The 263975-nt window shown below is 37.1% G+C and overlaps 2 protein-coding genes and 1 long non-coding RNA gene across 10 annotated transcripts; 2 read left to right on the top strand and 1 right to left on the bottom strand.

Moving 5' to 3' along the window:
• Positions 1–32664: 32664 nt before the first annotated feature.
• MCPH1 (microcephalin 1) lies at positions 32665–163197 on the bottom strand. Of its 4 annotated transcripts, XM_083830809.1 has the most exons (14): positions 163041–163197; positions 158999–159090; positions 156494–156612; positions 152126–152201; positions 151428–151548; positions 150995–151135; positions 149053–149145; positions 146665–147678; positions 140711–140823; positions 127284–127321; positions 124219–124381; positions 117528–117605; positions 36711–36948; positions 32665–32923 (listed from the first exon to the last, which is right to left on the bottom strand). In XM_083830809.1, the coding sequence occupies exons 1-14, from the start codon at positions 163057–163059 to the stop codon at positions 32868–32870; spliced, it is 2361 nt and encodes a 786-aa protein (XP_083686935.1). In that variant the 5' UTR covers positions 163060–163197; the 3' UTR covers positions 32665–32867. The 4 variants fall into 4 exon arrangements, with proteins under 4 accessions (XP_083686935.1, XP_083686937.1, XP_083686938.1 ...); XM_083830811.1 differs by lacking the exon at positions 158999–159090 and having other exon boundaries at positions 163041–163162; XM_083830810.1 differs by lacking the exons at positions 32665–32923; positions 36711–36948 and adding an exon at positions 70394–92608.
• Positions 66190–114361, top strand: ANGPT2 (angiopoietin 2). 4 transcript variants are annotated; one of them, XM_083830813.1, is made up of 9 exons: positions 66190–70387; positions 92748–92903; positions 95023–95144; positions 96946–97178; positions 99403–99530; positions 107207–107308; positions 107857–108023; positions 111470–111600; positions 113046–114361. In XM_083830813.1, exons 1-9 carry the CDS (start codon positions 70103–70105, stop codon positions 113204–113206), a joined length of 1485 nt encoding a protein of 494 aa, XP_083686939.1. In that variant the 5' UTR covers positions 66190–70102; the 3' UTR covers positions 113207–114361. The 4 variants fall into 4 exon arrangements, with proteins under 4 accessions (XP_083686939.1, XP_083686942.1, XP_083686940.1 ...); XM_083830814.1 differs by having other exon boundaries at positions 69479–70387; positions 99400–99530; XM_083830816.1 differs by lacking the exon at positions 92748–92903 and having other exon boundaries at positions 69474–70387.
• Positions 163198–163386: 189 nt separating the features above from the next.
• Positions 163387–259816, top strand: LOC310897340. 2 transcript variants are annotated; one of them, XR_014582232.1, is made up of 5 exons: positions 163387–164773; positions 165242–165360; positions 232873–232981; positions 251155–251253; positions 253236–259816. It is a non-coding gene; the product is annotated as an uncharacterized lncRNA (long non-coding RNA). The 2 variants fall into 2 exon arrangements; XR_014582233.1 differs by having other exon boundaries at positions 163671–164773; positions 251155–253377; positions 253650–259816.
• Positions 259817–263975: the final 4159 nt, after the last annotated feature.

Here is a 263975-nt window from a genome sequence, read left to right as displayed (position 1 = left end):
CCTTTTTTTTTTTTTTTTTTTTTTTTGAGTTCATTTCATCCTGGAGCTTGCGAAGGGGTAGTTACAGAAGTAGGGGTAGTTACAGTGTGTAAGGATCCTTACGAAAGAAGTGGATGCTCAGTACCTTCTGTTAAGACTCTGTTTCCTCTGCCAGACTTTAACTGGGACAAGCTTTGTCCTTGGCTGCTGTTTACCTCACGCTGACGGCTCTTTAACGTGTGTTGAAAATTTTATCCGAATAGTTCAGCACAACAAGACTGGTGGAAAGATGGTAGGTTGAAGTATTGTGGCGGCCTTTCTCTGAACCGCCTCAGGGGTGCTGTGCTCTGCAGGGAGAACTCGTATTTGGCATGCACCATAGCTTTAGAGTCCCTTACAAGATGCTTTATTTCTTTCTCCCCTCCAAAAGGGGAGACTTTCTGCCAGGGCCCCTGGCCTGATCAGTATTTACATTTCTGTCCTCACTGAGTAACTGAAAGCACTTCCCTGGCCCAGGGCTACCAGAAGAGAAGCGCTTCCCCCGTCACAGCCTCTTTCGGCAGGCAGTTTTTCTGGCTGTTCAGAAAATTGAGGAAGAAGCGTCTGTTTTGTGATGCCTGCAGCATGGCCACATGGAAGAGAAAGTAATTCACCGCGGTACAGGGTGGAGAATGTAATCCAACTCAATACAGGGAGGGGAAAGCTGAGGCCAGGAGGACAGAATCAGGTATGCAGGAACGAGCGCTCTCGTGGGACTGGAATGGTAGGGCAGACTGGAGAGGATCCAGACATGCTGCTGCTCAAAGGAGACTGCAGACAGACTAGGATTCAGAGCAACTAGGTGTGTTTGGCTAGTGAAACTGCAGTTAGAGGGGGGGAAATGTAGATTAGCAGTTTGTAAGACAAAAAGTGAACTGGGATTGTGAAGTGGCAAAGGACTGGGAAAATATGGGGAAAATCAGCTGGCTGGGTTTGAAAACAGAGTGTGAGTTTATGAGATGGCATTCAAGTCTCAGTGAACAGCCTGAAGAGATGAGTTGCAGTGAAGAGAATGTGAAAGGAATAAAAGTATTTATATCAAGGAATGAACTTGAGGCCTCCAATTCCATATAGATAAGATACTATCTTTCCTTACAAGACTCTTGAGAGGTTAAGTTCACTCAAGCTTCTGAAGAACTGGGATACTATAATAATTAAAAAATCTGCAGAAATGAACGATTCTGCCACTGGAGGATGGTTTGACTACCATGTAATAAATAAGAACTGAAGACACATGCTGAAAAAAAAAGGGGGGGAGATAAAATACCAAACTCATCAAGACATAATGCACATTCTATGTACTGAATGCAATAGTAGTCTAGTGGAAAAGTGGTACCATAGCTGAACTCAAGCAGTCGTAATCTTGACATTTCCTGACATAGTTAAGTGCTTGACCTTGCAACCTTAATAATATTCTTTCAGCTTAGGATTTCAGGGGGCCTTTTGTATGTGGTTATATACACGGCTGTTCTACATGGATGGCTATTCCTATCTTGAGTCGGATTTAGTCCAGTGATAAAATTGAGCACTGATACACATTGAAATCATAATATACTAAAAGACATGTTTTCACCAGCATTAGAGTGGTTGCCCCTTGGTTTCTTTGAATGTCTTTTCTGCTGTATTACAAATGAGTAAATAAGACCGCTTGATCTTACTTTGCTGTATTTTACATTCTGCATGTTTTAAACTTGCCCCCTCTTTTTCCATTTTTGTTACAGTAATGTTCAAATTTTTATTTTTTTTTCTTCTATTTGCTGCTTTTTCATCTTCTTAATCTGTCACCATTCCACACCAAGTGCACACACACATAAAGGCATGCACATGTTCACACAATTCATTTCTGCTTTTGATCATCTGATATTTTCAACAGGCTCTTTTAGCACAGATTCTTCTCGTTATCAAGTCTATGTTATCAAATGGGTAAACACCGAGGTCACCAATTTAGTTTTTAGTCACGTGAAAGGTATACAGTCCCTTGTACTATGGTTTTGGACTTTTTAAATTTCCTAGTATAATTATGTCAATATGATGTGGTAATATGGTGTTGAAATGTCTGCAACTGAGTGAAACCCAAACTTTCCAATTCAAGAAATTGCTATGCCACAATAATTAGATCTAGGACACTGCCTTCTTCTTTGCTTCTCTTGATTCATAGGTATTTTTAACCCTGGATCATTCTGAATTGAACCACAGGAATGTGACCACTGGTCTTTCACATTCTAGACTACAGAGCAAAATAAGAAAAATGCTCTGACCCTCACTGCAATTTTTAATTTTTAATCCTCTGAAGGCACAGTTCCTAATTACACTTCCTTTAACTGTAATGCCAATCTGTCAACTGACTAAATTCCTAGGCATTTTATTTTCAGCTGAAAGAAGCAAACTCACCACATTATGAAATTAGGACTCCAAACTTGTTAAGATATTTCATTTTCTTTTTCAGAACAGTCTTGAAATTTGAAAGAATAAACAAGCCTGTAATGCTGGAAACAGGCATCTGTTTGCCATGCCTGAAGATCCGAGTCTGTTTGGTGTGGACCTAATTATTTGGTGTGAACTTAATTATTCTTATGTTAGGTTCTTCTGCCAGTGGTTGCTGCCTCTAAACTGGCCAAACTCACCAAACTCTGGAAAAATACCAGACTTCCCTCTTATAGTGAAAAATGACAGTGATTGTGCCTCTAAATACCAACATGGAATGTTAAGAGATTTTCTCATACTTAGTCCCATGATGGTGTTTCACAATCCTGTCACCCACTCACTGTAATCATCAGTTAGACTTAGCAAAGCCAGATCACATTAGATACAAGTCAAACAGCCTCGAGGTTTAGGATTTAAACCTTTGTAGATGGTCTTATCTTCAACAATATCCTGTGAGATGATTTATTGGTATTACCTCCATTTATGTATTGAGAAATAAGGTACAGGTATTAAGGCCAAAGGAGGCCTTTGATCCAGATAAAGATTTAAGCATCTAAATTCGTGGAATCCACAACTCTGAGTGGATACCTAGGCTTTCTATGCAGTGCATATCATGCAGGGAGCGAAGCAGTGCAGAATACAGTCCACAACAATTAACAGCTAGAGCAGGAAGTTAATTAAAATTAGCAGGCTCGATATGTAGTTGTGTAACATCAGGTAAAAGGAAAGGTTGAAGACAGCTTTGTGTCCTCAGAACTGCCTCTCTGGACCTAATTCTGAATTTCAGAAACACCCCTATCCACTTGAGTTCCACAACCCAAAGATCTCTCTCAAAGTGTTTCATAATATGCTTTTCTTAAAATCCCTTCTTGAGGCTCCGGCTGTACTTCCCTCTACAAGTCAATAAGAACAGTAAATACATGAAGGAGTAAGGACAGGTCAAACCTCTCCTATACTCTCCAAGCTTTCTCCAAGTCCATCCCACTTGTAGCTTACGGTCTAGAGTCAGATCTGAGTTCTATATATACATCAGTAATTGCCAACAGATTTATCTTACATGTACCTGTCCATTTTCCCTTTGCCCATATAGTCTTATAACCTCCACAACATCCTTTGTCAAGCAGTAAAATCGTCCCCTTTTGTTTAGAACCTGGCTTTTTGTAGTTGCGTTTTATTTACCTTGGAGCTTGTACTGAAAGAGACAGAAAATGCCTTTCCACTCTCTTAATGGTGCCACTTATGATTTTACGACATCTCTATAATATCCCCTCTCGACTGTCTGTTTTCCAGACTGAATTTTATTTGGTTTGTCCCATATGAAAACTATTCTACATCGTAAAGGCATAGCCAGCTTTAGCTGTGGCATTTGCTAATTTTTAAGGTTTAACTTTGCAAGTGATTCTTCTTTTAACCAAAAATTAAATATTGAAATGTTGTGAGAGACATTATTTTCACTCCCATAGGATTTATCCATAAAAATAAATTTCATATTCTCGGCTATAGGTCTGGTATAATATGACTCCATTTAATTAAGCTAAACCAGTAAAGGAGGGGGAACACACTTTGCTGATGTTTCTAAAACATTTTTGAGGACCCTAGAAAAATGGTGATTCTCAAGACTCTTTACAGATCCCAGAGGAAAGAGTGCTTTAAATAACACAAACTCTTTTGCATTGTCTGGATCCACATCACCTTTAATCAGCCTCCAAAATTTCTCCTTCTGTAGAGAAAGAGTCCTTACCCTGTTTCCAGCCTTCACCCTTCAGACTCTCAGTCTCTCTTCCAAAATGCATCCGGTGTTCTCAGCTCCACTCTGTCTCTACATGCTGTTTTCCAATCTCCTTCCCAGGCAAACCTAGCTATTTCTACTCCCATGACTCCTGTGCATCCTAGTCTCATTTCTCACACAGTGTCAGTCTCTTTTTCCTAGTGAATCCTACTTTGCTCTAAATTTCCCTCGAGAACTCCTAATCCTGTTATCCCTTCTTCTGTATGTCAAAGTCCCCTTGCTCAAGCAATTCTAATTTTTACTTCCTGCCTACTTGGTCACAGTCCAGTCTTTCCTTAACAATTCTCAGTTACAGTTTCATCCTCGACCAACTGTTCTACTTATGTCTTTTTTTCCCTCATTTGGTCAAGCTCTTATTTCCTTTGTACCTAACTTGGGAGGCCTCTTCCTTCGTGCTGTGCTCAGGTGCGGTCATAGAGAGCACTGGGAGAATAGCAGAAATAAAGTACTCTGGCACAACCCTAAGGGGATGCAGCATGCCGTGTCTCAGAACTACACCATCTCTTCAGCCTGGAGCTGAGAAGGACTCAGGCGTGGTCTGTGAGAATGTGATTTGTGTGTTTCACTGGGGAAACTTGGGAGTCTCTACTATGCACTTCACACAGTTGTATCAAAGTCCCATGATTTAGCCAAATCTGAGCAGATTTTCACAGTAGCAGCAGAAGATACATCCATAGCACAAGCGCTTCTTGTTATATATCCATAGCACAAATGCTTCTCATTATATAGTCAAATTTCAAATTCGTGTTCAAAGACCAAAAGTGTTAAAAAAGACAAAGTTTACCAGGATACTAATACCAGCAGAATAGCATATTTTCCATAGCTACATTCCCTAACAGAACCCTGTTTAGAATCACAGAATCGTCTAGGTTGGAAGAGACCTCCAAGATCACTGAGTCCAACCTCTGACCTAACACTAACAAGTCCTCCACTAAACCATATCACTAAGTTCAACATCTAAACGTCTCTTGAAGACCTCCAGGGATGGTGACTCAACCGCTTCCCTGGGCAGCCCATTCCAATGCCTAACAACCCTTTCGGTAAAGTTCTTCCTAACATCCAACCTAAACCTCCCCTGGTGCAACTTCAGCCCATTCCCCCTCGTCCTGTCACCAGGCACGTGTGAAAACTTCAACCTTAGGAAACTTCAACCCCAAATTTTTAGAGAGGCAAAAAGAACTCAACAAAGAAAACTCTTGGTATTTGAAATCAAAGCCTATTAATAAAAGATTATCTGACTTTAACATCAAGTGATGCTACAGTTGCCTGCAGTTAAGGTTGGGTTCAGAGTAGAAATCCAGCTGAAGGACAGAGTTAGTATTTGCATACAGGGGCCTAAGAAACCTGGGATCATAAAAGATCTGGGAAAAGAACTTACGTGGTGTGCCTAGGTAGCTGCTGGTGCTTAGCAGAGCCAGGAAAGCCAGTCGAACTGCATGTATGAGTTTTTAGAGAAGCACTGGTTACCTCCTTCTGGCTGAAGTTTTGGTTCTGTACTACCCGCAGCCGCATACAAGGGCTTTATTCATAACAAAACTGTGTTTCTGTATGGAATACAGCTTCAGCATAAACAGACTGTAGCACAGAAGAATTTTGCTGTAGGAATGTAAACCATAGTTAACGTGGTTATGTAACTAAGACTCCACCAAGACTGACTATATGTTGTCTCTGAACCTTGTTGTGGCGGTTTTACCCTGCTCAGCAGCTGAACTGCACCACAACCACGAAAATGCGATGGAAAGGGCTCAAGGGTTGAGATAAGGACAGGGAGATCACTCAACAGTTATCGTCATGGGCAAAAGAGACTCACCATAGGGAGATTGATATAATATATTGCCTATCACTAGGAGACTAGAACAGTGAGAAATAAAGGAAACTACAAACCCTCCGCCCCCTTCCCCCCTCCGAATCCACCCTTTTCCACTTCCTCTCCCTAGCGCAGTGCAGGGGAACAGGGAATGGGGAATTGGGGCTGCGGTCAGTCCCTGACGCTTCGTCTCCACTGCTCCCTCACGGTCGCTCCCTGCCCCTGCTCCCCGTGGGGTCCCTCCCACGGGATGCCGTCCTTCCTGAACTGATCCTGTGGGGGCTGCCCACAGGCAGCAGCTCTGCAAGAACTGCTCCCACATGGCTCCGTACCACGGGGCCCATCCCCCAGGAGCAAACTGCTCCAGCACGGGTCCCCCACGGGCGGCAGCTCCCCCCAGACCCCCTGCTCCTGCGTGGGCTCCTCTCCACGGGCTGCAGCTCCGGCCCGGGGCCTGCTCCTGCGGGGGCTCTCCATGGGCCGCAGCCTCCTCCAGGCCACATCCACCTGCTCCACCGGGGGCTCCTCCACCCACGGGCTGCAGCGTGGAGATCTGCTCCGTGTGGGACCCATGGGCTGCAGGGGGACAGCCTGCTCCACCAGGGGCCTCTCCACAGGCCGCAGGGGAACTTCTGCTCCGTTCCTGGAGCACCTCCTGCCCTCCTGCTGCACTGACCTTAGGGGCTGCAGGAGTGGTTCCCTCCATATTTTCTCACTCCTATCTCCCAGCTTCTGTAGCACACCATTTTTTCCTTTCCTTCAATCTGCTCTCCCAGAGGCCCACCCAGCGTCACTCCCTGGCCCATCTCTGGCCAGCAGCAGGTCCCTTTTGGAGCCAGCTGGAGCTGGCTCTGTTCTGCCATGGGGCAGCTGCTGGGCTCTGCAGCCCCCTGCTACCAAGCCATGTAAATCCAATATACTTATCCATGAAAGAAAAAGGCACGCTTGATAAAGCTTAGCAGCTTTAGAAACATTGGGTTCAGGTCCTGGCTCAGATACAGGCTTCCTATTTGCTGTTGTACAAGTTATTTTGGTTTCCTGCTTATAAAATGAAAGTAATACTTATCTCACATGGTCATTGTAATGGCAAATTAATTAAGTTTAACGGAAGGATACTCTTGCGATTAAGGGACGGCATGGAATCTAAGTTTGCCTCCTGTCTGTGGACTTTCTATATCACCTGGCATAAGTTACTCCATATCTTTGTGCCTCAGTCCCTCTGGTGTAAAATAAGGACAGTATTTCCTCCCCACACCCCTTATTTGTTTAGCCTGTGAATAGAGCTGGTTGGAAAAATTCTGACATGTTTTTAATTGAGCATTTGCTGAGTCATCAAAATCTAGTGTTTCAATGAGAACCCTACCCAGCTTCCTGACAGCTTGCTGACCTGGTTCCTTGGCAGAGATCTGGGAAGTGCCGCGGGCCGTGGCTTTCAGGCCTTCCAGGCTCGCTCTTCCTTGATAGCTGGAGCTCTCAGTGTCCACAGCTGTGGGGCAGCCTGCTGAGTGGGGACTTCCGTGGCTCAAGGCTCCAGGGCTGTCCACCTCGTGCAGTTCCTTGGAGCCACAGATTCACGCTCTTTTTCTAAATAGAGGATTGCTCCAAACAGAAGGAAACCATATTCTAAAATATCACGGTCTTCTGCAAAACAAATTTACCTTTCTCCGTTCAGCTTTTTGGAGCAGGACTGTCTGTTACCTTAAGGATGGTGCACTCAGTAAGAGAAGGAGAAGTATAGACCTTTGTTTAGGAAGCAATAAACCACACAGAAAGAAAACTGACACAGTAGTTTCAGTTAATCCTTTCACTGCCACCCACAATGATTTTATCACAGTTCCACTTGAAGAATACTAGATGCATTTCTCAAACCATTTGCTTACTGATGGGGCCCTGGTGTAAGAGTAGAGGTGGAAGGAGTTGGCTGATTTTCATTCTACCTACTCCCATTCCCTGTAAAGGGAAGGCAATACCTTCGCCTTTTACAGTGAGGGTGATATCTTTGTCTGACAGTAAAGAAAAAGGGTAATGTACATAATATTTTAATAATACCTCTACTAATTGCTGTTCATCTCCATCCTTTGGAAACCTACAACAGTCAAAAGCTTCATAGAAGATGCACACAGACATTGTCACAATTCTATGTATGCTCACCTATAATTTGTGAATGAAGAGCTATAACTGGGTGGAGTGTTGCCCCCTCTCTGGCTATAGACCATCTTTAGCTCTGTGTATTGCAAGGAAGTACTCAAGAAAAGAAAAATAAAACAGCTTATATACAGATATATGCATGAAAACAACCTTCTCAATGCTTTAAGGCACGAATGGGGAAATCTCCAGGTCCAAAATGTCTGTCAGTTGCAATGGTAATGACTTTCTGTCTTGAGACAAAAGCACAGAAATGCAAAACTGACAGATCTCAAGAGACTACCTATGGCAGACCTGTTGCATTAAGAAAATCTCAAACATACCTAGTTAATCTTTTGCATTTTTTATGAAGGTTATTAACAGACTTCTTCCCTGAAGTCTCTTGTCTTCCTTATTCTGGAACAAACAAATCTACTTTCTTCAGTCTTTTATTTCTAGTCCACATTTTCTAAATCTCTCCTCACATCACTTGCTTTTTCTTGACTATCCTCCTTTTGTCAATATCTTCTTAAAGTCCAAGCTGGAAATCTTCCCCTAACCAGAACAGAACAGAACAGAACAATTTATAAAGCAGCCAGAAAGGGAGAATCGAAGTGACACACCACTTCAGTTGTGGTGAACACCCAAGACCTCTGGTATTCTGCCATACCACCAGAGAAGACATTCTGAAAGGAACAGTATGCTAAAAATAAATAAATAAATAAATAAATAAATAAATAAATTTAAATTGTGAAACTGAGGACATGACATTTCACTGAGTACATGGTATGAGGACATGATATGGCATAGACCTACTTTTAATGACATCTGCCTAGCTCTTCCTGTCAGACATAATCATTTAAAGTATCTATTGGAAAAGAGAAGTAAAAAACGTAGCTGGGAATCAACATTGCAGACTGCAGAAATTGTGGTCTTGCTCCCGAGGGCCCTGAAGGGAACTGCAACACCGATGCCAAAATGATTGATAATGTAACCCAGAGTAAATGCAAGTAAGTAAAGTTATCCAATTCTACTTTGGGTAATATAAAATTTATTCATTTCTTATTAATCTACTTGAAATGCCTGATGGAGGAATTTATTGACTTTTTAATTACTGCTCTTCTACCAACAGTGCTTTCATGGTCTACTGAGGGCAGGCAGAATGTGCTGCATGCACGAAGAAAACAGACAACATTGATTCTGCAGCTTGCAAGGTCTCAATTACATCAATACACTGTGCTTTATTTAGGAAAAGAATTCTGGATAGTCTGTCAGTCTGACTTTGCAGGACTTTAAAATCTATTTTTGAAGGAAAAAATGATTAAAGACACTAAATGGGCAATTAGCTGTTAAAGCTGAAGCAAGCTAATGTTCCGTCCAGACATCAGGAAGCACATCTCTACTGTGTGGGTGACAGAGCACTGGCACAGGCTGCCCAGAGAGGCTGTGGAGTCTCCTTGGAGATCTTCAAAAGACATCTGGGGCCAGGGTCAGAGACATTACCAGGAAGCTTCCAAACCTGGTTCGCCCCTCTGACTATTACCCGCTTTTGATAGTCCAGGCTGGCAGTGACGATGTTGAAAAGAGAAGCCTCAAGGCTATCAAACAGGACTATAGGGGGCTGGGACGATTGGTGGAGGGAGCGGGAGTGCAGGTGGTGTTTTCGTCCATCCCTATGGGGGAAGGGAGAGGCACGGAGAGGACATGGAAAGCTCGCGTGGTTAATAGGTGGCTCAGAGGCTGGTGCCAGCACAAAAATTTTGGGTTTTTTCACCATGGGGAGCTTTACTCGGCACCCGGCCTGATGGCCCCAGATGGGTCTCTATCTCCAAGGGGAAAACGGATCCTAGGCCAGGAGCTGGCGGGACTCATAGAGAGCGCTTTAAACTAGGTAAGAAGGGGGACGGGGCTCAAACAAGGCTTGTTGGAGCTGTGCCGGGGGAAACAATGGCTAGGCCGGGGAAGAAGGCGATGGCCCAGCTGAAGTGCATCTACACTAATGCACGCAGCATGGGTAACAAACAGGAGGAGCTGGAAGCCATTGTGCAGCAGGCAGGCTACGACTTGGTTGCCATCACGGAGACGTGGTGGGACCGCTCCCACGACTGGAGTGCTGCAATGCCTGGCTATCGGCTCTTCAGGAGGGACAGGCAGCACAGAGGGGGTGGTGGCGTGGCTCTCTACATTAGAGAATCTTTTGATGTTGATATTGTGGAACTCCAGGCTGGGAATGATAAGGTTGAATCCCTGTGGGTTAGGATCCGCGGGAAGGCCGGCAAGGCTAGCTTCCTGGTCGGGGTCTGTTATAGGCCGCCGAACCAGGATGAGGAGACGGATGAGGAGTTTTATAGGCAACTGACAGAAGTTGCAAAATCGTCGGCGCTTGTCCTCGTGGGGGACTTCAACTTCCCGGACATATCCTGGAAACACAACACGGCACAGAGAAAGCAGTCTAGGAGGTTTCTGGAGAGCGTGGGAGATAGCTTCCTGACGCAGCTGGTCAGCGAACCTACCAGGGGTGGTGCCCCGCTAGACCTTCTCTTCACAAACAGAGAAGGACTGGTGGGAGATGTGGTGGTCGGAAACTGTCTTGGGCAGAGTGACCACGAAATGGTAGAGTTCTCCATTCTTGGCGAGGCCAGGAAGGGGACCAGTAAAACTGCTGTATTGGACTTCCGGAGGGCTGACTTTGAGCTGCTCGGGACGCTGGTTGGCCGAGTCCCTTGGGAGGCGGTTCTGAAGGGCAGAGGAGTCCAGGAAGGCTGGGCGCTCCTCAAGAAGGAAATCGTGATGGCACAGGAGCGGTCCGTCCCCACGTGTCCAAAGACGAGCCGGCGTGGAAGAAGACCGGCCTGGCTCAACAGAGAGTTGCGGCTGGAGCTTAGCAGAAAAAAGAGGGTTTATAATCCTTGGAAAAAAGGGCGGGCCACTGAGGAGGACTACAAGGATGTAGCGAGGCTGTGCAGGGAGAAAATTAGAAAGGCCAAAGCTCATCTGGAGCTCAACCTGGCTACTGCCGTTAAAGACAACAAAAAATCCTTTTACAAATATATCAACGCGAAACGGAGGACTAAGGAGAATCTCCATCCTTTACTGGATGCGAGGGGAAACCTAGTTACTAAGGATGAGGAAAAGGCTGAGGTGCTTAATGCCGCCTTTGCCTCAGTCTTTAGCGGCAATACCGGTTGTTCTCTGGATACCCAGTGCCTTGAGCTGGTGGAAGGGGATGGGGAACAGGACGTGGCCTTCACTATCCATGAGGAAATGGTTGGCGACCTGCTACGGAGCTTGGATGTGCGCAAGTCGATGGGGCCGGATGGGATGCACCCGAGGGTACTGAAAGAACTGGCAGAGGAGCTGGCCGAGCCGCTTTCCATCATTTATCGGCAGTCCTGGCTATCGGGGGAGGTCCCAGTTGACTGGCGGCTAGCCAATGTGACGCCCATCTATAAGAAGGGCCGCAGGGCAGACCCGGGGAACTATAGGCCTGTTAGTTTGACCTCAGTGCCAGGAAAGCTCATGGAGCAGATTATCTTGAGGGTCATCACGCGGCACTTGCAGGGCAAGCAGGCGATCAGGCCCAGTCAGCATGGGTTTATGAAAGGCAGGTCCTGCTTGACGAACCTGATCTCCTTCTATGACCAAGTGACGCGCTTGGTGGATGAGGGAAAGGCTGTGGATGTGGTTTACCTTGACCTCAGTAAGGCTTTTGACACAGTTCCCCACAACATTCTCCTCAAGAAACTGGCTGCTCGGGGCTTGGACTGGCGTACGCTTCGCTGGGTTAGAAACTGGCTGGATAGCCGGGCCCAGAGAGTTGTGGTGAATGGAGTCAAATCTGGTTGGAGGCCGGTCACTAGTGGTGTCCCCCAGGGCTCGGTACTAGGGCCGGTCCTCTTTAATATCTTTATCGATGATCTGGATGAGGGCGTCCAGTGCACCCTCAGTAAGTTTGCAGATGACACCAAGCTAAGTGCGTGTGTCGATCTGCTCGAGGGCAGGAAGGCTCTGCAGGAGGATCTGGATAGGCTGGAGCGATGGGCTGAGGTCAACTGCATGAAGTTCAACAAGGCCAAGTGCCGGGTCCTGCACCTGGGGCGCAACAACCCCAAGCAGAGCTACAGGCTGGGAGATGAGTGGCTGGAAAGCTGCCTGGCAGAGAAGGACCTGGGAGTATTGGTTGATAGTCGGCTGAATATGAGCCAGCAGTGTGCCCAGGTGGCCAAGAAGGCCAACAGCATCCTGGCCTGCATAAGAAGCAGTGTGGCCAGCAGGTCTAGGGAAGTGATTGTGCCCCTGTACTCGGCTCTGGTGAGGCCGCACCTCGAGTACTGTGTTCAGTTTTGGGCCCCTCGCTACAAGAAGGACATGGACGTGCTCGAGCGAGTCCAGAGAAGGGCGACCAAGCTGGTGAGGGGTCTGGAGTACAAGTCTTATGAGGAGCGGCTGAGGGAGCTGGGCTTGTTCAGCCTGGAGAAGAGGAGGCTCAGGGGCGACCTTATCGCTCTCTACAGTTACCTTAAAGGAGGCTGTAAAGAGGTGGGGGTTGGTCTGTTCTCCTACGTGCCTGGTGACAGGACGAGGGGGAATGGGCAAAAGTTGCGACAGGGGAGTTTTAGGTTGGATGTTAGGAAGTACTTCTTTACCGAAAGGGTTATTAAGCATTGGAACGGGCTGCCCAGGGAGGTGGTGGAGTCACCATCCCTGGAGGTCTTTAAAAGACGTTTAGATGTAGAGCTTAGCGATATGGTTTAGTGGAGTACTTAGTGTTAGGTCGGAGGTTGGACTCGATGATCTTGAGGTCTCTTCCAACCTAGAAATCTGTGATACTGTGATCTGGACGTGGGCCTGGGCACCCTGCTCTAGGTGGCCCTGCTTGAGCAGGGGTTGGGCCAGATGCCTCCAGAGGTCCCTTCACACCTCAGCCATTCTGTGATTCTGTAAAGTTGTTCTGAAAGAGGATAAAAATGCAAAATGTATTTAGCAACAGTAGCTCATGTCAGACAAACTTGGTATCTTTAATAAGGTAACTAATAAAATGCAATAGAGCTGTCAGCTTCTGTGAAGGACCTGATGCAGTGCCAAATGGAAAATCATTAGTTAAGGTGGTGAACCTGAAGATTAGTGTAAGAGCTGCAGGCAAGTTGAGGAACTGGCTAAAGAGAAAAGAGAACTAGTGTAAAAGCAGAGTTCCTTAAAGACTGGTCTTGAAGCTGATGCTGTTAAATGCCTTCTGTAATGACTTTGCCACAGAAAGTAGGTCTGTGCTAGTGTTAATTCCTAATGACACAAAGCTGAGTAGCTGGGTGAGGACAGAGGAGGTTTGGAACATCTTTTAGTGACGGCAACGGCCCCTCAGACTAGTGTCTGGGCTGTACTGGTTCCTTTTGCTAGGTTCACATGTGGACACAATGAAATTTTTATGAAACCTACAGGCCTACTGATAGAGAAATGAAATAATCATTTCTTTATTTTCTAAGTTGCTTATCTTGTTCATTTTGACATAGCTGACAGTTATGCCAGAGGTAAAGTTTTCAGAAACATGATTGAGGAAAAGCTATGGAAAATCACCCTTATGTTTTTATCTGTTTTTGTTTGTTTTCTAAGGATCTCTTAACCATATTGATTCTTGAATTAATATATTAGGTTATAAGTATGTTGGTTAATGCAACAGAATTCTTTTTGGCTACACAATTACATTTGTGAAAATTATCTCAACACTTTATAATCCTGTGGTGATGCGTTATTGCAATTTAACTTACCTCTTCCCTTCTAGCAGAAGACTCAGGCACTCTAATTTAACAGAAAAGGTGGGCAGGCTTTCCTTTTTGAACTAACAGACAAGGTCACTGTCACCTTTAGGACAGTAGAGTAGTTTCTGTTTATTAACAGAACTGTAATGCAGTTCTTGTCTATCAAATAAACTTCTTAAACTTATATTCTTCCTGATGCAGTTTTGTAAAGGCAAAATGCCTAGGGTTAACTGGGTGGATAAGAACTGCAGAAAAGGAAGTGGGATTAAATGTAATCACTCAAAATGCAAGTCTATGCACTGAAGGATTAATACTAGGTATTTCTGTTAGATGATAGAAGCTTATCTCTGGGAAATGAGAGATTTCCAGCGGATGTAGAGGAGCAATACAGTCTAAGTAGTTTTAAGATGGAGGCTGATAAATTTATAAATGGATTATATCACACAGTCCTGAGAGAGATTAGCAGACAACTGGGACTTGATGATCCAGGTGGTCCTTTCCATGTCTGTGGTCCTTTCACAGCAGTGTTGCTGCTTCAGAAGAGCCGATAGTCCCTGGCAGGAAAGAGAGAGAAGAGGAGCATATGAGAAGCTGTGAATTGCACTAGCAAATACAAGTTTCACAACTTTTTCTGAAGGACTAGGGACTATTCAATACCCCAAAGAAACTAAGTTTTTGAGCATATGTAACAGAAGAGTTTCCAGTCTCACAAGTTAGGTCTGTGCTGTCCTTGTGACCCATGTCGAGGAGTGAGTCTTGGTCCATAAACCAAAAAATCTGGGAAAGCAAACTAGAGGTCCCTGGTGATGAGCACCAGGCGGCTGGCTGATGTGGTGCTGGGTACAGAAAATCTGAGTAGGTGATGGGAGAAAGGTGCTTAACAACTCTCTTTTTTTTTTCTTGTGCACCCTAAAACGTTTTTTCTAAATCAAGGTTTTGAAAAATCAAGCTCTTCTTAGGTATAAAAGGTAGTCAAATTTGCAGAGATTCACAGATCATTGAAAAATATCTGGCTGATAACCAAAGGATCAAAATGTCTGAGTCACAGGGATGGGATTTGTACATAATGCATATATAAGCTGTTAAAAAAATCAGAAGTTTAATCTCCCAATTACTTGGGGCAAAAAGAGGAGAAAGAAGTCAAGAATCATTTTCAGAACTAGAAATCCTTAGCTATTGCAGGCAGGGCAGCAGGATTAAGATTTGCTTTCTGAAATATATTATATCCACCGCTTATCCAAATTTATCCTAGGACATGTGCTAGCGGGCTATAGTAGCCTATTAAGTATCAACAAAAATATACACATGAGAGTTCCTGTTTTATAATTTTTTTTCTGTTGTAAAAATTAAAGGACAGTATTACGTTAATAGATACTTGAAGTCATGCCATTTACTTCCATATAAATCCACCTTATTTTAGTAAAGCAATCTTTTAAACAACATGTACATCCGTTTAGAGTAAGAATCCAAATATTCTGCCCCAAAACTGAGGAACACTAATATTCTCATCACTCTTCAGTTTTGAAAGTGAGTAATAATATATGTCTCTTTTAGAGACAGACCTTTTAGGAGAATATGTTGTCTAACATTCATGAATTAAAACATTTAAATGAAGAAAAGAATGAATGGAATTCCTTTCACGCAATTATAGCGCCATAATTAAAGACAGAATATATATTAATCATTTCCTTTAAAACCAAAAAGGAACTTTGAAATCCCACAGGTCATTAAGTTGGCAACTCATTAAAAACAAGACATTTCCCATGCAGCAGCACAAGTGTACTTCTTAGTTTCACAGAACCCAGTACTGTAAAACTAAAGTTAGATTCAAAAGGAAAAAAAATGCTATGAAAGTGCTGAATTCAGTTTAATTTCTATCCTTCTCTTGTAATAAGCTTATAGGTGTATGAGCAGATAATTTACAAAATGTTTCATCAGTCAGTACCAGTGCAATAGATAGCCACCATTCATCCAGTTTTCTCTGACAACAGAAAGAAAGACAGAAATATCAGCAGGTCATGTAATATCACATTTCCAACTGCAGGGATCCATTTTCAGTGTTACCTGGTGATTTCTTTATTTTTGTCACTGCAGAGAATGATGGCAGTGTATTCCAGCCTGAGTAATTTACCAGAATCCTGAAAACTTAACCACAGACACTTCTCTCATGGGAACTTGTTTAGGGAATCTCCAAAGTCCTAATTATTTCAGTGTAGAGAGCCTCTGTGGTTACATTACCTACAAGAAAATTACAATGGCTATTAATGTATCATTGGCCAAAGACCAGGTCAGGAAGACATTTCTCCTTGCTCAGACGATTGCAGGAATTTATGTAAGTAATGTCCTTTTCTCGGATGTGTTTGGCATCGGTCACAAACAACAATTGTGAATTGAACTAGATGTTCACTGGGTTATTTTGGGGTTTTTCCTTACAGGCAATTTGATCAAGACAATCATTTTAAATAGAGTTTCATTAGAAGTACTGTGACACATTTGGATCGCATTCACAGTGGGGAAGGAATGTCCCTTTTCTTCCAGTTGGGATGAAGCTGTGAGTGCCCCGCTCAGAGTGGGGGCTGTGGGAAGCGGTTAGATTTGCTGTAGCTCAATTATTATTAGGCCTATTATTACTATTTGGACCAGATGACCTCCAGAGGTCCCTTCCAACTTCAGCCATTCTGGAATTCTATGCCAGCAACACTGTGACTTGGGTGGCAAGGACGTGGCAGGCAGAGCAGACCCACTGACAAACCCTTCCACGGGGTTTGTGGGGTGGGATAGATGGACACGGCAGCCACCGCGCACACTGACAGGGCTCCCGGTCCTGTCCACCAGGCTTCAAGGACTTTGCAGCTCCAGGGCAGCTCGCATCCCTCCTCCACGGTCTTCTGTGGAGACTTTTCCACTGTAGGGCCAGGTGGGAGGAAGAATGCGTTCTGAAACAAGTTTGTGTTGCTTGTATTGAATTATTTTTTCCCACCCAGTTTTCAATGACAGGTTTGCTGTTTAGGAAACGGGATGCTCAACTATCTAATTAAACGCACCCTGTAGAAACTCATCGTAGTCCCTCAAGGCCTAGTGCTGAGGCTTTTGATCATTCTTTTCTCATGAGGCATTTTCATATTATGCCTCATCTGATGCAGCTGGATGGAGTGGGCCCACTCCCCTCAGCCGTGTGTTCACACACTGCTTCCCTGACGTGGGATTGAGATGTTTTGTAGCTACAAGTTGAACCTGATTCCAGAGGAAAAAAACATGTAAAAAGGGTAATAAGGGTAATAATTCCACCAAATGAGCAATGTGACCCACCTCAGTGTGCTCATACGATGTTATGCTCCCTGAGAGGAGGAGGTGGGACCACCCTTTTTGGCAACCATCAGCACTTACACCACCTTAATGTAGTCTCACTCCTCTGGCTAATGGTTTCCGCTGAAGAAGCAAGAGGTTTAGGTTTCTCTCCACCTGCTGCATATTTTCCAGGGAGGCTGGTGTCCGTGTCCCTGTTTTACTGAAATCATCAGCAAAAGCCCCATTGGTGCCCATGGAAGTGCATTTGAGTTTCAAGACAGCAATTCTTGTAATGTAGATGAGTAAGGAAGAATTAAGTGACCTTTCTCCTTCAGAGTAGGAAACAGTGGAGAGTGAGATGTGACAGAAACAATTACAAATTAAATGCAGTTTTATAAATAGACTATGAATTTTCTGGGTTTTCACCTTGACTATATTATGAGGTCTTTGACAGCGGTCATGCTTAAATGTTTGTGCTGAGGGAAATTTGTATTCTGTCAGCTTGCTATCACCCAGATACATTTTCCTTGCTCCATTTTGCCAATTTGAGTTTCCTTTTTTGCATTCAGACAAAGATTTCTTTCTCTCTAAACATTGCTTTTACTGCCTTAGGAACATTGCCAAGCTTGTGCCCTTTTTTATTCTTTGCAGCTAGGCTGGAGCTTTTAATTCATGATATTTAAATAACATTTCAGCTTGATTATTTAACTCCTTCCTAGCTCAGCTTACGTCCACATTCAGCTGCAGCTTGGAGCTTATCTAAAATAGTGTTAAGGCTTCTCCTTGAACCAAGCCCTTCCAGTGTATTACTTTGACTTGTAAATCGTGTGTTTGGCTTTTGGGCTCAGCATTTTGAGTTGAATACATTAGAGTGAACTGAATTATACCCCACAGAGATAGGGACATGCAAACGTAAAACCCTGCACGGAAGGGAGATGAATGAAATTGCTGTTTCAGGGCCATGGCTCATACTACGACTATTTAAATGAATGCTTACTAGTAAAGGAGTTCCACTTGAAAAACAAGACTGTAAGGAAAAAAAAAAAAAGCAAAACACAAAACTGGGCTAAGGAACATAAATGCTTACGGAGTACTTTGTGACAGGAAGAAAAAAGGTATACCAATTCTCTCTCTCTCACTGTAATTATTTATTTTTAAATTCACACAAATATCTGAGATTATCCCAGGTAACTGTAATGCTTGGTGCATTCTCAATGCTCTTTCCAAGGAGGGAGAAGTGTTATTTATCAAACTTTTGGTTATTTCTCCAGCTTTATTTGGGGCTTATGTTCCTACCATCAAAACAGCAGAACTGTTTCAGTGTTCTCCTGGCATAGGCATCTCAACGCTGATTCAGAATACCCTGAATGAGAGTACGAGCTGGCCACTACCTTTTCTTCCTGGCCAAGAGATTGGGCTTGTCTTTTATCATTAGCCATCAAACTATTGCTTCTCTTTTCTTACAGTTAAGCTTAATATAGATATAGCCTGTGATGAACAGAGTGCTTTAAGCAGACTGCGGAGTACTCAGTGGTCCGATTGCTTTTTCAGTGGATCAGCTGTAATACATACATATATATATATATTTATATGTTTCCATATTCTGGCTGCAATGCATCCAAGAAAAAAACATTCAGTCCCCTCCACAACGTGCAACTTCCAAATCCTTCAAAAATGTTCCGAGGGGGGGCTGTGCTGAGAGCTCTCTGATCCTATGCACAGTGAGATCTTCTCTGTTATACGGAGTTTTCTGCTATTTCAGCAACTTTTTATCTGGACCAACTAAAATTGAGTCAATGAAAAAAGAGGCATTTTTGAAGTGTTTGAGCATTTAAGTGGGTGCAGAGTTTCCACACCATGTAACAAATCAGTGAAAAGGCTGTGGTAGTAATACGCGTGGAAGCATTGGCTCTTTTTAAGGAATCAGCATCTTGGTTTGGTTGTAACACAGGCAATTTGCATTCATTTTGTATACAACGTTGCCATTGCATAGGTAGACATTTAAAACTAAAGCATCAAAAGAAAACAGGTTTGGATTTCTGGAGGCATCGCAGCTTGATTTTATCTATGCTGTAGACCATTTCACTGTGCTCTTAGTTGTCACACATTTTACACCTCACACTGTGGAGGTTCTCTGAGTTGCTGGAGTCCTATGGGGTTAGGACTTTCTCTTCTCATGCTCTCTGTTTACAGAAGTCATTGCCATCTAATATTAGGAACTCCACATCCCTGCCAGTTCCTAGGCCCAATTTAAAAATGTTTGTTTTGAATCTGGTCTTTCATTACTGCTCATCTAGATTTTTGTATACATGTAAGACAGGCACAAAATGCTCTCAGTAAGCTGCTCCGTAGTTTGGAAAGACATAATGGCATCTGGGATTTTCTTTTTTCACATGAACATTTTTCGGGGCCACTCAAAGTAAATGGTCTGTGTCTCTGACCTGAGCTGATCTGCTGATATAAACTTCCTAATTCTGTGTGTGTGTGTGTATGCCATTCCCTGTAGCTGCATCTTGCAAATATCTGTCTATTAGCATGATCTGCTGTCCCTGAGCAAATAATTTCTTATCATCTTTCATAGCATCTTGTTATCCTTCATAAATGCCATCATCGACTCCAAATATCTTCACCTCAAGGGTAGAATAGATTTTGGAGGTTTTAGACCATTTTTAGCGAAAGGACTGTAGGGAGCTAAGGCAAGATTTATTAGAAAAAATAAAAAAAAAAAAGGCAACGTGGAGGGAAGGAGGGACGGATGACAGACGTGCCATGGAGTCAAACTTCGCTTTTTCCCCCCGCAGCAGACAGAGGAGCCAGCAGAGGGCAGCGCCGCGCAGCGCAGGAGCGCGGAGGGGCGCGGAGGGGCGCGGAGGGCGCAGCCACCATGGGAAAGACCCCTTGGAGCTGGGGTCCCGTCCGCAGCCCTGGCACAGCGGCTGTGCCACTTTGGCTGGATGGTTTGGATCTGACAGGCGCCTCCGAGAGGCTGCTGAAGTCATGAGTAAAAATAAGTCGAAAGGACGTGTTCTGCTTCGGCGGTTAGCATGCCAAGCGCCGAACACACACGCACTTCAAGTAAATACAAATAAACCCTGACATCGCTTCTGAGGCTGGAGAACAACGAATTCCTTGCAAAAACAAACAAGCCCCAAAATACCCTTTACGGGCTAAGCGAGGAGACGAACCACAAATGGCCGGCTCGAGCGGCCTGTGGTGCGTGGTGAATATGAGCTCGTTAGAAAAGGAGCTTGACCCTTTCCTTGTGCAAAATTAATTGGAGAGCTGCTGTTAGTGACTTTGTTAGCTCTGTTTTGCTCAGCTCTCCTCATATACATATTTTCTGAGCTGTGATCTAGCATTATTCCCAGGGGCTCTCCAAGAAAGGAAGTGGAGAATGTTCTTTTCAAAAGCATGAAGTGGGAAAATGTTTAGAACTATTTATAGCTGCACTTAGGCTGTGGAAATCCCAGACATTATAAACTATTTATAGTTATTCTTTGGGTTAAAAGGGTGAAGCCAGAAATCTTATTGAAGAAGTCGCACATGCATTTTTACCCACTGGTTATATTAAATGGCAATTTCGAGCCCGGGTTGGGGCTAGGTGAGGTTTAGGGAGCAGCCAGAGACGAGCTTGAGGCTCTAGTATGGTGCAGGGCCAAGCAAACGTGTGCTTTGTGCTGTGAAAACAGGAAATGGCTCCCGCGCAGGGCCCTGCCGTGGCTGAGGCCTGCCGCTGAGCACCTGCCCGCCATGGCCGGTGCCAAAGGGTGTTGGGCCTTCCCTTTAGCTGTGGCCATTTACAGCAAGCTAGCATCGCCCACTGCCATGTGTTTTTTTGTACTGTTACTACATTAGAGCCACCATCTTGTCCCTTTGCATGTGCTGAATCTCTCGGTGCTTTAAATCCGTGGAGGGCTGTGCATGGGCCCTTCCCGATGAGCTCCCCATGGCACCAGCCGGCCATCACTGGCTGTGGTATTTTGCCATGAAGGCGACAAGTCTGGCTCCTTTCACCCGAACCCTGCAGCACGTTGGCGGCACGTCAAAAATAAATGCTCTCAAAAGCTTCTTGTGCTCTTGTCCAAATCCCAGATTGTCTGGAATAAGGGAACTTGCCATAACAATTCCAGATCCTTCAGAAAGATCTCTCTGTTGATCTGCTGACAGCTGAACATAATCAGCAGATGTAAGCTGACATCTAAACAGACATGTCCTGTGTGACCTGACAAAGACATTGAAAGGCAGCCTATTAGTCATATAAAAATGACATAGAAAATAACACTGTTAATGTAACTAAACATTTAAGTGGATGTTTTTAAACTAAAAGAGGGCAGATTTAGGTTAGATGTTAGGGGGAAATTCTTCACTCAGAGGGTGGTGAGGCACTGGCACAGGTTGCCCAGAGAAGCTGTGGATGCCCCCTCCTGGAAGTGCTCAAGGCCAGGCTGGATGGGGCTTTGGGCAACCTGGTCTGGTGGGAGGTGTCCCTGCCCATGGCAGGGGGCTTGGAACTAGGTGATCTTTAAACCCAAACTAGATGATCTTCCAACCCAAACCATTCTATGATTCTATGATTCTGTGGATCTCTGATTCTATGTTTTGGCTGCTGTAACCTGCAGAATGGCTAATTTGAAGTTGCAGTGTTGCGTGCTTTTCCACTGCTGTGCTTCACTGATAAAATTAGTGTTCAAAATCATGTCTGTTACTTTAAAAGTCCCTGAAAATGAACCTCATCAATTATTATTATTATTATCAAAAAAAAAAACGACTCTCAAAACTTCCAAAACTTTTTACTCTGCCTATAATCTTTCATTAGCATCACTCAAAAACAGGTTATTTCAAGCATTGAAAGTAGAATCTCTTAGTATCTTAACACTTCCTGTTCTTTGAATAGAGGATTAAAATGCCTTATTTAAAATAAGAGTTGTTGTGAACTGCTACATTTGGGCACAGGAATCAGACTGCCCTCAAAATTGAGGATGGATTTGGTTTTCAGTGTCTCAGACCGGTTCACTCAGAGAAATGACATAATGACCTGCAGTGTCCCAAAATCCAGCTGAAGGAGTTCACAGTTGTGAATCAGTTTGATTGACACTTGTCCTGTGTGGGACAGTCGTACTTGGTGGGTTTTGCTGTGATCGTTTTCTCTTTCAGAGAGTTGAATTGTAAAGGGCTTTACTAAACATTTCTACTACTATAGTGAAAAAAATAATGCCTTATGGCATTATTACTGCAATTTTACAAACTATAGCATTGTTACTGTTATTTTTCTTCTAAGCCAAAATATCCTGTGGTGAAAGCCTAATGCTAAATTTTGTGCAAGTGTCTTTAAGCCTTGTATTATTTGCAATTTGCCATGGTTTTAGGATCAACAAAGAGCTGCTGCATGGCGATGTCACTAACCAGGTAGGTGCTAACCTCTTAATTAAAGTGAGTTTTACCTTGCTAGTGCTCTCTTTGATCCTTCCAGCCCTTGGGACAAGCATATTTGCTTTGGGTGTCTAGATTGTCTTACAACCTTGTCTTAGCAAGAAAACAAAAGAATTAAAAGGCTGCAAATGAACCTGTGTTTTAATAGGCAGACGTACCAGATGGTTTCTTTTATTGGCAGTAATGCAGCCATTTACAGCCTTATTAGTAGCCATATGCATTATTACTCAAGTATTGTCTAAGACAATGATGTTTTAGATGTTTTTAAAGGGTATTTTCAGAGTTATTTCTCCGGACTACCAGACTGTTTTCCAGCAGCAGTGGGCTGACAGAGCCTGTGCTGATCCAGTTCTAACATTGGTTTTAACTCTATTAAGAAGACCACAGGCAATGGTCAAGGAAGAAGCAACCATGAGCCTCTCTGGTGCAGCAGAAATAAAGAGTGAAGAGAGGAAAATTACCTCTCTTGTTTCTTTTGGAAGTTGCTGTTTTGGAAAATTTAGCTGTCAGTCTTCAGATATCAGTCAGCTGAATCACGGACAATGGTAATGGGATGGAGTACATTGCTAAAGAAGCAGATATCAGAACTTGCCTTGAGTTGAAAAGGGACATTACTTCTAGGTACCCGTATTGATATTCTGCATAAAGAGTTTATAAAGTCTGTAAATATAGCTATATTCAGTAGCTCATTGTACAAGTTATCTCAATATCAAACCCAAAGCAAAGCAGTTTTACGTCACTGACTACCAGTAATAGCAACACAGAAGCAGAGGTGTTGAGTTTAAATGTCAGCCATGACCTGAAGCTCTCAGCATTTTCCCACACTTGATTTACACCATCCAGTTTTCCTGAGGGACCCCGTGTTCGTACTTTTCTTGTATGACTTGGGTCTGTACATTCATATGCAATTTTTTCTCTGCATTGGAAAGCAGTCTAAGAATATTTATGCTTTTTTACTATAAGGTAGCAATCATCTTAGTAAATCACTGGTTTTACAGAGTCCAGCTGCTAAGTTAGAATTGGAGAAAAGATAAGGCCACGGATGTGAGCAAATTATATTAACTATGAAGTGCTGAGCACTTCTTTCTGATCCACAAAGAGCAGGGATTTTTCTTACCTCAGTAACTGAAACTAATTCTGCCAAAAATACAAAAGCAAAAAGTTATCAACTTGAGATCAAGTGTGGCTCCAGATGTTTCTTGATTAAGCTCAAACATTTTTCTTTGAACACCATTTTTCATTAATTCTAGTATTATATCAGATAGAAGGAGTAGTATTAAGTAATAGATATTAAGCTTGATAGCTACTAAGATTATGGCTCCAGGAAAAAAAAAAAAAAGCACAATGTAATCAAGTACTGAATGATTCCTAGCCATTACTAGGGAGATTCATGTGTAAATAATTAAGAAGCAGTGTAGATGGGAATACTGTTTTTCCATTGTTGTTTCATTAGGTCTGATTTCTTGATCTTGAGTGCTGAATTATAGATTGTGTGGCAGCAGAAATTCAGGTGTAAGGAACACACTTCCAGTGAACAGCAACAAATCAAAATAGCACCCTGTAGGGATTTCGCAGCCAGACGCTTGTTAGCGGTGTTGCAAGGCTGCGCCGTGCCCAGCCCGCCGCTGCTCTACAGCTGGCAGCTCAGCACGGTGAGAGCGATGTGCTGCTTTCAGCTTTCCCTCGGACAGCTGTTCTTGCTGCAGCAGCTTGGACCATTTCTGACTACAGATGTAGAGATGGTTTGTGACTGTACTGAGAGTCCTTGTTAAGTAAGCAAGCTTTGCTAGTCGCTGTATGCCACAAAGAACAGCTGGAGGTATCTGCGCAGAGAGTTAGAGCAGGCAGAGCCGACTGCTTTCCTGGCGGATATATACCCACTTCATGGCCTCTGGTCTAAGAAGGGTGAAAGATTTGTGCTGAAGATATGGTTTCTCAACAGTGTAGGAAGGGGAAGGCACCTCTTATATGGTGCAGTCATGATAGGACCACACACGTAAGATTGCCAAGAGTATTTGGATGCTGATTTCCACCTCCAGGATTAGCAAGAGGATGGTTAGGCAGTGCAGTATTCGTAAGATTCAGCCTACACTATCTCAGGGCGTCAGTCACAAAGGAAGTCATAGCAGACTTGGGTGTCATAGGGTTCCTCAAACTGTGCCATAGCCACTGATGCAGCACACATCTTGTCTGCTCTCCTGACCAGACATGATGGTTCATCATCAGGAAGGCTGTTGTATCTCTGGGTATTGCAGGCCACTGCAGATCATCATACCCATCCCTTCTGACTAGTTTTGCAAGGTGCATTATATTTTGTATAACTGCTGCCTGGCTGGTATTATACAGAAAGGCCATCATGCACCTGGAATTGGTTCCATCAAGACTGAGGGATTCACCAGGCCATTTAGCAGTTGCCCAGCCTCCAACAGTTCTTAGCTCAGGTACTTCCTGAGCCAGATTATTTTGATTTGAATTTGTCTGTTTCCTTTTAAATCCATGAGGTCTTCTAACATCCACCTTTGGGTTACTTGTACCTTTAGCTATCTAACTGAGGCATGAGAGGAAGCTTTCAGAGATACACACCTCTCTTAATGAATGATATAATCTCCTGGAGAACTTCAGTTGGATATTCAGACAGCCTTTATTAGGAATCTTCCAGCTTCTGCTGACTTCATGTTCACATAGGCTTCTAACTTAGAAGCTCTGAATTGCATGCCAGGTATGAGTAACCTTCACAAAGGTATCTAGAGAACTGGAGACTTGGGTAGAAAGCCCAAGATGCAAGCCTGGGTAGATACAAGTCCATATATCCCATGAAATTTTTCTATCTTCTAAGTTCATGTGTGGCTCACCACTGCTACTCTAGGCATACAAGTGTTTTTGAATGGGAAGACAAGAGATCTGTTTCTGCAGCTCAGTGGCTCTGATACTGCTTAGGAGACTAGTGGCTAGAGCCTATTGGTATCAGTCTCTCATACAAAATTCTTGCTCACACATAGTAGACAAAATACCACTACTAATAACAGAAAGGAAAAAAAGGGGGGGGGGGGAGAGAAGACTATACAATGTAAGGGAAAAGTGAGTCTCAAGTTGGATCGTTCTCTAAATCCAGATTCTTTCACTTGCATCTTCATGCCCTCTAATCACTTTTACATGGGTCATCCAAATATGTTCAACATCCCTGCTCTTATAAAGGACATTCTTCTCTTCGTCAAGTAGGATACTGAATGTAGCTGGGAATAAAATAACAGTGTTGATTCCCAGACTAGAGAACTCTGCTTTTAGCGTCAATTTTTTATTCAAGCCTGTGTTGCCTGGGCAATGTCAGGGAAAATATAAATTCTCTTCTGTAGGAGGAAATGCTCTGCCTCCAAACTTCTGAAATGCTTATCTTTGTGTACAGCTGAAATATGATGAAGCATGTGTCCAAAAAAGTGTATTCCCAAGTCAGCATTTCAAGTGGGTGTGAATTTCAAGCTATTCAGAAATATTCAGTCATCGGCGGGGGGAGGAGGAACACCAGATTTCTTTAAGTGCGCATTAAAAGTGGCAGAGTGACCAGCCAGGCTCTTCACAGAGGTCAAGTATCTGCAAGCTTTTAACACTGTTGCCAAGTGTCTTGATTTTCCTCTGAAGTAACACATTAGGCTGTAATCAGAGCAGGTTCATAATTGTGCCTTTCTTAAAACTAAAACCTTTACCCCTCAAAAACCCTGCGTTTGGTCAACTTAACATATAAACAGTAACAATGCAGAATTTTGGATGTTGCTTTCGTTAGCCACATTGATGGAAGAGGTTTACCCATATTTGCTGCACAGAACATTTACAATCATATCATCTTTCTGTACTGCATATATACAATTAATCATGGCTTTAAAGCTTCTCTCTGGATCCCAGGGACTACTTAGCAGAACTCCTGACTGACTTCTGGTTCTTGAGTGAGCGAGCTGGCATGCTTCCCTCCTGAGCTGAAAATCCACAAAGTGCTTTTCCCTTTACCTCTCCCCGTACCTGTAACCAAGTCAACAACTAAAAAATGATCTAAAGGAAAAACAGCCCTACCCAAGTCTAAAAAAGTCTGAAAATTAATCTAAGGTTTAAGCATATTATGTATTGCATATGGTCTGAGTCTACAAGGCCTTTCTGGGATAACGTTACAATATTTGCTATTTGCTGGAAGTAGGCATAGGGTTGTGCAAAGTACATAGTCTGTGTCTTAATACAATGGGAATCTCTTCTGTTATGACTCTTCTTCCATTTTCATGGCAAAGCAGAGTCTGATGGTCCCAGGCACTTGTCCACTCCCAAACACATCAATGAGCTTGAGAGCTTCATCAGGGAATGCGCAAAGCAGACGGATGAACCAGAGGGCTGGGGCAGCATAAGACCAATTAAATACATCAAATATACTATTCTTAGCCCATCAGAAGCTCAGGGTATAGCTTTGTGCCTGCCTGGGTGCTTGGAGGTGCTTTACCACTACCTGTGGTAAAGAAGTGGAGAGCTCTCAAGTAGGACATGGAGAGGATGAAGAACTGCGGAGTGGACTTCTACGGTAACTTGTAGAAGGGAAGACTGAAAACAGAAGTATGAAGTAGTTATTAACACACACGAGATTCAATGCTTAAGACTTCAGTGAAACAAAACCGAGAATCAAGAAGTAGTTAGATGTCAGAGGTGGTAGGGAGTGGGGGACTAAAGTGATGGAGCTTGGAAAAGTCAGCAAGTTTTTTTTTGATGAACCGGAAGAATGAAACAAGTAGAGACTAAAATGGCAAAGATGGCAAAGAACAGAAAACTGCACAAATAATCTTAGGAAAAGGAGTTTGGTGGATGAGAGGACCTGATACTACAAGTGTCGACTGAAGGAAAGAAAACAGCGGTCAAGATGAAAACTCTAACTCTGGGCTTGGGTGGCAGTTCTGGCAGAAAGGAAAGGGAAGAAAGGACACATCTCGATGTCTCCATTAAAACCAATGTGCCTGGCTTTGGACAGGAGGGTCAAATCAGACAGACTATGTTTTATGAACTTGATTGGCACAACACTATGAAATCTGTAGGCACTATACAAGAAATAGTTATTTTAGAAGAATATGAAGGGGGAAAAGATGACATCTAGTCACTCTATAATACAAAAGTTGTGCCTCTCTTTGATTTGAGTTTTCCTCTGCAGACAGTGCTTCACTGCCTAGCAGCAAGGTCTGTGATAGCCTTACCAAGGAAGTTTTCCCATTTGACAAGTCCTTTTTTTTCCTTATTCACACTGTGCTCCAGGCTGCATTCTTTTGATTTTTTTTCTGTTGAAATATCCTGCATTGTAATTTACATATGGGCCCATCTCTGTAACAATTCTTAATAAAAAGCCATCTTCTTCTACAACTTTGAAAGTCTATTTCTTTAATTATCCAAAGTTTTGAAAAAGCGGAGCCTTAAAAGACACCCATGTATGGCAGAAAGCATCTCCTCACTGGTGAGTTTCCAAGTCTCAGCTTGGGTTGTTTGGCCTGTGTTTAAAAGATCATGTCACAGTGACAGCATTGTGCAACTACCTCCCTCTACACACTCCTCCCTACAGACCTAGTTTTCATCCATCTCTTAAAAGCCATAAAAGTTCCATGAAATCTGCCATGAAGAAGGAAAATACAGCCCCCAAACCTGTCTGGACCAGCAGTAGCAATACCTTTGCCACCTCATTCAAGAGGAACATGAAAGATGTTCTGGGCACTGATAAATCTCCTTGGGAAATTAACTCCACCGGACAATTCTGTCTCTGGCGATAGCTCAGGTGCTTTCCAGGCACCAGAAGCTACGACTCAAACAACACGGGGAATGGAAGAAGTCATGTGAAGGTTCAGTTCTCACGACCTCAGGAGCCCCAGTGGTGAGGAAGGTGTGGACCCGCGGGGAGGCTGGGCGGGCTCCATCTCCTGCAATACACCACAGGCCTCTGAAGACCCCTCTGAGGGATGCTGACTCAGGCAGCCCAAAGAAACTGGCAGCCCTATGCTGCGTCTGGCTGCTACCTATCAGCACCTCAGCCCTCTGCTGGAGTTTGAGCTGCTCCGTGATGCTTAGAGGCTTGTTTCACATCTGTATCAACTGGGGAAAAACTGTGCCTTGCCAAGTCTGAGCAAAAGCTCTTAGCAGACACCTGTGCTGATAACCTAAGCACCAGCTGTTATTTATTTACTACTGACAGTTTTAAACCATCTTCCTGTGAGCTGCTGCATGATGCTGAAGTGAAGGTGATGCTCTTCCCAAGCCCACCATTTGGTCATATCGTGCAAAGAGCTAATTCTGAAAAACACCAATAAAAGGAGATCAGAAATAAAACTCTGCTTAATGCAATAAGACTGCAGTCATTTGGGTTTCTGCTATTAGATCTGTCATTAAAGAAGTCAGACTGCTGGCACAGATGCAGAGTTTTTCATGCTTTCCAGTTTTTGGTCTGTACAAATATTCCATTTTTATTATTATTATTATTATTATTTTTTTTTTTCCAAGGCCGTGAGTTGCTCTTGAGGAAAAAAATCAGTTTAATCAGCTTTCTAGATAATGTTTCTGGGATACCTCCATCTTATGCTTGAAGAAGTGATAGAAGAACAGCTCCACCCAGCCACAGCTCCTGCTTAGAAATACTCATTACAAACACCTTTGCAGTTTTAGGAACTCTACAGTCCCTAAGTTGATTATAGGCTTCCCGAAAAAAAAAAAAAGTGAGCGCTAACAACTTCCTAGTGCTGAATATGCTGATAACACTTTACCACATAATGCAGTCATGCCTAAATTCTAAATTATCTTGCAGATATCTTATAGTGAAGCTATAAACAGAATTTTAAGTGATGCAATAGGTTTTACTGGTTATTTTTATTTAAAAAGTAACAACCTCCAAAGAGTTGTCCATGCATGAGTCAGGAAAATATCCAGAAACATAAAAGATTGCAGTTTAGCAATCTGTAGTTTAGTAACCAATACCAGATGGCTCATATACTGGGATCACTGTGAATATTTAGAGACCTTTTTACTCACTAGATCATACAGATCATAAACACAGTTGCTGTCTAAAACTGAGTGCAAAAAAAAACAAACCAAAAACAGAGAAAGGGGAAAAAAAGAGATGTATAATTCACCCACATTAAAAATTTACAGCAGTCTTGCTTTCAAACACATCCTTGCCTATTTTACATTATTAGTCACTGTGACAATACAGAAACTGTTTTAGATCCTAGTTTGTTTTTAAGGATATACTGTTTGAACAAGACACCAATTCTGCTGCCATTATTTAGTTGACACGGTCTAAGAAACACATTATCCAACGTCATGCCTGCGTTTGTCCTAAGTACTTCTGCACTTGCCAATGTGAGTGTCCAGTAAATTATGGGAAGTGTGGTAAAAACTCTTTTTATCTATGGAAAGTGAAGAAGGGGAGGGGTAGTGGTGGTCTGTGCTATCATCTGTATCAGCAATGCAAGTGGAATGAGTTAAAATAGGACCTGTGCTGGGAGTTAAACTACTTTTAGGAATGAACTCAGCCAGCGTGAATCTCAGGAAGGAATAATACTTATTTTGGCTTTTCTACGTATTTTTGGTTTAAACAGATTCCTAATCAAATTAAGCTAACTTAGAAAAATCTTTGATTATAGTTACGTGATTTTGCTGGAGACATCACTGAGCTGGGCTACAGGGGCCCTCTGAGAAGGAGAGACAGCAACTAAGTCGTTTTCACAAGTGAATGGCAAAAACATTCATGCAGGATAAAAAAGCTAAGGTTAAGAGAATCTCTCCTCCACATGAAAGCCTGACATTAAAAAAAAAATAAAATAAAAGTGGGGGGGAGATTTAAAAAGAAAGTTTCCTGCTAAGGTGAGCATGATGCCATTTAGGACAGCAGTGTGCAGCAGTTTGTATATGGCAGAACCTCAGTGAAGCATGGTGAAAGCATGGAAAGACTCCCGACTATAAAAAATGAAATAGTATTTAATTTTGATGCCTGTACAACATGCTAATCTCTGGATTTAATTCTAATCACTCCTGTATTTGCAATGTCCTCTTACCAAACAGCAGTCAGTATGGATGTACAGCACTCCTCTTACCAACAACGGGAGACCAAAATCAGGCATTTAATTTCCTGCTGGCTGCATTAACCTGCTGCTGTACATAGTACAGAAGATTTTTCAAGACCAGCCAGCAGACATAGGGATTTCTATCAAACCACATCATTTAAGCTAAAATTATCTCAATTGATGGATTGCTTTACCTGAAACATTTCAATTAAAACAAAAAGTATATTGGGCTTTTCACTGTCAAGTCTGTTACATGTGTGACTAATAAAGACCAACAAGTTGATCCAAGAATTTGCAATTTAAATAGTCGAGATTCATCTTAAGAAGATTTATGAGAAAACGGATTTGGAATGTTACATTGCATAAATTAACAGTGACAGATTTCTATGTGTAGTGCTCTTAGAAAATGACTACAAAATAAACTAGGAGGTCGTAATATTCAAGGTTAAGCAATATAATTCAAACAAATTATTCTATTATTTACTGGGAACCGTATGTTCACATGTCACAACTTATTTAAGTATTTCTATTTTGGTCTATAAGACCAGGCAACTACTTTCTTAATAAAAGGGCTCATAAGGGTGAAGAGTGGTACCATGTTATCACTGCTCTGCAGTAATTAGGTGAATAGTTTCAATTTTAAACAGCCAGATTTGTAGAGAGACCTGATTACCAATTTTTGTATGATACATATAGGTAAGATGCTGTTAAAAATGTGCATGTCAGAAAACTAAGCAAGCAAAATACTTCAATTAATTATATTTTCTCTTGTATATATATAACAAAGCTATATAGCACTCAGATCTCATCTTTTCAAATTAGAGCTGCTCATTAGTTCTGAAAATGATGTGTCTGATTTTCCATAAAATAATCACAATTTGGAGCTTTCCCATGAAGAAGCATGTTACGCATTTTACAGAGCAACTATGCAAATGCAATTTGTGCCTGAAGAAGCCTGCCACACAGACATTGCTGAACTTTTTCTGAAGGAAAAAAATTTGAATACTCCTCAAGTTTAAAGAAATTGTGCATCCAAATCCCTTAAAAAGACCAAGAAGTAATAACAGTGCAAAAGAATGGCATCGTTTATAAGTTATTGAACTTCGATTGTTCCATAATATTTGTTTGAAATTGCTATTTTTTGTACAGAATTTCCATTGTTTGGCAGTACTCAGGGGCGCATAGAGTTTGGAAGGTGTGAGGTATAAGCTGCTGTTAAGTTACTGGGTAATACTTTATCCTCTATGATGATAATATATTATTTTGATGGGCCCTGCAAATATGTAAAGGAGGTTGTGCATTTATAGCCAAATATTTCACAACATAATTTATATCCAAATATTTGTACCTGCTAAAAACAAAAACACAGATTGAAGAAGATTTTAACATTTAAAATATTTGCGTACATTTTTCAAACATGCCTAAAGGATTTATTGAAGAGTTCCATTTTCAAGAGATTTGAGTGCATGAATGAATGATGTGCTGCCTTAATTCATTTGACTCGGGATCAGTAGCTGTTCATGGTTTCAGACTAGATGTAAGACATTTGAAGGCATCTGAACATAATTAATGAGTTAGAATTACTTTTGAAAAATGAATGTAGAAGTTTACAAGTTTACATTGGGATGTGTGAGTTAAGGACGATAAACCACCTTATCCTTTTACCAAAACAAACTTATTTAGCAGTGGTCAAGAAGATATGGCAACATGGGCCTCCAGCTGTCCACATGGGTGCTCAGAATAGAGGAACCTACAGAACCCATGCACTGGTGGCACAGCTCCTGCTAACTACACCAAAGTTAGCTCGGGCACAGTCACCCACACTGCACGGACAGCTTTTAACTGCACTAAAACAGAATCAAATTCACTCTGAGATTGGAAAGCATCTTTCTACTTCCACCCAGAACATAACAATTCACTCAACTTTTAGGTCCAAAGGTCTTCAACAAATAAATAGAAGCACAATGATTTTATTTGGGAAGAACTTTATTATTAAAAAAATAATCACAAGATAAACATTTATATAAGTAATAAAAATGTAGAAAACATTTCACCGTATTTAATAAATATGTAACTTGCATTCTCTTAGAAATTTTATTCACAGCTTAGTTTGTTGTTGAAGACAAACCAGGCTTGGTTCCTTGCAGCCATATGGAAGCTCTTGAGTTAGCTCACAGCTGAAAAATGTAGTTTTCCATAGGACATATTGTATGCTGAGTGACTGAATCTAAAAGAAATAAAAAGGCAGGATTATTTAAGATCATGTGCACAAGAAACAGATTATAAGGCAGCAATGTACTTCAGAGCAGTCCAGTGGAGCTGAGAAAACAGAGAGAGAAAGACCCTAAAACAAATACAAACAGTCAGATGATAATATTGGAAACACCTACCATTTATTTAAGTTTAAAAAACAGTGCTATATTATATACCTATAGGTTTTTTTTTTTTTTTTTTTTTTAGGTCAACACTAAGCAAGTTAACTGGCATTTTGTACTAACAGCAGATAACCACAAACTGGATTACAACAGTGAAGTGTCAAAGATTAGACAAACTTCAGATTTGACTTAATTATTTGATTATGATGGCAATTTGTAGGGACAGACAGCCACTGTTTTAATGTTCCTGAGAGAGGGGCTAAGCTTCAAAGACCTGTACCCATTAAGGTACCATATAGAAACACTTCTTTTTTCCAAATTCTGCTGATTCATCATTTCAAATCTGTTAGCTGGTGTTTCTATAACCATACCACATCAGCAAGACATAGCAACAGAAAAGGCACCAACAGAATGCAAAAGAAATTTGAGAAATTTGTAAAAGCACACAGAATTCAGAGCCTCTATGTAATGTGTGAGACTATGCAGCCAGATACACAGCTCCACCGATTCACTGATGGGCTGAGCTTGGTCAATCCAGCTCCATGTAGTTTAGGAGATGCTGGATTAGGGTGAGGCAGGCATCCATGGGACCAGTAGAAGTCAGCTGTGCCACAAGAGAGATCACATGCCAGAGCACTCTTGAAGGAGTTTCACGCAGTGGTACTTGGCTGAATATGTACAAGACAAAATTAACAATTACAGAGTCATAGGACCAAAGAATGGTATAAGTTGGAATTGACTTTAAATGTCATCTGGTTCCAAGCCCCCTGCCACAGGCAGGGACACCTCCCACCAGACCAGCTTGCCCAAAGCCCCATCCAGCCTGGCCTTGAGCACCTCCAGGGATGGGGCACCCACAGCTTCTCTGGGCAACCTGTTCCAGTGCCTCACAGCCTCATAGTGAACAATATCTTCCTAATATCTAATGTAAATCTACCCTTTTTATTTTAAAACTGTTACTTCTTGTCCTATCACTGCACTCCCTGACAGAGTCCCTCCCCAGCTTTCCTGTAGGCCCCCTTTAGGTACTGCAAGGCCGCTGTAAGGTCTCCCTGGAGCCTTCTCTTCTCCAGGCTGAACAACCCCAGCTCCCTCAGCCTGTCTTCATAGGAGAGGTGCTCCAGCCCCTTGATCATCTTTGTGGTCCTTCTCACAACTCGTTCTAATACATCCACGTCCTTCTTGTGCTGGGGGCCCCAGAGCTGAATGCAGCACTCCAAGCAGGGTCTCACGCGAGCAGAGTAGAGGGGGAGAATCACCTCAGTCACCCTGCTGGCCATGCTTCTTTTGATGCAGCCTAGGATACGGTTGGCTTTCTGGGTTGCAAGTGCATGTTGCCAGCTCACGTCGAACTTCTTCTCAAGCAACACCCCCAGGTCCTTCTCCTCAGGGCTGCTCTCAATCCATTCTCCACCCAGCCTGTGTTTGTGCTTGGGATTGCCCCGGCCCAGATGCAGGACCTTGCACTGGGCCTTGTTGAACCTCATGAGGTTCACACAGGCCCACCTCTCAAGCCTGTCCAGGTCCCTCTGGATGGCATCCCTTCCCTCCAGCGTGTTGACCACGACACATAGCTTGGTGTCATCAGCAAACTTGGTGTCATCAGCTGACGGTGCAATTGATCCCACTGTCCACATGACCAACAAAGTTGTTAAATAGCATCAGTTCCAATACTGACTCCTGAGGGACACTACCCATTACCGATCTCCACCTGGACATTGAGACGTTTACCGCAACTCTTTGAGTGTGACCATCCAGCCAATTCCTAACCCACCGAGAGGTTCATCCATCAAATCCATGTCTCTCCAGTTTAGAGACAAGGATAGCATTGGAACAGTGTCAAATACTTTGCACAAGTCCAGGCAGATGATGTCAGTTGCTTCCCCTATCCACCAATGCTGTCACCCTGTTGTAGGAGGCCACCAGATTTGTCAGGCATAATTTGCTCTTAGGGAAGCCATGTTGCTTGTCACCAATCACATCCTTATTTTCCATGTGCCTTAACAGTTTTCAAGGGGATCTGCTCCATGATCTTGCCAGGCACAGAGGTGAGACTGACTGGCCTGTATTTCCCCAGGTCTTCCTTTTTTCCCATTTTAAAAATGGGGTTATCTTTCCCCTCTTTCAGACAGTGGGAACTTCACCTGACTGCCACAACTTCTCAAATATGATGGATAGTGGCTTAGCAAATTCATCTGTGAGTTCCCTCAGGACCCACAGATGCATTTCATCAGGTCCCATGGACTTGTGCACCTTCAGGTTCTTTAGATGGTCTTGAACCTGATCTTCTCCTACAGTTCTTCGTTCTCCCAGTCCCCATCTTTGTCTTCTGCAACTTAGGAGGTATAACTAGAGCACTTGCTAGTGAAGACTGAGGCAAAAAAGTCATTGAGTACTTCAGCCTTCTCCATTTTCTGGATAACCAGGTCTTCCATTTCCTTACGGAGGGGGCACACTTTTTCCTCAGTCTTCCTTTTATTTATTATGTAACAGAAGGAGATGGGTATTAGGAGATTGGTATTAAATTGCACATACTGTAAAATGCCAGTCTTGATTATTACAGTTGTCCACCTGAAATTAACCACTGAAATATTATGAGAAACTTTTATGTTTAATTTACTATATAATATTTTTAGTCTTGTGCAAACCTCTGGTATGCTCACCAAGTCACTATTTTTGGCCACGTTTGGTCTTTAAAGTCTTCTTCAAAGCTAGAGAAAGGCACAGAGAAAGCTAGAGAAAGGCACACGTAGAAAAACGATGCCTTCTCCTTGTGCATCTCTTTCAACTCTTCACAATTTTATCTTCAGGTATCAAGTAACACTTGCATTTAGACAAGTATTCTCTTATGGCTCACTTTACATTTCTCCTTTTGAGTTATTTTCTTTCAGGTTTAAGTCATTATGATCTGATAGCATTAACAGTCAAGAGATTAGGACTTACTTATGTAGTCTCATATAACATCAATTTGTGTTGTACAGTTACTGCCAGAGTTTGAGTGGGGTACTATCTAGAGGAGTTTGACATAAAATTTTATTTTACATCTGAATCCCTGCAATGAGATAACCTTTAGAACTGTGATGGAATAATGGAAAAGTAATGGACTAATAGCTCTTAGGAAACTAACAGAAGATTTTAAATATAAACTTTTTCCAAGTGGAAATCAGTGACTGCAGAAAACTGTCAGATGTATAACATATAATTCAGGACAGATTATCAGAGAGTGCCTGTTACTGCATTTCAGTAGTGCTATGCCAGTTTATACCAGTTAAAAATCTTTCTTATTGTGTCTTAATAAATTGACAAACATTTCTTTTTTAAAAAGAAATTATCCTGTGGGATTTTCCCATAATCTAGTTTGTTCTAAATGAGAAAATCATATACAAGTTTGAAAAAAATATATATTTTTAAATTAAATTTGTTCTTCATAAAATTAAAAAGGTGAGTAGTCAGATCATCACAAAGAAGCCTTAGTTTTTAACAGAACGTCCTCATCACAGAGACAACCTTACTGAAAACATAACTGTAACAGTCTGTTCCATCTCCTTCTCCATAACCTCAGTTTAGTAAACAATTTATAGTCCAGTTTTGAATACATATTCCATAATATTTTATATGGGTTGAAGTATAGTGTCTTACCTAATATCCATTTTTCTGATAAACATTTTATTTCCTGGTACTTCTTTCCTGGGTATTTTCCTATGCAGATTTTTGCCTGACGTAAGGCTTTACATACTTTTCCTCCTGACAGCTGTATAAGTTCAATCAGATTTTTGCAGGGCGGCTGACTGGTGGGAGATACAAACATTACAGGCTGGTTTGAAAAGAGATTCTGCTGGTAGTTTCCTGTTGATAGGTGACGCTGAAGTCTGCAGATCTGTATGTGAGGAAACAAAGAAATTGATAAACGTTGTGGTATATTTCCACTCAGAGTAAAACTAATCATTCTTTTCATTAATTCAGGAAAAAAGAATGAGAGAACATGAATACAAACTTTACTTTTCATGTCTATCAGAAACTCTTGGGTAAAATATACAATGAATTTTCTGTATTTTATTGTTTTATTTTTTTTGATATAGAAACTAAAATTACCATATATGATACACTTGATTGATATAATTCCAAAACCAGAGCTGAGACTCTTAAGTCATAGGCCAGGTGGCTTACCTGTAAGACCTCTTAAAGCTCTTGACAGAATTATCTTTCACCATAATCCTACATTCTTATAACAGTGCCATTACATAGACATTGTAAAGGATTTTCTAAATAATTAGAGTATTTTGGCAGAAATACAAACGGTGAAAGCCTTTACAATATATAGTGTTCATCAGTTTGTATCTGGGGGCTTTACAAATATATCTAATTGACAGTTTGAATGAATTTGTAACCTCTTTACCTCTCCTGTCTTCCTGTACCAACTGCATTTTCTGTGAGATACATGAAGTGACATAAATGTAACAGAACTCACAGAAAACTGACTGTTTTGTGTAAACACTTCTGTCTACACAAAAGCAAAAAAGGAAGTCCTCTGTGAATATAGTGTAGCCTCTAATGCTATCCAATAAAAACCTTGATTTATATGGGGCAAATTTTCTTATCTGTATATATCAGATGGGACAGTGGTTCAGCAATTAAAACCATTTCCTGTAGGTATACTGTGCATGAAAGCAGTGCACAGAACAAGTGTACAACCCATGGTAAGCAATATAAAGTTTTAATACTAAAATAAATGAAGAACGAAGCCCAAAATTCTTAAAAGTGAGATTGCCATTGACCTGCCAAATTAATGTATTTAACATTTATGAGTCTGTATCCCTTGACAAAATTCAGAAAATATATAACGGTCTAGGAGTAAGATGAGAACAAAAGTAAAGGTTTAATGTTATGTGATGCTCGGATTTTTTCATACAGATGAGCAACATAAGCACCTTATATAGCAAAAAGGACACTGTATATATCTGGTTTACATAAAAGGGCTGAACTGCAGTCAGTGAAGAGGTGTAACCAGTAGCTGAAGAAATTACTTGTTGAGTGGATTCCTTCCTCCAGTGCTGGCACAAAAGTACTGTGAAACCACAGGCACTTAAGATGTTAATGCAATAGTAGATGTGCTTTGCAGATGTGCAGCCAAAAGAGTCTTCACCTGGTTTACAAGGTCTTATAAAGCCAAATACTTCCATGGAGTCTTCGCAGATTCTCAGATGAAAGTCAAAGTACGTTGCCTTAGCACTTATGACCAATTAGGCAGGTCACCAGTGAAGCGTGAAGCCCGTGCTTCATAGCTCGGGTCATTTCTGTGCCACTGTCTTGCGTGCCGTTCTTGGACAAGTCAATCCAAACTTGAATTCTGAGCTCTCCTCCACCAATACCGAATTCAGCTTTCTGTTCTTGTTAATTCCTTGGCTGCTCTCTTGAGAATAAAACTAAACTGATTCTTTGTATTCTGAATTCAGCAAGTTATAAAGACAGTGACTGCTACGGATGAACCAGGCCAAAAAAACCTGAAGCACAACCCAAAAATATAGCCTGTATTTTCTTCTCCTTTGTGAACTTAGATTTATGAACGACATGGCACATAATCTTGTCTCATGGAAGCCAAACAGCTTCTAAATAATTTTGTCGAGCACAGCGTCGAAGCAGAGTTACATTGCAGAATTCAGAGGACCCCAGCTCAGTTCAGAGAAAGAGCGTTAACTCTTGGCCAGACAAATGATCACAGGCAGAGAATTGTTCAACATTCATGCAGTGACCACGTCTGATTGCAATTGCTGTACATATGTTGGCACGTGATACTTTACACATGTGCAGATCTGTTTTTGGACTTTGTATGTACCACCTTTCTCCATCTGAGCAGAATGCTCCTCTAGAAACATCTGGATGCTGGGCATCTTGATGTCGTGAAATACCGAAAACTATGCACTGTACAGTTTTAACATATGGTATCAGATTTAGAATTTGGCAGGAGCATCACTGGCCAATGGGCCTTGTGAGCCTTTGAGGCCATGATCAGTGGATCAGTCCCATCAAATGGGACTAGCTCAGGCACATAAAACACTTTGCAATCTCCAAGTGGTGTCTATGGAGCAGTTTCATGATTTTAGTATTACTGGGACAGCAGTCATTCATTTTTATCATTAAAAATATGTGTGGTCATGAAACTACAGAACTGCTTGTGTTAAGCATGGTCAATGAATTAAAGAACAAATTATAGTCAAGTAAAAATAGTAGTCCCTTCACATCAATCTCAGAAAAGCTTCATGACAGATACAATGTGATAAGAGAAGATCTCTGAAATTGTTTATTTGGATGAATCAGCTGCAATGAATGGAGGAAAGACAATTAGCATGAGACTTTAATGTTTGTTTACCTAAAACGAATCAGGTTTAAGTCATGGAGACAGATGTTACATTGTTTTTGTCAACCTGGAACTCCACATTTTTAAAGACAAAAATGATTAGTTATGAGAAGCTGTTATCTTCAAAATGCAACAGGACTTGTTTTAGACAGAAGACAAAATATAATTGTTGCCGTCCTGCTATTTCACATATTTTAGAGAATATGATTGAAAAGAGCAGTGTTCCCACTTCCTCAACCATTTTCCCTGAAAGCATTTCCTTGCTTCCACCACAATGAAAACTATGGTAGGTCTTCATATAGGAAGAACTTCTGGATTAAGTTAATAATAAATGCAAATACATACACAGCTAACCAACAAATCAAGAAATTCAAAATTTGAGCACCCAACACTTGCCTCAGCTACTGCTCACAAACAGCTTGATTTATTCTCCATGTTTAGTGTACGTTAAAGGAACCCAGGACAGTGAAATTCAGACATGCGATAGAGATTATGTTCTTCAGCTTCCATTACAATTCCAGCTGTGTGTATTACCAACTCATTCGCCAAGAGGATGAAGTAGGAATACAATACAGCCCTGATATATCAGTAAAGGACAGCTTCGGCACGGAACTTCACATTCACTTTTCCTTCACCTGAACCACCACTGCAGCTGTGCTTATATTTGCTCAAGCACGCAGGATCTCCACACACATCCTCCAGCCAGGGAAAAGCAGTAGCATTCATGTTCAGAGCTCATGGAGCATTTTGGAAGGTTAGCTTTGCTTTCTGGGCCACTAACCTGAAAAATATGGGACTCGCCAGTTGTTGCAGAGGCAGCTAGCCGACCACACACTGCTGGGCTGTGGGATTAAACAGTGCAATCTAGCTCCTACACCGAATTGACTCAGCTGCCTTTGCAACATCAAAGAGTTCACGGCACTCCAGGAGCGCTACCAGCCCTTTGAAACCATACTGATTTTGGGTAAGCGGTGAAAAAAAAATAAATAATTCCTCAGAAGAGACCAAGCCTGGGAAAACTTCACGCCCCCCAAAATAATTATTTCCACAAATTGTGTATATATTAGTTGGTAGTTATAGTTACAGACGTGTCAGTCTGTACTACAACAGACAGCACCACTGCCTGCTATGCTATCAGACACTGACACCAATTTTTCTTTCTGATCAGATGTATTAGCAATGATCAGAAAAACAGAATCTCATAGAAGAGAATCTCACAGAATCTCATATTTACTCTTTTTGTTAAAATCTTGAGTATTAGGAGTCTCGTTCTTTCACTAACTGGATGAATGGCAGGACAATACCTATTATATGTACGCGTGTCTCAAAAATGTACCATTAATGTACGTTTGTTGAACTTACTTACATTTTGAAAGGAAAAATTGCTCTTGAGACAAATAAAACTTATGGAGAATGTAAAATAAAAACTACAACTTTTCTTCATTATAAAAAAGAAATACATTTCACCGACTCTCCTCTCTCCTATGACTGGACACAAACCAAAAGTGCATGTATTAAAACAAAACAAAACAAAACAAAACAAAACAAAAAACTTTGTAACTTTGCCTAGAACTTTATGAAAATAGCTCTTGCTGGGTGGGGTGCGGGAACAAACACAAAACCCCATAAAAGTCCAAGGATTTGATCTTTGTATGATGCTCAGGAAATAGCCATCAAGTTCCACAAAGGTATTATCTATTTGTTAAGTCAGGACCCAAATCTCATCAGCAAGAGAAGATGAGCAGAAGACAGCAAAAGAGGGGAAAAATATGTGATTGTGTGCTTGCTTTTGCTGGGTGAAATGCTGGAAGTAATGGAGTCAAATTTGATTTATATTTTTTATAATACATCAATCTGTTCCCCCCCCTCCCCCTTTTCTTTGTTTTGTTTTAGTTCTATGTGAAAAAGTTAAGCTCAAGAACAAGAAGGAATGGCACACAGTTCATCATCAAGTGAATCATAACTTCAAGGTTTTAAGAAAACATTCAATTGGATAAGAGTTAAAATAAACTTGCCTTCAAATGTTAGTTTAAGTTACACATAAGAAAGAGTAATTTGTTTTCAGTAATAAATTATTTTTACTTTGTGAATTATGTATGTACTTCTCCTAAGGTATATCTGATATCTGAACGGATACCTGAATTCAAGTAATAGAAAATGCAAGGAAACTAATCCTTCTGGATGTACTTGGACATTTTTCAGCAATTACACTGCTAACATCCTATGAACAGCACATGATTTTCGGTGTACTTTCAGAAAATAGCACATGAAGAAATTTTCAGTCTAAAATGCTCTTAGAGTAATAATACTTCACATAAATTAAATGGAATATATGGTTCTGAATTATTACAATTAAGAGAAACTATTTGTAGGCTAGAATTCAAATGTGAATAATCTGTAATAATTATACATATCTCAAAAATTGTCATGTATTACACAATAAAAATAAGCATTATGGTAAATCTTTATTCTTAATTTCTGCTATTCAACAGAGATAAAAAAATCCACTAAAATAATCTTTAAATTTATTTTGTTATTACTACCTAACATATATAGGATCAGAAACCTTAGCAATACCTATTTGAAAAAGGTTTTTTTTTTAATATTTACTGAATTTATGAAAAGCTATATATTACATACTGATTAACGTTACTAGCAAAAATAATAGACATTTTATCAAATGCAAGCAGAAGACAAAATTGCAGACGTAAGACTGTGAGTTTTATAGCTTATAACTATCAAAAGAGAAAGTATTATTTCATTTGAAGTTGTTGAGAAATTACTTATTTCCATGAAGGAGAAAAGAATCTGACCATTGGATTAGTTCACCATTCTGATAAATGGTGAACTATACTAAATGCCATAAAACAAAATTGCTATAACAAAATGTCCAGCCTTTATAGTTTGATAATCTACAACTTTAACAAAAGAGGCACATAAAATAGTATATCCATTTAGTATAGTTGATTGATGTTGCTGGGGAAATCTGAAGCTCTACTATATTAATATTCATATGATTTCAATACAGATAAATGTATGGGCCAAGTGACATCTGTGTTTCCAGTTTTTGTAATTTGTACAAAGACCTTGGGAAGAACACACTCAAAGCTACAGCACCGTTAGGAAACGTTACACTTGCATGGTTACATGCATTTTCAGACAGTCCGTCATTTCGTAAAAATTTAAAAGGAAAACACATATGTGGAACCCCATGTACATTTAAAGATCAAGGGCTCACATACATACACAAAAGTGAAGCATCAGCCTGCTTCTGATAAAGAGGGGTGTATTGCAGCGTGCAGACTTCTGAAAGTCCTGTTATCCTGCAGTGAGGAATTTGCAGAATCTGCAGGACCCTACCGGGATCAAGGAAGTTTGTGTTAACAATGCAGTAGCTCTCCTGCAGGACAAAGAAGAAACGCTCTTTTTCATCTTTCAAAATATCAGGTTTATTAGAAGAATGGAAACAACTAACCAAAACAGAAACTCTATTTTTGTAGGAAGAATGTGTGGCATACATACGTTTTCTACTTCAATTAAGAGCTCACCATTTTAGTTTTATTTCCTTGTGATTTACTTTAGCAGTTTGCTGGTTTTTTTTAAATAAAATTGACAATTTTAAAATTCAAATATTAATTAAAATCTCTAATTAAAAATTACACTGAAATGCTGTACTAGATAAATAAATTGGTACTCTCCCTTATAAAAGAGCATGTTAAGAGCTGGAAACAACTACACTCAGCAAGATGTTTCACACAGAAATAGATCTTTGGCTCTGAAAAGTCTTTTTCAAATCAATGGCACTTCACATAGATGCAGGACCCCAGCTGGATCAAGCCACACTATCACACTAGTGTCTCAGTAGCACCAATAACCTTATTCTGCAGTTTAGCACAAAATGCATTTATCGTTGATAGAGCTGCTTTTCATCCTCAGAGCAAAACTCAATTTGCAGCATTCATACAAATTATTTCCAAGTAGTGCATGCATGTTTCTCAATCTTGATTGAAACAACTTTTCCACGGGATAGTGATATCTTTTGGCTAAAACAGAAGCTCTCTATCTGTCAAATTTGAGAAGCATAAGCCTTCAGCCAGACAGAAGTGAGAACTCGCTTCTTGAATGCTCATTCAAGCTACCTCAGCATCCCAGCACATGCACGCAGCCTGGGACGATGCACAGGCAGGCTCCGTACACGTCTGTGCAGTAGAAGTTGCACTGAGCCCAGAGCTAGAAGCAGAGGGAGAAACTTCTAAAAGATAGGGCGGAAAATTTGCTCCAGAAAAAAAGAAACTTTCTACGTCTGCTCTTGAAAAAGAAAAAGGAAAGTAAAAGAAGATAAATGACATACTGTAAAGACCCATATTATCTGGAAACTTCTTCAAAACACAGTTTCTTCCCCTCCTCTGCATAGTCCTTCATGTAAGTGTTTCCTGGCCAAGATGTGGGTGAAGGGAAGAAAGCTAGAAACCAGACAATTTAGCTAATACTGTTTCTTTCCACTATGTGTTGGCAGACAACCTTGCTTCTCTCAAACCCCATAGACTGATAAGAAAAGTTAATTTCACCAATTTATTCTCTGAAAGACTGAGTCTCACTGGGAATACTGTATGAAAACGTTTGGCAAATAAATCTACTGTTTGGCGGACATTCAAAATTATACTGGAAGATGTTTTGAACCATTTTTTCCGGCAGAGCAAATTTTTGCAGGAAAAAAGATAACAAATTCACTTATTTTTAGTTTAATTTCCTTGTTTTCCAAAGCTAGAACTATTTTTAAATGCTATGTAATATCAACATTTTCAGCTATAGATTAATAAAAAACAAATCATGGCAAAACAATAAGTCTTTTCCCTGTTAAGTATGACATCTAATTAAGGAGCTGTATTTCCAATACACATCACTTAAAAACACTCTGTTAAGACTGTTAAGATGTGGTTATTTTACTGCGACTGTCTTCAACTTCAAAAACATTCAGAATTGAATACATTTGCACTCAGTTTCAACACAAAATAATTCTTTTTGAAATTAAAAAATCCTCTAATTACAGACTAGCTAAAGAAAGAAGGATTTTTTTCTGGATTAGAAAATGTTCACAACTTGTTTCAGGAATGCCTCAAGAACTTGTCCACCTTAACTGCTGTCTAATTTCAAGAGATTGAAACTCAGCTGACCATCAGGCAGTAATGAGATTGCAAACTGCAATTGCAAATTTATGTCAAAATTCTGCGTATAATTACTATTTATAATTGGGTGTTTTTTTACTCACATGAATATAAATAAAGCAGCACTGTTCCACGTATCCCTCTGAAGTGGTATACCAGTGTGCGACATACAACTCTATGCCACACATCATTGGCATACCACTAGCTTACATAGACTACAAGTGACAAGCCCCCAGGAATCCCCATAAAATTCAAAGACAGAAATTCTCAACCTCCATGCACAATCTATTCCAACGCTTATCTCCTTGTACAGGCAGAAAGCTTTTCCTAATAATATAACCTAAATTGCCTTTGCTGCATTTTGAGCCCATTACTTCTTGTCCAAGTGCCAACGGACACTGAGAACAATTTATTCTCTTCCTATTTGCAACAACCTTTTAAATACTTGAAGACTGCTATCGTGTCTCCCCTCAGTCTTCTATTCTCTAGACTAAACAAACACAGCTCTTTCAGTCTTTGCTCATGGGTCATATTTTCTAGACCTCTGATCATTTTGTTAGTCTCCCCTGGACGCTCTCCAATTGATCCGCATCTTTCTTAAAATGTAGTGCCCAAAGCTAGACACAATACTCCAGTGCAGGCCTTACCACTGCTGCATATGCTGCAAACTATTTGTGTATCTTAGAGCATTCCTGTTAACATATCCCAGTATGCCTGCTTCTTTCATCAGAGTAAGACACAGGTGACATAAGTTCTGTTTCGGATCTTCTAAAACGCTCTTCTGGCAGCAATATTGCATTGTCAATCTCATTTTGTATGTCTGCAGATGATTATTTCTCCTCCTACTTTGCACATGTCTTTGCTGAATTCCATCATACCAATTTCTGATCATTCCTTATTCCTTTTAAGGTTATTTTAATTCCAACCTTTTCCTTACGCACATGAGTAATGCCATCGACCTCAATTAGACTATTTGTCTGTACAGAATTAGGAATTTGTAAAAATCTGTGCAGGACTGGGAGCTTAAGTATGCAAACAATTTATCAAAAAGGGTTTTTCTGCAATAATTACATTCTTTGGAACAGGATAAGCGACATGAATAACTAATTGAAGTGAAACAACACCTTTATATTCAAATAGACAAGTGGACAAAGTCCACGTAGACTGTGATAGGAATTGCAGTGTAAATGGCTACAACTTAAAAGCAGTTTGAGATTCTTTAATCAAATCCATATCTTAATTTGCAATATTGATAACAACAAAGCTGGCTTTAAGAAGCTGGGCAGCAGATTACCACTTACAGAATCAATTTACAGTTCTACTACTTTAGGTCATGATTAATCAAATTTTTCTGCCCGGTAGCTTAGAAAAATCTGAGATAACAAATGAAGAATATGGATAGGACAGCTATAAAGTTTATGCCAATGACTGACAAGTGTGCTGGTGTGGTGGCCTCATTCTGTGTATGATGAAGAGCTGATTTGAGCATACACAGATCATCTGTGCAGGAGATCTTCAGTGAGCCTTACTGAATCCACCATTTTCTATCTGGCACTACTGGTAGGACTCTCCATCTGACTCAGTTTATATGTTTATATGTCTCAAAATTGAAAAGGAAATAAACTAAAACCAGAAAGTGTTTTCTCTTAACTGGGACAGCTGACAGTTGAACAAATGCAGTTGTGCCAACACAAACGAGAAAACCCTCAGCCTCCCAGTGATTTGCATTAGACAAGTATCAGCAGCTTTAAAAGGTACGCACTACGTGCATGGACCTGGTTTTCTTCATGGTTGACAAAGATCTGTTCTTGCTGGATATATTCTCACAAGACCTTCTGCGGAAAAGATACATTCTCCCTGGTTTAATTCAAGATGGGAGAGTGTTTTTGAAACTAACCTCTTGGTCATTCCTATTTACTGATCTTCTGGTTCCTGTTGTGGAGCAGCCATCAACTGCACAGGATGGGACTCCTTTTGGATGGAACAGAACCAGAAGATGTGCATGGTTGAGGGGACCGGACTGGACCTCGTCCAGACCCCTGAGCCAAGCATTGTGTGCAAGGTGCTCTCAGCATGAACTCTGCACATCCACTCTGCAGATCCATTCCCATTCATCTGCGCTAGTGGTGTATAGACATTTACACAAGTGAGAATGAAGTCACTTTGGGCAGATGTAATAGGGTAGCGATATAGGTATGGGATGCTTCTTTTAAACTGACTTCTTACCTGCACATAAATAACAAGCTCAGCTAAATTTACCATTATTTTTTTTAATGCTAACAGTTGTGACTTGCCCTTATTGTTATCTCATAGCTCATTCTCACATGGCAACAGTAAGAAGCTATACATATTTTTTATATAGTATCCTCTAGGCTTATTGAACTCTGAACCCACATAAGGCTAATTATTATTATTTACATACCAGTACCTATTGCATGAGACAGTACCTAGCCTATTAATACATCATTAATTTCAGCGAAGAAGTAAGGAACTAAATATTAATGAAGGAAATAGCATGTTTAATCACAGGGGAGTAAACATATCTGCATTTACACAGAATGAAATAATACATTTCAAACTAAGTATATTTCATTGGTGAAAGGCTGTACTGAAACAGCAATTCCATAAGATAACAATGTGCTGCAATTCACTGAAATCAACTTGATATTCCCCTGGTTGAATACTACATAAAATCAAAACATCAAACATGGAAGACTAGTATTTGCATTAAATACATTGAAAGGGATAATCTTACTTTAACTACCTTAGACTTTTCAGATACTGAATCATTCTGGACAGGTTAACTTTCTATTTAATCAACACAGGATATTGTGCAGTAATATCTTCAAAAACGACATTTGTTTTGCTGGTTTAGGGATATGGAGAATCCTTCTTTTTGCCTTTAACAGTAAATGATAAATCCAGTGTTGTCAACAGATTTGCTATACCTGGCAAAGTGCAGATGCATAATGCTTTGATAAATAAAAGGGTTTTCTATTCCAGTAATAACAAAATCAGTGATCTTGTTGAAAGGAAAAGCCTGGCAAATGTGAAGGGTTACACAGCTGTTCCCAAAAGGCTCTTTCCACAAACAGTTGTATTAACCCACAATAAAAGTAATCTTAGCATTAAAAAAATCCTCGTTTTATCTTTAAAATAAGATTATGTGAGTCCTTTTGCTCTACCTCAACTGACTGAAATGACTGAAGCAAAGGCAGAGTACATTCTTCTCTCTACTCCTCAGTTTTAGCTGAATGCCATTGCAACGCCCAGCAGTAACTCAGTGTGTGCCAAACATGAATATTTTTAAGCGTCATTTGAGTTTTAAAGGCTACAGTAAGTGATGGGAACACAATCGTCTTGGGAATCTACAAATAACTTTAAAAAAGCTCATAAATCTGGCTTTCATGGCTTGCTTTTCAACAGCTTTATGAAATATGTCAAAGCTTGAACATGATCAGTTCATTTTCCTTCAAATTTCTTAGGATTGACTTTTCTCAATCTTTTTTTGATATGGTTCAGTGAGACAAATAAGACAGACTTGGCTTTAAAAAAATAGGCATCAGCAAATTAGTTTTTAAAAAAGTTTCTCGTTCATTTTATTTATTTATTTTTTAAGTATCAACAGAGGAAAACAGTACCATCTAAGTAGGGCAGCCTGAAGTATTCCCTCACTAACAAAAATATAAAATGCTTCTGTTCAGCAGCCAATCTATTACAACATAACAGGACACCTAATAATGAAAAAGCAGTGTATTAATAAAAGCTGATTTTTTTTTTTGTTTTGTTTTTTTCTTATATTGTTTAAAAAAGATGCCTGGTAATGACTGAGCACAGCAGAAGCCCTAAGAGTCACTTTCAGAAGTTGTATGGAATTCTCTGTATTTAGAGTGAGACACGCACTGCAGTGAAAAGTAGCAGGGAATGTTTGTTTTTTAAAATACAAACTAAAAGCTCAGTTGAAATTACATCAATATTAACAGAGAAACACCTTTAAAGTTGTCTAAGAACTACCAAAATAAACTCATTCAAAAGTTTACTTGGCATCAAACAAATCAGTGCAACCTATGGAATTCTGCAGGCTGCAAATAATATAACAGCTTTGGGCAACTTTTAGACATTCCTGATAGAACTATGATCACCATTCCTTCTGGTCTACAGCTTCCCTGATCAGCAGCAATAATTGCTCCTCCATGGCAGCAATAATTACCTGTGTGCAATAACATCTCTGCTTTGTCTAATTGTGTCATGTTAGACGAAAAGATCCCATGGGAAGTATGGAAAGCAAAGACACTTTACCCTCCAGCACTAATGGAGCTGCCAGCACACACAGCTGAAAAAAGTGTTTAAATATCTGACCAGGTGCTTTTCAAATGAAAAGAACTCAAGAAAAGATCTTTTTTGAGAGCACCACTTTCTTCATAGGTACTGAAGGAAGGACACTACAGAAAGTGACACGTTCTATTTGAAGATTCCTTTAATGAACTCTTGAACATTTTAGCATGGCAATAAATGTATGATTACCAAAGAAAGGACTTTTTGACTACATTTTGTCAGCAAGTTGTGATATTGTTGTCTATAGCTGAGGGATAATGAACTATGTTGAGAACACAGAATAATTTTAGTGTTATGAAAGTTAGCAGGGTAGAGCCGCAGTACCTGACACAGTTTATTTTCTCTGCACAGAAAGGTCTACTTTCTGTTCACTGCAAATGTAATCATCATTATTATTATTAGAAATGTTTTTATAAATTCCCTATGAAATTTGCTTTTGTTTTAAAATTGAGATTGCCAGCTATGACACGGTTAAAAACAGAGAACTAGACAGACTTATTATGGTAGTGGACTTTCAGTGACTTCTCATGGTAGCTGAGCAAAGTTTGTAGGGTCAGAGAACTGACCCTGTCCTCCGAGTTCCTTTCCTATATTCTTACTGTTCTTCATCTAAGAATTAGGCTGGACAGAGAGACTACTGCTTTTTAGCCTATCTGATTTTATCTGAAGTGCTTCAGTAAGAGCAGAAAGCCTTTTCAAGAGGTTGTCATTGCACAAGCAAGCTGTAACAATTCAGACCAAAAAATACTCAGCAAATACTGTATATAAACTATGAGCAACTGGATTTTTGAGCTTAGATGCAGGATAAATACCCTAAAGCACAGGAAGACTCGAACAAAATTACTGAAGTTATTTTCTAGTCAAACAACTCGATAGCTTAGATAGAAGACAAACGCTCAAGAACTCCTCCCCATCCCCACAGAAGAACATACACTTTATTTTTATTTTTTTTAAAGTAAAATATTGTAAATAAATATTTACTGCCTATGGCTCTATCCCAGTCCAGAATTCCCAGTAAAAACAGTTGGAATAAGGTGGGCATCACAGGAATACAGCTTTAGTCCTGTAACAATGCAAACTACCGTGATGGTAGAAGGTACTGTTGCATGCATGTGCACTATACTATACCACACACACTACTTAGGTGGAGTGTATGGAGATGGAGAAAAAGATGGAGAAAAAGAATTTAATCTAGCTAGCCCTGCATAAGGCAAAGATTTATAAATGTCCTGCAAACTCACTGAATCATGCATCTATTTTTGTTTTAAAGTTATATTAACTTTATAATTTAGGAGCTGACATGATAGTCCTAATGTTACCCATGAATTTCTTCATTAAAACATTATTTCTGATTAAAGTGCTAATGCACTTGTCCTTACCTGATGGACAAGTATGGAGAGAGCTACATTACTCAGGCCACTGGTGGAGGAAAGGAGAATTCACTTTACAGTACTGGAGTACTTCTGGGGTTAAACAGAGGAACAACGATGATGGGATTTGGAGGGAATTCAATAAAATCATTCTCAATCAAAGAAGGCCAGTGTCATACAGACCTTTGAAGAAGGGAAAAAGCTGCCTTCTACAGAGAAAATACACATGCAGATTCCCAAATGCCTTTTTGAAGATTTCACAGCTAAACAAAACTACATGGTATCACCATGCTCTTTTCTGCTGTATACCAGACCTATTATTACAAACAAATATGGCAATTAAAAAATAAATAATAAATACTAAACTTAAACCTACTGGTTTTATCATTTATCACCTTATCACAGATGATTACTTCTACAGTTTGCTGTAAAGCTGAAATCAAGTAGGAGATGATGAGAGGGAGAAAAATCAGAGTATTTTGATTAAGCAAGCTTTACATTTTTTCACAAATGAAATACATCAGAATTTTTATGCTCATTAAAAGCTGAATATATTCACTCAGACACAATCCAGTTGTACCAATGTCATACTCACAAAGCATGCACATCAGGGTGACAGCTAAAAAGCCACAGACCTTTGCACATAATCTAAAACTAAATCTGTATGTAATTTCCTTCCCTTTGTTAATTGAAGATTAAAACTAAATCAAGGGGAAGCCTTCTATGAGACTACTTCCAACAACAGATGACTCAACTAGCACCTGAGAATTTGTTGTACTTCTGTGTACTGAGGTTCTGAACTTCCTGTTTCAATAAAATACCAAACAAGTTGTGTTTCCTTTACAAATAAGCTATTACATCAAGCCCTGTTCCTATAATTTCAGTTTTTGTCTGCATTCCAACATTTTCTTTGGCAAATGTAGAAACATTCTAATTAAAGAGAAGAGAAAAACAAGCATCATTCATCATGGTAAGAATGAATGCTCAAGAGAACATCCTTACTGGTTACTTCTTTCATTCAGTTTAATTTGGCTTTTGAAGTACACCTAATTATGGCATGCAGTTGTCTGAGATGAAAAACAGGTAAGAGGGTTTTCACTAATAGTGCCTCATCAAAGCTATTAAAGGCAATAATCAATTCCCCTAATGCCATACAAACATAACAACATATGTGAAGTGATTCAAAAACATTTTTAGAACACTAGAAAACTTGAAATATACCACTCTGTACAGCAATTTTCACCTATTATCATAACTTGCTAGATCACAAAATACCAAAAAAAAATAAATCTTTTTTTTTTTTTTTTCCCAAACAGAAATGATCCTGTGTTTACCTCAGCAAGATCTATGAGGCCAGAGTTATAAAAATCCTTTACAGTGCCCTCTTTCCTTAATTTTCAGTTTTTGTTAACATTTAGGTAACAGACCAAAGGTCTCTTTCTACTCAATTTGCAAATGCCATGAGAAAGACAACTTGCACAGAAAAGTTAAACAGCATACCTACAAACACAACATAATTATCTGGTTAAGTACAATATGGCCCAAATATTACAACATATGTGGTTTCTTTCCTAAATTTATTTAACCTTGAAACTGGAAGTGCTGACTCACCAAGACAGAAGTTCAAATGTGAAAATGGCATTAAACCAGAAGCTGTATAATTACACACATTCCATTTTGGATATTACTAAAAAGTGTCTATGTGCACATTGTATCTTCATGAAGCACTGCTTCTTTTGCTTATAAATCACAGATAAATTGTCAGGCACGCACAGTTAGACACACAGTCACCTAGTTAGGGTTGCGTGCTAGACAAATTTGGAATGCCGTAGAAAAAGCAGGCCCTGTAAATGGTTGAAGACAGTAGAAAGTGCTGAAGACTTCTGGTAAGGGAAATAGCCAACACCACATCTTCAACATTCTTCAAAGACAGCATGAAACTAGAACTAGTCCAGTTAACCCTGAAAAAATTCATAAATTTGACAAATGATCCCAGAAAAGGCAGAATGCTTCTCCTGCTTTGTCTAATTACATGTCAAATGAAATGATACATCTCCTACATATCTCCTACATAAGTAAGCAGCAACTGGTCCAATCCACACAGTACCGAGTATGTGTCAGAATCACACTGTGTTACCGCTTCAAGAAAACACATATTTTGTTCTATAAACTTGTGCTAAGCAATACTGAAAACTCAATGGAATGGGAAAAACAGCACTTTAGTTTGTGCTGTTCCTATTTTTTTTTTCTTCTAAACCACAATTAACCCAGGCATATAATTTCAAACGACAAAGTTTTGCTCAAAACATTTTAATCAACATACACAGGGTTGTTTACATCCTTCATGTTGGACTAAACCCAGAATTTCAACACTACTACTCAATAAAACCTAAAGAGGTTGACCTTGCTTTGTGTTGAAACTGCAGCTCTTTCAGGAACTTGAAACTTACCTCAAATCACAGAGGAATGTCTGAGGCTAGGCAAATCTTTTGAAAGACTTCTAAAGTTTTTCAGTTTTAACTGAAAAGGTACCTCTTAAATTGATTCTTAAATGTGCATCTCCTTTGATTTTAGGAAATTAACATTAAATAAAAATTTTACATGTTTTCTCTGGATTCTCCAAAACTTATTACTTTAAAAGGTACTAATTAACAGATACTCTTAAAACAGCCAACAAAATTCAGCCCCTTTCAGACTACCCATAAAAATCCCCTCCCTCAGGCAAACATACTCCCATTAAAAGTCTCTCCCTACAATAGCTTTAAAAATAGTCATTCCATGCAGCAAAGCCTTTTGAAGGTCAGCAAAATCTGCCTGGAATCAGTTCCGCAGGTAGAAATCCCTTGTGTCAACTATTGCCAGAGTCTTCCACTTGAAATTAAGTTGATAATGCTTCAGGACTACAAATAAATTTGGTAAAACGGGATATGGATAAAGTGTGACCTTTCAGACTGGTCAGGAACAACAACAAAAAAAAAAAAGAAGGATGGAAACATTCTTCCTTAGATCAAAAGGTCATTGGGGCAGACACTATCTTTTGTTTTGGATTTGTATAATGCACTAGGATGCGGAGTCCTGTTTTATGTTCAGTGAAAAATAATGACAGAAGTCTACCTTTCTAATAGTGAGGCCCTTTTTTGATTACAGCCTCTGGGACCATCTTTAGGCAACTATTAAATAGCAGTGTTTTTAAAAATCATGAATTTAGACAATCTTTTAAATAGTTCTGAAAAATAACTTCAATATACAAGACATAAATCATTATAAGGAAAACATGACAGTAGAACTTCTTGTCTTTGGAAAAGCCTCCAAGGTCTACAACAGAATCTCATCAACACATAATAAATCACAAAGCAGTAAGAACAAGAACAGAAGTATGTCTATATATACATACATACACACACAAGCCCAGTAAAACACAAACAATGCAAAATAAATCTGCTGAAGATGGAATTTGATTCTGCAACTATCTTATGAATAAATTTTATAACAAACAATTTTTTTTTTCATGTGGTTGGATCAAAGGTATGAGAGTTAGGAATCAAGGTGCTTATTACAACTTTTATATCTGTGAAACCAGGACTAGAAGGAGAGAAGTTGGCATAGGTTCATGTAGCATTTTTTTCATATTAGCTGTGAATTATTTTAACCTCAATTTCTGGAAGACAGAGCACAGCATTTAACACCATACCTTAGACACATTTATGAAAGAGTCTGAAAATAGAAGCTGTATCAGCTAAAATGTACTTTCTACTGCTCTCTGGAGATGAATAAGAATTTCTTCGTCCTGTAACTGAGAATTACATTCAGAAAAAATATCTTATTGGGTCTGTAGGCCATGATCCTACACTGTAGAGACTGTGCCATGGACTTCAGCGTCATAGGCTTTTGCAAGAACATAAGTAGAGTCGCAGTACATCCTGTTGCTTATGACTAAATGAAAGCATGGAACAAGGAATTTGTTAAAAATAAGGAAACTTTAGTTGAACTACTAAGATTCATTTTTGATGGAACCATTACATGACATTGTGTTTTAAGGGAGTCAGATTTACAACTAATTTTATTGCCTGGATATAGTGTACTACCATTATGATAAACAAAAACCACCAAGAGCACCACAGCAGCTGTCTCTACTAAAATTGCTAGACTAGAAATTTTCCTTTTCGAACATAAAGACAGTTATAAATAGTTTCCACAAACTTCCACCATATTGTGGCTTCTTCAGCACTTCCATCTAGAACTATGGTTAAATACATTACTCTTGGTATTAAAAGAATGATGAAATCTATCTGTGTCATATTATAATGGTAGGAGCACATAATTCAACACATTTTTTTCCTTTTATAAAACGATGCTGCTTGATATACACATTTTACTGCTCTACACAGAAGTAGTGCTTTATAATTTCACCATTTGAATAAATGGAATGTGTTTTCGACTGACAGCATTCTGACCATTACTGATAAACATTTCCTATAAACCTGATTTATTGTTATGCAATAAAATGTACATAAACAATTTCCTTCTACATAACAAGTGTGGGTATCATGTGAGACAAAGCAGGATTTCTGAAGCTTTAGCTACATAGCCCCTGTGGGGCTCCAATGGCTTAACCAACAAAAAATCATTCATATGCAAGAGCCAAGAAAATTTCTACCATATACCGTCATGAAAAAATTACTCTTTCACCTTGTTCCTATAAGAAAGATGAAATACTAAGTCTTCTGTCACTACCATCCATACAAACAATTTACCTTTCACTCATGAGATGTTGAGCATAAACACAGAAACTGTTTTTACTGAAGGATAAAAGTATTTAAACAGCACTGGCTGAAAACAGCCATATCCTAGGAATTAGGATATATTACTATCAGTTTACCCTAGGAAAAATAAAAGCTGAAAGCTGATTATTATTAGTATCAAGCATTATTGCAAAGTGTACGTGACCATCTGCCAGCAGGCTTGTAATGAATCATACAGGCAAACACAATCACAGTGCAACATCACCAGAAGAGAACAAATAGACAAAGGCACATAACCTTAACAAGGCTTTTGCTACTGTGGAAAAAAGACCAAAATAAAACTTCTGTTTTTAAATGATTATACAACTTCTACACAGCTTCTCCAAACCTTGACTTTCTAGAAGTGCAAGGTTCAGAAAATAATATAGAAATAGGATGTGTTACAATTACAGCAAGCCAGAAATCTATCAGAACTCTATCAGTAGGACAATACAAACCTTAATTTCTTCCTAGCAATGAATATTGGCTGCAAAGAACACTCGGCCCAAGTCTGTTCTTTTTAATCTCTATACATTAATTTCAGCTTCTTCACTCCAAATTTTGCACGCTTTTCTGGTGACTTGTTATCACACTATTTCTCATACAAGTTTATGGAAACACATCCTAGTGGTTCTTTTCTTTTAAGGGTCATCTCTCAAGACACTTGGAATAAAACCAAACAGCAAACAAACAAAGACTGCAGCTTTGGTTTATGAAATGTATTCTGTGTTTATATGCAGAGAAAATTCTGCGTTGGAATCAGCCATCCTGTCAACACTTGGTGCCTTCATTTAGCAAAAACTTCGCATTCACTCATTTTTCATTTCCATGCTGTCCAGGCTAGTCAAACGCAGGAAGAAAACTGGTGGCATATACTAACATTACAAGCAAAATAACCAATAAAAAGTTTTTTTGTAACCAAAGTGCAGCAGTACATCAGGATTCTATTAGTGAGATCTGCACATCCATAATGCTGGAAGCAAGGACAGGAAAGTGGTAAAAAGGAATGACAGACGCTGATTTTTATCATGGGAGATTAGATACGTAGCTAAAACAGAACTAGCTGGTGTGACACATGTAAGTCGTTACAGGACATGATCAAGTGCTCAGATACATAAATCAAGTCCATCAGCCAGGGAAGCCACGCAGGTATGTGGGCAGCTTTCCCAAAATGGGTTCCTGAGCAATCATCGGATGCATATATAAAGTCTAACAGTTTCTGAAACTGTTTTGTTCCAGCTGTCTTGTCTGAATATGCTACATACATCTTAAAAAACATTGCTTGGATAAAATTGGCCTTTTGACTCAGAATGTCTTTGTAAACTAACATTTAAAGGACACAATCCACAAAAAACTATGTCTTCCTCCTTTCACTTTGAGCCAATTTCCCTGGTATGGAAGCAGGATGTACTTGAAGTTCTCATGTCTTCATTGGTAATAAAGGATAAAATTAGTGCCAGGCTCAACAATCTGTCTTTATTAAATAAAAATAGTAATTTGCATTCTCATCCTGAATATATGAAAGTTTTTTCTTGTCTGCAGCAGTGAATCAAATGAATACGGGGATTATTCTGAGTTGCACAAATACAGTGAAGACAGACTAACAGCAAGAGAATATGAGACAGACAAGCAGCGTATGACTCGCAGAAAGTGGTAGACTGATGAAATAATCTTTGAATCAGTATTTAAAGTGAGACCATGGCAGATGTAGTAACTTACGTATTACTTAAGATATGACAAATGGAGGTAAATAGTCTTCAGGATTCCTAATGATTGTAAGTCAAACTGCTTGGAAAAAGTGCATGTGCACTAACTTGCATATTATAAAATGTGCACTGGAAGCCACTACAGTGAGTTTTAGCTACCAAGTGTTATTCAGCTAAGCTTTCCTGGTAAACCAGGAAACTTGCTGAACAACTATAGTGACTGTAACTGCAATCCTCCTTCAGTGCTCCTGAAGGCAGGGCACCCAATTCCAGTTGAAACTGCAGTTTTCAAAGGTATTGAGTCATATTTGGATGTAGCTGTACTGAGAAGACTTGCTTTTCATTATGTACAATAAACACATGCATGCCAATAAAGAGGGGCTGATATGTATTAGATATATGAATAGATACAAGGAAAAACACTCAAGGGCAAAGTCAGATATATAAAATATTATCAGCTTTTACATCATCAATTTTAAAAATGTGAAAGAAAGGTCTTTCAATGAGGATTCCTGTAGAATTCATGTGTTCAGGATTGTGAATTGAACTACTCAGAGATCAAGACTCTGTCTTCCAAAATCATGCTAAAACCAAAATTACCATTTTTATTATTTTGTCGTCTTCTACTGATGCCTTGCAGAGTAACATTTTTATGCTTCTTTAGCCATGAGAAAAATTATTATTTTCCTTAAATCTAAGCCATCATTTTTACTTTATCTCATTAGTTCAAAATCTAGGACTTAACAGAGCAGTTAAGCCAAGTTTTGTTTTGCACTGTTTTTGCACCCCAAAAGAAAGTAACACTTGTTTTTTACCCCAAAACTGTTGAGAAAAGTTATAATAGCTACGGTTAAGCTTTCAAACATAACCTGAAGTATTCATGCACATAAGGTATTAACAAGCTCATATATTTATCCATGTTTATGAATCAGAGTCACATTTGTTACCTAGAGATGGAAAGGGACACATACCAGGATTTTTGGAAGACTCAAAGCCTAATAAGTTTTGATGTATGTTGTGTGTTATCTTTGCAAATCTGACTGTCATTCACTTATGACAATTAAAAACATTTTAAAGTTTTAACCAGAAAACATTTGACAGACTAGAAAGTAGAGAATACGTCTTACTATTCTAGATACAGGGTCTAGACACCACATTCAGCTCAGAGACATTGTTAAAGATTGACTAGAACAGCTGAGACCAGAGTGGAATATAAACATTAAAAACAGAAAAAGGGTACAGTGATCACTTATTCTCTGGTTCTGTTCTCTGGCCTGTATCTTTTCTTTCTGCAGGCTTGGCAGGTGTCCTGTGTAATCAACAGGAGATGTCCTTTATTACACCATCAAGTCTTGTGTCTCACATGAAAAGTGTACGGGGCATGGCTTTCCACTTATTTTCCTAGAAACCAGTCCTAGTAAACTGGAAAAATAACACAGTACTTCCATGGATGAAACATGCATGTATAACATCGCAGACACAGTACCAACCTCAGTGTATTTGACATTCACATGCAGAGCTGTTAAACAGTCTGAACAGTCTGCAGCTGTCCCGAATTTCAACATTTAGTATTAAGGACTTACAATGCCACTTCCTACTTTTAATGAGAGAAAATTAACTAGGGAAAACAAAACAAAACAAAACAAACAAAAAATAGATAAGACACTTTTCTTCCTTTATTTCTGATCGTATATATCTTCATTTCTGCTGGTCTTCTATTAATTTAAATTACTTCAACCCCCCAGTTTTAATAAGGGGCAGTACTTACTACACCATCTGCCATCTCATTTTCTGGAAATGAATGCCTCATTCTGACATGAAAGAGCCAGCAAAGATATGGGGTTTAATGAATGAACAATTAATGAATTCACAAACACTGAGAAATCAATGGGAGTGAATCAAGTGTCATTTACTCTACAGCCTGGTTCTTGTTTGGACCATCTGTGAAAGGCAGTATCTTAAGTAGTAGTGATACTTCTTGAAAAGACTTCCAGTTGTTTAACTAGTCAAGTGAGCGTTTGGTGAGAAATCTGTTTCTTTAAAGAAAAATTCTCACTGTGTAAATTTCATGCAAATGGCAACCGGTTGAGGATTCACACATTCTAGCTTACTTTTAAAATACACTGCTGTTTCAAATAAAGGCAGTTCTTGGCTACTGTTCATGTCATTAACAGCTTGAAAAGCCTTGGGCCATCCTCTGTGAGCAGACACAGGGTATTTGCAAATTACAGTAATGGAGACCAGACCCACATTTTGTCTACTTCAGCAGCTCCTAACCACAGTGCGCACCACACACCTCAGAAAAAGCTTCTGCCTGATACTAGAAAAGCCTTCTAAATGAGAGGCCCGCAGGTTGCCCTTAAAGCATCACCTTTTCCTCAGTCCTCCAGGCTCTCAGTTTATTGAAAGCTCTGTCTTAAAAGCATGTGCTATTTTTCTTTATTGGGTGTACTGCAGGCTAAAACTGTGCACCAGCAAAGTTAGGTGAGATGTAGGTGAGTGCAGTTTTTCTCCACCGTACTGCAGAACTGGTGAGGTAAAAAATCTGAATACAAGGGAGCCTGCTTCACATAGAAGAAAATAGAGGTTTTAAAAGGCAGAAAAGAATCTGTTTCAAGTTAATGAAAACCATCAGCAGTCTGATTTTAATGTAAACTTTATGGATTGTTATGTTGATAATCTCTGTGAAGCACATTTTTTACATTATTTATTGTAAACATTTAAATAAGTATTTTTCCTAAACCTGAAAACAAAAGTAGCAATTAAGCAACTGATACCTGAGAATAATTTGGTTGCAAATTTCTATTAGTCAAGCAGGTTCACTTGTGGGAAGCAATACTCCATGAAACACAATCCTACACAGTATTTTAGTAATAGGATTAACTATATTCTCTTAAATTTAATCACTAGAATTAATAATATAAAACGCAGTTGTTCCACTACTGCAATGAAATTTAAACCACAGTAATTTCCAATATTAAACCTCTGCTGCTAATAGAGCTAATAAGCTGTGCTTATCAGTTTGCAGGCACTAATATTAACTTTTGGCTGATGGTTTTAATTTCATGACTGTGAGAAAATGGAAGAATTATTTCAAATATATTAATTATATTTTTATCTGAAGAGGGATATTTTTCACATGGAGGTCCAACATAAACATTTTTCTTTCTTTCAACAAAGTGATGTGGTTTAATGAGAGAAATTAAAGATGAAAAAGCTTATTATGTCACCTAATTCTTACTGCTGCCAGTATAGGATTTTCCTTTACATATTTCAGTGTTTTGGCAAACCATATTAAATTACTCATGCAGTGGGGATTCCATCACTTCTCATGAGAGGCTTTTCTACAGCCTAATAGATCTTAGCCTCTGAAAATATTTTTGTACTTGGTATGAAATTAAAATGAAGTGCAAGCCATAACTCCTAACTATTTCCCTGCCTGCAGTAGTCCTGCCTGGAATACCGCACAGCTGCCTAAAAACTCAGTCCTTTGCTAGCCCATCCCTTCTCGCCATCTGTTAGGGAGGGCTGCAAGCGGGTTCTGGAACAGGCACTGTTTAAACATTTCAGCTGACATTTACCAAAGGTATAATGCTCTTAACCTTGAAAAACTTGAAAGAATTATGAATAATGCAGTTAGACCCAATTTCTTTATGGTCTGCTTTTTAATCAAGTCACAGTTCAAGTGCTGAAAGAGATTAGAGTCAAAACAATAAAGCTGGGATATAATAGTCTGAAAATTGTAAGAAAATTAAAAAAAAAAAGGTGATAATATACTAATAAAAACACTTCAAGTTGAGACAATGGGACACATCTCAAAACTGGAACAACCATCACTTCTTCAATAAGTCAAACTGGAAATTTTAGCAATAGAAAAGAAATCAGTCGATTTAAAACTAATTTCTCATCATCTTTTGTAGAAAAGTGCTTTGTAAAAGGCTCTCGTCTTTCCTACGCAGTCCACAACAAGGTTTTTATAATAAGCATGAGGCCAGCTCTTGTAATGTGACCTGCATGTCATTCATCTCACCTAACTTCAGATGCTTTCACCTGAGCTTGTTACTCAAGAGTCAATCTCCTTATGATCAATAAAGAAATCTCTCTGGCTCTGCAAGGAAGCCTTGGGTGATTTGATGTTTATATTTAATCAAAGAATCCCACCTTGACACCTTACTCAAGGATACAATGATCACTGATAGAAAAGGAAACTATTCTAAGCCGGCTGATTTAAGAGAGATTCTTCTAATTGTCTTCTCATCATCAAGTAAATATTTTAAATTTAATGGAAACATTTTTTTTCTTAAAAATGATACTTGAGTAGTCAACAAGCAATGGAAGACAGAAATTAGTAGAACATCAGCTGTTTATTAATTTTATGGATCAGATTTGAAGTTATTAATGTTTAAGAAAAATGCTGTTCACTGGACATTGCTATTAATAACATCCCACAGGCTACAACTGAAGCAGTAACAACATCTAATACGTCATTTTACAGTAAAGATGAAGACTTATTTGTTATTTAGAATAGAATTCAGTCACAGATTTGACTGAACATATTGACTTAAGAATCAAGTGAGAAGATACAGATCTTCTATAATCAAGTTTATCCTTAAGTTAGGAAGTGAAGACTGAACTAACTGATAATATTCATAAATACATGTTTGGCTATGGCTAGCCTGAATGTGAACTCATTTTCAGACACTACAGACATCATCAGTGACCGCCACTGAATTTCATTTGCATGTATTTCTAGTGGGACAAAATAAAGATTTTTTCAAATATTTGAATTTTCTCTATGTAGTGAAACTACTCAGTAAAAATTCAGATTTATATAAAGTAAAAGGACTTTCTATTTAGCTTATATTTCAAGAAAAAATACCATTTAAATGATAGGGTACTCATAAGAGATTTGATCTTCTGTACACATTCCACTGGAGATGGAGGATTATCTTTCCAGCAGATGATTTATTTGGAGAGATAAAGAACAGGCTGTTACTCAGCCGGTAGGGTACTTATGTTAATATTTACCCAGCAGTAGGAGATTCACTCCTACCATGTGGAGATAAGTAGTCCACAAAGGAGCCCTACTCTTGGTATCAGTGTGCAGGTAATCTTTCTTCTGTTCCATCACAGGTTCTGATGCCTAACTAACAAGGGAAAAAAAAAAAAAAAAAAAAAAAAGCAAGAGCATGCTTACATTACCTTCCTCCTTTGCTTGTGCAGCAGTGATACCAATGATAAAAAGAACCCCCAGTTTTTGGTGCAGAATCAGCAAGAGGCTTGGTATTGTTTTCAGAACTATTACTGGACTATGTTTATTAGAATTGAAGTAAGCAAAGATTTAACTTTATGGAGTGCAAAAATAGTATGCAGCTGCTCTATCCTCTCCAAATTACATATCCATAATACAGTTCAACAAATATGAATATATGAAAATACGCTGCAAATATTTTTCTTGCACTCTCCATAAAAAGGTTAGCATATGTACTGTATTTTTTTTCTTGAGGGAAACAGATGTCAGGAACTAGGTACCTTACTGTTGCCATAAATGTCCTCTCTCTCTGTGAAAGCTTTGTTTATTCCTCTTATACAGTTTCTCACTTCCTTTTCATTCTCTCTTTGACATCAGTTTATCTTTGAATTCAGAATCTTGAACATGCTCTTCGGAAGTATGACATGCTGTTTTTATCAATGAAGTGCGCTGTTACCAGAGGTGGGAACCTTCCACTAACCTGAATGACTGCTTACAGAAGAAGGGTTTAAATCACAAGGACTAGGGTTATTTGGAAGGCAAGATTACCGTCAACTGCTTAGACATTTTAAAAATACATTCCTTTAAACAAATGGCATATACATTTTTCTTTAAAATGTCAGTAAGACAGATTTCTCATTTTCTGAAAGCTTTCTGGATTCTTTCACAGCCTACTGCCTTTCCACATCAACATAATTCAACACTCGCATAACACAGCAAAAGTCAAAACCTTGCATAAAGATTCTAGCTTTAAAGTGTCCAAATATGCGAAACTACAACTAAAAAGTTTTCAAATTAGCATGTAAACAGTACATGAGCAGAAGGAGTATGAATATCTCTGTTAATCTTTTCACATACAATCCAATAAAGAAGAGTAAATGAGTATGTTCTACAGAAACAATTTTTAAAAACAGGTTTTAGAGGACTTAGTAGAACTGGTTTCTACGCATTAGCACAGAAGCTTTTTCATTCCGTTTCAAACTGATGGTAACCTCTTTAAACAAGTGCTGTACTATACTTTGCCCAGTATGGGGGATAGACAAGGCACAACACTTAAAACTGTCAGAGTTATTCAGCAGTCCAGTTGTGAGATCCTTGACATTAGCTGAAATTTCCATGTTAATTTTGTACTCATGCTATTCAACTTTAAGATGTAATTACACTTGTTACCAGCTAAAATTTGCTGTCATCACATAACTCTGAGGAGAACGAACAAAGCCTTTGGGCGCTATAGCCAAACAATATAAAAATATTAAGGAGGAAGGACGTATAGCAACTATTCTCCATAATCATGGGACTCACTTCCTACTTCAGTAAGTGGGTGATTCATCTTTTAAAGATTAAAATAACATTCATTATTAAAAAAATGTTCACAGTAAGAAAAACTACCATCTGTGCTATGAATACAAACTTCATTAATGTGTTGTGAGAACCTTTTTAGATATCTGCACAGATTATTTGTATAGATTACAGTTATATAGGTATTTGTACACTGTACTTTAGATGTCCCTTGAAAATTTGGAATGATAAATAAAATCACTATAAAACTAATGAAATAGTAAAAAATAAGAAGCATTTTGCATTTAAGAAAGTTCTGGAATGTGGAAGTCATAAGGACATAAATTTCAAAAAATATACATTCATGTTGTTGTTGTTGTTTAAGATGAGATACCACAAAGTTCCAAACTAAATTAACAAGACCAAATATATTTTATGTGTGGTGGCATCTACAGCATCCTAAGTGTATACATATATGCAGATTTAAGTATGCATATGTATAAAACTATGAATTATTATAATGTTAATATGATCGCAAATATGATCTCAAAAAGCCCTGAGCAGATGTTATGCAACAAAAGTGGAATATCAAAATAAGTCTATAAATGGAAAATATGGTCACATTAAATGTCAGGTTAACCGAGAAGAGACATCCCAAGTGTAATCAAGACAGTCCAAGAAAGTTGGTCCGGTGAGTGTCTGTGAAGTAAGCAATGAAGCTGACTTATTTGGTTGAAGAGATGCTGCACTTAGAGCTTTCAAAAATGGAAACAAATTTGAGGCATTTAAGTAGATAAGTGAACCTCTGACAGTTGTCTAACAAGTATTATGAAAATAAGGTTGAGTATTATTTACTAAAAGGGGCAGAACTAATATAATAAGCTTCATATACAAGTCACATTTCAAATGTTATTGAGGAGCCAAACAGAACATATTACAAAATTCAATGTGTTGATGATGACGATCAGCATAAGAATTTTATAGATATTCATGAAAGTGTAGAATCAAAAAAAGGAGAGAATAAAATACCAAAGTAACAAAGGGATATAAAGATAACTTGCAGATTATAGATTCAATAAATTGAAGAGTGTTGGCAGTATCAACTTCAAAAGAGAATATGGGGCTAACAAGCAAGCATTTCCAAGGGTAGATATAAATCCTAGTTTTGGCCAATTCACACTTCAACTAATGGTGTAGCATCTAGGAAAAATATAATTTACTGAAATAATGGATTGGATGTTTCAAGGACAGATTGAAACAGACTGAGTCACCAAGACAGTGATAACTGAAATTTTCAGTGGATTAGATTACTGACCTCTTGTCCCTTAAAAAAAAAAAAAGTACAATATGAGAATTACTGAGCAAATGACCTCTCTTTGTAAGGAAGGGCACTCAAAGGAGACATGGAAGAGATGACTATGAATTCACAAGATGTTACAACAGATGTTCTGAATGATTAGAAATAATCAGCAGCTGAGAAAGTGAGTGGAATCCTGAAATTTTGTTAAACAAGTAATGAGAGACCAGTGAAAAAGGTCTGATGCAATAAAAAGAATAATAGGCAAGTGGTGGGGAGAGGAGAAAAGATTTGTAAGATATTACTGTTAATTTTAAAAGTACTAAAGAACTGAATTATGGGCCTTGCTAAAAACAACATGTTTTGGCTTAATGGAAAACATAATAATAAGGCACTTGTCTCATTCAAAGAGTTTAAGATCTCAAAACAGATAAGATTTTTAGCAGGCTGAAAATCTAGTAGGGTTCAAGATACTGTTCCCTGTTTTTTAAGTTACGAGTTCACGAGTCTTGTCCTTGTTGACATTTGTTCCTGAGAACTATGTTAAAATACTCCCAGTGAAAGAAAATATTTTGAAGCCAACAAACAGAACTACCATAAACTAACATTAAAGTACCAGGAACCAAAGGTGGGGACTTAATATTGAGTGTTAAAATGTAAGGAATGTAAATACCAGGAATATATAAAATACTTCATTAATTTATTCCAAGTTTCAGGTTTTTTTTTTTAATCTCAGATTTGATTTTGAAGTTCTACATTCTCACACTACAGCATTTTCAGTTTTATATGTAGATCAAATATCCCTATAAGAATGTAGCACCAAAAATGCTTGTTCTCATTGTTGTGTTTTTATTTTGCACATATTTTGTTATGTATTTTTTTCTCTTGCTAAAACACAAAAACTGCTGAAATGAGAACTTGCTTATCTACTAAATCAACACCTCAGATGTTTTAGGTGGCAAAGTCTGCAGATATAGCCTAAAGTCAACATTTTCTTATATTACATCCATTTTTATTTATTTATTTTTTTACTTCCTTTTCTATCAGAGGTCTCACAAGATCTCTGCATTTGCCTGTCAAACAGAAGCTGTGCAGCTGTAAGTAAAATGATAATTGGAAAGATAATGTTAGTGGTATTCAGGCATACTCAAAGCAGCTTAGTCATATGCTGTATGGAATAAAAGCAGGGTTGGCTGAGTAAGGGAATTTGCTGTTTCCCAGGAAAAGCAATTGCCTAAAACACATCTGGCAAAACGTTCTAAATGTTTAGTTTTGACAAAATATACACTTCATCACTTCTTATAAGGTGAGTTCTGTAGAGTGAGTATCTTCTTTCTAAAAAGGGAAAGCTCTAATTTGTACTTTAAATATACCAAGCCACTATTTGCTATTTTATGTCAAATACTATATACACTCAGCTATAACGCAAGCAGGAAATCCCAGATTAAACATCGATATTTCATTTTGCAGAATAAATGTATCATGAATGCAAACATGGCACTCCATATCTTCAGCACAAATAAAAGACGAAGAAAACGATGAACATTAAAAAAAAATACTGAGATGAAGCAACTGGTCTGAATTATAACTTTTTACTGAATTTCATACTGGCATATATAAGATTCCATGCCAAATGATTTACATTCCTTCCTACTTCGACATGGCTAAGAATGAGATGTTTCTTTTCATAACTGACAGGAGACAGATCTTCTCTGTCATTCAGCTTTTCTGGAATAAGCCCTGCCCTGCAAGAAGACTTGTTATTATGCCTCTGAGGCTCCGTAAAAAGGCTGTATTCAAGCATCTTCCTTCCTCCTCCTCAGTATTCAAGGACGAAAATGTATTTAACTTGCCTTACTTTTCACACCAGTTTTCTAAATTTAGCTGTTACTACTTTCTTTCCCCCTGAACTCTGCCTGGTTTTGAGTCCCTGGCGAGGCAGAGAAGACCACTTCCTCCTCCACAGCTGGGAAAGCTGCTCCCAAAGGGATGGAAAGGGTGAAGGATCACAAACAAATGCTCGAGAAGATGCACCAAATAGAGCACTACCCCGTAGTGAAGGGTTAAAGGGACGTATATTTATTTTGTTGGCAAGGTGAACACTCACTAACTTGCCTGGGCAGTGGGAAAGAGCACTTCATTAAAGCAGTATGAGTCCATCAGACCCAGATGGGGAAATAGCAAAATCCTCCCTCGGTTATGTGTGCGAATATGTGCGTGTTGGGGGTTGTATTTCAGCTATTGCCACTACAGCCAGGAAGTGTCAAGGAGAAGTTGGGGAAAACATTACTACAGCGTACCTCGGGGTGTTGCTCAAAGAGCTGGATGAGAAGCACAGCACAACTGGCGATTCCTGCTGTGCCGGTAAGGGTCTTCCACCAGGCATTTGCTGGCATTTCACACAGGAATACCTGCACTTTCCATACATTTTCCCTGAAGTGCTGACAGCTGCCATAGCAACTGGCCACTCATTCATTCATTCAAAACAAGACAAAACAAAAAACGTAAAAGGTAAACTGATTTCTCTCTCCAGTATTCATACAACCACAGTTCTCCCTAGTGGAGGTCCAAGATACAGCAAGCTCTGCAGGCAGCCTCCAAGTTCAGTTTTGTTCCTGGCCCCATTACTGCTCAAGGGCCTCCCAGGGTCATGTACTGGCCTTTCCAAAAGGAAAACAGACTCTAGACCAAACCTTTAGAGACATGCCAGTCTCTCCTTAAAAACCCAGCAAAACTGAGCTGCAAGATTAGGCTGGTGATCTGACTCACCAGCGCGACACACGGATGGCAAACTCGATAGCAACTCAAAAACTATTGATCTCATCAAGCTTCTCATGGAAATCCTGTGTAACAGTTTGTCAGTATCCCTTAAATCTTGTCTCTTATATGTACAGTCCCTTGAATAGAGGCATAATAATTAAAAAGAAAACTTCTAAGAGACTACACTGGTGAGCCTCATTTTTTCCTTTAATATCTCACTAAGGGATTAAAAGAACCATGACAATATAAGCAGAAAAATTCAGATTATCTTCCAGTTCTCCTCATTCATTCATTCTCCTCATCCAGCTTTCAGGACTGGAATATTCCTATTTTCAGCACTACTCTTGTGCAGGCCCCATATTTCTTGGGCTAGCTGTGAGAGGAAAAGAAAGCAGGGAATGGACCCATTTAAGGACAGTTAAAAACAAGTCATAACAGGAAACTCTGATTTAACTTAAAAAATAATAAAAAGTATTGGAATTAAAGACAATAACAAATTTGAACGCCTGGCTAGATACCTAGAAATGCTCCAAGGAGTCTACTGTATAAATCTAATCCATAAATCTGTCTTCATTGCATAAGAGCAGGTTTCTCAACCTGCAAAAGCTTTTCAATGTGCAAAAGACTGTTAAGCACATGGAATTAAACATTCTTTCAAAAATTTCAATGTACTGAAAAGTGGACATGACTATGCAGAACGGTTTTGAATCTTTAACAATGCAGGTACCTGTTGCATTAATTTGCTTTGCTGTTGCAACAGGAAGTGGAATGGATGGGAAATGTCTACTTTTTATGCCAAACCCTACAAATATCTACATTTTGTGGAAAATATTCTTGACTGATATAGTCAAGAACTCCAAACATCTCTCTCCATTTCCACTGGCTGGAAGGATGAAGGATGGCAGATGAACACCTCACAGGAAGCAAATCTGGCAAATTGGTTGCACAGGTCACAGTCCAACTCTAAGTCAAGCCTTCCTGGGACACTCCAGAATTGAATTTTAGAGATTGCCCTTTCCAGAGGTAACAACATGTTATGTAAAGAAATCCCAACAACTTCCAACAATGTAAGCAAATGCATTTTAGCTGCTACAACAGTTTTTGACAACCCCTGAACACAATTTTCATGACATAAAAAGTAATTCATACATTCATACACTAAATAAAACATAGCACGTTGTATAGGAAAGTCTGTCCTAAGAGATCATGAGGCACACAGGGATTTTCCACATATAATAGGAATTTTGGTCTCTAATCCGTGTTAGCTGGCCTAGTGTGGCATTCCCTTTGTTTATTTTAATTATGAAAAATTTACAGCTTCCAAACCCAAACCTAGAAGAACTTTCCGGCAGTTTCTCTTCAGGAATCAATATCCTATTCCAAGAAGCCATTTTCTGCAACAGAGAAAGTGAACTCCTCTAAAATTTCAGTGAAATCAGCTCTTTCCCAGGGTTTGGTAAATTGGTTAGTAATTTTCTGCTTTTTCAAGATCACTAGGAGTGGGAAGGAAGGAGAAGCTCCTTTTTACTGCCTTTTCATACAGCCAAATATTTACTTTATGAGATTTTCCCTCACCTTTTCCAGGTATTTCCCTCTTCCGAGGGCCCAGAAAGCGGCTAGCAAAAGCTGACAGAATAACTGCTTTTCACCCATGCCACGTCCTGAGTGCCTGACTTCTACTTGCTCTGTAAAGTTGTTCATTTTTCAGTCCCAGCTGACTTTTGATTTGCAGCTGTTATTAATATTATCGCTTTCAGAGTTAGCTGTTTAATATAGCCAAATTAAAAAAAAAAAAAAAAGGCTTGAAAACATTTAGTTCTTGAAATGATTAGAAATGATTATTCAGGTCAGAGATTCAGTAAAGTACAGAGGCTGCATTTGACTGAAAACTTTTAATTAAAATCCCCCTCTTGTTCTCTTTGCAAGGATGTGCCCAAGCCTGCTTTTGCATGCCTAGGAGAGTGTCTTTCTCTATAATTACACAACATATAAACCACAAGCTAAATTACATCTTGGTTCAGTGTATCAAAAAAAAAAATAATCCTTTAAGAAGAACAAACAAGCACAGGAACTTTTTTTTATTATTATTTTTTTTCTTAGCTATTTGACAGCGTTTTAAAAATGATCGCCGCTGCAAAGAGTTTACAAGCTCCCTCTGCAAACATAGTTGGGGGCGATCGGAACTGATTTCTCAGCCTAGGAAATTCTTAATGAGAGCTGCTGCTGCTGCGGGGACGCGCAGGGGTCCCATAAGAGCCGCTCCTCCCCAAGGGCTCTCCGACATCCCACGCTGGGCTGCGCGCTCGCCTTTTATTCCGAGGGCGAGAGACCCCCCCGTGGGCAGATAGCAGCTCGGGAGGGAGGAGCGGAGCTCTCCACATGTCTGCCTTCCCTTATCAACTTATCATATAAGGAAAGGAGAGTGATTGATTCGTTTGCCGAGCGGTAAAATCAGGACGAAGCCGTAGCAGAAGGAAGCGTTGAGGCTTTTTTGGGGGGAAAGGAAGGCAGAGCCTGCAGCCACGGTGGGACTGCTCTTCCTTTCTGCATCTGACAGCTGAGGGCACGACTGGGGGGAGGACGGCGTGGGACTGGGACGGCCAGAAAGTCCAGCCCTCGTTCAGACGACACATGGCAGCAGAGCACTGAATTTCTGCACAGGTTAACCTCAATCGGGGCTCCTGTCAGCACACCAAGGCGCTCCGGATCTGCTGGCTGGCCGCAGGAATTAAAATGCAGCTGACTGTTTACTTCACTTGGAGCTGCAGCATTTTCCTAGCTTCGGGATACAACTCCTTCAGTAAAAGCATGGAGACTATCGGCAAGAAGCAGTACCAGGTTCAGCACGGGTCGTGCAGCTACACCTTCCTCTTGCCCGAGACAGACAACTGCCGATCTTCCAGCTCTTACGTCTCCAACGCCGTGCAGAGGGACGCACCTCTAGACTATGATGATTCAGTTCAGAGACTGCAACTACTTGAAAACATCATGGAAAACAACACCCAGTGGCTAATGAAGGTAGGATAACATTTCTATCCTAAAAATTATGTTTATAATATCTCATTACCTATTTATTTTTTTAAAGTTCATAAAACGCACGATCTAAACTAGCTTTCTGAATTGCTTTTCTATTCCACAAGTTGTTTCGCAGTCTGAGAACACAACTTTATAGACTAGCAAGGAACAGATAACTTCACTGTTCTGCAGAGCTTGTGCTTCAAAGTTTGTCATTGCATTTGAATTGCTTGGACACATACTGATTACACAGGCAGTCAGGCAGCAAGCACGTCTGAAAATTCTGACATGAAAGAACCAGCTAGTAATTTATAATGAGCTGACAGGGGCTATTTTATCTCTATTTAAACAATATAGAACATGCCTTTATCTGAGGCGGGTCTTAAAAATATATATTTGAAACATGATCTCGAAATTTGCATGGAGAAATTAGCACATGTAAGCCACGCTGACAAAGTGTTGTAATTCAAAGCGAAGACTGCAAGTCTGGCTTGCAGTGAAGTTAGCCTGGTGAAGTGACAGAACTTCAAGAAAGATCATTGGCGGATATCCTTCTCATCCTGTAACACTTCCACTCAAGTATAAAATATTCATGGAAAAAAAATATTCTGGAAAAGGTGTTTTGGATGCCACATAGCTTCCTGTAATGGCACTCCATTGTAACTGAAGGAAAATGACGTTGATTGCCAAAGTGGCAACATGTGTATAATTAGACCTGAAACATCAGAAAAAAATCATACTGCATAAATTCTTAACACTACCCGAAAATAAACCTGATCACAATTCCACATCTTTATAGGAACTCACTTGATCCTAAATGCTACACTATTCACCATATTTTGATTTAATGAAACTTTATTTGACTGGCACCTGAAAAGGTGCAATAGTATAGTTTAATTGCATCATAAAATCATAATCCTAAATTTGTGCCTTGTACCAAGATGACTATCTTCTAAGCAGTAAATATTTTGAGGGCTTAACTGAGCAGTTGACACAGGAACTGGAAACAATTGTTCAAGTGATGCCATAAAGGGTTTCTTTATTGAAGAATGAAATATTTGTTGCAAATGGAGAGAATTCATAATTATCTGCAATGAGTAGCCACTTTTTGATTCTAAGGTTGCTTCATTACAAAAACATTTTGCATTAGGTTTCACTTCTCCCATCATTTACAGAGGTACACAATTAGCATGATAGAATCAAAGAAACCTGCTAGTGAATTTGCGTGAGAAACAGAAGCCACACTTCAAAGCAGAAACAATAGTGCTTTCATCTACCTGAAAATGAACCTTAAGGCTTAAATCCAGAATGCACACACTTGAAGCTTGAAGTGTGGGCAGTTAAATTTGTCTTTGTGGGCTTAGGATGCTTAATGGAGACACCCACATTTTTAAGTGTTGGGTAAAATGTCAGATCAGTAGTCTTTTTTTTTTTTTTCTTTTTTTTTTAATCTCACAGGCAAAACTTCCCTCCACATATGGGCTTATCTGTCTATTTATTAATTTACAGTGCTCACTATTGTAATGTTAAGACCAACATTAACAGATGTGCAGTGCAGGATGAAAAACACACAAAGTAAAACAGCCTAATCTCCCCAGCTGGTAAGCAATTTCCTAACATAAATAGTAAAATCACACACAACGCTCCAGTGCTAAATGCCACTTAAGTAGGCAAACACAGTATCATAAGTGACATCAGGTAAACAGAAAGCAGTAAGCAAATTCCAGTATCCTTATTTAGTAAAAACTATGCTTTTTCCTGTCAGGCTCTGGGAAGTCAGCTACAAGAGGAATAGGATAAGTATATCCAACCAATTCTTTGGGGGATCAAAAGGCAGATTCTATTTTACAAGACAGAGAAGGATTTTATTTGAGCAAAGATTTCCAAGTAAGATGCTTTAGAATAGACTGATTTTTTTTTTCTAGCCATTCTGCAGCTAAACATCCTGTAAAATAACTACTGTTTGCCTTTTTCACTATTTTAACACCTGCTCTTTATGTCATCTGTTTTGTTCACAAAGAGGCTCCAACAAAAGTAGCTTTTCCTCAGATTTGCTTTGCTAGTGACACCTGGTCTACTAAGTGAAGATGGAAAGCAAACAATAACCTTTAAAGTTGCTTATTGAGTTTACTTGCTGGGTTTTTATTTCTTAAGATCACTAATACACATTCCTGGGTTCATATTTCAACTTACCAAAATATAACACCAGATTTGTCGAGGCTTGCCAAAAAAAATTGTTCACTTAGTTTTTGTACTATACTGAAAGTGTAATATAAGATTGTTTTTTAAAAATAATCTGATGCTAATTTCTCAGCAATTGTACAAAACCTGCTTTACCTCTTGCTTTTTTTAAAAAAATAATTTTGCTTATTTAAGAAGCAGTACCCGTTTTATTTTGAAGTTGCGTAAAAAAGAAAAAGACACTTTTTTAGTGTGAATTAATATTTAAAAGTTGTTCCTGAAGTGTTGCACATCCCAAAACATTTTTACACTCCTCCCCCCATCCTGCCTTTAATCCATCAACTAAAGGAAACATTATGTTTCTGAATGAACTCTAGGCTGTATGAATGGAACAGCATGGGAAGTGTGTGCTTTATCTGGTTAATGGACAAACACAATGGGAAGAAAATTTGTTAAGCAGGGCCAGGTTCTTTTCTGCTCTGGTCCTGCATACAGAGCAGAAGACTTTGTTCTATCACTGCTGCAAGTTCAATTGGTTGCTGCTTCATGAAAACATTTTTTTTTTGTCCAAACAGTTTTAACGCCTTACACCATCACCGTACAGACCATACATAAAATTGGAATGTCTTTCAAAACGAGATTACGTTTAAACGTTTGGATGACATACTAGAACAAACCACTATTCCACCTAATCCAGTGTTTAGCAGTAAGCGATGCCGCAGAGCAAAGGCCAAAACTCTAGATCAACTGTGCAATAAAAAGCCTGAAATTAACTTTCTTCTTTGACATTTCCTACTTTGGGATCAATTTGTGCAGACGTGTAAGATATATATTTCTTAAAGTGTGTGTATAGGCAGGGAGAACAAGCCTCTCGTTAATAAGATTTTCAGTTAATTTGAGAGGATGGGAGGTTGGTATACAGATCAGATACGAGACTGGAACTTTTAAATGTAGTTATACATGTTGAGTATTATCCTTGAGAATTTCTTTATGTATAAAAACACTGGGTTTTCTAGAAGACGTGATTCTCATAAGGTCTACAATTAAAAATATCTATCTAAATTAATGGCAATGTTACCATTTGGATCATGGCAATTCTACTGCAGGAACTGCATTTTTTTTTCAGATATTTGGCCATTGAAATAACTGAATGCTGACTTGAATTTACTTCTTAGTACATAAACTAGATCCTACTTTAGACTACAAGGAGGTAGGACTCTGTCCAAAGCAATAGTGTAAAAGAAATGGGTCATGTTTTGTCTTCCCCATTAGAAAAAATTGAAAAAATTTATGTACAAATTGTTGATAGTGTATGGCATATAGGGTAATTTATTTTTTAGTTTATCGGCAGGTCAAAAGACTAGAAAATAAAAGTCAGTAGTCAACATTAAACCCAAAGCCAGAACTTCACCTTGAACCATGCCAGCAGACTAGGAGGGGAACACTTTGCTGATAGAGATGTAGAATCTCTGAACTGAGATTTGTTTTTCCTTATCCTGGAAGCTAAAAACCCTTTGTCATTTTGAAACATGTTTCTTCTCTAGAGGAAACAAATTCAGATGTTTTAAGATGTATGGGAGTGGATATGCATAATATTTTATGAATAAGTACCAACAAATGGTTATAATTATTATAATACTCAAGATACAGTATACAGTGGTGGCTTAAGACATTAAGGTACAGAAGTTCACATCTCAAATATGAAAAAATATTCTGACATGCACCATCCAGAAACATCTGCATGCAATGGACAAGGACAAATATATTGTACAGCGCTGGATTTTGAAATACGCAAGAGATGATTCTGACTCTGAATCAAGGGCTGCATTCCTTTCTTAAGTAATGCATCTGTTTTCACTTAAATGTGAAAAGTGCTTGTTTCTGTCTATCAACTATGTATTTGCTAAGCAAAAGAGTACTGGCATGACCAAAAAGAAAATACCGTTTTACTTTGAGATTAATACGTGTTATTGGATAGAGTTTCCAAGCTAGTCTAGATGATTTGACTCTGCAGTTTATTTTTATATCTCCAATAGGTAAATTCTCGTAAAAAGACTCGAAACGATACTTTTGCATGTGCTTAAAATTGTTGCAAATAATATTTCTGTCACTCCACAAATTCCAAATTGATGGAACAGGCATGAAACAGTACAAACCCAACAAAGAAGAGCAAGAGATTTTCTTGTACACACCTACAAGATAAAATTGAATTTGAGAGCTCATCATCTCCAAGATGTGATCAGAAAAAAATATGGTAGACAGATGCCTGTTTTACTGAACCAGTCTCTTAGTAGCATTCAAAATGTACTTTCAAATGCTCTGCTTGTTATTAATATGATCACAAAGTTATCATCTTCGACTGGTCCGAACAGCAAACTGGGAGACTTTCTCCATTAATTATTAACAATAAATGCTCTTTTTTTTTCTTTTTTTCTTTTCTTTTCCTTCAAGTGCACATATAGGAAATTAGCCTGGAGATGCTTGAGTTGACAGTTTCCAGTCCTTTGTGTTTGCGTACCCACTTAACATAAATACACTGCAACACATAACAGCATAACCCTTAGAACGTCTTAGAAACTTTTGCTGAGAGACTGAATTCCAGAATGGTGTTTTTTTTACAGACAATTATCTTGTTACTGCACCTTATTTGTTGTTGATTATGAATTAATTCAATAACGTGCTTCTCCTGCAATCTGCCAAGGAAAACAACCAATACTATTTTTTTTGGTTCCTAATCAGAAGAAACAAACTATCACATATGTATTCCTTAGAATACATTGAATTTTTCCTAACAGACACAGATAACTATTTCTAACTTTCAAAATATGAAGTTTTCAATGGCTGTAGTGGGCTGTCCTTTTCATACTACAGTATTTGCATTTTTGAAAATATACCACATTTTTCATTAGTCTATTTACAATACTTTTGACAGTAAACCAAGGTAACTCAGTAAATCACTAGTTATTTAACAACCTCTTACATACTTTAATGCAAGAACCCCCTCTTGCATCTATTGTTTCATGGGATTTTATACAGCTCCAGCTGAAAGCCAGGATGGGGAGCAAAGACTCTTTCTGCAGCAATACCATTATAGGGCTAGACATGCAGAGTGCTGCTAACTGATTTAGAAGATACACTCTCAGACCTTAGATTAAGGTCTACAGGGAGAAAGGTGTCACTCTCTGATGCTTCTCTGGAGCTTAGCAAACCCAGAGTTTTGTCAGATGACTCAAATGATAGTCATCATTAGTTTATGATAAGGATATCATCATAAGTAGCTTCCTAGAGTAAGTTCAGTCAGTCTTTTCAGCCTGGAAGAGAAAGAGGAGTGGAGAAGTTGAAGACTTACCAGCATTTCTAAAGAAGTTGTAAAAGCTAGCATGCTGCACAGCCCTCACCCTGGCATGCAATGCTGGCACTAAAGTTTGTAAACCCCAGAATCAAGAGACAATAAGTGGAAAGCAGAAGCTACAAATATGGTACAAAATATATAGATAAACATTATGCATCCCATTTGTTAAAACAGCTTAGGAACAAGAGTTGAATCTGGACTGACAGCCTTTCCTTGGAGTTTGGTATCTCCCCCTTCCCACATCCTGACAGAATGGAACAAAAGATGCAAGTTGCAATTTGGAAAAAAAAAAAAAGTGTTCTGGCATCTAGTAAGAGACTTACTGATGGGAATCTTAAGGATACCAGTACAAACTGCAGATTTTCTTAAGCACTTAGGGAAAATGAGGGAAGATGGCCCTTGAACAAAAAAATATTTCATGCATATACTAGTATATGAAACAAGGATGTCACACAGAGAAAATATGTTGGCAGTCCAAATGCAACCTAGTAAATCTCTCAGTGGTAATAAGAGCTAAACTATTGAGAAAATAATTTGTCAGAGGACTATAAATACGTATATAATCTTCAAGAAAAGGAGGGTTCCTATGGGACTGAGTAAGAACCTTCAGAAATAAGCACAGATTTTTTTTTTTCTGTCATGATATTATTTGAATTTCTCAGACTAACGAAATATTAATTACAGGTGAAAAAATAATAGAAAAGATCAGATAATTTCACAGGGCTGAGCATCTGGAAAAAGGAAAAAAAAAGAAAAGAGGTATGGCACAGTAATTTAATACCCAGAAATGCCTTAGAGATATGGCACATTCCACAGTGGAACAAATTAAACCAAATAACCTCACACACACACAAAACCTGAAAAAGCACTTTACAACTGGAAATACTGTGATCATTTCATTTCCTTTAACAGATGTATCTCTAGGAAATGGGGTAGAGGAAAAAAGAATCATATTTATTCTCTAGGAACAACTCAAATACTGTTTGGTGAATCTAAGTTTATTCCAGGCAAACTGAGCTCAGAGGAAATGTTAAAGAATTCTTCAAGTTACAAAATCCAGATCCATATTTTGTATAAAAAAATCTAACACCTAAATAGTTCTGCAAACACTCACTGTGTCAGTTTTCAAGCTTCCTAGGAAAATACATTACTACTCTTTAAATGCCTTTTTTTATTTTTTAATGCTTACTACATTTTCCAGGCCAAATAATTACTGAAAATCCTATTAGTTTTCATCTGTCTGCGCAACAGGTTAACCCTAAAATTAAGATGCTATTTACAAAGCTCAGCAAATGTATCCTGCAATTTGCATGACCGGGAGATGGCTGTCTGTTCTCATTCCAACTTCCAGCAGTTTATGGCTTAGTCTGGAAGGAGACAGAGGAACTACAGGAACTTTTCTAGTGTCTTTATACTGCCCATGCCAACCTTTATCACTTTATCTAATAATCTTTCAAGAGCCTACTGAGGTCACAACAAGGTCTTGCTGCTAAAAAAGAGAAGCTGACAGATTACACAACCTTCTCTCCATTAACTCCTCTCTTTGTTAGTAAAAGTATGGAAATATAGTGTCCTTCACAGAATAACATTATTCACAGAAGCTGTAAGGAGAGAACCATTCTCCTCTCTAAATGAGTGAATACTTCACAGTTCTTACATGCCATTAACTTTCTTTGCAGTCCATCTGCCTCTAGGGATTCCTGTTAAACCCCAGCAGCATATAGTGTCTAACCTTTGTTCAATATCTTTTTAATACTGTAGGGTAAAATAATCTTTCAGCTTTGTATTTGTATTCAGGACTCCAGCACCATGTCAGAGCATAAAAAAAGAAAACTATATAGTGTACTTTTGCCATCTGGGGAACAACATATCAACTTTCTATCATCGATGCTGGTCAGTGATTAAAATCAATGTCTTGTGGTAAAACAGCCTAGGACTTAACAGACAATTTTGTTCAACAGCTGGCTACAATATCTTATTATTTAAGTTTCCAGGAGGGGGAAAAAAAAAAAAAAGAAGAAAAAAAAAAAAGGTTTTGCTGGATAGATCACAACTGTCTCAATGTTAGGAACTGAAATTCTTGAAGAGGCATTCCATTTTAGACTCTGTAGTACCTATTAATGTTGTAACTACCGAGGTACTAAAAATGGCTACATGCATTTCAAAAGGTGTTCAAAACATACATGATGACAGGAATAATTCAGCTTTTTCAAAATTAACATGTTAGAGAATTCTGTTGTGGGACAGCATAATCAGTTACACAACTGACATCATTTGAGCTATTTCAGAAACAATATTTTGTATGCTTTTTGAATAAATTGTCTAAAATACATGAAAACACACTAGGCAAATGTTTGATGTTTAATTAGCACTCCATCTAATAGGACTTTTGATAGGGAGAAAAACTAAGGTTCTCATATTTGGATAAAGAAAAATTGTACCTTTAGGAATATATTAGGAACCTTAAATCTCTAGTACACTATACCAGCTTCATCGCTCTGCTTTCTTTTTGATTCAGGCCTGCACCTGACACCTGTAATCCTGGAAACAAAAAACCTCTTTTGTTCCATTCTGTCAGGGTGTAGGAATGGGGAGACACCCAGCTCAGTGGAAAGGCCATTTCCTGGGCAATAGTGACAGCCCTTACCCCACCAGCAGCTCCCCAACCCCCATAGGTGTTACGTGACGTCAGTGTACCGGAGGCACTACTTTCATCATATGACCTGATGTATAGTCTTACCCTGAGGCATATGAGTAAGCTGAGTGTTTTAATTTTTATAGCTGCCACCTAAAAAACCATTTTAGTTCTGTCTTCCTCTGAAGAACTTGTATGGATCATACCAAGATACTTCACGTACTTCCTTTAGGTCCTTTCCTTTGACTCCAACATTACGTTGTGTATACTTGGTTGTTTTTGTTTGTTTGTTTGTTTTCAGAAACAATTTTCATTCCCCTTGTCCATTTGCAAGGTGTAAACTACCTACAAGATCCTAGTTCAAATCCACAGTTTCAAAGTGAAATATAAAGCAGCTCCTTAAAGAGAATGTCCCAACCAGTCAAGAAGTAATAGCCTATTTTTTTGCTTCCATTGGCCATCAACTGACAATCTTATCTCAGTCGTGAAAAAGTCAACAATCCAATATCACAAAAGCTGCAGATCAAGACTGAAATATATGTAACTATGGCAGAGATACTTAACATTCTCTTTTATATTGCATTAACAGATAACCTATCCATTCAACCAGTTTAATATTAACAGAAATTTTCTGGTAAAGATGTAATGGAAAAAAATTTCCATGGTTTTGCTTTTCTTTTCAGAAAGCCTTTCTTTAAACAGGGTAATTCAAATGTTCAAAGGAACAGCAAGTTTCATTTTCTTAATATAACTCTAAAGAAGTGGATGAAGTAGGCAAAAGACAGCTTAAGTGAATGAGTGAAACCAGAAAAAAATCTTACATTTTTATGGTTTTAAGGAATTGACTTGAAAAAAATGAAACTTCCTTGGATGAGGTCTGAACTTTGACCATATTAATTATTCTTGCATTTTTCACTTAATGTCTAACTTCCATCCTGATGCTAGACTTTCTGTCTCATATAATGATTACCTATAAAGCAATAGTAAATAATATATACATATATATTTAAATTAGTCAATCAAACAAGACCCAAGCTGATGTGACTGCTACTGGAGTCTTATTGGGAATGTTTTGTGAAAAATGAAGCAAAGTACAAGTAACAAGAGGGTAAGCCCCAAGACTAGTAACCTAACCCTTAGAAGTGCTATAAACTGCAACAAATATAAACAATCTGACCCCTGCTGAAGGCTTATCACATACAAAAAAGGATTCTGACTATATGGAAAAAACAGTTAAACTGCAGTTTACTAGCTACAGAGAATGTTTAAATATAATTTAGTAATAACTTTATATATATATATATGTATATACATATATATATATATTCTGACACTTTCAAGTTTGATATAGTAGAATTATAGAATGGCTTGGACTGGAAGGGACTTTTAGGATCATCCAGTTCCAACCCCTCTGTCATGGGCAGGGACACCTCCCAATAGACCTTGTTGCTCAAAGGTCCACTCAACCTGGCCTTGAACACCTCCAGGTATTTGTATCTAGAGAAAACATATCCATGTCATGAGATCTCCTTCTTCCTTACGGTAAATTTCATTATCTTAAAAAAGTTCTGAGGACAGCATAAAAAATCCTAGCTCCACTCTACGCAAGTAGAAAAGTTACCACTGACTTAGTGAAACTGAGATTTCATTTGATGTATCTATAAATTCATTTGTCTCAAAAGGCAAAATGCTTCATGCTTCCTAAGAGGCTAATCCAGTCAAGTCCTTCACACTCACCATTTTCCTCAGTATGTTTCCTTACAACTTCACCGTGTTGTTTAAACTTGACGACCATAAGACAACTCCTGCCCTCAGCCAGCTTCAAGATCAGTCTTCCAACCCTCTTTTACAGCTCGTTGTCTTTTTGAAGTCTTAGTTTTCTTTCACAACCCTGACAAATCCATTTTAAGTTCCTTTTTCTTTTTTTTTTTCTTTTTCTCTTTTTGCCTTCTTTAAGACCATTCATCTTCTTCCTGGCTGTCCAGTTTGAATTCCCTTTTTGCTATGTCCCTTGTTCTCAGTTTTGGATTCTTTTGGCTCAGTTTTGGATTCTTTAGTTGTTGAATTTTCTTTTTGACCCCAACCTACATGCATAATCTCCTGGGTATTAAGACAGACCTCTTTTATTTATTTATTTATTTATTTATTTCTTGCTGGCGGCATGCAGTGTCAACAGCCTTGTACTTTTTCTATTGCTAGATCTGGTTACTCATCTTCAGAGTAGAGTCTTGCATCCAAGAGAATCTCTTGAAAGTGCATTTAAAAGTGGACCATCTGAGTGGACCATCCCATCAGATCTTGACAGACAGCTTCCTCTCCTAAAATACCCATCCTAAGTGCATAGCTTTGGTTCGCAGCCATTTCTGCTGAGAGTTCCTCCTCTTCTATTTTAATCAATACCAATAGCTTTGTTTGTTTTGAGAGGATCTGGCTCCTGTTTCTGGTTTTCATAGAAAGGCACCAAGATGCAGCTGTCTGGCTTTAGGCTTTCAGGAGCACTGACTGGAACTCAGCTCAAGAGGTGACTTTCCATCACTAATTGACTGCTCTGTGGGACACCAGAGATAAAGAGGAAGTTTTGGAAGCAGTGGATGGAGAGGCTTTTCTTCTTGGTGCTGTTCCAATACACTACACTGCCTGCTTTTGGGTAGATAAGCCTAGCTATTGAGGCAATAAATAAATAAATAAATAAAAATAGGATTACATAATTTAAAATATTTTTTTCTCAAGCATCTGTATCACACACTACATTTTGTTTCTGCAGTATGCCGCCTATATGTGCTGATCTTATTTCCAAATATTTGTGCTTGTCTACTCTTAACACAGCTTCCTGTTTTATCTTTCAAGCATGGAATTCCTCAGAAGCTTTTGCTTTAAAGACTTTTAACTGTGCTAACAGAACAACAATGGGAAATAAACAAGTACCATTTGATGAGAACATACCAAGATGTTCAGTTTTTCTACTAAGCAGAGATGAACACCTGAGCTTCCTTTACTTAAGGCAGAACTTAGTGTTTTCTGTAGTCAGTCAAGTCCATTCTGGTTTTGGGTCCTGCTTCCCCTGTCCAGTATTTTAGAAACCTCAGGGAAATCCTTTGACAGCTCTGGTCTGCCAAGCAAGGTATTTTCAGACTGGTGATGAAATTTGGCAAATTTGTCAGACACATCACCTTCCCTTGTCTATCTAGCTTATCGGAGTTGGAAACAACGGAGAGAAAGATGCAGCATGGCTTACAGAAAGAACTACAGCATGTGAGAGGAAATTTTTCTTTTTGGAAATGTACAGAAAAATCAGTTTGTGATATCTTAGTAGAGAAATTATATCCTCCAAAACTGAAATCAGCAGCTGACCTGTGTGCTGCCTCAGAGTCTTGAACATTGAAAAATTGGCATGTCTTCAGCTCAGATGACCAATTCGCTCTTAGTAGCATCATCATTGAGGCTTCTTCTTCTTCAAAAAGTCTTCTAAAAGACTTAAACTATATTTGGAAACTAGTATGATGCAAAGTTTAAGAACTACTCAAAATGCTTTCAGTTTCCTTTATCTGCGAAGTTTAAAAAAAAAACTAATGATTTTTCATGCTGAAAGATGCTCTGTGAACACAGCTTGGAAACAGGAGACACCCAGTTTTATAGCTTACAAAAGGGACTAATTGTGTTCCACGGCTTCCTAACTAGTTTGATCCTTGAACTCCGAATCATTCTTCCTTCTGGTTGGAAGTGGAATGCAAGATGACTGCTTCCCTAGAAAGCAATGCTGAGAATGAGCTGTGAATGCCTAGCTCTCTTTCACTTTCCTGATAGCATACTTTGAAAAAGAGAAATATGCTTCATTGTTTCTTCAGAAAATTGCGCTATTATTTGCTGTTGCAAATCATAGATTTCACGAGGTGTTCTGTAAAATAGGCTGTCCTATTTAAAGAGGAATTTATAACAAACTTGAAATCGTAAATTGAGAGAAAAAATACTTTAAAAATATTTCATGAAAAGTTTATGCCAGATAAAAATTGACTAAAAAAATCTAAAGTATATAAGGCTACATAGCTACTGCCTTTCATGAAAAATATCATAAGTACCCCCAACAGCATACCTGACAGTAAGTTTATTTCAGCTGCCTGTAGCTCAGCGGAATGGAAGAAAATCCTCAAATGGGAAAGGATTACTTTAGATCTGGGATAGCACCTGTGTTTATTCAAATGTGCTTTCTAAGGCAGAATTTCATTTTTATACCAGTCTGAAAAAGTCCCGATTCACTGATGGTAGCATGGAAGTACAAAATGCAACTGAAAGCATGTAGGCTTGTCTCCAAAAGGTTTGAATATTCAATTTGTGAAATTCTAGCTCAATGCTATAACTTAGTATTTCAAAAAATTAACGATTGGCAATATTTCTTAAGCTGTTCATAAATAAGGAATCCTGTTTCTGAAGGTTTGTGGCTTGTTACACATAACGAGGAATATTTATATTCATTTCAGTGAATGGCAGAAGCATCACTGGCTTTTTGTCTTCCTGGCTTCAGTGCTACTGAACTTCGGCAAAATGCCATTCATGACTCAGACTATTTATTTATTTATTCTTTATTTTTAGACTAATGGGAACTTTATGAATTCCTTCCCTGATTTCTAAGAGAAATACCACTTCGCTGTAATCTTGAACAACAGCAGTTCGGAATATTAGATTACTGCCTTAACGAATATCTGTAACTCTTAATGAGAATGGTTAATCACCAAATAATTGATTTTAGGTCTGAAGATACAGTTGTTAAATCTTACTTAAAATTATTTCCCTGCCCATACAGGAACTTAGACTACTAAAAGATTTCTGAAGATGAACATGTAGTTTCTACTAACAATATTTCTGAAAACACAAGAATATTTTTCATTTGCCTTTCATTTACATCTCTTGAACATCTGTGTGCCATGTAAGGTGTAATGCATCACATGCAGAACGAAGAGCTTATGTCACCCTCCAAGTGACAAGCCACCTGAAAACACGTTATCTTCAGTTAGGTGAGCAGTAGAGAGCTACCATATATACAAAACAAGCTCAGAGGCTGGAACCATGGGAGCTAAACTGTGAGTTTGCCTTTGGGATAGTTTCAGATCTCAAAGCCTCTTCCCTTTCCCTGTTTTGCTTTTTTTCTGTCATAGCTTTGACTGTAACTTTTGTAGTTAGTTCAAAATACATAGAAAGTATGATGATGCCAGTGTTAGGAACAAAATACTTTTAGTCAAGAACACACAATGAAAGTAATTCTTTATAAATATTTGTACAGACAATAGAGGCTTTTCATGCATTTAGTTTCAAGCAATATTAATGAAATATTTATTTTTTATTCAAGAAGATTATTCCCAATGAAGGCAGGGATTTTTTTTCTTCTGCTAGAAAATCATCTTACTCTAATAGAGATGTAATTAGACATGAGAATAAGTTAGTAAGCTTTAACTTAGTTCATAAATGGCATTAACTGAATCATCTCCTGCGTATAATTTACTTCAAATTCTTTATTTACTATTCTTAGAGTTGGAATTTAAACCTTCAGTATTTTATTACATAATTTTAACTTGAATATTTTCTAATAAATCACAGCTCACTTTCAGCTAGTATTCATTTATGATGTTACTTTCACCTTTTGTTTGCTGACAGGAAAATGAGATAAGAGAAAATTCTTAGCTGGAGGTCTGGACAGGCAGACATGCTCGATGAAGCGTGTAAAAAGCTAATGCTGTAGAGACATCTCAAGCATTCCCATATACATTCCCAAAAGATTTTTTTTTCCCTCCCTTGAGAAACAGCACATAGTCCATAGGGACTTCCTGCCCTAGGGAAAAAAAAAAAGCAATTTAAATGTCTCTTTTCCAGACATAATCACTTCTGCAGTGTACTATTTTCTTCTAAAAGTTATAGGCTTCTGAAACTGATTACTGACTTTCAAAAGACATAGGAAAATATATGATTTTAATGGAAGCTAATTTAAAATAATTGAAGGTCTGGTTGATGGGGATTGATGCAATGACTTTTAAAATCTGTTCCCTTAGGTCCGTCAAGATAAATGAATCTTGGAAGGGGTAGTTATTCTTCCTTCCTTCTTTCTTTCCTTCCTTCCTTCCTTCCTTTATTTGTTTTTCCCTAACTTTAAGCAGTTTTGGTAGCCTAGTATGAACAAGTATGAAAAGCTATTTAAAAGAGAAAAAAACTATCTGCAAAATTGGAATTTTAATAGTATTGTCTTCATAACACCAATACATTGCAGTGATATGGAAAGATAAATATATACATACATGGAGATCCCAGCTCCATTCATTACATGCGTGCACATTAAGCAGTATGTGAGGCATATATATGTATAACAGCTTCTTATTGCCTCTGTGAACTGCTACGATGAAGCTGCTGTGTTCACATTTAATTATACTGTTTTCTTCTCTCTAGAGAGTCTATCTTACATTTCACTGTTATCCACGTTCAACAGGATCCAAAAAGATCCTATCCAAAGAATCTTATCCCAAGTACACCTTTTCTAGTGTGTAAACTTCAACTATACTACAAATAAGCAATTTGTATATTTAATATTTTTATTGAAAGTGAAGTCTGTTGAAAAGTCTTTGATGAAAGACTTGTATTTTGTCTTTATAAACAGAAATGTATCTGTGATTCAGAAATTTAAGTATACATGGATGAGCTTCTAAAAAATGACAGTTGCATATTTAGAGTCTGAAAAAAATGTTTCAAACTATGGGCTAAATTCTGCTTCAGAACACTTATGAAGAAACCAGACATGGCCAGAATCCAAAGAACACTGCCACTCTGAAACATGAGCAGGCAACTAAGACAAAGTATGGCTGGGTTAAAGGTAACTCATGACATCTAGAGTATGAAAAGTAGGAAGGTATCCTCTATACTTTGAACAAGTATTCAGAAAAAGAACTGAGGAGACTTATCAGCATTTTCCTTATTTTGCCCTGTCATTAGAACAGAAATGGCTGCCTTAAGTTCATTTTCCATCTTGTTCACTTTTGTCTGTAGACTAAATATCTTAGGGTCCAAAATCTCAGCGTGATGACTACAGGTATTGGAAGGGCCAATTAAGTTCTCCTGGTCTAAACTCACAAAGTATGTTGTGAAAGCACAAGAAATTTTTACTAGGGATGTAAGAGCAACTTAACAAGCTTTTGACAACTGAATATATGTCAAACACTGTAGCTTCAATGCACATTTAAAAAATGCCTTGCTGTAATTGATGGTCCACTCCTTCCCCTCCTTTTTTTTTTTCCCCCTTAGGTTAGTGCATCTGGGCTTAGTCAAAAGTCCAGTGACATACGTGAGAGACACTTCAAGAAAGAGAGCAGGAACATGTGCTTGGGGCATGGAAGCATATGACCTCTCCATTTGGCCAGCAATCAGCTGTTAGATAGAATGAACTCTACCAAACGCAGCTGAGCTTCGTGTATCACACAAAGCAGTTGCTGAGTTCACGAGGCTAATGACATTTTTCATGCAATAAATTTCTTGATTTAAATACAGGGCTATAGGGGTATGACTACAGATAAATTTGACCTCTTTGCTATTTCTCCCAGCCGGTATAGTATTAGAAAGGATGCTTTATTATAAAAGTAAAGATTATCTTTGCATTTCAGTAGACAGGCTTTAAAAAAGCCTAAAAATGTGCTTTGGGAATTTTCTCAGTCTTACAGATAAGTCCCTGGAAGTAGTAAACTGCTTAGTCTAGTAATCTATATTTGATTCAAGGAAAAAAGATCTTGATAGTTTCTAATGATCTTAGGGATGGATGAAAAGGATAATGCTGCTCCAGCCATCTATGTACTTCTTCCACGGGACACAGCATTATGTAGAAAGTCATGACTAATATTACCACTCTTTCTGAAAATGAATGCTACAGTTGACAGAATCAGATTATAAATATTAAAAAGAAATCACCAAACTTTCTTTGGAAAGATTGTTTGCTCTAATAACTGACAAATTATATAAAATGAAACTAGCAGCCAGTATTATTTTTACTGTTTATATGGGGTAGCATTTGGCAAAGAAGGGAAGTATGTATTCATATAGCTATGTAATTTCTACCAGGAACACGAGAGTTTAATTAGTATACACTAACCATCTGGCAGGAAAGAGCAAAAGCAAGACCTCCTTTACAACTTTAAATGAAAAAAAGGGTAAGTTAAAGTGTCTACAAAATGCACAAATAATTTGCTGGTTCTTTGGAAAATGATTCTTTAACATGGACACAAACTGTATAACAGCAGTGAGGAAGGCTCTTCATTTAAATAAAAATTGGCAAACCATTGCCGTCATAAACAATTTATAACATCTCTGCCAATAGTTTGAAAACAAATTGCTGTTAACACATACTCTACGTGTTGTCTTTTCTTTCTTGCCAGTTTAAAACTTGATTTAAGGAGAAAAAAAAAAAGATGACAATCTTGGTTATAAAAGTAATGTTTTGGAATGGGCTCCAACACATCTTTTGGCAACTTTGCTAAAGTTTTAAATCAAATTTTATGATTTTGTATGATTTGAAGTACTGAAAAAGCATGACAATCTGAAATTGAAATCCTTAGAGAATTTTGTCTTTTTAAAAATGCATCACCATAACTATGTTACTAAATTCTTTTTTTTTTTGTTTGTTTGTTTTTTTAAATTTTCCCACCTGTTTTTGCTGTTTAAGCACATTTGGAAAGATGTGTCATTTTCCCTCTGTGCTTTCATTTCATATAATTTAAGCAAAAATTACACAAAAATTAGATTTTTTCATGAAAAATTCCCATGAGCGATCACTGAAATGCTAGGAATTATGCAAATATATGCCCATCACACAATCTTCACAAGTTTCATTTACATCAAAAAAAAGAATTCCTCACACCAAAATCAACATAACATTATCACAACACCAACAAAGGTGGAAAATTTACACACACTCCACCCATTGTCCCTTCACCACATTACAATACTACATTCTCCACAATTACTACATTCTGGAGATCATAGAATCACAGAGTCATTAAGGTTGGAAAAGACCACCAAGATCATCTGATCCAACCATCCCCCTACCACCAATGTCACCCACTAAACCATGTCCCTAAGCACCATGTCCAACCTTTCCTTAAACACCCCCAGGGACGGTGACTCCACCACCTCCCTGGGCAACCCATCCCAATACCTGACTGCTCTTTCTGAGAAGAAATGTCTCCTAATTTCCAACCTGAACCTCCCCTGCCACAACTTGAGGCCATTCCCTCTAGTCCTATCGCTGGTTATCTGGGAGAAGAGGCCGATCCCTGGCTCCCCACACCTTCCTTTCAGGTAGTTGTAGAGAGCAATAAGGTCTCCCCTGAGCCTCCTCTTCTCCAGACTAAAAAAACCCAGTTCCTTCAGCCGCTCCTCATAGTTCCAAGCCCTTCAACAGCTTTGTAGCCCTTCTCTGGACACACTCCAGCACCTCGATGTCTTTCTTGAAGTGAGAGGCCCAAAACTGATGCCAACTAACTAACAATTTCTCCTTTCAAATTAGGCACTAAGATATATTTCTCTCTCTCTCTACACTTTTCTTATGAGAAGATTCTTTGAATTTCTGAAGATGCCTCATTAAGAGTCAGCTATTAGGTTTTGACAACTATTTTGTCCAAAATAATCATAATGTAATGAAGGTTAACATATATTAAGACCAAAGTCTTACATTCAAGTTTTCATTGAATTAACAAGAGATTAAAATTTATCTCCCCAAAGTAATCATGTGACAAAGGATAAATCTGACAAATAATCCCTGTTGCATCTTCAGAATTGGAGCAAAATTTTGAGAAGACAGACATGCTGCACAAACCAAAATACCAAGCTACTGAACTCTTGGACATGAACTGGAGCACTTCATTCCTGTGCCCTTGTAAATGACCCCGGCTATCCTCCCCTGCTCAGAAATTCTGAGTGTTCAACAATGCTTATAAATAAAAGAGATTGCTTGGCAGGAGCTGATGAAGAGCACTCTACAAAGAAGTGAGCACAAAAAAATGCACTCTTCCAAATGGCTGCAAATCCTTAATATTGGTGAAATTCAGCCATAGCTACCTTAACCAGAGCCTGTATCAAAACATTCTTGTACCCACTTTCAAGGGAACACAACGGCCTCACTTTCTGAGAGTATGCAAATGTTTTGCTCTCGCTAAGATCAGGGGAAGAGGATAGGCATCTTGGATGAAAGTAACTCTTGTATTCATCTTAGAAGATGAAAGTAAGCACCTGCCTCTAAAGCAAGCAAACACACACAAACAACCAAAAACCACACACAGAACGAACAAAAAGCAAAAGAAATGTACGTGTTAAGAATTCCTATTTTCTACAGTTTCACAGTTTATGACACAAAGGAATTATAAACTAAGAGAGATGAGTGCATATCTTTATTCAGGTCAGGAAAAAATATTTTTATGATATGTACAAGCAGAGAATGCACAGAAGTGGAAGAGGATTATTGAATACAAAGAAAAGAACAGAGGGGTTTATGCAGGTATGCTTCGTAGGATTTTTAGGGGGGGAAAAACACAAAAAGCTACAAAGACACTTAATAGATCCATATCATTTTGATGCTTCACATTGCTCTAAATTAGGAGAAAGGAGCCAGATCATGAAACCGGCTATAAATTTTAAAATAAATCCCTTTTCATGTTCATATTTCATATTAGAAAGCACTATTACCATATGCCCTAAATTGTCTATTTAGCATTTTTCAGTTGAAAAATAGATTTGAAGACAAACTCTTAAATTGGAGTCAAGAGAATACTTCAACAACTTAGAATGCATCACATGAATGATATATTATTTGAAAAAAGAGCAGATGATACAAAGTTCAGAGTTAGGCTTATACTTGAAGATATTCAAGTAAGATAAATTACGAAACTGCAGATCTGTGTATCTAAACAAAACTGCTTTCTAAGGTTGCAAGCACAATTATAAGGGGTATAAAAATCTGGCAACCAGAACCACCAGATGCCTTAAACTGTAATCACAGTTTTTGTGTACTCTAATCAGAACAACCTTACAGCTGTGGGGAATTGCCTAAGCCTACCTTAAAATGTTTACCTTACCTTTAAGCCCAGAATTAACTCTTTTTCTAGTAGTAGGTTTTGGAATAACTCAGTGATAACATTTTCAAAGAAGTCATGCAATTCTGTAATCCTGTTTGCAGATATGACCTTGCTCAGATTCTCATTTTGACCACTATCTGTAGCAAACCTTGGAGAATGAGGTTTAATACCCACAGTTATTTTCTGAGATATTTTGTTCTTTTTAATGCAGTGGAAAGAATCAAAGATCTTGATCAGTCTTTCTTCACTGAACTATTCATTGCCTCCTTTATTTCTATTGTAGGCCTTTTTCTAAATAAATAAAAAAAATATATACATATTTTCAATGCTTTCTCATATGGTAGCTCTGTGATACCCAAGATGCCTCATTGATCGTTTGTTTTTCTGTGAACATGCCTTGTTTTTTCAACATGCCTTCTAAGCGTGGATGTACATTACATGCCAGGTGAGGCCATATCCTTGATTTTTATAAAAATGTCATAATACATGACTATGGTATTGAAGGAGATGAAAAGCATTCTGGAGATCTCCCGTAATTTTCTTTTGACAGAAGTGCATTTATAGTAAAGTTATTTTACAAGATATCCGTGATCACGTCCAGTTCTCCAGCTTCAACTCTAAAGTTAATTTGGACTCAAACTGTTTAATCCCCATGTGTCTAGCCTCTTTAGGGAGACACACATTAATTGCTCTCAGTCTTCACGGAGCAGTATCTAACTTTGGTGAAAATGTTAATACTTTATCTATATAAAAGCCTTCAGAATCTCGCATATCTCCTTGGTCTATACCAGATTTTGAGATTTCTGTTGCACAGTGTAGTTCACCAGCTGCATAGACTGAATGGAGTGAACAAACAGATAGTGTTTTGAAAGCTTGGTCACACTGGATGAAGAAGAAATAAATGTTTAATCCAAAGAAAGAATACATACTAACTATTTATTATCAACTAGTATCCTCTTTGTAGGTCAGCATGAAGCTAAAAATTATTATGGTTCTCTTGCTCTAACAATGTTGGAGTGATCTTGCTTATGCGGATTCCCTGAAGAACAAAGCCTATAAGTTCTGAGTGTCTAGGAACTTATTTTTGCTGGTACAACAGCATGTAAAGTCAAATAATTTTTAAGCTGTATTAGAATACAAAGGAAATAACCCAATAATCAATAATTAGTATATAAAAGAAAAGTTCATTTGTAGGTCTGGTATTTTTATAGCTCCAAGTGATGACCTACAAATGCAGTATTTATTTCATAAAGAATGAATACAGGTAAACCAGAAAGCTAGCTCATTTTAGGGAGAGTAGAGAGACAGGAGCGGAAAATGAATTCCATCTCTCTACCCCTAATCAATCTTCCCTACCCCCTGCCATCCCAAAGAACCCTTTGCAACATGTTGCTCAGACAACAAAATCCTAACCAAGACACTAGAAAGCCAAACTGATTGTTCACCCATATAATGAGATTATGGTTAACAATAACACATGCAAGGATTGCTTTGCTATTTGTCTTTTAACTGTATTAGATTGAGCATCTGCCTCAAAAGTGCTAAAGCCTTGGCAAAAATATGACCTGCAAACAGGAATTTTTAAATTATTGTTCTGAAATGCTTCTGCTTGCCTAAACTCTGGAAATTTGGAAACGCAGACTTAGGTTCTTTTTATTTTAAAAATAAAAGCCTTTCTTGTCAGATATTTTTTTTCATTTCCCTTTTACAGATTAACAGTTCTTACATTTTGAAAGGGGACTTCTTGCTTTCCACAGCTACCAAAATCCTAATTTAGAGGCTTTATCTGTTAAAATGACTCCTTTTTACCTCCAAGGGTTCATTTTTTTATTAAAGAAGGATCTGACTTCAGGTATAGGCATATGTATGTAGATTCTGACTTCCCAACACTAAGAAAGAAACAAACACTGGATTCTAAGGCAAAACCACTGAATGCATAGATCCCTAGAAGTGGAGCTGTTTTAATGTATAATCTAACTAGAAAGACATGATCAAAAAGGGTCAGATTCATATTACTGTAACTTGACTTAAGGTTCCTCAAGGCTATTTTTCTTCAATGCTTAACATTTTCTGGAACCATTTTAAGTAACAATTTATTAGTACACTTGAAAAACTGAGTATACACATAATTTTGCAGGCAGCAGTGAGACTAAAATTTGAAAGTAATACACCAGCAGAAATATGACATCACTGATATTTGAAGTAGAAACTTGATTCTAGAAATCTCCCGTATCAACAACAACAACAATTACGTGGCCTGGATTTTTAAAAGAGTTCAAACTAAAGAGTGCAAATGCAAGTAAAATGAAATATTTACAGAGTTATACAGAACATGATTTTAAAGAAGCGTTGAGAAAAATCAGACTGTTTCGGATAATCCAGATACATGGAAAGAAGGACTTCATGACAGGCTAATGGAATTTTCTCCTCGGTTTCCTTGAAAGTAGTGTATTCTTTTATGAAATAACTACCGAAAAAGCCTCATTGGTTTAGCCACAAAAAATGACTTTGGAATCAAGTATTTAAAAGAGTTTTTACATTATGAAATAATAAGAATTTAAAGTATTTATGGGTTTTCCTACTGTTTCATGTCTTTATTTGAATTCTGATAAAAATACACACATAACAGTGTTAAATGACATCCGACCTCCTCTCTGACTCCTAGTCATGTGATGAAAAATGCTTTTGAAAATATTTGAGTCTAGATACAGGAAGATGACTAAACTCCTAAGCCTTTGTCTTCTAAAAAAAATTCCTATCGCTGCCAAAGCTAGTGAAGCTCCTCTGGTGGTTACAATGGTGGGAGCACTAACACAGAAGAGGTTCCCAGTGTCTGCAAGCATTCTCACCGCTGTGCCTTCTATCTACCTCCAGCATATCTGTGTTCTTGCCTTTAGAAAATGGGTGGCCACGCATTCCTTGTCATATTTGCCCTTCCTCTGACAGAGCTTAATGTTGGGAAGCTTCACATAAATGGATAACAGACAAGGAAAAAAAGCAAATTTGTTTAGCAAGGCAGTCGGCAGGCTTACTGTACTACCACCCCCCTTCCAACATTTAAAGAATGCAACTATCTTCTTCTCTCTTTCCTTTCCCATGTAGCTTGAGAATTACATCCAAGACAGTATGAAGAAAGAAATGGTAGAGATCCAGCAAACTGCAGTGCAGAACCAGACTGCAGTAATGATTGAAATAGGCACAAACTTACTAAATCAAACAGCTGAACAGACCCGCAAATTAACAGATGTTGAAGCACAAGTAAGTAAAGTATTTCAAACTAAAAATGCTTCTGCTTCCCAAATACCTATAATTACACTTAACACAGTCTAGGGTTACAATCTGCAGTTCAACAATTAAAAGTTAACCAATACCATCAACAGCTCTACCCCAGATTAAGAGAACAGTAATATTTGACAACTTATAGGTCCATCTCAAGCTTACTGTTATCACTTGAAAGACTTCCATTATAGAAGGATTTGAAGTATGTCTAGAGAACTATCTTTAAAGATAATGTACGTGAAAATATTAATGTATGTCCAAGCATACGCTTAGGTAAGAGCATGCTTTTATGCAACCCCTGTTGTATATCTCTGTTCATTATTCACCTCTTGCCACCAGATCTTAGCTAACAGAGTTCCTTCCCACTCAGTCTTTGTTCCATTTGCTAAGCTAACCTTTTTATTTTTTTTTTGCTTGAATTTTCTTTTGAATTTTTAAACATTCTTATAAAAAAAATGTCTTTTTAAAGACTTTTTTCATAGATGCTGTAGGTGGAGTAACAGTTCATTGCCAGCACAATGCATTTTATTATTCTTATTTAACAGAGGGATGAACAAACCAACTAGAGATGAATCGAGAAAAAAAAGAGTTAGTAGGTAGCTACTGGAAATGTACAGTCACACAGAAGTAAACTTGCCTACTGTTAGAGAATTGTTATTCTCTAAATAATTTCAAACAAAAATATTAAAAGATATATCTTTAATTATTGCTTTAATTGAAAAGTATTAGCTAAAAAATGGCATCCCGTGAAATAAAATGCAGATTTTTAAGATGTTCTACTTAAGTTAAGGACAAGTTCAATGAATGTAGAATGCTGTGTATTTGTAGTTTTGCTAAGATGGTAGAAAAGTTCAGATATATAATTCCCAGACAAGCAGTGAAAATAGTATGTAGCACATTACATTTTATATTTCATAAATAGTGCACACAACCTAAAATCCTTGCTAGGCATTTTTATATCTGTATAATTCATCCAATGATATATTTTTTTAACTTAAAATAAGCCTTTGTTCATTTTTTGATAAACTGATAGTTCACAGTTCACAAATTTGCTGAATTCAACTTTCTGACTTTATTATTAAGGAGCCCAGTATTTTGTACATGCTGAGAAAATGTATTTATTCATTGACAGTAATGATTTTATGGAAATTATTCAGTTATTTTCTGCTTACAGGAAGAAAACCATGACCATAACTTTCCTTCTCTGCTTGAAATTAGTGGTGGCTGGGTTAAGGTCTTAATTAACAACATAAGGAAATTAACCAAACAATTGCTCTCTCAAGGACACTTACTTTTTGGCAATAATTTTCAATTACAGTTAAGTGTGAAATCATGTCCTGAATGACTGTTAAACATGAAGGACATGAGTAATCAATTCTTCCTGCCAACGAAAGCCAAATTCTACTGGATTAAAAAAAGCTGTTCTAAAACAATGAATAAATATTTCTAGAAAACATGCCTCAAAGTAATGCAATCCAATACCAAACAAAAAGCACCTTCTGTGTTTCCCAATTTCTTCATTTAAAGATGCAAATAAATTTAAATAGTAGAGAATACATACAAAAAAAGGTAAAATTATAATGCAAGGAATGAGTCAACAAAAGTGTTGTCACATAATAAACACTTTAAAATGTAATTTGGGATTAAGGAGAATTGCTAAAAGGGAACCACTGAATTCAGAGGACTGGGCCAAGATTTCAACCAGTGAGAGAAATGCAAAGTGATTTCTTCCTACACTAGGTTGAGAAAACAACTCAAATTATTCTCTGATTAACAACCATAATAGTGCCAGTAATGAAATAAGAAGATTATAACAGAGGGGAAGGCATGACAGCAAAACTAAAGTCATAGTAACTAAAGTCATAGCATAATATTGAAGAACTCCCAATGATAAATGGTAGTGGAACAACAAAATTCATGCAACCCTGTGTATTGTACTTCATTCTAATTTTTGAGCATTTGTGCCCAAATGTGTTCAAAGAAAACTTTTGAATTAGAGACTTACATAGAGATTTGCATGACTTCACAGTATAAAGATATTACAATTGGTTTAAAAGATGTATCTTGATCTGCAAATATTTTTATAAATTTTATTTAGGTATTAAACCAGACAACCAGACTTGAACTTCAGCTGTTGGAACACTCTCTTTCAACAAATAAATTAGAAAGACAGATTTCAGATCAGACCAATGAGATAACTAAATTACAAGAAAAAAACAGGTAAGTTGGCATATCAATTTGATAAAATATTATTCCCTAAAGTGCCCTTCTAATGGCTTTAGAGTTGCATTTTTTTTTTAAACTTCAATGTGGATATTTAAGCTGTTTATACTGAAATTGTTACTAACATTTTTCGATTTTTCCTTTTTAGCGATTGCAAAATTCTGATAAAGTTTGTAGATTCTCATTCCTCAGTTATGACCACCATAGTAAATTCTTATTTTTATAGATACTCTTTACAGTAGCATCAACTTTCTGTTATGGTAAGATCATTAATTTTAGTAATTTTTTTTTTTGGTTAAATTCTACTTTTATGCAAAGTTCTTGAAGAGAATTTTTAATTTTCCTTGAAGAGAATTTTTAATTTTCCTTGAAGAGAAAATTTGTGGTTATATTTCACATAGGGGAAAAAAATTGCTTGGTTTACTAAGGGACAAATGCATCAGAGTTTAAGATTTTTCTTTAGAACTGAAAACCCTAACTCTGTGACAACAGAAGTTGATCTAAATACCAGGACTACTTGTACTGGGTTTGGCACTGAAGGATGGTACTGAAGATTACCCTAAAACAAACAGATTAGTTTTCAATCATATCAATTCCCTGAGTCAGTTTAATTTCTGGCCTCAAACACCTCTGCTGTGAAGATGGAGAAGTGAAGAGAAAAACAGATTGTAGCTGCCCTAAAACTTTAATATCTTATTACCAGAGAAATGCATTCTATTGTCATGGCCACAATCTTTTTCTAACCTGGGGAGAAGAGTCAACTACTACTCATATACAAGCTTCAGAAGTAGTCAGTCTTATGAAATACAGATCAAAAGCCAACTACTTCTGCTATCCCTTTCTGTACTTTACGTTTGGCAATAAACAGTTTATAGTGAAATCCAAACACAGAAATAATGGTAAGTTTTCTCCTTCAGAGACAACGTGTTTTAATAAGAACCATACGTCCAAGTGTTTTTTTAAATTATTATTATTTTTAAATGTAAACACAAATGCATTATTCTCACCTAATAAAAGATGATCTGACATCGATTTCATCTGCTTGAAACTTAATTAAAAGGTTCAAGAGTTTTTTCAATAACAGTAATGGATTTTAGGCTAACTTCTCCCTCCTGGTCATGCATTTTTTTAACATTACCTCTCATGGTATGCATCAGAACCACTGCAATAACGTTCCTGCCAATCACCTACTCACACCAGCTCCAGAACTGGAGATAGGTAACACGTCTTCAAGGAACTATTTGCACATCTCCATTTTTAAAGGCTAGAATATATTATAAATAATATATACTGTCCCATATAAATATAATATACTTCTATATAATTATATATTTATTATAACACGAGACACATGAAAAGTTCAAAGGTGCATCTTTAGAAGATTTTTTTTTCATTTCATAGGGTAAAAAACATGAAAACCTTCACTAATATGCTTAACCTTTGAGGGAATGATATTCAAGGCATAAGTAATAAGCAATGGCATAGTCATAAGTAATGGTTACTCTGGCATAGTCATAAGTAATGGTTACTTTGGGTCTACATATGTTTTATACTGATTCTCCCTGTACTTCTAGCATTACCATCCTCTTTTCAGGACTAAATTATATCTTTCCTTTCATAATGTCAAATCAGGACCCAATTGCTATACCTCAAAAGCTTGTCATACAGACTATATCAGATATTATTTATGTACCAATTAGTTCTATAATAAAATAAAGCATGTATGCAACAGGCTTAATACTCTTTACATCAGCTTAGAATTGTTTCCTAAGAGCCTAATTGTAGTTTTTTTATTTAGCTTTCTAGAAAAAAGAGTTCTTGAGATGGAAGACAAGCACACACTTCAGCTGAAGTCAATAAAAGATGAAAAAGATCAGCTTCAGGTCTTAGTAGCCAGACAGAATTCCATTATAGAAGAACTAGAAAAGCAGTTAGTTACAGCCACGGTAAACAACTCTGTTCTGCAAAAACAGCAACATGATTTGATGGAGACTGTTCATAACTTGCTTACTATGATATCGACACCAAACTGTAAGTAAAAGAATACAAGCTTATATAATTTAAGTTACATTCCCCAAATTGCATACAATACTACCTCTAAAGCTTAACAACCATTTTGTTCACACTTGTGCTTCTCAAAAAATGTATTTTTTTGCCTTAAATTCTGCATCTGAGCTTACTGACCTATTTTTCTAGGGGAAAAATATTTATGTGGTTTATTTTCATTATTTTGCTCATCTTCTGTGAATTACATTGGCTTGCCTACCCAGTTCTCCAGTAGTTCAACAAAATACAGCGATGCCAAGTATTCATCCAGCATGGCATTCATTCACCTGGCAGCGCACTCTCCCTTAGCCACAGCTCTAGGCTAGACTACATGAAATAAGATCGTAGCTTTTATTCCTGCTCACAACTATTGCTTCTGCCACCTCGCATTGTTCAACGTACACAGAGCTGATCAAAGAAAGGACAATACGTAGTGGCTGTTAAAGGCTAAATCATCAACACTGGCCCAGATTTTAGCACCTATGTATGCCCCAGACCACAGAAAGAACCAGCCCAGGACAGCAGGTTCTCCAGTCTTTCACTGCAACTTCCCTATTCATCCTAAAAATCAGTCAGCCTAACAACTTTTATAGGCAATAGCTTCATCCCTAATATGCTTGGCAGCCCAGCATCAAAGCATAAGCTTCCACTTTTATGTGGGTTCATATGCTCCATAGAAAAACACATAGACCATAAGCTGAAGGTTATGGATAAATGTAAGTTAAACACGTGAACAAATTTTTTATCTTAAACTTCATGTCTGATATCAAACTTTGACAAATTTAGAAGTTAAAAATGTGCTACATAAAAGAGTAATGAATCTATCGTGTTTGCCTGTAAAGTAATCTGAACTAGAAATCCACAAGAATATAGAACCCCTAAAAAAGGATTTAAAATTAAATACCAAGAAAATTTCACAATGGTTACTATTGCAACATAAAAAACAGTATAGATGGGCTATACTGCATTACTGTAGTTAGCTCACAAAAAAGGAAACGGGCGTTCAGAAGCACTCAGTTCTGATAGTGTCCTAAATAATATAATGTTGTAGATTTTTCTAAACAAAGTGAAATCTCATTTTTTTTTGTTAGTAACTGGCACTATCCCCTTAAATAATTACCATTAGCAAGGCTGTACATGTTCCTGCTGATGTTATCTGCTATGCTAGTGCACAAATAAGTAAACAAGTCAAAGTCGTGTTGGCTACAACACCGTTAAAGCCAGAGTGGAAAAAATAATGACTGTTTGCCAAAAAGACAAAATTAGCAGGGAAAGCTTCTAAGACAGTTTACAAACAATAGAGTGTGGAAAAGCAATTAAAACACTGAATGTGTTATTTTTGTATTTAAGGCAAAACATGAAAACAGGTAAGTAATGAATAAGCGAGCTAAAGAGAACATAACATTAAGCAACAATAATACATGCATGTATTTATATAGCACCTAAAACTTTGTACAAACTGACTGTGTTTCTTAGATTAAAAGGGAAAATACACAGAACCAACCCCAGAAGGGTCAAATATGAAATATCAGTCAGCAGGCTAAATGCCAGGAAATTCCAACCTCCATAGTTAATAAAGAACTGAGGCAAAAAGATGAGCCTTAGATTGTTCTGTAAAACAAGAAGGCTTCGGCATATTAAAATGTATTTTTTACAGAAATGAATTCCAGAAGGGATGTTTCCTTAGTGGGTTGGCCTGAACTGCCAAGCTTCAGCTTGGTACATGCAGAGTTGTTCCTGCTCAGCATGGAGCAAAAACCTAGCTAAAACTTTGTAGTTATTCCAGTCAGCTGAATTACAAAAGATAGAATAACTCTTCTGTTATATTTCACAATTTTGGAGTACTGGTCAATTTTAATACAATCAGTTGCTAGTTAGATATGTTCGTAATAGTTAATGCAGGTAGAGGTTGTCATGCAATCTAAAGGCAATGGAAGCAGGCATTGCTAAACTGAAAGATATATCCTAAGTTTTCTTATTCTTAATATTAATAGGTGTCATCACTTTTCAACCCATCAAGCAGTCGTGCTTGCATTGGAGTAATGTCTCTAAAGTAACACACAACTAATACCTTAATCTGACATTTCTTTCAGGACTAGGCATATTTTTGGGACTGCAAAGCTATAAATTGATTACATCAATAATCACTTCTTAGTAACTTTTATTCATCTCCTCTTAACGCCTTCCATTTCTATTGCATTTTTAGCAGCTAAGAACAACTTCATAGCTAAAGAGGAGCAAATCAGCTTCAAAGACTGTGCTGAAGCTTTCAAATCTGGACTCACAACAAGTGGAATCTACACCTTAACAGTTCCTAACACTGCACAGGAAAAGAAGGTAGGATGGCTCTAAAGTGCTACCTGGGCACAGTATGTGTTAAGAAGTTATTTGATCTAGTAAATATACCATTTTAAAGACAAGGTAATAGTGAACTTTACTACTTAGATTTTGTTTGTTTGTTTTTTAATGGGCAGTTCATGACATAGATCTGAGTATCTCAAAGGAAGATAAAAGTGGTTCAGGTGAAATCTTGGCTCAGCTGAAATGAACAAGCATTGCTGTTGTTCACTTCAGCATGCCAGAATTTCATTCTTTTCCACATAGTTTCCACATGGTTAGCATGATAAAATCAATGTAGTGTTTTATTTCTTTATCAAATCTCTAACTCCGATACAATTGCCCTACGCAATCAGTGGGACAGATCACATTGACTGCCTAAAATGCACAAAAGTCCTCAAATAAAATGGACATTTCCTTGGAAGATATTCCTGTCCCATGACCAAGACACACTAATGTATACCAGTTGTGAGTATTTTATAGCCATGACACCCATTGACTGTACCGTAACAGCTAGTTTATTGTTGGATGTTAAAAAAAATATAGTTTTCCATCAGGTACCGCATTGAACTAGCTCTTCTTTTGCAGTTTTCTCAACCTCAATGCCGCAATACCTTTCCTCAAAGGAAAGCCAAAGCTGGCACTTGAGGCAGCCAGCAGGGCCAGCAACCTCCACTACTGTTCTTAGCTCCTTCACATGCCCAACTGCCTCCAGGTGGCGAAAGGAGGTAAAATCAGACTTCAGAAAAAGCGCTCAGGGATGTGTACTCATGTAAGCACTCTACTAGTACTGGACCCATGTATGGGATCCAGTCGTTTGTTATGGTGTTTTCTGGGCAGTTGTGTAACAATTAGATTAGCACAACAGAAACAGGGTAACAGAGACATCTGTCCTGGAAAACACTGCCATGATTTAAATAAAAGGTGAGACTTTGCAGTGTTTTCACTATAGATCAGTTTAAAATCCTCTCTGGATGCTTTTATTTATTTATTTTTGAAAAAAAAGAAAAAAATCATTTTTCAGTGCTTAATTGAAATTAACTTCATTGTCAATTTAAGTTAAATCAATGCGCCATCAGTTAAATCAATGCCATAGCAGACACCTGAGTGAAAAAGGGCAGTGACTGGATGATACACTGGTTGCCTGACAGAGATTGAATGCTCCATCTGCTAGAGTCAAATAAAATGATAAAGTTTTGGATAGTATAATTCGGTAGAAAATAAAACCTAGAAGGCAGAAAAGTCCCAGGTGGGTTGTGAGGATAAAGAACCAAAGCTACAATAAGCATGTTGAAGTCTGGGGATCAGATGATGAATGTTTTTTTCTAATTTGTCAGATAGAGTAGGCTGAGGAGGGAAAGGAATATCTGAATATAAAAAAAATGCTTAATGTATTAGTCAAACACTAAATTTTACAATGTTTTTATTTTATTATTGTAGACATTTCCTTATAAAAAAGTAGGTATTTTATGGAATTTAACAATATACTTGCAAAGCCATAAATTTTTAAGCAATTTATATGATCTGAGAACTTACAGAAGTTCACATTTCTACAAAACTAAAACCTAAAATACTCTATCTCTGAAACAAAAGTGCAATTGCAAATTTCCGAGACTGTACAACATTAAAAACTTCACATTTGAATATAGAGGCCTAAAACATTTAGCCAACCCCCAGCTCCCAACATTTTGACAGTAGGGTGATTCACTAGGTTAAAAATAGTTTAAACTTAATTTAAATAAATGTATAATTTAATAACATTAAATTATTTTAATATTATTCTGCCCACTTTGTATAGAACAAAAAAGACAATTAAAAAGAAAGGGAAAACTTTCCTTGCTATTTGAAGTGAAAATTAAGAGACTATAAAGCTCTAATCTGATGTAGATTTTTATACAAATACAAATGCATAAGTGGTGTTGTCAAGGGAAGTGAAGGTTTAGGGATAATCAACACGTTACACCATTTTCAACTGTTTATGGCCACTCAGACCAGGAAACAGAATGACCTTTTTTATTTGCCAAAAGTGCTGCACTGCTGTTTATGTTTTCATCTTTTCCTCTTGTAACACCTTCTGACCTCTCAACAAGCTTATAAACAACTTCTGTGTAATCTGTGTAACTGATCCCACTCTACTAATTTGTCTCCCATCACAATACAAAACCAAAGAATTGAGTATGAGCTGAAAGGAGAACAATTATTTCATTCCATTAATATTTTCGAGCTTTTAAGCTTTCCTGTTCTGCAGCAGGACAAAAGCTAAGTCCTTTTAAAAACAAGGAGGAAAAACATCAGGAGACTGCTGACACAAGGAAAAATGGCAGAGGCAAACCCACAAAAGTCAGTAGCTTCATGTTTACAGCAGTTACCTGAACCAGTTAACCTCCTTCTGTTAATTAGACCGACTGTCTGAGCCTGGGCGACCCCAATATGTTAACCTTAACCGTTACCGTAACTATTACCAACATAGTATCCCAAATCTTAAATCAGTGACTGAGCTGTTCCTCATTCCCACCCCCTCTGGGCAGAACTTCTATCCCAGAACTCACACCCTTTCCAAGCCAAGACCTTTGTTTTAACCAAAACTTTCTTGCAGAAAAGTGATACGGGCAAGTTTGAAATTACCAACAAAAATGGGTTTGCATATTTTTTCTAACCAGTGATCATATAGACAGCTAGCTAGTCACTCCAAAGGGGTCCATCCCACAAACAGTAGATCTAAAATACACATACACAAAGTGTTTCCAACCCCAAGCATTAACAACGTCATATGTGTAGCTTCTCCAATACAAAACAGATGAGGGGGCTTTTTCTGAGATTTGGAAGTCTCATCATCTTGCTCGTCTTTTAGTGGGTAATAGGCATTAGGTGAAATTATATATATATATAAAATAATATATAATATATATAATAGCATAGTAATATATATTATATATATATTTAATTATAATAGCATACTATAGTAGTATAAACTATGCATTTAGCATTCTTTTTTTTCCAGAACAATGAAACTAAGGCTGCCATTCTTACCTAGTCATATCTCTAGGAGCTAGAGACAGCAGAGCACAAAATCATTGAGCATCAAAACCTATTTGAGAGCATCATGACTCAGAAGTGTTCAGACAGCAGCCAGAAGTAATGCAAAGGGAAACTGCACAGATGTAGCAATTACAGCTGCTTTGGTATAAAAACTGTAGTGGTTATTCATCCTGATAACCCAGCCAGCATCTTACCATTCAGAAAGTAGGTCTGAAAACACTTGTATCTTTGGAATGGGGACTATTTCTGGTTATATATCATGCCTTACAATATTTTCAAAAATTGAGCACTGATCCTCAGCTGAAGGTGAAAAACAGCTGACCTTAGCTGTCTTGGTGCTACAGCTGCCAGAACTGTAAGTACTGAGACAGTTTACAAGATAAATCAAATATACTCCCTGCCAATTTGTTGTAATTTGAGATGTTAATCTCTTTATTCTTTTTGGCATCTGTTTGAAGACTCCTGCTGCCTGTCTAATCTTGGTATCTATTTTTGCTAGTTCTATGAAATGTTACATTTCTTCCTTTTGAACATAAACCTCAGCTAGGCTGAAAGGTCAGAAGAGTTGTGTTTTAGTAACAAGAGTGAAAGAAATTCTCCTATGCATATCATTTTACTGGAGACTGAAGGTTTTTTTTTTTTTGAAAGAAAAATCTATAGTCCAAATAAATACTTCCTCTCCCTGCATCTTTCGCATACATCATTAAGATTTTTTTCCCTCTGTGGGCTGACACAGCAATTTATTGTGTTTGTTTTAAACTAAGCCAATCTTTCCCTTAATCTTCAACGTACCAAATAGCCTATCTCCATGCTTAAAAATACTTCCGAATATATAAAATTAACTTAAGTATTTTTGGTAAAAAGTAACAAATCAACTTACATAATTATTTTGCTTTATGCAATCTTTGCTGTAATATTTCTTCATTTACTGTATACCTTTCCAAATAAGAAACCAAGAGTGTATGTAAATTTGAAGTTCCTAGTTTCACAGTAAATATTTTAATAAAAATTATTCTAGCAAAATGATCTGGAGAGCAAAGGAATGATTTTATGAGCAAAACTAAATAGGTGAGGGCTTGTGAGAGAGGGTTCCAGATTGCCAGTCAAGCCTGAAAGCAAAAAGTTTCACAGTGTGATGCTTACTTAAAGTAAAAATAATATTAACATTTTAGCTAGTTCAAGGGGGCAAGTGTACAACCACAAAGTACAACAGTTAGAAACCATACACTCAATCAACAAATCTCAATCAACAATAATCTTGTCATCTTTTACAACAGCTATTATGACACTAAAAGGAGATGATGTAGACCAATACAAGCCCTTTTGCTGTGCCACACTTTCCACATAATAAAGGAAAGGATTTCCATTTCGAACACCGTATAACTGTCATCTTTTAGAAGCAGTCACAGATGACTAACATGATTTTATTTGGTGTGGAAAAAATATACTATGAAATTTACCTAAAATTTATAAAATCATTATTGGAAAATCTACATGAGATTTTTATGAATGTCTCTTCTTGAATTTCTCATTAGGTATTTCAGTTCTTACTAAATTGCTTCCCCTTTGGGAAAAAATTTTCAGTACTACAGCATTTATCACAAAGAGACTATTGTGTCTATAAAGCCAGTTGTCTTGCCATTCACATGTAAACTATTTGTGTTATAGCCAGTATCTATTTTATTATCTATTAATAATTCCAGTTGAAATTTAGATGATAGGCCCCAAGGAATTTGTATGTAACATTCAAAACATCAATTAACGTCTACAATAGCAATATCAGACTGGACGATGTAAATTAATACCTGGCCTCTCTCTATAAGCAGTTAAAAACTACACATTTCACAGAAGGCTGAACCAGTTCTGTTCTAAATCTGGCTTATTATACAGTCTTTTTAGTGGGATGAATCTTCAAAATCAACAACTTTCTCTACAACCAATGATATTTGACCACTTTTTTGATCAGCATTTTATCTTACAGAGACACTTAATAAAAGTATCTGAATCAGCTTTAGCCCATCCTTAGTAACCCTCTTCATAGCCTTCTGTGGCAATCAGTTTTCACATATGCACAATATATCACAAATTAGCTTTTTAAAAACAGATCAATCTCTTTGTATAATACTTTTTATCTTTAGAATGTTACGCTTTCCTTTTCAAGGCAATTTTTATTTCTACTAAGTTCAATTTATATACTATTACCAAATCATTACCAATCATTAAATAAAGATGTTAGTTAAAAACAAAACAAATAAGCAAAGGAACCCCAGGCTTTGAGGTATAAGGAACTGCATGTACAAAGTAAAGTTGCTGCTTTCAATTAAATTCTATTCATATGACATACTTTAACCGGTCCCTAATTCAACTCACTTTCTTCCTTCTTTTGTCTTTCCTAAAATTTTCAGTTGAATGTCTCACTATTCTCTGATGTTGAACAAAGAGTCTAGACACAACCTTAAAATACAGCACCTGCTTTAGATTTCCTATGTATTGTAGCCTACCGAAACACTAATATGTTTAATATTAGCAGCTCTAAGGGCTTGCTTTCCTTTCAGAAACCTTTCCTACATGTCTACCAGCTCAAAGAACTAAAAACTACTAACACCAAAAAGACCATCTGCTGTAAATAGGGATGAGAAAGACATATAGCTTCAGCGCCAGTCAGTGATGATTAGGCACATTGTCACAAGCAGCAGTAATGAGTTACGCAAGAATAAATACCACCAAGCGAGTTATTTATTTATTTTAAATAAAGGAGAAATCTCAAATTAATGATGAGATGCTCATGTATTAGATGCTCATGTATTGGAGAGCAACTCTTTGCTCAGTCGGATAATGACAGGACAAGGGAGAATGGTTTTAAATTAAAAGAGGGGAGATTTAGATTAGAGATTAGGAGGAAATTTTTCACTCAGATGGTGGTGAGGTACAGGTTGCCCAGAGAGGTTGTGGATGCCCCATCCCTGGAGGTATTCAAGACCAGGTTGGATGAGGCCCTGAGCAACCTGGTCTAGTGGGCGTGGAACTACATGATCTATGAGGTCCCTTCCAACCCAAGCCATTCTATTATTCTGTGATTCTATGCTTGTTTTTTATTTTATTTTTAAATTTTATTTTAATTAATCTTAAAAGATGAAATATTCTAACCAAGCCTAAGAAGTCAAGTCTTGGCACCACTACCATAGATGGCAAGATTAAATTTTGCTTATTTAATGATATAGCTAAATAGCTAGCCTACAGATTAAAATTTAATGTAGCTTAACACTGAAACTATGATTTCAAAACTTTTCAAACTTAAAATGATTCTAAAGAAGTCTCAGAACTTCAATATCTTGGCAGAAAGTGCTAAAAACCACACACACACACAAACTTCCAAATAAGAGCACCTAGAGCATTAAAGTATGAACTCTCCAAACAGAAATACTTGTACAAGAACTTTAAGATTTTTCAGTATCTGTACTGACATCCAGTATATGCAGATACTGATTTCAATATGACTTTCAATTATACTGTTTTACACCAGTCCTTTTCCATTGACTTCACACATCCCTTTTTAAGTTTTGCTAGTTTCAGAAAAGCAGAATTAGATGTAATAATTTTAAATCTTTATTCAAACAAAAAAAGATCCTAAGTATTCACAAATTCTTCTTGTTAATTTATTCCCTATTTTTCTCAAACATGACTCAAAAATTACCTCCAAATTTTCAAAAGATTTTCTTTCTATCAGCATCTTCCCAGTTGAACCTTTTATCTGTTATAGTTCAGTGAGTATATACCAGTCATTTCCTATTTTATTTTAGAAAGAGATCAACTGAACAAGTCACCTATATATTTGAACTATGCTGTGCTAGGAATGCATTTACAGTGTATTTTAATACAGAGTTCAGTAAACTGCCTACTACATGTCAATCCTTTCAAATGTACAGCAATAACTTGGTAAAGTCAGATATGATCTATGAATATTTGGAAACATCATAGTATAGTAGTTACATTTTAGTTCTAGAATATCTAGAATATAGATCATTTGTTGCAGTCTGAATAACAGCATGGCTTCAAGATTTAACTTTTCAGCTAACAATTCTACACCTACATTCATGTCTGGGGGACAGATAATCTGCAAACATATTGAACAATGACAGTGGAAATAAAACCATTTTTCAGATTGTTCACTGTTTGAATTTAACAGTGTGTATACTCTGGCAAACCATGGGGAATTTGAATGACTCTTTCTCTCAAAAAAAAAAAAAGCTGAAGAAGTAAAAGCATCTTTCAGGAGAAATATTTCATCAGGAAAAAATGTAAATGCAAGAGTACAGAGTCAGAAGCTACATACATTTTTTCATTTAAAAGTCTAGATCTTAAGTTGATGACCCATTTAACACTAGCCATCAGCTGTTTTTAAGGTGATGTTTGTATTCTGATAAACGCGATGCATAGTGAGTTATTTGTGGACAACACAAATTATTTTATGAAGTTATGAAAATCAACATTTCTAGGTTAATACACGTTGTACACTTTAAAACTTGCCACTATAGAGAATTATGCAAAGTATATGCTCTGTGTTTTTTTTTTTGTTGTTGTTGTTTTTCTTCCACAAGACTGTATGAACTTAGGCTGTTACATACTTACTCTGATAGGCCTACTGTGACATGGAAACTAATGGAGGAGGTTGGACAATTATGCAAAGACGTGAAGATGGCAGCGTGGATTTTCACCGGACATGGAAAGACTACAAGATGGTAAACAATATTTTCTGAGGCTTACTATCACTAATAACTTAGTATTACTAATACTAATACTTAGTAATACTAATAATTTAGTATTGTAATCTGAAATCTGATATAATAAAGTAATGCTAATAGCACCCTTAGAAATTATGAAGATTTTATAAGTTGCCTTTATCTTTAGATGTTCATTAAAAAAATGTCAGAGTAGTATAAATTGTTTTCTGAAGCAGTCTTGCAAGTGTGGTATTTGTTTTTAAAGAGTGACTTCACTTTTCATTAATAACTATTCCATGATATGTCCACATTTTTGAGTTATTTATATTTGTGTTGCTAGTGGCAACTTGCTCCAAATAATCTATTGATTCACTATTTCAGATTCCTAAAGTTGTCATTGCTGAAATCAACTTCTTGAAATATTAAACATCTAGAACGTTCACAGACTAAAATTATGAGTTAACAGACTGTTAAAACTGATCAAGTGATCACTTCAAACACAAATAATAATTAAAAAAAAACAACACAGAAAACACAATTATTTAAATATACAACTTGAATTACAGGGATTTGGTGATCCTGCTGGAGAGTACTGGCTAGGAAATGAGTTTGTTTCTCAACTGACTAATCAGAAGCGTTACGTTCTTAAAATACTCCTGAAAGACTGGGAAGGAAATGAAGCATATTCTTTGTATGACCAATTCTATCTAGCAAATGAAGAACAAAAATACAGGTAAGCAGGAAAATGTGGTCTGAATTAAAAAAAAATGACCTGAAAAAATTATTCTAAACTGTGTAGATGCATTACCTTGTTTTCTACAAATTATGTACATTTTTTTCAATTCACTCAGAAAGTAGTGCTTGCCTTGTTTTTCACCTGTTCCCTAAAACATTTTAATTTTTTTTTCAAAGGAGACAATGTACATTTTGCTAGTGCACACTGTGTGTGTGTAACAAACCAGATGCACAAAGGTGAAGAGATAGTATGGCATAGTATAGGATACACATACTAATACAGCAGATGGCAGTGTGCAATTTTCAGGTCAATAAGAACAAGTCTGCAGTTGCAGAGGAAAGAGGGGCATAAAATGCTATTGTACATCCATCTTCTGCTCCAAGCATGTAGATTCATCCAAGTGTCCTCTTTACACAGAAAAACAACTGCCATCTGCCATGTTCAAATGTACACATGGGGTAACTCTCAAAGCTCCGTAGTAGAAAGGTATGAGGGGGAAAATGGATTTTTGATTATTATTATTTTTTTTTTTTTCACATCACAGGCAACTTTGTCAAAGAGAACTTTTAGACAAATTTAACTTCTAGATTTGCTTTTCTTCTTGTCTCAACAAAATTTTGTATCTTGCAGCTGGGTAAATGTAATTGACATTTTAAAGAAAGAAATCCTAAAATCTGTTAATGAGTTACCTTGTCTTTAAACAGTATGGTTTAGACTATCAGTTAAATGTTTCTTTACCAAAATACAATTGTAACAATTCCTAAGTTTTAAACCAACATTCACCTTTCCTTATTTGAATAAAAAAAAAAAAAGGGAACTATTTGCTGGATCAACAGTGCAAATGGCTTTAAGACTATCAAAGCCTATGAATGGCAAGAGACTATCAAATCATGATTCCAGGGAATAAATTAATTTCTGGACTGTGAATGACAGATAGACAATGCTGCAAGGAGATTTTCCATTTCAATCTTTCACCAGAAGAAGTTCACTGCATAGAGAGCTAATGCTACCCTCTCATTCCTTTAACCATTTTCTTGGATTCTTGAAGAATAACGTTCCTACCTACGAAAATAACGCTAGGACCAAATAACATCTCAACCCCTACAAACCATCCACTTTTAACAAGAATTTTAATGGACATATTATTTATGCTTCCATCACTCAGTAAAATATAAAGCTTCACAGTTTTTTCTTACATATTTGTTTAAAAAAATTGAAAAAAAACTTTCAATATTATTATAGCATTTTAACATAGTATCAGCCACAAGTGAATTATACGGGCAGTTCATACTCTGACAGGCTCTTTGTCAATGCAGTAGATATCGTATGATAGTGTATAGAAGAACTCAAGACTCTGCAGTATCACAGATGTTTTTCTACTACATGGTCTGGGAAACATTTCTTTATATGAATCTTACAGATTCATTGAGCTTTACCTGACTGGACAGAGAAAAATACCTAAATTTAGGTCAATTTCTCCAAGATCACTAACAACTATTTGATGTAAACAAAGTCAATCTGACACCCAAGAGAAATGAAGTTGTTACTTCAACTCAGGTCTTGTATGCAAAGCAATCTAACACTATCAGCATCTCCCTCTTCCAGAATGTTAGATCTTAATGCCTTAGTAGTATACAGCTGTCTCATCTCCAAAGCAAATATTTTTTCATCTGGGAACAGTTAGAATCAACAGCAGAGATTTTTTTTTTTTTTTTTAAAGTAATGCATTAAAATACTTGGTAAGACAACCTTTGCAATATGGGTCATTACCCCTTGTCCATTTATGTGATTAAAAAATAATTACTGAAAACTAAGTTGGTTATCTGTAAATAGATACTTTATTTTAAAATACAACCAAACATGGACTACATCATAGAATGCAACAGTTTAAAGAACATATTTAAAATTATAAAAAATGAAAAAACGAGATTATTCAAGCAAGAGCAACTTTCATTATATTAAAAACATTAAAACAGCTGAATGAGTTGGTTCATAAAACTGACATTTCATAGAATAATAGAAAAAATTGAGATCGGAATGGACTCTAGCTGAGTCCAACTTCCTGATCTCAAAGCTATGAGGTCAGACTATGTGCCTCAGGGCTTTATCCACTTTGGTCTTCATAACCTCCAAAGATGGAGACTGTACAACCTCTTCCATTGCTTGTCTGCACAGTGAAGATTTCCTGACATCTAGTGATGAGATCAGAATCTCATTTCAATTTACATCCACTGACTATAATCTTCTGTTATAAGCCATACTTTTAAAACATGCTTCAGTCATATGAAACTCTGCTTTATATTAAACTTCAAATGATATTTGCAAATCAAGTCTAGGCTCAAACTTTGTTCCCAGAACCTTTACTAATATGTTATAAACTGGCTTACAGGGGTCAGTATTTAAATAGAAAGTTTTAAACTTGCCTCAAGAAAAAACAGAATATTTAACTTTTTGAGATTTTTGAGGAAATTTGTAATGAGCTAATCTTTTGAAATCTGAATAAATACAAATTCATTCATTCATAATATTTTTACATAAGTTATTATAACCCATTTTATATTTCCTAACTATTAAATTACCAAAGAAAACTTCTATCATAAGCAGAGAATTACATGCAAAATCAAGACCTATCTGGGGAGAAGCTAGTTCTCAGAGTAAGTTCTACTCCTTAAACAAAGAGAATAGCTCTGAGAAAGGCAAGCTACTGATACAGAAATGCAATCAGCAAAGAGTCACTGTGGGAACAGAGGGTTTAAGTCCACCCAGTTCAAGACATGCGCTTTGAATTGCGTAACATAGTCATAGCTGTGTAACTGCCTCCCCAGGTCAGTGCTCCAGTATCTCTTCTCACTGTGTCTGTACCTGCATAAGGAGATCTAAACAGGAGCAGCCTCACTGAAAGTTTAACTTGCTAGGGAAGTGAAACAAACTTACCAGGAGAAGGAATTTGGAAAATGGAAACGGAAATCTTTAGAAAATCCTTAGTATCAGTTACTAGTTGGTGATTGAGAGTCCAGGTAATGTTCTTATCTCTCATAGATGCCAAGTTGTAATGCTACATTGCCATATTGTGGTAATAGCAAAACAGGAACCAAAAAAAGTTTTGGTTAAGCTTTTTAACTTGAATTTAAAAAAAATAAATAAATTGCACACAACTACTTACAGAAGAAAGCCTAATGAAGAAATTATATATGAAAAAATTATCTACCTGCTGTCGTTTTCTTCTAATATAGCATGAACAAAACAGCTATCTCTACTAACGTGGACACTGTTCATTAGGATATTGTGCTGACCATTTCCGCTCAGTACAACAGTGCATTAGCTAGAAGAGAACTGAACTCTTTGAACAGGATGCTTACTGCAAATTATTTCATCATTATTGTGTAGATCAACTATCATTAACTTCCACAAAATATTTGTTTTTCCATTCCTCTGTTCTGCAGGATCCACCTTAAAGGACTTACGGGGACAGCAGGCAAAATAAGCAGTATAAGCCAACCAGGAAATGATTTTAGCACAAAGGATGCAGACAATGACAAATGTATTTGCAAATGTTCACAAATGCTAACAGGAGGTAGGAATGTTTTTTTCTTTCTCAGTCTTCCTATTTTTATTGGCACAGAAATTGTCTATGAGATAAACTGTGGTAATTTTGACTTACTAAATTTTGACTACTGAAGAAACCCCAAACTGACAGAAATGCTAGAGTGGTAACTCCAAATGAAATATTTTACCATTTGACAAAAGTTAATATAAAACAAGAGAAGTTAAAACTGGGAAAACAAACAAACAAACACACACATACACACCAGTCCCTCAAGCTGGGGTACAAGAAAGTCTGTGATTACAGAACTAACAAGAGTGACAGCAGATTCTTCTTCCAAGGAATGAGTTAACAGTCCTGGAGATTAAAACACCTAAAGCCCTTCAAAATTTATTTTAGAGATTCAGTTGGTCAGTGAAATGGCTCTTGATTTTTTAGACACAGACACATTTCTTAACTATCCAAAAGAGAAGAAACCCCCCAAACCTGCCATATGACATATATGCTATGGAACGGTACAAGTATTTAATTCCATATTTCAATATGATCATGAAATGTCAATACATGCATTTAAGATAAATCACATAAGAGGCATGTACACTTTTTTAATTATTGTTCACTATTTATTGGAGTTCTAGGTAATGTTTTGACCCTGAACCACACAAGTCATTCTATAATTTGTCAATCTAGAATTCTATATTCTGAAATGTAAACAACTGCTTTTTGTAAATATGACTTCTCTTCCTGCAATCTCTTAAGAAATGGCTTGTTTCCCTATAGCACAAAAAGAGCTTCTGCTTATCTAAAAGGATAATTGGATTGCTGCCCTGTTAAACAGAACATGCATATTATCGCCATCATAACAAAAGTATAAAAATATTATCTTATTAATAAAAATAATTTTTCCTTATGACCTACTAACAGGTCAGGACCACAAGGTTACAATATAAGTTTGGGCTGCTTTTTCCTCCTTCTTACCAAGTATCAACACAGTTGTTTTGAACTTATCTGCACACAGAACTGAAACAGATAACTGAATTAATCCTCTAAAAACAACTGAAAAGGGAATTTAAATCTGCAAAGGACAGGAATTTACAAAAGAGCAGATGAAAAGCAAAGACAACTCAATATCATTACACTTTAAATAAAGTTTTGCCCTCAGATTTTCAACGATAGTTTGATATTGATAATTAATTAACATAGCTTCAACGCCTTCCCTATGCAACTTTAAACTCCAAAGGATTACATAAGCTTTAAGAACATGTAGTTAATACCCAAATACCTTTCCTTACTGGGTTGGAGGCAAATATTTTATATTGACACTTCCAAATCACGGGAACGAGAAACTCGTTTTAGATTTGTTTCTCATTTTGGGACAAAAAAGAGTTTAAAATCTTCATATATACTATTTTGAAAATTATTTGTGCAGATATTTTTCATCTGTTGACATTTTCCTTTGTTTTCTGATCTTACAGGGTGGTGGTTTGATGCATGTGGTCCTTCTAACCTCAATGGAATGTATTACCCATTACGACAGAACAACAACAAGTTCAACGGTATTAAGTGGTACTACTGGAAAGGCTCAGGATACTCTCTCAAAGCCACGACTATGATGATTCGACCAGCAGATTTTTAAATGCTTTTGCATTCTTATGTGAATTATGTATTGTATAGTCTTCAAAGACTTCATTTGCCAAGCATATAAACACATCTGCAACTTGTCTCATTTTCAAGCCCAGAAAACATGCGCTAATGTTCTGAAGGGATCAGTTCATTCCAATCCTTGAATTGCAATAGCCTTGATCCGCTAAAGCTCATATTATTCAACTAGACACAAAGTCTAAAGCATCAACATGATATAACAGTTATTTGGCTAAATGACTGAATAAAAAGAATATCCAAGAAACTGTCAGACAACTGAAGGACTGTCTTTTACCGATCATTTATGTTATGTATGTGTTAGTAAATAACTGGAACTGTGAAAGATATCTAAAATAGTTTTAGCAATATGTATTTTGCCTCATCACTGAACTTCAAACATTACTCTAATATAAAACACTTAACTAGGTCTAGAACTATTTATCTGTGTGTCTGTTTGCCGTTATGTACATAGAAATTATACTCTTCTGTAATTAGCTCAATACTGTAGTTATTACATTCTTTCCCCCATAATCTCCTAAACAATTTCTTACACCTATTCAGTTTTTTTTCCCCCAACAGCCTGTATTACTTTATTTAACAGAGGACAAATAGCATTTAAGTACTTTGCATTTATTCTTGAGAAATACCATGTACAAAAAACACCATTTCTTTCAGTTTGCACTTATTACAGTCACTATCTTTAAGTTACAAAAATCCCTGCAAATTATAGTGTTTCTTTACATTGTTATGAAAATTGCACTTTTTTATTACCTTGTCATTTACCTGTAAAATAACTCACCAGTATTTTATAAACTGAGACAACAGCATTAACACCAAATGTCTAGTTGTCTATGACAATCAGTCATGGTGCTGTAGTCCATCTAAATATTTTGTAAAAATAACCTATCTTAAAAAACATATGCATGTTATTTGATGAAATTCAATTTATGCATGTGACTTAAGAAAGAAATTACTACATTTGAAAAAAAAGGAAAAAAAAAATCTGAAAGTTACCAAAGGTCATACGGTAGGTTTTTTTGTTTGTTTGTTTGTTTTTCAGTAAGGTTAGGGTTTCTCCCTCAAAATTTTTCATGAAGAAGGTAGGCCCTCAATGTATGACACAATGTGAATAAATGACTCTACCAGGTAATTTTTGACTTTTTTTTTAATTACATAATTTAATTTTCATGCTTAGTCTTTGCTTTAAAGTAATAATTTTATAAATTTTTAATTTCAGCAGCTGACTGAATTAGCTACAAGACCTCAAACCATTAGCTAACACACCTCATACCAAAACAAAGCAAAAAGCCCAGACACAACATTTCTGGAGGCTTACATAATAAAAGGCATTGTATCTTAAAAACAGTAAACGATTTTGAGAAAGATGGAGGTAAACTCTTCATTTCATACTAGCAGTCATTAAAACTCTGTTGGAGTACCCTACCATTTACAACACCACCATTCTTCTTCACTGAAAATATATGTCAGCATCACTGAAGAGTATCAGAGCCAAAAAATACTTCTAAATATTACTTCATGACCTGATTTTAAATAAACCCAATGAATGTAAATTAAGTCATCATCTGAAGAGTTGTACACTACAATTTCAATATATTTAAGATTACTCTAAGTAATTTATTTTTTCTCATAGGAAACTTGTAAAGATATACCAAATTAAAAAATACTTCACAAAATTACTTTCATTAATTTCTACATGTCTTTCGTCTGGTAGAAGACTGCCAAGATAGTAAAGGGTTTGAAGCACATGATGTACAAAGAAAGCTTGGGAGAGAAGGCCTTTTTGTTTTAGCCTGGACAAGACAAGAAGAAAGGGAGACCTTACTGTTTTTTACAACAGTTTGACACAGAAGACAGAGGCAGACCCTACTTGGAGGTGTGCTGCAGTGGAACAATAAGCAATGAACACAAATTGGAATTTGGGAAATTCCACTTAGATAGTTGGATTTTTGTTTATTAGCATCAGGGTGGACCTTAAAAGTCCCTTAGTATCCTTATCTAATTAGATCTGCTTGAAGCAGGGCATTGAACTAAACCTTCACAGGTACTTTCTGATAAGTATGTGATAAGATATTTTATGATTCCATGAAATTGAATAGAAATAGCGTATTTCCTCCTTCATCTCATTTAATCAGATAAATAAAGAAAATACTCCCAATATTTCTGATAGTAAGTATATCCAGTCCAATAATCTGAAAAAGGCTTCTTAAAAATTGTGATTGAATCTTGTACAATATGAATATTTGACCTAGCAAAGAAAAATAGTGCTAACTTCTGGTTGATAATAACTTTCATTGTTTTAATAAGAAAACACTATAGAACAAGAATAATTAAATACTGCATGGCTACTTTAAATTCGCTGGAAAAAAAAAAGTTTTTATAAAGCAAAAGGCTCTTTCTGATGACTATTCCGGGAAGATGATTAATGATACTGTGATAGACATTTAACAGATCAATTGTTAAATGATTTTTTTTAACATTGAGTAGTTATTCATCAACATGAATGTAAAATTATAGAGTGAATATGTTTGAAGTGATCTCATTATCTAAATGAGACTGCATGGATTAAACTGCAAACAGCACAGTGAAGTGAGAGGAGGGCATTTCAGACTGAATGCGATAGGAAAAAGAAGGCTGCAACCACTCCTTTGGTTTGATACAAATAATTAAAACACAGTGATAATATAACTCCCTTCTTTTAATTCCTTCCTGTAATCAAAAAACAACCAGTACATAAAAGTAGAATGCCCTTCCATTTTCTCTAATGCTCGTTAGGAAGCAAAGAAGATATAACAAGAAAAGAAAGGAAATGTAAACTCCATTCATACTCAAACAAAAATTGTATCTTTAAATATGAGGTATCTACTACAGTAAAACACAAGAATGACCCAATAAGGGAAAGGTGACAGAAATATCACTTTCAACACTGACGTTGTTCCTCTGCTGAAGAAGAACCCTGCAAACAAGTTTCTCAGCACAACCATGCCTCCCTCCATTTTATCTCCTCATCATCTCTCCACTCCTCCTAGTTCTGCATTAGGCACGAAAACTGTAAACAGAGTCCAAAAACCAACACCAGCAGGAATCACTTCCAAAGAATGCTATGGAAGTTGTTACTGATAGCATACTTGGTTATTAGACAAGGTGGTCTGAGAACAAACAGAAAACTCAAAGCAGCTTGATCTGAAGTACTGTGGTGATTTTTTTTTTTTGGGGGGGGGGGGGTACAAATGCAGAAAGAAAGAATATGCTTATTTATTTTTCACCCGAAGCATTGCCATTAAAGTATTTGCTATATTAAAAATTTGCTTCCTCCTTTTAGGGGAAAAGTACTACATTATAATGAATGATTAATTTCTTGGGGCTTATTTCAGAAAAAAAAAAAAGCTTCACTTTGAGAACTTATAGCTTAAAATCATGGAGTAAAGTCTTCATCTTGAACGAGTCAATTTACATAAATCATGGATTTAGAAGGAAAGTTAAAAATGACTTCTTAACAGTCAATACAACTATGGTAAAAATAAAGTTCAACCGCCATTAAATGTTCTGTCCTCAAAACCTGTAAGAAACTTTGAGAAACAAGTAGCAGATAAGAAATATTTATCTAGCTGCAGTGTAAGAGAAATCATGAAACCTTTTTCGCAAAACTGTTAGTGATCAACCAGCAACCTGCTGGAGTATTTTAAATCCAAAATGAAATTAGTGTTTAATCAGTTACAACACCAGGAGTGCAGACATTTAGATCTGCACAGATACACTGTGCCACCACAAACACACTTTTGCATTAGTTTGCAGCTCAGTACTTGAGCTCAGTAATGAGCACTGAAGAAAGGAAAAATGCTTCATTTTACCTACTAAATACTTTTAGAAGTCCACAGTAATTTTACATTCTGAAAGCTATTTTCAGACTGAAAATATTGACACCATTACCTGACATATATTCTCACTAGGCAATAACATGCCTTTCCAGTATATATATGTGTGGGTAGAAGTTAGATATGCCACAAGTAAATTAAAGTACATTTATATTTACATAAGATGTTAGTTTATTCCATTGTTAATTGGTGAATTGATCTTTTGCACCTTCTGTTTAAGGTTCTGCATAAGCTTCAGAAGTTAGTTGTTATACACACTTCAAGAAGTAGTAGATGAAGGAGAAAATAACTCCTTGTAATATATTCTTTGACAAATATGTTTTTTCTTCATAGCATTCTTGCTCACAATACCTTTGTATAGGGCCAATAATTTTTCAGAGAAATAAAAGAGCGTTTACAAGTTTAAAGGGCAATCAAACTTACAGGAGCTGCAGGGAAGTTGGATGAAAGTTCATATGGTTCCTCTGAGATCCAATGGCCAACTTCCAAAGACCACAGAACCTAAAATAAATTAAACCATAAGCAGAACTTTTATAATTTCTAAAATAGCAAAATATTTGAATGTGCAATTAGAACCAACAGTGCAGTTACAATAGTCGGTTTGATATTTCATTTACCCAAACCAAATGATTCCCTAAAAAAAATAAAAAAAATCAAGCAATCTGAAAAGTACAAATTTTACAAATAAAACAAACCATTAAAATACCAGTCATAGTTCTATGCATGGCCACGTTCATTTTCAAAATCTTACAAGGATATTAGAAGAGTCAGCTTTTTGCATTGTGATACCAGAATAAAATTTTTAAACAGGCAGTCAAAAGGGAAGAAAGTCAACAATTGCCATATTATATCAGTTCTGTTCTCTGGATTCAGTTCATTATTGAACTTCATTTTTCCAGCCTGTCAAGATCCCTCTGAATGGGCATACCCATCGGGTGTATTAAACACTTCTCCCAATTTTGTATTATCTGGAAGTTTGTTGAGGCTGCCCTCTGTCCCATCAGCCAGATCATAAATGAAGGTTTTGAACAATACTGGACTGATTATCAACTCCTACAACTGGCTGGGATTATGAAACTATTATATATAATACAATACAGCCTGCAAAGATGAAAAGCTCTGATTCATTCTGTTAGGTGTCCTCCTCCGCCAACTGTACATTATGGATCAAAAAAAAGGTTGCTAACAGAGCAGAGTACTGACTGTCTAGAAACTACATGATCATTTGTGTTCAGCTGAGCTCCAAAATCCTGGATGGACATGATCCTTGCAGACTTGTGATCCTGACACTCTGGACAACTTTCAGACTTCTCATCAGGGCCATCACAAAATGGATAATCAAAGAGTACTTCAAATGTTCAGGGATATCTTTGCCTACATACGGACTCCTCATTTTTACACATTGAAAACTGAAATTACATTTAAGTATTTCCTCTGCCTGTCACAGAAATGATTTTCTATTGTTATGATGAGCAAATGAACATAGTATTTGAACAACGATCTTACTCTGTCTTTTATATACTACTTCAAATAGGTATATTTTCAACTTCTGAAACGTACTTTTCAAAAAAAAAATCTAAAAATATTCCATCCAGCACTTTTTCTAGGCTGATTTTCTACGCCATTCTTGAAAAAAAAAATCATCATTATAAGTTGCAGCCAGTAGACTATCTATAATTTTAAATCCTCATAAGGAGGGTTCAGAGACTCTCTCAACTGGTAAATGCATCATCCTTATGGGACCAAAGTTCCTATCATGAGGCTACCCGTAAGTCATATGAAGTCATTTTCCTACTAATTTCTAGATAGTTTAAATTCTGAAGGACATGTTGATGAACAGAGAGTTTATTTTCCTCATTGACTTCATGAGTGTGAGCTGAGCCATATAGTTTCCCATATATGTAAAAGACTGGTAAGTTCTTTGCCAAGTTGCCCACTATCACACAATTCAATAACTTTCTCCTTTTACAGATATTTGAACATTGCAAGGTACTTCCTGTAGTTATCATTTGGCAGGACTTAATTACGAGTCCAAAAAGTATCATTACCCACCAGTGACAGACAGCACAGTTCGTAGACTCAACCTTAAAAACATATGCACCCAATACCCTGCTGCTCCTATAGCAACAGGTAGTATTAAGTTAACAAGAGGTATATATATACACTCCCCAAAATGGGATACGTGGATTTTGTTAGAAAGTAAATCCCTATGTTTAGGATCATTTACCTCTTGCAATCACATTTTGCCTACATGGTTCTCCAGACTTTTCAAATATATTATGTCTGTTTCTTACTGTTAGCATAGCCATGCACCATTAAACTGTTGCCATTATTCACCTTACAACAATCTGAATTTCACCAGTACATGAAATTACCATCATGCTTGATTCACAGCTAACTGATTTTTTTGTTTGTTTGTTAAAAAATTATTTTGGATAAAGTTGTTATATAAATCCATATATTATTAGTTTTCATTTAAATTACTTTATTCATAAAATTTCATAAGCAGTATTGTGAGATGTTCCCTTGGACAAAAATTGGCATAATACATATTAAGCATGATATATTTATCCTTTAATATGTTACAGATCATAAAATGAAACAAGATTATAAACTAAACAGACTGATAATAAGCTACTAATGTAAATCTTATTTTCCCACATACAATTAGTCCATCTCTTAACTTTCTAGAAAGAGTTCTTTTGCCCAAATTCTTGTGCTACTGGAAGCAAAATGCAAACAATTTAGAAAGCAATCTTATCATTTTCAGAAACAAATTCTATAGACTGTTGTCTGAAGTAGCTTATGCTTGACAACTTTCAGGGGAACAAGCAATCTCTTATAAAAACTGCTGCAAAAGCTGGTGCTTTGTGTGATATAGAAAATAGTGTTTTACTTGTGTGAGGAGCAGAGGTGTTCATTTTTGTGGGCTGTTGTTAGTGGACAGCAATTTTTTGTTGATAACGAAAAGTGGCATATCTTCATACTTATTGTTGAATTTCATTATTACAAAAGCAAAAGGATATTATGTTTACTTTTATAAAACATAAAACTAATTATTTGAAAATGCAACAGCTGTACAGAGAAAATTTCTATATAGCTATTATAGCATATCAAGCCTAAACATCAGTTAAGTACATTAATAAGTCAATCAACTTAAAAATAATTCTAAACATAATGCATTGCTGTGTTTAGCCAAGCAAAGTACAGCAACTTACTAAAAAACATTCAGTTAAGACTGCAACTTAAGATTTTAAGTTATAAATTTTAAGGTGATACTTTTGTATACTTTTACAATTACTTGTTTACAATTTACAATGACATTATTGAAATCTGTTAGCTATATACTTATAGCTTATATACTTATACTTATAGCTGTATACATTTATTGAAAATAAACCTGTTAATCCAAGCCATTTCTTTTAATGACAATATAAATCAACTTTAACTGAATCAAGAAAACTGCAATTTTTAATACAATTCTTAGAGATGTGCTGCATGAAAATAATTTCTTCACAAATAATCTTGAGCCAAGACAGATGTATCATATTCTATAACATGTACATCATGTCCATATAGCACCAAAATGATGTTTGTACCAAGAGTAATTGGCAAAAAAAAAAACCCGACAAATAGATTAAAACATAAACCCAAAAGATTAGTTATGATTAAGTAATCCCATTTCATTTTCCAGGCCAATTTTACAGTAATAACCTCTATCAATCCTTGTAGTATTTACAGAATTTTGTTTAGAATTGAATTTTGTTTATCTTAACAGAAGATGGATTAATGCTTGTCTATCATGGCTCTGGAATTGAGTACAAAGACATCATATCTACTTTCCTAGATAAAAAGTAAATTAGATACAGGGTTCATGAACAGGTCCTGCAGTAAATAATTAAGTCACCACTCACTACAATATTCAGTTTTCAGTGACACAAAAGCAAGAACTCTCCATTTTAAGTTGCTAAAAGGTTGTTTTTGACTGCAGCAAAGACCAATTTTCAACCACTGTATTTTCATTGCAACAGTAAAAAAAAAAAAAAAAAGCTTCAAATTCATGTAGGACAAAAACAAGTGATGATTTATAATATTATTCTTGAGTAAACTACTTTTTATCGTTAAGCCATGATGTGTTCTTATTCAACTGTTCCTTCAGTAGTAGAAAGAAATTAAGAAAAGCTGTAATACTTAAAAATATAAGTGTATATATTGAGAAGAAAGAGCTGTCTAGAAGTTTTCTAATGCACGGTTACAAAAGAAAATTTAACTTAAAAAGTTATGGTAAAGCAGCACAGCATATATCAAACTGTGCTGGATATAGGAATACTGAAAGTTAGGAAAGAATAAGTGATAACATCTGACACATACTTAATTTCAATGCTAGTAGAACGCAGTCTTGCTGATTACAGAGAACACAAGAAAGGAGGAAATAAGGAGGGAAGAAGAAAGTGGAAAGGCATGGTTTATTCTGTGGACTTATAGTCTTAAAAAATGTTTCCCTTTACTTTGATTAAAAAGAGTCTGGAATCCAATTTTCTATCACTTTTTTTTTTTTTCTTTTTAATCAAGCATGGACTATTTTATTTAATTCAGCAGCAGGCAACTTGTATGGCATGGAACATGATGAAGTGTCCTGCAGGTTTTAGAGCTATAAGGTCAGCATTAGTCCCAAGTTTTCCTTGGCAAATCAGGTTGTTCTCTTATCCACACCATGTAGGAAAATTTATGTCAAACGTTAAGTTCTTAAGTGTCTGAAAACAGTGTTTGACTAGTCATTATTTAAGGCCTCCCACTAGCACACTGAATCATCATATATACTTGAATAATTCATCTTGAAATATACGTGAAGGAAGTGCTAAAAAGATTAAATGCCTAATGGTAAATTTGATAACTCTCCAACAACTGTCTTTAAAAAGACCATTTTAAGATTGTTCAGGAAAAAAAAGAAAAAAGCAGGCTAAATTGCCTAAATGCCCCCTCCATGTTACAAGTCAAAAGGCAATGGCAAAAAAAATAAAAAAATAAAAAATCAGTTACTTTAAATGTTAAGGAAGATCTTCTGCAAGACAATTACCACTGTTGAAAACAATGTCTTGTTTTAAAAGTACTAATGATTTCTCCAAACAGACTGATTATTTTAAGAATCCAATCTGAAGTATTTTACCAATGAGAGTACTTATGGTAGGATTAGCTACAGTATAGAAAGGCATTTAAAGGATTGAGTGTTTTAGTATTATAAAAAGGAAAATATTATTTTGCTTAAATGGAATTCCCCTGACTTGTTTTCTGCAGAATTCCTCATGGTTCCTTTGAATAAAGTATTCAGTCAACTACTCTGGGTAAAAAGATGGAAAAGCTATGCAAACATAGTTAGAAATAAGACAAGAATTCTCATATGTCATAAGACATATTTTTAACCAGATCGTCTAGTTAGACCCCTTTGCTCAAGTTTGTTCTTAATGCAGCCAAAGATGGTCTTTTTGGTCTTTTTTGTCTTTTTTTTCCCCCACAAAGACACATTGCTGGCTCATTAGGATGACCTAAGATACAATACCCTTTATCCCAGGGAAAATTAATTATCAAAAACTTCAACGTCTTAAAACCTCAAAGGATACCATAACAGCTTCTTTAATATATATAATATATAGGCGAAGCTTTTTTTTTTTTTTTTAACATGGGTAGGTGCCAGACATCTTGAAAACAAAAAGGCAACAGATTATTTTGTTTTCAGCCCAACGACTAAATTTTTAAGAATTTATTAAAAAAAGAAAAAGAAGAAAAATAATAAGTAATTCTACAACTCTTTACTATAGATGAATTTATACTTCCATATAAATTCCAACGTTAATGTTTTACAGATCTGGAAACATGAGGAAACGTGAAGACTTGCCATCTGTTATGCCAGATTAACTGGCTTGCAGTTGATCTCTATAATCATAGTGAGCAACTGAGGTGGTTTGATCCTGATTGACAGGTAAGCCCCCATCCAGTTGCTGCTCAAGTCTCCAGCCCCCAGCAAGATGAGGGAGAGAATCAGAAGGGCAAATGCAAGAAAAAAAACTCGTGAGTCAAGATGAAGACTGTTAGTAAGTGAAGGAAAAAAAAAAGTAAAAAAAAAAAAAAAAATCAAAACCAAGCATTGCAAAAGTACAAGTGATGCATGAGCAGGTTGATGCCCAGACAGTCTTCGAGCAATGTCTACTTTGGGAAAACTTCCCCCCAGCTGAGCATGACATTATATGGCATGGAATATCTGTTTGGTCAGGCTGGGTCAGCTTTCTTGGCTGTGTCCCCTCCCAAACTACATGTTGGCGGGGATAAGTGAAAAAACAGAGAAGGCCTTAATGCTGTGCAAGCACTGTTCAGTCAAAACACTGTTGTGCTACCAACACTGCTTTGGTCACCAGTCTAAAACACAGCACCATATGGGCTGCTATGAGGAAAATTACGTAATTCCATCCCAGCTAAACCCAGTACAGCAATTCATGATTATCTTCTCTTTACAGTAACAGTCTGGTAACCTTATGTGGTAGTCCACAAGAAATTTTGAGGAAATATAATGTTTATTTGATCTGGACATCTGGGAATTATTTCTGTAAATTACAAAATGTCCAAATTACTCATCTACAAGGTTTCCTTTTTTTTTTTTTTTTAACAGTTTTCCCACAATGCAGGAAAATATCTAATAACTTCCTCTTATTTTTATTAACCAATTCTGAACACAATACATATTTAAGAACAAAATATAAATGTATTAAAAAAGTATACAAAAAATTCAACCTGAATAAAATAACTTGGTTAACATTGAGCAGAAATGCTTTGTTTATTCTCTAGTCTGTCCAAAAATAATGCATTTGTCGTGAGATGAAGAGTCTTCAAGCATTTCTAAAATATACACTGAGGTGCAGTACAGGAATACATTGGTTAGATTAAGTAGTGAAAGACAGTATTCAGTGTAACGCAGAGCTTCAAACAGACAAGTTAACTCTAATTGAGCGATTGTAAGCTCGAGTATCTCAACATCACACATAACATGGACATAAACATGGTTGATATTTCAGCTATACAAAATAAATTAAACTTATTTTGTACTAAAAAATATATTTCTTACCCATTCATAAGAAACAATCCAACACCCACGAGCAATTCCCAACATAACATTCAAGGTACGACGAGGACTCCCCGTAACTACATGACTTGTTGTTTCACATACAACATTTGAGAACAAGAAGTCTCCAAGTTTATTCACCACCTGAATTACTGCATTTTGCTCCCTAAAAAGGACAAAAGGAAAAAAAGATATGTTGAATTGATATGTAGGATTATAAAAGCATATATACACAACACAAATTAACTCAAGTTTTCTTACTTTTCCACATCTCTTCTTTCCTCACCAATCAATTCTTATCCTTTTCTCCCTCAACCTCTACCCATTTGCTAACCCAAAATTTATTAGCCTTTCCACAGAGTCCAAACAGACCTTTTTCTGTCAGCACACAATCATATCTACTTGCATATCAAAGCTCTTTTGTACCCCACATCTATCTTGTTTGTTTAAATAAAAGCTTTTTCAGTTCGGAATTATCTAACATACTGTTTGTGTACAATGCCTAGTACAACAGAGCTCTGTTCTTGGTTGCTTCTGTAGTACTATCAAAAAAGTATTAGTAAGAAATGTAAACAGACACAGCACTCTTCAGAGGATGTCATTAGGAAGTATCAGATTTTCGTCATCTGAATAAAATGCTGTGTTTAAATTTAGAGAGAAGTCAAAGTTCTCTCTTGCTACCTATACATCTGAGTCAATATTTCAATTAAAAATTCAGTTACCCTTAAATAAAACTACCACCTTATGGACCGCGTATAAAATACAGAATGGCCACCTACAACTGGAATTTTAAGTTGAGTTCTCTACGTAGTTACACTGAAGCACATAAATACATCATCACGAAAACAGTGAGATCTTGGTATCTCTACAGAAAAGCTGTTGTGTAAGAACAATTTACTGTTCTCATTAGTGATCATTATTATAACTGAACAGCAAAGATCTGCAGAGGAAAGCCTGGTTCCAGTGTCTTCTCGGAAATGTCTATGGCATGCTATGTAAGACAAAAAAAGTAAGCACAACCTTGAATGAAGTCATATATATCACAGCGATGATCTTCTAAGGTAAAGCATTGAAATTAATCACTGACATAATGCAAGCAGTCAGAACATCTCCTGAGGCCTCTGGGATTGCTTCGTTCTCACTATATTTCACTCCACAGAAAGTGGAGTAACAGTTGTAACTCCACAAATATCCCAGCTAAAGCAAATACTACTTAGAGGAATTCTAACAAAACCTGTGAAGCATTCTTCACAAAGAAGACAGCAATCTGTTTTGTTATTATTATTTTTTTTTTCAAGAAATTTCAAACAAAGGAATAGTAAAAACAGGATAGCAAGTTATCTTCATACAAGTCAAAAGTTGATAGTGTATGTGGACACACTTGGAAATTGAACCACTGACTTAATAGCTTAAATACTGCCACTGGTTACTGTGAACTCTGGCCTTGGCTATGTGTATAATATCTTTTAAGTTACACTGACAACTCACCAGTTTATACTTCGGTCAGCTGAAAAAAAGCTTCCAGATACAAATTTACAACAACAATAACAAAAACCAACTGGATGCAAATTTACAGCAAAATTTCACTGAATTTGAGATTGAGAAAAATAGATAGCTACTGGCTGTGAATCAGTGAGCAGCATTTAATATCATCACAAAACCCAAGGCCATGAAACCACTGAATTCATGCATCTTGACTTTTAATTTCAAAGGAGCTACTTTTGTAGCTGTAGCTACTGAGTAGTAGAATGGGATTTTGGCCACTGGGTTGCCCTCTGGAAGACTATTTTCTGCTTTTAGTTCTTTCAGAAAGAGTGTCCTTCCCTCCACCTGCTTACAGGTTGATGAATCCCTACAACTGTAGACAACCAAAAGCACAATCTTAATGAAAAAGTTCTGAAGAACAGCAATTTTTAATCACCAGATACTTTTATTTTATGAAATAGTAATTTTTTTTTTTTTTTTTTTTTTTAGAAAAGTCAACATATGTTAACATAAAATAAATAACATTAATGACCTCTTTCAACAAAAGAACTTTTCTCCCCAGCTGCCAGGATCTGTTCTCTTCTTTTAGGCACATCACAGCCTCTGTTTTCCACTACCCTTATCTGGGCTGTAGCTATTATCTTTCCCTCCCTCGCAGTGATCCTGTACTGCATGACTAGAAAAATATATTTACAGTCTTGGTGTTATTTGCATCCACTCACATTAAATACAAGGAAAATAATACTACCATTTTGCCTTTCTGACCTACATAGTAGTATATTTGTTAATTGCTATTGACAACCGTTTACAAAGAATTTCTAAAAGTACAGCCACTAAGTGCTGTTTCTGAGTGCTCGCTATGCAACTGTCATAATTTAATTACTTCAATACTGAAACAGATTTGAGGGTAGTAGAAATATCCTGAGTTTTGAAAAACAATTTTAAAAACTGTAAGCAAGTATAGTATAAAATATGGAATTGTGTTTTTCTTGGATGTCTTTATGCTTTAAGAGTTTTAAGAGTATGATAAGAACATGCCAGAAAAATATTAACTCTTCCCAAATATGCAGTGGCAGCTGCTTCTAATATTTTGAAACTAAGTGGCTAAAAAGCCTAGAACTGATATTTCTTCAGCAACTATTTATATGAAAGAAAACATTTTAAACTGATGTTTCAAATCTTTTTTTTTTAATTTATTTTTTATTTTTTTTTAGAGAAACAAAGCATATGGGGAAAAGGCTAAGTCTTGGGCTGGAAGTCTGAATCCTTCACTACATAAAACTCTAACTCTTATGTTTCAGAAAAATTCAAAACTTGGTTAATATTATGATTTTATTCCTCTGAAACCCTGTTGAGCTCACCTATGGAACAATTCAGTCTGCATCATAAGAACACAAACACAGATATGTCCCTATGCAATGTAGATAGCAATGACACACACAGGTATGCACGTGTTTCTAGCCAGAATAACAGAATAAAATTTTAACACATGGCCAAAAGATTAATTTCATTTTTATAGGCATGAAAAGATTATCAACATTTAACTGCATGCTGACTAAAGAGTCAAAATGTTTAATACTTACTCAGGTGACATACTCGTCATAACTAGTGTTCTTGTTGGCTAAAGATATAAAAGAAACAGGAAAACATCAAAAATGCGAAAAGATTTCTCCTTTGGAAAAAACACTTAAATTAGAATCTTTCCCATTAAAAGGATTAAAGTTCATAAGTACAGTACAATGTGTGGAAGAGGCTGTACTAATCAACACATATATTAAAAACATTAAACTTTAAGGAGACAGAAAAAAAGGGAAACCTCTTCATCACATCTGGTATCAAAGCATCCAGTAGCAGAAAAAAAAAGAATGGAATTTTTAATCATTAAAAAAAAAAAAGTGAGGGATTTCCAGTCTAGCATGCTACAGAGGAAAAAAAAAAAAAGGTTAGTATTTGTCTTCTGCCTTTTCTTTCTCTTGATCAGATGGAAACGAAACAGCAGCTGAACTTTGACAAAGAAACCCTGTAACTTACAATGATTCTGGTTTCTTCCAAAAGACTGGCAGAAACTGGCTGAGATGCTGAAGAAGCAAGATTATATTTATTTTAAAGTATAATTCTAATATACTATATTTTATTTATTTATATTATAATTTATAATATTATTTACTTATACTATTACTAGTATACTAATATACTCACAAATCATGCCTAATGAATGAAAATTAACCAAATAATAGTATAACAAGGTATACTCAAAGATTACAGCAATCCTTAAAACAGACACCTTAAAAAGTATCCTCCCAACAGATTCCCCCTAGCTTATGTGCAAAGAGTGTTTGCCCCGTACATTTTAAATAAGAATTTTATGAGTTAGAATTAAAGAAGTCAGAAGAAAAAGAGGTATCCTTCAGTTGTCAGTAATAAATATGAAAGTCTTTAGCATGCACAAAGGTAGGACAGAACATTAATTTTAGCAGTATTGGAGACACGCATAACTGAACATAAGATGATTATCAAAACATAACATGGTCAACAACATAATCCTGTAAGAGGAGGTTCTGAAATCATGGCTAAGACCTATGTAACTATGAATGCAATTATGTGACTAGGTAAGCTATGTAACTACATAAACATGCACAAGTATGCATACATAAGCATTTTAATTTTGTAGAAAAAGTTTGATTGACTTTTGTATAATAATTTCAAAACAACTCTGCCTAATTTTCAAAATCAATCTATGGATTTAATATTATTTCTCTAGACATCTACCACTCCATAAGAAATTATCATTCCCGTTTCTAAACCCAACCCACTATATTACCACGACCACAAGATGTAAGCTCCCAATGTCCCTGCTAAAGAATTCAGAGCTTCAGACCTTCAATTACATTTCTCAATCAGAGATAGAGGAAAAAAACAATACAGTATTGCAACAATACAGAAATATAGCATTATAGTAACAATATTAGTATTAAACTTCCAATCATAATGATATAAATCCCAGAACTGAGTTTAAACACTGAAATTTCATGAACAAGTACGGGTTCTTGTGGTAGAAGGACTGCAGTATTGGGCATGGTACAGAATATGTTAGGATATATGATTGAAGTCAGAGGTGGGGCCACAATTTACAGTAGTCTTAACACATGCTGTTGTATTTACTTTATGGGATTCTGGAATACAACACAAGGCACAAAACATGGCTTCAGAACAAGATTTTACTCTTCTCCAATCCTTCTGGGCTGAAAACCTCATCTATGTCAAATATGCATGCTTCAGTGTAGGTATGCTTCAGCATGACCATAATGTTCTCCTTCAGTATTTGAAGCCAAGCCTCACTACCATCTGAATGAAGCTCTTTGGCTAGAGCTCTGGAGTTAAATCCACACCAAACAACTGCACTAGGTTCTTGGAGCCCTTGTACAGTACCAGCTCCAAAGTGAGATCACACAATCACAGAATTGTAGGGGTTGGAAGGGACCTCAAGAGATCATCGGATCCAACCCCCCTGCCAAAGCAGGTTCCCTAGAGGAAAAGAAGGTTCCTTAGAGATCCTGATGTGCTTGTTCAGAACATGCACAAAAATACCTGTCCTCAGAGCTTTTAATAAGTGAAACATCACAGAAACATTACTAATCAGACCATTGATATTGCCAAAGTTGTGTTAAAAGAGTTTCTACAAACCAAGGCAAGAGCACTTTGATATGCTACAGCTGCTTTTTCAGCTTCAGGGCAGAGATGCTTGTTAACAGTTCCTTAAAACCTTATCTCAGGGAAGTGAGAATACTGTGTCCACACAAACTGGGAAACCTGCAGCTTGTCCTGGCACTACCCTGAAAAGTCTGCTTTTGAATCATAGCTTTTATGCTACACCATGAATTAAACAAGATGGTATAGTGAATATTCTGGTATAGTGAATTGAATGTTTTGTCAGTGCACCTCAATGCAATTCAAAGACTCAAGAATGCAGAAAAAAATGTATACAGAAGGTAGAAACTGGAATAAATTTAATTCCTTCCAAACTATTATTTCATCTTCATCTAGAACTACATATTTCTGCAGGTTAGAGGTCATTTTCTAAGCAGACAACATTTTGTTTTATTGCTTCAATAAGACAAGCAGTACTCTTTAATACAGTTACCAAACAGAAAACTTCGCCAAACTATGTTTTAATTTTTAGTTGTACATTTTTCAAATTAATTGCTTTTTCCCCTCCCTTGCTATGCAATTTTTCTTCTATGTTATTTGTGTCTGTTTTATTTTACATTTTGCTTTTATTGCAAAATGTTTTTTGAGTTAGCATTGTCTTTTCTGACTAGCAAAAAGACATCTGGTGAGCATCATTATGAGTTCTAATGCACATTTGAAGAAGGATTATTATTAATAAAACATTGGAAAAGATGGTATTAAGTTAACAAGCCCTTTTTATTTATCATTAGTCTCTGAATCTAGAGAAATTGCATATCTGTACTCTAAATCAGAACATATTTCTTTCTGAATTATTTTTTAGGTCTGGAATGCTGGCTGTATTATGAAATATAAACCTATAGAACAGTTACATGCTTCAGCTCTCCTTTACATGTTTCTTAGGAATACAGTTGCATCAAGCATTTCCTTTTAGGATCTGCCAACAAGATTTTTCCAAGTCTCCTTAAATATGAAGCATGGACCTCAAAGAAAGCAGTATTTGTTAATCATTCTGATACATAAAACCCAATGTGATACTTCCTGCATGTTAACTGACTTACACCACAAAAGAGGCAGCCAACCTCAAAACGTGTTTTCTTGCTTTTAAGTTTAAGCAGGTGCTTCTTGGAGCTACAGGACAGTAAGAGAAAACCCCTGTTTTGTGCAACCTGCTTCTCAAAAAAGTGAATTCAAATTTTGTTTCTTTAAGAATGTCATGAGATGCTTGCCATAAATGGCAAATGGACATTAAATATGTGTTTTCCTGGCCAATTCTTAAGAAGAAAGTGCATTCAAGGTAAGAATTTGCTTGATAGGATTAGTTTTACATTTGTGACTGTTACAAGTAACTCCAGCCTAAGTAAAATAGATCTCGTTTTGTCTCTGGGTCAAGGATCCAGACATCATTTTTTTTTTTTTTTTTTTCCAAGAAAGGATATCAAGCAATAAATACCACTTGGTCTTATGCCTTAAAGTTGACAAGTTCTGAAAGAAAGGAGCTTCAGCATACTCTCAAACTCAGCAGCATACTATGATGTGTTGGAAAGAAAAGACCTTCACCTTCAGGATTCAACAAAATACTTTCTTTGTGTGTGTGGTTTGGCCAATATGCTAGCAATAAAGGACTTTTTTTTTTTTTTTTTTGAATGGGAGGCAGGGAGAAGAAGTGCATTCATATGCAAATAAAGTGCAAGGGAGAGTACAAGAGCATTATGCAATCTGGTTTGTACTCTTCCAAGCCCTTTTTATTTTGGCTATTGCAGCTCAGATGGTTCTGAAATAGGTTCAGAACTCCTAGACATGATCTCGATTTTTTAGAGCTGTATTCCAGGTGTCACATTCTTCAGTCCTACTAGTACATGAGCTAAAAACCAGAGCCACACGTAGCATGGGAATATTCAAGAATTAGGTTAATTTCACTCTGTTTTTATCTAGGAAGGTTGTAACGAGAGGATCCAAAACTTTAAACCTGCTTTTAGAAACACTCTCTATATTGTTCTACATTAATTTATTCTATTTGTGTAGCGGTGGCTCAGAGCTGAGAATAATTGGTAATTGTAGTGAATGATTTCTATTCAGTAGTTTTAAACAGCAATTATTCAAAGCTATAATTTACTTTCTGGCTGGCCTTCCTCCACTTATCAGTCCTTGATAATGATATTTTTCCAGTTTCCTCTAGCTGCAAACTGAGTTTCAACTGTAATCTCTTGACCAAAACCAAGACTTCTGCTTTTGTCTTAAAGAGATGTGAAAAATGCACCCATCCTAGCCAAATCAATAATACTATGGGGAAAGATGGAAAAAAAAAAAAACCACCCACCACCACCATCAAAACAGGCTATAACAAAGCAGAAAAATAAAATGATGTGACAGGTGCCTGGGAATCAGGTTTCCCTCAATGCCAAAGATCAGAAAAAAATGAGAAAGCCTGTAATCACAGACATGGGAACCCCCAGAACCTCTGATGGCAAGATTAAGGATGGTCAGTAGCTTGAGACTTTTCAGACTAGTGCTGCCACTTTACAACTAATAGACATTTTCAGTTTTCTACATGCATCCATAACAGCTAACACCCATATTTAAAACAAAACAAAATAAAAACCAAGCAAGCAAGCAAACAAAACCCTGGGGCACACAGAGTTCTGCAGCAAGGGAGAGATATCACAGCAATTCAAGGGACAATTCTGCATTTCAAGGAGCAGGTTCATTTGACTATGATCACAAGCAAAGGCGGTGGCTGACTTTTTCTGGTAGGACAGTCAAAGGGTAAGGGAATCATAGAATCATTTAGGTTGGAAAAGCCCTCCAAGATCATCAAGTCCAACCATTAACCTAGCACTGCCAAGTCTACCACTAAACCATGTCCCTAAGCACCATATCTACACATCCTCTGAATACCTCCAGGAGAGCAGAGAAGAGAAGAGCAGCATAACAAAGATGTTCCTTCCCACTCCTTTGACTGAAACAAAGTGGGAAGCCTAGATCTCTGAGCCAGAAATTTCATAGTCAATCAACATGACATGAAAAAAAGCCAACAAGCAAGATTAGCTTTTCTGTAGCGGTTCCCAGAAAGCACAAACAGGAGTGATTCCCATTCTGATGGGAAGCCCAAGTTTTTCCAACAGGTAAAAGTTAAGGTTTGGCTCCCTGCTTGGCATTGCTCAGGAAAAGCAGCAGCCCAGTTCTCAAATGTCTTTTACTAGTAAAGTTTGGCCTCTAGACCATATAGCATGAAACATGAGAAAACACGGAGAGGCAAAGACTGCAAATGGGACAGACATGAAGTTCAAGAAGTGGATGCTAAAATGAGGAGAAACAATCTAAGCTAAAATGTAGCTAACAGAAAATTAAAATAATGGTGAAAGAAGGAAACCAAAGAAATTACAAGGCAGAAGAAAGAGAAATATGAGGCAAAACAGTGTTAAAGAGAAAACTCATACATCCAAGCAGAACTATTTTAAAGACTACACTAAAGCATAAATATATTTGATCATTAGCAGCAAATAATTTCCAATGTGTACTCACTTTTCCAAATGATCTGTGAGAAAGTCAGGCACAGTTAATTTTCTTCTGTTGAAATTTTTAAGCGCCCCAAAGGCACCCCTTTAAGATTCACAAAAATAGTTTGTGCCCTTCTGTGAACAATTTCAACAAAAAATTAAGCATGGTGTAAAAGTGAATCTGTTTCATCTGTTCAGACATTAAAGCTGCTTATGCTTTCATAACTGGATCTGATGAAGTGAACAATTTCTTCAGACACTTGAATTATGACTGACTAAAAGAACTTCATAAAGCTTCAGCTGTGCCCTAACTGAGATTAAAAAACAAATTCCAAAGGCAGTGGGCAACAACAGAACAGCTTCGGTGAAAATCATGGTGTGATTTGTAAGCCCTCATCAGCCATCTGTTAGCCACCTTCTAGCCACCAAGGCACAAAGAAAACCAGTCCCATTGCAGTTGGGATGTAGGGATGGAACTATTTATTATTACAGTGAACGGCTGCTGATTTCAGCATTTCTGATTCTACTAGCAAAAAGTACATCTATTAAGGAGTAACGTGGTGCAAGATTTTTTCTATTTATAACTGATTGCATATAAATGTTATTATACCATGCAGACTTCTTTGTGAGCTCATTCTTAGTTCTACAAAGATGACACCAGTAATCCATGTATAGCTTAATTTTGATGAAGAAAAGAATGGTAGTATTTGTTAATCCACTAAAAAAATACTGAAAATATGTAAAATGCGGATGAAATGGGAGTTTAGGAAGTATTTTGTTCAGATTGTTTTATGATAATTTTCAGTTCCATCAACTAAAGCATTTCCAGCCTATACAGTTATACCAGATACCAGTAAGTTTATTCAGGATATTCATTTTTCCAAGAGTTAAGTTTACTAAAAAAAAAAAAAAAAAAAAGAATATCTAATTGGTTGCTTTTCCTCCCTGTACCAAGAAGGAAATCTTTGGCTCAATCTTTGCCAAATCAGCTGCAGTCCAGTGTGTTGTTTGGTTTTCTGGCATGACTGTTATGACCTCAGTGTTAAATGTAACAGTATACTCCAAAACCAGAAAAGACCCGCGATTTATCAGTAACTAGAGTTAAGTCACACCAAGCACACACATCTTCAGCAGTGAGGTATGCATGTCTCTAGCACTGAAGCAGAGAGTGTGCGGTCTCGTTACTTACACAATGTTTATGCGCTGTTTCCCTCATGATCTGAGTGAGAAAAGGAGTTCTGTTTCTTGCACCTAAGCCTCCCTTCCACCAACAAATTCAAGAATGCCATAGACGTATTTCAAACAACTCGGGACTCTAGGATTTTCTTCTCAATGAGTACCCCTATTTTTTTCCTCTTTTGTTCTAGAGGAGGCTCTAGAACAATTTCCTAGTTGCCTAAGAGTATGTTCTGACTTTATGTAAGGCTTTATTAATATTCTCTGGTCCAAAAATCATCATACCCATCAATCGTCTGAATGGAAGAAACACAAAGAAGTTTTTTCCCCTTATTTCTTGAATAAAGTTCTGAAAAGGATCCAATACACGAATCTGTTGACACGAAAGAAAGTTAGTGAGAACTTTGTATAAGAACTTGGGTGAATTCAGCTCTTGGATATTAATCACCATGATTGCTGAGTTGATAAATTGCAAAGTCAACCATGACCTATATCACTGTCTTGGTACATGTTTCCAGTGTTTCAAACAGCAAAACCTACAAGGGTGAGAACAGCAGCTGCAAGTGTCCCTGTGGGAACAGGAAACACTCTAAACTTGGGTTGAGATGAGTTTGAACCTTTCGCCATAGAAAGGGAGTAACTTAAAAATACACTTTTTTTTTTCTTCATATTAAGAAGTAGATCATAAGATTTCAGCAGGTAGACCAGAAAAGCTAGCATGAAACCCGTCATAAAGAGAATGATTTCTAAGGGCACAAGGCCTTAATTATAAGATCAGGCCACCAGGTTCATCTACAGATTTTCCTGGAGGGAATGGTAGTGTCCCTAAATGGTGATATGAAGCAGGTGCCATCAGGACATGGCACAAAGCACTCACTCTAAGGTGCAGCAGCAGATGCCTGCAGTACAGCTTCTGTTCTGGAAGCCCTCAGCTAGATGTGGGAGATCTGTGGGGATCAAATTCACTAGACAGACAAAGCACAGAACCAGAACTGCATTGCAAAGGTTGGATGGAAGTACTCATGAGATTAAACATATGAGACATACAAAACATTCTCAAATCACGGAATACAAAGGTACCCTTTACTGAGCTATCTCTTGGAAAGAAAAGTTTGAGCACTTCATCAGTAAGTGCTAAGTCACCATGGCAGTATTTTGAAACTCTGGTTTTCCAGTTTTTCTGAGAATACTTTTTCAGCAGTTTTAGCCATCTCATATTATCCTTGCTGATACCTGTTTTAGTTTTACTTATAGATTGCTCTTATATCTTTCAGTATTTTAAAAACCCTTAGGCCAATATGAAGTTCCTTTATTTATTTCTTTTCACTACTTAACATTATACTAAGAGAAAGAAGTATCTTATCAAATGAGTATCTGCATATTCCACTTGTATGAAACAAATAATAACACTTCTTATTGACATGATATTTTGCTCTCAAATGCTAATATTATTATAAAATCCAAATGTTTGAAACTAACGATCACAGCTACATTTTGGATACAGCAACAGCAAAAGCTGTGTCTTACCAGTAAAAATAAACTTTCTTGTTGGATTATAAGTGTCCTGTTTCAGACACTCCAATGAAGCTAATTTTCTACAGGGATGTATAACATTAAATCCTTCTACTACTTTCAAAGTTGTCTCATAATGATGTCTGCTCAAAACCTTGTTTCCCACCTTCTTCATCTTTATGTTGAGTCAGCTCAACAACCACAGGTAAACAAAAATCAACTATTCACTTGTCATCAGATAGAGTCGGTCAGGAACGTTCAGGATTACTTCATGAAACATTCTGGGATCAAATCAGATATGCATAAAGTCACACCAACAGACATTTGTTTGGTCAGTATCATCAAAGTTTCCTGATGGTGTCACGCAAGCACTCATTACTGACAGCTATATTCACTCTTCTCATCTCTACAGCCCAAAACAATCAATTTGAGTAACTTTCAATGGGCAACTGTCCACTGTCCCCACTACATCAAGCATTTTCCTCAGACCAGAAATGTGTAGATCCAGTTTCTTCACTGATAACTGTAAATGAGCTTTTGTATGCTTCCACCTTGTACAATTCACACTGGTTTAATATTCACTTAAATTACAACTTGAAGAAACGTTTCTAGTATCAGTGTTTAAAATATGTACCTATTTAAAGCAGCTTAAATCAAAGTTGTAAGGAAAACAAAGATATACAATCTGTTTAAGTCAGTTAAATGCATATTTTGAACATAGACATAAAGCTGCTTTCTTGAATTTCTGGCCAGATGCTTCACATTTTATAGTTGCAGATTTTTCAGGATGTTAAATTTGTTTCACCGTGAATAAAATATTTCCAAAAAGAAGGATTTTGATAACAGGATCTAAAGATGGCCTGTTTCACACAATTTCTCTACAGCATGAGCCTAAATTCTTGTAAAAATTTTCCTTCTCTCAAAAATCTCCTAAGTTTCGTGTTAACAACTTTACCTTCACCCAAATCCAAGAACTACGGAAATGCAAGCCAAGATGTATCTGTTTACAAACAAAACTTAAAGGAATTCAGTTAAGTCCATGCTATCGTCTCTGACAAAATATGGTTTTAATTATCCCTCAAGACACCTTTTTTTTTTTTCCACTTGGTTAAAGAGCTTGTTCTACTCACTCAAAAGATGGGATTTTTAAGTCTTTTTTGGAGTGTAAATTTACTGCAATTGCATTTCTGGTGATGTGACACTGTTAGGTCCTTTCAAAGATAACTATAACTATCTCATATCCCTCTAAAAAAAATGAAAACTTTTTATTTGAAAAAAATCGGCAGTTAATTTGTTATGCGTAACGAATTGCTTTCTCCCATATGTTTAAACTGCAAAGTGTTTACATTTGTGACATATGTGACAAATGTTGTGACAAATGTAAACATCTTGTGACACTAAGCAACGAAATGAATACTTAACCCTTATACCAATGGATTAACACCACTGTAACAAATGTTTGAATATTTTTGGCTTTACAAGTATTTCACTTTTTCCTCTATATGCAAAGCACCAAAGAGCCATATATTTAATTACATGGAATCACTGAAAAATGCACCACAATATGTGAACGTTTTATTCTATCACTGCAATCCAGAATCATTAACTTAGATTTCTAGACCAGGGAAGCCACCTGCTGACATTCATAGGCATTAATCCACAGTGTCTACCCAACAACTCAGCATGACCTGCCCTCAGGTATGGGCTGCTGTATCTCAAAACTAGTAAGTTTTATAGGAACTACTCATAGACACCCCCGCCAACCCCCTCCTTTTTTTAAATCTGCCTTTAGAGATTTTGATGTATACATCACACCATTTTTTTTTTTTTTTTAAATCAAAAAAGCTTGTTGCTGATGCCATAAAAGATTCATGAAAGTCTTACCCATCTTCCCCCAACATGCCTACAGTTGCCGTTATAAACTGCTCTGTCTTCGTGGCTTTTGTTAGTTTATAACACACCTTTAAATAACTATGATTAGAAGTCTTCCACGTTAAGAGTACAATAAAGACATCTATATACATAGTATATATACAAAAGGAAATATGAGTTGTAATCTAAAATTGTGACATAAAAGTACTTAAAAGTCATTATAAATTTTGACTTCAGCTAAATAACAAAAGAGACTCAACCTGCATAAGAGTTCAAGGAAAACAAATGCATAACACAATAGCATAGCAGACATATACAGAACCTACAGCTTTTGATTTATAATAGATTAAAGAAACTACAAATGACAAAGTGAAATAAACATGAAACTAAACAATGCAACATTTATGCCCTGCCTATTTCCAACAGATTTTTTTTTTTAATTTACTATCACACAGGAAACTCCAAATGCCTACTGAAACGCATTCACTGTAATGAATGAATTACAATTATAGTGCTAACTGTAGCATAGCACTGCAAAAAGTCTCAGGTTGGACATCGTCTACAAGTTGCATTCATCCAGAGAGCTCTTAAAGAGATTAGATTGCAAACTCTGTTTCTAGGAAAAAAAATAACTGCAATTTACATCGCTATGCAAATTAAGAGACTTACAGCGTAGTAACAAATTTAACAGACTACACTTCACAGTGGGTTCCCAGGACACCAGCAGCATGACCTCAAGCCTTATACTGGAACAACTTAGTACAACTGCATATACTCTGGAATTAATATATTGTAAAATATTAAGTGTTTTTTGTTTGTTTAAGACAGAAAAGGTCCAGAGATACACACACAATTCAATTCAACAATCATTCAATTAAAATAGCTAGGAAGCTACTTTTTTTTTTTTTTTAACTTGTATTTTAAGATAAACTTTAAGAGTTATATAAACATCAGAAAATCCTTCATAATACTATGATTCAATAAAATCCCATTAAATATACATATTTGTGCTATTCCTCACATATACTTTGTGCTTCAGGTGAAGGAAACAAACTCATATTTTCTAACAACATCATTTTCACCTTGTCAAACATGCAAAATATTGTAGTGTTTAAACTGCAGCCATTAAAAAAGTGTTTATATTTATTTTAAAAAAATTGCCCTGTTTATTTATTTATTTATTTATTTTAAAGCTTCATGAAAGCATTGCAACTGGTACCAGAAAAGCTTTGCAACTTAATTCTTTACCAAAATTTAAATACTTGGTCTAATTTAATCCAAAACAATATACTATTTAAATTTCCTAGGGATCTCCAACACTGCCTTTACAAAGTTTGCACATATGTATGCATACAAATAATGGGTATGAGACCTTAAATAAATATATTACTTAAGAGATCTTAAATTTATAGAGATCTCAAATATTATTAAGAGATCTTTAACAAATATATTCATAAACATTTAATACATACTAACAGACAATTGCTGGAGGAAGAGAAAATAAGATGTAATTTTTTTTTCAGTGCAACAGCCAATTGGCTAGTTAAACATCATAAAATCTTTTTGTACAGTTCTTATGTTTCAATTAAAAAAAAAAAGAGAACACTGTCTCAATATGAATTTGCACAAGCTGCAAGGAGATACATTTAAAATTACAAAATCACATTCATAACATAACACAGAGCACATGCTATGTTACACACATTTGAATCAAATTTTATTATCACCTTGCTGAAATGGATGGATGTGAAAGAAGCTATCTCAAAACACTGAATATGAATTTTCTCCAGCTACTACTCCATTTCTTGTTACTATTAAACACCTCAAAGAGTGTGCTTTACATCAGAGACAGTTTAGCAGAAAACCAAGGAGAAATATTTAAATATTCCACCTCTGTCTGTAAGGCCAAAGTTTGGTTCCTGCTTCGAAAAATAGGAATGATACTGCCTTTTGGTTTTCTTTGTTGTGTAAGGGTTATGTTGGGATCTTTTGTTAAGAGCAATAAAATCAAAACTAGCTCTACTATACAACGTGTAATTACTCAGGAGAAGAAATGAGTACCAACATATCTGACAAATCTCCAAGCACTGTTTCTGCAGATCGCCTTACAAAGAGCCGTTGACTGTGGATGTATAAATGTATATTTAGCAGCTTTAGTAAGATTCCTGTTACAGGAAATGAAACTGTTCTGGACAGGTGCTTTAGCTTAAAAAGTAAGCAGTCTGAAAACGTTTCTACTAGGACATAGATCTAGAGTGAATTTGCTATATACATTCTATATAATACAGTTATTAGTTATACAAATAATATGTCTGTATATATTTAGGAAAAGAAGGTGAAGAGATAATTAAGAAAAGTTACAAGCAATAAGATGCACACAGGAAGTCAAATTGTAATTTTAACCCAGAGCAGATCACTGAGCCATGGAAAATAATATTCTATTTTGAAGCTGTTTAAAAGGTTGAACAGTCTGGTAATTGTATCTGCTTGAAACTTTTACAGAAAGAAATGCATTAAAAAACTTTGATCAAACTCTTCAAGACTCCACCAATAGCTACCACCGAAACACCTAATTTGTTTCATATCATTACATCAGACATCTTTCAGTGCTATAGGATTTCCCATTCTTGGATCAATTCAGTGCTTGTTTTAACTGTGTGACTTGCTGCTACACTACTGATGAAAAGAGATTCTATTTATTTTCCTGTTGATCAGATCTACATGTAATTAGAACAAAACTTTTGCAAGGGAAAACGACCTAAAAAATATCCGGTGCTGACCCAGTCATCTCACTTCATTTGTTCCCATGCAAACTGAGTTCCAATCGTAAATTTAGCTTTACCCTGAATCTAGAAGCAACTATTGCATAAATCTTTCTTCTGCATATACATCCATTGGGGATGATCCACTATACATACATACATATACATACATACATATATAAAAACATAAAAGCTATTCCATTTAGTAACTTACCCAAAAATGATAGTTCAGGTTAGTTCAGAGACTTTTGAACTAAAAAAGCTGGCTTACTGACCTATACAATGTCATCTTGGCATGACTGCCACAAGTTTCCAGAAAGTTAAGTTCCAGGGTTATAGGCATCATATCTGAACACCACCCACATAACATTTCAAGGAAAGTAAGAGTCAGAAAAGTTAAAATGGATAGTGAATAAAGCATGCAAGTTCTATTTGCATGTACAAAGACACTTGGATTGTTCAAGAATGAACTTAACAAACGATATGACCAGTTAAACTGACCTTTTGGATTCTTCTAGTTTTTCTCACCCCCCCATTGTGCTTATTCTTTTGTTCATTAAAAACTTTGCAAGAGCCATCAGTAACATCACACTCTGAAGCTTCATTTTCATCACCTAGAAACAAAGCGTATTACAAATTTAGAAACTCAAAACGAAAATGTCACCCCTTATTTTATCATAGTACATAGGTAGAGCTAAGTACAATTAAAATAACTAAATTAATAGTTTGCACCAGTTATTTTTCCATTCTCTTTCAGTTATGGAAGAATGACACTCAAACATTTGACTCCATCTTTCAGTTCCTCATCTTCTGAATAAACTCCAAATTTCCAATATTTTGAATACTATATATTAACCTCAAATGGATAATCAGCTAAATAGTTTTTTATTTCAAATTTTGCAATTTGTGTATGAATACACAAAGAAATATATCAGAGTTTGAAGCACCATTTGCTACATTTTTCATTTCTTATTGAAACACAGGCACTTTCAGGACACATTGTGTTTATCTGAAATAACCTGAAGGTCTGAAACATGTTTTCAAACAACAGTTTGTAAGCAAATCTAGCGAGCTGTTAGTAGGTAAGGATTGCCTGCACATATAGTAGGCATATCAGTTATTTAGAAAAAGGCACCATTCATAAGAAGGTGCTCTACTGTGTCTACCAAAAAGCAGTATTTTTCATCACTTATTTTGTGAATTAACATATTTAATTCTTCAACACTGCCAGGATTACTTTTATAAATACTAAATAATAAACTTCTGGATTCATTTGAGAAATTAAACTTGCTGGCATAAGATGAAAAAACTTTTTTCCATCTTTTGATCAATGGAGTTTTAACTACTGAAGATTTAAGTAAATCATTTTCCCAAATTTAATTCAACTGAGTCTATTTTAGGACATTCATTATTTTTTCATTTCAAAGAAAGGATTAGATCAGTTAAAGAAAGTTTAATAAATAGTGATTGAAGTGGCCTAAATTCAGCTCATCCCAAATAAACTTCTGATTATTTTGGAGGAATACTGAAAAGTACAATACATATTTACAAGTCTAACTGCATGTACAACCCACAATCACATTTTCCGTCTGTCAGCTACTTAAATTCTTAATCCTTGATAAAACAGAATACAAAAAAAAGACTACACAGCAAACGATAAACATTTTCTGTTACTGCTGATTTACTTTAAAATGCCAGCCTTTAAACTAAGTCAAAATTTCATCACTTTTTCATACTAAAGTTGCAAGTTTCACACCAGTTTACACAGCACCACAGTAATTTTTGTGTAATAAAAGAAAACCTGGCTTTCAGGTACAATTATTACATTAAACCGAGTATTTACAAAGTTGCATTTATCGAAGGGAGAATGAATCACTTAACTAAGTTGGCTTTGTTTGGCATTGCACTAAGGCTACGCATAAAATCACAGAATATCCCGAGTTGGAAGGGACCCATAAGGATCGAGTCCAACTCCTGGCACTGCACAGGTCTACCCAAAATTTTAGACCATGTGACTAAGCACACAGTCCAAACGCTTCTTAAACTCCGACAGGCTTGGTGCAGTGACTACTTCACTGGGGAGCCTGTTCCAGTGTGCAACCACCTTCTCAGTGAAGAGGGAGTGTTGTTGTTGTGTTGGTTTTTTGGGTGGAGGGGGAGGAAGGGAACAGTGTGAAATGGTGAAATACTCCTTCTGACTCTCTTGACCTGAATGCTCAATCACTTCAACTCTTGCCCCGCTTGGGATTAAAGCCCAAAGACCTGGACGCTTGGACCTCTTCCCCATTAGGGTTCACTCTCGCTGGTTTTCTGTGTTTACAGGACAGCAGGAATAGGAGACAAGGTCCATCCCCTCTTCTGATCACTAACTCAGGGACCTTACACAAGTAAGGACTATTCTTTGCAATCCAATTCCTATTTCCCCTCTCCTGACTATCAGGATTTCTCCAGCTTTTCCATCCTGTAGGTCTAAAGCTTCACTGTCTATTGCCTGTTTTTCTGCTGGTTCCTTCTATTTACAAAAGCAGATGCTCAGTCACAAGCTTTCATCCTTAGTAGCTTTTCCTAGGGTATTTCTGATGAAACAGAGAAGTTTTTGAAGCAATTCCATTCACTGTTATACCTAAATTTAGCCCAAATACTCAAGCAAACTCACGACGCTGTGATTAGGTCCTCCAAATCCTCATCCAAAATCATTGTTCATTGAGCTGGATCAAAATCAACCTTGAGAGCCCTCCAAAGCACTATAACATATTAGACTGGCTTTAAATTACAACTTAGGCTTCTCATCATTCATGATTATTTATCACCAGCGAGAAGTTTTGAACCAGAACTTTTTCTACAGAATTTCCATTTTCTTTGAGTCAAAGGAATCGAAGTAATGATTAGCTACCATGAGCTAGTTTTCGTTCAGTCAAATCATGCCTATTTAACATAAATTTTATCTATGGCATTCTACTTTGAGAATATCTTGAAGTGTCGCAGCAATTAAGCTATACCACATCTATTCTGTACTTATCCAGTTAGTCACCCTAATTTTTTCAGGGTGGGCAAATGTCAAGTTTTTGTTATTCAGAAGGCAATTTCTTTAAGTTTTCTGAAAGCTTATGTGCCCACCATATTCTTAGAGAGAATTGTATTGAAACGAATTTAACTAGTTTGTTACATACTCTAGGACAAAATGTCATCAGACTTTGTAAATTTGACATCAAAATAGTCCTCTACTTTGAAATATTTGCCCTTTTTGTATTAATAATTAGTTACAAATTAGTTCCTACTTTTAAAGTTGATCTTTTTCCAAAATTGAAAAAAAAGATGAAAGGCAGATGAAATCTAAGCAAGTTTTCAAATGTGTGTTCTTAAAGACAGACAGTATTTTAGCTGTATTAAGCACCCAACTTGGCATTCTGGACCTAGAACTTCAGGTAAAAACTCATTCATCTAAATTAAATTTGTTCATTTTGGCACCAAATAACGGAATGATATTCCTGATTCCCCATCTTTATCTTGAGCTACATCCATTACACTATAATTGATCTTAGTTTATGTCTCTTAGCCAACTAAGATTGCTTCCCACATTCACTATCAATATCTAAAATTCAGTCAGCTAAGCCTTAATTTTTTTTTTGTTGAGATTGAAAAAAATTCTAAGTCCCAGTTCAACCTCTGATTGTAGGATGACTGAAAAAAAAAAAAGCATAATCTTGCACTCCTTGCCCATTATTATTTATTGTGGTAGCTTTGAGATTAAGTCATAGCAGTTCATCAAATCTAAGTATTACTCTTCTAAACTGTATAGTTCAAATGTCAGCATCAGCCCTACTAAAAGTAAGCAGATGGAATGGATTACAAAGTAAACCAATTTACAATATGAATGACAAGGAAGATCTTAGACTTTCCTAGTAACGTAGATCGTTAATTTTCCCAAAAGATAGCATTATTACATGCCCATAAACTTATATTTATGATAGAGAAAAGCTAGCATTTTGCTTATCTTGTAACTCCTAGACATTTAGGTACTGACATGCAAAACCCAGAACTTACTGATTACAGAACACTGAAATTTGTCATGTATGGCTGCTGTAAATCGGAACTATAAAAAATTTTATTCAATCTCTAGAAACAAACTTGAGAAAGAAAAAGTGATTTAGAATAGGTGTCTTTTAATATTCTTATAACTCTTAATTAGTTTCACACCTTTTATCTGTGACAGTTCTCTACATGATTTATAACTTGGAGTAAGATGAAAATAAGTAGTTATGCCAGTGCTGTTCAGCAGAACAAATGGACAGCCTTGAATGTACTCTAAAAATGAACTTGAAGTTTGCTACAATATAGGCATTACCATTTTTCAGGTTAGCCCAGTTAGCCTATGTATTATATTTTTACTTGAAAATCAAAGGTTCCAAGTAGTCAATACAGAGAATACCTATCAAATCTTACTTCTTGTCATTAAAAACACTGTATAAGAGTGCCACTAACTTAAAAATGCAGTGTAAAACTAGGGAAGAACAATGTTAGATATTTAAATATATAGAGATAACCTCTAAACTATATATTTAAAATAATTCTTTAGCTTTTAAAAATAGTACACTATTTCCCAGCTTTCAAATCATGTAGAACATACAGAGAAGAAGGCAATTTACTATTTATTTACTAATTAACATGGACAACAAATAACTTACTCGAGCAAAATAAAAATCAGAAAACATTAAACCTGTATTTAATAAAAATGCATGATTCCATATTACAGTGTCACAGTAAGAAAGCTTAAAACATGATTTTAATTTTTCTTCCACAGAACTCATGTTAATAGGGAAAACGCGACTCATTTTTCATTACTGTTCCCTTCCATTTTCAAGTGAGCTCATTTGAGCTGTCAGACTTGAGTTTCTACTTGACTACACAACAGATGCACAAAGCTTAAAAAAATATATACTTAGGAAAATGGTCATCACTGATAAATCACAAATCATTAAAATCACTACAAAGACTAAGTGAAGCTTACAGAAGTTCCTAACTAACCAGGAAGGATAAAAAGTATAAACATCTGGTAACTTTTGTTTGCTGAATACTGTTTGTTCAGCCTCTCCTCCTGGGAGCTTAAACAAGTTGTCCAAAAATAAAAGTATAACATATTAGAACATTAATGACAATTTGATCACTAGAATTTGTCGTTTACAATTAACTCTCAAATTAACTGTCATACCAAACTTTAAAAGTAGTAAACATTTTCTCCTCCCCACCCCTTTTTTTTTTTGATTGTTTAATGAAAAAGCAAATTGTTCTTTGACATTAAGAAATGCAACAATCAAGGATCATCTTCTAGTACATTGCTACATGGCATAAAACACGCACAGTGGGTTCACACATTTATGGTTGTACATTTATACTTGCATAACATACACCCACACATACATATATATATATATTTAACGTGATATAGTGAGGTACTCCAGGTGTTAAAACATAGATGTAAGGAACCCAAAATAGCAGCTCACAGTTAACTTAATTCTCACAGATATGTACGCAGTCACCTTTCAACGTTTCCAGTGGATGACTTCATAAGTCTGAAACCAAGACTCTGTTCAGTCCTTTAAATAATAAATTTTACATAATTTATTAATGTAGTTTCAGAATTTTCCCGAGTTTCTGAAATTCAATATTCTAGTGTACATTTACATTGAAATAACTTACGCTAAACTAACTTGAGAATGCTCAGGTATAAAAAAGTATTCTTAAATTATTAAAAACTAAGATGAGTTCCATATAAACAAGCCTTAATTGAAAGAGATGCTTACTTTGCACCCCTTTTGGTTTCCCTGTGTGAAGTTGGACTCAACAACCTTGAGGGGCCCCTTCCAACTCAGGATATTCTATGTTCCTCTGTGCTCTCAAATGTCTACTTCTATCTTCATTACAGCAAAAGTTAGAAATTGCTAACTGAAAGAATTTTTTTCCATTACAGAATTTGTGTTTTACCTGCAATTTGAAATAGCAATTTTAACTTGTGAAACAAAAATAATTTCGGCTATGCTATGACTAGTAGTTACTTATAAAAAGTTTACATGAGTACCATAACACTGTAAACATGAAAGCCTTGTTTTCTTCAGGTCTTCAATAGCAGCATAGTTTACAGAATACCAAGCATTAAGAAAAAAGACAGCTCACATACTTTTGTTACATTTCGAGCACAGTTTCCTTATCTCTTGGTGATTTCTTTATGTTTGTAACATATGGGAATACAAATGTGTGTTCCTCTGGCTCCTATGTACTCATTTATTTATTTTTTAAGTAAAAAGTCAGTACTGCAGCATTTTTTTCTTTTGGTGTAATTCTGAACACCGGAATTACAGTGAGAATCCTGGAATCCCTTGAGAATGCAACTTAGTTGCATAAGAATTTCTACTGCAGTATGGTATCTTTTCATTTTCCAGCTCTATGTACAGACTTACCAGTAGCACGAGTACAGTAATTTATATCAGTTCCGTAGGATTTTTCATGAGCATGCAGAGGCCGTTTATTCACAAGATCTGAATCTAGAGCTTCTGCAATCTCAGCTTTTTCACCATCAGACATGCAATTCAATGGCACACTTTCTGTATGTTCAGCTGGTTTGAATGTTTTCTTTACTGCAACATCGTTTGCTTGAATAGACTTTTTTCTGCTTTTCTCAGAAGCAGTACGTGGCTTACAGGAACTCATATCAATTGAGTCCATGCTTCTTAAAGACTCTTTGCAAGAAGCATCAGAAGGATTCTGTGATTCTTGTGGGACTTGTACCTGTACTTCATTTTTATTCAAATTATATGAGGAAAAGAAGTCTTCATAAGAAGCATCTTCAGTGCACCGATCGTTGCTGTAAGTATTAACTCCTTGCAAGAACTCATTTTTAGACCCTGATGCACGCAGTTCAGAAGAAGACAGTTTCATGCTAACCACTGTTTGTAGTTTCTTCCTCTTCTTGTGTTCCAGAAGACAATCACTTCTGTCAACAGGGAAACTTCTATCACATGAACATGTATTTAAGTCTCCTCTGCTCACAGGTGAATTAGAGAGACTGCGAATCAAAGCAGGAACAGTATTTAACTTGGCTGTTTTTCGGGAAGGAGTAAAATAACCCAAGTCCTTGATTTGGAGAGAATTTTTGTTTGCAACTGAAGTAGTCATGGTATTTTCATCCTTCTGATTTTTCTCTGGAAACTTTTCTAGATCTTTTTCTAAATTATCATTGAAAGTGCGCTGCAAAATCTTTTCTTTACTTAGGCTTCTTCTGTTAGGTTGTTTTGGGATTAAGCTCTTCTGGTCATAGCTACATGAGGGAGAATTCACTGATGCACTCCTGGAAACATGAACATGAGTCTGAGTACCACAGGTGGGTTCTGCTATCTCTTTTTTCTGTCTCTTTGATTTATCAGTTCCCCAGAGATCATCAACACTTGAGTTTAAGCAGATTTCCATTTGTTCTTCTGCAAAATATGAAAAGCAGCAATATAAGCATTTAACAAAACAGAAACAGTACAGAATTTCTTAGTAAAATACATACGAAATTTCTGAAAGAAGACAACAAGGATTTAGCCACTTATCTGAATATTAGGTGGTGAAGTCAGTAAAAAAAACAAACAGAAAATCAATTTAGAAACAAAGCACATTCTATGTTGACGAGAAGCTATGCTAGTTTTAACTATCATGTCTTCTTACGTGGTAATAAGCATCCCCAAATCCTCTTCTGCTTTCTTGAAACAAAGCAGAGAAGCTTTTTTCTCCACTCTAATATGTGAAGAAAAGCAGAACGATTTTACATTGATTATTTAGTTTTCAACTACCTTTGTCATTCTTACTACCACAGCATTACCCACCACCTTGTAGTTTTCCCAGAGTTAAGATGAAATGAAATACATCATGGTATCATAATGATAGATTTTCTGTATGATGTCAGTATACTACTTTAAAAAAAAAAAAAGTGAGATATACTTTACTGTCAGAGTAGAATGGAGTAGGCAGTGCACTCAAGCGGTCCTCATTATGAATTCTAAAAGCTTTCTTCTCATTACTTTTCTACTGAAATCCCACTTAGCTTTTTGCTCACATGACTGACAGGAGACATGAGATCTGATGTACATTACTCACGGCATACATTATTCTTTGATGCTGTTAAGATACCCACTGACATAGCTCAACAGCCTTCACAACAAACCTCTTCCTTATGTCCTGCTATGGTGCCAAAACACAGGAACTAAAGCCTAGCATTCTGAGCATAAGAACCTTAATTAACCACTTGAATTCAACTACAACCATAAAACATTTTAAAAGCTGATTTGTATTTACTCTTTATTTCTGCTGCTGTCTTCACTCCCTGAATAATCAAGCTGGAGAATGCATTAGGTTTTCTCTTGAATTCAAGTTTTTCCATTGAAAATTTGGAGGACACTTCAGTTCTGAGTTCTCTCTCTCACTCACTTCTCTTTTTTATTTCCACATCACACTGTTTAATGTGTACTCTGTGTTCTATACGAGATCACTGTATCAGTAAACTGATAGCATGCCAGAACAAGACAACGTTAAGGGGGAACAGTGCAAAGAAGACGAAATGACAACAGCAGCACAGCAGTAGGGCAGAGAATTTACCCAATGTGACTTGTCATTCTCCAGTTCCTTGTATTCTTACTTCTATATATTTCACCAATAAACAAAACTAAAATAATTCAACTTTAAATATAAATGGCAGAGGAAACATACAAAGTTCCTTTTTCAGTGTACAAATATTTCACCATTCAAAATAAGATATACAACCCATGTACTATGTTTAAATTTTGTAATATTTAAGTAAGGTTGTGAGTTACCTTGTAACGATGCATCTTCTGCATTTGTTAAACAGGTAGACAGCGGGCAGTCTCCTGGTAAACTATGTGGAGGTGTTTGAGACATTGGTGAAGCTAGGAGTTTGTAAATAATAAATTAGTTAGCCCTATGTGCAAACACACACATTTCCACAGCATCTATTCATATTTCAAAACAGCTCAATTTTAAGAGATAAGTGGTTGCTTTGACAACTAATTGTAACCATGTAATTAATTCTAAAGACTGCTTAACGATCTTTAGACTCAAATTTACACACTAACAAAAAAGCTATTAGATTTTACAAACTGAATCAAGTTTCTTCTAGAAAACTCAGTACTCAGAAACCAAAGAATGATGGCAAACCTTTCATGAAATATTACGGACATTTCTAAGCCAGTTGAGATGTTTTAACTAAAGAATCTGATAAATTTTGCAACTAGTAGCAATGCCTTGCTATAGCAGAAATGCTTTTCAAAACCTTTGGAAGTTTTACCTTAAAACTTCAAGAGAAAACAGATACAAGCCATACTAAAATAAAAGAGATTTAATTTTTTAATTGATGTGTCACTGGTTCTATACTTTCCTTCCATAATTATGTTTAAAGGGATAAAGTGACAGTTCAGTTGACATAGACTTCTTAAAATGTCAGTCACTACAGACTTTTTTCCCTACAAAAGATGTTCCACATTTCAACAGTTTTTATACTAATTAACAAAAATCTAATGAGTTAGGCCTCATTAGTACTTGCACAGTAAGGTAAGCTCTAATGAATGACTTGAAAACTGAAGTCTAAATTTAATTCACTAGGATCTGCATTTTGAAGTCAACTCATTTTACTCAGTTAGGCTTTTTCTAATGTCATTCTTCAGAACCTTATCAATTTTGACCTCCTTTTTAAACTGTTGCCCGGAAGTAGTAACGTTACAATCTTTTGTCAATTATAGTATTAATATTAGAATTTAACAGGAAATAAGATTTAGAATCTTGTTGTAAAGTTCAACCAAGGCATAATACCAATTCACAAACTTAGAAAGTCTATTTTAATTATTAGTACTCCCAAGAAGTCTTGTGTTCCCCAGCGAACTACAGACTGGTGAACCTTACCTCTGTGAGGTGAGGAACTATATGATCTTTAAGGTCCCTGCCAACCCAATTCATTCTATGATTAAGAAATTCCTTTTTGCAAAAATTGTCTTCCACGACTACTTATATCCCGTTCATGGAAACTAAAAATCAGAAAGCATTCTTACCAACTCAAAACATGGGAAGAAGGGTGTACATCCAGTCTCCCCTCAGATATTATTGTCAGAGACACAATCTACACAAGAGATGAGCTTTGAGAGCTCACAGACTCTAGGTTCAGTTCAAATCCAAATGCCATAGAAGAAAATTTATACTCAGCTTTCGGGTCCAGTCATCACACTTAAAAGGAACTCAGGTCAAATCATAACAAAGCAACAGGTGCAAAACACAGGCAAATAGGCATAGCCACAGTTCTGACACCAGACTGCAGGAAGAAACAAGCACTACCCTTTCTGTGTGCATCATTTAGATCAGCATCCCTTAATGTTACCCAGGTCAGTGGAATTCAAAGCTCAAAATGTGAGTTGTGGACTGATGTTTTGAGAAATGCTATCCACATGATGACTAATGCTGTCTGATTCCAATGGTCAGATCACATCCCCATAAAGTATTTTGAATCACAAGTTATGTCTAGTTTAAATATTTATATATTTCTAACATTCATATATATATATTTCATATATATATATTTCATATATATATATTTCATACATTTTCATTTTGAGTCTAGGCAAGGAAATGTTTCAAGAAAACTAAGGTATGCAAATAATTCTGAGGGACAGAGCAAGAAAAGTGTGGAAGAAATATAGCAATAAAGATGGCAGCTATTTGTACATGTATAAATAAAATTCAACTTCTTACCGGTAGGAGAAAGATTTTCTCTTTTTTCCTTCATCTCCTTTATTCTTCTTTCCACTGCACTGCTTTGATTTCTTATTTTATTAACAGGGCTATACACAAGTGAACCATCATCTTCAAATAATAAAACCGGTGTATCAGTTTCTACACAAAGAAATTGCATTTGTACGTTAATATTTACATGCTACAACAGCTTCAGAATGAGTTCTATTTTCTTAAAAAAAGAAAAAAGAAAAAAAATCAAGTTCCTCGTACCTAACCACTACAGGTACCTTAATACCACAAACTTGCAAACAGCTTTGTAAAAAGTAAAACAACTTTATTTGTTATGGTGAGATATATAAAAGTGTAAAAATAAAATTAAAAAACTCTACCTTTAAGTGCTTTAAAGAAATAACTTCAAAATATCTGAAGATTAGTCCAGAGGAATACTTACCTGCATTAATTCCTATCTTTTGTTTAGCTAATTCTTTAGCCATCTTGTCCAGTCTTCTCTGCAGCTTTCTATCATTTTCTGGAGATTTTTCTACAAAGTCTTTTGGCTGCATACATTTGTGCTAGAGGATACATAAAAAGCTTAAGTATGCGGTAAAAATTGGCCAAAAGTAACTAGACTTCCTACTTGCCCACTTTTATCACAGTATTAATTATCAATGTTTAGCACTGTGCTATTTATAATCACCTCTTTAAGAATCATGGGCAATTGCAGAAGTTAACATTTTCCGAAATGAACTGTAATATGAAGACAGAAAGGTTAAACAGATACTTTAGATTAAAAGCCATCCAATCCATTAATATTTTTTGCTTGCAGAAAAGCTAAAGCTCAGCAGATCTTTTAAATTTTTTTTGTATTTTTTCAAAAATCAGGATTTCTGCATTAATCACAACTCAATGAAACACAGGGCACACTGCAGTCATTTGATTTGGATAAGTCAATCATTATGTAATCTTAATTTAAATCTTGATTTTTTATTCACCAATATAAAAACTCAATTTTTATTATCTGTCCTTAAGATGTCAAATATCACAGCCATAGTCTACTTTAAAAACCTATTCAGATGGACAGAGTTTACAGAAAGTTCTGAAAATAAACAGTTCCAATGCCTAAGGTCAGGAAATTCAAACTTTACTTACTTTTAGCAGTAATCCTTCATTATTGTATACTGCAGGAAATAAAGATTCATCAACATGTATTCCAGTTTCTCGACACCTGTAAAATAAATTAGAGATGCAATCTTTAATTTTTAAGAATGAGAATCTTTGTTGCAAAAAAAAAAAAAATAAATCAGCCCTGTAATAATTAGACCCTTCCCAATTGCATATCCTTAGCATAACTACTGTAATGCTAAATAAACTATACATTTAAGCAAACAGAAGACATGATAATATTGTCCTAATGATGTCCTCTAAATTGCTGCTTCAATGCTCTGAAAGTCAAAGATTCCAGCTCATATGTTATTCCCCCACACATTCAAAAAGCACTGTATTAAGTCCTTCTGGCCAGATTCATATGAACCTGAAATCTGGCACTGACTTTTGTGCAGACTGTAGGTTTTCATCTTTCACTAGCTAGTAAGACACTAATCTACAGAATGTTATGAAAAACAAGAAAAAAGAATCCAAAGCTCCTATTCTGGCAAGTGAGAAGGTAGGCTTCATCTGGACCTGGCTTTTACTTCTTACCCATTAGTTTTGGTTTTTTGCCTTCTCATTGTATAGACAATGCTTAAAACAGACCCTTACTGTGGAAGGATCTATATTTGTTAAATAATTAAAAAAAACAATCTGATAACTTACCCCTAGATTGCCCCTATCTTTTCGTATTCAAAGACTGACTTTAGATTGGTAGGACTCACGTTATCTTGGAATGTCATATATGTGTACATCATGGATGATATTGAGGCAAGAACTTGGTTATCAGTGCATTAACTGAAGTTATTTTAGTCAAAATTGGTAACATTTCATTCCTGAATAATGTTTTCACTAAATAATAAAACTAGTTACATGAAAGATTACAGAAGACTTAGCAGACTACTAGAATTCCTCCAGCAGTCATTCAAAACTGTGATGCTAGCGACACCTAGTGTCACACTGCTTTAAAGTTTGTATTCATCGAATTGCAATCTAATTGCTTCACTGTTTTGAAAAGGAAAAAAAAGAGAGCCAAACCACTACAAATATTTGTCAAACTATCTAAATTTAGAGTTCTCTGGAGTATCAATTAGATATTCAACCTGTTTGACTTCAGTGCCTATTATTAAATTCTAGATAATGATCAGCACAGATGTAGAATACATTAAAATTTAAATTAAATCAGATAATTAATTTAGTCAATTCAGAGAAGCTAAACAGAAAAAGGGTTGAGCATTAAAGATCTTATAATTTTTTTTAAGCTTTGCAGACAAACCTGAGTGTGATTTGGTCTACCTTATTTGTGACATGACTAAGTTAGCCTTACTGAGAACAAATAGAGTTTCACAATCATGTTTAGATTTGGACTAAGTGTTCTTACTTTGGACACAGATTTTAGCAATTCTATTTTATCTAAAGATTTATTATTTTTTTAAGACTGCTCATTAAGTCCTTTGAGTTGAAGTGGCACTAAAAAAAACACCTCAGCCCAAAAAGCATCCCAAAAGATCCCAAAAGCATCACACATTTTGCATTAAACTTATAATACATTTAAATGAATCTTATAGCAAGTCCACAATTTTATGCGCTATTTTTAAAGCTAGATATAACAATCATTCTTAGAAAATTAAAAAAAAAAAGAGGAAACAGGTTTATTTTAAAATATTTTGAAATTTTAATTGTCATCTTATTTTTAAAGTTTTCTTCTATATAAAATTTCTTCCTGTTAAACTATGGAACTTCATTCTATTTAGATTCAAACAGATGCTCATACTACAGAGCAGAAGCTTCCAATAAAATCTCAGGCAAATCACTGGAAACAGCACTCAAAATAAATTGAAGCAACATTCACACAGACCCTGACAGTCTAACATATGTTTTTTTCTTCCATGTAGAAAAGCAAACACTATAGTTTTTCAAATCATTGGGCAAGTTCCTATGAAAGGCGTAAGTACTGCTCAGGAGAACATTACACTAGTGTACATGCAATACTTTTTGGAAGTAGGGGCCCACTAGCTGTTAAGCGGGAAAATATTTGGCACAAAGCAGAAGAGTAAGTATACGCTGGAGTAATTGTTTATGAGTTGTTCCCTTGTCTGCTGTTTTCAGAGCTCAAACATCAAAGCGTAGGGTCCAGATTAAATAGAATATACTCCAGCATCCTGTTTCCAATATCAAGATGCCCAGGAGCATGTAAGAACATGAAAACACAGCAAAACACTCACAGTTTACTTTGCTATGTTCAACAGATTTATGGTTTAGGGATGGCCTGAGACAATTTTATCAAAAAATAAACATAGTATTAAGTGTTTAATTGCTTCAGTGTTTTGTGAAACCCATGTAAATCTTTGCAGTCTATACTGATTCTCCAACAAGGAGTTGCAGCCCAACTATGCTTTGCTAAAAATCATCATTTACTACCTTCTCTGCATCTACCTCCAGCCAGATTCATGTGATACTCTCCAATTCTTCCACTGAGGAAAGGCTAATATAAATTAATTCCCTACTCAGTCTCTCTTTATGAACCTTTGTTTTCACAGGAGTCTATCCCACCTCCACTCTCACTTCTTCTTGAGGCTGAAGAATTCTTGTCTCTTCAATTACATCTTGTGATAAAACTATTTTATACTTTGCCATGCTTGCTGCTATTTCAGGCAATATTCTGAACATAACCATGGCCTTCTTGCTTCAGCTACATGAAGCATCACGTTTGCAGGCTCTCATTCTGGTGGAGGATTTCAACCACATGGATGGCCCATGGCAGCGGGGTTGGAACTAGATGATCCAAGATGATCATCTAGAGGCCTCTTCCAACCCAAGCCATTCTACAATTCTATGATAAAATAATGTCATCCCACTACATAAAATTTTATGCTCTATTTCATTTATTTTTTGACAACCACTTAGGTAATAATACTAGGGAAACATTTCTAAAGGTTTCACCGACCCAACATCTTCCAGTACTGCTGAGGAGACTCTTGTGGTGGAACTGCTATAACAGAGATCACATTTCTGTGTAACACATCCTGGTCTATCCTCTGTGAGCTTCTTTTATTCTGCTGCTGCTGCTACTGCAGATGCTACTCACCTGGACTTTTCTGGGATTCTTTTTACTATAAGACCTGCATGTCCTTGAAGAGTTAATAGTTCCTGTGACTACAGTTTCAGATTTCATATTTATACATGTATCTATCTCAGGAGCATATTTAAAATATAACCAAATATCCCACTGGAATGACCATCATTCTTACGTGCACTCAGATAGCTGGAGGTCACAGAAGGAAACAGTCACATAAATAACATTTTGCATCCCTAGTGCATTTTTGAGAACTTACAAGATTTCTTCATTAGTGTTAAGGCTTGCTGGATTGTAAAGTTATAGCTTCTGTAGCTTCTATATCTGATATATATATATATATATTTATATATATAAAAACAGGAAAATTCTGCCTCAGCATAACTGCATGAATTTCTTTTTTGGCTCACAGACTTGCATTGCAAGCTTTGCAGTTGTACTGGCCTACAATTAATTGGCTGCAGAGCTCAGTGTTGCTCCCCCCCCAGCACTTAGCAAACTGCTAATTCCCTATGCATGTGATACCTAACTGATATAGGACATGGTCCATCGTCACAGTAATTTACAAAAACAAACAAAAGGAGTGTTCGAGTATAACATGCATATTCTTAAAAACTAGTAGTTATTTTTTTTTAATACTTTGTCTGAAATCTAAGTTAGGCCTCATAAAACAAACTCGGAGGAGATGCCATGGACTACAAACAAATTTTCTCATGGATGGCTGCAAAGCTGAAATTTCTTTTTTTGTTGTTTTGTTTTTAGTTTAACTTTTTCCTTGTGGTAGTTGAGAATCTTCAAGCGGTGCCATGCTGAACCTGCCAAATGTCTTAAAAGCCAGATACGAATCTTATTTTTTTTTTTTCCTTGCTATGAGATACTCTCTCAATGGGAAATAATTACAGAACTGGTACGATTACCTCCTTCATTTTTGTCCCTGGAGAAGTGTGCTTTTTCATGTGGAAATGGAAGAATTCTATTCAACGTAAATATCTGATCTTCACTGCCTATGTATGCTATCTGAGAGCAAAGGAGTAGAACACTACATGGTTAAAAAATATACCATGCAACTACTTCAACACATTCATTTTTCAATAGATAACATGGTACCTTTCTGTGGAAGAAAGGTATTTTTATTATAGAAATAGTGTCATAGGAAAGTAATCAATTACTCATAGACTTATCACTGTTTCAAGTACATTAAAAAAAATGGATAGTGTACTTTAAGTTTTTTAATAAATAATACCACAATCTATTCTCTGGAACGGGTCACATTCATTATACTCAATAGTACTCACTTCTCCACCCATAGTACAGAAACTATTTTTACACCAGCCTTCTGTGCTTTTCTCCATGTAGCCGAACGTCCTTCTTTGAAGACCACGTGAGTCACGTGCTTGTTGAAAGTTTTTGAAACCTGCAGAAGTAAACAGAGAGCAGATTTTTGAGTCTGAAAATCAGAAAAGATTAATGAAACTAGAAAGCCTGTTTTTCTGGATAAAACAATAGCACAAAAACATTATGTTAAGGACTTGTTTGATCTTTCCCATCTTTACAAAGAAGGCTGAAGCAATCAAAGCCCAAGTCTCATTAGTCAAACCAACACAAGACAAGCTAGAGGGCTAGAGAAGCCTTTTATTTTCTAACTTCTTTTTTCTAGATTACCATTTTCATGTGCCTACCCTAGCTGTATCACTAATCTTACAACATTTTAATATAAGTAGCCCAACATGATTTCTTATGTAACAGCCAGTACAGAAATTAGCTGTTACTATCCAAAAAAATGCCAATTATATCTTTAACTTAGTAAAGAACTCACAGACTTAGATTACAGTTAACCTCACTGTTTACACTAATTCTCAACAACAGTGATCACTTTTAGTTCTGCAGGAAGGGAAGTTGATGCTGCTAAGAAAATTAATCATATGGGAACACTTTAAAAAGAGTGAGAAATACAGAAAACTTAAGTCAGTACAGCTAGGGTCACAACTGACATTTTCACTGTGCTACAAATCTTCAGTTATCAACCTTTACTGATAACTAAATGATAACCATTTCAGTTCTAGAAATCCATTCTTTACAACCAAAATTTCACTTCATTGTAGCTAAACAAAACTGTTTGATCAGTTGTGATTGTACTGATGTCATCACGTTAATAATTCATATTTTACAGCAGCACCTCCTCAACACAGCCAAATGGAAGTAGTTGTGTAGATTTCTGTTGCATTCTCAATTGAGCCACTATATTTGCCTCCAAACATGTTGGATCTACTTTTGGCTTTAAGAAAACTATTTAGCTTTTCCAAATATTTTTGATGGCAAGCTGATTTATTGCTCCTCAGAAGACAAAAAGCAAGAGATTTATGTATCTAGGTATACAGGACCAATGAGTCTCTTTCAGATCATGTTATGACTGCAGATACAAACACAGTCACTTATGCTAGTATCACGCTCACAGCCCACAACTTAAGGAGACGGGATGCTTGACATGGCTTTGCCTCCAAATTATGGAGCAGCACCACCTTAGGCCTCCCTCTCACCATGAAGAGTGAATCAGTCAAGGTATTGTCACATGCAGCAGTCCCCTCTCTTGTCTCATCCCTTACCCTGGGGGTTCTGTGTTGATAAGCTGACCTTAACTTGGTGTGACTGAACCAACACTCTAGTGGAAAACAAAATTAGAAATTTCTTTCCTGACAGAGTGAGCCATGCCAGTTTCTTATCATGTGCTCAGCCCAATAGAAGGGAAGGAAGTGTTGGCCAGGAACGAAATAATGATGGAGAAGGACCACCCCTTTTCAAAGTGATCTGCTGAACAGACGCATCTGTACCATTTGTCTGTACCTTTCACCACACCCAGCTACTTTAAGATCAACTCAAAGCACTTGCAGAATTTTGAAGCCTTATCATATTTTCCACAAGAAAAACCTGAAGCCATTAGAACAAAATTCAACAGATCTCACAGCACAGCCCGAAAGAATTACTCCAGTTACTTATTGTGAGTTGTATTTCCTTTTATAATAAAAACAGTTCTTCTATTGTTCTGGCATGCTACCTCAGCTGAATTCATACAGTGAGAGAGACTTTGGAGATGTTAGCAAAACTTCCTAAATGACAGTGAGATACACCTACATATGCAGAATTAAAAAGCACTGGGAGTTCACACAAGTGTTATTTAGAGCATAATGTGGGTTGTAAAAATCTCCATTAACCAGTAATAATGTGCAAGAAGGCAAGATGCTAGTTTGACTTCGGTGTCTAGCTGAAATTTTACAGCTGGCAGTTAAACGCATTTTGCACCTACAGCTCAAGTATATTTGATATGGAAAAATCACTGACACATCTTAGATGTATTTTTACTAGTATTTTCTGGAAGTGAACCGTATTTGTAGGAGAGTGAGTAGAAGAATAAAATGTAACAGTACATAGGTTAGAAAACATGGTAACAACAGACCAGCTGCCCAGAAGTTAAAGAAAACAAAACACATAAATAACTTAGGTTTTCAACCCCTAGATTTGGTTTGTCCCCTGTATAGTATATATAATACTTTATGAGATATATTTGCTAGCGTATTAACATGCAAAGAAGTTGTTAAATAGATAGGCTTTAAATAGGCTTTAAATGCATTTCCCATCTGCCACTAATAAGAATTTTACAGCATGCTCATCTATTTGAATCTGTGATTTTTTTTTCCTGCCCTTTAAAAACCCCTACTGCAAAGAAATAAACAAGCAGAACAAATAAGCTAGTTTCTGAGTAAGAGTTTTCATATTCTGTTTACTCCAAAAAAAAGTTTCCTTACTTTTGCTCCCATGTCAAGAAGTTGCTTCTCAAAGGCTTTCGAGTAATTTTCTGTTCTGTTAGATGACCAAACTTCTACAAATGCACAAATACCTGGATCAGAGGAAAAACGACAGCTATTTAAGTTCACGAAGGTAAAACTAGTTAAACTGCCTTTCCAATAAAAATTTGCTTTAATACACACTGCATTCAGTAGCAAGCAGGTGACATTGGTGGTAGGGTGATGGTTGGACCAGATGATCTTGGAGGTCTTTTCCAACCCTAACGATTCTACGGTTCTTTGAAGTATCATAGAATTGTCTAGGTTGGAAGAGACCTCCAAGATCATCTAGTCCAACCTCAGCCCTAACACTAACAAGTCCTACACTAAACCATATCACCAAGGGCTACATCTAAACGTCTTTTAAAGACCTCCAGGGATGGTGACTCAACCACCTCCCTGGGCAGCCCATTCCAATGCCTAACAACCCTTTCGGTAAAGAAGTTCTTCCTAACATCCAACCTAAACCTCCCCTGGCGCAACTTTAGCCCATTCCCCCTCGTCCTGTCACCAGGCACGTGGGAGAATAGACCAACCCCCACCTCTCTACAGCCTCCTTTAAGGTACCTATAGAGAGCGATGAGGTCGCCCCTGAGCCTCCTTTTCTCCAGGCTAAACAACCCCAGCTCCCTCAGCCTCTCCTCGTAAGACTTGTTCTCCAGACCCTTCACCAGCTTCGTTGCCCTTCTCTGGACTCTCTTGAGCACCTCCATGTCCTTCTTGTAGTGAGGGGCCCAAAACTGAACACAGTACTCAAGGTGTGGCCTCACCAGAGCCGAGTACAGGGGGACAATCACCTCCCTAGACCTGCTGGCCACACTGCTTCTTATGCAAGCCAGGATGCTGTTGGCCTTCCCAGCCACCTGAGCACACTGCTGGCTCATATTCAGCCGACTATCAAGCAGTACTCCCAGGTCCTTCTCGGCCAGGCAGCTTTCCAGCCACTCATCTCCCAGCCTGTAGCTCTGCTTGGGGTTGTTGTGCTCCAGGTGCAGGACCCGGTACTTGGCCTTGTTGAACTTCATACAGTTGACCTCAGCCCATCAGTCCAGCCTATCCAGATCCTCCTGCAGAGCCTTCCTGCCCTCGAGCAGATCGACACATGCACCTAACTTGGTGTCATCTGCAAACTTACTGAGGGTGCACTCGATCCCCTCATCCAGGTCATCAATAAAGATATTAAAGAGGACCGGCCCCAGCACTGAGCCCTGGGGGACTCCACTAGTAACCGGCCTCCAACTGGATTTGGCTCCATTCACCACAACTCTCTGGGCCCGGCTACCCAGCCAGTTTTTAACCCAACAAAGCGTACGCCAGTCCAAGCCCCGAGCAGCCAGTTTCTTGAGGAGAATGTTGTGGGAAACGGTGTCAAAAGCCTTACTGAAGTCAAGGTAGACCATATCCACAGCCTTTCCCTCATCCACCAAGCGCGTCACTTGGTCATAGAAGGAGATCAGGTTCGTCAAGCAGGACCTGCCTTTCATAAACCCATGCTGACTGGGCCTGATCGCCTGCTTGCCCTGCAAGTGCCGCGTGATGACCCTCAAGATAATCTGCTCCATGAGCTTCCCTGGCACTGAGGTCAAGCTAACAGGCCTATAGTTCGCCGGGTCTACCCTCCGGCCCTTCTTGTAGATGGGCGTCACGTTTGCCAGCCGCCAGTCGACTGGGACCTCCCCCGATAGCCAGGACTGCCGATAAATGATGGAAAGCGGCTCGGCCAGCTCCTCCACCAGTTCGCTCAGTACCCTCGGGTGGATCCCATCTGGCCCCATCGACTTGTGTACATCCAAGTGTTGTAGCAGGTCGCCAACCATTTCCTCATGGATAGCGAGGGCCACATCCTGCTCCCCATCCCCTTCCACCAGCTCAGGGTACCAGGTATCCAGAGAACAACCGGTCTTGCCGCTAAAGACTGAGGCAAAGAAAGCATTGAGCCCCTCAGCCTTTTCCTCATCTTTTGTAACTAAGTTTCCCCCCGCATCCAGTAAAGGATGCTTTTATATAGTATAGCTTTTAATAAACTGAGCATCGCATGCTAGCAACAGATTTTTTTTTTTAGAGTATTGCTGTCCTTTAAATTAGTTGAAATGTAACAAACTAAGAAGTTTGACAGTTCTTACACAACTTTTCACTTTTTAAAATACATTACCAGCTTAACAAGCAAAGCAGTATCTTTACATGACTGGTTACCCATGTGATTAAATCATTGCTAATCTTCAGGGTAACCAAAAATGTTAAAAATAGTTGCTGTAACACAGGCGACCAAACATAATGAAATAAAAGTCATGGAATTATTCTATCAGCAAACCTCCATAAAACTCAGCAGAAACATCATTTAACAATTTCCAACTGACTTAAAATTCCACCTTATTGATATTGAATCACCCTGAAATTAAGTACTTATCACAGGGGCTAACAAAGTTTCATGTCAGCTGCTTTATGGAACGTCAGGAATATTGCATTTAAGCGGCTTACTCTATCAACCAGATTAAGAATCTCTTCGAGGAATGAAATCAGCCTGGGCTGAGAAAGTCTTAAAAAAAAAAAAGTCACAATCCCAGATGACATGGAGGGATAAGCAAATGAAACTTGAAATAATTCCTTCATTAGTATGACTTAGGATGACCTATAGCTAGATTGGCCATACCAATTTCCCCTTGGGAATAGTGGATCAGGAGAATTCCTGAAAACTGGAAGAGTGCCAGTTCACCAAAACCAACTTTAAACAAACTGCAGGCCAGACAGTTCTCAGAACTCATGAATAAATTTGAAAGCATCAATTTAAATTTAAAAAGTTCATCCTTAGCAAACACTGTTTAACTATTTTAGTTGCTAGGGATGCCCTTCCAAATCATTATTATATAGTATCATGTCTTCTTTTTAAGTGTATAACACCAAAATGCTCTAACTGTAGTATTTTATAAAGATTAATCACAGAATCACAGAATTGTCTAGGTTGGAAGAGACCTCCAAGATCATCTAGTCCAACCTCTGCCCTAACACTAACAAGTCCTCCACTAAACCATATCACTGAGCTCTACATCTAAACGTCTTTTAAAGACCTCCAGGGATGGTGACTCAACCACCTCCCTGGGCAGCCCATTCCAATGCCTAACAACCCTTTCAGTAAAGAAGTTCTTCCTAACATCCAACCTAAAATTAATGTGTTTGTAATTGCTAGATTTTTATTTATTTATTTTACTGTGTAAGAGAATTATGAAACTTAAAACACCTCCTTAGTGAAACCAGAAGGAAGAAAATGATGATCAGTAATATAACATCAGATATCTATGGGACCTTAAGTCAGGTCTACTCTAATTCACTGTTTTTACCCACGTTTCTTTTGGTGGAGGACCACAACAACTTTTTGCCAGTTACTTTTTTTGCTTGGTTGCTCTGTTGTGAAAAACATCGCACTCATGTTCAAAAAAAAACCAACAACAAAACAATGTCTTCCTCTTGCATCAAATACTTCATAACCGTCACAGCTACAATGCTGCTAGAAAAACAGGTTAGAGCCTACCAGTGAGGGTCAAACTAGGACCTTATAGGGGAACTCTATTTCAGCGTGTACCTGCAGCAGGATCAAAGGTATGGCATACAATAATTAGCCAATTTGAGCTACTATATTCCATCAGGAGACAAAACACTTTGTAGTTTTTCTACTGTAGAAAGCAAGGAAAATCAGGAAGTGTTTGGAGGTGCTTTGAACTAGAAGAGCTCTAAGAGCTGGGTTCTTGGAGAAGGCCACTCATGCTACAAGATCTCAAAGGTGGCAGCAAAATGAAATTCATAGAGGGCAACCTAGCGAGGCAGAAACTTAGAAAGAAGCTGGAGAAACCGAGAAAGGCCACAGGGCTCGGGCAGGGACGGCCGCGGCCGGTGGCTCCCTGCCCTCTCCGAGGCGGCTACCAGCCCCAACCCCGGCCGCAGGCCGCCTCCTCCCTCTCTCCCTCCCCCCGCATCCCGGGGGCTCCCCTCAGGGCGGCTGAGCCGGTACCTTTCAGGACGGGCTCCATCAGCAGCCGGGCACAGCACCGGCCCCGCAGGCTCCGGTAGCCGCCACCGTTCAAACCCGCCTCCGCGCCGCTCCGCCGGGCCTGCGCCCTGCACAGCGCCCCGCCGCGCCTGCGTGCCGGCCGGGAAATGGCGGCCGGGGGCCGGCAGGGGGACCGGGGCTGTGGGGCAGCGCCTTTCCGAGCCTGATGGGAGGCTCTGGGGGTGAAACTTTAAAGATAAGGCCGTACATGAGTAAAGTAAGGGCTCTGTCCCAGCAGCTCCGGCGGAATGTAGTGCTGGGGGAGCCAGCAGAGTGTTTTGTAAAGCAGTTTTGAAAAAGAGGAAGCTATGGCAAAGCAGCGCGTGAGGTTTTTGTGTCCACGTTCATGGTGTGCTCTCTTCAGGAGGCTTCTCTGAAGAGTTTTATTTGGTAGAGAGGTGTGTCAGAAAATCAGCACCCTCTAAACCCGGTGCGTTAAGAGAAAAAGTACTGAGCAAGTCAACAAAATGGGGATTAACAAACGGGAGTGACCAGGCAGTGTTTGTTCAAGTGTCCAAAATGACTTGAGGGCAACTGTGCTACTGAGGACAGTGAGCCCATCCTTCTGGAAAATGGCCTCTGTGATAGAAAGCTGGAGCGTAGCAAATGTGATGACAGAGGGAATTAAGATACAGAAAGCCTGATGTCTTCCCTAGTGTAAAATAATAACGACATTAGTGAGCGTAAGGACATATACAATGAGAAAGAAGGAGCACACCTTTTTTAAGATAAAATGGTGATGTGCAACTTCATTACATGGTGTACACAACTCAGAAGCACTGGCATTGCTGTAGTGTTACATAAACCAATGCTGTTCTGAAACCTTCAACATGCAATCCTCTTCATCTGAAAAATGATGGAGCAGAAATTAAGAAGCAATAGAGGCGCAAAACAAAGTTACTCCACATGTTAGTGCTTCCTTAGATTCAGAACCATTGCTAAATTAGTGATTATGGGTAGAATTAGTAAATAGCTGTGAGCTGTCAGTGGAGTTTAAAAACATGTAATGAAACTGGGATGTTCAGGAAATTAGCAAGCACATCAAATTCTGTACAGCATGTATGAGTAACGTTATTTCAAAATAGGATACATCCACACAGTCTGTTTGGATTTGTGTGGGATTGGAAACTATGACATAAGAAAACTACTAAGAAAATGGTGGTACCATCTTCAAAATACTTGTGAAAACTACAGTTTTTTGGTAAATAGTTTCTAGGTGTGTCAGTGGTATAAATCCACTCAATCCACACAACCAAAGCTGACAGAAACATCAAGATCCTAGAGCCAGCGATTCTAATAAAACTTTTTTAAAAAAATAAATAATAAAATCCAGACTGAGGGAAATTTCAGCATAATTAAAAAATGCATCAATTTGTACATGTGTCCAAGCATAATACTTAATCTAGGATGCAAGTCTAGAAGACCTTCAGTAAAAAAACAAACAAACAAACAAAACACACGGGATGTGTCTGAGCCTTTAACTGAAAAGTAGTAGCGGGTTTTATAGTAGCTCTAAATAGACTTTAAAGGGGGATATGCTGAAATGTACAGTTAGAGCTGTATATTCTGATTCTCCAGTCATAGAGACAGTGAAGTTTAATGGCTACAGGAAGTTGTTATATCTCGTTATCAGAGCAAAGGACTACTCAAAGAACGTTGGGCTTTGGATTTCCACCTTTTTATTACAGAGGCAAGTAAGTACCGTACTGAAAGTATCCAATGAATTTACTGAGTTTTCTCTGAAATGGTTTTGACTTCATGGTTGTTTCAGGCTTTACAAGACATGGTTTCTGTACAATCAGTACTTACTGTGACATAGAAGTTACAGAATGCTGCACTGTGAAGAAAGAGTTTTCCAGGTTATATTATGTTTGAAAAGGAAGAACCAATAAAAGTTGCATTTCACTTGACATCCTAATCACAAAGAATAGCTCATGTTCCAAAGAAATAACAGTTCCATGAATTTATAAATGCTTCCTAGGCATCAAAACAGTTCATGGTGTGAACCATGAATCCCAGTTAAACTGAAAAATTTGAGCTGCATTACTTCCCCCAAAAGTAGCAAATCCCAGTGAGTCAATCTGTTTATTTAGCACCTGTGTGCTTGTATTTCAGAACATATTTTGAGATGTCTTCTGTCAGATGCTTCTTGGCCATTACAGGTGCAGATGTGGGAAGAAATGCTTGGAGAAGCTGCAAATGCGCACGTTACCTGCATGGAGAAAGCACCAGAAAGCATCTCTGATCGTCATCTGCAACCATCATAGAGTCTTCGGTCAAGGTAGGCTCCTCATTTTCTCAGTAACTGTAACAGTTCTTGTCAGTGCCTTTTCCAGTTTGAATGTGACTCTCTTAAGTAGCATACAAAATTGTAGTGTTTCAGTTGCCATGTACCATGATGTTAATACTGAACTTCTAGATATACTTTATGTGATCTATCCTAGGATCACATGTTTGTTTTCTCAGGGCCACTTAATTATTCTGTGATAGACTAATATTTCTAGCTGATGAGGTCTGTCATTGCAGCTGCCTGTTTATTAGTTTCTAATTTCACTGCATTCCAGTATGTGAGCTCATCCAATTGTTTCTATATTCTGGTTTTAATAAGGCCTCTGTTCAAACCATCTGCAAATTTCATTAGCACACACTTTATTTCCAAGTTTATAATGAAAATAGCAACTAAGATTGGATCTTAACTGGATCTAAGACTTAACTGGAACTAAGACTGGATCTTAACTGCTCATTCAGGATCACCATTAGAATCTTCTTTAGTTCTCCCGCTAGTGTGATCCACCTTACCCTATCTCCCTTCCTTACTTAGGACGTCTTGAACACCACCATTTCTTCATGTGAGGTAGTAATTTATTGCATATCAAAGGAAACAGTAAAGTAGATTCAATCTTTGTTGCCTTTGTCCAGAAAATAATTTTCTTAGAAAAAAAAAGGTAGTATGTTAGTGTGATTACTGGAATCTGAATTTATGTCATTGACGATTTTAGTCTTTTCCTTCCCTGTGCTATAAGTTGCCCCCCATATTCCTTTTTGTTTCTCTTCTCCTACTTGTTATAAAAGTCAGCAAAATCATTCCTGACCAGTTTGTGCCAGGAAGATGTCTTTAAGCCCCGGTGTGGCCAGCTCCAGCTGGTTAGAAGTGAATATTGATGACACACAGTGGAATTACAGACCAGGAAACAAGACCAAAGTGATGCTAATATAGCTCAAAATTGTGCCTATACTGTTGAAATGATACTGTGACACTGCCATTTTCCATACTGAATAGTAATCTGACACTCATGCTGTCAGTAGTTTGTATTGACACTGTTGTAGATACATATAGGAGTCACGCCTCGGTAGTCTCAGTGGCATTCTAGTCTCATTGCTTCTCCACAAGCAGAATGCCTCCTGAGAGTGCCAACAGTGGCTTTTTTGTTTTCCTGTTTTCCTCGTTTGACTGATGCTTAAAAAGACGTGTTTTAGCTTTGTACTTCTATTCCACAGAATAGTGAAAGTTCTGTTTTGCAAAGTAGTTCAGTCTAAACAGACAAAAAGAAATTCTTATATTTCTACTGTTTATTTTAGTATATATTACGTAGAGTATTAATTTATAGTAATAAAACAAGGAAACAAATATATATATTTTTTCAATAGTCAAAGGATCTTTGTGTGCAATATTATAAAAAGAGTGTTATATAAGCTTATCAAATAGATGTGTATTTATCATTGTCAAAAACCTTTACTGGTAGTCTTGCTCCTTATTTGTGTTTGACAGTAGGTGGAAAAAATTATGAGGGACATTTATTTCTTGTCACAAGGAAGTGTAATATTAGGGATCATGTAGCTTTACAAAATTGTTAAATGTTCTCATCAATGACATGACTTTGTTCATTTTCAATGCTGATATTCATGATCAAGAAAATTACATGTGCTAAGTATAAGGCCTTCTTCAGAAAAGGAAAAAGCAGTTTTGTTTTCTTTTCTTTTAGCTGGGGCAATGACACAAATTTTATTTTCTCTTTCCACCCTGCAATTTAAGAAATCACTCCTTTTAGAACCACAGCTAATCTGCTGACACGGCATTAGATTTATTTTGGGTTTGTGAAAGGCTGATAATAGCACAGAGACCTACCCTTGTAAGTTTTAACTCACCCAGTGAGACAATGTCTTTGACATACTATGACCCTAAAGGCCTATCACAGAAGAAAAACACAGCACCATGCCGAAAAATAACAGCCCATCATATAACTGAGAGCATGAATTGACAACATGCTAATAAGCAGGTGTCCGTGTTGTTCTTGCTGGTGTAGAAGGCTTATGCATCTGCCCTCCAAACAGCTTTTATTGCCTGTGGTTCAGGCTATGACAGCAGCTGTAAAGGGGAAGAAAAGCCAGTTTATCTGACCTCAGTACTAAAATTCTGTGGTGAAGGTTTATGATATTCCCAAGCAATGAAGAGCTGGACTACTGGCCAAAAACTGCTTACTTTTCATCCGGTTCTTTGTGGAGATGCAGATGTGGACTATGGAAGACATTAAGGCATTAAGGAAGGGTACCGAAAATACTTCACGGGAATACTTCACTATTCTCACTTGGTAAAGCAGCCCCAAAGATACTGTTTAAAAACACTATCCTTTTGTGTATGTTCAGGCCTGTCTTGGTGATACATGTGAGAGCAATTTAAGAAGTTTCCAACTCCTGCTGGGAGCTCCACAGTTTATGTGAGTCTCAGGAAAAGTAATGGTAGGGTAAATTTGGAGTTCAGGCTGTGAACTGAGGCAGGAAAGGTGCTGATTCACCTTGGCTGCTGCTGACTCAGCTCCTGAAGCAGTACATAGAGGAAAGAGAACAATGGTAAGTGTAAACTTCTTATATCTCTCTGACATGAATGACCAAAGCTCATTTGAAGGCATCTGAAGTGCTTTACTTGCCAGTCAGAGCTTTGCAAGTGTCTTATGGCTGAAGTGGTACACATAAGAACACACTGTTACTGTTTCTTCAGGAATAGACAGCTAAACAAGGAGCACTATTATTCATGTAACTATGCTTTGCCTGCATACCGTCGGCAGGTCTTGTCTCCTAAGTTAAGTGACTAGCATGATCAAAGGTATGGAATAGATTCTGTATGATTGAATTGGCCTAGAAATGGCCTGGAAAAATGGCCTGAGGGGAGATATAATAGGGGCCTACAGAAAGATGAGTGGCCTGAAGAGTGCAGCTAGGGAGAGTGGCTGTTCACTTGCTTTTCCAAATAAAGGACAGGGGCATCAAAAGAAATTAGCAGAAAGCAGATGCAGAACAAACAAGAAAAGTGCATTTTTGTTCCACAGAAGAGGAACTTGAAATGAAGAACTCCTGGCAGACAGGTGTTGTGGGTTCCAAAAGTGGACACAGAATTCAAATGGATACTGGAAGGAAAACATACCAAGGCTACTAAATGTATCACAACTATGGTTAGTTTAGGAAATCCTGAAGCCATAGATAGGTTGAGAGTCTATCTGAAAGAGATTACTGGGTTGAGTAAACTCTGACCTAGAATACAGGCATATGTTTCTTAACTTCAGGTATGTGAGAGCCTTAATGATGTAAGAAAAGAATCCGTTATGTCTGTGAATGTCCCCAACTAGAGGGACCTGAACAGGCCAATGGAGACCTCATTAAATTAATCAGGCATGTATCCAAAGTCCTACACCTGGGCAGGAAGGATCTCTGGCAGTCATACAGTCCAGTTTTGGGTCTTCCTGTACAAGGAAGACATGGATAAACTGGAGCAAATTCAGAGAAGGGCCATCAGGATGACTTGTCCTCTGGGGAAAAGGCTGAGACAGCTGGACAGCAAGCAACACAGCAGGTTGCCCTGGGAGGTTGTGGAATATCATTTCTTGGGGGTTTTCAAGAGCCAAGTGGAGAAATACTCAAGCAAACGTGTTCTCAGTTCAGCATTGTTCCTGACTAGACAAACTCCCCAAATCCCTTCCAAAGAAACTTATTCTTTAACCTTTGAATTTTCAGGATCACCTCCCTGAACTAGATCACCACATGACTTCTGAGAAACAACGTTAGTGTGAAGCAGGGGACAGGGTGGCATGTTTAAGGAAGGGGCTGAAAAACATCAGACTTGGAACAATTTAAGATGCTGTGGAACTGCATGCTCACAGCAGTCCATGACATCTTTTACCTTATGCTGTAGATGAGGCCAGTGAAAATATTTTTCTAGCCTTCACCCCTTGCAACCCAATATTTTTAGAGAAGAACAGATCATCATTAAGAATGCTGTCTTCCAGAATGTTAGGGAGCACTTAGTTTTTAGTGCAGTAAGTATTTATAAACAGTATAGATAGAGTCAACTTGAGTTCCCATTGCCTAATGCCTTTTTATGCTTTATATCTTAATAAAATAGCTGGTCTCTCTCTCTCTATATATATATATATATCACTCTTCTTTTCTGTTTCCCCGTCCTATTCAAATATGTCATACAGTATCAGGAATAAGCTGCAAAATGTTTTTACATACCTCTAGCTCTGCTTAGTTAGTTTTATCCATTATCAGAGTAAGTGGATGGAAGAAACACAACAGAACTAAGTATAACTCTCAATACTGTTACATGTGCAAGCAGATTATAGACTAACAGCAAAACTTACTGTTCCAGAACAAGAGACAAATGTTAGATAAACAAACATTTACCATTTTGATTGTTTCCATTGCTCATCATATATTTTTAGTCATCAGGGGTCAAACTAATCCGTTATGTAATTCTAGTGAAGCCAGTAATGAACATGACCCATCCAATATTAAGTGGAAGAAAATTCAGAAATGAATTATAGGGAAGACGGTAAATGGCAGATTGGAGACTTGGCAGTGCTAAAGATTAACCCATTTGCTTTTCAGCTCTTTGAAGTTCAATTCAAATTCCCTTTTCAGTGGGGCACAGAGGGCATATAGTTGGATCATCATAGTACAACAAAACCTATCGCAAAAGTAAGTAAGTTTGTAAGGCTATTCAAAACATAAGAAACAAGGTAAAAGAGTGCTCCCCAGTTAGGAATGGTCAGTGCCATTATGTACGCTTGCAGAACACTTTTTGAATTGTATTTATTATGACAGTGTTTCTACCCTGTGAGCTACAGATACATAGATCACTTCTAAGGGATTTGCAGTATGAACGTTATTTGTTATGCAATAATCCATGGATAAGAAAATATAAAATAACATGCATATGTACTATAAAAACTTTAGAAATCCACAGCCTAGAAAATATTGAAAGCCGCAGATTGGTAGCAGGACTGGAATTTGACTTATAGATAGAAGGTATCGAAAGTTTTAAAACAAAGTTTATTTTGGACAAAGTCCAGGAGTAAGATTATTTTGACTATCTAGCAACTTCAGTTCCTGTATTCTTTCACAAAATGTGGTTCTGATATATTGTGTAACACAAAGCTAAACACTAAAACATGTGAACTAAAAGATTACTTTGTTCTTGCTGTATCATGTTAATCTATGACACGTATCTTGTATTACAATATGTAAAGTTGGAAAAGTTAAAAAGTTTTTCTTTCATGTAGCCCAGCAGAGCTACATAACATTTTCAAAACTGATTTCTATTCATCCAGTTGAAGTGTTCACCTTGGTTTTGGTAGGTGAGAAAGTAAGGCCCGACACTCATATGCTGAAGATATTAAGGATAAGGCTCACAGTAAAAACAGTTTGGGCATAAGTAGTAGGCTCCAGGCCTGTGATTTGACTTTTTATAGTAACTTTGGGCATCTACGTTTTGGTGTGGTTACTGTATAGAACATCTTGTTCTGAAGATACAGACCTATAGAGAAGTCATTATGGAAGTCCACTGTTCCTTTACAGCGCAAAAGCTTTGTCTAAGGGCTTCCCAAAAGTAACTCCTCTTACCTAGAAGCAAATGAATGATTACCCTTTCTTACTGACTAGTGAGACAGCATTGTTTGTAAGAGGCAAAGTATGTACACACATTGTTACAGTGGAACAACAAATTCATTGCATGTTCATGCCCTTTGTTAACTTCTTTTATCTTGCTAAGTTGCAGACTGTCTTAGAAAATATTGTCTACCTTCCTCTGAAACAAGATATTTAGAGATGTTTGGATTAAGCACCTAAAACTGTTAATTGGTTTGGAAAAATCAGATCTAAATGGACATTTTAAAGGAAGGCAGAATGTTGAAGCAAAGACATAGTTTATTACACACTCTCATGTAGGACCTGCAGACAGCAGAAAAATTGTATGAGTCAAAAAGCAAGCGAGTATATTATTATGAAAAAGTCACGTCACCGTACTTGCTCAAATAAAAAGTAGTATATAAAGCCTCAAATGAGATTGTAAAAGGATTCCTGCTCTAGGAACATACTCAGAGATGTAGAATTCATCTGCTTTGCTTTCCTGTTGGAACAAGGAGTTCTTACTGGCAATATATTGGGTTATAAAAAGGATTTGAATGTCTCTCGAGGCTGAGGAAAAGACAAAGTGTTATTACAGAGAGAAAATCCAGGAGCAGCAAAGCTAAGGAGAAACAACAGGATGAGTGAGGTCTATGTCTTTTTGGTGAGGTCAACAATAAAGGAAGCCCCTATAAAGGGAGAACTATGGATACAATATGTCTTATTAGAATCACAGTGAAAATACTACTAGGATGATGTATGCTTTATACAGTTTGACAGCTCTACTACAAATTAGGCTCATCATAGTTCTCGGTATGATAAATGTCAGGGGCATTTTTGAATGTCATGACAACACCAAGGATAACATTTGCTTCCTCCTGTTTCAGATGCAGAGACCTTGAATATCTGGGCGTATGATTTTGTGCTGCAGTACATCCACGACCAAATACCTTTGGGGGTGAAACAGACCTTAGAAATTACACCTTCCATTCATAAACATTAATTCCATTCCATTATTGTTTGATGCTATCTCTTAGTGGCAGCAAGCTGTTCAATTTTCATGACATGCTGTAGTCTGCATGTGGGTTAAAGGTACTGTCTTCTCCTCCAAGACTCATTTTTGAGAGTGTTACTTTAATGATCTGATTTAGAGCGAGTTGAAGGGGCCAGAAGGAGGTGTTGCAGATGAGAAACTTCGTAAGTGCGCTTCACTGTCAAAGACAGCATATTATCAGCTACAGCTTCATTTTTGACAGCAGTGTTAAACATGGCCTCTGGCCTTTGCATTATTTAGTGGTGATCCATGCTTTTCCAAACTGTAACCCTATTTTGTATGAGAAAAAAAAAAAAGCACAAACCAGACAAAACAAAACAACAGATTCATATCTGGTGTCAGAGAGAAAAAGGAAAATCACATCCTTGTTCCAGACCTGTCTGTGATTGTAACATCAGGATCAGTTTGCCTGGACTATGAAGACAGAATATAACATGTAGTGCTGCAAAAGTTATATTTGGTTGCAGAAGATGGGAAATGTACATAATTTGGGGGTAAGAGAGGTGGGAGTGGGGAGTGGAAAGCAAAAATCAAGAAAAAAACCCTTCTGCTAATAAAACAAGCATATTCAGTTTTAGAAAATTAAATTATATCCATCAAATCACAAGAAAAGCACACAGAAGATGGTCTTTACATGAATCAAAGCTGATCAATGCTTCTGGTGACAAAGAGAAAATCAGGAGCATCATTAATCTGAAATGCTTCAGGGAAAGCAGTTTCTTCATTTTAAAAAACTATTCTTATATAACTTTTCAGTCTCAATTGAATTTCACAAGTCACCTAGAAACTAAGAAAGAAACACAGCTAGCAATTTTTGCAACAGTTTTATTTTACATCATAGGAGTGTTCTTGCTGTCCTGTTCTGAAAGTAGGCTATCTGACCAACAGAGATAAAAATCTTATTTACTAAATTTAAGGGTAACCAAAGTGATTCACGGTACTGACTGAAGGATTTCATTGCTGCATATAAACAGGTACCAACAAGGTGGTGGTGGTGGTGGGGAATTAATGTAAACACTTTTACTTTTTAATGTGAGAAACCTGCAATAATGTATTCTCAAGGTGTAAGGAGATGCATCTGTTTTATCAGTCTGATTTAATCATTCCTACTTCCCTGTAGCATAGGAATGTTATAAGAATTAATTAGTTAATGTTTGTTCATTGCTTTTTCTTTTCTGGGTGCCCTTATGTCCTGTTACACTCAGCAGAAACATTTCAACTCCAGTTTCATTGTTTCAAGAGGCTGTAATTCATTGTGATAAAATGGTGCGGCTCTGCTGTTTTGACCAGGAGGTCATTCTGAACGTGAAGTAAACAGGATGGAGTAGTACATATTCTTTAAGGAGAGAGAGCTTTCCTCTCCCATCAACAGTATTTGCAATACAGAAAGAGGAAGCAGAGAGAGCAAGAGGGGTTTGGAAAAGTGAGAGGGTAGCAGGGAAGGGACGTGGCTGAGGTCCAGGGAAGATTGTTAATAAGGAAGCAAGTCTTTGGCAATGACCGTTGGCTACACGCTTGTTCACAAACACTAAAAAAAAAATAATATAAAAAAAGAAAAAATCATCACGGGAAAAAAAAGTCATGAAATTATAGGGGGAATCATCAGCCTTGCAATATACTTACCAAGCTGGCCAACTGCACTCACAAAACAAAAACACTACTTAATGCCTGTATGGGTTCTCTTCTAAATATGCAAAGAAGAGAAGAAAGGACCTTCCTCAGTAGCAGAAATGCATAGTGTAAAATTTCCTGTGCTAATATTGCACGGCACCACCATCCGTGTGCCCACCAGCACAGCACTTCTCTCCGCCACCTGGAAGGGGTCAGTCTCTGCTCACTGGAGTGGCTGCTAACTACCTAAACTGAGTCTTTCCTTAAACAAATACTGTAGCAGTAAGCTGAGCTAACCAATAGTTTTACAGACCATTAAAAAAATAAAATAATAATTAGTATTACTCCCTAATGGATTAGAGCTGTCTATGCCCCACTGCCAGAGTGCTTAATGCACTTTCCTTTGACACTGTTATAACACCTCCCTTGCCGCTCTTTTGACCTTGCCATTGTCCTGCCTTTTCCCTCTTGAAAAACAAACAAACAAAAAAAAGCCCGGAAACTTCATTTTGGACCAAGAGCAGCAGCTGCAGCAGTGCTGGTTCCTCTGCAGCTCCCTACCCCCTGGTTCTCGGCCAGCAGCTCACCGGGGCATTGGAAGAGGAAGGTGTAGGAGGGAGGTCAGGTCTAGAGCATTCCTCTTCCAGGCTGCTTCTGAGGACCCGAGAATAAATGGCAGCTTGCAGCAGTCTGTGTTATGTGAACAAAAAGGTAGGCACTTGTGGTGGGTGTACTCATAGCTCAGGTGGAAAATTGGAGTCCTACTCACAGCTTAACCCTAGGCTCTTACTGTTCTCTCGTGGAGAGTGACAGCTCCCCTTCCCAAAAATAACTACAATCCTGGTCCCACAGTATAAACCTGCTGACCCTAAAGCGGGCTTGAAATTTTTTAGTATGGGTGATATTTCTGAGTGCTTGAGGCATCTGCACTTCTCTTGCCAAGGTTGGACTTCTCAGCAAGGTTGGTACTCGTTCCTCAGCTCGGAGCAGATGAGGAATTAACGACCCGCTGGAGATGTGCGGGACAATTCATACCTTTAATTGTGAATAAGGGCTGGGGATAAAAAGGGATATTACCGAGCTGGATTTTGCTTCTCTCTAGATACAGCTCTGGCAGGGCTCCTGTTCTTTCTAGGCTTTCCCCAGTCTCAGGCATAACCTCTTTTTTTTTTTTTTTTTTTTTTTTTTTTAATGCTGTAACGCGTTGTGGTTCAGTGTACTTGGTGAAAGGCAGTAGCATCGGCAACAGTCAGGTGGAGCAATGGATTTGTGTAGTTTAGGCAAACAGAGGTTGACACAGCAATAGGAAGGCCTTGCTGCATCCGACAAAGACCTGTGGAATGGTTAACTCGTACAAGGACACCCCACTCCTAGGGATTTAGGAAAGATGTTTGGAGGACTTGCTGCATGGATGCAGAAAGCACATAGTGATCTGGGGCTGATCATCAAAAGCATCCTTGGCTATCACAGATCTTCCCAAGAAGCACAGAATTGGAAACATTTTGGACTTTATTTAGATAGTCTCTGTTCCTACAGAGATTGTTTGTTATGATATATCACTTTGCTGTGTATGGTACAGCTGTTGTCTTGGAGATTTGCCAGTGACTTTGTTTTAATATTCTGACACGCTGTTCTACTTCCACTGGGGGTAGCTGACTGATGTCCATATTGAATTATTTCCTCTGTTGATTTTTCTGGCTCCTTTTAACTAGTTCAGGGTTACCAGGCTTTGATTTAGGAAGCATAGTAGGTGCTAGTATAACGGTCTTAATAAAGTTCTATAAAATGTATTGAGTAAATTTATAAATATAAAATTACCTGGTCTTTAATATTTGTGTTTATTGTTATTGGGTTTGTTTGTTTATTTCTATTTAATATTTTATATGACTGGTCAGGATAATTTTCAGGATCCACATTATGAAAAGTCAGCAGAGTCTCAGGTTCCTAATAGAAAATGAGATGGCATCTGCTGTTTTAAAGGATTTTTCCTTTCAGTCTCTACAGTCTCTAGTTTAGTGGTTCCTAGAGAAACAAACCCAAAGAAGAACATTCCTACCATTAGCACCAGTTCATGAAAAAACATTTTGGTAATTTTAACTTTCAATGTTCTTTTCCAATATTAGAATGCTTCAGCTCATTTTGTATTAAACCCTGACCTCACTAGGAGTCATGAAAGTCTGCTTCAAAGAATTGCATTTGTAGCATCCGTCTGTTTCTCAGGGTATCAACTTTCGTGAAGTGCGTTGTGTAACTGGTTAAGACAAGCTTCTACCTTGAATGGCTTGGAGTGTTTTTTCTCAAGCTCATTATTTCTTCAGTCAAATAATAATTCTTTACAAGCTCTACTATAATACAGAAGACATGCATAAATGGGCTTTCTGCTTTTTCTTGCTGTCCCGTAGCAACTTCCTAATTAAGTCTATAGGTTTGTGCATAATTCTCCACCTTCGGTTTACTTGCTGTCTCTGAGAATAGGTCAATACATAGCTGATTTTATTCATCCCAGTCCAATGATTCAGCCTGTTTAGTTTGTAACTTGGATTTTTTTTTTTTTTTTTAACAGTCAAGGGCAAAGAAATATGCCTGTGATAAGACAATTTTTCTTCTGTGTATTATAGTCTTTTTGGATTTCTTAAATTAATGTCTAGAATATAGTGTAGGTCTCCAGGTGCCTTCTGATATGCAGCCTTAGGAAGTTTTTCAGGATGAAGATAATTTTCACTTGGGAAACTGTAAAAATGATACAATGACCTTCTTAGTTCTCCTGCCAGATTCTTTCATAGGCAGAGTTATATAGGTCTCTTTAGGTAATACGTTTTTGCCAAGCACTTCTTTTCTCTTGGTACTAATGCAAATACCACATGGAAGCACGCTGACAAACTCTAGAATTCATAGGTAAAATTATCCTTCTTAATTTTTTTAGTGGATAGTCTGCAGTATTGGTTTGTGGGTGAGCTGATTACAAAGATCCTGACTCTGCACCTTTCTGCAATCTGCATAAAATACCTGTGCTGTATTCAATAAGGAGAATGCTGCTAAAATTAGGAGTAAAAATCCTGATTGTGTTGCTCCAAACACTATACATTTTTCCTAGTTAAATTTAAAAGTGAAAAAAAATAATAAACCCACCTGACTGGTAGGTGTTTACTTTAGGAAAGGCTGAAGAGCCATGGAGGGGACGCACCCCACATTAGCAAGCTGTATGTTATACATCTGCTGCTGAGGAATCTGCCAGAGGCAGCATGTGCTAGCAGGTCACTCTCACACCCCTGAGAACAGGACAAGGGAATTCCTGAGGTCATTCCTGCAGATGTATGAGGCTGAGATATTCTCTATCTAGACCAAATTTGGCTTGTAACACAAGCAACAGAACCAAGCAAATTCTAATAGGCTGAGAACTTTGCTTGAATATCTTCTTATATTCACATAGAAATAGATATTAATACAAAGGGAGTTCATGCCTAACTATACATAAATATACCATTGTGATTCTTTACCATCTTATTGTTAGTAATAACCTCTGAAAAGAACACCGTCAAAAGCAGTATGTACTTTTAAGGAAAAGGGCAGCAGCTTTGGTGTAGAAACAACTAGATGGTGCTCCTCTGCTTTAAAATTTGTCAGAGCTGCAAGACAGGTAAACTAGATAAGGAAAATGTAATCTGTGGGAAAAAAAAAAGTGCATAATCAGAACCATCCTGTTCATAATGTTTGTTACAGATGCCTAGAAACATTTGCTGAGTTACAATTAAGGTTGTAATTTAGCAAAGATAGAACAATTGCTTTGCAAAACATTACAGCCTTTACATATTGTAAATTGGGTGCTTAGCATGGTAATTATCTCACATATATGTAAGTATAATATTATGTAGCATGCCTTTTAAAAATTCATTGAAAATGTTTTTAAAGGGATTTACTCTGAGAGGTTTTAGCAAATTAAATATGTGACTTTATTAAAAAGCAAGTCTCGTTGCAGTGACAGATAGAAACTGGGGAAAGAACCTGCATCGGGGACAACATCAGAATGAATCCCAAAGCCTAAACAATCTCTAAGTAGAATAACAAATTCAAAAGTACACCATTAGCTTGACAATCACAGTTTCAATTTAAAATTCTGTAAAAGCAAGTAACTCCTAAAATGCTAGACGATTTTAAGATGAGAGAATAGATTTTTCTGATCATTTACTACGTGCTCCTGATTATATGTTATAGGAAACGTGATTATATGCTTGTCACTTCTTGTGGTGCTGGGGGTGTGTGCTCACTTTCTCCGATTTTGCTAGGTATGGTATTTAGCAGCAACATGAAAAGCCGAGTTGAACTTGTAGGCAAGAGTATTCAAAGAGACTGAAGAAAGGCAGCAGACAGGGCCAGAGGTTCATGTTATTGTCTTGGTAATGCTCAAAACACTCATTTCTTACATAATAGAATAATAAAGTCTTTTTGGAGGGTTACAAAGAAAATCTTAAAGAGCAATTCAGAATGTGTTTCTCAACTGTTTTGTCAGAAAGCTGAAATGTTTTGAACAAACAGAGTTGCTGTGTCAGTGTAGGTATTTCAAGGCTTGTAGAAACTTACGGTAATGTTGTTTGATCTGGGAGGTATTGCCCCTTTTTCCTTTCACTCACATATATGTGAAAATAATTTGCTCTGTATAAATTTTATAGCACTGAAAACTACCTTATCATTGTCATGTTTTATCACTTATTTACATATCAATAACAAAATCGAAAGTTTCTGAAAATACTTTGAAGTATCTTACATTTTATCTATTTTTCTTGTAATATGGAACAGCATTGCCACTTCTATATTCTGGCATCGTTTAACCTGCAGAGGTCTGTAGAATTTGTTATTTATCATACTGAAAGATAAATACAGCTCCAGTATAAAACGGGAAAATGAGAAATTGCTACTGTATTGCTGCATGTGCTCGAGAAGTGTGTTATTTTCCAAGGGGAAAGCGTAGCTCTGTGTAATTTTACTAAAAGCAGAAGACAGAAATACAGAATTTTTTAAGCTAAGGTCACTTAGTTTTACTGATGCCATGTCAAATAATCACGTTCATAGACTGATCAAACTCAAACTTATATTGCCTTGTTTTGTATCGGTTTATAGTAATTTGTGATTAAGTAGCGCATTAGGGTTTTCTTGCCATACTGGTCATTTGTCACTAGAGATCTTGAGAATAAAGGGGATTTGAATCTTACAGACCTCCTGTCTTGGCACTGAGGTTCTCTTCCAGCATTTTTACAAGTTGAGAATCTGAGATAATATGATAAGAGTTTTGAAATTAACACATAAATAACAGCTATTTCTTCCCTGTCCACGTGACAGCATTATCTGTCAATCCTTTATTAAGAAATTAATTGAACTAGGAGACTGTTCAACTGATGAAGTAGGCTTTGTCCAGGAATCCTCCTCTCCCTTTTCCATGGTTACAGGATGCAGTAGGGCATTTTCCAACAGCTCCTCTCACTCCAGACATCTGCTGTAATGTATACCTGTCTTTGAACTTCTTGTCTAGCCGTACCCTGTCTTTTCTACAGTTTCTTTACCCTGATACCTTACCAGGTAGTTTGGCTCCCTATCCACTCTGGTCATTTCTTTGTACTTTTTGCCAGGTTTCCTTCCGGGTACCCGGCTCTTTTTTTTTTTTTTTTTTTCTCTCTGGCAGGCTGTGTCTTTTCCAACCCATTAGGATCAACTTGTGTCTTTTTTAGTTTTGCAGGTCTACAGTTTTTCAGTGCTCACTGAACACCGAGGAGAGCACTCGCAATCTATGTACAGATTTTGCTGCTGGATTCCTCCTGGCCCACAGCCATCCAAACTAGTAGCTGCATAGGAGGTATTACTCTACACTGGCTTCAGCAGGCTCACCAAACAAAGAAAGCATCTACACCAAGCCAAAGATCAGAAGTTTCTACAGAATATGTGTAAATGGCAACACTATAAGTTTTCCAGCCTGGATAATTTTAGATGTATTTACATGGAATTAGATAAGGCAGGTCTTAGAAGCCTTAATTCAAAGTATTTGATTACCAAAGTTTTACAGGGCAAATAGTCCTCAGAGTATCTTTTGCGTGAGTTACAATCTACCTCACCCTATAGTTATCCTCAGGGAGAGGAGAATCAGCCTGACACAGATACTCCCAAAGTTTGGCCTCAGAATGAAAAAGTGTTTCAATTGAAACTAATACATTTTTTCAAGATTATATGCAGCTAAGTGCAGAATACTGTAATAGGAAATGTCAAGCAACCTAAATAACATGCTATCCCACCAATCTTATCTATAAAATGCAAGACATTGCTAGATGTAGGTAAGTAATATAGCATATATGTTGCTCATGTGTATATGAGTTTAGGCTTCTGTCCTCCTCTCTAATGTCACTTGTCTTCCTAGACTTTAAACTGTTGAAGATGTATGAACAGTATCTGTTGAAAAGTCTGACAGTGGCCTCAGGGTCCAATGGTAATACTAATACTGGAGGAGAATGATAAATCTGTAAATCACTTTGGACATCCTATAAAATTTATTCCCAAGTCATTATTTTGAAGTTTAGGACTAGAAGGTGTAACTGTTTATTGTCCATTCTATTTTATTCCATTTGGGTATATCTTAGTTTTTCTTTTCCTCTTTTTCAGATGTAATGGTAATTAATTTAAGGTTCTGCACTATAATAACCATTCCAGCAGCCAGGGCTCCAATTTTATACTGTCAAAGGAGGGTCTTCATAAAACTTATCTTTCCCCAGGCTTTCTTTATAGCTAATTGAAAGCATCCTGCAAAAGGTGGTTCAGAGCTGGACCCTAATTAAGCTGCTCTGTTTTTTTATCTTGGAGAACTTTCTTTTCCTCATTGATTTTAGAAAGAACCCACAGAGATTTTTCTCACAAAGCTTTTAAATTCATCACCTATATAAGTCAGTTATCCCCTGTTTGCTGTTGAGTGAATTCTGTGTAATAAAATAGTGAAGATAGTGATCATCTCAGGCATATTAGAGTTTATTTAAAATAGAAAGTAAATACTGGACAGTGAGTTTGTTACCTCTAGTTGATAGACTTAATTATTGGTCTGCCACACAGATAAATTACTGAATATTTACAGCATTGTAATTGCCTTAGAGCACACATAATGAACATAATAAACTTTGCTACCCTGATAAATCCATGGAAATCAGTACTATTACTCACTGAACAAAGTATCCCTAAATCTTTGTAGGCTTGTAATCTACTGCACTTTCATACTTTCTAAAGAGAAAGGCACAACCTTTGAAATAGTCTTCAAGACTGAATCAATTGCTGAACTTAGATACTTACCAATAGTTTAATTTCAGCGGTTTTATAACAAATGTTGCACTACGGATACTGGCATTTCAACATCTCCTTTTTTTTTCCTTTTTCTTTTAAAATCCAAGGACATTCTCATCCAACATTCATGCTGGTTGTTCCAATGGTTCTCCTTTGTAAAAATTTTGCATATCTAGCACAATGAGGCAAAAATATCCATGCAAAAGCGTAGAAACAAGGTATTTGTAGTAAACATTTTTTCAGTCCTAAGCAGAAAGTTTTGTTTTACACAAAAAGAGTAAAAACATTATTTGCAGCTGATTTTGTCTCTGTAGAATCTTTGTACTGCATGAAAGGCCTTATGCACAGTCAGAACTTTATTGTTATTTATTTATGATTTTTATTTGCCATCTGTCTGTTCAGTCTTCTCTGACTTGCATTTATTTATTTGTTTTTGCTAAAATGAATTAGTATAAGATTGTTTTTAAATTTCTTTTGATCATGGCTTACTGAGGTGTTTTTCTCTTTTGATCATGAAGAGAAGTATGAAACAATTTATTTGTGAAGTCCTTTTAAATAAAGATAAAACAGATACATATCCAAAATATCTTTCCCAATATGGAAAGCACAGAGGGAATGCATCACCTCTTTCAAAGTTAACCTTGTGCATATTCAAGGCATGTAAATAGAAAAAAAAAGCACCTAGGTAAGCAAAAAAATAGCTTTAAACTCTTGTCTAAAGCATCTTCAGGGTGATATAAAATGTTTTAGACTGGCGATGTGATTAGGATGCACATATATAACATCTTTTTATTTATTACAGTGCTGTGTAAACAAGTTTCATTGGACATTTGACTAACTTGTCTTATGGTCTAGCAGAAAATTATTTTTTTCTGCTTTCACGTCTGACTCACAAAGAATCCAGTCTTGTGTTTGTACCCAAGCAAATTTTAAATGTGTATTACCTGTCTTCATAAGCATCCTAGGATGAGAGTCGAAACGTTCCCTACAAAAATGGAATGATTAATTGGTAAATAAAGGTTAAAAAAAAAAAAAAGACTACTTTTTTAAAGCTAGGAAGTGTTAATATTTAAATACTTTTTTTTTTTTTTTTCATTTTCTCATTAGATTAGGTGGTCAAAGAGAGAGAAATGAAGGCAGAATAATTCCATACTCTGCTTTTATCTCCGTCTTCACAACCATAGGGATGCTTGTGATATAATTTAATATCATCATGCATCTCCTGAAGTTCAAAATTGAAATTTTCATCAAAAAAGCCTTCCCTGTCTGTACAAGTACCTTTGCTATATTTTTATGACAATCCAATTATTTGATCTACTTTTATATAAAGACATGGTATAAAGCAGAACATCAAGGGGTATGGACAAAGACTAACTTCAGGCACAGGAGGCTAATTTCCATAGGCTTCCTCAGTATTTGGTAGAGATTATATAGGTCTCTTTATGAAATATGTCAAAGTAGAAGTCTAGTTACTGCCCTCTGGAGAAAATGTTCTCCCGTTATTATATACAACAAACCTTGAGAAATAATGTTCTTGTGCTTAAAGTCTTGATTTCTTCTCTCAGAGGCCACCCCTGCGGCCCCCCTGCTACCAAAACCTTGTCATGTAAGCCCAAGGCACCAGGGCCTGTGAAAATGATGTGTCTAAAGAAGGTTGCATCTTCCTTGTACTCTTAATCAGGTAACTTAAGCAGTTACATGCCACAATGTCACACATGTTGGTCTGTCCTCTGATCCTTACCAATAAGATTTTGACTGGCTCATGGCTTGCTTCCAGGCAAGCCTCTGTGTATTTGAGCCCCTCCTTTACACAGAGCAACACTGTTCCTCTTTGCTTTTCCAGCCTGGCTTTCCCAAAAACCATGGGTGGCTGTAAAAAAAATGGATGTAAAGCCATTGCAACACTTCAGTCATGTTAGCTATCCCACCACATTTCTGTATCCCTGTGAGATTATTTCTCTGCAGATACACAAGAACTTCTGATTCCTCTTGTTCATGTCCCTCACTGCATCCGTTTGTGAACAGGCACTTGACGGAGGCCACCACTCACTCCACACTTAGCAGTGAAGTGCAAGAACCCTCCACCATGTTTTCTTCTGGATGCATTCTCACTTTCCCCCTGGCTTTCACTTCTCTTCAGGTTATAGTAACCCTCATTATGTATCTAGTCATGGACCAGACGGGGAAGATGTTTTTTTAGATGAAAGCAGTAAAGAGAGAATTAAAATAGCAAATTCATGCTCCCATGCAGTAAGGCAACCATATGGGGCCTGATGCAGCGACAGTTACATAAGCACACACATGCCTGCAAAGAGATTAGCACTATGGTGCAGAATATTTAAAGACACGTAAAACATTGGAAATCCATAGTAAGAACAGAATCTCTGTTTTAGCGAGGGATTTGTAAACTGTGCTATCACTCTTCATGTTGACACACACAAAGATGTATTTATCCTTGGAGAAGTCCAAGGTTTTGAATAAGGCGATTGTCAATGGGGGATTTATCCCTTCCAAAGTTTTAAATTCTGAAAATGCGTACAGTTCAGGATTAAACTTCTAAATTGTGCAAAGAACTTGGATCGGTGCTTGATTTACCGAGGCACTACAAATACGCCTTCAATTCAGTGTTTATTTGTGACACGTCTCCTGGCACGATATCATTACCTTGCAGTCTTTGAAAATGGTGTTTGTACCTGCCCAGGAGAACTAGAGTAACTGCACTTTTAGTGTAGACATCAGGAAAGGATATGCACCAAATTTCAACACCCACTCAAATCCCACCTCATCTATCAAAACAGGCTCTAAATGAGTGGAAGATCAGACAGGGTTTCTTTGGCTTCTGTGTGCATGGCTTGTTTTCATTCTGTGCACATTTTTAGGTATAGCGCTCAATCTTCTGTGTATCTGGTGTGCCTCCACGTAACCTTCTTATTTACATCAACAGAAAAAAATGCTTCTCTGATAGACCTTAGTTTAAAATGCCAGACCAGTTCTCACTTATCTTGCTTCTGTCCAGATCAGCGAGTCAGACAAAGGACTCATCCATCATAATTCTGAAGCCAGATTCCTGTTTGGTATGAAACCAATAAAACTGCAGAAAAAAAATGTGACCTAAGGACCTCAACCTTTCCCTTCTATAAAGTTAGAATACCCTTCTCCAAGCACCTGTCCCAGCTGCTCTCATAGGAATAGCAGAGCTTGGAAGGGCTGAGGATAGACTCTGACAGATTTTTGGCTGCCATGACATTTGGCAGAAGCTAGAATAAATCACTCAATCTCTGATCAGGAGAAATTAGGTTAGCTTAGGAAAAGGAGAGCAGAAAACAGAAAGGCACTTCTATCTTCAGCTGAACAAAGTACGAATTCAGAATATCCTTCCCTTTTTTCTCAGATTTATAAAAAGCTTGATTTTTTTTTTTCCCCCCAATATAACATACTGGGAGGGATTGTCTTCCACAAGCTTGTTGCATGTGGCTGTGGGCACCATGGGAGAAAAAGCCTTGTGAACACGGATAAGTGCTCAAGTGAATCTCCATTTTAAGTTTCACCTCTTCAAATATATTTTATTTGCTTCCCATGTTTTCCTGAGGCATGTATTTTTTCTCTGTTTATGTACAGTGACTTCATCTATCCTCTTCACTACTCTGCCTACATAACAGCGCTTCCCCTCTTATGTTTTGTGCTTTGACCTCTCAGTGTTTTCACCTCCTCCTCCAAATGCATTGTTTCTGCATCAAGACAGAAAAGCACAACCACGGAGGGGAAAAAAAAAAAAAAAAAAAAAAAAGACATTTAAGGCTCTTCAATGAACTAGACTGCAGGCTCCGTCCCAAATGTAGATACCTATTTCTGGGCATGAAAGAAAAGCAGATGAAATGCTGTTGAGGTTTTTCTGGCTGTTGTGTTGTTAAGGCAGAAAACTGAGAGGAGAAAAGATTGAAGCTACCAAGGAATTACCATAAATAAGGGATGTTATGTTTTCCTAAAGTTGATGTAAATAAACAGAATTGGATCAAAGAAACACCTTAGTTGGTTACCGGCATGTCTTCAAGCAACCTGCCAGCCCCGAAGTTTGGCTAACCACATATGTTGAAAAGGGGTAACAGTATACATTTATGTGGAGTGAATAATACATGAATCCATGAAGATAATTAAGGATTAATTAGCACCTGAGAAGCCAAATGAAAAGACACATTTTCCCCCAAGGACTGGAATTATTGATCTAATTGATAAAACAAAACATCTTTGTTCAAGTTCAAATTCTGTTGCTCCTCACAGTTACTGACATTTTTTTTCCCTGTAATTTAATGTTGATAAGTATCTGTGTTTTTGCATGATGCCTTATGTTGCTTAGCCTTTGTAGTGCCAAGAGCCTACTATTTCCACTTCTATACTTCACTTTTCTCTTGGAGCTTCATAAACTCAACCAAGTTGCTGAACACCTACGAGAGGACACTTACCTGGGAACTCCCGTCCCTTCTCTTAGTTGGCCACTGGGGAGTCTTCCCCTTCCTTTTCTCTCTCTCTGTCTCTCCTTTTGTTTACTTTACCCCAGAAGTAGCTCTTACTGTTGCCTGATGCATTACATTAGGTATGGACCCCTTTAATATTAGTGCATGGGAACCTGTCAGAAAAAAAAGCAAAAAAAACACACAAACAAGCAACCTCCCCCCACATTAATCTTAGAAAAAGAAACAAAAATAGTGATTCATTTACCCATTATAAAATATTTAATTAAAGAGGAATTTTCAGAAGAAACAGAAAAGTACATCTATAAGTTTTTGCAGGGTCTCAATGTCTTTAAATCTATTTAATCTATTGGTATAAAGCATTCTTCAAATATGCGTCTTGAAGTCATCTAACCAATGACAAGTGCTTTCCACAACTAGTTCAAGCTTCTTGCAATGACTGCAGAACAACTTCCTGTCATTTGCTTTCAAACATTATTTGTCCTTGTAAGCACTGTGTGAAGGATTAACCTAAGCTCACAAGTGGATCCCATTGATTGCATATGAGGGGAACCACAAAGGACTTAATTTTATACTGGATTCTCTCACAGAAAAATCTTAGCCAGATGGCTGACTATTTAAAAGAAACACAATTTTAGATTTTTCTCACAAGTATCAGAGTGATTTGTCTAGGAGGAATTCTCATTTTATCCATGATGGGAGTATAATCAGAGCACTCTCAGAAACTTGTGGGGGCCTTGTTTCCTCTACTCCCTCCAAGAGAAAAAAAAAAAAAAAAAAGGAGAGAGACAGAAAGTGAAATGAAAGTAGAAGAAGGAAAGAAGGAGAGGGGGATGGAATTCAAATTTCTGGACAGAATCTCTGCAGAACTGACCCCGTCTTCATCCTTGTTTCTCACATATACATACACCCCTGTGTACCTGAACACAGGTCATCTGTGTAGTCCTTAGAAAGTAACCCTACTTCCATTTAGGTTCCTTGGTGAGTTACAGAGATTCCTCTGCACTGCTCCGACATATTTAGAATGAAATATAGTTAAACCGTTTTTTGTTGTCCTGAAAAAAAAACACACAAAACTACTTCACGCTACCAAAGTTTCCACAGTTTTAAGTACTACTACAAAAAGTAATTTAATAAGCTTATGGTGTCTTTCCAAATTAATCTCTATTTGTTTCCCAATTACAAGTTGGCTTTGCATTGAGAAGTAGTAGTTGTCTATAGTCTTGTTTAAATTTATGTGGTTTTTGTTTCTGAAGTAGAAGGTATTGTCACATCTGTTGCATTTTTTTCTAAATAAGTTGTGTGGGTATCTGTCCCACATCTGGCATAAATCACACAAGCTATGTCATTTTTTGTATCATATAACAATTTTTGCTGTCATTAGTAATTCTACACTTCACCTGCACTTCAGATGTTTCCACTGGCTTTCTTTTAAGGTCTAAATGCATACTTTCTTTAGTCTGGCCTATACCAGGGATGATGATGTGTTTGTAATATTGAAATCCATATGAGACATATTTCTGCTTCTGGCCCGTAAAGTTCAGCTGTGATTTCTTTTAACATTCTAAGCTACTGATTCGTTTCAAGATGCACTTTTTCTCTTGAAAAGCAGGGGAAAAAAAATCTTCCTAGAGAAATATTTCATTCTTCCTTCTTCCACCACAAATGCTGAATTTCTGTCAATATGGCCCGGAGCCCAGGACAGGCAATATTCTTTAATGCACCAGTGACAGGATTAAGATCCAGTATTTTGTGATCCATCAGTGTAGAGATGGGAGCTGTATACCATTGGCAGGGCATATCATTGGAAAGGAAATGGCATGTGTACAGTACTTTCTATCAATCACGTCATTCCTGAAATATCAGACCTTGCACTTGTCGTATTATGTGTGAAAAAGCAATTTATATTTAATTATTACATTTCTAAAATGTGTTAGTGATCATTTCACTCTTCTTTAGATGTCTGCACAGTTATAGTGCTGATATTAGAGGATTTATTTTGCTGCTGGAGAAAGATGAAAGTGACACTAATAATATATTTTTTTTAAAATAGAAAAAAATAGTCTTTTTTGGTAAAGTCTAAGAAATACATAGAATGTCTGAGGGATGATGGAGAGATTATGTTGCCATTTGTGTGCAATCATAAATTTAAACGAAATCATTAGATCATCTAAACGAAATCGTTAAATCATCTAGTTGTTCACAATAGGTCATAGCATTTCAAACTAGTTTTCTAAGGCACATCTTTTACAAATGGATCAAATCTTTAATCGAAAATTTTTGTCAGTAATAGGAAAATTCAATGTTTACACATGCTTATCAATGAAATTTTGTGCCTTATCTTTCTCATGAATTTCTGTGGATTCCACTTCAAGCCACTGGTTCCCACTTTGCTCTCTCCTGTTAGATTAAATAGCCTATAACACCTGGTGTTTTCTCCCTGACAATGCACTTATATTCTGTAATCAGATCATAGCTTCCCCTTTTTGATAAAACTGGATAGAGCTATTTTGTCTCTCACTGAAAGGCATTTTCTACAACCCTTAAATTATTCTGTGTTCTTTTCTACAGAGCTGAATTTTCAACTTTTTCTAGACATAACTCCTAAACCTAGATGCAATCTTGGGTTACTCTCACCAGTACTGCACACAGCACTGTGATAGCAATGCACCAGGAGTTTATGTTTAGTTGCTAGTCTACTATGAATCTTAGATGCTTTTTAGCCACCGCTTTCCAGGATACAGCCTGTCATGCTTGTAGCCTTTAACTGTGTTCTTGGTTTCCACAAGTGTAACTTTGCATTTTGCATCACTAAATTGTATTCTGTTTAAACAGAGACCAAACTCAGCAAGTGAGAGAGATTGTTCTGCCCGAGTCCTTTCCCTCATCCTTATTTATTACTCCACTAACTGTATGGTCATGTGTAATGATTTTTAACTAGCTCAATGGTGGAAAAGTTGAATAGAATCAGGCTTTGAACTGGCTTCTCTGTAACTGCATGACAAACACTCCCAGTCAATACTGAACTTTTCTGTGACAACAGTTCTTGAATATATTTCAGTAAAGCAGCATCTTATAGAGGATCTTGAAAAGGTTGCCCTCGGGTCCAAGTTCTCAGCTTTGCTTTTTATCTGTTTTATAGCTTGATCCCAGGGATGGTCTAGCCATACTTCAGAGACTCAAATATCCAGAATGAATCTGACTTTGCTTGCTTAATAAGTTCATACATTTTGAAAAGTTGTTTTGAACTCCTTGCGTATACAAGCTTTGACTATTAGAAGTTCCCAGGTAACAATGGTTTCCTCTCTGACTCCAATAAAAAAGTATAAAAAATGCAGCCACATAACCTGAGTGGCATTGCTGGAGCCCACTATGAATAACATAAATCAGACAGAGCAGCTCACATTCCTTTGAAGGAAGAGGAGAAGTGGCTAAAGACCACAACAAGTTGGTTGAAACAAGAAGAATAGTGGTGGAAAGAGATTGTCTGTAATTGCTTGTAATGGTTCTCTGTGACTGATTTTGGAGGTTAATCTCATGTAATAGTTTAATTAATGATTTTGGCAGAAATAATAGGAATGTGGTAATGAAATTTGCTGATGACAAAAATTGGAAAGTATTATCAATATGAAGAAGAAATTGGATGACCTGAAGGACTGCAGTAAGAGATCAGTAAGAGACTGCAGTAAGAGAATTTTCATTTAGTGATGAAAAGTGCCAAGTCATGCATTTAGGGACTAACATCAAGAATTTCTTCCAGAAGCTCGGGCTCATCAGTTGGAAATGACAACAAAGGAGAACAATCTGGGTCAGCCATGTCGTAACAATAGGACAAGTCTGTGAAAAGGGCAGGTAGCTCAAGGATGTATCTGGTAAAGTACTTCCAGTAGGGAAAAGTGAATATTAGTGCCATCGTACAGTGCACTGGTGAGACCCTCATCTGAAATCCTTTTAAACAGCTCTACCCACGTTCAAGTTTTCCTGAGCATTGTAAAATTAGCCTTTCTGAAGCCCCAGATATCTTTTAGTTTATTTCCACCAGTTTAGTGCTTGCCTGTTGCTATGCAACCTGTTGTTCACGGTGTAGGAATTAATTTATCTGTGTCTGTCAGTGGTGGTACCTCGCTGAATGATGAGTATTACTCTCTCCAGGGCCTATGTACACTTTTATATGCAGTTGTGCTGCGTGATATGCAGCAGATTATTTGTATTTATACAGGTTCCACCCTGTAAAATCTTTATCCTTGCACAATCCTGACTGATAGCTACTAACGATATCCCTAGAAGAGCATAGGATGGTATATTTAATGATAACTTGACTTTGTGTCTCTGGTGCCCCTTTGGCTTAAGTGAGAATAGAGTGAAGACAACTTTTAGTGCTTTTAAAAATCCAGAAGGCTTTCACATGAAGTCCACTTAAATCACTGAATGGCCATATATTGGAAGTCACAGTTTTGCAGGAGCTTATCAACATCTGAAATCTTCAGGAACCAATCAAACCATTATAGGCAAAACAAGGCTGCAAGAGGCTGAGAAGAATAATGGCTTGGCATATGGCCCATGGGCTCTGCAAAGCTTTTCACCAGCTTGAGGAAGCACACTTTCTATAACCTAAGTTTAGGTTCTAGCAGTCTAACAAAATGATTCATTACACATTCTGACACTGTAAATAATTATTTTTTTTCCATTGATTCTTGGGGAGGGCACCTCAGAAAGCCCCTCTCAATCTAAGAACACCTCTTCTAGTTATTAGAACTCTAAAAACATGGAAAAGTTAGGCTTAGGCATTGCTCTGAATTTCTCTGGACTGACAAATTCACACCACTAAGTGTGGCAGCCCCGAGTCTCTGCTTAACCTGCATTCTCCAGGCTTCTGAGTTGCGTGCTGTCAAGTGACACTCATGGGCTTCAGGAATACAGTCCCTATAGAAATTCACTGTTACAGTCTCTGCCCCCAGTCCTGTCTACAGAGTGGGATTTTCTTCAGACCTAAGACTGGAAACCTTAGGACCTCCAGTTGTTAAACACATATCACTAGTCTCTAAAATCAGGAAATGTGTAACCCCATGTCCAAGTTGCCTTCCATTTGCCTATTAATCCTGCTTTGGATTAATAATTTTTCACATGAAACTTCTGCATCACTGGGCTTTCAGTTTAAAAGAGGGGAGGCTTCCTGATATCGTTGTATTTCAAAGGAAGGTCACCCTGCAGTTTTGAAGTGTCATTACATATCCAATAACAACTGATGAGACGCTGATGAAATGTTGCAATACAACATGGCCATTTTACTTTATCGGATAAAGCTCCACAGGTGGCAATCATAACTCTATTCACATTGTTCCAGAGGGAGGAAGAAAACCCTCCTACGTGCCTTTACAGCTGAGCTGGCAGGCAGTTTTATCACTTGCTCACAGCTGTATATTGTTTTTTTTTAGCCGTGGGATTTACTCCATCATTGGACTAGAATAAGTTTTTTGTGCAGTTGGGCATGGGAGGATGGATCGAGCAGCATATCTTTAGAAAGAACAAACTAAAGCTCTAGTGAGGGCTGTATGGTCATATTTTCCACACCTGTGCAAAAGCTTCACATCTCCTGCTGAAGTTTTTAATTTTCTACTTTCAAAAATAACGTTTCAGATACGGTAATGCAGTGATACTTCTAATGCTTATCACTGAGTTCCTGCCTCTCCACTCCTAACAGGAGCCAAAGAGAAATAGATATACCAGATATATGCCTTTCTCTGCTCCCTGACACACATCGTTCCATGTAAATCCAGGAAGTACAAGGAAATGAAGGACAAAAGAAAGCTATAGTTAATGCAGTTTTTGTGTAAAAGGTCACAACAGAGATTTGATACATGACAGTGTAAGTGTTTTTCAGGAAAAGGTGGAAGGAAAGAGAAATATTAGTAGTTCTGAATTAAAAATATCCTTTCAATATTAAAAACTCTACAGGTTATTTTGGTTAGCAGCTACAGAAGAAGTAAATCATGGATGAGAATTAATTCAAAAGTGGAAGCAATACTTTCACAAAAGTTTTAAGAAAATTATTCACGAAATTCTTTGATATTGATAGGCCAGTTGAGGAATACACATTTGAAGTGAAACATGGGTTAACTAACTGATGCATTCACTGAGTATTCAGCCTGTACTCAGCCTCTATTCTGCTTGCATTCACTGAGCAGTTTAACAATAGTGAAAGCATAGCTTCAATTCAACGAAAAGGTTAAATTATCCACTGTTGTCCACACAGTTCTTAGAAGCTTGCTCTTCAACTTCATTGCCTCGGTAATTTTGTCTAAGTATGCAACCACAAGCGATCCACCCATTTGGCCTCCCTTCCATCAGACCATCAGAGAGGGCTTTCTCAGTGAGAAGAGGGTTCTTCAGTGCCTCCATTTGCCTCCTCCCCCCTGAGTGGGACCATGGCACCTAAGGAAGCACTGTGGATGCACACTGGATTTTCTCAGCTAACCCTAAGGAACTCTGTTTGAAACAGATGTAGCACATTCATAAGGCAAAAATTGCCTTTTCTGGTACCCAAGAGAATTACCTTGCTAAGAAACACTGCTACCACAGCTTCAGGTGGGTTTTGTGCTAGGGAGAAAGAGGTGTGAAAGAAACTCTCATTCTTTAGTAGAATTAAACCAGTTTAGAAGTAGGGAGTGTGTTGTAAACTTCTTGGTGATCCCTGGAGAGCCATCTGATCTGATGCTGGGAATGTATCAGGGAGTTTCGTAACCTGCTCCGGAGGAAGAGTCTTGACCAAAACAATCACATTGGTATTTTAACCCTCTGTATGTCCAGTCAGGTCCACAGAGAGTGAACAAAGAAATTAATGTCCTGAATACTGTGTATAAGAGATATTAGCTCTATTAGTATAGTGTTGTTAATCATAGTAGTATTAGTCATACTGCTAGTACTTGATTTCTTTTTTTTTGGTTACTCTCCCATCTTGTTTAAATTGTTTATTATGAATTTGCAGTTTAACTTGTCTGACCAGCAAAATAAGAATGAGAAACACCTTTGGAAAAGTTTTAAACAACCCTCATTGACATTTGGTATGCTATTCAAATAGCTGCTGGCTAGGAAGGGAAAGGGAAATGTGCCAAATAAAGTGACAAGGGAGACCAGCAGCAAGAAAGAAAGATTTGTTGTTTGCAGAGTTGACTGTTTGGTTTGACCAGAAAAATAATTATAGATCCCCCCAGCTCTTAAGGAAACAGTACTGCAGCATCATGCATCACAAACACTGCTTTTGGAAATCAATATCTCAGAAACACATTTGAGCATTAGAACTTCCACAGTTTCGAAGCAGTCCTGCATTCTCCTTTTTTCTGTGATAGTTTTTACCACAGTGACTTCTGTCTTTTCCCCCTAATTAGTTAGTAAATAGTCAAATGTACAGATTGTACTGAGTTAAATAATGTCTTAACCATAACTCTTTTAATATGATAATAAAAATGATGTATAATATCACAAGTTCAGGTTTATAGTTTTACCCAGTCACATGCAAGACAGGAACTTAACAGTTGTGTGTGGTTTACTATGCTGAGTGTGTGAATAAAATGATAATTATGCCATAAATTTAGTGTGGAAGTTTACATCTATATTGTGATGTTTCTGATTCAGGTGGTTTCTAAGTTTTGCTCTGCCAAATTCCTGAAAGTCAGTATTTTATTGGTGGTAAGTCCCTCTTTGTGTCCAGGCTGAAAATGATGTTTATACAGAAAAAGAAGATGTTTGGTACGTAAGTTAGAACAGTATTTGCCATCAGAGTATTGTGAGTGTGAACTAAAACTCAAGAAAATTGAATATTAGTTTTTAATGAGCGGTACTTAAAATATTATTATTTCTATATTTATTTTTGTTTTCATCTTTCTGAGATAGCTAAGTAGAGAATTTTCTTTACCTGGACTCATTCAGGCTTAGAGTAAGCAAAGCTCCAAAGAGATGAAACGTCTCATTCTGGCATATGTTTTAGCAACAAGCATTCCTACTGAAACTTCTGGAGGACTTTTAAAGTCTAATACAATGATTAACTTACCTCATGGGTTTACATTGTTCTTAAATATTTCTGCCATCATACAAACCACAGGTATGGTTGTATTTAACAAGTTAAATATCTATAGATTGTAATACACTGAGGTTGGTGCCATACCTTTACTTTTTAAATATTTTTATTTCATCACAGTTAAAGGTCCATCACAGCAGGTATGTCTTGTAATGTGGTGCTCCAAATAAATAGTGTTGATGTACTCTGATGTTTTGAACACATCAGAATATTAATTGTTCATGTGGCATATAGAATCAAATCTACATGCTTTCTTGATATATATTTCTTGGGGCAAGCACAAATACAGGCTAGGAGGAGAATGGATTGTGAGCAGCCCTGAGAAGAAGGACCTGGGGGCGTTGGTTGATGAGAAGCTCAACATGAGCCAGCAATGTGCACTTGTAGCCCAGAAAGCCAACTGTATCCTGGGCTACAGGATGAAGGAGGTGATTCCTCCCCTCTACTCCACTCTCATGAGACCCTGCCTGGAGTACTGAGTTCAGTTCTGGGGCCCCCAGCCCAAGAAGGACATGGTCCTGTTGGAACAAGTTCAGAAGAGGACCACGAGGATGATCAAAGGGATGGAGTAACTCTCATATGAAGACAGGCTCAGGGAGTTGGGGTTGTTCAGCCTGAAGAAGAGAAGGCTCTGGAGAGACCTTATAGTGGCATTCCAGTACGTAAAGGGGGCCTACAAAAAAAGCAGGAGAGCAACTATAAAAAAGCAGGTAGTGGTAGGACAAAAGGTAATGATTTTAAACTGAAAGAGGGTAGAATTAGATTAGATATTCAGAAGAAGTTCTTTCTTTACTCAGAGGGTGTTGAGGCACTGGAACAGGTTGCCCAGAGAAGCTGTGGATGCCCCATCCCTGGAGGTGCTCAAGGCCAGGCTGGATGGGGCTTTGGGCAACCTGGTCTGGTGGGAGGTGTCCCTGCCCATGGCAGGGGGGTTGGAACTGTGTGGTCTTTAAGGTCCCTTCCGACCCAAACCATTCTATGATTCAATGATTCTGTGATATTCTGCCCCAACTTTAGGAAGCAATCTACTTTCATCTTCCTCTTGTCGTGTAAAAGGAATTATGAATTGCCTAAGAGAGATGCTTTTATCTAAACCTTTTGGAAGTACTGGTACATATAAGCAGACCTTTCCTATTATAGCTTGAATAAGGTAAAAAAAAATTGTCTTGACTACAAAGCTCATCTGTATTTTGCATTCTGAGCTGAGTACAAAGTACCTATGTGTTATGAAATCAAAATCAAGTCATGATGAAGTTAGGGTTATGGGATCAGCAATTCAGTAATGTTTTCTCTCTTTCTCTCTCTTTTAGTTTTTGTACAGTTGCAAGCACAATGGTTTTCTGGTCCAAGTTTGGAGTCTCCAAATGCTACCATAATAAATAATGAAAAAAAAAAAAAGTAATTCTTCCCATTGATCATTCATCTGTTATACTACCTTCAAATCCAATTTTAACTCTGTTTTCTGTAAAGAACACTTGATTAGAATTTTCCATCTGAAAAAATAACCCAAACAGATCTATTTTGTTATTTCTGTAGAACATACATGCAAACTAGGAGTCATGGGAATTAAGCATAGTGGCATATCTTGCCCCTGTTGTGTACCACTGTCTTCTATACATTAATGTACAATAAATTGCCTTGAAAAGATACGTAGTTATATAACTGTAGTATATTTTTTGGTGCAAATTCAGACAAGTAAATACTGTACTGTAACAGTTCTGCACATCACTCTTTGCACTTTTTTTTTTTCAACTTATACCTTTTTTATGGAGGTGTGGCATGATTTTTTTGGGGGAAGAATATTTAGTATAAATCTCAGCAAGTGGTTTATGCTGTGATTTCATGAATTTTAAGCACTGTGAATAACAACTGTATTGAATGAGCTCTTTATGTTCCAGGTCATTCTATATCAAGATGGAATAACTGCTACGGAAAATTTCAACTTCTTATCATGTAGCTTTATGTTAGATAAACAAAAGATTAAAAACAGAAACAAAGAAACAAACAGAAAAACACACACACACACAAAACCCACCACAACTACACTCTCCACCCCTTTGTTCATCTTCACCTCTCTCATGTTATATAGGTTGGCCTGACTTAAGTCAAATGGTTACCTTAACAAGAACTCTGGATGTTTTTCATGATTTCTCTGTATTACCAGTTTAGTGGATGGCATTCTTCCTTCTGGGTAGATACTTATCAAAAGCCTCAGTAGGGCATTATAAAGTGCTCCTCCTAAGAATGCCTCTTTTCTTGATATTAAAAAAATAAAAAAGTTAGCTTCCTATCTGCACATAAGAATGCTAGTCATAATCTGTCTGTCAAGTAGTATACAAACCCAGAAAAAAAGTCTCTGAGCAGTTTACAGTCTATGCAGGAGACAGGAGAATGGATGCTTGAAATGGTCAAGCATACAAGTGACTCAAAAAGGAAGAATGAAAGTCTTTGCAGGTACTTAGCGAATATTCCACCTGAATTTAGCGTAGGAAGGTGAAGGTGAAAATTTTGTTAGAAAACTGAGTAAGTGGACAGTGGAGACTGACCTTATGGAACAAAGAGATGGAGATAAGAGTTAATATTTTGAAACTGAATGAGTTGGAGCTTAAAAGGGAAACATAGTTCATGTTTTTGGTGTTAAAAAAATACAGGAATGAAGAATAGTAGTCAGTTATCAGTGTGACAGTGGTAGGGTTCAAGCCATAATTAACCTGGCTTTTACTTTTATTTGTGAGTGGTACTGCTCTGGTGTTGGGTGACACAACATGCAATTTCAGTTGTATTTTCAAAGACTGTTTGTCTGAAGAGTTTGCAAATACTACAGAAACCACTTGAAGCAAAGATGCTGCTTCTAGAAACAGACTGCAGATCATATTTCTGGGGGAAAAAAAATCCCTTTGCAGTGAGTAAGTGCTTTAAATAAATATATTTATTTGAAAACGTTTCTCTGGGACTTGGTTCAGTCAACTGGAGAATAATGTAGGAAAGCTTGGACCAGTCTATACTACCTTTTTGTTGTAGCTGCCATTATGTTAAGCATAAAAGTGGATATAAAACACATATTTAATCTTCTGCAAATGGATCTAAAAAAATCACAGTGCCAGTTACTGTCACAGAAGATCTGTGGCTTGCTACTGGAAAAATATTTTAAAATAGAAAAATGTCATTTTGGTTTACAGTGTAACTTTGACATTGCAAATGGAAATAACATGGAACATATTCTGGATTTAGTATTGTGAGACATTTTAACCATGAAACTTTGAGGAGGACATATCAGGAGACATATCCCGGAACAGGTTCAAAAAACTGTCACCAGTCTTTGCACTGACGTAACACAGGGGCCATGGATCTCTTCAGATCTCAGCCTGAGGTGTACTGTCAAGGTCATTAGCTGTCTTTTTGAGTGCTCAGGGTAATGCTAAAGCAGTGGTCTGTTGCTTGTGCCTGCTTTCTTAATTTCCCCCTGTTCCTTCCATGGTCACTTTTCACAAGCCAGGGCTTTTTCTTATTTTTAGAATTGTTAGCAGTTCTTCAATAAAGGCTGCTACTCCAGCCAGTGTGACCAAGCATCGGAATTCCTGGACAGCAACTAGATACTACTCTTTCAATAGGTGCTTTTTGTTTTCTCAAAGATTTCTTTGAGCTTCACAGATTATGAGGCAGGAGGAATGTATTGCATGTATATGTATATGTATCTGTAAAAGCATACATATATGCATTTTGAACAATAGTCTATGAAGAATTTCATGTATGTATTCATACATAAGAGCATACCAAGGTTAATTGCTATAGTGTAGGTATACAAATGCTAAAATGTTTTCCCCAAACTGTGTACTGCCATACTCTGATGGTGTCTGAAGTGATTAATTTAAGTTTATAAAGTGCTTTTGGATAGAAAGAGGTATGCAATACAACTGGCCTTTGGCCATCTCTCCTCATAATTTCATGGGACCACAGAAAGCTGGGTATGGGAGAAAGATAATCCAAAGTCTAAATTCTAAAAGTAATTCTTTAGGGTCTTCTGCATGAAAGTAATCTAGACAAGATTCTGTGGCAGAGAGCGAATTCTGGTTTATTTATTGCTGCAAGTACTGGGAGGGCAAAGTAAGAACAGTTGGCCTATCTCTGACATATCCATTGTACATGTCAATAGTTTTTAACACAATTCACATTTCAGAGTGGTCATAGAGCATGTGATCAGATTCAGGTTTGTGTAGGACTAGAATAATATTTTCTTCCTTAAAGAATTCATAAAAACAATGATTACAGACTCACATGGAAGTTACAATTGGTCAGCCAAAACCAATCCTACTATTTCTGATCTATTCTGAAACATACAACCAGTCTTCACTTCTACGTTCACTTAAGACAATTCTTATTTTAGCACTGAACTAAAATACATGGATTTTATTGACTCAGAGATGGCTTTCTGTGGGCACTTGTATAGGTGAGGCTTTGCTTGCCCAAATGTTCATAAAAGGCAATTGTAAAAGCATTGTGAACTTATCTTAACCAGAATTTCATTCTAAATAGCACCATTTTTCTTTATTTTGAACTACCACTGCAATTCTATGTATCTAAGAGGGAGGCAGAGTAGTCAGTACCGGCCTGGAAACAGTCTCTCCTTTGGGAGCAAGAACTCCAAATTATCAATACAGCACTGGAGTGAGCTTTCCGTTAGCTGGTATATTAGGATAATTCTACTTTATGGCAAAATGAACGACTTGCTGATGCACTAGAAAATGACAAGACTTATTAATGATTTTATATCAGCAATGTAAAATTCATAGCATTAATTGATTACCAAAGGTAAAGTCATTACTACCATGATTAAATTATGACTTTGCATCATACCAAGGATTTCACAACTGTAGCTATAGTTATGGTCTCTTGAGATCAGTACTTTTTCATATTTACAGATTATGTGACTTAAAATTTACTGACTAAAAGTAACACTATTTTCTTTTCCAATATGGGTAAATGAATTTTCCATGCCTTCTCTTGCATCTGAACCCTTATGTAATGAAAAGTAGCAGAGATCCAGATGAAGACCCAGCAGGGGTAATTCTGGTTGCAGTGGTGAGAACACTTTTTATGAGAAAAGAGAGTTTCAGTTCATATTCTGGGTCATTTTTTGGAACTTGAAATTTCTCTGTTCCATGAATCTTCTAGCCACTAGAGAGCTGGTCTACCCTGGCCTACCTTCTCACTGTTTTCTGTTTTCAGCATCTCAGTTTTGAGGGCAGATGGCATATCTTTCACCTCCTGATAACTGAAAGCCAGATGGTTAATCCCACATCTCTTGGGCTGAGCTCAGGCTGCTTTATTTCCTATTAGGTGAGTGCTCCAACAGCTAGTCATTATACTAATGGCGTACAACTTACAGTTGTAGCAGACAAAATTAGTTGTATTGCTGATTGCAACTAGTTTTTCAGTCTTCCAATGAAATGGGTAGAGGTTGGGTTCGTGCATGCTGAACCTAGTTAACAATGGCACATTAGGGAAAGAAGGAGGTGCATATCTCTCTGGAACAGGCATTCTGCATGCATATTTCTGACTGAAATGGAGCATCTAGGAAATCAGCCAAGCAGAGACGGACACCCAGTGAAGACCGGTATGCTTTTTCGGACTATTTGGGAGTTAGAGATGATTATTAAGCATTTATGTCTCAATTTAAGCAAGACTGAATAACTCCTCTTGGGTGAAAATTTGAGAATGAATATCTATGTTTAAGAATAATTTAAGAGTTTTTAAAAGGTGACTGGGTAATAAGAATTTGAGGGTAACTATTGCTGTTACAGAAGTACAGGCATATAGTTCCTTTTGAGTCATTCTATTGAATAATGGCAGTTTATTGAATATAGATACATCATTACAATTTCTTCATACTGAAAATCTACTAAGTTGTCCTGCAAACAATCGAGATTCATGATATTGAAGTGGTAACATTCATTCCTCCTAGTGGTGTGAGAGAAGAATTTGGACAAAAGGCATGTGGTACTACTGTCTTAAATATCATAGTGAAATCAAGACTCATTTGAAGAGGTTTCTGTGGGAAACCAACTTCAAGTCCTTGCTCTTTTAGATTCATATCAGGGAGTTGGACTCATGTCTTTGAGGTGGTTACTCCAACTTAGTGTTCATTGAAGCAGGGTGCGTGCACACCTTAAGTGGTATGCAAGACAATCCATTGGGATTCAGGAAGAAAGTATGTTTTGTAACATTAATAAATAAAATACAATAAAATTTAAAATTGTGTTTATTTTATCTTTATCTCATCCTTTTTTTATATATGCATATGAGCACATAATTGCATACATATAGGAGCACATGTAAATAATGTATAATAAATAAGAATACATATATTGGGTATGCAAGCTCAGATTTTTTTTACTGATAGGGGTGCACAATTAAAAACATTTGGAGACCACTGCTCTGCTCTGGTTTATGTGTGTAAGAGCCTTTCTTTCTTCTTGGTCTAATAAATACTAATTTACAAATACAAAGAAAGCACCACCCACAGGAAAAAAACACTGAGAAAGAAGGTCTTCTATGACACTGGTGCATAGAAGGATTTCCAGTTGCTAAAAGACTAAACTGCAGTTGCAAGTGCTTCCATTTTCTGCATTTCTTTCTGCATTTCTACCATGTCCATAGTAGATATCAGAAGTCTTTCCCAGTAAGTGTCATTTATGCCATTCCAACAAAAACATTTGATGAATGGGCTCTCCCTAATAGTAAAAGTTTCACTGAAAAAATCCCCAAGCTTTTGCCTGAAGTTCTCTGATTTATTTTATTTTAAAGTATTTATTTACTTAGAATTCATTATAATGCATTGCATTACATAAAAATGATAGGCACGGCACTGGTGAATATAAATAATATCTGTAAGGCAGAGGAACACGTTTATCATTTTCATGTACATGTGAGCTTACTCTTATACTCTCAAGGCTTTGTGGAAGAATATGATTGGATGACTTCTAAAATTAATGACAGTTGCTGTGCAAACCATGGTTTAAAGGATTACATGCATAAACATACATATAGAGGCTTTGTTTTATCTATTCATTTTTTCTCCTGAATGTCCAACAAATAAAATTTTTATGCATTGGATGGCTGATTCTGCATTTTACATAACGTTAATAAATTCAGAAAATATAGAAATGGCACTAAGTGTCAACAGCTCTGCTTGTCTATGGCAGGTTGAATAAATCTATCATTTTTACAAGAGCAATGTACATGCAAGCATATTTGTCCCACATTTAGAAATACTATGCATTTATTTACCTTTGATGTTATTTGTATACCAGTTTTATGACATAATCTTTTGCCAGTACAAGAAAGTTGGCTTTGAATGTGCACACGAGAAACCTCAGTTCTTGTATGAGAAGAAAAGGATGCAATGGATTTTAAGTAATTTAGAGAGGAAGTAAATTCACATCATCAGGATTACTCCATCTATATTTACATCATAGGCATATGGACAATAGTGTCTCAGCTCAGATCAGGAGTGAGCTTTTGAAGTGGATCTCCTGACCTCCCCAAAGTACTTTCTTCAGTTCACATTGTGGGGTGGCCTCAGTACACACAAAAAAAATGGATTTTAGATAAAATAAAAACTGCAAGCAGAAGTCCAGACATAAATGGGCATTTGGGCAATGGGACCAGAGTAAGACAAGTCCAATATAATAAAAGCCATGGATGTCCAGTCCCTAGCGCTACCTGTTGTAGTATACAGATCTTCCCATTTGTCAAGACTTGCTAAAGGGGACATAGGTTTTGTATTTACTTTGGAAGAGGGTTGTTTTCCTACACAGTTGTGCCAGTATAGCTATAATGGTAAAGAGTTTGTAAAGCAGACCATCTCTCAGCAAGAAAAAACTATCCTGAAACATCATCTGGAGCTATTGCTGTAATAAGCTATTTGTCACACATAAACAACAAGAAGCCACTCAACAGGTTATCATCAGTGTTATCATCAGCCATATAGGAACCCATCTTCTGCTCACTCTTTTCTTAGTGAAACAATGGTTGAAGCCTTCTCGGAGAGCTCAGGTCATATTTATAGTATATACAGAGGGGCTGATGGACATTTGATGCTTAAAAGAACATAGTTCGCTTCTCACTGCTCGGTGGCCAGGTAATGGCAGTTCCAGCCAATTCTGAAAGCAGTCAGATTTCTGATAAGATTAATCCTGCTGAAGTAGTCTAATAAATGAGATAATTATGAAAATGTTTTATAAGGTTCCAATTCATTATATTTTTTCTGCTTTGTGCTGTAGGGAACATTAACTTTCTGAATGGGTCAGTTTGAAAGTGCTCTCTGTGATAAGGCTGGGACAATACAGCTTGTCTTCAGTGACTTTGGTTGCTTTGTGCACTCAATTTAGAAAAAGGCACATTTCTTAGCCTCAAATCTGACTTGTAGTATCCCAGACAGGCTCAGGAGCTGTGCACAGTATGTACTATTAAATGCTGGGAGCTGTTCCTTTAAGCAAAATAAAATCATATGTTGCTATAAGACAACAGCAAACCTTTTCTCTTGCTTTCATTAGGACCTGTGGAGGAAGAAATCACTATTAATTATACTACATAAAGTGTGTGCATTATATTGGAGGAGATGGGATTTATGAAGACCAACATGGATTTTGTCTTTCAGCTTTTCCCGTTCCCTAGTGTTTTGCAGGTTGTTAAACTTTATATGCTTCCAGGGACTGAGGAAAACTAATAAGGGCCTATAAATGCAGGATTTATATTTGTGAATAGAATTTTGTCTTTTTGTTTCAAAAAACTGTATTTAATTATTTGAAAGGAGGGCATATCAGTGGAAAGATATGTTCTTTATTATTAACTTTTATTGCCAGTACACTAAAGTGATTTTAGGGTAGTGGATAATGGCTGTCATCTCCAGGGCATACACCATCTCTACTCTGCTTTAATTTTAAGTCACTCTGTTTTACCCTTGGTTAGACATCGCACACCCCAGAGATGATGTCTATTCTGTGATCTCATCTCTCACTGTTTTTGCAGGGTTTCAGAAAAGAATAAGGAGCTAAGGAGCACAATTGTTTTGATTTCTAGAGTTTTTATTTTCAAAGTAAATTTTCTGATTATTTTTAACAAGTTAAAAAAAATCTGGAAAAAAAACACAAAAAAACCAAACATGCCAGCCAAACACCAGTGGTGGATGGAAACCATTTCTGAACCTCTCTCAATATTTCATGCTACTGACTGATTTTTCTATGAGGAAATACATAACATCAGAAAATAAAGTTGCATTTCTTTCAGACCTACTTTGTAAGACTACCTGTGCCAAATGATTGGACTTAGACTAATGGTCCTGGGGTTTATGTCAGTCATCATCATAAACACACTGTTAGGCACAGGGGCTCTGTCTCAGATAGTCAAAGACTTATCTCTGCCTGCAGAGTCTTACCTGGAATGGTTGACCAAGTACATCAAGGACTAATAGTCTGCTACTAGTGGTGGTCAAGATTAGATTTGATTTTCTTTCTCCCATCAACTAGTACAGAAGAAAAGAGAAAAAACTTGAAGCATGGTGTTTGCACTCTTCTGTACACTCAGTCAAGTGCTTAGGGCTTCAATTGCCTGTGCTCTGCATCTCTGAAAGGTTATTAATAGCAAAATTGATAGCATGGTAAGCTCCAGAAAATCTGAATATATATGTTACTTTAGATCTTTTCTCTCACCCTGTCTCATATCAAAAGAATGCCTATTTTAGCAGCCACTTTTAATTTCAACTTTTAAACTTTTGGAGTGAAATTGCTCAGAGAGCTATCCTAGGTTCAAAACTCATGTTAGCTTTAATTTTAAAGTTCTTGCATCTTCTCTTTTTGGTCTATTTTTTCCCCATAGTATAAATAGATCTGTTAACGGTGCTTCACACCATTGTCACTTACTGAAGAGAGGTAGTAGCTTTTCATTATAAGCCTATCTTCCATGTCTTATCCTAAGAAATCCTTAGAATTTGTTCTTTCTGCTTCAAAATTTGCATGTAAAATTTGTGCCTAGAGGTTAGCTTTTGACTGAATTTGATAACATTTAAGTCAGTCTTCTAATTTAGTTTTTAATAAAAGGTGAAAGCAGAAGGTGACATAATGATGGATGTCTGTACTATAGTGTGTCAAGGCTTTTCAGTTGCCTGTCTTTCTGCCAGCAAATGGACATGTTGTGATCCTAAGTGCCAAGGAGTTAAAACAAAATGACATTTCTATTTCCTAGTGGTGGCAAAACTCAAGTTTGGATGCTCAGAAAACACTGATGACCTCTGGCTCCCTTAACACCTGACTTGTTCCAGTACCTTGCTTCTGTTAGATTTTTAAAAAGTTTGAAAATGAAACAAAATGAATCCCCAAAAACTTCGGAAAAAAAATATCCTACTTTCCTACAGCAGGCTACAGAAAGAAAGCATGGTATTGTTTTGCACCAGGAGATGCTTTTTTATTATGGTCCCAGAAAGAAAGGCAGTCAGAGTTTGTAAAGTGTCGCATAAAATGCTGTTTGTTGGAGCTAACACTATAAAGAAAAAGAGGATAATATAGACAATCTTATGTCCCTTCAGATGCTGAACTCCCATTTGTGCAGCATCAAACAGGTCTCCAACCAGGGCACGGCATGATCCTGTCCATGGAAAGCAACCCCTGTTTTGGTAATTTGAGCTCTTACAGGGTTTTCTTAAAAGAAAACTATTCATGATTTCTACTGTCAGACTAAAAAGCTGTTCACACGAGAACTTCTTGCTGCTCTTTTAGATAAAGACAAGGGCACGCAGGTGGCGTAGTAGCTGGTACTTAGTGGGAGCTACCCGCAGGCTCCTCTGTTTTAACAGTCTGGCTGGGTTTATCCTGTGGCCAGTGGAGATGCACAGAACAACAGAGGCCAGAAGGCCAAGCAGTATGTGCAGGATAACAGAGCTCAGCACAAGTCTGTGCCCTCTTAGGTTAACTGTTACATGGATCACTAACTCCTTGATGTTATTAGGCTTGTTATTAGGCTTCTGTTTCCTGATAATTTATTTGGAAGCTTTCAGGTGTACTTTGCCCTTGCTTTCTGTTATGCATTTTGTTTTCCTCTTTCTCCATTCACCTGGGCAGCACTGAACTGCTGTGCCTGCCCAATATGTGCTTGTATTGCTATGCTCGTGCCAGGGTATGGATTCAGAATATCAGAAGCTATTTTTGCATATGTAGGAAGAGTATCAGAATGATTTCAATGAACTACAATGATTTATGGACCATTTTTATATGCTTTTTTTTTTTCTTTATATTTACATTAAGCTTAATTTCAATCTTCTACAGATGTCTCCTGGGAAGGCTAAATTTAAGTTCTAGTACAAATGAACTAAATTAAAATGAGTCAGGATTAGAAAAGGTTACCTAAAACCTATCTAGAGTTTAGCTTAGCATCTAAGGGCATGCTTTCCTAGTACAACCAGGCAGCTCCCATCTGGAAGTAGGTTGTGCTCGGTGTTTCAGATGCCTCAGATCACTCCTCGGTTATGGTATAGGTTTTGCTGCTGGACTACTTTCTATAACATTTGGTAAAGCTAAGCCAAATGCAACTGTGCCTAAATAAACAAAATGATAATTACAAGCATCTGCAGCAGATTGGGGTCATCTGTGCTGTCACGGTGTAAGAATTACACTGGAGTTATCCTTAATAAAGAATGTTTTACAACCCCCCAGTAAAAGCAACAGAAATTTTAAAAAGCAACAGTAATTTTGCCACTTTTTATGTGGTGCTCACAAGTGAAAGATATCCCTGTGTTATGACTCAGAGCCTTTGAGAAAAGTCCCCTATGACTCTGTACTTTGTCACCTCTCGCATATCACCTTCTGATGACACCTGCGCTTGCTCTGGAATTTATGTTGAATTTCTGGAAGTGAATCACAGCAGTGCACAGGTTTGAAAGCTTTTAGATACTTGTCTGTAATGCCTTGCTGGAGAACTAGCTTCTCTTTCTCCAAAAGTGGAGTTACTGCATTTTTGCTCCAAGAATCCCTAAAAGAGTTTGTGATAGTTGCCAGAACTATGGACTCATTAGATGGGGTAGTCAGGCCACTAGCAGCTCATACAGTTGAGTGTATGGAAGCCAAAGAAATCTCAAACTGTGGTTGAGGATGAGGAATTTTTTGGTGGGTGACAAGGTCTGGAGCAAGAAAGCAAGCCTGAGTTGAGAAGGAACTTACTGTTTGGATAGCAAGGTATACCTACCTGGGTGTATTACTGGAAACTGATGTTCAATGCTCACAAGCCCCTCTAAACCAGGTTTTGGGCATACATAGGTGAAATGCACATTTTGCAAATTGAAGTAGTGCTGACAACTGATTTACAGAATACATATTCAATACATATTCAAAACTTGTGTTTGCATCTATTTTTAAATTCACTTCATCTTCCAAATTGTTATTAATAATAGATAGCTATTAAAAATTGTATCTTTTCTAAAGATCAAAACTCTATTATGCTAGATCTTATGCTTACAAAGACAGTCTTGCAGCAAAGCTATCTGTAAATCTTTATGTAGAAGGAATAACTTTGTCTGAAAAATCTCATTGAGTTTCAGTGGGTAAAGTCATATGCATTAGCTTTTTGTTGTTATTAGTGAAGTTGTTTGTAGGCTCTAGATTTAGTTAAATAAGGTTGTTAAGAAAAGTATTAGTATTAATTAAAATCAGCTAAAGAAGCAATATATCTGGTTCACATGTTTGCTGATGTCAGTGCAGCTACAAACAGAAATGAACCCTAAGTGATTCTTCTGCAGGACTGTATTCTGTATGATCTTTCCCCGAGTATGTGGTTGTAAACCTATACTATATATTTACTGTGTATATTAGGCTTATCTGACAAGGGCTTGGTAGCAGGGGACTGCACTGGTGGCCTCTGTGAGCAGAGCCCAGCAGCTGCCCCATGTCAGATCAGAGCCAGCTCCAGCCAGCTCTGCTGGCCAGAGCTGAGCCAAGTGATGTTGGTTGTGCCTCTGTGAGAACAGATTTCAGAAAGGAAAGGAAAGGAAGCTCCTGCAACAGTGGCAGGGAAAGAGAGGAGTGAGAAAATGTGAGAGAAGCAGCCCTGCAGCCCCCAAGGTGAGTGCAAAAGGAGGGCAGGAGGTGCTCCAGGCACACAGCAGCAGTTCCCCTGCGGCCTGTGGAGAGGCCCCTGGTGGAGCAGGCTGTCCCCCTGCAGCCCATGGGTCCCACATGGAGCAGATCTCCACGCTGCAGCCCGTGGAGGAGCCCCCGGTGGAGCAGGTGGATGTGGCCTGGAGGAGGCTGCGGCCCATGGAGAGCCCCCGCAGGAGCAGGCCCCGGGCCGGAGCTGCAGCCCGTGGAGAGGAGCCCACGCAGGAGCAGGGGGTCTGGGGGGAGCTGCCGCCCGTGGGGGACCCGTGCTGGGGCAGTTTGCTCCTGGGGGATGGACCCCGTGGTACGGAGCCGTGTGGGAGCAGTTCTTGAAGAGCTGCTGCCTGTGGGCAGCCCCCGAAGGCTCAGTTCGGGAAGGACGGCATCCCGTGGGAGGGACCCCACGTGGAGCAGGGGCAGGGAGTGACCGTGAAGGAGTGGCAGAGACGAAGTGTTAGGGACTGACCGCTGCCCCCATTACCCATTTCCCTGCGCTGCCTGGGGGAAGGAGGTGGAAGAGGGTGGATTGGGTGGTGGTGGGGTGTTTGTAGTTTGCTTTTAGTTTCTCACTGCTCTAGTCTGCTATCAATAGGCAATAAGTTAGGTTAATTTCCCCCATGCTTAATCTGTTTTGTCCATGACAATAATTGATGAATGTTCACCCTGCCTTTATCTTAGCCCTTGAGCTTTTTCCACTGTATTTTCTCCCCCTGTTTTTCCTCCCCTTCCGAGGAGGGAGAGTGAGAGAGTAGTGTGGTGGTGCTGAGCTGCCCATCAGTGTTAAACCACCACATGACAAAAATAAGTCGTACACCACTTTGCACAGGGGTGAGGCATTATCAGTGTGGTGACTGCTTCAGAAGCGTTCCAGTCACAAAGCACTCAGCTAGCATAGTTATAGGCATCATAATTTCTTTCTTCAAAGGAGGGAGTAGCCCAAGGACGCTAAAGTTAACCTCATTCACAATAAAATACCTTGAAAGCTGTAACTTCTACTTGAACAGGCACCAAGGAAAAAGTGACAAATTATTCCTTTAATGATGCTCAAATACAGAAGAAAGTACTTATATCTGAGCTATAGTTTATACTCATCTGTAAACTATTTATATTTGATCATCTCTATTGCTTGACTATCAATAACAAATATCCCAAAGTGTTACTTCTAAAATGTGTTCTATTTTATCTTAATAACATTTAACATTTGAAACTGCTCCTTATATTTTAGTTGTTCACGAGTCTCTATAGAACAAACATGGCTGCATCTGTGTCAAGTGTGAGTACAGAAGACAAAATACTGGTTCTACTGAAGTCAAGCAAGAATTTTCCAGTTAGTCACATAGAGAAAGCATGTCACACTTAAACTCTGTGAAGTACTCTTTTTCTGTATTTAAGTGTGCTGAATATCTGTTTAGTTATCCTGTGAGATTTGTTACATTTACTAATTTTCCTGTTTATTTCCTATGGCCAAACAGGACCTTTCACATGTTCCTCCCTCTAAACTTCAGAACTGTCTTTACTTCAAGCTTGAGTTAGCTTGGGTCATCTGAGAGTGAGATAAGTTCTCCGTCATTGTCTGTCTCCAGTAGAAGTGTTACTTAATTCATTTGCAGCCCTCTGCTCTGGCATCAGCCAGGTCCTGGTGCCATCATGGTGATACTGAGAATTTCAGCACAAAGATGATGGAAAAGTGTTTTGAAACACATCCAGACTCACAGGTTTGAAAATGTTAGTGCCTCATCTGGAAGTTTGTTGAGAGAAAAGCACACAGTGTTTCTATATCATTCCTCAGGTTGACAAATGAAGCCAGAAAATTTTGATATCCAAATCTTGCTGGATATTTAACAGTTTAACATGATTACAAATAATTTATCAGTTTATGACATTAATGTGGTTCTCATTCCCCTGTTGGACCTTCAGAAACCTAGGAATTCCAGGATGATACGTACTAACAGAACTATTTGATCAGTTCCTTTCAATCACACTGACCAAAAAATCCCAGATTAAGATAGGGTGATAACCTATATATACTTAAAGGAAGAAACACACAGATATATCAGATTTGTAGGTATATTTATTGCTACATAGAAAGTGTGAAGCGTATGCTCCCTTTATATCTCAGCTAAGCTCTCAAAATAGCAGCTATGTTGACTTATGTAATGCACAAATCTTCTACTGTGCAGGTGGTTTTGCAGAATATAATCCAGAAATGAAACACAGAAGTGGTGCAAATACAACTCAAAACAAATTTATTCTAAAATTAGAGTAAATAGTCATGGAATTTAGGCAAAAATATTTACATGGTTCTACCCATTATTCCTTCCATTGAAGTCTACAAATACTTAAAAACAATAAATAGTAAGAAAATACTGTTACTAATGTTGCAGTTTTGTTTTGTATATTAACATAGGAGGGATTTCGTTTTCTCTTGATACACCTACAATACTGAATTCAGCTTCAGTTATTGTTAAACAAGCAGAAAATATGTAGCTTAGTTATAATATCCCAGAAGTACCTGTTAATTGATAAACATCTGCCCAGAAAGATACTAATTTTCAAGCAAAAATTGCATGGTTGCTTGATATCCTTGCATTGAATTACAATGTGACTGAACTAATGGCCTAAATATATGGAAAGGATGTGAAAAGACAATGGGATATCTTCAAAATGTGACAGTCTTCTGTGTCAGTATGAAGGCAATAGTGTTCCTTAACATTTGTTTGAGGCTGGAGTGATCAAGAGCAAGGCACTGCCAGGAACTGCAGTGGAGCATTCTGTCAGTGTGAATATGCAGAGTTCATCCCAAAGAAGAAGGTTTTCATATGAGTAACTCCCATTTGACTGAAAGGGGTTTTTGCTGTAGAGTGTATACAGTACACAGCACAAAACATTGCTAGAGTAAAATAGCCAGGGTAGCTGAAAAGCACCTTGCTTTTCTGTAAATGGGGAAGAGAGAATTTTGTCCACCCCACTGTCTACAGGATTTGTGGGCTAAACCAGCATTCTGCCTTCCTTCCCCTGGGAATCTGTGCACTTACACTTCATCCAGTGCCTTGCCACTGGAATTGCTGAATGGTGAAGAACATGGGAATGACATGCAAGCACTAAGTCATCTTGAGTCCTACTCCTGAAAAGATCACCTTGTCTTTAATACCTTCTTTCTAGCACAGCACATGATGATGCTTTCGTTACATTATAAGGCTGCTGCCACCATGATGACATGGTCTCTCCTGGCTGAACAATGTTAAACCAAGTCAGTTGGAAGCTCATAGGCATAACATGTTTGCCAAGCTCAGAGACTCCAATTGAATGTTGGTGAGATTCTTCCAATTTATCACTTTGAAACAGATGTGCTGATGTTGATAGTCTAAGATTTGATTTTTTATTGGTGCATAATTTAAACTGCACTTTCGCCTCAGGTCCAGCCAATGTTAACTTATATTTGTAAATGTTAGAAACAAAGTGTGTCTGTCCATCTGTGAAATGCCCATGACGCTTTTTCTACTCAAGTCTAGGAGTAGAAATACTTAGCTCTCTGGATAGTGACTTATTCCAAATGAAACACAATATCTTTGTGATAATATGCACATCACAGCTGTAGGTTACCTAAATAGGCATTATATCCATTACTGTTCTGTTACATTGTTCAATACAGCTATTATGTTCCATCAGAAATGGGAAAACATGTATATTATGAGTAGCAAGAAAACCAGCAGGTTGATAATTGCTCTATGCTCACTAATGTGAATTACTAGCTGGCTCATCTATAATTGTAATTAACACCTCCTGCCTCAGCTATGCAATTAGCTGATGTTGCTACAAATTTTTGCTATATATTTAATCTTTATCTTGTTTCTCTGGCCCACTCTTGTATTAAATTTATAAGTGAATCTATAAACTATACATGGAGCTGCCATGGCACTTACTCATTAGTCACAGGAATTGTAACGAGAGGCCTATGTGCTTAGGCTGGCTGCATCTCCAGGGAGTTCTCAGTAGACACACTCCATCCTGGTTTAGTAAATGTGCCTGCTGCATATCCTTTCACATTTGCTGTATCTGTTCTAGCTTAATTTGAATTCATGTGGTGAGCTTTCTTTGCCTACCATCGCTTTATGAATTTCTCTTCTAGATACTGTGTTTTGGGAAGTCCCAGACAGAACTGGCAAGAAACTATGGGGCAAACCCTTTTTCCACTAGAAAAGATTTGTGGGGACAGGTCCAAAAAGGCCCTGCTTAGGTTGGGTTAGGTGTCACCTGCCACCTTGTCCACCTGCCTGGCTCCTGACTACCACACACAGGAGCTGTCAGACTCCTTGGCAGCCCCCAGCACGGATGGCCACCAAGCCCTGATCCTCCTGCCCCAGGGCCATGGGGCTGCCCCCTCCCACAGCCTCCTAGGCTCCTGGGGCTGCTGCCGGAGGGGCTGCAGGTGCTAAGCTTTCACAGGTGGGCAGTTCGCCTGCCTTGGCAGGAGTGTGAGCATTTGGGCTCCCGGGCTGCCCGGCTCTCCTGCTCCAGCACTGCATGCAAGCTTCCTGGGCAGTTGGGCAGGCAGGAGGCAGGCTCCCACATGGCCACCTCCCTCAGCAAGCTGGGATCTCCAGGAGAGCATTTTGTTTCTGAAATAAACAGGGGCAAATTAACTCGTGGAGAGCAGGAGCATGAATTTTCAGCATGCTGCTGGCTCTGTTTTGTTCTCCATGAGGACTCCTTTGTGTACAGGCAGATCATCCTTTCTTTACAAGTTATGGGATTCCACTTTGGGGCTTGCCCACAAATGCAAGACAGTGAGTGGACTGTGCAGCCACAGCCTTGCTTACTGTGCAGTAATCTCTCATTGTGGAGAAGTCCTACACCATTTCTGCTGCTTTATATGATGGGAAAGATTAACCATACTTACAATCGTGCATAGTATTGGGGGAATTTTGGCCTGATGTGCCCGAAACAAGTTCCTTTCAGGCTCCAAATTCTGTTTCCATCAAGTAAGCAGAAGTGTGAAAGACACACTGCCTTAGGCTCGGCATCACAAAATGCCCTCCTGGCATTCTTTCTGAATATTCTGGTGTTGTTTTGGATGAAGGAGATAAAGGAGAAGGAATGGAGTTCAATCCAGCTCTTTTCAGCTCAGAGATAAGTTTTTGACACTAGGTGGTACTACAGACAAAGGCCGATATTTGCAAACTTTGACAGTTAAAGATCAGCAGCTCTAAACCTAGCATCTAATTTGGTGGCCTGATTATCAGCTTCCACAGCTCATATTATGCCTGAGATAAATAAATTCTATTAGACCAGATTTTGGAGTGCATTGCTGTGTGACATCTGGCTCCCTGCAAAACTTGTCTGCTATCCCTCTGGATTTTGTCAGGTAATCCTTCAAAAAAATCGGTGAAACTATTTGACGTAGTTTAGGGGTAAATCTAACATTACATATCACTTGCTAATACAAAGAGGCATGTATAACATTTTGAGCCTTCTCTGTTCGATTCTGAAAATATATTTCTCATGAGCAACACGGGCAATATTTTGCTGCTTCAGCTGCCCCCTCAACACTTTTCACTGTAGAATATATTTTATGGCTTTATTTAAAGCATGGGGATCCATCTATCAGGGGCATTTCTGAAGATATTCTCCTTTCTTTTAACAGCAACCTCCACTTTCAGATGGATGAGCACATTATTTCCTTGAATTTTCACTTCTGTTTCTTAGTTTCTGCCTTTTTCATTTCTGTTTCTCTGCAGCTACCTCAACCTCAGCCACTGCTTGATTGAGGCTCTTTACTCTTTCCTGTAATGTGCAGCACTTGTTTGGGAATGCAGAGTCTTACATTTGTTATTTGAATGCACAGAAGCCATTAAATGTGATTTTCTTTTTTTTTTTTTTTTGGTGAACAGGTAAAGTAGAAATAAAACTTCTTTGGATGGTGAATGTGTTTGATGCCAGAAGCAAGGAAAAAATCTATAGGCTGGTTTTTAAACTTTTTTCCCCCCCTTTAGTATTCTGACTTTTAACAATCAAGATTTTTACTGTGTTACTGCAGAAGTTGAAATCAATGTGTACTAGCTACCTTTTCACAGGCATCACAATGAACTGCCTACTGATCCCATGTGATTAAAACCACCCTTAAAATGTGTTTTATTAAAAATACTTTATATTTATGTAGAAAAAGACATTAAAGTGGTTACAGCAATATAAGAAAGTTTTTTTTTCCTGAAAAAAATACAAGCAACACTAAAACTATACTATTAAATATATAAAAATTGTTATCAACAGTGGATTTGAGGTGAAAAGATCGATTTTTAAATAAATAAACATATTGACAAGCAACTGAAGAGCAGATAGCACACTTCTGGGCATTGTATAAATAAATAAAGACAAGAGAACGGCTTTGTTCAAATGCAATTCAAAACATAACAGAACAATAAAAATTGTCATTCTGTGTTTTTCCCAAACCAGTAAGCTTTTCAAATTAACTTTGCTTAGTTAGATGTTCACAAGTATGTGTACTTATTTAAAGGTTATCTTGTACTGAGATAAACTGCAAATACATGCAGCTAGATTAAAAAAAAATAAAAATATCTTTTTATTCCACAAACATCTTCAACTGTATACATGTATAAATATGTAATGGAAATGGATGTATTAAAAATACTACTTCAGTACACAACTATGTGTTCCACCATGAACTCCTTATGGTTGAGAATGGAAAGCCTCAATAGAATCTCTAACTCAATTGCAAATAATTTGTTCCTTTCTGTTTATAAAAGGTGAAAGCAAAGTGGAGCTAGCTGAGGTCAAATTTCAGACAATTAGGCTGAAATTTTGAGTTCTTCCCTGTTATAATTTCTGAGCAAGCAAGGCTGCAAGGTGAGGAATGGCTTCGGCTGGTTATGTTTGTGTGGTGAATCCCAAGCATATGTAGCAGACCCAGACATCAGCGGTAGTAGGCTCAATTTATTGTGATGAGGTTCACCCATTAGGGTTCATTTGACTTACTGTCCTCAGACGAGACGGAAGCTCACAAAAACTTAGCACTAAATTGTGGATTTACAACTTTGCCAGGTTGCTGTGCGTGTGTGAAGAGAAGCTCTTGTGGCAGCTGATAGAAGCATTATCCGAAATCAAATGCAATGCCCCCGAAGGAAAGAACAGAGCCGTGACAGCTGCCACAACCCTTCACAGCTAGCACCATGCTCTGCGGGCTGACGAGGTAGGGCAGGTGGAACCACAGCTTCACTCCTTTGTTCGGTGTGTCAGAGCGTTTCTGCTGCTTTTGAGTGCTCCACTTTCTGTTTGCTGAGAGCAATGGACTATTTTCATTTTTGTCCAGATGCTAAAACTTAAGAGACACAAACAAAGCACAGGTGGGATAACCCTTGCTATGTTCCTAAAATAGTTATTGAGGTAATCCTAATTATATCTTGATTAGTTTTACTTCACAAATGGCTTATGTCTGCTTTTATATGTATTTCATTTACTTTCTCTTTTCCTTTTATTTAAAATGAGATTAAAAGTCTGCTAAAATATATTTGGCAATAAAAAGTATTTGGAGAGTCAAGAAAGAGATCGCATTAAAAACATTTGACTTAAGCAGCAGATTTTAAATAAAATCAATATTGCAGGAAGGCAGTGGTCTAATTGCCATTTAATTGTGTGACCAAATGCTTACCCCAAATTAATCCAACTGTAGGGCTGAACTCGTCTTTTGTAACGAGAAAAACCATTGCAAACTCATAACTTTAGTGGGCTTTTTGTGGGCTTCTTGTTCCTGAGCAGGTTCTCCCCAGGGACACAGGTGGGGAGGGCAGCCCCACCAGGCCCAGGATCCAGCAAGGCCAGTGCTCGTGGTGCCTCCGTGCACCAAGACCTTGTTATTCAGAGACAAGCAGGCAAACACCCAAGCTGTTTCTCTAAGACCTGGTACATGTACAGCATGGATTATTATTAAATTCCAGCAAAGATTTTGGAAAATATACTGAGTAATAATCACCTTGCTGGGGCCAATGCTGCTTCAGATTAGGGACTCAGAGCTGGGGCCTTCAGTGAATGCCTTATCAGGCTCTTCAAACACGGCAGTGGTATTGTTTTGGCTGGTTTTGTTTTCTGCCAAAAGGTACACAAGATATCGTATGCTTTCCGTTCTTGGGGCAATGAGCCATGTTTGCTGAATGCCCAGTTCTGTTATGATCCATGAAAAGTAATGCAATGTTGCATATTTTATCAAAGTGAAGATGAAGTTTTTAGCTGAATGAATTTTTCCAGATGAAATAACCAGAATGCATCTGTATTACTTTTCTAAGGAGCACAAACACACTTGGATGGCTAAACCATGTTTCCTCTGTCATCTTTGAGTGTCAGCTTTACTTCATTCTCTCTGCTCCACTTTCCTTTAATACTGCAAAATTGTGATACCTCTTCTACAAATGATACACACGAAAGGTTAATTGTCTGGGCTTATTACTAAGGGCTTTCCTCACACCCTAACTTAGTTTCCTTGGCAGTTAGAAATATGTTGCAGAAGACGGTGGACATGTAAATCCATCAGTATATCCTATGGTTTTTGTACACACTTTTGTAGGAGCCAGGAACCGTGGCACTGCACTCTGCAAAGTGAAAACTTTGAGCTTCAAAGGCACTTAGGGAGCTGACTCCATTGATTTCAAGGACTGAATTATCTTAGAGATGCTGAGGTTTAGGAAACTAACTCTCATTGACTTTCAGTTAGGATCTTCAGAGTTAAATCTTGCAAAATGCTGAGTATTCCTAAAATTCAGTGGCTAGCCACAGCTCTCCCTGAAAACAATTGGGTTTGAGGCTGCCCAGCACTTTAGAAAACTGCTCAGCACTTTACTGGGTCAAGCTTTTAAAAATGTTTCTGTCAGGTTCCTATTATCAGTTTGAAAATTCATGGCCACTTTTGGAAATGCTTGCAGATCATGAGTGTGCTGCTTCAGTATGGGATATTAAAAGTGGTTCAGTAACAGAAAGGTTTTATAATAGACAGCCAGACATAATCACTTTATTATGAGGCTCTCCTAACAGCTCACAGAAAGCTTTGTTGTTCTCTAAACATTTATTCACATTTAAAAAGTGATCATTCTGTCTCTCTTAAAGAACCACAGCCTTCCACTATATAAATAGTGTTTTAGTGCTACAGAGTATTGACTCTGCACGCCATAATACAGCGTTATGTCAATCCACCTGACAACTGCAGATCTTGTCCATGTTTTTACTATAATAAAGATCTTTATAAAACCTTTTGTATCTGGATGTGAAAAAAAATGTGATTCAAATGTCAAAGTTATTTCATCCTACAATGAACGTTTTCTCTTTTGTCAGGCAAATGATCTCATTAAAAAACTAAAAAAGATCTGAGTCAGTGAGTTTTGAAGAGTCTGACTGAAGTGGACCCCAGAGCTGCATGTCAGGCAAGAAGGCTCCCTGAGCAGAGTGGGGCAGGAGTTTGGCATCATGGGATGGGATTCTAGGAAATGGTTTGCTTCTGGGATAATGCTTCCAGCCAGTCAGAAGGAGCACAATCAGTATGAGAAACAAAAAACTTTAAATGTCTGAATCCCACCCCTTTCTGCGAACCATGTTTTTCTCTCAGGGCTTTTTCAAGATTTTGAGAAAGGAAAAAAAAAAAAGCTGCATATAGACAGACATTCTATTGCTAAATTGTATTTAAGGACACCCTGAAAATACTTTGTTAATGATTTCAAGCACGGAATTTTTCATTGTGAGGTATGAGATTCATACCAGGCTGCTCATAAGACTGAATGAAGTGCTAAAGATCATGCCCAGAAGTGTAATTTGGGAAATTTTAAATTAAAAAATGAGGTCCATTGAAAATTTCCTTAGGATTTTGCAGTTTTGGGATTGAGCATCATCTGCTCAGTTTTCAGGACTGCAACTTTCAGCTGACTCTATTTTAGACACTTCAGCTTTTCTCAAGACATGCCAACAGGCATGTATTAAAGAATCATGCCAGAGAACACTTAAGTTAAAAGTGTAAAATTTGTTTAAACAATGAATAATTCAGGTCAGGTTGGATGGGGCTTTGGGCAGCCTGATCTAGAGATGTCCCTTTCCATGGTGAGATGATTTTTAAAGATCCTTTCCAACCCAAACTAATGATAGAATCATCATTATTCTAATTTTGAAAGTAAAATTAAACTTTTTATTATTACATATTGAAAATATTTTTAAAACTAAGTATATAGTCTAAAGACATTTATATTTTTAATAAATTGAACATATAGCTCATTATAGACTTCCAAATTGCTATATCATACTTGTTCATTTATTTTTATTGATTAAAAAAACATTTAAAGGTGCTTTTATCCCAAAATAACACCTGTATGTAGATTTGCACAGATGAAAAAGGCAAAGTTAAAATTGAAGCTGTTATTTTATTGCAAATATACAAGTAAACCTAAACTTGTAGCATTTTGTTCTGTTTTCAAACTTCTTGAAGGAATACAAAATATATTTCAGCTTTTGTTTCCAGTTTCAGCCAAGAACTTTTGTTTACTTATGTTTTTTGTAGTCCAGAAAATATCCTACTATCATCAACTCTCATCAATATAATTAATGCCAGTTCTACCTTCTGGTTTCCTATGATAGCAGTTTTTAAATTGTCATTAATAGTAAATTTTTAAGTATTTGATTATTCCATGGATTATTTTGCAAGTGTTCTTTCATTTCTTCTGAATTAATTCATGACAGATTTATATATGGTAATCAGTCTGAATATCTAAAATAAGCATTAATGAAATCCTAACAGACAGACTTAGCTTTTGGCCATGAATAACTAGAATAAGTTCAGATAATTTTTGGTGCTCTAAAGGTTATTCTAAATGCCATAGTTAAAGAAAGTTTGGTTTGGCAATGAATAGTAATTGCATAGTAATACAGTAGTAATATTTATATAGGAGTCAAGGGTATTTCAGATAATCTTACTAATATCACTTTGAAATTGCATTACTTTGGGAGGTTTGGCCTTAATATTAGGTGCATTTTAATAACAGTATAATTTAGCTCTTCCATCCCTGCTGGGAATCAAACAAGCCCCTTTCTTGTGAATTAGTGTTAATAAGTCTTCAATGGATTCAACCGTGGGATAATTAATGACTCACTTGTTCTTGCCAGAACAGTTCAAGTGGGCTTCGTGCAGCATACTGAGCTATTATCCTCTGGTGGGGTCATGCATCATGTCAACTAGTTAACAGCAATGGCTGCACAACAGATTTGGAAATGATATAATCAGAAGACTCTGAACTTTTAGATCTTGCTGGTGAACACTGCAGCCTTCTGCAGAAGATCAGCTGAAAGATATTGCACAATGTACTTACAGTGATAATTATACCTGAAAAGTGGCTCCTAATTTATCTTAGTTCAGCTTCATACATTTGACATAATCACACTGCTTACTCCCTTATATTTGTAACTTTCTTATGACCATTTGGTGGCCACACATGGCACACCACTGTGCTAATTCCTACCCAACAGATAAAGTGGGTGGGCACAACCCCTCCAATATTTGCAGCTATTTAGCTGTGGCTTTCCTGGAGCTGTAGAGAGAGGAGAAGACAAAACTCCTGCCATTTAGTCCTTTGTTATTGTGTGCTTGGATGCAGCAGGTCTGCACAGCAGTTTAGACCCTCATGTGTCCTGACACTCAGTTGCTGGCTGTATTGATCCTGTTGGCTATCACTGGTATCATGTCAACACTGAGAGGGTCTAGCTAATAATCTGGGCCCCTGTTGTGGATACACAAAATAAAAACATGGTCTCTGGTCAGATAACCATGTAGACTGTGTTAACAAATGTAACTACAAGTTCAGGGGCTCTTAGTGTTATGCCCAATAGATTCATTTGACAACACCTGTATTTATCTCCATCAATGGGTTCGTTCTCTATCAGTTAAACTCCTCCCGTAGGAGACTCTCTCTTATGGACACATGAAGTATGTCCTCATTAGAGAGTTTATACAAATGCTTCTCCTGCTCCTGGCTGGGCCCCCATACCCTTTTCTAAGTTCTACTTCTGTCTTCTGTGCTTTTGCTTTTCAGAGGTTACTCCTAACTGCTACATTTGCTCTCATCCCTTCATGTTTAATGTCTCTCCTTGGACCGCCACCTTTTCTGTGTAACGCTTTTATTTTTCTTCTTTCAGTTGTCCCTCAGATTTTACCTGTCTGTGATCCCATTCTTCAGACCTCCAATTGGGAATTATTTCAAGGAATAACAGGATAATTTCACACAAGCCCATGCTTTAATTTCTTTACACATACTATATTAACAGGATATGAGGCAGGAGTGGTTTTGTAAGGAGTGGGTACAAATAAAATGCACACAAGCATTCTCAAGTTCTAGATCTCTCATAATTTTTTTTTTTTGGCAATATTTTACATTTCTACATTTTTAAGAAAAAGTTTTCTTGTCTCTGTCTTCTCCCTTCTCTTATACTTAATTTCATTGATTTTCTCTACTGTGTACTCCCTGACACATGCTGTTGGACTGAACATCAGACCACACTCAGCACAGTGAATTTTTTCTGCCCTGTCGTTGGCAAGCAGTAAGATCCATGCACACAGGCCCCATTTGCACATATTTAAGACAGTGACTAATAATGCTTAAATAGTTGTTCAGATTACTCACTGTCTTAACTACAGTGAGAAGTACAAAAAAAAATGTGTGCATTTACTGATCAATTCTGTAACAAAGCTCAGAGTAGTCTACCAGCTGAAAAGCAGTTTAACCAGAAGGCTGCTGTCAGCTGTATCAAATACATGCTCTTCTTTTAAACTGCTGAGATCAGTAATGTACATCTGATGGCAGAATGGAATCAGTGTCTTCAGCTGAGCCTGTACTGCTCATTCTGTCTCACCAGACCTCATCCCTGACTCATCAGCAGAGCTTGGCTTCCCTTACTGGATTGCTAGTGGTGGTGATTTTCTGGAATGTAGTCAGTATCCATGGAGGGGTAGGATAGTGGAAGAAACACACTTCATTTATGTAAACCAAGATTTGAAGAAGGTCTTTGATGGAAAAAGTGTCTTGTATTAAAATGCTAAACTACAGATCTTTCAGTCTTCATTTCTAACTAGCATGTGGTCACAAATGGTTCATCTAGGAGCAGAATATCTTAAATAACCCCTTCTGAGAGGTACAAGGTACACTGGAGACTATCACTTTTCTCATGTGGTAGTCTCTTATGTTTACTTTGCATCTGGAGATACTGCATATTTGTTGATGTATTTTATTTTGGTAATATCATTGTGGTTATGTTTCTGTGTAACACATGGCGAAGCAGAATAAATACATACTTCATCCTTGTTACAAATCTTTTCTGTCTCTTCAAGTGTGCTATCAGCGTAAAGCAGACGTCTCTTAACTACCTCTCTACTCTTCCTCCACAGATGTTCGCCATGTGGTGCTATAGTAACAAATGGCCAGGCCATTTAGAATAGATAGAATAAAGCAAATTACTTGAATCATGTGATATCATAACGCTTTAAGTCATTATGTTCAGTAGGTGTAAAAGTGATTGAAAGCACAGGGGGCAGGCAGTTATTAGGATTTCTTCCATAGCCAATACAAAGAAATGACTGAGTCCGGTATATCATTTGACCTATTTATAGACATGTAAAATAATTCATATGAATTATATCCTGAAGAGTTTACTTCTCCCCACTGACTATAAAAAGACCCTAGTGGAAGTAGTTCAGACATAAATAATGCCCGTGTCAATGCCAATATTGATACTAATAAATATTTTTCCAAGCTGAGTTCTGTTGCCCAAGGATAGTGTTAATTTTCTTCATGGTATCTCATATGGTGGTATGTTTTGCATTTGTGACCAAAATGGTGTTGGTAACACACTGATGTTTTAGCTCTTGATGAGCAATGCTTACACAGAGTCAAGGTCTTTTTTGTTTCTCAAGTTGTCCCACAGGTGAGGAGGCTGGGGGTGCACAAGAGGCTGGGAGGGGATGCAGCCTGGACAGCTGATCCCAGCTGACCGAAGGAATATCCCATACCATATGATGTCATGCTCAACAATGGGGGAAAGATGGAGGAAGGTAGGATGTTTGGAGTGATGGAGTTTGTCTTTCCAAGAAACTGTTAAGTGTGATGAAGCCCTGCTTTCCTGGAAATGGCTAAGCATCTGCTTGCCAATGGGAAGTAGTGAATCAATTCCTTATAGAATCATAGAATAGAATCATAGAATATCCCGAATTGGAAGGGACCCACAAGGATCATCGAGTCCAACTCCTGGCTCCACACAGGTCTACCCCCCAAAAAATTATTTTGCTTTGCTTACATACTTAACTTTTGCTTTACCTATTAAACTGTGTTTATCTCAGCCTGAGGGTTTTTTCAGTTTTACCCTTCTGATTCTCTTTCCCTATCCTGCTGGGAAGGAGGAAGGGAGCAGCTTTGTGGAGCTTAGCTTCCTACCAGGGTTAACCCACAACAGTGTTGAAAGTTAGCTCAAGAGTGCCAGATATCCCCATCTCCAGTTGCCAGTAAAGAAGGATATAGGTCTTCAGCAGGTTCAGTGTCATTCCTGCTAACTCCATGCAGGTGACTTAGACATCATAGAAGATCTAAAATGGCTCTAGACACCTGGATTATTTCTCCTGACATCTAAAATGAAGTGGATGAACTCTACTCATAATGATTAAAGTTATCTTTCTGGATTAAGCTGAAGGAATTTTTAAACCAGTGGTCTCAAAGATTCCTATGGACTTCTGTGCTTGAAATAAGTGTCAGTGGAATCTGCTTCACAGATTATTCTGATGGACCACCATTACATAATGAATGCAACTGTGTAGAGGCTGATTTTGGTCACACACTGAAAAATATCAAGTGCAATGCCACTGAAATTAGTTTAACAACAGTGGGATTGGCTGATACTAAGTCAGAGTAAGATCCCACAGAAAATATTCACAATTCTCATGGTAAGCGCAAATTTCTTTTTATGGTTTAACAGAAGTTTATGACTTACTATTTGTTAGTACAGAGCAATGGTCCATGAAATTATAAAAAGTAAAAAGTAAAAAAAAAAAAAAACAAACCACAAAAAACCACAGACACTACTGTTATTACTGTTCTCATAAAAAATTAATTGGTCAAGTATTTTTAAAAATGTACTTTGATTTCATTGCTGTCATTCTATATTGTTATTTACACTATAAACCCAAGTTTTCAAATTGAGAAAAGCATTACATGTTTCATTAATCCTAGATTGCCGAATTAAATATAGACAAGCATGTTAGAGATTTTCTATGTATTATCTATAACCTTTATGAAACAAAATGCTGCTCTTCCAGAGTAAAGTTACTGGCAAATTTTTTGTGCACTTACAAGATTTGGATTTTATATCTTTTTCTTTTTAAGTTTTCAGATGACTGGTTAGCTTAAGCTCAAGATTTTACCTTTTCAGTAAGTAGCATTTGTATACAGGTATTCTGATATAAGTTGCATACAGATTTTTCTCTGCATTTTTCTGAACTGTCATTTTTGAAAAAAAAGGCAAGAAATATTACCTAAACAAAGTATGTAGAGAAAAAGAGAAATAAACATTATCAGGTCAATTATTTTTTTTTTTTTTGTAGTTCTGATAAAAGCAATTATACCTGAAATGCTGGCTTGAGAGACATCTCTCTATTTGCATGAATAATAGAAATAGAGATGACTCAAAGCTTATAAGCGATTCAAATAATTCCTATATCTGACTTTGTGTGTGGACGTGCAACAGAAACATGGTGGCATAATTTTTGAGTCCGTTTTGGCCATACCACTCTTAGTATTAGACAAGAGGAAAGGTGCAGTATCAGAGAGAGACTTTTTACATTCATTTAGCCATAGTCAATTGCATTTTTGTCCCTGGTTCATTTAGAACATTTGTTCTGTGTGTTGTTCCTTGAAAATCAGAAATTCACTTTGTCACGGTTTATAAATCAGTTCTATATATGTGTGTGTGTAAGTAAGAGACACACATACACACAGAATCATATAATCATATAGTTTGGAAGGTACTGTGGAAGTTCATGTAGTCCAGCTAGGTCTTGAAAACCTCCAAAAACAGAGAGCTCAGTTCCTCTGGACAACTTTCTCCACTGCTTGGCTGTCCTAATAGAATATTATAGTACTCCTTACTAGCTAAACAGGTGTCCCCCACAGCAGATGAACAGAGCCTAACTAGCAGGAACTCATGCACTCCCTACCTTTTACTAGGTATGTGTTGATTTACATAACCATTTAATTTAAGAAACAAGGCAAACAAGTTTATTTGTGTCTCCCTGAAGGATTTCTCTGAAATTTACATTTACATTCTGGAAAGTTTCAGGATTTGTTTATGTTGGCCAGAGAAAGTCAAATGAGTGCATTTGATATCTTCAACAGTTTAAAAGTCTTTCTTCTCTACATGGTCTTCAAATAGAAATCAAGAAGCAAGTGTTCCTGCCCTTTCTGGTATGTTTTTAATTTCTCACACTTAGATGTACGGTGGTTATTTCAAGTGCTCCTTCAAGTGTGGATTCTGCATCACATTTCCAAGTGGTCTCTGTACATTTTACCAGCTCATGGCTGCCAATGTGCACTAATAAGCTCATTTTAAAGTTGATTTTTATAGTATAACAAGACATATTTCAGAACTTATGGGAGATTTGATCACAGTAACTTCTTTGCAACTGATCCGGAAAATTTAAATTATTCTTCTAACCTACTTCCTCAGTATGTTCTAATTTTCTGTATGTATCTCTTAATATTGATGCATCATATTCCTCTTCAAGAATGCATTTAGGGTGGGATTCATCTGAACAAATGTTCATAGGTTTATAGTTCTTCCTGAATTAGTCACCTGAAACTCCCTTTGTGGTCACTGCAGAGAAATAGGCTTCCCCAGGGTGTGTTGTATGTTATCCTACAGTATACATCGGAAGTAGGTCAGATGAATGACTCCCTGAATGTGCCTGTTGCTCTGTATCAACTATAAGGGGAGGCCAGGTTGAGAAGCTTGTGCATTACGTCCACACTGTAACTATTTAGAGCTATGAAAAATAAATTCTATCCCCAAAATCTGCTGTTCAGTTTCTCATTAGTTTGTTTTCACAAAAGATATTTCAGTCCAGTTTAAACTGGATTTTTTTTTTTGATTTGTGCCCATAAGTGCAGTAAAATAAAATTTCCATAACTGGATAATTTCTTCTCTAATTCTGAAGTATCCTTTTTTAGTATTATTGCTTTTTAGTCAAGTTGAAGACCTGTCTGCATTACTCATTTTTCATATGGTATCAAGATACACATTTATTAGCCCTGTTTCTCCGAGCAGTGATTTAGGACAGATTAGTATAAATATTCTGAGGCCAAATTGTCCAGTCCTTTTTCAGAATAAGTAATAGCAACAAAATTGATAACAAAAAGAACAAACAATAATAATAGTGTTAATATCAGTAATAATAACAAACTGAAAAGAATAATAATACAAAGTAGATATGAACATTACTGCTGTAAAACAAACAATGACTAGGCTAACATTTTTTTTTAATTAAACACGATTCTAGAATCTGTTCTCACATACTTGTGCTAAAAAGCAGAGTAAGATTTGCAGAGGTCACCTTCAAGATCTTCTGAGGAGACACATATATACTTTTGACAGCTCATGAAATCCTAAACTTTCATTTGTTAATAATAACCACATCTGTAGGAACATGCAAGTAATTTATTTCAAGAGACAGCTGATTCCATTTGAGTTCTGATGCTTGTTGCTCTGGATGTTAAAGTGCAGACATTGTTTGACCCAGGTAAAATAGCTTTTGTTTCTCTTCTTCACCTGAACAGGAGAATACATCCCCTCTAAATCCCATCTTGGTTTGTGTGCCCTTCAATGTATGACTTTGAGTCACAGGATTAGCTTTGCTTTATGTATATATATATATATATATATATTTGTATTATGCTTTATATGCCTACTTCCTTTTTTCTTTCTTTTTTTTTTTTTTTTTTTTCCTCTTTTCTTTTAATATGGAGATGTTTAAGACTTTGGGGACATCTATAACAAAACAACAAAAAAACCTGTCTGAGGACTTTTTAAATTCTGTAATAGCAAAGGCTGTGTTACTGCAACTAATACGCTGTTAACGTGCATTTGCAATATGTTCTTGCTGTACAATGTAGTCCCTATTGAGTTTTAAGTGCACCAAGCATACTGTCCTGCTTTGTTAGCTCCTTGCACCTGTAGTCCTTTAGGCATTGACAGTTTTATCTTCTGAGCATGTGTAGAACTGCATTGTGCTGAGCAGGTACATTTGGGCTAAGTGTGATTAGGATGCAGAAGCTGCAAAATTAGTTGATTACAGAGTCCTCAAAGGAGCTGGTTTGATAGGCAATTGCAAAGCCTTTATTACATGCGCTACCAGCATATAGTGCCCACCTCATGTAATGGCTACATGCTTGGAGTACTGTCTCACCGCCCTGACTCTAAATTGTCTCTTGCTTTGGACAGGACACTAACTCCATATCGTATATCCTGGCAGATGTGTTTATCATAAATTGTTACTGGGAAAAATATCCCCCCCCCCAACAAACAAAAAAACATACCAAAAACTCAAACCCAAAAAGGTTCTAAGTGAAAGAGCCCACATCTTCCAGTTTATCTCCTAAATTACAGGCTCTCTCTTTCCCTATTCCCATTCCCTGCAGTATTTTGCTTTAGTATTTATTTATTTATTTATTAATTATGGGACTGTGCACGCAGACAGGAAAAGCACAAGTACTATTGGTAAGGCAAAGGGACAGCCTGATGAAGAAGACATCGAACTTAGGGTTCCTTGCCCTAGTTGAATGCCCCAGTTTTTGGTCAGTTATGTGTTATGTGGACCCAGCAACAGCCCCTGCAAACAAACTGGCCTTCCTCTGAGTTGTTTGCTAGATTTAAATGTAAAATCCATCAAGGACCTCATAGTTCTCTACCTACTAGTAGGATTCAGCAAGAGTGACACTTATCCTTCAGGTGCTTACTGGTGAGACAATTTTGGTGTTGGCAGCTGGTATTCATTAGTTTTGTAAAAAGTCCTTTAAAATCAAGTCCTTTATGACCCTTTCAAAATGATTTTGTAAATTAGAATAAAAATTCAGTATATTGCAGGGTGCCTGTGTGACCAGGCGTTTCGCCCAAGTGAGAGCCTTGCAGACAACAGGAGTGCAGGATTCCTCTTTGTCCATTTGTTAGATTCTTAATTCGGACAAGCCAGCTGCAAGAGCAAAAGAGCTGCTTGATTTTTAATGTCCATTTAGTCTTTATTTTCTCTGACCCTGATTACAAGGATAAAGAACTAATTGGTACAAATTCCCACTTTTTCTTTGACTATTGCCTCATGATTGTTAGGAATTTGTTTGTTTCAACATATCTCCTATACCAATGGGTACTGAGCATTAAGCTTTACTTAGTGCCACCCTAGGTCAACATTTGTGATGTTATATGCTGTCTGCCTTTTTTTTGATTTGTTTTCTGGTTCTGTATGTGTAAATGGGACAGACCATTTCAATGCCAAGGAGGAAATAGGATACCACCATTTTTATCACTTTCAGATCATTACTCAGACGTGGTTTATAATCTGCTAGAGGTCCTACTTCTCTTCTTTATCATTGTACTTATTTATTTCACATGGCATCTCTATTTTAAACCAGAGCTTCAAATCAATACCATAATTAATATTCTGTGCTGCTGAACTGTATTTTGCTGCAACTTTGACAACTGTTTGTGGCCTTGGGGTGTCTATGTTAAAATCTTTGAGACTATCATTAGATTGTTGACCAAATTCTTCCCTTCTCTTTTTCTATTTTATTCTGTTTGATGTGGAATGGCACCATCCTAGGGCTCTGCATAACAACCATTGTATTTCCTTCTTTTTATATGCTGCCTCCTACTTCAATTTTTCACCATCACAACACAATGTTCTTTTGCTTTGCTGATGGCTCCCAGCTCTCCCTCTCTCTCTCTTTCCTGATGCTTCAGCTGCAGCCTATGCTTTGTCGCAGTGTTTGGCAGAAATTCAGAACTGAACACCTTAATTTTCAAGTGAATTTGAACAAGATGGAAGTAAAACTAATTATCTCGTGGCACAAGCTTGCAACAACACCTTCTGCAAACATGTAATTTAATAGTCCTGTGTTCTTTGTGCACTTAAAGATCTCAAAATTATTTTTGTCTTTATTTTAAAGACTAAATAGCATATATATGCAGATGAGAGATGGCTTTATAACTTAAAGAATCCTGCTGGAGAGAAACCATTTATGTTCCATTGCCAGAGTGATGATGTTTTACTCACTGACAATGTTAATCTTAGACTAGCCAAAGAATGTGTTTATGATGATGTTAGGAGTGTACTTATTCCAAATGCTTCTTCACAATTCATTAATTTATTCCAAAATACCAAACTACAGTACAGCTTTTCTGTAGATACCTCAGTGTTTTCATTTTAAATTTAATATTAAATTTAACAGTTATTGATGACTTGAATAGAGACACTTTTACTGACCTTGGAGAGAGTAGGATATAGCATTTTTCCTTCATGGATTTTGTTAGCCTCTAATGTTTGTCGTAATGATTTTTGTTCAAGTTCACTTACTTTTTATGAACTAGTCTCTCACCTTTGTTTTCCACTTATGACAAATTCAGTGACATTAAAATTACAGTTGGAATTCTGCACTTTTTTTTTTTAATGATATAACATTAGTGATATAAAATTTATACAAAACTTGATGAGGAAAATATTGATTCTCCACTAGTTACCACAGTAAAAATTTTACTTTTAAAATTTGTAACAGCTGTTGAAGCCATGTTTTGCTTGACCCTGGCTAGTACTTTCTATCATCTTGTTACAACAACAGCTCTTATGCTGCAAACACTTCAGTGTGCATCTGACTTAATTCTTGTGAACAGTCATTTTGATCCCGGTTGCATTATTCAAACTGATGGAGGCCAAATGCATACAATACTTTACATGGCATTCGCTTTAGAAAGTATCCAGAACGTTTACAAAGGTTATGTTTCTCTCACGTATGTCTTCTTGTCTTCCATCTTTTCTCTTCCTTTCACATATCTTAAGATTAGATTCTTAACTTCTTTCTCTATTCTCTAATGGTCAAACAAACCTTTTGTTTGATAAAGGTGAATCTTTTATCTCTTTATTAGTCAGATTTTGAAACTCAGCTGGGACCTAGTTTCTGTCATAATAGATTAAGTAGTTTCTGTTGTTTAAAGAAAAAAAAGTGCCTATATGATTAGTCCTTAAACATTTAGTAAGTAAAAAATGCTAGTATTTTGCTGAAGAGAGGACGGAAAGTCCTGGAGAGTTAAGCAAGCTTTTTGAAGCAATGATAAAAACTGTGTAGACAACAAGTCGGTAGTCCTTGAAGAAAGGAAAGTGCTGAAAGCGAGAGAAAGCAGCCTGGCAGCTCCTCCTGAGCAGGATTTGCTGTTTGTTTGTCTGTTGTTGTAATTGCTCCCATTTCATGTTCTTTGTCTGCCTTTATTCCCAAAGCTTAAAAGAAACTAAACTGGGAAGAGTATTGTGACAGTATTGACATTGTTCCTTATCAGCTTGGAACATGTTTAAGAGTATTTTGTCCAGTACACGACACATAAAGTACCAGTGTAAAGATACAATTTTAGGTTCTAATTTAATAAAATACAATTAGTTAAGATAAAAATGCTCTTTCTTAGGTAAATGGAGGACAAAATAGAGGTTATTTGCCTTTCTATTCTGGATAGTTTTCATGCTAACTTCTACAGGTTAAGAACATGATGAAGAAAAGGATCAAAGTGCGTCAGAAATCAGATGACTGTGGCTTCTTGAAAGAAATCTGCATCCCAAACTTAGGCTTCTAGTTCATTGCACAGGCAATATTAAGCAATGAGCAAAAAACCCTCAACATCCTACATCCTACACAAACACACAACATCCTACCCAAAGGTATCTGTGTGTCTGTAAAGCACAGTTATTGCTGCCATACTTTTTCAGAGTTCAAGAAAAAAACAGGTTCTTCTCTTTGTTCTGGCTATCCATTATAATAAATTGTCAACAGGTATCTGCCACTTTTCTTTCAAAGAGAAGAATTATCTTTCTGTGTGCTTGTTTTTTAATTGATAGTGGTGTTACTTAACATACTATTTATAGTAATCACTGAAATCAGAGACCCAAACTGAAAAGCCTCTTTACCCAACCCCAGGGAAGATTCCAGGACCAGGTTTTCTGTCTGAGTTATCTCATAAGGCCCTGACTCTCCAGTCTAAGACTAGGAGAGATACTTACCCATCTGTATTTCCTACATCTCAGGACTAGGCAGCTATCCTAGGGCTCTGGGTAGAGAATTTTGAATATCATACAGAGAGCGTGGAAATCCAAACAAACTCCTGGGAGTGGGAAGGTAGCAAATTACTGCAGAGCACTCTAATTGTCTGTGAGGGCACCCTTTGTGCCTTTGAAACACAAGGCCTGGCCTCCTTTAGTAAAACACTTATCAGTGCCCACTCAAATCTAGTTGTAACTGCATGGGGCTGTGCGAGAGAAACGGTGTCCTGAGGCATCCTTGTCTAAACCTAATGAAAACCAGTAGGACTCTTCTGGGCAGTTAGAGAAAAGGGGAATGTGACATGAGGAAGTTGAATTGCACAACATGTCTCATGTCTACCAAAGAAATGTGTAGCATGAACTACCCGTACAAAAGGTAGGCTAAAGCAAAATGTAAAGCAAGTCCTCTGGCAGAAGAACTCTGTGTACTTCTAAATATGCTGCATTTGGCCCTCCAAAAATAGCAGGAGGATGTCTACTACTAGGGGAAAAAAAAAAAAAAAAAAGATTACTCTGTGCACAGTAAAGTGATTAGGTTCATAGATAACTCCATTAATTCCAACAGTACTAGCATCAAACATAAAGGCAATATAACACATACTTAAATGCACTACATCTACATGCATGGCCAGTCTGGTATTAAATACTCAATCTGCCCTGACCACGTCCTGTTTGGGTCCTATGCAGTATTACTAAAAAGTGACATTTCTGGAAAAAGTTCCTGTGCCCTCTAGTCAATGTCCTCCCACTTATTCCCATTGTGTGCTTGCATTCAAGAGCCTGAAATTAATTCAAAATATAGGAGATATATTTAAAGTATAACCTGTAAGTCAACAGGGGCATCACATTAGGCTGACCTAATGGAAATTATTTCCCTTTATGAGCAAGTTCCAGAAAATTCATTTTCTATGTGTATTTGACTGCAGGCAACTTGAGTTTAAGAAACACCTTCCATGTATTTTGTCAGCTGCAAAAGGATATTGTTGCTTAGGTAAAGCATGATATATGTTTTTCTATTTTATACTTTAGTCTTTTGAAAAGAAAATTAAGCAAGCTGTGCTTATCCTGTTGTTATGGTTTCAGGCTACCTTTAGCAAGTTACCATTTACCAAAGCATACCTCAAGGTACCTTTAAAAACGGCACTAAAATTTTGCTCGGAGTCCAGTACATTGCATATTGATTAATTTTGCTCTAGTGCTGTGACTGCTTAGTGCTTTACTGTGATGACATACATAAATGGGGCTGCTATAGGAAGATACTGAGATGCCATTAATGCCTCTTTCAACACAGCGTGGGGTGACCTTGCTCAATTTTTTCATATAGAAACAACAGCTTATTCTGTATGTGTGTCATTCCTTCTCAAGATAAATTGTACAGGACAAAGTAAAAAACAAAGTTAATGCAGGTCAGTACAATATGCAGTATAGAAAGCTGCTAAACTACTGTATGACAGTATTTATGACAGATGGCTGAACCTTTTAGGTACGTTTTTCTCAGTCAGGTATCTCCCTTTGAGTTTTAAATTACCTTATTCATGTGCTCAGATAATTCTGCCTTTGCAGTCAAAGTCCCTCTTGTTCCCAGTGCTGTGAGACCCCACACTAATTCTTACAGAGATCAGAATAATGCAGTCTCCTGTAAAATCCTAGAGGTCTGTGGGTCATATCTTTTCTGTACCCACTTCTCTCTCAAGCTTACTAATTAATTAATGTACATATTTGACATCTCGTGCCCTATCTGCTGTGTTCTTGTTGGTTGACTTCATGGAGCTTTAATTCCTGCTCCCTGTCCTTACTGAGCAACACTGTGGGGTTTGGGACTTCTTTTGTCTTTGTGTTCTTCTTTTATCCAGGGTTGTGTCTACCTCCTGAGACATTGCCTCACAGCACTTCAGAAAGTATTAGGTCTTTTAATTTCCTTTGTTTTGACTGAACTGTGTACTGAACCTGTTTTTTCCATCCCTTTGCACTTAGTAAAGCCTCATTCTGATTTAAAGTGCATCTGATTTAAAGTGCATCACAGTGTTAACTGTGCTAGCCTTTATTCCCAGAATATTCATGCTCATTTGATCTTGTTACCACTGGAAGATTAGCGCAGCTCCTGGAAATGTTTGCAATTTTCTTTAACTTTTTGCGCTTCTCCACTCAACTTGCTGCTACTCACACATGTCAATTTAAGCCCATTCAGAAGTGTGTGGATTATTTTGTTGGTCTGGAGCTTTCAGAATTAATTCTGTTTCTTTCCTGAATATTCCCAATTGTGATGCTGATTATTTGTCGCTGAAGCCACTTGTTTTTACTATTTCATGCTTGCTTGCCTCTGATTCCTTTGACATTACCTGTTTACCAAGATGCTGTGGCTGCTGAGTGCCTCATATTGTATTTTAGCTCGTATTTTAGCTGTTGTCCAGGCATTTGTTAGAATTTATGTATGTTGAGAGAAAATCTCATGAAAGCCAACTTAATAAAATACAGTTCCATTGTATCAAGGTTTGGGGACAGCAATGTTGCCTGGCAATCTGTATCAAAAAGGGGGAAGTCTAAACATGGAAGGACATTAAATTCATGACTACAGTTTTCCTTTTTTTTTTTTTTTTTTTTTTTAAGCTTTGGAGACGATACCACAAACAGCAAAGAGTAAAAAAAGTAACAATGCAAAACCAGAAAAAATGTGTCTCTTTTCATATTGCAGGTCAGTTTGGTTTTGCTGGTCATCGCTCTTAGTGATCACTTAAGTTAGAAGGAACATAATGCTTTCCAAAAGCCATTGTCTGCATGTACCGATGTGCTTGACCTTCATTTAAAAATGGCTTTGATTTGTAAAAAGGAACTTGGAAATGTTACAATTTTTTTTCTTCAGTGTCTGTACCAAATAAGGTCAGGACTCAACACCTTTCATGGTGTTAATTTAACCATGGAAAAGCTAATTATAGTCAGTTACCTCCTCATTAGAGCTAAAATGCTTAGTAGAAAGTTTCTATCTAGAGGTTTTGCCTCTTTTTATCATTGTCAGAAGCTCGAAGTTTAATCTTGCATTATAAAGCTTCCACCCACCTTCTAGAGTGACTGTTTTACTATGTTACTGTTCTTCTAATCTTATTGTTCTTCATCTTGGCAAAAGAAATGACCTGGCTAGTCCCTCGAATAGCTTAATAATTCAGGTATTGTTTCCTAGTGCCTTTGAAATGTTTAACAGCAGGTTGCTTACTGAGAATCTTTATTTTGCCTTCTTGACAGTTTTCTAACTGCTCTCTTATAAATGTAAATCAACATATGCGTATAGTAGACATTCCAGCAAGTTGATACAGCCATACCATCCCACAAACAGGTAATATAGAGTATAAATAAATCACTGCAAATCAGCCACATATTCGCCACACTATATCTTAGATGTTTCTGGTAGCTGATACATAATATTCCCTCCCCTTCCTCCCTGCAACTATTTATGTGCAACATATTACTAATTTACACTCCAATATTTGTAAAGTATGTGTCTCCATTAGGGTGTGTATTATACTGCCAGACATGGTATATTGAGAGGAATGAACTCATTTGTATGAAATAAGAATCAATCATAACCTTGAATCAAATCCAAACAAAACATTTGTAAGATTCAGGAAACTTTGGCTAACTTCATTCTTGGCTATTTCATCTACCTCTGTATTTTTAGCTAGTCTTTTTCAGTGTTAGTTTTGCTTGGGAGGGGAATACGTTCAATTTTCTGGATTTTGACATTGTTAAACATTTAAAATTTAGCAAAAATGTCTTTAGGTTGAATTAGAATTTTTAATTATAATATTTTTCCTATGATGAACCGTGGTGATGTATATAAGACAGAAATGTACATTCTATAGCTCTTCTGTTGACTTTCAGGGCATCAGAAATGGATCCTTGGAATTTGGACTCTATTTTGAAAGACACTTTAAAATCTCTAAGCAAATGGGCCTCAACTACTTGCTGCTAATACAGACTGGAACTCAAGGTAAGCAGTAGCAATGCTGGAAATAGTATGGATGGATGTCAATACTTAAGTGATCTTTTTTTTCCTCACAAGGGCAGAGACTTATTTCAGGCTGAGTAACTAACTGGTTATAGTATAGTTCCTGAAGTATGAAAAAACTAATTAGAAGCCATGTTTTTTTAATTAGAATTTGGGAACATGTTTTCACATTTTCCTCAGTTAACCAGTTAAATCATTGCTCTGTTTGTAGAGTCCGATCGTATTTTAATGTTGTGATGTTTTCATTATATATAAAAACCACAGGTTTGTAGCTGCTAAACTATGACCACATTTCACACTGATACAATGAAGTATTGAAATTGAAAGCTAAATGTAGGATGATCTATGAGCAGAGAAAACTGGATATCATAGGAGCATATATGATATAGAATCATAATGATGATGGTGAAAGAAAAGATGATCAAGCAGACTTAGAAGTGTCAATATTCTGTAATGGCAGTTTTTTTTCCTCTTTCATCTGAGAATAGAAAGGTTTTGGCCAAACTCTGTTGACAGGTACTCCTCCTGAGGATGATCAAAATGTTTAATACTTCATATTTCTCCTTTACGCTAATATTTGTTATGTGCAGCAGGGAGCAGAAAAGCCCCAGAAGATGTAAAAAAACAATGCAAATCTGAGCTGCTGACTCTCTGCAGCTGCTTGGGGCTGACATTTGGTAGTAAAAGTTGTCTAGGTCGAGGGAAACACAAAATGTAAATAGCATGACAGTCAGAAGAAAATAATAATTGTAAAATCAGGCTGGTTTTACTAATCTGTCTGTAAGTTGTTCTTCATAACAGGAGTAATGAATTTTTAACCTGGAAATGACTTAAGTATACTAATTCCCAGCATCATTACAAGATATTTACAGACAGGATGCAGTTTCATGTTTATGACAAGTTCCATACTTATGAATTTTAATTCTGTGCTGGTTATCATTCATTCTTTCATTATCCAGCTGTGAGATCAGTGCAAACCATATAGGGTAGCTGTAGCGCTTCTACAGCGTGAGTTACACAAGATGAAAATTTTGTGGTAAATAAGAAATTAGTGACATTCTGAAGACTTGCAGAAGAGACAAAATGATCAATTTCTTCATACAACTGAAGAGCATCTGTGGAGCGAGGCGGGAGGGAAGTGTAAGCGTTCCACTTAAAATAGCAGCTGGTTTCACATCACTAACTGACAAATCTGAAATTGTGATTCACTGGCTAGAAAACTTTGGCATTCTAAACCTGCTATTAACCTTCTGCAGAGGGCAATTGGGGAAAAAAACACAGGCAGAAACAATTCAAGTGCTAGCAGCACCACCATCTTCAGAAGAAATCAAAAAGCTGTACATCAGCTTAAGTCACCACTCACCAGACCATAAAGGCATTCCCTCTTGCTCCTCTTAATTATGGTGCTGCAGCATTTATTCACAGGCATAAACTGTGATTTGTGTCCATTTGGGAATATGAGACTACACCAGTTGATTATAGTGGTACAATTACTATTCTCCTACTCAAGAGAAAGGGTGACATGTCAGACCGAAAATTGTCAATGCTGTCTTTTATCTATTCCTAATAAAATGCTAGCAAAGCCCTTGTCATTCAGACTGTAGAATATATGTTAGGTCTATTTCTGCCCAGGAGTCAGAGCATTTTGAGAGCAGGCTGTGGTACCCAGATAGGATCTTTATTTTATAAAACAGTGCCATGCAAAGGAACACAAACAATATCAGCTGAAATACAGGGCTCTTACAGTCTTAAATGAAGAATATTGCAGAATCTTGTCAGAAAACAAGGGTGATCATTCAGAAGTCATCATTATCCATTTATTACCTCAGCTTTATCTCTGAGATACATCTGCTCCAGTATTCCTTCTGGTCACTTCAGAACACCAAAGCCTTTGATGAAATTGGAGAGCAACTATTGCCTTTCACAAGATTAATAAACTTCTTTGGATTTTTAAAAGATAGCAAGCTGATTGACAGGGTCGTGTTATTCATCTTGCTGAATGATTCAAAAGTCTGTGTATTTCATGCAGGGTTTTAGGAAGAAGTACTGTACTAGATTGAGTTCCTTATCACCAATAAAAACTTCTCATGTGTCAAAGTCAAAGCTATTTTTTGTCCAGGAAGTCTCATACCAGAGATTTTCTTGGAATTACCTCTAGAGTTGGGAGTTAGTTTTGGATTAAGACAGACGTCTACATTTAGGTGTCTGCGAGTGTCTACTAACATGCAAAGAAATAGTCCACGTTCCCTTGAGGGGCAATGGACACCTTGTCAGTAGAAGCAGCGTCTGACACCCAGGGTCTGTCCCATCACCCCGTCACGAGCAGGGCAGCCAGTGGCACCAGGGTGATGCCTTGCCTTGCCTTGCCTTGCCTTGCCTTGTCTGCCTTTCCCTGCCCTTTCCTTGCCTTGTCTGCCCTTCCCTTCCCTCTTTCTCCCTTCCCCTCTCCCCCTTTTCCCTTTTTCCCCTTTTCTTCTGTTCCCTTCTGTTCCCTTCCCCTGTACTTGTGGAACTTCACAGTCCATTCATTCCATACATCCAAAGTATTGTACTCTTATATGTTCTCTTACATTTAGTTATACGTATTTATGTAAGCACTTTATTTAATTATTACTTACATATTTATGTAGGATTGAAATCAGTTCCATGTACATTGGGAAGAAATTTAGGAAATAGGAAAGATCAAATACAACATTAAATGTGATAAAATGAAGTTGGTCTTTTATTACTAGACATACACTGATGGTTCTTGAACACACCAGGAAAATACAAACTTACTTAGTATCCATCCAAGTGTAAAGAGGGATGAAAATTACTATTAGCTGTTTTTTTTAAAGCCAATAATTACTAATTAATGAGTTAGTTAAAAGGGCTTGGTCAAAGTAAAAGTTATGTTGTTCTGCAAAGCCATTAATCTTTGTGACATAAGAATGTTTGAAATGAAATTTGGAAACCACGTTTTCTTTCCACCCAGCTATGCAAAACTTCTTTACCCTTGGGCATACCAGAACCAGTCCATGTACTGTTAAAAAAGTGGCATTTGAAAGAAGCATCTTCCATAACATGCAAACACTTCATCTTCATTCATCTTTACTTCAAAATCATTTTGGTAACTTGTATGTAATCCTTATATGAATCAATCCAGTTTTTAAAGTATGCATGAGCAGATGACAGAGTGGCTGTTCCCAAGACCCAGAGCTGCTCCTCCCAACCCTCCTATCCACATCATAGACCAAGAAGGCCCTATATCATTCTTTTATCTTTTTTTTTTTTCAATCTTTCTCGTGTCCCACAAATGGACTAAGAACAGGGAACTAAAAATTAATTATACAGTTCTTGCAGAAAAATCCTTTCCAGGCAGCAGTTAGTGATTTTTTATGCAGTAAGGTTATTCAGTGTCAGCAGACTACCTTTTAGTTGGATTTTGGAGCCATTATTTCAAGACCATTTTGAATCTACTCTTAGCAGCTGCAAAAATCAAAATGTCATCATTCTGCCCATATCACTGTCTTCCCAAAGCTTTTTGGAAACTCTGCTCTTAACTTTACCATGTTCAAATCTTTGTTATGGAAATTTTGTGAGCACCTATGCTGTCAAAAACAATTCAGAAGTGGCCTGATTTGAAAACAGGTTATATTTTATGTTGAATTTTTTTTTTTGAACCATTTGCCAAAAACATCCAGGAAATGAAGAAATATATATAAAATTAAGTTGCATCTGCAGGCTAGGTGATTGTTACTCAAAGCTATCTAGAGAGCTGATGGACTTTGCCGTGTTACATGAAATGGAGATGACAACACATGCTAAAGCATATATATAGATTTTATATACATATATTTTGTAAATTAAAAAATGAAAGTACTTTTTTTTTTTTTTTTAATTAGTAAATAGATGCCTAGAATGAAGCCGAGAAACTTGAAACAGGATCCTGCATACCAGGACCCTTCTTGAAAAATATTGATCCATACCCATCAACTCCTCCTCATCAGTCCCTTCAAAGGATTCTCTGGACTCCTTCCACACTTTGTTCTCCTTTCTTAGATGGGCTGTCCTGCACTTCTCTGAACTATAGTGATGGGATGGAGTGCAGGTGCTCACCCAGTGGAACTTGTTGTCTTTGTTGTCTAACACCCAGTGTTCCTCTCAGGGCATCTCACATCACTTTTTAGGAGAAGTGTTACATTGTGAACCCAGCTTAAAATGTGAAAAAAGAACACACCTTGGAATGTCAGCCTTGCTGCAGCCTCCCTTTCTGTTCACATCTCTCTCCTCTGAGATGAAAACTAATGTGCCAAAAAATAAAAATAAAAAATGTCACCTGCATTGTTCCTTTGATCTGGTTTACAAAATAGCTAAACAAATATTTTTCAGTGACAAAAGGGAGGATAATGTGGGAGCACGAGAGCAAGACTCTTCCTTGTAATGGTATGACTGTTTTACATCAGATTAAAATATTTAATGAACTACTTTTAGCCTCCTATTATACTTACAACCCATTATTAGCCCCAAGCTTTTTCTGTATAGCTCCTTCCTAGTCAAGATAATCACAATTTTGTCTTTTATCTTTTTTTTTTGTAGTTTTATTTTATCTTACTAATTTCAGATTGTTTCCTCAAATGAGCTAAACAATTCTGAACATGGTTGCGTTTCCTAATGTGCTTTCTACTCACCCAGCTTGCTCTTAACATAAACTTTATGTGTGCTCTCTCCTCCAGCATTCAAACTATTAGTGAAAACCCAAAACAGGCCATAAAAGATGTTGATACCACCTCCAGAGATAGCCAGAAACTACTGAACGCTACAGTTTGAACACTTTATTTTGTCCAGTCTTTCCACTACTACAAGATAATTTTAGCTGCAGTTCGTTTCCATAGTAAAGATATGAAATATCTTTTGCTTTCTCCACAGACTCTACACTGTCAAATAAAATGAGATGATTTTGACAGAATATGCTTTTGTACTTCCTTTTGAGATGTTGCCTACCTTACTTGTTTCAGGGTCTAATTAAATGGTTGTTTAATACTTTTCCACAATATCTTTCAGGGTTCATTATGTACAGTTCTACTTTTTACTCACTCTGAAGATACAGATTATATTTACTGGTCTCCAGTCTTCCAGTGTTTACTGTCACCTCTGTCTCTCTCCTCCTCCAGTTCTCTCAGATAATTCATTGCAAATGACTAAGGGATCACTTTTTCTAATTCCTTTAAAACTGTGTATTGAAATCCATCCCATCACTGTCCTGAATACATCTCACTATTCTAAGTGTTCTGTAGAATCATAGAATCATAGAATCATTAGGGTTGGACTTCCAAGATCATCTGGTCCAACCATCCCCCTACCACCACTGTCACCCATTAAACCATGTCCCTAAGCACTACGTCCAACCTTTCCTTGAACACCCCCAGGGACGGTGACACCACCACCTCCCTGGGCAACCCGTCCCAATGCCTGACTGCTCCTTCTGAGAAGAAATGTCTGCTCATTTCCAACATGAGCCTCCCCTGGTACAACTTGAGGCCGTTCCTTCTAGCCCTATCACTGGTTATCTGCGAGAAGAGGCTGACCCCCAGCTCCCCACAACTTCCTTTCAGGTAGTCGTAGAGAGCAGTAAGGTCTCCCCTGAGCCTCCTCTTCTCTTTCCCTCTAGTGGTCTGATCTACCCTATTATAAAGTTTGTATTAGATGCATGGTTGCTATCAACCTTTTGTCCAAAGATTCATATAAAAAAGGCAGTAAACATTTTGATTTTCTTAGTATTATTATTTATTCAAGTTCCCTATTAAATAATTGATCTATATTTTCTCTCAGCTTGCTCCTAATGAAATATAAGGTACTCTCTTTTCGTATTGCTTTCTTTATGTCTCGATCTTAAACCATAGCTTTTCTGATTTTTTCCATACATTATTTTGCTGTTTGTTTAGGATCCCCTCATTCACGTGTTCATGCTTCTACATTTTGTGTGTGTGTGTGTGTGCAATTCTTTGTAATCAGTTTATTCAATACATCTGAATGCTGCTATGGGGTCTTCTGCTTTTAGCATATTATCTTCTCTCTGTCTCACATTGTCACTGCCTGTGATACTGCCTATTTAGAAGCTGCAAGCTCTCTTACCATTCTTTCTGCATTGGCTTGATCCATCTCATTATTTTTCCGTGTTGTAGTGATGAGTCACTGTGGTCTTTCCTGGGCATTTGTACCTCATGCTGGGCCCTCAAAAAATTCTGCTGCAAAAAGATCTGTAGTTGTGTTTGTCCCTCCTGTCTTTCTCAAAGGAGAAAGAAAAGACAGAATGTTAGTTTTTCATGAATACAAATATATACGAACAGATAACCCACTAGACCAATGGGAGCTCCTCAGTAAACTTATTTTTCTGTATGAATGAATTTTAGTTTTGCTCACTAATTTATGTTGTTTCATTGTAATATTGCTTATATAGTACTTATGAGTCCTTCGCTGGAAGTATAGTTTTTTACATCTTGAAATTTACTTGCCTCATGTAAGCCTTCAGTTACATGGTGTCCAACTACTCAATTCTCAAGTGCTTTGCAGGGTAGTCCTCAGGAATTTCTGACACACACACACATTCAGATTACTTATGGTGTACCAATTATTTGCATTCCTGATATTTTTGGAAAGTAAATTGGAAAGTAGAATTTTTCTCTGATTAACAAAAAGTCAATGGCTAAGGTAATTGTTAAGTAAAATCTTGATATTTAAGATTCACAACGAGTAAAATATATACCTTTATATCTGCTTGAAGGCAATATTCAAGCTTCCATAGTACATATAAGAAATGTAATCTAACTGTGAACTCTGCCAAAGCACATGAATTATGTGTTATTCTCGATTACTCTTAAAAATACTCGTATGTTCTTCACGGCCCTTACTACATGGACCTATTTTGGTCCTGCATTACAATAATTTCCTGCCTTTTAGAATTGATTTTCTAAAATGCTGCCATGAATTTTTCTTATCTGTCCCCCACTACCTTTGTCTTTGAATCCCTTTGGAAACTTCTTCTGCATTTCCCGTTGGATTCAATTTTCTCATATTCCATTCTCTAACTCTTCCCTGCTTTCATACATTCTCAATTGCCTTAATCCAACGCCATTTAAACGATCTCTTCATTTTTAATATCTTTGTTTTCCTCTTGGAGCTCACTTACATCTTTGCTAAGCCAAATTCCACCCTTCTCTTTGAAATTCTTCTTGCACCAGTGATAACATAGACATCAAACAAAGAGATGAAGTGAATAAATGTTATAATCCTCTTTCTTGACAAACGCATCTTCTATTTGGCATTACATGCTCACACTGATTTACCTTTCTCTCTAAATTTTAAGCTCTCAGAAGTTGGAAGCTACACTGTGCACACTCTCTGGGCTCAGCATGTAATTCCAACAGCAATGATGATATGACTGAGAGAAAAAATAAGAAAAATTCCTAATATTTTACAAAAATGAAAGAGAATATGTTTATTGGGACAATGTTTATTATTCACTGTGCTTTAGACATGATTCAATTATTCCAGTAGTAAAAATTTTAATGATGATGATAATAATAATACAATTATTTAGGAATAAATATTTTATATCACAATGTAATTGATTTAAATTGAGAACTCTGATTTATTTTTTTTCCTAGGATTAAAAAAACAGTTTGTAAGACACAAGAATCTGTCTGAAAATTTTAAACTCATTAATGCTGATGAAAAGTAGGGTTTTGAAAGTACTTTGAAAGTACCAGACCATTACTAATTTTTTTAAGAAATGAATTAACAAAGATTTCAGAATTGTCTAGGTCTGTCTTTCAAAATTTAAGATTGTTTAGAATCTGGATTTAGCATGTTTAGATGAATAGAGAGAATGTCTTAAACCTATGTGAGGCTACTTGGAGTTGCAAAAAGCTATGCCACTTAAGAAATTTTGAAAATATATTACTAAATCTATTGTAATGTCAACAGGAATTATATTTCAATGCTTTGTATATCATATGAGTTTTCAAGTCAGATCTCACATAAATGCAAAGAATAGAAGGCTGATGTAATTCTCAACAGAATGTAAATGCTATTTTGCAGTTCAGAGTTTCATTAGGATCTTCATATAAATTCATTTCCCTCTATTTTTTTTTTCCCTTTTTCAAGTGAACTAGATGTTTTCCATTGCAGCACTTAAGTATCTCCAAATTAATGGTGTTAGAAATCCAATGACAAGAAGATTTTATGGGAGGAGGCAATGGTAGACCCCTAGCACTGCATGGAATAAATAATTGGCAGGCTTAAAATTCTGGTAAAATGCTGTGATGTTGGTCAACCACCCAACAACACGGCAAGCTAGAAGGACTTGAAAGCAAGATACATTCTTAATTCTTCTCCTGTCAGAACTTAGGACATATTAATTTTAGAGACAAAGTGCAATATGGAATTACTTTTAAATATTCACTGTAATGTAGGATCTCATGTTTTTTGTAATTTCCTAGAGACAAATGGTAAACAGTTTTGAGGAATGTTTTTTGCATTTTTTTTTGTCATTCAGACAACAGCATATAGCTATTAAAGGTGACCCTTTGAAAAGGAAAAGAAGGATTAAGTATTTGCTGCTATTTGCTAATACCTAGCTTTGTTTTGAATGATGTGAGGAAGTTGTATTTACGAGCAGTAAAATATCCTACCTGCAGAAACCTTCAGTTATATAACTTGTAGTTTGATCCAGGCTGCAGGGAAGTAAATGACAATACTTGCGTAGAGGGCAATAACAGCAGGATACACTCAGTGATTTATAAAACAGTCTGAGTAGAGACCGAAAGGGGAAAAGAAATGGAAAATAAAGAAATAGTAAAACTAATGCAGACTCTAAGATGATGTATGTAGATCCAGTACAGGGGTACGTAGATTCAATTCAGTCAATAATAATAAAGATAAATATGTGATGCTAGGTAGGCTGGATAGTTGTCTTGGAATTACTTGTTCAGATCCCACACCAGAATTTGTATTTTGGGACTTGGAATACATGATATTTTTGAAAAGTCAAGGCATGTAAATGTTTTGTCCATTTAAAACTGAGTCCATCGATTACTAAAAGTCATAAGGTGACTTTTCAGTAATGTTTTCTGTGCTAGATCATGTTTGACAAGATTTCTCTCACCTAAAAGCAAAAGACTGGCAAACCTGAGAATATTTCTTGTTGTCATTCCTTTTTTTACCTAGTACAGGGTTAAAAACAGTACAAAATCTTAAACTATATGCGTCTAAGTTTAGGTTCTATTCTACAACCAACATGCATTATAGCTGTAGAAAAAAATCAAATCAATTGAGCCATAGATGAGGTAGATGTGGGCTGAAAGTGATTAGGCAATGATGAAGATGCTTATTCTACTCAGATCTGCCCAAATATAGCTGTTATAGATATCAGTTTCTAGGGCCATAAAAATTATAATGGTTTGATATTGATATTGAAGATCTTGAGCTTCTTGTTACATTTCAGCAAATATATGGTATTCAAATTCATGAGGAAGCCTTCACAGGCATGTCCAAGAAATGAATAAATGTTTCCTTTGACTGTGATACTGTATGAGAATGATCACAGAATCACAGTAAATAAGTAAGAAAATTAGAAAATCATTTACCCTATTCACTTCCCTCAAGTTTTAGGACTATCCTGACAGGCGTTTTTGCCCAGAAAGATTTAGAAATGAACTAGTGACCAATGTTATGATAGATTCCAAAGATGATAATTATGCGGAAAGTCCAAAGGCTTCTCTAATATGTTTTGTTTAAGAGTCAAAACAAATGGCTTTTGTTGTTGTTGTTGTTGTTTTGTTTTGTTTTCAAGCTTTTTTACACAAATAGTCAGCAACACAAACGGTTCATCTTCTTCTTCTTTTTGTCCTTCTTAGGAGTAGGAAAGCCAGGATTTTCATGAAATCAAGGAACTGTAGTTAAAGCTCAGCCAGCTAATATAAGTTTTTTATAACTGTAAAATAAGGAACATTGGCAAGTACAGTGTGACTTCCTCTTATTTTCCCCTTTGTTTTGCTTGTTTTTCTGTCTGTTGCAGACGTCTTTGATGGGGTCATTAATTTACAGGGTGAAAAAAAATCTTTACCTATGGAGACAGCTATAATAAATCTACTGCTAAATTTTCCAACTTGTATGAAGTGTAATTGTGACATCTGAAAGAAGAGGTAAAAAACGGAATCTAAAATTGCTCTTTTAGAGAAATGGATAACTTTAGCTACATTTGCATAGTGAATACTTGCAGTAAAGCTGATATTAAATATCTTTGAAGATTGATTTCTGGTTTTCATAGCTATCATGGTTATGAAGTTATGGAGATCATATTTAAAACAGTTTTTAGGAATTGCTGTTTTTCAACACCTGCAAAATTCAAATCAGGTCAAGGTTATACCAGTACATTAGTGTCTAGATTGAAGATATAGGTGTACTCTATTGGTTTAATGTGCCAAGCTGAGAAATTATGTTCTGGGTCTAAATTTTATTTTCAAAACACTTACTAGTTCAGAGAATTTAAATCTGGGGGTTTGGCCTAGGCTTGTTTAGCAATTTTATACCATGGAAGAAAATAAAGTCTACGAACATTATTAATTCTCATAAACAAAAATGTCAAGTTTAAAATTTTTTCCTTATGTTGATGTGATACCAAATGCAGAGCTCTACTGCATGCTTCTAGCCCTTATTGCTGACAATTTTGTTACAGAAGCGTGCTGTTATTTCACTTGAAAAACATTCTTTTTGCATTGCCCTGTATTCAGGGCAAATATCTAACTTTCAAGATCACATTGAACAGAATAACGATGAGTCTTTCCCAGAAGCATTGTACTGTTCAAGGCTAAATGCCTTTTTGTTCAGCATCAACTTTCTTTTTAAACACAAACAGGAAGTTGCTGCCTATTTCATATACGATGTTTGGTGTTTATTTCTCTCAATAATTCAAAGTTACTTCCTTTCCATAACTGTTATGTGTATAATGACAATAAATCAGTCTCTCTAAGGAAAATGATAATGCCAAATAGAAAAAATTAATTTAGGTGACTATGACTGATTCATTCTCTCTGTCCATGACCCAAATGCATATTATAATCTGTTCAAATGAAATGAGTTTAAATGAGTTGAAAAAAAAAGTCTACAAGCATGAAAGGTGTGCGGAAAGGTGAAAAATTGTACAGTTGATATGCACTTTGCTTAAACAACAGTACTTGCAGTCTTTTGTTCTATAGAAGTCTCCATCCTTTCTGTCTAATACAGAACCCTGTTTGGAAATATTCTTAAGGATGGTTGTGACTTTACACAAAGAAACAATGTGTGACTTTAGCAGACTTCCCTGGTCTATCTCTCATTTGTAATGCCATCCTTCCCAATCATGCTTGTCTCTTCTGATATACTGCCTCTCATGTACACTATAAGCTCTGTAAACGTCTCTATAATGACTAGCTCACTGAATCCCTGCTCCTTGATGGCAGCTACCATAATGCAAATAATAAATAATAATAGTGTCTGTACATAACTACAGCAAAGTCAGTGAAGCAATACATTTTCATGGATACACAACGATTCTAATAGTATATTACTCTGGGGTCAAATCTTTTCCCTGTATCACATGGCACCATGTCAAAGCAGGAACTACAGCTCAACTCCTGCAGTAAGATCTATATTTGAATCTTTATGACGCTCAGTGAATCTCTGTGAGTATGTTTATCCACTCTTTTGTATGTATTGAGTGAAATACTTTTATCCTTTGTAGCCTGTATACCTCAGTGATGTTACCTGCATATTCACCTTACTCTCTTTTCTGTAAATTAATGATTAAGCAATGTTAGGAGTCATCTTCAAAATAATGTACTCTGAACATCTTCTGAGTAATGTACTCTGAACAATATATGCTTAACTACTATTCTTAACTCTATTTTACTTAAATACCATACCTGTGCCAGATAAATATTAAAAAGGTCTGTTAGAGATTTCAAAAAATGTCTGTCAACTTTACATAATGGTCTCACCCTGCATATTCTGAACTCTTAGCATTCTCATTAGAATAATTTTAACGATGTTTTTGAGATGCAGTGATTGAAGGATCTGTGGTCTTAATTTTTTTGAACATGTGCTTCATTAGGCTGAAAGTCTAAACTGTTAACATTTAGATGCCTTGGTGATAGTCATACTCCATGTGTTTTCATTTAGTCACACCTTTGCCAACATATTTGTCTCTGTGAAAAGTTATAGTATTTAATAGAAACTCCCCTTGCTTTCGAGCTGCCCTAGATTTAAAGTCACAAAAAGAAGTAATTAAATTTAACAGAAATTGCAAATTCTAAACAAATATATTTATGTGTATGCTCATGTGCTGCATTCTTAAAAGAAACACTAAAATAACACCAAGATTAGAAGAGCAGTTCTTTTGCTTCAAAGGTTTGATTGTCAGTAGTGAACTAGAAAAGGAAATATTTTCGATACAAGACTTTTTATATACACTGGATCCCTACATCAGACACCCTAATTTACATTTTGGAATCACTTTCTGTTCTGATTACTTGCTCTTGCTGAGCAGTGAAAAAAAAATATGTCGGATTAAAAAGTACAATAATGGAGCTATCTTGCCAAACTCATTGCATTCAGACAACTGTGAGGCTTCCTCCTCTCACAGTAATTTGACTGAGAATATATACCCACTGTGTTGAGATTTATGCACTGGGAATGGAGCACAGAATTATTCCAACAACTTGCCAAAATTCTGAAAGCAAAAGCTTTTCAAGTCTAAAGCAGTATTACTGTTGTTTAAATGCCATTTGTAGGCAATAAGCAAACTACCACTAACATATTCGGGTTCAGTACTTTCTCTCTACAGCGAGTGCATTAACACATAAAACAAAAGTAACCGGTCCTCTGGGAAATTCAGTAGTCCAATACAGCAGGGTAGTTATTTCTGGAAAGCTATTTTTATATATGGAACACTACTGGGCTGTGTAGGCCGCTGTAATATTTTGCTATTAGGTGAACACATTGAAAGATTTTAATTGGCATGTGATTTCAGTTGTCTTCCCAGGGGAACAGTGTTAACTTTATGTACTGATTCAGTTCATTGTACCTGTAGAACTGCTGTTAAAGGAATACTGGCAGCCTGGATCTTTTGAAAGTAGATAATATGACTAATTTTCCAACACATACACACAAAAATAAGCAGCCCCTGAGCACCTTTTAAACAGCGTGCCTTTTATTAAATTCTTCATATATTTCACTTAAGAATTTTTTTAAAAAGATTGTTTTTCCACCGTTTTGTACACTGTCAATAGCCAGCATTGCCTTCACACAAAAAGTGGCCCATTGTGAAACTGAGTTTTTCCTGCTGACCACTGGATAGACATATGCGGTAACTGTGCAAAAAGATTCCTTTTCTTATCTTGAAATGTTTCTGCTGTTTAGAGAGAAGAGGATCTACTCTTTTCATCCTGGTGCAGGGACTGAGATAGAAGTATGTGAAAGGAATACAGTTAATTTGTTACTCATGGAAAATAGGTACAGTTAAATCAGCAACTGATCAAAAGCCTACTGAAATCCCATAACTTAGTTCAAGCTTTGTTTGACATGCAAAATTGGCATTTTCCTTGTTTTTTTTGGGCAAGACACTTTTTAGTTTTGAATACAGAGAACAGGCAACACACGTGATGCTTGGTTCTTCAGCTCACATGAATAGGTTCTGGTATCCAGGTGTCAGGTGATTCTGACAGTTTCAGGAAGAAAAAAATATCCCACATAGATAAAACACTCCTTCAGAACAGATAACTTTTCTCTGCAGTCATTACATTAGGTGAACTGTTATGATTCAGTAAAATGCTGAAGCTATTTTTCATGTATCATGCCAGGCAGCAGTGCTATTTGTCTCTATTAGGGCTCCCTGCACAGCCTAAGTGGGATGGCCATTTACTCACTGTGTAGTGCTTATTGTACTCACTTGTAATAGTTAGTTCTCCCTTGCCTCGATTTTCTCCTTTTTCTTCACCTTAAATGCAAATTTATCCCATCATGAAATGTTACTATAAATTGCAGATTTTTTTCCAAACCTAGGCAAATAAATTAAAGCCACTCTTTTCAACTCAGCCACCTCTTCTTTGGTGATTCCTACTGCTTAGGTATTTGAAGCTCTTTAAACTCCCTCCCTTTAAACTGTGACTGCTTGTGCTCTGCCTCTTGTTATGGCACTCTCTTGCCGACACGTATTATTTCATTGCTTCCCTGTGCTTATTCTGCCTGCTTGTTACCTTTCCTTAGCCCTGTTACATTTACTTCACAAGTTTTTCAGGTTCCTTCTGTATTTGCACTGTGGAAGCTGGGCTATATGCATAAAGCTCCCCATAATTCCACAATAGCTAGAATAGATACTTGTTACTCTAATACAGGAATTTCAATCTGATGATTGAGGTTACTTTGAGCATGTTAATTCTTAAAAGACTCAGAGGAAGCCAAGCTGGACGCTGCTGGTAAAAGTTCTGGGCAAGAGCTCTCAGCTGGACAGAAAGAATTGCTTCCAAAGTAATGTTTTAATTATTACTAATAACAGCCAGTACTGTGGTGGAAACACTGTCTCCTCATTATCTTGACAACTGGTCAAGCTGGGATCTTAGAGGCAGTGTTCAAATCAAACCGTAAGCCTTCGTCCTTGGCCAGAGCGCTAGAGGTGATGGAAAGACAGAGATGGCACAGAAACAGAAGAGCTGCTGGTGACAATCTGAGCTCATTTCCTTCATGTGAATGCCAAGTCTGTTATGTGCTATTGCACAGCTTGGAATAGAAAAAGAAAGGAAACCATGTCCTGCTGCCTCATAACTATAAAGCATCCAGGAGACAGGTAAGTTCCCAGTAATGCCCTGAATCATGATTGGCCCCTTTGGGTGTTACTGGTATGCAGCATCGTTATAGTGGTCTCTGCCCCTGGGCCTTAGCACTGCCTGCTTGCCTTGTGCATACAGGGCAGGCACAAGGGGTATAACAGGGAAACTGGGAAGGGGAATAGGACAGACTGTCCCTACAAGAGGCCTCCTGCATTGAGTATATTTTTTGTTTTACTTAGGAGAATCATGACCTGAAAGTTGAATCTACTGAGTGTAGAACGAAGATTGGGGTACATTTCACCAATTAACTGCCTGTCTGAAGAGTAGGGTGTCCAATGCATACTTTCTAGTTTCCCTTGGGAAGAAATGGGGAGTTCTAATGATCCCTGAGGGAGTACTTGATGGATCTTGATGGCCCATCAAGTTAGAGTCGCTGCTGGAGCTGCCCCAAGTGCATGTTTTATGTGCCTATTTGGATTGGGCGTAATCATCTTGGGAAGTTCGTGTATCCCTACAGTGCCTGAAGGGTAGCACAAGTGACTAGCTAAGATAGCAACTAACTAGTATGGGTATGTCTAGGTTGATGTCTGTGTTAATACTGTGCCATAGACAAGCTTTTAGTTTAATGGTAACATATACCAGCAACTTCTACTGTGAAATTCACCTAAGATACTTGTATTTCTGTTTATTTATTCATTCATTTATTTACTGTTTTTCTTCTCTTCTAAAATGGCTTTTTATCAGCAAAGAGTGAAGTAAGCCCAGGAGTACCACGCTTACATATGTTGAAACCTACATGTTGTCTACCTCTCCTCTATGACCACTTGAGAAAAGGAAAATCTTCCATTTTCTATACCACTGAGTTGTAACTTTAGAGATGAATGACAATGACAAAAACAAAAATCTATTTCTTCCTGTGTCTTTTTTCTGTGTCACTATTCCTTTGAAAAATTCAGAGAGACCACTAAGGGAAAATCCCGTTTACTCAGAACTGTGTGTTTTGAGCTGGAAAGGGAGAAGCAACATTTTGCCCTCAGTTAGTACTACAGCCAGACTCAACATGTTATGCTTTCTCTAAATTGGGAGTTTTCACAGCCTTTCTTCCACCTCATTTGTCTGAAAATTTAGTGGAAATATTAAACTTTAGGCTGTGAAATTTCCCAGATGTAACTGGGAACATATCCTCTCTGAATAAAGTGTTACTAAAAATGTCAACTAGCTTTACGCATATAGAACTCAGCCTACAATGCTCTGGGCATGTATTAGTGCTATGGTAATACTAAAACATTTCCATTCAGCATGTCAGAGTTTACAAAGATTCAGGTTTAAAATGGAAGTTTTTATATTTAGATTTTTTTTCCCATTGTACATTATTTTTTCCCCACAAGTTTGTTTGTAATAGGAACACAGCATATATTTTCCATCTGTTTAGCTATGTTTATTTAACATCTATAATGTCTTCTCCCAGTCTCCCAGTTTGATTACTGAATTTTTAAGCATAAACATGTAATTAAAAAAAAGAGACATTTAAGTGCACTAAAGTTTCAGTAATATACTACAAGTTTTTTTGCTGTTCTTGTTTGTTTGTTTATTTTTTTTTAAAGTATTAATTTAAATAAGATGCTCTGTACGGGCAAGGTTTTTTGCATCAGTACTCCACAGAATGCACCTATCTTCTCCCGATAAGGTGTTATGACTAGACTTTTTGTGAATGTCAAAAATAATTTGAATTTCAGCTCATGTTCTTTTTATTTCTGCATGTATTAATATTCCTGGCTTTAGTAGCTGGTCAATGGAAATTACAGGCTCTCTTCTGTTTTGATGAGTTAATGCCACCAATAATAACACATCATCCATCTTTTTTCAGTCAGAGCTAAGGTCTTTCTTCTCTGGTTGAATTGAAATCTCTTTGCTTATCTCTTACTAAGTCCTTTTAGTCTCATTATTAAGACTTCAGTATAATCAAAATATTTAAAGTTATATGAAAAAAAAAATGCCTGAAAAACCCGAATAAAGTTTTGGATCTGAGTTGCATGGATAAGAACTATGCTGAACTTCTGGGGCAGACTTACCATCATGGGTCCCTGTACAGAAGGAGGTGACAAAATAAGCCCTAAGCAGTAGATCCAGGCCAATGTGTTACTTTTGCCTCTGGCCTCTCTATTGTAGAGACATCTTACAACAAATTCTGGCATATGGAGCTCACAAAAAAAAGAATTCTTAGGAGGCTGTGGGTCAAAATACTGACTAAAATTTTGGGCACCTTAGGTCATATCTATGCACAAAGCTTTATCATTTTTTTTTTTCTGTGAAACAAAATAAATTTTTTAAGAGGCTTTGTATAATTCCTCTGTGGAGTCCAAATTCAAATTAGGTCAGATTATGTTGGTTTGGTTGAATTTGCAAATTTACTAGGAAAAGTTGTAAATTGCATCTGAACTACTGCAAGAATACCCATAAAGAGGTTTCCATCGAGTTACATAAAGTAGTTTTCAAACCAGCTTGAATTAAATAGATGCAACTGCTGTTTATAAGAAAAATCCTTATTTTTAGCACATGCTCTGAAGCTCAACAGTTGTGTTGATTGTTTGGGGAAAAAAAGAAAAGAAAAGACTTGGCATCAGTTCCTTAAATTACTATTTAATGGTTTTGTTTATTTGTTTGTTTTGTTTTGTTTTGTTTTGTTTCTGGTGGTTTCTGTTTTAAGATTTTAAGGAAAGTTCCACAGAACTAGCCTGCAAATGTCACTTTTTATTTGTTTATTTTTTTCCCCACAGCTGCTAAGATTCAATTTATTAGACTAATCGCAGCACACTCTAGCTATAAGTTTACATGGTATGATATTAGGAATAAAAAAAAGGATCTTAATCTGTATTTAGCTCTATAGATCATGTGATATTGGAGGGAAGAGTAAGTAAATATGGAATGCAGTTGCAATACATTTTAAAGAACTTTCCTACATGAGAAATGTCTGGGCAAAGACTCACTCCTGTGGGTAAAAGGAGGTACAAACTATTGTATAATATTTATGTTACAGTAGCAACAAGCTGGCTTAAGCCTGCTCAGGACCTAGAAGGTCCCTTATGACAAAACTTAGCTCTTGCCAGTAACAAGGTTAGATGAGAGAGAGAGAGAGAGAGAGAGATTTTTTTATTTATTTTTTTAAAGGAAAAAAATAGGAATACAAAAAAGTAAAAAATCATATATAAAATCTAGTATTTACTTCTCAGAATTTGCTTTAAGTTTCTTTATGATATAAACAAGTAACTATTTTGTTTTGTTTTGTTTTGTTTTATTCTGTTTTGTTTTCAGCTGCCTGTATTCTTGGCTGCATATTGCTGCAGGGACAGGATTAGGATGAGAACGGTAACCTTGTAGGACGTCTTATGGAGTCAATGCTGGCCATGACAGGTGCTGTGGGAGAAGGTGGTCTGTACTGAGCCCCTACTGACCTTTCACTGGCAGATAACACTAAAGGGAAGAAAAGGCTGATCCCTGAGCCTTGTGTCTAGGTTAGAAGCCTGAAACTGGAAAATATATGAAGTTATGTCTGGTGTTTTGTTATCTGTTGTTTTAGGAAGAGGTATGAATTTTGCCCTGAGAGAAAAAGAATTGGGTTGATGTCCCTTTGCTTCTATGCACAGAGGTGACCTAGCAGTTACCATGACATCCGGATTTATTAACCTCAACCCCCAAAATCCAGCCCACCTCTAGCAGTAAAGAGATGGGATTTTCTCTTACTGAAACTCTTTTAGTCTGGTCTTGTAAGGTTGCCTTTTTTTAAGGAGTAACCAAGCTCTCTGTTTAATGTGTCTTTCAATCAATACTTGTGAGGGCAAGAGTCTCTAAGGCATCTTTTGTTTAAAAATGAACTGTTGGGTCTGCCTTTAAGCACTCAAGTTTTCTTAGTGTGCTTCATCTGGATCTCTCAAAAGAGACCTTTACTTGCCTTTGTATGGTGGGGTCAACATCAAGCAAATTTCTGGTTTTCAAGGACTTTACAGTTATACTGCAGGGCCTCTGATGTGCTGCACTTTATATTGATAGACATATTTCATATGATTGCAGTCCTGGACTTACTGCTCTTCAATTTTCTCTTAATATTCTAGTTAGAGATTTCAGTCTATGTGAAAGTCATATTCTGGTTACTTACAGAAATATATATGAAATAAGATCTTCCCCAGAATCTTCTAGTGCAAAGCAGTAATGGTGGTAAACAGCCAAGAAGACACTTTGTCAATGTCTTATTTCTTAGTTTTTCTTTTCGTAGTGGTAGAAGCTTTTTTCTGTTTATAAAAAGTTTACTTAGGCTGTACGTGCATGAAAAAAGAGGGAATAACTGTGGTATAAAACTGGAGCAGATTAAATGACTGGTCCTTTTAAACAAGAAGAAGTTGCAAAATGAAAAACACACAGTTGGAAGACTGGCACATGCCCCTCTGATTCATGAAGAGTACGTTTCTCATAGTTGGGATGGGGCTAAACTGCATTCAGGGATTGCCTGACATGCTAGCATTTTAGAAATATTGGCAATACATCAGAGGTTTGCTCATTCCTGTGTCTATGAACTGAAGGAGTTAAGATACACCAGACATGTAGATTGCCTTTGCTGCCTGATGAATAGACAAATAAGAACCTTCTTTCAAATCTATGGAATTTAAGCCTTCCATGGATTGTTTTCACAAATGACCAATAGCATTATCAATATTTTAAAAGCTATTAATAAAACATTTTTTTATCTAAATTAATCAGATTGACCTATGAAAAATGTTTGAGGATTCGAAGATATTTTTTATCATTGCTACATGCAAAAAAAAATTGTTTTGAAACGTAAGTAGGACTGAGAATATGGTATGATATCCAGCTAATTCTCATAATCACCACCTCTTGTTTGCAGAACTTCGATATATTTGAATAACAAAAATACTAGAAAGGCTAGAAATAACTTATAAGAAGTCCCAAGTCCCAGGTTCCCAAGGTCTGTATCACACGTGTCCATTTAAACTTCATCTACTTCCTTCATCAAGGAAATGTGTAGTGAAAGATCAAATGAACAAGTCCTGATGCAGTCATTGAAAGTGACTTTCTTAAATATGGAAGGAGTTTTTTACAAATGCCTAACTGTTCATTATTTTCACTATTTACTATCTATTTTTGCAAATTTTCTGGTACAAAATTTAGTGCGAGAGAGTATTATCAGCTGAGTGGGCAGTGGGTGAGTGACTAAGGATGATATGGAAATGGAAAAAGTACAAATTTGTTGATTTTTACTCTGGAGTCTGTGAGTCTTTAGAACTCTGGCTTACATTCAAATTATGTGCAAAAGTATCAAAAAAATGTGATCCTATGGTAAAAAGAGTTAACTGCTGTACAAAGACATGCACCTCTCTCAGACAGGTGTGGAGATCTGCAAACTGAAAAAAACAGAAGCATCTTTAGCTCTATAATGGAAACTACACCAACATTGTGCTGCCTTGTGTTGTTTTGACCTCACTGTGTTATTCTGAAAGAAATAGACCAGAAACATTTATAAAAGTAAGTAATATCAAACTGCAGTTTATCTTTGAAGGCAAGTTTAGCTTTATAAAGAAAATAAGAGCCCACAGTGATGGGGAAAGGAATAATTTTTGCTGTCTATTTTGGGTAGAAGAGGCCTTAAGGTGCACAGTTGAGTAGGTGGGGTTTTGGCATGTGCTCATTTGTCATTTCTTGTGGGCTAGCTTTACTCTCTTAAATATTTATTACTTAATCCAAAAAAGTAATAATAGTAATGCTGTAACATTTCTCTGGCTGTGTTCCCTCTGCAGGGTAATTACTTGTGATGAGTGCTTAAAGGCACACTGGACCCAGCTTGAATCTCTGGCTGGAGAGAAAATGATCAAGATGATTCTTACCTGTCTGAGTTCCAGTCCCAGAGCTATTGTGGAAATATTTCATTGTCAGGACCACTGTAACAGAATTTCAAATCTCAGAGCCTTTAATTATAAGATTAAGAGCTTCCAAGCTAGCAAAAATAACTGAAATGTCATTTCTGGTTGTTTGTACGCTCATTCATTTATTCACTTAGCTAACTAACTAGAGCCAGATACAGCACTTCCAATAAAGCTAGAAGTTGTAATTTTCTTTCTCTGTGTTTATAGTCCCTTTGAAAATGTACACTGTAGGCTGGGAGTGATTCAGCTAGCTAAAATACTTACATACAAAATGGTCTGTGGAAATACAAAGCCCATGTATCAAACAGGAGGGTACTACTTCATATCAGTATATTTTCCAAGAGGTCAAATTGAGACACAGAGGAAGAAAAAAAAGGAATTCTGAGCACCTCCAACATGTGACTGGTGAGTCCCCTTTTGGTCTCTTGTCTGACAAGGTCTGCTGGAGCACTTTTGTGTTCATTGATGCTTCCTTTTGAGCCCTCAGGCTTGACTACAATTACTGGGTGAACATAAGAAACGGAAACTCTTTGTATAAAATAGTATCCTCCAGAGCCAAAGATGGGAAGTGCTATCAATAGTCTCTCTCATTTCTGTTAACAGTGACCCAAATGATGGGTATACTGAAATGGATGCATTACCTGGATGACACTGGCTTTTTTTTATTTTTTCCTTCTTTTTACTACTAGGGTATCCAGCTTTGCAGGAGTAAGATAACATTCTGCTCCCACTGAGGGTAATAATAACACTTTCACAGCCTTTTGGCATCATACGTAGATGTGGTCAGGTTTCATTGAGTGCTCCAATGCCATTAATGATCTGCTTTAGCCTTGCTTTAGAGCTAAGAGGCCGCTGGTTCTCCACCATTACTTCGGAGTAAGCACAGAATGACTTACACAAATGCATCTGTTAAACAAAGTTCTTAGTCTTCCTAATTCTTCCTTCATTCCTCATGGCAGTTTGTATGCGAGATAATTGGGATCTTACATAGTAGGGGCAAAAAAACATCTGTCTGAGCCATCTATAATTGCTTGCTGTGTGACAGTTTCAGAGAAGTAGCTCATCTGAATTACAAGCTTTTCTTCCACCACTTAAAGCAGTGATAGCAAAATAAACAATAAATGTGCTCTATATCATTATCTTGAATGACAGGTCAAAAATTTCAACACTGAAAAATAACTTCAGACATTATTTTTACCCTGTTAAAATATTAATAGGGTTGCAAGTATTTATTGTTGTGTATTTTAAAGTGGCATCACCAGGGCATAGAAACACCTGAAGCGATTATCAGTGGACATCGTTAATACTAGCCATGTGTGCCAAGGCAGACTATAGTGACACTACACTGAAGGGCATCAATACCTTGTAGCTGTGAGAGTCCAGGGGTAGGTTCAGGTGGATCAATGCAACATTTTAAGCATGAACTCTGGTCATATTCAGTCCTGAATTCATTTTGTACCCATTACCATATAAATGCATTATGAAGGTTCTTTAATGTGTTTTGGAAAGTGATTGCTCTTACAAGAAGTGGCTGGGGCAACCAAGTCTGGTACTCTCTGTCCAATTAGTCCTCAAGACCTTCAGAGAAATCCCAGCATCGCATGTAACAAGGGTCACTGAGGTATGTGGGATACCCAAGTTCAGGCTCTCCTTAGAGTAGCCTGGACTTGACTGGGCCTGACTGAGTTATGGCTGTTTTATATCTGGTGAGGAAACTGGGGATGGAAGGAACAGCCTGGGAGCTTGCTACACTAGGTTTCCTTTTGAATCTGCACTTGACCAGATGCTGAGGCTTTGTATCTTCCATGACTCTTAACTACATGTGAGGCTTCTTCACACTACAGCACAAGACATCTGCAGGGTCTTATCTTGTAACAAGTGTGATACACTGCACAACTAATCTTGGCAACCATCTCAGTGCTGACTACTTGTTATTTTGCTGAGGTCATAGGTAAGGCTTTGTGCTGCTCTGTGAGGGAGTTTAATGTTTTGTGTGCAGTGTGTTTCATTATCAGCTGGAGGCAGAAGAAAATTCCTTCCGGAGACTCAGAAGCTGTTGCTGCGTGGAAACATGCTGTGTGAACAATGGGTAATGACTAATGCATTAACTTGACATTTTCCTGCTTTTAGGGTTAGATATTTATGAGGAATTACTTATTTATTTATTTATTTGTTGTTGTTAAAAGCATAGCCACTTAAATACTAGGCAAATTCAAAATTTATAGGTGTATACTGTCAGAAACCAGCACCACCCAAACTACCAGTTTGTTTAATGACTCTTCTAACATCTCAGTCTTCAGCACTTCCTTATCTCTAATGTCAAATAATAGTATTGTTCTCTCATGGGAATCACCTATATATCCGCTTTGTGAAAAGGTGATCCAAATAAATTTTAATTCTTTGTGATTTTAGCCTCTTTACCTGTTTCCCTTTCCCTCTTCAGGGGCCATTATGTCAGATAGTTTTTCAAGGTTCATTCTTCTGAATGCCTAGGTTATTCTCTGCTATTTTTTTTGTTTGTTTTACTGGATATTTATTCTTTAAATTCCATCTTAGTTATCCTCATTTTGTCTTTCCATTTATCTACCTAGTTCATTTTTTTCATCTGTCTCCAATTGGTCTAAATTTTTGGAAATATTCTGTTGACATACTATAACCACACATTTTTTTTCCTTTATTTCCTACTGGGAAATCTGTAAGTCTGTGTCAGCTATTATATCACATTTATGATACATCTGTGTCAAGTCTACAGTTTTAACTTCCATGCCCCTTTTTTTCCAAGTTTTAAAAATTACCACATTTTTCCTGCCTTTTTCAAGTTATGGTAGTGCTGTAATTTTTTTCTGACTCATCCTTCAGTCAGAATGGTGATCTTCCATTGTACTTTATTCTATTGCTTCCCTCTATTTCCTACCTGAAGTAGGAGCCTTGCCTGAGTGTAGACTTTCCTCAAAGTTGTGTGTGGCTGAACCTTACTGAAGTGTATATGCTTTAAGATATACGTGTATGACATTGGATCGATTGTTTTATATTTTCCATTTTGGAGCTGAATTCTGCCAGTCTGCTGAGGTTTTCTGTTGTCCGCTGTAAGACTAGAAATAAGTGTTCCTTATGCTGAAAATGGCTTTAGCCATGTTGCCTGGCTTGTCAGACAGCTTCTATATTGTATGTGCAAAAAAATGGTATGGCGTGGGCAAATTCAGTGATTTTGCTAGCTACAGGAGTGGGAAAAGAAACACATTTCCATGAAACAAACAAATTTTGAAATTGCTTTTTTTTTTCTTCTTTTTTTTTTTTTTTCCTTGTTCTCATTTAGATTGTAGGGGATCGGTTTCATATAAAAGAATGATTGGACTTTCATGTTTGTGGTCATAGGGACAGTTTTATTCTGATTCAGTGATCCATTGTTACCATTTTTGTTTTACTATGTTTGTTCCAAAGGCTTCTAGAAACCTTATAAGCAGACAAAGTTCATATCTCAAATAACTTCCAATGCTTGGACACATGCTGAAGCAAGGAAGCATAACAAACAATAGGGGGTGATAATAGAAGGAAACTGGAGGGTAATGACAATAAAAGAAAGCAGTCATTTAGGCTGGCTGTTTGCACAATGTGGTGATCTTGAACCATCTGGAAGTTTGTTTTAATAAATAAATAACATCTGTTTCTCTTCACCGCTGCACAACCTAACCTTTAGTAGTTGCTTGATTTCTCCAAGGCACACAGCAGAAGTGAATTTAGAACGATGTGTAGTCTTAGTCATACAGAGGAGTTCCTGGAGACCATCCATGAAGACATTCAGATACAAGGTTAAATATGCCCAAGCTGAAGCAGTTTCTGAAGGGATATAGCCACGCGCTGATCGACATCATTTGATAAAGTTATTTAAAATCCAGCAACCTTCATTGCCTTTTGAGCATGAACAGAGAAACATCCCATTGTTCTTAGCATAAAGAGCTGGTGTTTCAACTGTGATGAAGAGGCATCAATTTTGTTCTGCTGCTACAATCTACAAACTCATAGCTTTGAAGCTTGATTTTCAGGCATTAGCTCCTTGGTAGAGTGAAAATAGATTGGCTGGAATTTTAAATGCAAATGCAAAGTTATTGTCAACAGGTGAAAAACTGCTGCAATAACCTTCCTCTTCTGCTTTTTGGGGCTCCTTTAGCCCCTTTTGTGGCCTTGGTCACTGTGCTATCAGATGGCTTAGCCATAAGCTGTCTTTCTGTTTGAATTGTCTTATGACTGGGCCCAAACCACCAAGGCTCCCATCCTGATGGCTTAATGAAAGTGATGTGCCAAACCAATTTGACAGATAGTTTATTACTAATAGGCGATATAATATCAGATCTACCATAGATTACTGCAGGATGAAATTGCATGCATTATTATCATTTGAGAAAAGGGATTGACAGTGGAAAGCAAAAGGAAATTTAAAACATATCTAACCCATCCTATAAGATTCATAAGAAAAGTTCAATTTATTTTTAAGGTGTATATTTGTAATGTACTTGAATATTTGATGACAGATTAATAAAGTTTTATTTTCTGAAATGGAAAATAAATTGATCTTGATATTTTGGGTCAAATATTGTATGCAAAATCCTAATCAATCACTCTGGAGAATTAAATTCGTATTCGTCTGTGCTTTCATGTACGAATATAACAATTACATCATTCTGTTTTGTATAACCAGCATATCGGATACACTTTAAATATGCATTGTCATGCCAACAGGTCCTTCAGCAAAAGCAGCTTGCAAATTTCAAAAGTAAAAAGTTATTTGTTTAAATGACCTGCAACCTAACATGGTTCATGCTGCTGTAAATCACTTAGCCTGTTCTTCTGAAAGCTTGCAGAGCCACAGCTAAAGTTTGTTTAGGAAAATGTGCTTTGATGAGAATGCATTAGTATGACTTATAATAGGAAAGTAATATGAATGTGTTTGACACTGTGTATGTGAATTCACAATGTTATTATTAAAAAATGCTTTTTCTTGTTTTGTCTATGTTTAACCTGTTTTCTCAAATGAAGATGTGCACTAGATAGAGTAAAATGAGACAAACTCATTAGCAAGGCTTTCCCAAAACATCCTCAACTCACAGCATCTCGGCTTAGAATAAACATACTTTTACACATACAAAGGAGAAGAGAGAAAGAGAGAAACAGAACATACTAATATCACCTCTAATGCTGTTTTCAAATGAAATTACCTGTTAGGTAGTGGAAAGCATCATTCAAAGAAGCTGAGAATGTAGTTTTAACAACAGTCTGCTGTTTGGATGTCATATTTGGCATTTCTTCTTAGATGAGGACATAAGGGGCTTACGCTGCATTGACAGTGCCAGCATGCACACCTGTGGTACGGAGAAGGCAATGGTTCCACTCCAACCACTAGGCACAGCCATAAGAGTGTTAGCGGTTTGTGCCTGTGTTGTGTTGTGACAACTGAATCTTTTTCCCATGTGACAGATGATTCTCAGGGCTATAGGAATGATATTGGTTGTTCTTAGTTGCTATTTCACCTCATTGTGTTTAGTGTTCATCACGTGTGTTTACATTAATAAGGACATTTTTCAAGTATTTTGTTGTTGCTTAATTTAACAAAGGATCTTGAACAAGCTGCTGTGCCTTCATTAGTGCTCATGTGGTTATTTTAACATAGCTCACTCTAGGTTGTGAGACAACTGTGGGCATTGGTATGTGTGACATCTACAAAGATGTGTGACATCTTTCTAAACTTGGGAAAATTTTCACCTTAATTGAGATCTGTTTTTTGAAATTAACTTATTGCTAGTATATGGAAAATGTTTTGGGGGAAAAAAATGCTCCAGTAATTGCTTAGAAAGTTTCATCTGTGTCAAAATTGGCTACATATGGCTGTTGGCTGTCAGGTTCTTCTAAAAATAGAACAATTCAACAATTCACCATAGTTTTTTGTTCGTTTTGAGCATTACACAAACTATAGAATCATAGACTTATAGAATAATTTATGTTGCAAGGAATCTGTGGAGGCCATCTAGTGCAACCCCAAATCAAAGCAGGACCAATTGGATGAGGATGCTATGGACCTTGTTCAGCCAAGGTTTAAATATCTCCACAGGTGAGGATATCACAGCCTCGCTGGGCAGCCTGTTCCAGCACTTGACCACCCTCATGGTAATTCTTCTTCTTGTATTTAATAGGAATATTCCAAGTTCCAACTTGTGTTTTTTACCTCTTGTCCTATTGCTGTGCACCCGTAGTTAGAATCTGGCTCTGTCTTCTCGGTGACCTTTAATCAGACAGTTGTGGAAAGCAGTGATCCTGAATATTTCTGTGGTGTGCGTTTGCATAGTCTACTACACTATGTATCCACTTAGCATTTTCAGCGTGCCCCTCCAAGACTTGGGGGGGACTGACAATTCATATTCTTTGGATGCTCTTCTTAAGGAGCATAGTTTTCTTGAGCTTCATTACTAATACTAGTGGCTTCAAAGTCATGGGTGACATCTCACTGGTGCAGAACTTATGAGTTTGTCCAGGACATTCTCACCAACTTGTTGAACTACCAAGGTGTATGTGAACTTATGCAGCCTTTAACCCCTTAACAGTGGCAGATACCTCTGTTCTCACCTGAGTACAGCCCTACTGAATTGGTCTCAGCGTTCTTGCTTTCTCAAAGAAGTTCCTTCAAACAGGAAGCAAAGCTGCTTCTGAGGATGCCTTCCTCTAGTCAATGGTTATCAATGTAGTGCTTTAATTTGGATGTGGGCTTCCTTAGCTTACTGAAAAACTTTGTTGATGTTGCTAGTCCTAAATAATGGTTGCTGCGCTTAGTTTCTTAAAAGAAACTCTGTTTCTGCCAAATTTTTTCTTTATTATTCTAGATTCAGAAACATTTAAATGCTTTACAACTTTCACCATATTTGGGTCATGCTCTAGTGATATGTGTTTTCTATGACTTGCGTGCTCAACAGTGTTTATGTTTTACTGTGATTTGCCCAATCTTGGGCTCTGTATTTTTAGGAAAGGAGATATTAGATTTTTGTCATTATTCCCTTCAGTGCTACCTGGCAGGTTTGGATTTACAGAAGGCATGTAGGGGATTATAGCTGCCCACCTTCTCAGTACCATAGAATAAAAAAGGCTGCATTGTTGTGCTGATTGTTCTGTCTCATGCCCCAGTAAACAGCAACCTTATCACCAGTAGCCCTGCTGGTTCTGCAGCTTGTCATCAGCAACGACCTTGATTCATTTTTCTATTTTCCTTGCAGTGCTGCTAAAGACTCCACTAGCTTTAGGACTGTTACCAAGTTTAACAGATGTGAAGACTTTCTCTTCCCACATTTGTTTGTTGACCTGCTTCAGAGAATCATAGTAGTATGAGGCTGGAAAAATAAAGGCAAGAGATTTATAGTCCATTTAATTTTGTATTTTACAACTGTGCAGATGGATGCCCTCCATATCCTTCCAGTTGATGTTATGGCGTGGAATAGTCTTTTTCTTTATTTTCTCCCTCTGTGATACTGTTATTTTGTGCTCTGGGTGCTGCTTTTTAAATTTGATGTGCATATTCTTTTTGGACTGAGAAGAGCATTATCTATGTTTTATTACATCCATGTCCTTATTCTGTATTGCAGCCAGAAGGAATGTGTCATTTTCACTAACCTCCTCTCCTTGTAGGTATTTTCTGACTCTGTGCATTGCTTATTTTCAACTTTCTCAGTTTCCTATGCAGCACATTTTGCGAAGTGTGTGGTCCATATGAGGACTCAAACAATACCCTCCTGTACATCTGAGGTAAAGGGATAGCTTGGACAAATATTGCAAGAAGTCCCTAAAGAAGAAAGAGACGGTCTGGGGAAATAATTACTGTTAGAGATAAGGAAAGCCATTAAAGAGAGACTTTGCAGGGAAATCAAGGCAAAGACTATTTCTTCCAGGTAACATATGTCACTTATCTGAGTAATAACATTTCCTTGAGAAGAGAGATTGGCTTGCAAGTGACTGAAATGGAAATTCCTGCCGACTTTGCTAAACCCCTGGTAATTGGCATAGTTATTTGGTGAAAAGGCTCATGGAAAATCAGTTGGGAGTTGCTGTGGAAATTCCTGTTTGGAGAATCCATGGCTAGAGGGAGGAGACAAATCTCAGGAAGAAATCTTTGTGGCCCGTTGAATCAAAGAATGATAGCTGCTGCATTTTTGCATCAGAAAGGAAGGCACCAGGATCCTGGTCTAAGGAGAGGAAATGTGTCAAACTGAGGGCCAGAGTAGAAGATGTCTTCACTGACAAGTGGATGGAGATGGTTTTGAGATGATTTTCTCATCTTTGATGTGAAGGTGGGGAAAACTTTCCAAGTATAATATATATCTTAACATCACAATATTTAGATGAAGAATGTATATAAAATCAACTGTAGTACTAGGAATAAAAGCCTGATTTCATTTTCTCAGTACCTTTTTTTTTTTTTCTTATTGGCTTTCAAATGTTTCTGTTAGCAGAATTTAATCCCAGTTAACTTAACCCTCAAAGGAAATAAATTTAAAAGATTATGAAGTAGGAAGAATGCAAAGATTTTTTTCCATCTGATAATTCAGCACTATAGTCAAATGACGTAGTACAGAAAAGGGACCAAATAAATAACTCTGAAATGATCATTACATTTCTTTTGACACAAGCTTTCAGGCCAGATTCAATCTGAATGAAAAACATTTCACTGTGCCTAGGATGGATGGATTTAGGTTTAAAGAGAGCTACAAAGCAGGTTAGAAATTCAGTGTCCCCAAATCTGCAAATGACTTCAAAGGGGCCGGGGCTTCCCATCTGTGTTTTAATGCTCATTTTGTCATGAGCCATGAGCCTTTCTTTAATTATTATTATTGTTTTTTTTTTTTTCATTTTATATAGCTTTGAACAAACCACTTAATCTAAATGGGGAAATATCAGTGAAATCAGAGTAATAATACTTATTCACTTCACAGCATTATGGTGATGTTCAATTAATGAATATTTGCAAATCACATCAGTTTACTCATCCTCTGTATTCCTCAATGAGCTTGATTTCTAGGTGAATTGCAGCTGCTAAATGCAATACTTGTAGCCATAAATATGACAATTTATACCATAACTTTTCAGCCACCTTATTGGTTTCAAGAACTCATAGAGTACAAAACAGTCCTATTGTTAATAAAATGTTATTGCTACAAGAAACAATTGCATTCAGCTTATATTCAGAAATCAGTCAGTTTGAAAGATAACAGAAGTTCTCAAAACTCTTTGGTTAAAGAATTTTGGGGTGATCTTTTCGTACAAAGCCTAAATCTGAATCCCTGGAGACAGGTACAGATTCATAGGGCTTAGTTTCATAGTGTTTAAGGCTGAAAGGGACCATTAAGCTATTTAATCTCCTGAATATCACAGACCATTAGGTATCGAACTGTAACCCTGTATTGAGCCCAACAGTTTTATTAAAACATTTCTTTCAGCCTAGCATCTAGTCCTGACTTGAAAATACGAATATGGTGAGAATCTACCATTTTCCTTCGTAGTCTGTTCCAGTAGATATTTACTCTCACTGTTAAAAATGTGTGCTTAATTTCTAATTTGAATTGTCTGGCATCTCCTTCCAGCCAATTGGTTCCTGTTATGCCTTTCTCTACAATATTACAGTCCCTTTTAATACCCAGAATTTTTAACTCATGAAAGCACTTACACTCCTTAGTCTAGCCACATCTCAGTCCTCTTTTCTGCTAAGACAAACAGACCAACCTCACTGACAGGCATTTTCTCCAGCTCCTCAGTGGCATTTGTGTATCTCTTTGTCACACGGTCCACTTTAAAAGCATCCCTTTTTAAAATGTGGGCAATGGAGCTAAACTAAGAGAAGTGGAAGGAAGAAAGGGGAATGTGGGGGGTCTACAATGGAGAACGGGGTTCCTCTGGAGAACAATTTCTTACTGCCTAAATTTAGGTTTCTGCTTTGACTTACCTGCTAGATAGTTATCCTCCGTTTGCTCTAAGGAAGTGAAGAGTAGCATGCCTGGTCTTCCCAGGACTAAAGTTAGTCTTTGTGATTACTCCTCCACTGCTTGCCTTGCTTTATACCTTTTTACCATAGCATCCCCCTAGGTGTTCAGCCCAGCCCCGAAAGCTCTTCATGGACACCAAGGTTAAGATAGCCTCATGCTTTAGAGGTAGTAGAACCTGTTGCTAATT

The sequence above is a fragment of the Anser anser genome, assembly GCF_964211835.1.
Source record: "Anser anser genome assembly, chromosome: 3".
Lineage (NCBI taxonomy): Eukaryota > Metazoa > Chordata > Aves > Anseriformes > Anatidae > Anser > Anser anser.
This window is presented reverse-complemented; position numbering and strand designations above follow the sequence as displayed.

Bases quoted from the DNA above. Each gene is read 5' to 3' on its own strand.
- ANGPT2 (XM_083830814.1), top strand. From the start codon at position 70,103: ATGCAGCTGACTGTTTACTTCACTTGGAGCTGCAGCATTTTCCTAGCT. The intron at 99,531-107,206 runs GTAGGATGGCTC...TTACTCTGATAG, and splicing joins ACACTGCACAGGAAAAGAAG to GCCTACTGTGACATGGAAAC. The intron at 111,601-113,045 runs GTAGGAATGTTT...CTGATCTTACAG, and splicing joins TTCACAAATGCTAACAGGAG to GGTGGTGGTTTGATGCATGT.
- MCPH1 (XM_083830809.1), bottom strand. The intron at 149,146-150,994 runs GTAAGAAGTTGA...ACAAACTCCTAG, and splicing joins AGAAAATCTTTCTCCTACCG to CTTCACCAATGTCTCAAACA. The intron at 32,924-36,710 runs GTAAGACACTAT...TATTTCTTTTAG, and splicing joins ATCAGAAAAATGGATATTAG to ATTCAGTCACTCAGCATACA.